The following is a 207,587-nucleotide window of genomic DNA, read 5'->3' as shown; positions in this document are numbered from 1 at the left end:
CAGGGTTGCCTGGTAGATGCCTCACCCCCCTTTCCTCCACCCCACACACAAAACCACGTTCCTCACAGGCTTGCCGATGCCTGCAATTCTACCATTAGAAAGGCAGACTGGAGGGCAGAGAATGAGGTAGAGGCAGGCGATGGGGCTGGAAGTCAGCAGGGCCAGCCCACTCAGGGCTGAAGAGCGAGGCGGTCCTCCTGAGGTCTGAGTCTGGATCTCCTGAGTCTGTGGCAGAGCTGGGCCACACCCCCAACCCCATTGCTCTGTTGGAGAAGCTGCTGGGCTGAGCTCAAATCACCTTGACATCCCACCCTGGAGCCTTGCCGAGACCTCAAGTGCGAGCCTAAGGGGTGTGACCAGAGCAAGTGGAGGCGCCCGAAGCTGGGATGTAGTCCTGGGCCAGGAGCCAGTGCCCAGCCCACCAAGGACTCACTGGGGCCCTTCTTTCTCTGGATATCAGTTTTTCCCCCCAGGCCCAAGGGCACCAGAAGTGTGGATCTCAGTACTCACGTTCACACTCTGTAACAGCACCAGGCCAAGCCCAGCCTTCACTTCCCTCTCTTCTCGGCCTCACCAACTCCCAATCATCCCTCCAGGCCCCAGTCAGTGGTCACCTCCACCAAGAAGGCTTCAACAACACTCTTAGGGCAGCCTAAGTGGCTCAGTGGTTTAGTGCTGCCTTCAGCCCAGGGTGTGATCCTGGAGACCTGGGATCGAGTCCCACGTCGGGCTCCCTGCATGGAGCCTGCTTCTCCCTCTGCCTGTGTCTCTGCCAATCTCGGTGTCTCTCGTGAATAAATAAATAAAAATATTAAAAAAAAAAAAAACCACTCTTGTGGACAAGCTGCCCCCTTGCATGATTCCACACCTTCTTCTGCAGGCCTCCAGCCCGGCCAGTGCTGCCCTCACATTGAGGTGAGGATCCAGTGACTTAAAACACATGAAATCCTGAGAACAGCACCTGGCACGGAGCAAGCAGCCTTGTGTACCATCTGTCCCCCAGCAACCCGCCTGTGTCTCTCTAGCCCCATCCTCTCCCCAAGCTCCCGACACTTACCTGGCACCTCTGCCGGGAGGTCCCACAGGTATTTCACCTTAACCTGCCCAGAGGCTCCTGGTCTCCCCCAAACCTCTTCCTCCCCAGTCTTCACAGTACAGGACCCCCCATTCCTCAGGTGCTCAAACCAAAGCCTGATTCTAATCTGTCCACAGACCCTATAAGTTCTAGAATCCCATGGCCACCTCTGGTGTCTGAGTTGCTTCTGTGTCCTACCTGGGTAGTGACAGCATCGCCCCACCATTTGCTCTGTTTTCACTCCCCAGTCTATCCTTCTCACGGCAGCCTTGCTACCATATGCCACATGCTGTGGCTCCCATCACTCTCAGAAACAAACCCAAACTCAGCACAGCCTTCAACCTGCCCCTTCTCCTCCCCCTCCACGCCCAGCACCAGGCTCCAGCCACTCGGCCCTTGGGCTCCTCCTGCCCAATGCCTCCATCTCAGAGCCAGTGCACTTGCTGTCCTGTCTGCTGGAGTGATGTCCCCCAGATCTTCTCGGCCTGGTCTCATTCTCCGTGCCTGGCCTGCCTAATCCTTGGCACATGGCAGCTGCTCACTAAATGTCCCCCTAATGTACAGGGTCAGCGACAGAACAGGGCCGGGTGTCGGCAGGAGTGCTGTGTCACCACTAGGTGGCGCTGCAGACACATACCTAGGCCTTGACCTCTTCTCCAGCCTCCAGAGTTGTTCAGTCAGCAAAGCCTCCCCGGCTCGGTCTGCCCAGTGCCAGGCGGTGCTGTGGGCCCCCCGCGGACTCGGTCCCCCCCACCCCCGCCCCACGCCTTTCCTCCAGTGGCTACTGGTGGACGTGGTCCAGGGGTATCCACAGAGGCCCAGGAGGGAGGGAGAGAAGCAGGGGGAGGCCTGCCTGCCTCCCAAGGCCTGCAGTTTAGGCACTTCCTGGGGAGCTGACATGTAGGCCGGCGGGGGTGGGGTGTGGGGACCAGGGCTCAGCCAGAGTGAGGTATCTGGGATGAGGAGTTCTGTTTGGATCTCGCCTCCTTTAGTCCTCCAGCTGCTTCTGACAAGACTGGTCCTGTCTCTGAGCCTTGGCTTCCTCATCTGTCATCAGAGGGTAAGACGTGAGCAAGGGCTGAAACCCTGCGTCAAGGAGCCGAGGTGGGCCACTCTAGCAGAATGAGGCTGAGAGGCTTTGAGGGGGGCCTCCCCAGTAACGGTGTGTGGGTGGTGTGTGCATCTGGGGAAAAGGCAGGTGAACAAGAAACTAGCCTCCTGCTGTATCAACCAGGCAAAATCTCTAGGGCTTTTCTTGCCTTGAGCCCTGTGACCTGAAGTGTGTGTGTGTGTGTGTGTGTGTGTGTGTGTGTGTGTCTGTCCGTGTGAGAGAGACAGAGTGTGTATCAGAGTCCCTGGATGTCTGTGTTTCAGTGAGTGTGTCCATGTGTGTCCACACCAGGGCACCAGGACAACTCATTTCTGTTGCAGCCCCCAGGCACCTGGTAGCTGGATCTTGTCTCTCCATCTTTCCCCAAGAGCAGCACCTGTACTACCTGATTTGCATTCCTTTTTTTTTTTCTAAGAGTTCATCCATTTGAGAGAGAGAGAGAGAGAGAGAGAGAGAGAGCATGAGCGGGGGAGGGGCAGAGGGAGAGGGAGAAGCAGGCTCCTCACTGAGCAGGGAGCCCAATGTGAGGCTCCATCCCAGGACCCTGAGATCATGACCTGAGCTGAAGGCAGATACTTAACCAACTGAGCCACCCAGGCGCCCCTCTTTTGAGTTCTTCTGCATTCAGAACCCCCAGGCCCTCCTTCCCTCAGATCACAGTGTCATGCTCACTCCCATCAGCCCAGTCACGGAGGCTCTGGACTTCCTGTGGGTAAGGGGCTGAGGGCTCTGGTCCCTAGCCCCCCCTCCCCACTTCTTCATGCAAAGAGTCAGCCTGGCTCTTTCCCTTCTCAAGAGATAGAATTATTAATCACTCACTGTGTGCCAGATGCTTTACATACCTATTCATTATATCTTCACTTTACAGTATCTTTATGCCCATTTCACAGAGGAGAAAATTGAGGCTCAGATAAATGAGGTGACTTGGCTCAGACCCCACAGTAAGTGGGAATGGAACCCAGCTCTGACGGACTTCCTGCAGACACACTTGGGTGTGGGTATGGGAAGGGGGGTGCACAAGCTCCCCCTTACCCTCCTTACCCTCCTGCTGATAAGCCATCTGCCTTGCCACCTGGCTCTTGCTCTTTTTGCTCAAGTGACCTCCTAGGAAGATGAGGGTGGTGGTGGTAGTAATGACAGAAGACAAAGGGGCTGCTGAGGTTTTGGGGATTCCTGAGCTGGTTCTGGCCTCTCCCCATGCACCCACCCCAGTTCAGCCAGAGGTTTTCTCTACTATTCTTTCTCCCAGACCAGCTGAGCTAGCTCCCCCCCAACTCCTCATAGTCCTGCCCAGATACTGTCCGAAGAAGCCAGCCTTCCAGGTCCAGCTTCAAGGTGAGAATTCAGTGATTGTTTGCTTAGGAATAGTAATAGTGGGGATCCCTGGGTGGCTCAGCGGTTTGGCGCCTGCCTTTGGCCCAGGGCGCGATCCTGGAGTCCCGGGATCGAGTCCCACATCGGGCTCCCGGCATGGAGCCTGCTTCTCCCTCTGCCTGTGTCTCTGCCTCTTTCTCTCTCTCTCTGTGTCTATCATAAATAAAAATAAATAAATAAATCTTTTTTAAAAAAAGGAATAGTAATAGTAATAATAATAATAATAATAATAATAATAATAATAATAATAATATCTGCCATCGGTTGAGCACTAAGTGTCCAGCCTATACTAAGCACTTTTCAGGTGGTCTCTCAAAGCAGTATTTCCCACAACGAGAATTGCATCCTATTATTATCCCCATTTTTCAGGGGAGGAAACTAAGGCACAGAGAGGTGAAGTCACTTTCCCAAGATCACACAGCTAAGACATGCCATAGGCAGGTTTTATTTTTTTTTTAATTTTTCTTAATTTATTTATGATAGTCACACAGAGAGAGAGAGAGAGAGAGGCAGAGACACAGGCAGAGGGAGAAGCAGGCTCCATGCACTGGGATCCCGGGTCTCCAGGATCGCGCCCTGGGCCAAAGGCAGGGGCCAAACCGCTGTGCCACCCAGGGATCCCACAGGCAGGTTTTAAACCAAGTCTATCTGGGTCTAGAGTCTGTGTTGCACTATAGTGAAGAGTCAAGACATGGATATTCTTTTTTTTTTTTTTTTTAAAGATTTTATTTATTCATGAGACAGAGAGAGAGAGGCAGAGACACAGGCAGAGGGAGAAGCAGGCTCCCTGCAGGGATCCTGATGCAGGACTCGATTCCAGGACCCCAGGATCAGAACCTGAGCCAAAGGCAAACACTCAACCACTGAGCCACCCGGGTGCCCCAGGACATGGATATTCTAAGGTCCCATCCCCCCTACTTGCTATGAGCTGCAGAGGTATCTGAGACCACCGACCCCAGGCTGGGCTGGGCTAGGCAAGGTAGGTCCACCTCACCTCACGAGGACTGGAGGACAGAAGAACCTTGGATTCCAGTTACTGTGCAAATCACTCTTCTCCTTTGAGCCTCATTTGCTGAAGGAGGCCTCTGGCCTTGCCCCGCCTCCCAGGGCAGCTGTGAGGATAGAGGAGTCAAGGCTGCCATTGTCAAATGGATTTTTCCAGTAGAACCTCATTTTCAACCACAATCTCACCCAGAAGGCCAACATATGGAACTGATAAAAGGGGTGTTTCATCAGGATAAATTTCTAAGCTAAAGGTGCTGACAGGTCTTTAGTCTAAAGTCACTTTAGAGGGTAAGTGTGTGACACTTGTGATGGACACACACCCTGCTTGGGGGGTTGGTAAGGGCTATGGTGTCAAGGGCTACCCCAGCACCCAGTCTATTCCTGCAGCTTGTGTGAGCTATACAGCATCAAGAAAGCCTTGAGGCCTGCTGGCAAAAAAAAAAAAAGAAAAGAAAAAGAAAAAGAAAAAGAAAGAATTTAAGCTCTGGTGATAGCTGTACAGCCCAGCCAGGGGTTCTGGGTGTCTACAGAGCCCATCTGATAATCCCTGGCCCTGGCTGTGGGGCCCTGGGCAAATCCCTTGCCCTCTTTGGGCTTTAGGAGGCACAGGAGGCTGGGGTCCACCTCCGGGGCCACATCTGTTTCCCTCAGTAGGTCTGGATTTGGTGATCAGAGACACTGGGCCAATGACCTGGCTCCCCACTGCCCCTCAGCAGCCTGGTGGGTGCAGAAACAGACCGTGTGCAGAGAAAACCTTCAAAGACTGGCCTGGGAGCTCAGCTGGCAGGTGGGAGACAGCAGGGATGAGGTGAGGTGGGATGGGGAGGGGCCAGGGAGCTGACCATGCCCTGAGAGTTTAAAAATAAATCCCGTCAGAGTGCTGTTAGCTCCAGCCAGCCCCAGCTTCCAGGGCCCTGTGACATCACCAGGGCACAGGATGTCCTTGGCAGGGCCTGGGGGTGGCAAGGGGGGGGGGCGTAGGGGGTCCTGATTTGCCCTTTCTGCTGTGTTTGGGGAGAGCCCGCCTGGCTTGTCCTGGACAAGAGGGGCTGCTGGGGATCTGCACTTGAGAACATTCCATTTTGCATCTGAGAAAACGGAGGCCCCAACTTTGAGAGATTTGGCAGGTCTGGAACTTGAAGCCAGCAGTGCTTGCTCTCAAGTAGTGGTTCCTGAAGCCTGGTGTGCATGGGACAGGGGACCATTTGGGGAGAGGTCTCTCTTGGATGGAGGTCAGGGGGAGGCACCAAATGAGCAAATGCCTAGCGCTGTGCTGGACATTGTTCAGAACAAACCAGCTCCTCCTGACCATCCCCTGCCTCTGCATCTCACTCTGACCCTTAGGAGGAACAGATTAGAGCTGTCCCCATTTTATAGATGAGGAAACTGAGATCCAGGGAGACAGAATCACCTACTCCAGTCCTCATAGGCAGCCTATCATGCCCATCTGGATGAGGTCCAGTATCCCCAGGCAGTCCCCAGCTTGAGCTAATAGAAAGGTGGAGGGAGGGTGGCTGTAGGGGCTGGGGGAAAGTGAGGTCGCCCCGAGGAGACAGGGAAGGGCTGGAAAGGAGACCCTGCCGGCTCTGCTACTGGGGCACCCCATTCCTTGGGCCTCCCCCTCACCCCTCTCCCTCCTCACCCCTCCTCTTTGGGCTTTCCACCCCCTTGCACTCGGGACAAAGTCAGGCCTTGCCTGGTCAAGGCTTTCCTTGCACATCCAGCCTCATCTCTCATCACGTACTTGACAGGCTCTAAGCCTCAGCCTCAAACCGCTTCTAGATCCCTACAGCGATTGCTATTTCAGGCGTCTGAGCAGTTGAACAAACTGTTCCTGCTGCCTGGAATGCCCCCTCCTGTGTCTTCCTGGGGAACTCCTGTTCATCCTTCACAGTTCAGCTCTGAGCTGTCAATGCTCATCAGACCACAACCTGATCAGGATTGATTGCTGTGTGTGCTGCCCACCTTTCTTCCTGACCCACTCTGCTTGTAGGGCAGGAACTGTATTGTATTCCCTTTTCTGTGCCAGTGTCTAGCTAGTGCTTGGATGAAGGAATCCAATTGGGTCCTGAGCCTGCTTGTTTCTCGCCAGGTACCTTGTCCAGGTCACATCCCGTCTCTGAGCTTTGTAAGATGGACAAGGCCCACTTCACAAGGTTGCTGGAGAATGGTAGCATCTACTGGGCCCCTTAGTAGGCACTAAAGGGCTCTACCTGTGTGAAGGGTGTTGCTCCACCTCCACAATTCAGGCAGTCCCTGGCCACAAACCCCAATCTAACCTCCCCCCCCTCCCACGGCAGGCCCCTCACTCCTCTGCCCTGTCTTTCCACCCTGTCCATCAAATCAAAGCAAGGACAGTCCCAACCTGCCACCCTCCTGCCCCTTGCTTGCTCCCTCCCCCCAAAGCAACCCCAAGACAGCTCCCAAACCTCAGAAAGCCCAAGCTCCCCTAGGGAGCCTGTTTCAAATGCTGAGTCCCAGGCCTCACCCCCAGAAGGCCCACGCAGAGGGGCCTGGCGTGGAAACCCAGAATCAGCACTGTTAAGCAGCCGCCCGGTGGTCCCGATCCACCTTTGGGGGCCTCCTGAGCGCAGCACGGAAGCCCAAGATGATCCCTGACCCGGGCAAAGCGGCAGAGCCAGGGCCACGGAGCAGGGAATGGGGGCGACCTCGGGTGGTGGCTGCCTGCGGCCTTTCCTCCACTTCCCGGGGAGGGGGGTAGGTGAGCAGGCCCTACGCCAGGGGCTTCGGCGAGGGGCTCCCTCAGCCCCCTGGCCCCCGGGGGACCCCGGCGGCCCGCACCTGCCGCACACCGTGTGCGTGCGGGCCCCCAGGCCGGCCCCGCCGCCGCCTCCCGTCAGACCGTCTGCTGGGGAGCCAGACGCGGATATAAATAACAGCGAGGCCAGGCCGGATGAAGTAAGTGCGAGCGGAGGGAGGCAGGAGCCGCCGGGGAGCGGGGGAGGCCGACGCGCGCGGCGGGGAAGGGGCGGCGCGGGCCCGGGTGACCTTGGCGCAGGAGGGGGCGGGGCCCCGGCCCGGAGGGTGCCGTCGCGCAGCCCGCGGGGGCGCAGGGGGTCCGCGGGCCCGGAGCCCGGCTCGGAGCCCGCCCCGTCCGCTCGCGCCCGCGCCCCCCGCCCCGGCCCCGCGGCTTGGCTGGCGCGGGGGGCGGGGGGGCCCGCGCGGCTGCGGTAGGGCGGCGCCGCCGGGCCTGGCTAGGAGGGCCGCCCCCATTGGCTGCCCGCGCCGCCCCGCCCCCGTTACGTAACCCCCGCCCCCCGCTCCCCCGCCCCCGCCGCCGCGGGGGCTCGGGGCCCGGAAAGGAGAGGCCCCGGCCCCTCCCTGGGCGCGGTCCTGCGTGGCTCAGCACGCTCCGCTGCTGCTGAACGCCCAGGGGAAACTGAGGCGGCTCCCTGACGGGGCCCCGCGACCGGGTCCCCGCGGGGATGGGGTGACCGCGCTGGCTAGGAAGGATCCCTCGGCTTACAGGGGAGCCCAGACTGTGATGGGAGCCCCAGAACGGCCGCGGGGCCGTGGGGCCGCGGGTCCCGGCCTGCTCCTCCGCGCGAAGGGCCCCTCGCTGACCAGGACCGGAGGGGCCCCGGGGTCCCCTGCGCCCAGAGCCTTCCAGAGCTCCCGCCCCTCTCCCTGCCCGTGCCTGGGCCACAGTCTGTCTTGAATTCTAAAGTCAGGCAGTGACCCCCGCTAGTGACTGATTCCTCCCCCTGCCCCATGGTGCCCTTGGCCAGACTTTGCCTCTCAGAGCCTCAGTATCCCCACCTGTAAACTTGGACTGCTAGTGGGCTCTTGTGTTGCAGGGAAGAAGTGGGGCGTGTCAGCACCTGCTGAGGACTTAGGGAGGTAACTGTGACCTGTTCTAATTCTCCCCTAATGCCCTCCCAGGATCTGGCACCGTGCAGGACCCGAGCCTAGCCTTGGGTCCCTGTGGACCTTGGCCTTTGCGCAGGGAGCACATGGCCCAGGCCTGCCTTGTGGCCTGGCCGGAGCTGTGGGCAGGGCTGGTCCTCAGGGCCTGGTACCTTCTAAGAGCAGATTTGGGGGTACCCCGGGTGGCCCAGTGGTTTAGTGCCGCCTTCAGCCCAGGGCCTGATTCTGGAGACCCGGGATCCAGTTCCACGTTGGGCTCCCTGCATGGAGCCTGCTTCTCTCTCTGCCTGTATCTCTATGTCTCTGTCTCTCTCTCTAATAAATAAATAAAACCTTTATAAAAAAAAAAAAAAGCAGATTTGGGGATAAGAGAAGTATCTGCCCAAGCCTTCTGTGTGCTGCTCAGACTCGATGGGAGCCTCAGTCCCTTCATCTACAAAACTGGGAAGATCAACCCCCCCTCCTTCCCCTCCTCCCCAGCCTCTACCAGGGTAAGAGGAAAGGCTGTTTTCCCTGCTCCCAGTTATTGGACCTAAACTGAGTCCAGGACTTCCTGTTCATTTCACCCTCCAACAAGTGAGAATTGGTGTCCTGTTACAACTGAGGAAACCAAGAGGTGGAGTAACTCCTCCAGCTAGGGCGACCAACCATCCTGGTTTGCCTTGGACTGAGGGGTTTCCTGGGACACAGTACCTTCATTGGGAAAACTGGGAGTCACGCTACCTCCAGGACACACACCTCACAAGGTACAGTATCTGAGTCCAAAGTCTGGCAGCCCCTCTCCAGGCTGTATTTCCCTCTATTAATATTTGCTAAATGAATGAATACATCGCTCCCCACAACTGTCCCTCACCTTGGCTTACATATCTGGATATAGTTTGGACTCTGCCAGAAATGTCCTGTGGCAAGTGAGCATGGTCTCTGGGTTCAGCTGCTGGGTTTCTAGGACTCCTCCCTCAGGCCCTCCCTGGCTCAACTCCACCTGAAGGAATCCCCTGGGGTCTGCCCATCGGGCTCTTGCGCCTTTTCCTATAGGGGTGGGAAGCCACCTGCCCCTAATATCAGCTGTGCCACTTTGCTGAAGCTCAGTGTTCTCGCTTAGAAAATGAGGAAGATAAAACCTGCCTTCAGGTTGCTGCCGGGATTCAGGGAAATGTAGGCAAAGTTCCTGGCACACAGGAGGCCCTCAATACATAGACGTTACCATTGCCTTATTAACGTGGCCATTAGAGCCCACTACTCCATCAGGTGCCTCCTCCGTGAGGGTTAACTATCTTAAATGCCCCCCGTGCCTTCAAGCCCAGAGAAGTAGGTGCCATATTTCAGGTGAAGATCGGAGTTTCAGAGAGGTTGTGAGGTGCCTAAGGTCATGGTGGTATGGCGCAGGGCCAGCACTTGCAGGGCACTTACTCTTGTAGAGCTTTGCTCAAGGGTGGGCAGCTGGGAGCCATATGGGGAAACTAAGGCAGACATTAGGGAAGGGATTACTGAGGCCCTCACAGGGCACCAGGTCCCCTCATCTCCCTCCCAGACAAGCTGCTTCTCTCTTTGCCCAAGGTGGCAGGTCAGGTTGTGCGAACAAGCCCTTTGCTCAAGCCAGGCTGCTCCCCGCCCCCAGTCGGCCGGCTGCCCATACCCTCTGCCAGCTACTGTTCCCTGTCGGCCAGCCAAGCTGTGAAGCAGTCCAGGACATTGTGTCCAGAGAACGGGCCAAGCAGGCCCCCCTACCGGTGGCCGATGACCTCCAGCCCTGCCCCTCTGGGCATCAGGCCAGCCTGGCCTGTCCCATCCCCTCTGTCCGTCACAAACAGGAGGCCGGAGCTGTCCTCCCAGAGGCCAGGAGTGCGCCTCACCCCCTCCTGCCTCCCTGGCGAGCCCAGCTCATGAGGGTGCCCCTCCTGCAACCCCTGCCCTCTCCCCAGAAGGCAACCCTGATTCCGGACAGGGTGGGCTCCCTAGGGTGCCTGTGAGGAGAAGCCAGCTGGGCTCCTGAGAAACGTGTTTTCCTGCCCCGGGTGTATCTACCCTGCCTGTCCCCAAATGCAGCTGAGCCAAGGCGAGAGGCCCCCTTGGGCAGAGAGCTGGCCGTGGGGGGGCTCTGTGCCCTCGTGAGCCGGGCTCAACCCTGTTCCACACCATATGGCCCAGGGAGCTGTAGAGAGGGCCCCAGATTCTGGCATGGCCACACCACCCAGCTGAGGCTACACATGAGACATGGGGACCCCCCCCTGGCCCGCTTCCCTCACTCCCCCCACCTCGTGTTCCTGCCTGGTCTCCGTATTGTTTCCCTGAAGTTATTTCTGTGCATGGTTTTCATTTATGTATCAGGTTTATTACCGCTCTTGCCTCCGAGGACGGGGGTCCTGGGAGGGCAGGGACCGTGTTGTCCTTGTTCCATCTCCAGTACTGAGAACACAGGACTTTGCACATAGTAGGGCAACGTGTATTTGTGGAATGGACCATCAAGTATGGGCTTGTGCCTTCTAGTCACCACGATCAAAATACTGAATTTTCCCATCACCCCCAAGTTTCCTTGTTCCCATTTTTAATCCCTTTCTCCTGTCTCTTTCCCTCCTCCTCTCCTGTCCCAGGCATCTACTAATCTGCTTTTTGTCACTACGTGATTAGTTAACATTTTCTAGAATCATCTGTAAATGGATTCAAATCATATATATATATACATAGTCAGACTTTCACTCATTTTAATATTTTGAGGTTCATTCGTGTTTGTTGCATGTGTCAGAAGCTCATTTCTTTTTATTGTTGTGGAGTATTCCATAGTATGATATATTGGAACTTGTTCAACTGTTCACCCCTTAAAGGACTTTTGTGTTGTTTCCCATCTGGGGCTAACACATAAAGCTGCTGTGAGCATTGTGTACAAGTCTTGGTATGGACATTCATTTTCTTTCTTTCTTTCTTTCTTTCTTTCTTTCTTTCTTTCTTTCTTTCTTTCTTTTCTTTTCTTTTCTTTTCTTCTTCCTTCCTTCCTTCCTTCCTTCCTTCCTTCCTTCCTTCCTTCCTTCCTTCCTTCCTTCCTTCCTCTTAAAGATTTTGTTTATTTCAGAAAGAGAAAGCACAAGTGGAGGGGAGGAGCAGAGGGAGAAGGAGAAGTAGACTCCCTGCTGAGTAGGGAGTCCAACACAGGGCTCGATCTCAGGATCCCAGGATCATGACCTGAGCTAAAGGCAGACCCTTAACCAACTGAGCCACCCAGGAGCCCTGATTTCCTTTTTTTATGAGCAAATAATTAGGAACAGAATGGCTGGATCCCATTGTAGGTTATGTGATTAACTTCTAAAGACTCTTCCAAATTATTCTACAAAATGGTTGTAACATTTTGCATTCCCACCAGCAGTGTATGAAAGTTACTAATTCCTCCTCATCTTTGTTAACACTTGGTATTGTCAATCTTTTAAATTTTAGCTGCTTTAATAGGTGTGTTTATTGTGGTGTTAGTTTGCATTTTTCTTTTTTTTTCTTTTTTTAAAAGACTTTGTTTATTTATTCATAAGAGACACAGAGACCGAGAAGCAGAGACACAGGCAGAGGGAGAAGCAGACTCCTTGCAGGGAGCCCAATGTGGGACTTGATTCCCTGGCCAAGAACTCTGGGATCATGCCCTGAGCCCAAGACAGATGCTCAACCACTGAGCCACCCAGGTGTTCCAATTTGCATTTTAGAAAAATGACTGATGATGAACAGTTTTTCATGCGCTCATTTACCATTTCCATATCTGTTTTTTAAGATTTTATTTATTTATTTATTTATTTATTTATTTATTTATTTATTTATTTATTTATAGAAAGAAGGAGAGTGGGGGAAGGACAGAGAGAATCTTAAGCAGACGCCAAGCCAAGCATGGAGCCTGACATGGGACTTGATCCCATAACCCTCAGATCACAGCCCTACCTGAAATCGAGTCGGTCACCCCAATTGACTGAACCACCCAGGCACTCCCATTCATGTATCTTCTTTGTGAAGTGTCTGTTCAGATCTTTTGCCCAGTTTTGTATTGTGTTGTTTGTTCTCTTATAATTGAGGGGTGTTTTGTTTTGTTTTCTAGATGTAATTGACCTATAACATATTAGTTTCAGGTGTATGACATAATGATTTGATATTTGTGTATATTGCAAAATGATATAATTGAGTTTTGAAAGTTCTTTATAGGTTCTGTATAAAACACTTTTATCAGAGGCATATAATTTGCAAATATTTTCTCCCAGTTTCTCCCAGTGGCTTGTCTTTTTATCTCTTACCAGTGTCTAAGGGTACTTTAAAAAAATTATTTTATTATTTTTTTTTATTTTAAGGATTTATTTATTCATGAGAGACACAGAGAGAGAGAGGCAGAGACACAGGCAGAGGGAGAAACAGTCTCCATGCAGGGAGCCCAACATGGGACTCAATCCCAGGTCTCCAGGATCACGCCCTGGGCTGAAGGCGGTGCTAAACTGCTGAGCCACCCAGGCTGCCCTTTTTTTTTTTTTTTAAATAAAGTTCAGATTATCAATTTTTTCTTTTATGGATTATTTTTTGGGAGTCAGATCTAAGAACTCTTTGCCTAACTCAAGATCACAATGATTTTCTCTTCTGTTTTCTTTTAGAAGTTGTTAGTTTTAGTTTTATATTTCTGCCTTTGGGATATCTCTGTGGCTCCTTGAAGGGCACCGTCTGCACTGGCTGTGCCCATGGCTGCACCCCTCACCTCTCCACTCCTGAGTCTCATTCCTCTGCTGGCCTCCCTGCTGACTGCCTGGAGCCCCCCAAGGCTCAGTCCGTGTGTCATCTTACCAGCCCATGCTGGAACACTCGGCCTGTGTTCTGTGCCTGAACTCCTGGCTCATGAGCTCAGTCAGCCCTCTGCAGAGCCCTCCTGGGCTGGGTGGGAGCCTCTTCTGGGCACTCATGTCTCCCTGCACTTTTTTCTGTCATGGACCCTATCAAGGTGTTGAAGTCATAGTGACCTGGGTCTAGTTTCCATCACCAGACGTATCCTTCGCTTTCTCTGGCCCACGCTCTGGGCCACTGTGTCCAGCTCAGGGCCGGGCTCAAAGGAGGGGTTCTGGGAAGATTTGTTGATTGTGTGAGGGAACTGTCTCTGCCAGCCAGACATGGGGCAGCTTGGGGGTGAGAGACTTAAGCCTCACAACTAAGATAAAATCCCATGATGTGGCCCTGAGGCTGTCTTTGAGCCGATCTGGGGCTTTTTGCTCTTGTTTCCTGGTGGCCTTCTCTTTTCCTAAGCAGACCATGTTTGTTCCCTTCTTGCCCTTGCAGCAAGCTGCTGGCTCTGCTACTTCTCCTGTAATTCAGGTCATCGATGGAGAGCCGCCTCCTTGGGAAGGCCCCTTCTTCCCCTGACCAATCTAAAGGAGCCACTTGGTCACTAGCTACCATCACTGGTTGTGACTGTCTTCACCGCCCATCTTCATGGCCCATCCTCACTGTCTGACATTTTCTCATTTATTCGTGGTTAATAACACATCGTCTTTAGGGGAGCAGGGATTTTTTTCCTGTTGTTCACACTTATTTCCCACATGTCTGGAACAGTGTCCAGCATTTATGGGGGACTCCATGCTGTATGATGTCTGTTAAGTGTTGAGTAGAGTGGGCGGGGGGTGGGGGTGACTGGGTGACGGGCACTGAGGTGGGCACTTGACAGGATGAGCACTGGGTGTTATTCTATATGTTGGCAAATTGAACACCAATAAAAAATAAATTTATAAAAATAAAAAAATTTAAAAAAAAGTGTTGAGTAAAAAAAATAAAAATAAAAAATAAAATATAAAATAAAAATAAAATAAATAAAAAATAAATAAAATAAAATAAAATAAAATAAAATAAAATAAAATAAAATAAAATAAAATAAAATAAAATAAATAAAATAGTGTTGAGTAGAGCCAGACAGGGCACAGCTAGCCAGAGGACCCAGCTGTCCCAGTGGGTGGGCCAGGCCTCTTCTTCTCCACAGTCCTCCTCACTCAGCCCTGCCACAGCCCAGCAGTCTTCTGATCAGAGGGAGAAGGAGAAGGCCCTCATGCCTTGGGCAGGGGGTGAGGAGGTCTCTGCCAGGACTCATGTGGTCCTGCCCAGGACTTAGCCCATCACTCTTCCCTCCCCTCCCTGGGAAAGGTGCTACAGCTCAGGACTCTCATCAGGTCTTGGGAGTCACCGAGACAGGAAGAGGTATTGGCCCAGGGATTGGTCTAGCTGGCCAGGGGCCCAGCCCTGCAATGCCTTGTGGTACGGGACAGGTGTCAAGAGAGAAGAGAAGTTTTCAAGGTTACACAGAAGTTAGCAGCTGTGAGGACCAAGAGCCCACTTCTCTTGCTGGCAGTGAAATCCCCCAAACTAAAAACCAGGGATCAGTAGGTTCCTATTGCCCAGGGGCTTGGAGACTTCTTGGCTGGTTCCAGCCTGTCCTTAGGCCCTGCCCAGGCATGACTTGGCCCAACTGGCCAGGCCCAAGGGAAGGATGGAGGAGGGTGAGAGTGTGCTCCTCCGCCCCTGACTCACTCAGCGGGAGGGGGCAGCGGGGAGGACCAGACAGAGGCATCCCCTTGGCATATGGGTGGGCCTTGACTCAGGCAGACAGTGACCAAGGGAGCAGGGCCGTCCTGCTGCCATGATCACACCCACCCGCCCATCTGTTCTCCAGAGAGAAACTCCCAGGAGGTTTCAGGACGCAGGTCAAGACTGAAGGCTGGGCCTCTGGAGAGGACAAGTGGCAGTTAGCATAATTTATAGTATGGGGTGGAGGGCATTGCTGGGGCCGAGCGGCCTCCCACCCTGGCAGAGGGCAGGGCAGGGGCCGGCCTCATCTCCACTCCAAGGATGGAGTTTCCTTTTGTGTCCCAGCCTGGTCCTGCTGCTGGAGGGCTTGGGTTTCGGCCTGTTTGCTGATGATGCAAGGGAGCCTCCGGGACGGGCTGGCCTGTGGTGGTTGAGATCGGACGGTAATGGCCCTGGTGAAGAAAGTGAGACACTTGTTTACTCTGGGCTGGCTGCAGTGCGAGGCATTTTTCACTTGTTATTTCACTTCATTTTCACAATGAGCATAATTATTATCCGCATTTTATTTATTTTTAAAGATTTTGTTTATTTATTTGAAAGAGCGAGAGATAGCAAGCACAGGCTGGGGCACAGGGTGAGGGAGCAGCAGACCCTGCCCTGTGCAGGGAGCCCGACGCGGGGCTCAATCCCCCGACCCTGAGATCATGACCTGAGCCGAAACCAAGAGTAGGATGCATAACTGACTGAGCCGCCCAGGCAGCCCTATTATCCCCATTTTAGAAATGAGGGAAATGAGGCTCCAGAGGAGGTGAAGTGGTTTGCCTGCGGTCCCCCAGGGGAGCAGCAGGGGTGGGCCTGGAAGCCAGGGATTCTGAGGGGCTAGAGCAGTCTCTTCCCTCATGGTTCCCCGGGGAGAGGCCTGGCCTTGAATCTCTCCTTCCTGGCGTACATGTGGTTTCTGTGCCTCCTGCTCCCTGGGCTCTCAGGCACACCTGTCTGGTGACGGCTCCCTCACCTGCGCTCCCACAGCAGATGGAGGGTGTTCAGGGGTTTGTCAAGTGAATAAATGAGACTTTTCCCCCTGGGGAGCTCTCTGAGTCTACCAGAATGCTCTTTCTTCCTCTGGGATAAGGCCAGGGACCCAGGCAGCTCTTTACCCCCGAACTCCCACTACACCACTTCAGAGCCAGTGAGTGTTTAGTGAATAAAGGAAAACATTAACGTATGAACAAATCATTTCTGTGCCTGTGCTGTGGAGAATTTGGGGTTTGTTCCAAGCCTTTCGGCCAGAAGGGCTGACTGGGAAGGTGGTCTCAGCACTAAGCTGGGGCTCCCCCAGGCCCTGCCAGCTCTCGGGCACATGTACAGGGAGTGTCAGTGGGTGACTCCGGGCATCTGTTGTGGCAGGACCTGTGCTAGGTATTTGTTAGCACAAGTAGGAGTTGGGTGTGCTAGGGGCCCTGGGTCCCACAGGTAGGCGGACAGCCTGCACACAGGGTCGCAGGGACAGGCTGGGCTCCTCCCTGGCAGGACAGAGGAAAGTGAGAGCCCTGGCAGTGGCCTTATGTTGGTCAGGCAGAGGCCTGGGCCTGGGTGGGAAAGTGGCCCACAGAGGGGCCAGCCGTTGGGAGCTCCTGGGACCCTGTGCAGAGGGTGGAGGTCTGGCCTGAGAGCTTCTAGGCCTAGTTCATGCTCGGATGGGGAGGGATCAGCGTTGGCCTGTTTGGGAAGTGAGGGGCCTGAGTAGACTCCATCCCACTGAGGGCCCTCCCAGAAGAGCCTCCTGCCCCCCACCACCACCCCATCCCAGCCTGGAGGTGGCAAGGTCAGCCCCCCACTCCCCTTGGAGGGTGTCACTCTTCTACAGGTTACCACCACTCTAGATATGGAAACGTCACACACAAAACCTCAGCTTCCCATTATCAGTCCTGTGGACCCAGCAGGGAATCCACCTGGGAGCCCCGTTCACAGCTGTATGGTGGAGACAACACCTATACCACCACGTTGCTGTGAGGGCAATTAGCTTCACTGACTTCCTGGCTGCGGGGGCCTGCGGGGCTGAGGGTCCCCGTTGGGCTGAAGGTATGCCAGGAGGTGACCCTGCGGTGGGCAGCACCACCCGCTCAGCTCTTCCCACCCCTAGGCTCAGGCAGCTCTGGAATGGCCTGGCCTGGGGCCTGGAGAAGGGCGAGTCCAAGCGGCAGGTCTTTGACGGGACCTGCCTTGGATGGGCTCCTCTCATCCTTGCCCACTTGAGCGAAGCGGTGTGAGGTAGGCAAAACTCCGTCATTGAGACCAGGCAGGAGGTCCCTCCCTCGGCCTCCCAGGAATAGGCCATTCCAGAAGAAGCCACTAAGTTATCCTGTTCTCAAGGCCCTGCATGACCCATCAGCAGAGGGAGCTTGGGCAGTTCCCAGCCTTGGGGAGCCTGCTTACGGTGTGGAAAAGAACCCCCAGAAGTGGGAACTCTGTGTCTTGTGTTGATACGGTAGGTGATGAACCTCAGGCACCCCGAGGAGTCAGGTGAGGAGGACCAACAGGGGCTGGGTTCCTCCCTTTCTCTCCATCCTAAAAGGGGACCCCCAAATGAAACAAGCCAGGAGCAAGCAGCAGGCTATTATATATCATGCTTTTAATACAAACTTAAAAAAATCTGGAACAATATAAACTGTACAGATTTGATCAATCTTTTTGTTTTTAAACTAAATCTCTAAACACACCAATGTCCCATTCCAAAATATTGCACAACATTCTGAATACAAAACGCTCGATTGTATTCCTCCTTCACTAAAGAAAACAAGTTCATTACCCTGCTCCCCCAAGCTCCTCTCCACGTTGCCTCAATGCCCTCCTTCCCATCCCGAGGGGTCAACTAGAGAATCTATAGCTCACTGCATTGAGAAAAATACATCATTCTGGACTAAAAGTTTACATTCTTTACAAGATGATCCACCTTTTTTGATTTGTTCCTGGGAAAGAGGGGCAGACAGAGAGGATGGGGAAAGGGGAGAAATAGGTTTAATTCTCCTCTTTTTTTATTTTAAAGTTTGTTTTTCCTGAAAAAATATCTGTTTCTCTCCTCTTTTTAAGAAAAAATCTTGAAAAGAAAAAAATTACGTTTTTTACGTTAGAAATATACATATATTATATATACCTCTTACATTTTACAAATGTAGCAAATTATTCAATACAAACGGACACCAAAAAATGTAAAAAATAAAAAAAAAGGTTCTCCTACGAAACCAGGTAAATTAGTGCAGGTTTTTGTTTTTGTTTCCTTAAAAAAAATAAAATTGAAGCAAAAATGCCTAGATTTGAGACGAGACAGACTGAACTGGGCCAAGAGCCCAGCCCTGGAGTCATGCTCCTGAACATACATTTTTTTCTTCGTATTTCAAAAGACACTAAGGGGTTGGTCTCCCCTCTCCCTAGATGTGGTGAGAACAAGCCGACCGGGGGGCGGGTACCTGTGTATGTGAGTGCAGGGGAAAGGGGCCGGGAGAGGACATAAATAAGGCAGCATCCAACCTTTCCCAGAGAGCAGCCATCTGCCTGGGCCTGTCACTGTGCGGGAGTGGAGGGCTCGGAGAGGGTAGGACCCAGACTGGGCTGGCCCCTGAGAAATCTAGGGGACAGATGATCCTGGGCTGAGGAGCCGGGGCATTGCCCCGTTGGGGGAGGTAGAGCTGGTGCCCATTGCAGGGAGGAGGCTGGCAGTGTCTGTCTGGGCCGGACCCACTGCCACGGCGGTTGCCCCACTTGGGGTCACAGGAGGGTGGGGTGGGGGTGCCAAGGGCTTTGGTACTTTCCGGTGATGGGGGCCCTGATGCCATGTGGCCCACCAGCCAAAGCATCATGGCATGGAAGCTGGCTCACTAGGGTCAGGTGGGAGAGACAACTTCTCTTCCGGCAGAGACAGGGGCCGGGGCTCTCCTGTAGTCCACACGTGCCACCTGCCATGGCCACCTGCCTGTCTAGCCCTGCCACCTGCCTGAGACCACCCCTCACAGCATCAAGGCCCAGTGGGATTGGGTCAGGCAGTGAGAGGGGACAGGAAGGGGTACCAAGAAGTTCTCAAGCAGGCAGGGGCAGAAACAGACTAAAAGAACATCTACAACCAAAGACTGATAAGTCTCAATTCAAGGCTCAGGACTGCGCACTCTAGGCACTGACTCCAAACTCCCACTGCCCCCAGGGTGCTCAGGTAAGCGGCTCCTCACCCTGGGTTAAGGTCACAATGAAACGGGAGGATCTGAGTCCAAGGACTTCTCTTAGGCATCGGGGGCCGGTAGGCTGGTATTCCCTTAGCCCCTCACAGCTACCCCCCCTCCCCCCCTTTTTGGTCAAAAACAAAAGTGCAGATCCCTCCACAGTCTGGAAACCAGTTCCTTCTGCAGTATTTTCCCCTGGGAGTGTCTTAGGCTCAGCCGCAGTCTCACCCCAACAGATGACCCACCCTACAAAAGGACTGAGGACCCTCCCGGGCCCATTCCCCAACCTCCTACATAAAATAAGCACTTGCTGCAACCTGGAATCATGTTGGGGGGTGGGGAGGGTTTACATGGCTTGGAATCCTTTAAAACAGGACAGCAAACCACGCACACGCACGCGCACACACACACGCACCCACACCTGCCCCACCTCCTTACCCATAACCTCAGGCCCAGGGAAGAAGGGGCTGCAGGAGAGGCCACATGTCAATGGCTGGGTCTCTGGGGCCATGATGAGAGTCTGGGCCAGGTGGGGATGGTGGCGTGGGGCTACAGGACAGAGATGAAAGCAATTCCACTAGATCGAGTGCTAACCTCCCTGGAGTCACAGACATCAGCTCTAGCAGGAGGGTGTCAAGTAGCCAGTCAGCAGCTCCCCACGTGGCTCAGGCCGGAGAGGGAGTGGGGGGCTGGGGTCAAACCTATTCAGATGGCAGGGCCCAAGGTGGCCTGCTGAGGTTGGATGGCTTTGAGTGAAAGCTTAGCTGAATGTCAGGGGCAGTGACATGGGAGGCAGCCTCTCCCTGCTCTGGACAGGGTCAGGCCCCAACTGCGGCTCTTCCTTCCCTGTGAGCTTGGACACACCAATCCTATAAAACCAGGCTTGAAGGAGGGAGGGAGGAAGGGAGGGAGCAGGGAGCAGCAATTCACATCTGGACCATTCTTAGCACAGGAAGCCACTAATTAAAGATGTTATATAGAAAACTACATGTAAAAAAAAAAAAAAAAAAGAAAGAAAGAAAAGAAAAAAAAAGAAAAAATACAAAACCCAAACCAACCAAATAAATCAGAGGCAGGCAGGAAAACAGCAGGGGGTTGAGTTAAACACGACTTGGTGCTTCAGGAGCCCCCTCCCACTCCATGCCTGGGCTGGATCTTTTTTCTAGAAGCCAGAGTGAGAAGACTGGAAATCTTTTTGTGTATTTTTCTTTTCCTCTTTTTTTGGCCTTTCTTTTCCTTTCTCTTTTCTGTGGTACTGGGCGCTCCTGGCCCGGTGACAGGTGGGCGGTCAGTTGGCCAGCACAACAGGCTGGAAGGGCTGGCTGGGATACTGCATGGTGTTCAGGTTGTAGCTGAGGCCTTCCACGAAGGGCGTCTTCTCCAGGAAGAGGCTGTTGGCTCCACCTCCAAAGACCTGGGCCACGTCGAAGCTGCTGCTGTTGCACGGGCCCGCCCCACTGCCCCCGCCATCGGCACCGGCACCGTCAAAGAAGAGGCTGGGAGAGCCCCCGCCGTTGTACACGAACTCCTTGGCATTGGGTGAGAGCTGAGACTGAGGGGCTGGGTTGGCCGCGATGAAGTTCAGCGAGTGCAGAGACAGAGAGAGGCTCTTGTGCTTCAGCAGGTTGTTGGTGGGGGAGCGGGCCAGGCGGGGCTGCTGCTGGGGAGGCTGAGGGCCCCCGGCTCCCCCGCCAGCCAGTGCCCCGCTACTTGCCGCCCCACCCCCCTTCTTCATCTTGGTGGAGCCAAACTTGGTGGCGGCAAAGGAGGCGGTGGTGAAGGTGATGGGCTGGGCAGAGCGGGGGATAAAGGTGGGGCTGGGCGACTGGCCAAAGGACGGTGACGGGGAGTTGGACAGGGAGCTGTCCTGGCTGCCGATGGGCACGAAGACCTGGGCGTCGGGGTTGAAACTGCTCTTGAACTCCTTGTCCAGCTCCGGGGCAACACAGCCCTCGCTGTCATCCAGGTACAGCACTTTCACTGCCCCCTTCTCACCGATCTGGTAGGACACTTCGAAAGGATCAATCCAGACGCTCAGCTCTTCGGGCACGTTGGCCCGCACATCCTCCACGGCCAGGCCACTGCGCTTGGCGGCCAGCTCCACCACTGGGTCCACGATCTCCCCGATGTGCACACAGCGGAAGCCGGAGCCCTTCAGTGGCCTGTCCGGGTACCAGTGGCCTTCATATTTCTTTTTCAAGAGCCGCTCAAGCTCCTCCCCAAACAGGTCTGCCCGGCGCCTGGGCAACTTGTTGTACAAGTAGGAGATGATAAAGTTCAGGGCCACTTTGATCTCTAGCTGCATGGTCCTTTCCCGGGCGGACAATCAGCTCAGGGCACGTGTACAGGCCACAGGCAGTGGCAGGTAATGTATGGTAGGCAGCCTTGGGCTCCAGACAGCTCTGAGAAAGGAGAACAAAGAGTATCATGAGCAGATATGCAGAAAGTGGGGGTGGGGGGTGGGGGGCAGGGGATCAATGGTAAAGGATAGAGAAGCACCAACTTTAGATCACATAGACTCGGGCAGCCTGGGTGGCTCAGCGGTTTAGAGCTGCCTTCGGTCCAGGCCGTGATCCTGGAGTGCCGGGATCAAGTCCCACATGTTGGGCTCCCTGCACGGAGCCTGCTTCTCCCTCTGCCTGTGTCTCTGCCCCTCTCTCTGTCTCTCATGAATAAATAAATAAATTCTTAAAACAAAAGATCACAGAGACTCAAGGCCCCTTATTTCTGCACCTTAGTTTCATCAGGAACATAAGGCTAACATGGAGAGTAAGTTAGCTCAAGGATGTAAACTGTCTCACACTGAACCTGCTATTTAGAAGGCACTTGATAAAATGAGCTATTGTTTTTCAAGTAATTCTAAAGAAACAGGAGTGCTGTGGTTTCCACTATTTTGAGAATCCAAGTCACTATATGACTGCTATAAAAAAAAGAAATCAAGCCCCTAATTCAGCTGGAGAAGGGAAGGCTCTTGCTAACTTATCTTCATAACATCTTGGTGAAGTCGTGCTCCCAAACCGTCACAGGCTGAGATATAAGTTTAAAATCCTTAGTTTTTTTCCTTAAATGGAAAGGGATACAGATTACCGAACAGGAAGCAGCACCGCCAACTTTTTACTGGGGGCTTGGACTGCAGTTACATCTAATTTGTCATCCTGGGCTCCCTGGGTGTACATGCTTTCTGCCTCACCCTGGTTTTGCAGAACTGATACAACACCACCACACTGTAACCAAAGGGAGCACCTCCATCCAGCACGCCTCCAAGAATAGAGACAAGAAAATGATCCCCAAGAAGTCAAGACCTGTCACAACCAGAGGCGTGGGCCAACAACGGACCGCTGACCATGGGCTGTCTCAGGGAAGCAGAAGAAATGAACGGAGACAAGGCCCCAGATGCCAAAAAAATCCTTAAGAGCAGCACAAGTATGGCCTGAGGGACTCTAGCTTTTGGCTAGAGTGTAGGTGATGAGGGTGGCAAAGAGACGAAATTTTCCATCACCCTGTAGCCTCCAGCTGGGGACCCATCATCACTCAGTCTCCTGGGGACTGTCTGACCACCTGTCCTTGGCACCAGATCAGATTTATCAAGTGTTTGGAGATCCCTGGAGAGGAGACAGCCCAAGATAAACACTCAGATTGTTATTTTGGGATTCTCTCACAGCCAGCTCCCGCAGAGGTCAAAAAGGTTTACTCCTGAGATCTGAGCCAGACTCATGTCTCAGGAAGATGATCAGTAAAGTCCTGAGAGCCAGTGATCCTATTCTCCTCACTTTTTCCAAAAGGGCAGCTCCAGGGTCATGCTGTGGGAAGACTGAAAAAGGACCCTCTTCGTGGGTTGGCAGGGCCAGAACAGGTACCAGCCAGGCCTCTGGATGGAAATGTGCTGCTGAGTTCAGCAGAGACAAGACTAATCCATGGTCCATCAGGGGCATCTTCTGCCCTGCTATAGATCTGGGGCTGGGTTTTGATTAAAATCCCTTCTGGAAAAATAAATAAATAAATAAATAAATAAATAAATAAATAAATAAATAAAATCCCTTCTGGGTCCAGCATAGAATATGTAGGTGTTAATTCTAGGCTTGGGGATCTTGAGTTGCCCCAACTCATTTGCCTCAACTCATTTCCTTATCATTCTCAAGACTGGGGCCATGGCTCATAGGGGTATTTTTAGGACTAGATCCTCACCTCTCTGAGGTGATTATCAGAGAAGAAGCACTGGATCAATATGGAGCATCATAGGACACTGGCTAGGTCCAGTCCCACCCTCATTTCAGGTCTGAGCAGAGGGTCACATGGGGGGTCAAGAGGTGCTGGGAGCACAGGTCAATTCAAGGTTTAAAGAAGGGGGGAAAAGGTAAAGATAGGGGGCTTTCTGTTTATAAGGATTGGACTCATCATTAGATGCAAGACTAGCTACTAGGGCTGAAGGCCTTCCCCAAGAATGGAAGTCTATAAGGGCCATGACAGTCCACCAGAGCTGTCCAACACGGAGATTAAAAAGTTGTGAAGAAAGTTGGCACTGGTTCCCAAGGATGGGCCTGGAGTTAAAGACAATGTTTTCAAAGTGTTTTTGAAAAGTAAAATAAACTTAAATATGACATGAGGGACGCCTGGGTGGCTCCAGTAGTTGAGTGTTTGCCTTTGGCTCAGGGTGTGATCCCGGGAATCCCAGCATAGAGTCCCACACCGGGCTCCCTGCATGGAGCCTGCTTCTCTTCCCTCTGCTTATGTCTCGTCCTCTCTCCGTGCATCTCTCATGAATAAGTAAAAATAAAATAAAATAAAATAAAAAATTTAAAGTTAATTAATTAAAAAATAAAGACATGACACTTCCCCAAAGCACCACATGGCCTCTTGGTATAAGAATCAGACCAAGGGGGGATCCCTGGGTGGTGCAGCAGTTTGGCACCTGCCTTTGGCCCAGGGCACGATCCTGGGGACCCGGGATCGAGTCCCACGTCGGGCTCCCGGTACATGGAGCCTGCTTCTCCCTCTGCCTGTGTCTCTGCCTCTTTCTCTCTCTGTGTGACTATCATAAATAAATAAAAATTTAAAAAAAAAAAAAAAAAAAAGAATCAGACCAAGGGGCTCCTACACCTTTCTAGGCCTCCTCAAACTTTGCTGCTTATGCGACTTCCAAGTTAACCTCCCTCAACAGTTTAGCTTCAAAATGGGAACATTTTTTTATTTATCAATTTTTTATTTTTTTAAACATTTTTTAACAGATTTTATTTATTTATTCATAGAGACACAAAGAGAGAGGCAGAGACACAGGCAGAGGGAGAAGCAGGCTCCATGCAGGGAGCCCAACGTGGGACTCGATCCTGGGTCTCCTGGATCACACCTCAGGCTGCAGGCGGTGCTAAACCACTGCACCACGGGGGCTGCCCCTCAATTTTTTAATTTAAATTTTACTTAGTTAACATACAATGTAATATTGGTTTCACAGTGGAATTCAGTGATTCATCACTTACATACAGCACCCAGTGCTCATCACAAGTGCCCTCCTTCATCTCCATCACCCATCTAGCCCATGCCCTACCCACCTCCCTCCATCAACCCTCAGTTCATTCTCTATCGTTAAGAGTCTCTCTCTTTCTTTTTTTTTTCCCCCCGTTAAGAGTCTCTTATGGCTTGTTTCCCTCTCTCCTTTTTATCTTTTCAAAATGGGAGCATTTTAAATGCAGGCCAAAGTCATTGGGAAATAAGCCTCCTACCCCAAAATACAATAGAACCACTGTCATCAGCCCTGCCTAGCTAACCATTTTCTGCAGCATAAGCAACTAAAGCTGCACACCAATTTATACCTCAATGATGCTGCCACACAAATAAGGAAGTATATAATGCCATCTTTGCCTCTTTAATTGGAGAACAGGCTGGGCCAGATGGCTGTGGGGTGGAACCTTTCAAAAATGCTGGACAACCAGAATGAGATTTTCTGCTCTATCAGCTCAGGCTCTAATTTTGACTTCAAGAAGCTTATGGAACAGAGGATTAAAGCACTGGTGCTGTCTTGTCTTGAACTAAAGAGAGGAGACTCAGATGAGTCTGTTCATTTATTTTTTTTTTTAAGGCTATGGACAAATTCTAGGCTTATACATAAAATATTCATAGTATTTGGTAAGTTTAGAAAGCTTAGTAGTAACTACTCTTCAATACAAGGAACAAGTAGATTTGAGTTAAAGAGGGAAGAGAGGACTCTGAGTTCTTCTCCAACCCTGACTCAGGTGCAAAAACCCAGAAAGTTGGCAAAAAAGTAAAAACAAAACCAACCCCCTTGAACACCAAACAAACAAAGCTAAGTATTTAACAATAGCAACATCTACCTTTTGTCGACATATTAAAAAGTTGCAAATGTGAGAGTAAATTCTGTCCAATTTCTTTCAGAATTGAATACTTCTTCGCTTGTTTATTTCCAACAGCAAAATTAATGTGGGATTCAGATCCCCTGTGCTGACTTGTGGTGGGTTTTATTTTTTAATATATTTTATTTATTTATTCATGAGAGACACAGAGACATCGGCAGAGGGAGAAGCAGGCTCCTCACAGGGAGCCCGATGCTGGACACGATCGCCGGACCCCGGGATCACGCACTGAGCCAAAGGCAGACGCTCAACCGCTGAGCCACCCAGGCCTCCCCTGACTACTGTTTTTTGTTTGTTTGTTTGTTTTAAAGAGTGTTTAAGAGAAGGACAAAAATGGGGTAAGAAAGGTGGCTGCTGTAGTCAACGATATGGTAATGGGGTTTCCAGAAAGAACTTATGACTAAACTGAGAAGGAAGGCTCTTAAGAAAAGCAACTATGTTTTAAAGGGGAAAAAGGAGGGATGATGGTGAGGGAACTTCTCGGATCTCCAAACTACAAGTATCTGTAACAATATCCAGGCACCCCAAGCCTTAACATCCAAGTGGTCCTACGACCAAGCACTATCAGATGCAGTGAGTCTGGAAGGAGGAGTCGGGGAGGAGGGGTCCTCAATTCTGACAAGGCCAGCAGGTGCCACAATCTGCATCCCAGGGAGTGAGACCCAGGCTCAGTGGGACCACCCGGCTCCACCACGCCAATCCGAGGCAGCCACCCAGGCACGCAGGTATGGTTGAAGGACTTCCCGGACTTGTGCCGATGCACCGCAACACCCCGCCCAGAGTCTCCACCATCTGCCTCAAACATGGACTGTGCAAGCCCAACTCTTCCGAGTAAGAGGGCCCTTTCTGGGGCACTCGATTCCTGTAAAGCCAGGAAGACTTCACTGAACTCCAACGTAGGCAGGCAGCGAAGGCGCGCTCTGCACTCTGGGAATTGTAGTCCTCAGACACGTTACAGTTAGGTTGGAGCAAGTGACCTACTTTCTCTGCACACTACCCTTCCCTGAGTGCTTTGCGAAGGTTTAGCCAGCGAATCGCGCATGCCCCGTAAGGGGAGCTGGCCGAGGTCCGAAGAACCGAGGAAAAGTTTCCGATGCACATGCGCGCTGTGGTGGACGCCCCCCCCCCCGCCCACCTCCTAATACATTTTATATAAATTTACCCATAAGGCCTACACCCCGTATCGTACCACCCCCCACGGGTTTCACGTCTTGGTCTCAAGAAAGGCTGAACTTCGCCCCCCACCCCACTTTCCACTTCACGGCCTCCCTTGACTGTTCAATTAACGATTTCCTTCTAATGAGTTTTTTCTGGGTGAACGCGGTGGGGTGGGACAGATAAAGGTCACACATCCCCCCGCCGTCCCCGTCCCCCCCCTCCCCCCCGCCGCTTAATCTGTATTCCTTGGGCTGAGTGGTCTCCGTCTGGAGTTGCTGTAGGGACGGGTGAATTCAAAGAGGGGAAAAAAGAAAAAAGCCTTTTCACTTAATGCCCAGCGGGCTCCGGTCCAGCACCCCCAACAGCCAGAAAAGGCAGGAACGAAACCCAGTTCTCCCGTCCTCTCAGCCAAAGAAATTCCCAGTTAAGCTGCGGGGAGGGGCCGGGCCGAAAATCAGAAGGCCCAAAGCCAGCAGGGCCCAAGCCTCACCCCTCTTCTAATCCAAGTCGAGTAACTAGACCCAGCTAGGGAAATGAGAAAAGGTTCCCGGCAGGGAAGAAAAACCGTACATCTGACACCCGAACAACATATTCTAATACTTGAAATTGTTTGTGAGTCTCCTCCCATTGCAAGGCCTGCTCTATGACCAGACTTACCAGATCCTCGGCAAAGCTCCCCTACACGGTGTTAAACCTCCCTAATCCTTCCTCCCACACAAGCTTCTTTCCCCCACTGCTTAAGAGGGGGTGGGGGCAGGCGCCCAAGAAAGCAATGAGCGTTTTTCCGCTGGAAAATCAAAGATGAGGGACTCAGTCCCAGGGTAAGGTGTATAGGAAGGAGAAAGAGAAAGGTTAGACACGGAGCAGGCACCCGAGACCCCCTCCGCTGGCCCAGGCTGAAGCCTGCTGTGTAGGGTTCTGGTTCCTCTGCGGGGTGGGAGAAGGCCTGCCAGCTGCCCCTCCTCCCCTCCGTCTCTGGTCAAGGGCACAGTCCATCCTCTGGGCAGGAGGTGAACCAGCTCAGTAGTAGGGCTCTTCCTCCCAGGCATCTCACTGGGACCAACCCGAGTCCACTCACTGGTGTTGCTGTAAAGGTAGTCCCCCACCACCACCACCCCCAGCACGGTTTCCCCTTAAAACACTACAGAGAATAAAGAGCTCAAGCCAAAATGGTAAATTCTGGTTGAGGGGCCAGAGGACAGTCACCACTGACCGGTCCAAAAGGGGATGTCTACCTTCTATCCCTCAGCTCCACGGGGCCAGAAATAAACCCTATTATTACCACCCCCTTCCCCGCACACGGGAAAAGCAGCAGAATAACAAGACCTGGATCCCCTTACTTCTTCCTCTGATTTATTTAATGGCGTGGAAGTTATGGGCTTTTTTGGGGGGGGGGCAAGGAAAAATCTAGCGAGTCTCTACGTTATGAAGAACTGAGGGAGGCGGAGAGGGGAGGAAATGCACCCCACCCAGGAGGAGGCCACACTCACAACACGGAAAGGAGCGGGGCACCGGGGAAAAGGGGGGGGGTCCACAGGGGAGGTGGAAGGGGAAAGGGAAATGGTGGCCAGTCCTGCGAGGGGGTGCACGACAGCAGCGCGCTGCGTCCAGCAAAGCGGAGAGCAGGAGCGGGACGGGGGTGGGGGAAGGCGTCTCAGGGCCCCCCGCCCGCACGCCCCCCACTCACTCACTCGGGTCTCCGCGGTGGCGGGGCGGTCTCCCGGCCGCAGCGCGACTTCTCCCTCCAGGGTGGTCCCGGGCGCGGGGCGGAGGTCGCTGTTCCTTCCTTCCTGGGCGCCGCCGGGCCGGAGGCTGATGGGTTCTTTTCTTCGTTGAGGGTTGGTGGAGGGGGTGGCAAGTGAGGGAGTTTGGGGCTCGGACTCTCAATAATAATTCTTACAGCTTTTTGGAGGTCAGGCTCGGCGGAGGGGGGATGGAAGGCGGGCGGGCCGGCCGGCGGCGACGGCGCGGGGATGTCTGACCGGAGGGCGGCTCGTGTCGCGGGGCGGAGGACGGGCCGGGCTCTGGCCAGCGGGCGGTCCTGCCCTTCGGGCCCCGCGTCGCCCGAGCCACTCGCTTCTCTCCGGCGACGACCCGCACCTTCCCGCGCCCGGGCCCGAAGTGAGCAAAGTCAATGAAAAGTTTCACCCTTAGCAACCCTGCGCACGGATCCGGCTTCCCCACCCCTGCGTGATGCGTCCCTCCGCCCTGCAGGGGCGGGGCCGGGCGCCGGGCGCCGGGCCGGGACTACTTCCCAGCCCGCCCCGCGGCTTAACCCCTCGGGCCGCGCGGCCAGCGACTCCGGGCGCGCCCAGGGGTGCCCCGCCGTCCCGTGGCCGGCCTCTGCTCGCCCCATCCCGGCTCTCACGCCGGCGAGGCCGCCTTTAGCCAGTCTAGTGCTGCCTGCTCCCCCGCATCGCGGCGCCGTGCCACCCTGATTTCCTTCAGGCCCCCCCACTCTGAAAGCGTGCTCATCGGGCACAGGGTCTCCCCAGGTAGACAACGAGCTCCGGGCGCGCAGGGGCCCGGGCTGGAACCGGGTGGTTCATCTTAGACGTGGGGACGCACGGACGTCGCGGGGAGGCAGCCCCCCCCCCCCCCCCGCGCCCGCGGCCTGGCCCTGCACCTGCCCCAGGGCCGACGGTTCGTCCGTCCGGTCGCCCGGCCCGGTCCGCCAGGCCACCCTGGCGAGTCCCTTCGGGTCTGGGCGTCGGGCTGTCCGACCACCCCCACGGCTCGCACCCCCCGGCACCGCCCCTGGCAGGAGGGGGGGAGTTGGGGGGCAGCGCGAGCTTTGGAAACGTTTCGCTCTTTTATTAACTCGGGTTGGCTCGAGTCTCCCGAGCGCGCCGTGCCTCCGCCGGGGAAACCGGGGCCCAGGCACGCTGGGCGGGAGGAAGAGGAGGCGACAAGCGGCTGGCCGACCGGGAGAAGGAGCCCAGCGCCACAAAGTCCTCCCAGGTGCCGCCTCTGGCCCCCCATTACCTGGCGGCCCGAGAGGCCAGCGCCGGCTCTGCGCAGGCGCGCCCCTGGGCCGCCCCGGGCGGGGCTCAGCCCTTCTCCGGTCCAACAGTGTGCTCTCCCCGTGGGCGACCCCCGTACGGGACACTAGAGAGAGTGACATTGCTTCTAGGGAGAGCCCCCCCCGCCGGCGGTCGTGGCGCCTGCCCGTGCCAGGGGCGCAGGGCTCACGCACCCGACGGTCCGTGGGGCTGCAGCCCGAGGCTCGCCGGCGCTGGACGGGGCGCCCCAGGCCCGCGCGCTCGGCCGCTTTGTGACTGCGGGGCGCAGGGAGGCGGCTAGGGAGGCCTGAGCCTAGGTGAGGTCACAGGCGGACCGGGCTGCCGGACCCCCGGCAGCTTGCCGTTAAGTGTTCCGTCCAGTAGTCCATTCTCCAGATCGCTCTCCAACCCCCGACCTTTATTCCCATTCCAGACGGTTCCAGGCCATCGGCAGTCGCCGAACCCACGTGGGGTGGCGAAATCCGAAAGTTTCCAGCTACGAACAGTTTGCATTTGTTTATTCCTTGATCACTTTTTTTTTTTTTCCTGGCAAGGGCAAAGAGCAACGGTAGCGTGGGGGGTTTTGAAGCGCTTTCCTTGACTGCAGCAGAAAAACCCCGGACTGGAGGGCAAACTCCAAGGGGACAGGGAGGCGGGAGGGAGCTGGATCCCGAAGTCCCCCATCCCCCCACACGCTGAACGCTTCAGCCCCTGGGGCACCTCCAGGGACTACTTGCCTCGTGCGTCAGCCGGTGGCAGAGCGTCACATATGCGCCCCCCCCCCCCCGCGCCCCGCTTGCCCCACTCCACTCCTCCCATTTTTCCTCCCCCTCCGCCTCCCCCCCTCCCCTCCCCTCCCCATCTCTTCCCACTCCTCCCTCGTTGTCCCTTAGCGTGATCCACGCGAGCAGTGAGAGCCGGCCGACCCACCGGGTCCCAGAGCACTGGAGAGCTAAAAATATACCCAGAGCGCTAGCAACAGCCTTCCCGTTGGTCGGGGAGCGGGGACAGGCGGCTTCTGATTGGGTTTCCATCCAACCGCTAGGATTGAGAGTGGGGGCCAAAAGCCCAGGCGCCGGGCTCTCGGGAAGAGTGTGCGTTTGCGCAATGGGGCTTTGCAAGGGTTGCTGGTATTTGAAGTCATTTATTCGAGGCAGCAATGGGTTTGAATCCCGATTGTGTCCACCAACTGTGTTATCTTGATTTAATGGCAACAAATCTCTTTACATCATCAAACCTGCTTTCTTGTTCTTAACATGGAGATCGTGTGAGGATTAAATATGATACCGTAATGTAAAGCCTGGCTTAAATAGTTGGTATCTTTTTAAAAAGATTTTATTATTTTTTTAAGATTTTATTGATTTATTCATGAGAGAGAGAGAGGCAGGGACACAGGCAGAGGGAGAAGCAGGTTCCTTGCAGGGAGCCCGTTGTGGGACTCGATCCTGGGAATCCAGGATCATGCCCTGAGCAAAAGCAGGTGCTCAACTACTGAGCCATCCAGGCGTCCCTTTTATTTTTTATTTATCATGAGAGACACACACAGAGAGGCAGAGACATAGAAGGTGAAGCAGGTTCCTCGCAGGGAGCCCGATGCGGGACTTGATTCCTCGACCCCGGGATCACCCCTGAGCTGAAGGCAGATGCTCAACTGCTGAGCCACCCAAGTGTCCCCCAAAGTTGGTATCCTTGATGTATAGATGACTTCAGGCCAAATTGCATCCTACATATCCTGTGCGCAGTTCGGTGTGTGTTCCCCAACAAGAAGCATTACTATGCAGAATGATGAGAAAGGTTGGGGTGAGCTGAAATGAATTCTCCTAGGGCATCTCAGGAAGGAGGGGTGGAGTCCATAGAAGTAGATAAAGGGTAGACATCTCCTACCATTTAGTGCAGCCTGAGAGGGCACACCCCATCCCTGGACAGAAGGCACTGGATTTCTGCGGGTTGGTGCTTTTGTCCTCATCTTCCCTGCAGTGCTAGAAACACACCAGGCCTGAGCAATTTAACTAAAACAAAATTAAGAAATCCAGCCTCCTTGGCAGTTGGCAAAGGGTCGGCATATAAATAAGAAGGGATTAAATAGAGGAGCAAAAGGTAATCACCATTCTTTTTTTTTTTTTTTTTTTTTTTTTTTTGGTAATCACCATTCTTAACTGCTGATGCCTTCATTCGTCTTGTGGGGAGGAGGAGGCGAGGACTTCTTCTCAGTGTGTGATTTCATCTTGCCAGGGCTTAATCGAGAGCTTAATTTCCACTCAAGCATTCCACAGTCCCCTCCCATTTCAAATAATCATATGTTGAAAGGTACACACCATGTTTTCAAGATGGTGAGCTTCAGAAGCAACTCCCCTGTCTGAGAATAAGCAAGTTATACCAGAAGTGTTGTTGCCTTGACAAGTCAGGCTGGTAATAATTAACCGCAATTAACTCTCAGGGGTGAGTCACTCTCATATACACATGCTAGGATGAAACATTTTGTAGTTACTTTTATGTTATCTAAGAAAATAGTTCCTCAATTTGATTTTTCAGATCGACTGCTCCAGCTGGGCAGGAGCAAACATAACCCCAACAACACTGGCTTTGGAGAGGTGGTTGGATGCAGGGCAAATGCTATTTATTCACCACCAATGATGTGACCAAACAAACCTCACTAAAGGTTTGCTAAAAAAAAAAAAAAAAAAAAAAAAGGTTTGCTAAGACACTGAAACTGCAGTGTTCAAAGAAAGTAACATTTTAGCCTTGGTGGTAGGAGGCCACTTGGGGGTGGAGTTGATGAGCAACCAAATAACTGCGAAAGATGGGATTTGGAGTCCCCTCTCCCTTTTTAAAGATTTTATTTATTTATTCATGAGAGACACAGAGAGAAAGGCAGAGACACAGGCAGAGGGAGAAGCAGGCCCCATGTAGGGAGCCCGATGTAGGACTTGATCCTGGGTCCTTAGGATCATGCCTTGGGCTGAAGGCAGCGCTAAACCACTGAGCCACCCGGGCTGCCCTGGAGTCCTTTTTTTAAGGCACAAAAATTTCAGTCGAGGCAAATCATCTTTCACCTTTATGCCTAGCTTCAAACTACTACTAAAGAGCACAGGTCAGAATAGAGTGACATTGTTTTTCTGAAATTTAGTTCCGTGTGATTCCCTGTGTTTTTTTGTTTTCTTTTTATTTCCAGTTAACATACTGGTTAATTAAAGATTTTATTTATTTGAGAGAGAGAGAGAGAGAGGAGGAGTATGGGGGAGGGGTTGAGAGAGAGAATGTCAAACAAACTGTGCTCAGCATCATAACCTCAGCTGAAATCAAGAGTTGGCCACTCAACCCAGCCACCCAGATGCCCCTAATTTTCTTAATTTAGAAGCTGCTAATTGCCAGGTCAAGGTCCACATCTGGTGTATTGTCCTGGTATATACTGACACGTTTAAAATGAGTTGACATTTAAAAGTTGGCAGATTGCACAAATTTTAATTTGCTTCGCTTCCTAAATTCAAAGGATCTGGGCATTCAAGCTGACATTTGTCTGTAGTTGAATGGCAGCTGCCTCCTTTAGGTAGAGTCTATACTCTGGGGTTCCCGAAGTCCTCACCACTCTCTCTCTATTGCACCCGAGGCACTGAAAACAAGGGTCACACTTATCACCCTGTTTAGGCTATTCTTAATACCTCTCTTTTCTTCAACTATATTGCACATTCAGACTCTTGAATTTGTGACCCATTTTTCAGTTTAATGTAATAAATGAGTGCCCCTCAGTGGAGGGAGAGGCAAAAGCAAGGATCTTACCCAGTTTATTGTTAAAACGGGCTTGTGATTTTTTTTTAAGATTTTATTTATTTACTCATGAGACACAGGGAGAGAGAGACGCAGAGACACAGTCAGAGGGAGAAGCAGGCTCCACGCAGGGAGCCTGAAGCGGGACTGGATCCCAGGTCTCCAGGATCAGGCCCTGGGCTGAAGGCGGCGCTAAATCGTTGAGCCACCCGGGCTGCCCCTTGTGATTTTTTCTTTAATATTTTATTTATTCATGAGAGACACAGAGAGGCAGAGACACAGGCAGAGGGAGAAGCAGGCTCCATGCAGGGAGCCCAACGTGGGACTCAATCTTGGAACTCCAGGATCATGTCTTGAGGTGAAGGCTCAGCTGCTGAGCCACCCAGGCGTCCCACAGCTTGTGATTCAATATCCATCAGTGGGTTCATAAAATCATTTGGCTTAGTGGATTTCAGATGAATTTTAGAATAGAATGGAATAAAGTGAAAATATCAGAGTGTTTACATTGTAAGCATTGTTCCACAAAACTTGTTTCTGTTAAATGTGTGTACTAGGCTTGAATAGTCCAAGTAGGAGAGATTCTTGTGGGGTATGATGCATCTATATGCATTTGTGAGATATCAGGAACGTAGAAGGAAGAGGTACCCAGTTGGCTGGCTCATGTGACTGTGGAAGGCTATTTCGAACAAAGGAAATAGAGAGCCAAGAAGACATAGTATGTGCAAGTAATGTCCCTTTAATTGCCTGATGCAGAGACAGAAGTGAATGAAGGAAAATCTTGGAGGTAAGGGAGAGGGAACCATTTTGAGGACCTTCCATGCCAGGACTTAAATATCCATGAAAAAATAGGAACCTACGATGATAGAACTGCCATTTATGTAAAGACTTCCCCTCGGGCAGCCTCAGTGGTGCAGCGGTTTAGTGCGGACTGCAGCATGGGGTGTGATCCTGGAGACCTAGGATAGAGTCCCACGTCAGGCGCCCTGCATGGAGCCTGCTTCTCCCTCTGCCTGTGTCTCTGCCTCTCTCTCTCTCTGTGTGTGTCTCTATGAATAAATAAATATAAATCTTAAAAAAAAAAAAAAGACTTCCCCATAAGGGTGAGGAACTTACAAGGTCAAATTTAATCCTTACAACCTGAAAACGCAAGCCTTGTTATCCTTATTTAACAGATTAGAAAAAAGCAGCTAAATGACTCGAAGGGTCAAAAGCAGAGAATTCAAATATAGGTCTGATAATAAAGACTACATATTTCTAATATTTTTTTTAAGCAAGAGCACATGTAGTAAGCACAATGTTTAAAGGAAATTACCATGTGTGTACAGTGTACTTGAGAAACTGGAAGATACCCATTTTATTTTTTTAATTTTTATTTATGATAGTCACATAGAGAGAGAGAGAGAGAGAGAGAGAAGCAGAGACATAGGCAGAGGGAGAAGCAGGCTCCAAGCACCGGGAGCCCGACGTGGGATTCGATCCCGGGTCTCCAGGATCGCACCCTGGGCCAAAGGCAGGCGCCAAACCGCTGCGCCACCCAGGGATCCCTACCCATCCATTTTAAAACTTAGAAATGAATATCAAGTACTGAATACTTAAAAAATAATAATAATGCTTTAAATCCAGGAAAGGGCACTGCTTTCTCAGGCTGACCATGATGAGTTCAATTATTTTTCTTTTCTTTTTTTAAGAGGTGGGGAGGAACAGAGGGAGAGGGAGAATCTTAAGCAGGCTCCATGCCCAGCGTGGAGCCTGACATGGGGCTCGATCCCACAACCCTAAGTTCATGACCTGAGCTGAAATCGAGTCTGATGCTTATAAGCCAATTGAACCACTCAGGTGTCCCAGGTAGTGCTTACTTAAAAATGGAGAAAAAAAAAAAATGGAGAAAAACACTTAACACATTTTAAGACCATTCTGATTTTTTATAGACCTACACAGTTGGCTGAGATCATTTTCTAATTCTTTCCACAGAACTGTATGTATATTGTTAGAGGTTAAAATTTAGTTTGTAAATTATGTTCTCCCAACAGCAGATAATTTGGTACTATTATTGTCCTAATTTCTTAAAATTTAAGAGGACTGAGCTTGGAAATTCCAAAATAGACAATAATTAAGTATTTAAACTTCGGGACACCTATGTGGCTCAGTGGTTGAGCGTCTGCCTTTGGCTCCATGCGTGATTCTGAAGTCCCAGGATCGAGTTCCCTACCGGGCTCCTTGCATGGAGCCTGCTTCTGTCTGCCTCTCACCGTGTCTCTCATGAATAAATAAAATCTTAAAAAAAATAAAAATAAAAAAGAATTTGACCTTCAAAGCCATTCACTTCATCTCAGGTGTTCTTAACTCATTAATTGTATTCTCTTGGCCTTGGAAAGGAAACAAACTGAGAATGGGATTATGAAAGTAGGTGGTAGAGAAACAGTTCAGCAGAATTCACTGGGTTGAGATTGAACTTGCTCCATTCAGCAATGGAGACTGGAGGGGATATGCCCTTGAAATTGGGCATTAATCTTTTTTGGGGGGTGGGGCATTAATCTTAAACTCACTTGTAATACCTTTCAGAGGTATACTCGCTGAGGCTGATGGAGCACAGTTAAAGTGGTGTTTTGCTGAAACTAAGGAATAGCTTTTTATATATTTATAAATGGAAAATGGTATGTAGACCAGGGTGGTTAATAACCAAATTTTAAAAATTGACTGGTCTTGGGATCCCTGGGTGGCGCAGCGGTTTGGCGCTTGCCTTTGGCCCAGGGCGCGATCCTGGAGACCCGGGATCGAATCCCATGTCGGGCTCCCGGTGCATGGAGCCTGCTTCTCCCTCTGCCTGTGTCTCTGCCTCTCTCTCTCTCTGTGACTATCATAAAAATAACAATAAAAAAAAAAAAAACTAAAATTATGGGCAGCCCGGGTGGCTCAGCGGTTTAGTCTTGTCTTCAGTCCAGGGCGTGATCCCAGAAATCTGGGATCGAGTCCCGCGTCAGGCTCCCTGCACGGAGCCTGCTTCTTCCTCTGCCTGTGTCTCTGCCTCTTTCTCTCTCTGTGTCTCTCATGAATAAATAAAATATTTTAGGGCAGCCTGGGTGGCTCAGCGGTTTAGTGCTGCCTTTGGCCTAGGGTGTGACCCTGGAGACCCGGGATCGAGTCCCACATCGGGCTCCCTGCATGGAGCCTGCTTCTCCCTCTGCCTGTGTCTCTGCCTCTCTTTCTCTCTGTATCTCCCATGAATAAATAAACAAAATCTTTAAAAAAAAAAAAAAATCTTAAAAAAACTCTAAAATTACTATAGAATCAGTGACAAATTCTTTTTTTTTTTCAGTGACAAATTCTAATCTGAAAATTATCTGGCCTCTATAATCTTGATACACCATCCCTGACTCATGCTTTAGAACTGCTCAGAGAGCTCCTCAAACACACTGCCCATTCAGATTGCTTCCCCCATACAAATGTCCTTTTCTTTTTTTTAAAGATTTTATTTATTTATCCATGAGAGACACACAGAGAGAGGCAGAGACATAGGCAGAAGGAGGAGCAGGCTCCATGCAGGGAGCCCGATGTGGGACTCCATGATTACATCTTGCGCCTGGGCTGAAGGCAGTGCTAAACCACTGAGCCACCCAGGCTGCCCCACAAATGTCCTTTTCTGCCCACCCCACCTCCTTTGCTTGTAGGTCCAGTATATCCTTCAAAGTTTATTATCCAGTTTGACTTCAATTATTCATTTAATACCGAGTAGTTGCTGCCTACTGGGCCAAACAGACTTGGTTACGGCCACCATGGAACCTGCCTAATGGAGGACTGTTGATAATTACCCAACACTATAAACAAAATGCTACGGTGCAATGATTACAAGAGTAATTAACTTGAATTGGGGGCCAGGAGAGGCATCTTTTGAGGAAATATTATCTAAAGTCTGAAGGATGTGTAATAAGGTGGACAAAAGGGGACCCATCATTAGAGGAACTGAAACGAGCCCCAGTGGGTAGAGTATGAAGAGTGCTAGATGAGATGGGAAAGCCTTAAGGATTATTGTCACTCTGTGGCTATGAACTTCCCCTGGCCTTCCTGAGGTACCCCCAACGTAGGCCAAGAACCTTCCTAATCCTCCCAGGGTTATTCTTTTTTTTCCCAGGGTTATTCTAAACCGTTTCTGGCAGCGTCCCTTATTAAATTTCTTGAAGGTAGGGGTGCCTGGGTGGCTCAGCGGTTGAGTGTCTGCCTTCAGCTTAGGGCGTGATCCTGTAGTTCTGCGATCTAGTCCCCTATCGGGCTCCGGCTCCCTGCATGGAGTCTTCTTCTCCCTCTACCTCCTGTGTCTCTCATGAATAAAATCTTTAAAAAAAAAAATTCTTGAAGGCAGAGATTATATTTTAATTCTACTTTTGACCCTCAATATACCTCAATTAATCAAGTGTTTGTTGATTCAAACCAAAGCTCTGACAAGTAGTCAAAAGACGATGATTTTTTTCCCCTTGGCTTTGCTCTTAAAAATTTCAGTGTAACCTGGGCCAAGCCCCTGCATTCCTAAGGACTCAAAACCTGTTTCACTTTCATAATGTCAAAGACCACTTGACAGAAGTCTCAAATTATGATTGTGCCTCCTTAGGATAACCCGATCACCTTTAGCAGGCAAAAAGTTGATAGTTGTGTGAGGATAAACGGTATGTCAGCATTTGCCTTTATTCTGTGTATTTACTTAAAAAAAAAAGGGAAACATGTTTAAGTATATGTGTACTTCATGAAACAAATCAGCCAAGTTAAGTTCTCTGAACTCATTAATTTGAATACATTTTGTCTCAGTACTTTAACCATTACTGGAAGTCATTTCTTCAGTCCAAATTAAAGTTGAACAGGAAGAAAAAACCGTTAAGTTTCTAAAAACCTTGATGTATCTATAATGAAAGGCGTCAATGGTTTAGAATCCCTTCCAGGAGTAATAAGAGCACAAAGTGCTTGATGAATCCCAATACATCTATGCTGAATCACAAATTCCTGGGTGACTAAAACAAATTCCTAGAGTTAAACTTAAATTGGGACTGTGACTGAGTACCAGAAAAGAAACACCTGCTTTATTAATAAAACAGCAAAAGAAAGGGTTTCCAAGTTCTTAGAAGAAAAATAACATGAACAGGCACCACCTGCTAAGTGTTACAAGATTCAATGCCCACATTGATTGTTCCGAGAGCTCTCCACCACACTGCAGATGTCTCATCAAGGACAGCTGCCATTAGAGCTGCTGCCAAGAACAGGTTTCTCACTGCGGTAGCTTCACAGTCAATTCCTCAAACAGCAGACTGAGATGATATTATTCCTGTTTCAGAAGCTCTCAATGTAGAGAGAACATGGCAATTTGGAAAACAAAGCTTGTTTTTTGAATTCAAGAAAAATCATGACCCAATCTATCAATTTTTCACTGCTATGGTCTGCCAGAGTGCTCTGTGAAGATTCTTTTTCTGTTCCTACCACGTGTCTGGGTAAGAGGAGAGGAAAGGTGGAGAGGGGCCAGCGTACTAACAGGCACTCAGGTGGTGCTCTGCACTACTCCTTCTGTGTTGGCGGTGGTAGGTATCTTTTCTGGCAGCGGCAGCAGCAGCTTGGTGGGAGGAAGAGGCCACCCACCAATCACCTCTTCTTGAAGCCATATTTTTTGCGTTCGTAGAAGAGATCTGTCTTAGAGCTCCCCAAATTGACAATCTTTGGGCAACCATCTCTCTGGAAAACAGGATAGAGAAATTGTTAGAAGTCTTTGACTCTGAACTGAAAGGAATTTAAGATAAAAATAACTTTTGGGGGGATCCCTGGGTGGCGCAGCGGTTTGGCGCCTGCCTTTGGCCCAGGGCGCGATCCTGGAGACCCGGGATCGAATCCCACGTCGGGCTCCCTGCGTGGAGCCTGCTTCTCCCTCTGCCTGTGTCTCTGCCTCTCTCTCTCTCTGTGACTATCATAAAAAAATAAATAAATAAATAAATAATAAATAAATAAATAACTTTTGGATCAATGGGGCTAGCCATTTATTTGCCTTATCCGTCCAGTTATCCTATTCAATCATCAAGAATCTATTATCTAGGGCAACCCCGGTGGCTCAGCCGTTTAGCGCCGCCTTCAGCATGGGGTATGATCCTGGAGATCCAGGATCGGGTCCCCCGTCGGGCTCCCTGCATGGAGCCTGCTTCTGTGTCTCTGCCTCTCTCTTTCTCTGTCATGAATAAATAAAATCTTAAAAAAAAAAAAAAAAGAATCTATTATCTAGAATGTGCCAGGGCCTGTCCTACTCTCTAGCCAGGGTAGCCTGCACTTAGAATGTTGGGTTTCTCACCCACTTTTGTTGCTAATATGATACAGCTGAGGTAGAATTTAACTCTTAAGATATCCAAAGGGTTTTCCTCAAGGGAGAGATAAACTGTTACGATCATCTGTACATCAAGCACTCTAGCTTCCCTCCACTATCTCGACAAAAGGAAGAATAATACCACCAAGGCAAAATACAAAAAACAAAAAAACAAAAACAACTAAAGGCTTTAGGAAATAGTACTTTACATGTTAAATATCAATATGAGAAAACCGGGCTTCATGTGTCCTTACTAACTCACTTAATTTGACACATGGTCTTGGGGGAAGACCACTCCTGTGCTAGAGATGGCTGCTGAAGGTCTATACTCTGATTTGTCATGAAATGTTCCCCTGGCCATTTTGTGAGCTTGAGTGGTTTTAGTGAAGCCCCTGGGGAAGCTGTGTTCTGCAGAAATGATGACTTTTATCAGTTCATCTGGGATGATGGGAGGAAAATTGGGTAAGATGCTACTAGAGAAAACTTTCACAGGTCTGATTTTATTAAACACTGTTATCAATCAAAGGAGGTTGTTCCCTGGGACACTGGGCTTTAGAACAAATTAATTGATCAAATCCTTATTTCTAATTTAGCTGATTTCTCTTTTGGGGGATCAATATCAACACTGTACTAAAACTTCTAAAAACCCACAAAGCCAACACTAACATCTTATTTTCTGGAAAATATAGAGCATATATCACTTTGAGAAGGGCCAACTGAGGAGCTCAGTCTGCTGAGGAAGTCAAGGAGTGGGCCCAGGCCCACCAACAGCTCCCTATGGGAACTCAAGCCATGTACTCCGTATTGAAAATCCTGGTACAGGGATCCCTGGGTGGCGCAGCGGTTTGGCGCCTGCCTTTGGCCCAGGGCGCGATCCTGGAGACCCGGGATCGAATCCCACATCAGGCTCCCGGTGCATGGAGCCTGCTTCTCCCTCCGCCTGTGTCTCTGCCTCTCTCTCTCTCTCTGTGACTATCATAAATAAATAAAAAATTAAAAAAAAAAAAAAAAAAGAAAATCCTGGTACAAATGAGGGAACACCAGCCTCTCACCTGGAAGATGGCCTGATACTAAACACCACAATGCTCTAAGCTCTTTATCTTTAGAGATGCTATGAAATATTGTGCTATAATGATAGCCTGTTTAGGCTTATTATGCCTGACTTGCATGACTATGGGTATATCACTTCTCTTTGGGCTCATACTCCCTAACTGTAAAATAAGTGGACCAGATGAGGTCCATGTTTACAAACTGTAGAGAGCCTGGGTTCATCTTAGGTGCCAAGTGATACAAGGGCCCATCCTCCAAACTGCACTGTTCTGTTCTGACTTTTGATGTTATTAATCTCCTTGCATCTTTTTTTGTCACACATATAATTACTACAATGGTAGAACCTATCTACAGAACTACAAATCAATAAATATTTAAATAATTTCCCTACTTATGAAAACACAAGAACCAATAAATAATGTATTTAGAACAGGGATCCCTGGGTGGCGCAGCAGTTTAGCGCCTGGCTTTGGCCCAGGGCGCGATCCTGGAGACCCGGGATCGAGTCCCACGTCGGGCTCCCGGTGCATGGAGCCTGCTTCTCCCTCTGCCTGTGTCTCTGCCTCTCTCTCTCTCAATCTGTGACTATCATAAAAAAAAAAATATATATATATATATATATATATATTTAGAATAGTGCCTGACATATAATCAGACTTTTATTTTTATTTACTTATTTTTTTAAAAGATTTTATTTATTCATGAGAGATGAAGAGAGAGAGAGGCAGAGACACAGGCAGAGGGAGAAGCAGGCTCCACACAGGGTGCCGGATATGGGACTTGATCCTGGATCTCCAGGATCACGCCTTGGGCTGAAGGCAGACATTCAACCACTGAGCCACCCGACATCCCTTTATTTGTTTTTTTTGTTTTTTTTTTTTAAGATTTTATTTATTTATTCATGAGAGGCAGAGAGAGAGGCAGAGACACAGGCAGAATGAGAAGTAGGCTCCCCACGAAGAGCCGGATATGGGACTAGATCCTGGGATCACACCCTGAGCCAAAGGCAGGCGCTCAACTGCTGAGTCACCCAGGTGTCTCTATAATCAGCCTTTTTTTTTTAAAAAAAAATTTTTTATTTATTTATTAGTGAGAGACAGAGAGAGAGAGAGAGAGGCAGAGACACAGGCAGAGGGAGAAGCAGGCTCCACACAGGGAGCCTGATGTGGGACTCGATCCCGGGTCTCCAGGATAGCGCCCTGGGCCAAAGGCAGGCACTAAACCGCTGCGCCACCCAGGGATCCCGATTTTTTTTATTTTTAAGTAATCTCTACACTCAACGTGGAACTCCAACTTACAATTGAACCCTGAGATTAAGAGTTGCATGCCCTACAAACTAAGCCGCCAGGTACCCCTGCATAAGATATCCCCCCTTTTTGGTAAGATACTTTTTGAAGATAGGACACCACATGTTACAAAAACAGTTGGAAAACCAATGTATTAGATTATGAAAGGGGACGCCTGGGTGGCTCAGCAGTTAAGTGCCTGCCTTCAGCCCAGGACATGATCTTGGAGTCCTAGGATTGAGTCCCACGTTGGGCTCCCTGCATGGAGCCTACTTCTCTCTCTGCCTGTATCTCTGCCTCTCTGTGTCTCTCATGAATAAAAAAGATTACAAAATCTTTGGTTTTTAAGCTATTTTCTCTCACAGACTCACAATATCCTGTTTTCCTGTCTAAATACTCCTGCTTTTTATTTTCTACACATCTCCCAAGGGTTTACTTCTTCCCAAATTCTATCAATGCTGTAGGAGGTGAGGATGTGCTCTTGGCTTTTGTTGAACATGCCTGTGAATGGACAGCATGGAAACGAAGATGGAAGGACTGTTAAAAAAAAAACCTTGGAGGATGCGGCACCTTGCTGGCTCAGTCAGTAGAGCACTGATTCTAACTCTTGATCTCAACTCTTGATCTCAGGATAGTTGAGTTTGAGCTCCACACTAGGTAAAAAGATTTCTTAAAAACAAAAAATCTGGGACACCTGGGCGGCTCAATGGTTGAGCATCTGCCTTTGGCTCAGGGCGTGATCCTGGAGTTCTGGGATCAAGTCCCACATTGGGCTCCCTTCATGGAGCCTGCTTCTCCCTCTGCCATATAGTATTATATGTCCATTGGAAGACCTTCAAGCTCTCAATAAATGTATCCGTGAAATAACAGGGATTGGGGCACCTGGGTGGCCCTGGGACCGAGTCCTGTGTTGGGCTCCTCAGAGGGAGCCTGCTTCTCCCTCTATGTCTCTGCCTTTCTGTATCTCTCATGAATAAAAAAATATCTTATAAAAATACATTAACTTTGAAAAGTACCAAATATCCTTTTTACAAACAGCTCTGCTGTTCACTTAAACAGGGGGAAGAGCAATAGTGAGGTTGTTTGGAGAAGTACTTTAAGTTTGACCACCCATTTTCAAAGGTGATGAAACCATCTTCAACATTACCATGGTTTGTGTTTATCCTCACCCAACAAAATCTGTATTCCTTAGTATTGAATTTCTCTTATTAGAGAGAAAATATAATTTGAATTTTAACTTTTCTCTTTAGGGGGCCAATAATGAAACAAAAGGACATGAGATACGGGGAATTAGACAACCTGTGCTCTAGTCCCGGATCTGCCACTGATTAGCCATGTGACCTTGGCCCAAGCTGCTTAACATCTAGAAGACTTAGTTTTCTCATTTGTATCACAAAGAACTTTTGGAAAAGAATATTCAGCACAGGAACACTTGGATGGCTTGGTGGTTGAGCTCTGCTTTTGGTTCGGAGTGTGATCCTGGAGTTCAGGGATCGCGTCCCACATTGGGCTCCGTGCATGGAGCCGGCTTCTCCTTCTGCTTGTGTCTTTGCCTCTCTGTGTCTCTCATGAATAAATAAAATCTTAAAAAACGTTCAGCACAGTTTGGTGCACACAGCAAGAGACTATAAATGTTAGTGGCTATTCTCCTTATCTTCTGGTGAAGTAAAGAAACTGAGAGTTAAGGGGACGTCAGATCAGTATGAGGCTGCCCTATAAGAAACTATAAATTAGTCTTATGGCAGCAGCGCCCACAGATAGGACTCCTGAGTATTTTTGAAGCTGAAAAACTAAGTGAGAACACCTGTTTAGTTCACTGGTCTAATCCCCTTATAAATTATGAAAACGGCAGTAAGAGGAGTACAATAACTGGGCTTGCTTTGGTTGCAGAAGATTTCTGCCTAGGAAAAAAGTCTTAGGGACTTAATCTACAAGAAGATCTGGAAGGCTGAGAGGCTGGATCATGTCACTGGACTGCTCTGTGTTCCTTGGAAACTATTGCCGAGTATATGTAAGCTAGATGCCATCTCAAGTATCCTCAGAACATTCCTGTACAGTATGAAGTAGGCGGAGTGACGTCTAGAATAATTCTCAGGAAAAGAACAAAGCACTAAGGTCCAAAGTATCAGTTGATGCACCACACGCAAACAAGTCAGACAGTAATTAACATTCATTACGCACTCTGGTTACAAGCTTACTTCAGACAAAAACTCTAGCTACAACCATGAAAAAGTTCAAGAAAATGTTGTCCTCATGGGCTCTGTAGATAGTTTAAGACCTGTTCATACTTTCTTGTCACTGTTGTCACCTTCCCATGGCTTCACTCCTTATAGATTATAAGTACTTGGGCAGCCCCAGTGGCGCAGCAGTTTAGCGCCGCCTGCAGCCCGGGGTGTGATCCTGGAGACCTGGGATCGAGTCCCACGTAGGGCTTCCTGCATAGAGCCTGCTTCTCCCTGCCTGTGTCTCTGCCTTTCTCTCTGAATGAATAAATAAATAAATAAATAAATAAATAAATAAATAAATCATATCATAAAAAAAAAAAAAGATTATAAGTACTTACCAAACACTTCCTATATACCAGATAGTTTCTATGGGGCACTCCTTTGGATGGCTTACAGGGGAAGCACCAAAAATGTGGATAATGCTCATAATACATACCAGGCACTATACCAAGAACTCAGGGAAAAGAGATAAATAACCAAACCAAGGTCCTTTCTCTAAACGAGTGCAACCTAGCTGGTGAATCAGCTAGATAAGGCTATGCTTTGACAGGCAAAGGTAAATGCAAATCAGAGTTCAGGACAGGATGATGTTTAAATCATAAACTGAAATTATGTTTTTGGTATGTCATCTATGACCTTTCTCATCTTCCTAAAAAATCGGAAGACATAGTAGTATAAGAAAACAGTCTCATCTGGCCAGATATGGTCCACTTACTGGGTAGACAGGATCCAAATGCAAATATTTAGACTGCTGAGGGGGCTAGGTGTTTTTACTCAACATGGGTAAAGTGTAATAATGGAGACACCACTAGCTTTAGTCAGACAACTATGCTTGCCACTTATTAGCTGAGTGATAGACTATAAAATGGGGATAACGATTATCCCTACTTAATAAGGTTACTGTGAAGAATAAAGAATGACATCTATAAACTACTTACTCTTTGCACACGGGAACATTGAGAATCATGTCTTTTTTTTTTTAAGATTTTATTTATTTATTCATGAGGGACAGAGAGAGGCAGAGACACAGGCAGAGGGAAAAGCAGGCTCCATGCAGGGAGCCCGACGTAGGACTCGGTCCTCAGTCCCCAGGATCAGGCCCTGGGCTGAAGGTGGTGCTAAACCGCTGAGCCACCCAGGCTGCCCACATGTATTTCTTTTTAAAGATTTATTTATTTTAGAGGGACAGAGCATGCACCTGTGAGCATGGGGAGGGGCAGAGGGACAGAGAACCCTGAAGCCGACTCCCTGTTGAGTGTAGAGCCTGACTCGGGGCTGGATCCCAGGACCCTGAGATCATGACCTGAGCTGAAACCAAGAGTCAGTTGCTCAACCTACTGAATCACCCAGGCACTCCTCATGGATCTTTTCCCTTACCCTAAATTAAGTAACCAGGTACCTACTACTAGCTTAGTGGTACTATTATGACACTTCTTTTTACTGTCATAAGGAGAAGAAAACAAGTGGATTCAAATTCCCCACCCTTCTAAGAAGGCTTCTGCTTCCAACCTAAACAGTAACAGTAAAACTTGCCTTTAGTATAGATCTACAACCCCTCTATCCTGGCATTTGACTGAAGGAATTTTTTAAAAAATTTTATTTATTTATTCATGAGAGATGCAGAGACACAGGCAGAGGGAGAAGCAGGCTCCCCATGGGGAACCTGATGCGGGACTCGATCCCAGGACCCTAGGATCATGACCTGAGCCAAAGGCAGATGCTCAACCAATGAACCACTCAGGTGCCCCCCTCGACTGAAGAAACTGAGCAACAGCCACTGCCACCACACAATGTCAAGGAGCAAAGATGACACGAGACAGAATCACAATTCTGCACTATCAGACCAAAGGCATCCTTTAGCCAGTTAAAGCGGAAATCAACTTAGTTGTCCCAAATTCAGCTGTCACCACAGCCACTCCAGCAATCTTTAATGACAGTAAAGAAAATGACCGAGTAGCTTACATACTACACACTGTGCCAGGACTCACAAAGTGCAGGATGTTGTTTCTGAATATGAATAATCAGAGACATCAAAGGAATAGAGAGCACTCACCAAACTGCTGACGTTGATAAAGATTTGCTTCTTTTGCATTTTAGCCCTTGATGCAAAATAACTGTCTTTTATTGGACTACACCCAGCTCAGCTTACAGAACTTGAGGAAATTATAACCTGGGTGACTACCTGAACACAGTAATCTCCGCAGCCAATAGGAGTTTGCCGTGGTTGGCAAAGAGTTACTAAATAAGAGCAGCAAAGATACACTCACATCCTTCTCCTGAATGGTGCACTCCTTACAATAATAGGCATCAGAGACTCCAGGGCCTCCGCAGATCACACAGCGCCCCTGGTAAGAGCCATAATTACACTCATCACATATGCGCACCAGAGTGCAGGGACGCACGTACGAGTCACAGATCACACATTTGCCATCACCTGTGAAGAACAGAGAATGGAATTATGCTCATCCGCAAGTACCTCAAGTCGACAGGCGAGCCCTTCTGCTATGGGGAAATACACTGGTCTCCGCCCGACAGTGACTTTAGGACCCTCTTTTTTGGTATTACAAAACTCAGCCTACCCAGTGTCCACCCCAATCCCCTCAAGACTGAAGTTAACCAACTAATCTACTGAAAGCTTAGAACATCGCCTCACAGACAAGAAGTCTTTATCATTACCGGAAAGGACTGGGTATGTGTGTTTTGGAGGATGCGGTCAGGCTCTCTCCTGTCCAAACCTAGAGATTTTCTCGAAACCTAAACATAATGTTTATTGCGTGCAAATGAGGAGCGAGGAGGTGGAGAGGGCCTATGGGTGCGGCCTAGTACTCAGTTCACATACTTCCAGGCACATCTACTCAAAGCCCTCTTTGTGGCATTGCTGGAAATGCCCGTTTGCCGGCTCTACACAAGTCGTGAGGGGGAAGGAGTGGGGTGTTTGGGAGGGCGTGTTCCACTCACATTTTTCACACAGTCTTCCGATGGCTGCAAGATCAAAGATGGTAATGAGTATATTAGCATTGGTTTTGACGAAAAAAGGGAAAGATCCACGACTTTGGGGTGGCGACACAGTAGGGACTGCAGTGAGCCCTAAGGGCTCTTACTCATCTTACCCGCATAAACTTCCATCCGAGGCAAACCCACACCCGTATGAGGCCGCCCCCAGGGCTCGGGCAGTCTGAGTTTCTTCGGACCTGACTTTGGCCGCCCGCCTCTGGCTCCCAGGCCCCCGCCCTCTTTGCACACAGCCCACAAACCCGCGCGCTCCCATGCTTCCAACCGTGAGGCGGGAAACCTGGCGCTTCAGAGACAAAACCCTAAGGATGAGATGGGAACCTCTGACCCCCCAGCTCCTAATACAACCCCCACTCAGACAGCCGGGGCAGGACGCTGCCTCACCAACACCAGCCTGCTTGCGGCAAAAAATCAAATCCGGGTGATGTTTAGCCATAGTGCCAACGCAGACCGGTCACCGGAAGCTTAAGGAACTTCCGCCCGACCTTTAACCTCCATTTTCCAGCCTGCCGGTCACCGTGATTGGTCCCCCAAGCTTCTTAAGCCCCGCTCGCTCTCGCGTGATCAAACCTTAAGTTAAAAAGTAGGAGTTTCCGTCTTAGCTTAGGGAGCTAGGTCCTGGCAGGTGCATGAAAGTCATGGAAAAATAAATGCCTTTCCGAGATTTGGATGGAAGACACAACTGAAACTTGCCTTTGAATAACACATCTTTGTGTCCGTTATTTATTTCCACAAGTGTTTTTACGCAGCTCTTTTCCTTTCAGGCCTTCGTTTCTAGCGCGGGAGCTCTGCCCACTGCGGTCGCCCCGCTCCCGCGCCTCTGCGGAGGCCCCGCCTTCGCCGTTACGTGTTTCCCGTCAGGCCACGCCCCTGCCTCAAAGCTATAAATACGCAGTGTCGTACGTCATTTTCACGCGACTTCATCTTTGTCAGTGCACAAAATGGCGCCTTACAGCCTACTGGTGACCCGGCTGCAGGTGAGTGAGCTCAGGGCCCTCTGGGTTCACGAAGGCGGGGTACCTCCTACCGTGCCTGCGGCTGTGGGCGAGGCGAGGCGAGGCGGGCCCGACCTCCCGCCGGCTTTTCATATACCTGTCACGGCCGCGGGCCCAGCGACGGTGCCCGCTCCTCCCGCGCCCGAGGTCAAGGCGTCCCCGGCTCAGCTCTCCTAGCCCTGTCCCCGCCCCGTGGGAAGCGTAGGTCCAAGCAGCGGCGGTCAGGTGAAGAGTGGAGGGGCACCCCTTTCTGAGGACTGCACTCCCCTCTCTTGTAGAGTGTCTTTCCGTTCCTCAAGGTGAGGACAAGGTGACTGGGGGGCGCGGTCGTAGTCGAGGCCGCTAGGCCCAGAATCTGAAGGCCTCACTTCTCTCTGGGCAGCGGAGACTTGCTAGCCGGGTGCATCTACGATTGCCAGGCCTGGAGACTGTAGAAGAGATTAGTACCGCGTTCCATTTTAAGAGGATCCTGCGGAACATATAGCCAAGAATGCCAGGGGACTTTCCTGGCCCAGACGTAGTAAATAGTAATGGTGACAGTAATCTCTCATCTTTGCAAGATTGCAAAACTGTTTAAATTCCTCGTCATGTCATTTGATTCATATTATCATCTGGTCAGATGATAATTTTCATCCGATAAGTGAGGAAACTGCTAGAAAGTAGGTGAAAGTTTGTGCTCTCCTGAGTGTCACCGAAGTGCCGTGGCCTGAACATCTGGTCCGCTTACCCTTTTTTTTTTTTTTCCTTATGTCAGCCTGTCTTCTGTGAGCCAGAATGTGATCCTTGAGCTGACCTTTGTATTTATGAAAGTACCAGTATGGAGTATTTTGAGCTCAGTTAGTTGCTTTTCAATTACTACGTGGGAGGATAAAGAGACTCAACAGTTTGACCTTGACTCTTCTGTTATGGACCATCTAGAAAGTTGACTGTGCTTGCCAGATGGTTTTCTTCACTCCTAACCTGACAACACTAGGAAGGTGTTACATGCAAGGTTTCAATGTCAAGCATTTATTTTGTTAATAAAAATAAAGCAAGCCAATAAAGTAAACATTCTCTGACAACCTTTTACATTTAACTTTGTGAATCTGCTTTGAATCAAGTGGCACAGCTTTGATAATAAAATTCAAGAAGTTATGTGCTATCCTTTTAGGAACGTGTTACTAAGGGGTTTTTCGTTTTGTTTTTAAGAGCACATTGCCTTAATTTAGACCATATGGTTTAAAATGATATGATCACTTAAATACTTCTGATCTCACAATTCTGGGCAAAGACAGGAGTTTGCCCTAATTATCTCTTCAGATCTTTTGATACTGTAAGTTAATAATATAGAAATACAGGTAATTGTTTTTTCCTGATCCTGCTGTCCCCACGATGTAGTGAAGTCAGGCAGTATTATGTGATGTTTAAATGATTACAGATTCAATAATCTTGGAAGAGAGGACTGATATCATAGTATTTTTTAACTGAAAAAGGATCTTGGAAAACATGAGTGTTAGACCAGCAAAGAAAGAGATCTGGGCCATAGTTCATACACTATTCTGACTTTGTGACCTTGAGCAAATTACTTTTTTTTTTTTTTTTTTAGCAAATTACTTTTGAATTCTAGTTTTATCATCTGTCAGTTTGGGATGATCTTCATTGACAAATGCTTATTGAGTACTTGGTAATAGGCTTCCATTCAGATTGTTATGAAGTGATGAGAAAAGGAATATTTGTTTATGGTCATTGTATATATAGTCCAACCTTCTCTTTTACAGATGGATAATCCAAGACCTTGAGAGCCTGGGTGACTTCAATAACAGTCAGGATTAAAATCCAGGTGTCCTTGTTCATTCAGCTAAGATGAACAACAGCAGTACACCACACTGCCTCCCTGTCTTAAGCCAGGCTGTCTTAAGTAATGGTCAGCTAACACTGTGCTCTGAGAACCTTGTAAATTTACTTACCTCTTTTGTGTTTGGCTACATTTGAGAAGTGATGGTCCTTCTGGTACTACCAGAACCCTAGCCTTGTGTTCAATTTATTCCTACCTCTTTCACTGCATATTTATTGAGTACCCACTACTTGCTTTGAATACAATGATAAGCAAAGCAGACATTTCCCATTCTCATGGAGCTTCTACTATATCCTAATATATTTTACTGCAGAGGGCCTCTGAGGTCTTTCTCAATCAAAATATTTCTTCTACCCTTGGCTGGACCAAAGGTGAAGGTAAATAATACAGTGATGGCGATTACCACTACCACTAAGAGTAGCTAACATTTACCTTATTGTGTGCCAGTAATCTCACATGATCCTGTGAGATCAGACCTGTCGGCTCTGTCTTGGAGACGAAGGATTAGAGAAGAAATACAGTATGATGGTTAAGAACATGGATTCTGGCATCACACTGTCTAGACTTGAAAGCTGACTCTAATACTCACTTTTGGGCAGGGTACTTGACCCCTCTGCCTGTTTCCTCACCTGTAAGATGCAGATAAGGATAGTACATTTGGCTTATCTAATTACCATATTATAGGTGCAAACTATTTAGAACCTGCCTGTACCTAGTTAGTGCTGTATAATTAAGTAAATTGAAATAAACTTGCCTAGGGCCTTATCAATTGTTAACAGGTATAATTTGAATTTGTACCTTTTTGATTCCAGAGTCTGAGGTCCTAGCACCTGCATTATACTGCTTCCCTTTGACATCAAGACTCAGTCTATCAGCCAGGGTACCATTAATGCTTCATAACCTGAGAACAGATTTCCTTGAGTTGGAAGTGTTCCATTATTTAACAGTGCCTGTCACCAGCTGGTAACATTAGAAACAATGAAGAAAATGAGGGGAACATTTTGAAAATCCCCATTTACTCTCTGGTGTTTATTTTTTATTTGTGTGCTCATGACTCTGGGTGGTAGATATAAGGGGTTGGGCATTTACAAATATGTTTCTTATGTCTTTGGTTTTGCCTTGACATACTGGGTTGCTGAGTTCTCATCATGTGGCCTTGGGGAAGTCCTGTAACCTCACATGTAAATCTGAGATGGTATTTAACTACCAAAGGAGTCTGACAAATTTGGCAGAAGTTCTCTATAAAGTGCCATGTTAAAACAAAAAAACTCCCAACAACCTTGAGAATTATGAAACAGGTCATTTTGGTTACATGTCACTGTAGCAGCATCTCAGGTATTCTATAGGGAGCTATTGACTTGAGTAAATGAATGAATGATTGAACGGACGAGTAAATAAACTTCCAATCTAAAATTTGGGCAGAGGGAGTAGAGTCCCCATCTTGAGAACTAGGGGAGCACATTGTTGACTTTTCAACTTGCTGCTAACAAAATGTTCATTGAATGCTTTACATTGAATGTTCTACACCCTGCTAGTGCAATAGTGAACAAGAATAGTGGATGTTTTTTTTTTTTTTAAATATTTATTTATTTATTTATTTATTTATTTATTTATTTATGATAGACATAGAGAGAGAGTGAGAAGCAGAGACACAGGCAGAGGGAGAAGCAGGCTCCATGCCGGGAGCCCGATGTGGGACTCAATCCCGGGACTCCAGGATCGCGCCCTGGGCCAAAGGCAGGCGCTAAACCGCTGAGCCACCCAGGGATCCCCGAATAGTGGATCTTATATTGTAGTTCTGGGCAAACAGAAAATAAGCAAGTACACAAAATCATAGCTACTAAGTACTACAAGGAAGGTAAAATAGGATTGTGTGGTAGAGAGGATAAGTGTGGAGCTGTGACATGGCTTTAACTGAAGTGGTTGGGGAATGCCCTTCAGAAGAGGTGACATTTGAGCGGATACTTAAGTGATAAGAAGGCAGCCCTTAGATATATATATATATTTAAAGATTTTATTTATTAGAGAGCGCGAGTATGAGGGAGAGGAGGGTCAGGTCAGACGGAAAGGGAGAAGCAGACTCCCTGCTGAGGAGGGAGCCCAACACTAGGCTTGATCCCAGAAATGCTAGATTATGACCTAAGTCGAAGGCAGATGCTTAACTGACTGAGCCACCCAGGCGCCCCGGCCCTTCATTCAGTGTTCTGGGAAGAGAGACATTAAGTAGGAGCAGCATGTACACCTGATACAGGTATGAGCTTAGTGTGTTGAAGGTAAGAAATAAGGCCCGTGTTGGGGCACCTGGCTAGCTCAGTTGGTGGAGCATGTGACTCTTGATCTTGGGGTTGTAGGTTCAAGCCCCAGGTTGGGTGTAGAGATCACTTAAAAATAAAATCTAAAAAAAAAAATAAATAAATAATAATGCCAGTGCGGCAGAGTGGTTGAAAGGAGAGGAAGGTCTGAGCAAGAGGTAGGAGCCAAGGTCATGTGGGCTTGAGTTTTACCCCAAGTGGAATGAAGATCCCCTGGAAGGTTTGTCCCCCAACCCCCACTGGAAGGTTTAAGACAGTGAGTGACAGGATTTGATTTATGGTTAGAGAAAATCGTTTGAGGGATGCCTGGGTGGCTCAGCGGTTGAGTGTCTGCCTTAGGCTCAAGGTGTGATCCCGGAGTTCGAGTCCCACATCGGGCTCCCTTCGAGGAGCCTGCTTCTCCCTCTGCCTGTGTCTCTGCCTTCTCTCTGTGTCTCTCATGAATAAATAAATAAAATCTTTAAAAAAATCGTTTGGGTTGCTGGATGGATGATGGACTACAGGGGGACAAAAGAGAGGTAGGGAGACCAATGGGGGCTATTGGAATCATCCAGGGAGTGGTGATGGTGTCTGGGACGAGGGTTCTGGTAGTGGAGATATTTTGGAGGCAGATGGGTTGGCCAGGGAGTGTGAAGGACAGGGAATAATTAAAGATGACTCCTAGGTTTGTGGCCTAAGCATTTGAGGGATGGGTGAACTTGTATTTGGTAGTTATGTGTTTGGATAGTACTTGTAACATAGCCAAAGTTTGTTTATAGATTTTTTTTAATATATATATTTTTTAAAGATTTATTTGTTTATTCATGATAGAAAGAGAGAGGCTCAGAGACACAGGCAGAGGGAGAAGCAGGCTCCATGCCGGGAGCCCGACGTGGGACTCAATCCCAGGACTCCAGGATCGCGCCCTGGGCCAAAGGCAGGCGCTAAACCGATGAGCCACCCAGGGATCCCTTGTTTATAAATTAAAAAAAAAGATTTACGTATTTGGGAGAGAGAGAGCCTAAGGAGGGTGAGGGGCAGAAGGAGAAGCAGACTCCCCACTGAGCAGGGAGTCCAATTTGAGGTTCTATCCCCAGATTCCGGGATCATGACCTGAGCCAAAGGCAGACTTTAACCGACTGAGTCACCCAGGCACTCCTGTTGATAAATTCTTGATCCTAACATCAACTCTCAACAAGTACCTGTATTTCACAGGTGAGGAAGCTGGATGGGGTCAAGTGCCTTTCCCAGGGTCCCTCACCTGAGTATGAACGTCATTTCAGCAACAAACCCTGTTCTTTCTGTCTGTGGCCTTTTTCTGGAACCTGATGCCTCCCAGAGGGCCATCTGGTTAGTACTTCAAGTGAGTGTTGATACTTGAGTGGTCTGTCTTTATTGGCTCCAGCTTTCTTTGACACACTTGTTTTTCCCTGTACTTGGTTTTGAAGGCAGTGGTAGGCTCTGGGCCTCTCAGAATGCAGGACAGGAGGGACTACAGGGAGGTTGCTTGCATTCTTTAAAAAGCATAAAGAATATCAGGACCCTGAGAGAGACCCTCTGCACCGACTTAGCTATCCCTCTCTTTATCAATGGCTTCAAGCAAGATTTCAGCCCTCTGTGGCCCTCGGGTTACACCTCTGCAAAACAGGATGATTAATTGCCACTTTCCCATTAAGAAAGGTCTTGAAGGCCTAATAATATCTGAAAAATTCTATAAGCTCTCAAACACTAAAAATTTGTGAATAGTTTTTGATATTGTAGAGGTGGGCTCTTTTAAAAATTTTGTATTTATTTTGGTTTTTATTTAAGTTTTAGAAGAATGAGCCCCCCAAAAATAAAAATAAAAGAATAAGCCCTTTCTAACATTAAGAATAGGGGCAGATTTTTTCCTCAGATTGTTTCCGAAAGAACTTGTAGGTGCTGTTCTTTATTTAGCATTCTGCAACCTCAGTTTCTTCATCTTTAAATGGGCTTAGTACCATCTGCCTCCCAGGATAGTTGTATTAAGTAGGACTGTGTGTGTAAAGTACCCAGAGCAAATCTGGTGCAGGGTCCAGTCACAGGTGAATGTTAGTCTCCATCCCCAGTCCTGGAGATGGGCTGCAGCACCATTGCCTTTTTATCCTGAGCTCTTAGGTTAAAAAAAAGACTGGCTCTAAGAAACCTTCTCGTTCCTCCCCTAATCTCCATGGACTTCGAGTATGTAGTAGTTAAGGAAAGCTTTTTTTTTTTTTTTTTTTTAAATTTTTTATTTATTTATGATAGTCACAGAGAGAGAGAGAGAGGCAGAGACACAGGCGGAGGGAGAAGCAGGCTCCATGAACCGGGAGCCCGACGTGGGATTCGATCCCGGGTCTCCAGGATCGCGCCCTGGGCCAAAGGCAGGCGCCAAACCGCTGCGCCACCCAGGGATCCCCAAGGAAAGCTTTTTGGATGCTGCTCTCAGAGTTGGGAGAAGAGGTGGAAGTGAATCTGTTGGCTTTCTGATTTTATTTTTGAAGTTGAAGGGCAACATTGGGAGAATAAGGTTTATTTTTTATTTTTTTTATTTTTTTTTTTGAGAATAAGGTTTAGAATTACATTTGTAGTAGTATCCCCCCCCCCCAAGATTTTATTAATTTATTTGAGAGCGAGAGTAAATAGGAGCGGGGCAGAGGGAGAAGCAGACTCCCCATTGAGCAGGGATTCCCAGGACCCCAAGATCATGACGTGACCTGAAGTCAGGTCACGTGACCTGTGGGTCAGCCTCAGCTTTAACTGACTGAGGTACCCAAGGTGCCCCACGTTTGTAGTATTTTCATCATCGAAGTCGGGTACTGGGGGAAGTTGGGCCCACTGGGAGTATTTCTGCTTTCATCCTGAAGAGACAGACAGCTTCTGACTGGAAGCTTGAATTCTAGGGGCAGTTGCAGGAGGAACCCAAGAGGTCTCAGAAGCTCCTCTAACCTCCCATACTTTGGTGCTGTGTAGCTGGGTTCCTTCACCTTCTGGACATTTGTGGTGTTCTTGTTCACTGAGAGAGCTGTAGAGCTGGTTTAAGACAAGGGCCCTGCCTGTGGAAGGAAGGGCTTATATGCTGGTGAGGAGGCAGTCACTCCATAACTATAACATGCTGGCCTGAAGCAGGGAGGAAAGGGGTGTGCTGAGCCATTGAACTTGGCTGTTGTGGGGGTGTGTTTAGTGTGTGCCACACCATCGCTGCTGTTAGAGATACTAGTCACTGAACTAGGTCTTATTTTACAAAGACTACCTCCTTTATGCTTCACAGCACCCCTAAGAAGTAAGGTTCATTAGTTTGAGAACCAGAGAGGCTGAACGGCTTGTCTGAGGTCACAGCTAGCATGCAGCACGGCAGGATCTTGAATGCAGATTTGTTTGATCACAGAACCCAGGTTTTTACCACTCAACCATACTGTTTCCCTAGAGTACTTCCCTGGAGGGTAGAGAGTAGAAAGTAGTCCTCTGTGGAGTAGGCTGGATATAGGGGACACAGTTCACTTGGCTCCCTGCCTTGTTGGGATGCATGTTTATTTGGAGCCTTGATTGCTTCCTGCCCAAAATACCAGCCAAACTTGAGAGGGATAGGCTAGCAGGGTGAGTCCCAAAGAGGCAGCTTTATTTTTGCCTGAGCTGTGGGTCAGCCTCACAGGCTGCCCATTGAAGACGTCCTTCCTAAGCGTGGTAGTGTAGAGCTGTTGCCCTGCGGGCTGGAGCAGGACTCAGGATTTGTATGCAGTTCACAGTGTGCCTGGAGTCCTGCCACTGACACCAGCAGCAAAGGACAAGTAGGCAGATGAGTGAATCTTCAAGCAGTTCCTTAAAGGACGCCCCCCCCCCACCTTGGAGCCCATTTAGATATTGCAACTTGGAGAGACACAGCTGCCTGCCCCCTTCCCAAGCCTCTGAAAAGAACTGCACCACCTTTTGTGCCTGCCAGTTGCATAGCAACCAGACTAGCTGATTGCCTCCTGGTGGGAGAGAATTGTTTAGCTTTGGATTCTTGGGAGAGGTGCCAGGCATCACCTCCCAGGGGTGGGAGAGAATTGTTCCAAGAAGCAGAGGTGTGGGAAGATGCTGCTTCTTAGGAGGGTGCTGACTGACAGGCATTCCTGTCTGACCCATCTAGCCAGACCCTGCCTGAGGCTTCCCTACTGGGAACAGCTAACAGCTCTGAGCCTGAAGGCTGCTGAGGGTCATGGTCAGAGAAATCAGGGGTCTTACTCTGATCTTGAGGTCATCATGCTGGTGAAAGGGGCTGCCTCATAAGGTAGTGTGTCCCTCACCTCTGGGCACAGGTTGGATGGCTCCATATGAGGCATGCCAGGGCAGCACCAGAGGATAGATGGACTTTTTCACTTCAAAGATCTGCCACCTTGGTGCTTGGGACCTGCTCTGGTTTTTGTGAGTTAGGAAAGGGGTAGAGGGCATGATGGAAAACAGCACCCTGTAGTCTTTCTGTAACACACAGGCAGACAGTGTGTTAGTAGCAACTTGTCCCCCAGGAGAGCTGAATAGTAGCAACTTACATTTATTGAATGCCTGTCAGCAATCTAGACTGAGCTCTGTGCTTTTTGTATGTTTTTTTCCTTAAAGAATGCAGTATATTCATTAAAAACTCTTTTTTTCCATTCTAGTCCCTAAGGGCAAGCACAGATAGGAATTTTGTGTTTTATCATTCTAGATTTTTTTCTGCATTTACAAGCAATACAGTCTTGTAATCCTCATAAAAAATCTCTGTTCTTTTACCCCCATTTTATAGAACAGGAAACTGAGGCTCAGAGAGATGAAAAATATTGTCTGAGGTCCCATAGGTGGAGGAGCTGAGATTGAGATTGTAAGCCAGATCCATCCAGCTCTAGAGTGGATGCCCTCTCTTTGACTTGATGGATTGGAGTGTTTCCACAATGGTACTTGATAGGTCCGAATGTGGCTGGTGAATTCTTTGTTGCTGAAGCAGCTGCCTCAAGAGATGAGGCCTCCTCCAGGAGCCCAGCCTGTTTGGACAGCCCAGCCACTTCTGCTGCTTGACTTGTTCCAAGTTCTGGTGCTCACTGACACGTGGCTCTCTCAGGCAGTGCTGGCATGTGCCATGCCTTGCAGGATGGCCAAGAGGTCAGATTGGCCTCCTGCTCAAGAATATGTCAGTCCCTTTGATTTGGACTGTTCTCTCAATACAAGTGGTCCTAAGGAGAGACTTCTGTCTTTTGGGAACAGAACGTAGCTGGTCTGTAGCGTGTCTCACTTAGGGCAGTTGGGAAGGCCAGAGTTCCGAGGGGTGCAGGGGTGCGCATATAACACGCCCCAGGGTGGATCCCTTTTCCATAAGCTTTGCCACAGCTAGCTCAGGTGCAGGTGCTCTCTGCTACAGGTGCATGAATTTGAAAGCACGAAGAAGAGGCTTGTGTTCAAATTATGGCTCTGCCTTTATCTCTTTTCATCACCAAATATTTCTTGAACTTCTGAGTGTCAGATATTGTTCTAGGCTGAGTATGCATGGTAACGTGACTAGACAGGTTTTCTGCCTTAAGGGAGCTTATGCTTTAGTGGTATTTACTTTCTCATTTGCCAGGTTCTCCCATTTTTCTCATCTAAACAAGGGACAAGCTGACCTGTAGTAATCCCTCTTGGCACACTTGTTGGGAAGGTGACATAGGATAATTGTGACCTTGCCTGGCATGGTTTTTTTTTGTTTGTTTTGTTTCATTTCTTGCCAGGCTCCCCAGTGGGGGTCCACTTTGAGTATGTTTCCTCTTTCAGAATTTGTTCTGTGTCAGTAAACACAGGATCAGCGGAACCTCCCTTACCCCTTGGAGATTTTTTTTTTAAGATTTTATTTTATTTATTCATGAAAGACACACACAAAGGCAGAGACACAGGCAGAGGGAGAAACAGGCTCCGTGCAGGGAGCCTGATGTGGGACTCAATCCCAGAACTCCAGATCACACCCTGAGCCAAAGACAGACACTCAACCACTGAGCCACCCAGGCTTCCCAAGCCCTGGAGATTTGGATCTCATTCAGTAAGGGAGGGGGCCCTACTAACACCCAGGAGCCAGACTCTACCAAAGGCACTTTGGTTCAGTGGTTGGAACTAAGAGCCCCCCCATCCCTCCTGTCCTTCCACTGAGAGCTGAGCCTTCCTGGCTGTTGGAGGCTGGGAGATACCTTTTTTTTTTCCCAAAGATTTTATTCATTTATTCATCAGAGACACAGAGAGAGAGGCAGAGACACAGGCAGAGGGCAAAGCAGGCTCTCTGTGGGGAGCCTGATGTGGGACTTGATCTCAGGACCCCAGGATCATGACCTGAGCCAAAGGCAGACGCTCAACCACTGAGCCCCCAGGTGCCCCTCTACCAGACCTTTCTTAAATTTACCTCCAGAAGTAACAGCAGATCAAGGTATGTCCTCTTAGATCCATTTCTGTGAACATGTAGTGCAGACAGTGTTAAAGCAGTAGGTTGTGTGTTTTATCTGTAACTTAATAGCGAATCTCAAGAGAGGTTTTTTTTTTTTTTTTAAAGATTTTATTTATTTATTCATGAGAGAGAGAGGCAGAGACACAGGCAGGAGAAGCAGGCTCCACGCAGGGAACCCGATGTGGGACTCGATCCCAGGTCTCCAGGATCACACCCAGGATTGAAGGTGGCGCTAAACCACTGAGCCACCCAGCCACCCGGGCTGCCCTCAAGAGAGTTTTTCCTGAAGTGTTTATAGTGTTCCACAAAATGGATAAAATGTAACTTAAAAAAACATGTTCCTAATTTTTTAAAGATTTTATTTTGAAGTAATCCTCCACCCAATGTGGGGCTCCAACTCAACTGTCCTGCGATCAGGAGTCACATGCTCCACCAACTGAGCCAGCCAGGCCCGGTAGGTTGTTTTTTAAATATTTTGTTTAATGGTGCAGTTGAGCATTCTCGTAGCTCCTCCTTGTGTGTATGCATGGTATAGGGGTATATGGGGAAAGTTCCAACTTGCTCAGTCACAAGTGTACTGAGTTTTAGCAGCTGTTGGCCACTTCCCACCAAGAAGACTTTACTGGTGTTCTTTAATAGTGAAATTCAAGGTTATTGTTTCCTCCAAATCCTTACCAGTGCTTTATGTTGTAAATCTTGGAGAATTTTGCCAATTACTTTTGTATAATGAAGGTGGAAGAAAGCGGTCATGTTCTTTTTTTTTTTTTTTAAAGATTTATTTATTTATTCATGAGAGAGAGAGAGAGAGAGAGAGAGAGAGGCAGGCAGAGACACAGGAGGAGGGAGAAGCAGGCTCCATGCCGGGAGCCCGATGCGGGACTCGATCCCGGGATTCCAAGATCGTGCCCTGGGCCAAAGGTAGGTGCCAAACCACTAAGCCACCCAGGGATCCCCATCATGTTCTTCAAAAAAAAAAAAAATTGCCTTCATTCTTCTGCTTTTTAACAATCCAAAGTGGACTGCCAGTTGTAGGAAACAGTGTGGTGCTTAGAAAAATGATTTCTATTTCTTTAAAGAGATTTTTCTCATCCTAAAGCTAATGTATATGGACAGTATTATAGGTTCACACTAACGTACATTTAAAAGTTAAAAAATATTTTTTTAAGATTTTATTTATTCATGAGAGACACACACAGAGGCAGAGACATAGGCAAAGAGAGAGAAGCAGGCTCCATGAGGGAGCCCGATGTGGGACTCGATCCTGGGACTCCAGGATCATGCCCTAGGCCGAAGGTAGGCGCTCAACCACTGAGCCACCCAGGCATCCCAAAAAAGTTCAAATATTTCCATAATTTCACCCTACAGGGGAGAGCTGCTATTAAGTTTGGCAGTTATTCCACTTTGATTTTGTTTGGCTTCTTTAATTCATTTGTGTCTAGATCAGTACTTAGAATTGCCAGGAGATACTCGGAAGGGTTGAGTGTTTGAGCTTTAGAGCTCAAGTTGTGCTTGAATGCTGGTGCTGTTCACCCCCTGTGAGACCTCTGGCAAGTTGCCACCCTTCTGCAGCCTCAATTTCCTCATCTGTTAAATGGAGCTCATATTTTACAAGAGGGGGCTCTTCATCCACCTAAAGTACTTAGAGTTTGGCACTCAGTGGGAAGTATTAAATATTACTAATAATGGTCTTTGCTTAGAAACCCTGGCCACAACACCTGTTCATTGTGGGTTATAGGTGTGGGTACTGTGGTGCCAGGGACTGTGAGGAGAGGTAGATTTGGCATGGAATGAGTGTTTCCTGCCTCTCTAGGAGTCACTGTGTATTAAATACACTGGGTACCTGGCGTCGGCCAGGAAGTCTGGTGGGAGGGAAAGTGGTAGTGGTAGATATCCCCAGGATGAGCTTCAAGGAGTCTGTAAAATTGTATTTTATGTGTTTTGTAAATTTTCTCCATGAAATGTGGCCTACTCTTTAAAATGGCTGGAAAGGGATCCCTGGGTGGCGCAGCGGTTTGGCGCCTGCCTTTGGCCCAGGGCGCGATCCTGGAGACCCGGGATCGAATCCCATGTCGGGCTCCTGGTGCATGGAGCCTGCTTCTCCCTCTGCCTGTCTCTCTGCCTCTCTCTCTCTCTGTGTGTGACTATCATAAATAAATAAAAATTAAAAAAATAAAATAAAATGGTTGGAAAAACTCTCGTAAATGATATTTTTAAAAAATCACTTGTAGCATTTTGCATAATAATTTCTATTTGAGGGGAACCCATTCATATCCTTTCTTAGTTTCCATAATACTCCAGCTATTATTCCTTTTTTCCAAATGAGGAAACTGGGTTCAAAGGTGAAGCCTGCTTGAGATCACACAGCTAGTAAATGGTAGAACTGGCCTTTGGAGCTAGAGCTAAGTTCTTTTCACTGTGTGCTTGTAAACCACGGGTTATAATTCAAGTTATAGGATAGTGAACCACCATTCCACCATTTCCCGCTTTGTCTGTTATATCTTCCCATTTTGAGTGCTTAATAGCTTTTACACACTTGACTTGATTCTGTATCTTTTTACATACTGTCTGTCCTTTTTGAGTGCCTTGCAGACTCCTGTTATCCTCCCCACAGCCCTGCTCTGTGAAACCCTGTCCTAGCATCCCAAGTGGAGTTCATTATTGCTCCCTCTACAGCACGCTTGCCTCTGGTATGTGCTTCCTTTTTGGCATAGGTGACAGTTGGTTGCATTTACATGCTGATCTTGGTCAGACTAAGTATATTAACTTAGGGACTTTCTCTTCTTGGTGTCTATTTCTTATTGTTTGGCACATAATTGGTGTTACAGTGTTAAAATGCATAAAGACCTCCTTCCTAGGAAAGAAGTTACATGATAAGCCACCATCAACCTATTCTCTCTTTGCCCCTGTTGAATGCATTATCTACTTAGCAGCCACAGTGATTTTTTTTTTTTTGATTTTTTTGATTTTTTTTTGATTTTTTTTTTTTTAATGCAAATATGGTCCAGTCACAATCCTGCTTAAACCTTCTGTGGCTTCCCACTGCTTTTAGGATCAAGTTAAACATTTAACATGTCCTACCATAAAGGTCACACACACTTAACAAGACATGGTCAAGGACTTGGATCGGTAAAGGTACAATGAGGCACTCATATACAGATAGTTCATGACTAACACAGACAAGAAGAACAAGCTGAAGGTGCCAGCTCCCTGGGTCCTGGTCCCACACACCAAAATGGACAACATTAAAGCAAAAAATGCTGATAACTGCACACAAGTTGTGGGTGTGCTGTTTCAACTCAGCGGGTTTACATTCTACAGCTCAGGTCTGCAGGATCTGGAGCAGAAAGCTTCATACCTCATCAGATTCTGGGAGACAGGAGAAACTGTCTCATAACAGCCTCCCAGAGGAGATAAGGAAGCAAGTGGGAGATGACCTCACAGCAGCTCCTCTAGAGGCCTCCCATCTAGTGTTCCAGGAGGATCGCAAGATGTTCTGGCAAGACTCAGAGGAGCTGTTGTCCCATGTTGCTAGGGTACTTTTCTCCTAGGGTACTTTTTTCTTCCTATATGGTCCCTCATGATACCTGGCTCCTTTTTACCTCTTAGCCTTATTTTCTGCCATTCCTGCTGCACTTGGCTCACTTTGTTCCAGCCAAGCCGGCTTTCTCTGTTTTCAGTTACAGGTGGTTTCCTGACTTGGGGCCTTTGCACATGCTGATCTGTGCCTGCAGGTTTCCTTGGATTCCTTCCGCTAAACGCTATTTGATTTGCCTGGCTAACTCCTATAATGTTTCAGTTTGTTTGTTTGTTTGTTTGTTTGTTTATTTATTTATTATTTTCATTTTATTTTTAAAGATTTTATTTATTCATGAGAGACAGAGAAAGAGAGGCAGAGACACAGGCAGAGGGAGAAGCAGGCTCCATGCAGGGAGTACGATGTGGGACTCGATCCCGGGACCCCAGGATCATGCCCTGGGCCAAAGGCAGCACTAAACCACTGAGCCACCTGGGCTTATTTTTTTTTTTTTAAGATTTTATTTATTTATTCATAGACACAGAGAGAGAGAGAGGCAGAGACTCAGGCAGAGGGAGAAGCAGGCTCCATGCAGGGAGCCCGATGTGGGACTCAATCCCAGGTCTCCAGGATCACACCCCAGGCTGCAAGGCGGCGCCAAACCCCTGCGCCACCGGGGCTGCCCATGTTTCAGTTCTTAGACTAAATATTACTTTCTTGGAGAAGCCCTTCTCCTAGTCTAGTTTAATAAGTTCTCTTGCTTTCTACTATTATAACTGATTAGCTTTCCTTTCATAGTCCTTTCCCTCATGTAGCTGCTTATATGGTCCTTCAAATGATTACTTTGTATCCATTTCTTCCTTAAATTATAAAGTCAGCATGGGCAGGGAAGTGCCTATCTTGCTTATCTCATTAATTTAGGCACCACAGTATAAATTCTTGGACTTGGTAAGTATTTGTTGAAGGAATCAGTAACACTTTAGTTTAAATTAGGGAAGTAGTATGGCAGAAATAGCGCTGACTTGAGAATTGAGCTGATTCAGTTTTCCTAATCACTTTTAAAAAAAATATTTATTAATGAGAGACACACACAGAGAGAGGCAGAGACACAGGCAGAAGGAGAAGCAGGCTCCATGCAGGGAGCCTGATGTGGGACTCGATCTGGGTCTCCAGGATCAGGCCCTGGCCTGAAGGCAGCGCTAAACTGCTGAGCCACCCAGGCTGCCCACTAACCATTGTTAACTAGGTATGTGACCTCGAGCTTTCATTTCTTCATCTGTCAAATGAAGTAAAATACTTGGTGATCTGGGCTTACCTGGGTTTCTATGATAATCAGTGATTCTGGATGAACAATTAATTAGCAGGATTCGGGGCATCTGGGTGTCTCAGTCAGTTGAGACACGGCTCAAGTCATGATTTCAGGGTCCTGGGATCGAGCCCTGCATCAGGTTCTCTGCTCAGTGGGGAGTCTGCTTCTCCCTCTCTCTGCCTGCTGCTTCCCCTGCTTATGTGCTCTTTCTGTCAAATTAATAAAATCTTAAAATACTTAGAGATCTAAAGGAGTGGGGCCTAGGATAAGAATCCCACTGTTTAGTTGACATCTCTACCCAAGTGTCCTCTCCAGAAGCAAACTCCTGCTCTCCTCTTCAAGTCTGTTCTTCTCTTGCCTTCCCCATTTCAGCATGTAGCAACTCCATTCTTCCAGTTACTCAGGCCCAAACTCCAGTGTCCTTCTTTTTTTTTTATCTTTTTATTTAAAGATTTTATTTATTTATTCATGAGAGACACAGAGAGGCAGAGACATAGGCAGAGGGAGAAGCAGGTTCCATGTAGGAAGCCTGATGCGGAACCCGATCCCAGCACTCCGGAATCACGTCCTGAGCCAAAGGCTGACACTCAACCGCCGAGCCACCCAAGCGTCCCCCCAGTGTCATTCTTGACTCTTTTCTCACATCCCTTGGCCAATCTCTCAGCAGATCTTTTTTTTTTTTTTTTTTTTAAGATTTTTATTTATTCATGATAGACATAGAGAGAGGCAGAGACACAGGCAGAGGGAGAAGCAGGCTCCATGCCGGGAGCCTGGCGCAGGACTCAATCCCGGGACTCCAGGACTGCACCCTGGGCCACGGCAGGTGCTAAACCGCTAAGCCACCCAGGGATCCCCTCTCTCAGCAAATCTTAACTGTTACTGCCTTCGGCATAAATCCAGACTCTAGCCCCTTCTCACTGCCTCCACCACTCTAACTCTGGTCCATGTCACCATCATCTTTCATGGGGCTGTTACACTAGTCTGCAACCTGGTCCCCCTGCTGCCTTCTGTTTTACATGGAGCAGCCAGAAGGATCCTTGGGAAGAAGTTGGAGCAATGATTCCTGTTCAGAATTCTTCATTAGCTTTTCGCTCAGAGTAAAGTCAGAATCTTTAGTCAATTCTGCAAGATCCTATACAATTTGAATCCTTGTTCTTTTTTAAAGTTTTTTTTAAAATTTTTATTTATTTATGATAGTCACACACACACAGAGAGAGAGAGAGAGAGAGAGAGGCAGGCTCCATGCACCAGGAGCCCAACGTGGGATTCGATCCCGGGTCTCCAGGATCGCGCCCTGGGCCAAAAGCAGGAGCTAAACCGCTGCGCCACGCAGGGATCCCCCGCTGCGCCACCCAGGGATCCCTGAATCCTTGTTCTTATCTCTTACCACATTCCCCCTTGTTTATTCTGCTCTGGCCACGCTGGCTTCTTTGCTGTTTGTTTTGTTTTTTAATTTTAAAATTACCAAAAAAAATAAATAAATAAAATTACCATTTTAACCATTTTAAGTATATAGTTCAGTGGCATCAAGTACCTCGCATGGTTGGGCAGCCATCACCACTTACCATCTCCAGAGCTTTTTTTTCATTGTCCTGTACTGAAACTCTGTCCCCATTTAGACACTAACTCCCTATTTCCCTCTTCCTCCAGGCCCTGGCAACTACCATCTACTTTCTATCCATTTGTTTATTCCAGGTACCACATGTAACTGGAATTCATAAAGTATTTGTACTTTTGTGACTGGCTTATTCCACTTAGCATAATGCCTTCAAGGTTCACCCATGTTGTAGCATGTGTCAGGATTTTTCAGACTTTTAAAACTCTTTTCAAGGACGCCTGGCTGACTCAGTGGAGCATGCAACTCTTGTTCTCAGGGTTGTGAATTCGAGCCCTATGTTGAGTTGGGTGGAGAGATTACTTAAAATCTTTTATTTATTTAATCCATTGGCTGAGCCAACCAGGCGCTCCAAAATTTCTTTTCAAGGAGTATTCCATTATATGTATGCATCACACTTTATCCATTCATCCATCGATAGATACTTGGGTTGCTGCCACTTTTTGACTGTTGTGAACAATGCTGTTATCAATGTGGGTGTAGAAATATCTCTTTGCTGTTCTTTGAAAACAAAAGTTACCACCTCACTTTAGAGGACCCTTGGGTTTTCTGTAGGAGATGCTTTTCCTTCATTCTGTAGGTTGGCTTGTACCTTTTGTCAGGTCATTGTTCAATGTCACCTTCTCATAGAAACCTTTCCCAACTATCCTATTTTAAATTGCACCTCCCCACACTGCCCTGGCTCTTTTTCCCATCACTCATGCTTCATCCTCTTTCATGATGCTTACCAACATCTGACAGAGGTTTTACGTTTTTCTCTGTCTCTGTCTCTCCATCTGACTTTCTCAAAGGCTGGGGAATGTCAGGCCCAAGAAGATTGTTTTGTTCATTGCTGTATTCTCAGTGCCTAGAAGAGGGCCTGGCACCCACAGTCACTCAGTAACTATTTGACGGACAGATGAATGAATAAATATGAGTGAATAAGTAAGGTTTGGTGGTAGGAGGGAAAAGGGACAGAATGGCAGTGAAGAGAGATGGTTTTCCCCAGTCAGCTGTGCTCATCACTTCTCATATTTCTGGCTGCTACTGCGATCCTGAGGGTAAAATTAAAATCTTAGCTTTTTCTTCCTCATATCTTCTCCAGTGATTGTACCTGCCCCCCGAAACCCCCCAAACAGTTGTGTTCTGGACAAGTTGCATGACAGCCCAGAATGTGCACACAATTGAGGGGATCAACATGAGGTTGCAGGTGTTAAATCTCATCAAGGAAACCAAAACAACACCTCCCCCACTGGTGTGCCAAACAAACCATTTTCCACTATTAGCATCATTACTTAAAGGGCCTTTTTTTTTTTTTTTTAATATTTTATTTATTTATTTATTTTTTTGTTTTTTTAAATTTTTTAAATTTATTTATGATAGTCACAGAGAGAGAGAGAGGCAGAGACACAGGCGGAGGGAGAAGCAGGCTCCATGCATCGGGAGCCTGACGTGGGATTCGATCCTGGGTCTCCAGGATCGCGCCCTGGGCCAAAGGCAGGCGCCAAACCGCTGCGCCACCCAGGGATCCCAAGGGCCTTTTTTTTTAACATGAAGGTATAGGAAGGCGAGATTCAGAACAAAAGACATGTTTTAAATTTAATAAATTTGACTTTTTAAAAAATTTGCTTATGTTGTCTTTATTTTTCCAATTTTCTTGGTGGATAGCTGTGCACAGAGAGGCACCAAGCAGGTGGCTGAGGCCTGGGTGCCTCTGGCACCACAGACTGAACAGAACCATGGTAGAGAGCCTGATGATGCTCAGCAAAGGCCCAGGGTGATCGTGAACCAGTCATTTCTTAGGGTTATTTGGCCCTGACATTTGTAACTCTCTAAATTGTGAGTTCTCTCAGGTGTTGTTCAAATTGCCCTATCCTGACCTGTCATTGGATCATGAAATGAATGGAGTAAGATTTTTGCCTTCAAGAAAAGATAATCTAGAATGCTAAGGGAAAAAAGGAAGACACAAAGAGCCCCTATGGTGTGATTTATATGCACTAGCCACAGTAGATAGACCTCATGTCTTCAGTAGCAACTTTAATACTAACACCCTTTTTGTTTTCATGTCTGCCTTATCCTACCAGATTGTGATCCTGCCCGTAGGGACAGCATGGTGGTGGTGGAATTTAGTGGGTATAGCTAAGCTTTCCTCAGGCACACTGTACCACATGGGACATAGGTGTGCGGAGATCCTGACCTCCCCCCCACCTCCCCACCCCCACCATTGCCTCCCAGCGGCTCGCTGATCTGTTTACCTAGCTGTAATGTCCAAAAAATAAGGTATTTTATTCATGGGCCTTAACTTGGAAGGGGTGGGAACCATGTGGTAACAGTGTTTGGCACCTAGGAAGGTATTCGTTGTTTGTTAAATGAGGTAGTCTAGACAGAGGTTATTCTTCCTTATTAATATTTTAAAATAGAAAGAGTAAGCAGTTTGGTCAGTCGAGGCGGCCAATAATAAGCATGTAGCGTTCTAAATCTGTTTCACTTTCTGTGACACCATGCTGGGTTGCGTTTTATGTGCGTGTACATACATAGTGTTGCATCCTCACCCGTGTGTAAATAAAGGCGAAGGCTATGGCTAATTTGGAAAAGCCTAAACTCTGGGGGTTTTCTTCCCTGGTACAGATAGATCTATTCTGACATTGCTACATTTTCCTCTGGGCCTTTGGGGAATACACGGGTTTATTCCCGTGTATTTATTTATGAGAACCTGCTTGCTGGGGAGGAATATTTATAGAATCTCTGAGCTGGAAAGAACTTTGGAGAATATCTAGTCCAGTGGTTGCCAGACATGGCAATATCAGAGTGACTTGGTAGTCTTTACCGAGGCTTAGGCTCTACCCCAGGTGATTATGATGGAGAGGTCTGGGAGTGGTAGGGCCTAGAAGCTGAAACCTCTCAGGTGGCTTTGATGCAGCTGGAATGATCCACTTCTCCCATTTCATAGATGGGGAAAGGGAGACACAGAAAAGTGAGATTACTGCAAGGGTACCTAGTGGCCTAGCTAGGAGGCCAGATCTCTGGACTCCCATTCCCCGAATGTTCCTTCTTGTCATGTGGGGGGCTCTCTGTTTGATCCACACATGAGGAAGTAGCCCATGGGGCAGGCACACCATGGCTCTTTGGCTGTCTGAGCGTGGTGCCCTCATCGGAATGTTGGATTGCAAAATTAGAGTTCAAGGACAAAAATACAGTGACACTAGGGGATTTCAGCTCCCTCTACGCCAGCTGAAAACAGCTTGCTATCTTTTCAGCTACACATCACCTTAATACAAATTTGCAGAATTATAGGAAAAGAAAAATATAAGAATATATAAAAATATAAGAAAAATTTCCCACTTAACCCAAACATTTTTTATGATAGTGCATTTCCTTTTGGTCTTTTTCCCCCTGTGAACATGAGTTTTAGCATTGTAGACAGTGTTTTCATTTATTATTATATCACAGACACTTTCCTGTGTTGCTACTTAGTATTTAAAACTATCATTCCTACCCATAGAAATTAAACATGTTAAGTTGCTTTTAGTTTTAGGGGCTATAAGTAGTAATGCAGTGAACTACTCAATGCATACAGTATCATTTTCATGTTTAGAATTATTTCTCAAGGGTAGATTTTCAGATATAGAATGCGGGGGACGCCTGGGTGGCTCAGTGGTTGAGCATCTGCCTTTGGCTCAGGGTGTGATCCCGAGATCTGGGATCGAGTCCCATATCAGGCTCCCTGCATGGAGCCTGCTTCTCTCTCTGCCTATGTCTCTGCTTCTCTCTCTGTCTCATGAATAAATAAATAAAAATCTTAAAAAACAAAAGATATGGAATTGCTGGGTCAGAGGGTAAGGATATTCCTGTGGGTTTCATACTGACAAACTGTTTTATGAAAAAGATCAGTTTGCTTTTACTCCACAGCAAGCAGTCTGCAAGAATATTTATTTTTGGTTTTGAGCATTTAATTTTTAATTAAAAATTAACAGTTATATTTTTTTCTAATTATAAGAAATATTAGGGGTGCCTGGCTGGCTTAATAGGTGGAGCATGCAACTCTTGATCTTGGGGTGGTGAGTTTGAGCCCCACATTGGGGGTAGAGATTACTTAAAAAAGAAGGAAATTTAAACCATAATTGGTGTCTTTCTCAAAGTATTTTTTTGTTATAAAATTTTACACATAAAGAAAAGTAAAAAGTAGTAGCAAGAACACCCATATATGTGCTTACCATCTTGTCTGAACAGTTAGTAACATTTTGTTTTACTTGCTTCACTATGTATTTTTTTATTATTTTTTATTATTCTTGACCATTTCAAAAGAAATTGAAGGCATTGTGACACCTCATTCCTAAAAACTTACAACATTTGTTTCTTAATAAGTTAGTTAGCTATGGAACTATAATGCCATTGTCTGTTCTCCCAAAAATGTCTTTGGTAGTGATCTTTTTCCAAATCAGGATGTAATAAAAAAATTTACACATTGTATTGGTTTTACTCTTTTAAAGGTCTTTCTTACTCTAGAACACTCTCAACCCCCACCTCCCATACACCTTGTTTTCCCTGTCATGTTGACTTTTCAAAGATACCAGGCCAGTTTTCTTGTAGAAAGTCCACATCCTGGATTTGATTGATTGTCGTTTCTTTCCATGATTTTCCCTTAGGCTGTGGCTAAGGTCCCAGTGCCTGTTTAGATTCAGGTTAAACATTTTTTGAACAAGAATTCTTTTTTCCTTCGTATTTATTTTTTTAAGTAAATTCTGCCCCTGGGGTGGGGCTTGAATCCATGACCCCAGGATCAAGTGTCTCATGCTCTACTGACTGAGCCAGTCAGGCACCCTGACAAGAATTCTTCTTAGGTGTTGCTGTCCCACCAGGGAGATGAGTGTCACGTACTCTTGCTATTGGTAATGCTAAGCTTGATCTCTGGGTTAAGGTAATGGTTGCCCTTCTAGTATAAAGGTATTTTTTTCCCCTCTTCCTTTTTTTTTTTTTTTTTTTTTAATTTTACTTATTCATGAGAGACACAGAGGCAGAGACATAGGCAGAGGGAGAACCCTACAGGGAGCCTGATGCAGGACTTGATCCCAGGACCTCGGGATCATACCCTGAGCCGAAGGGAGATGCTCAACTGCTGAGCCACCCAGGCGTCCCCTAATTTTTTTTTTTTTTTAAGATTTTATTTGACAGAAAGTGCAGGAGAGGGGGAGGAGGGGCAGAGAGAGGGAGAGGCAGACTCCTCGCTGAGCAGGGAACCCCCCACACAGGGTGCCATCCTAGGACCCTGGGATCATGACCTGAGCCCGAAGGCAATCACTTAACTGACTGAGCCACCCAGGCGTCCCTGTGTCTTCCTTATTAATGATAAATTCCTGTAAATCTCTGAAACAAGTGTTTATTTTTTAAAAAATTGTTGATTGTCAAATTGCCAGTAAATGATTGTATTAACACCACTTCACAGTCCACATGCTTTCTGCACCTGTTTTGCCTTGCTCATTCTTTTTTCTTGGTTACAAAAGGAGCTCCTATATCCTATATATCACATTACATTTAAAAGTTATAGAAGGGATCCCTGGGTGGCTCAGCGGTTTGGTGCCTGCCTTCAGCCCAGGGTGTGATCCTGGAGTCCTGGGATCAAGTCTCATGTCGGGCTCCCTGCGTGGAGCCTGCTTCTCCCTCTGCCTGTGTCTCTGCCTCTCTCTCTCTCTCTCTCTGTGTCTCTCATGAATAAATAAATAAAATCTTAAAAAAAGAGAGAGAGAGAAATACTTGGCCTAGAAAGTAAAAGTGCCCATAATTCTAATTCTTAGAGATAATTGCTATGCACAGTTCAGACATATCATTTTTAAAACATATCTATATGTGTGAATTATTATTTACAATTATATAGAAATGAACTCCTATTATAATGCAATCTTCTTATTTTTTTCCCTGAATGTGTCCTGGAAGTTTTTCTCTCCCAGTAAAGGTAGATCTACCTTATTATTTTTTTAAAAGGTAAAATATGTAACATAAATGTTGACATTTTAACCATATTTAAGTATTCTTTTTTTTTTTATTTAAGTATTCAATTCAGTGGCATTAATTACATTCACAGTGTTATAGGACCACCACCTCTAATTCTTTCCTTTTTTAAAAAAGTTTTTAATTACTTAAGTAAACTCTATACCCAACATGGAGCTCAAACTCATGACACTGAGATCGAGTCACAGAAGCCAGCCAAGCACCCCTCTAGTTAATTCTTTTTTTTTTTTTTTAAGATTTTATTTATTTATTCATGAGAGACAGAGAGAGAGAGAGAGAGAGGCAGAGACACAGGCAGAGGGAGAAGGAGGCTCCATGCAGGGAGCCTGACATGGGACTCGATCTCGGGTCTCCAGGATCATGCCCTGGGCTAAAGGCAACGCTAAACCACTGAGCCACCTGGGCTGCCCTAGTTAATTCTTTTTAAATGGCTGTAAGATGGCATTCCTTGGTGAATGAACCAGAATTTATTCAATCAGTGCCCTATTTTTTGGACAGTTGGGTTGTTCTCTTAAGAATGGTGCTGCAGGAGAAAGAAAAAAAAAAAAAAAGAATGGTGCTGCAGGGATGCCTGGGTGGCTCAGTGGTTGAGTGTCTGCCTTCAGCTCAGGGCGTGATCCTGGGGTCCTGGAATCAGGTCCCTCATAGGGCTCCCTACAGGGAGCCTGCTTCTCCCTCTGCCTATTTCTCTGCTTCTCTCTCTCTCTCTGTGTCTCTCATGAATAAATAAAATCTTCTGAAAAAGTTAATTTAAAAAAAGTGCTGCAGAGAATATCCTTGCCTATCTGTGTTCATTTATGTGAGCTAGCTTTCTGGAATTGGGGAAAGCTAGTTAGAAGATACAAACATTTTACATTTCAATAAATATTACCTAATTGTCTTTCAAAAACACTGAACCTGTGAATTCCTGGATGGCTCAGTTAAGCCTCTGGTAAGTGGTTAAGCACCTGACTCTTGATCTTGGCTCAGGTCTTGATCTCAGGGTCGTGAGTTCAAGCCCAGTGTTGGGTCCACACTGGGTGTAGTGCCTACTTAAGAAAAAAAAAAAAGTGTTGTTACAGTGTTTGTACTGTAACCAAGAGCATCTGAGACTGGTAAATTATTGATTTGTCTTGTTAACTATTTGCTCTCACAAGGTTAACCAGACCTGCTCTGTGTTTAACCCTGTTCAAAATGGAAGAGCTAGTTGGCCAAGCAGAAGCAAGAATAATAGTTTATTTTTTTTAATATTTATTTATTTATTTATTTATTTATTTATGATAGTCACAGAGAGAGATTGAGAGAGAGAGAGAGGCAGAGACATAGGCAGAGGGAGAAGCAGGCTCTATGCACCGGGAGCCTGACGTGGGATTCGATCCTGGGTCTCCAGGATCGTGCCCTGGGCCAAAGGCAGGCGCTAAACCACTACGCCACCCAGGGATCCCAAGAATAATAGTTTAATTGATACTTATGTAGTACGTATATCAGACCTAGTGTTCAGGCATGGGAAATTTATTATGAATAAACTGACACATCCCTCCTCAGTGGAACTTACACACCAATGGAGACAGATACCATCTCACAAATGAATGTCAAGAAGTAGCAAGTAGGCATAGATAATAGGAGGCTTTGGTTGGGCTGGGAGTTCAGGAAGGATTCCCTGTCCCTGTTAATTTGGAATTTGAAGGATCAATGGGAATGATCTAGGCAAAGAGCAGATTAGGAATGAGGGTAGGCAGAGAACATTCTGAGCTGCACAAACAGCATGTGCAAAGGCACTGTGGCAGATCCCTTTAGTTTTGTTTTTTTTTTACTGGCCAATGAAGTTCAACATATTCTGTGCCTTTGAGGAAGGCAAATTCAGAATCACTGAGAGACCAAATAGAAGAGATCCCACCTCCAGGACCTTATAAGTAGAGAGATGAGAGGCTTTCCTAGGCAAATTCTGAGAGATTGCAAGTCATCTGCAGGAGAGAAGGCAGAGATGCACCAAAAGACATCAGCGTAGATTTTTAGAATAAGTTGGGGAAAGCTGGAGGGCTTAGAAATTGTATGGCCACTGGAATACATGAGAAGATGGTCAAGAATGTGAAAGGCCCAGCTGAGCTAAATCTTCTGAAAAATATTCAACCAAAGAGCTTTTTTTCCCATTTTTTTTTTAAGATTTTATTTATTCATGAGAATACACAGAGATGAGAGAGAGAGGCAGAGACACAGGTAGAGGGAGAAGCAGGCTCCATGCAGGGAGCCCAACGTGGGACTTGATCCCAGGTCTCCAGGATCACGCCCTGGGCTGAAGGCAGCACTAAACCACTGAGCCACCTGGGCTGCCCCAAAAGAGCTTTTAAAACTGTGTGGTAAGTGAAAGAAGAGACATCCAGCATCCAGAGGAAGAACACAGCTTCACATCTCACTCTGCACCTGTCTCCTCTATGAAGGAAAATAATACAGTGTAACATGTAGTGAATAGGCTCTGTGCCAAAACCCAGTGTAGGCTATTTTATTGAATAGTAACACTATGAAGTTTATCTCAATTTTCTCTATGGAGAAACTAAGGCTTGGGGAGGCTAAGTAACTTGTCCAGGGCCACAGCAGCTCAGTGGTGGTGCAGGGTTGGGCAGAGTCCAGATATTCAATCCAGACAAACCATCATACTGTGCCACCTTCAGTGAGAAAGGGGGGCTGTGAGAGGTGAGAGAGTAGCAGAAGTCAGGGGAACTGATCCATCTCAGGAGACAGACCTGAACTTGCATCCCGGATTCCCTGCTCACCACTTACCAGTATGTGACTTAACGTCCCTGGTCTGCAGTTCCTGCATCTGTAAGACCAGAATGGCACAGGAATTCAAAACTAGGCACAGAAAGTGCTTTACACTGGAGCAGGGCTTAATAAGTAACGGCTGTTTTATTCTTATTTGGGAGGCAGAGATCACCCATAATGTAATCATCTTACATTGTGGGATTTGTTGGGTTCATGAATGAGTGCTACATAATGTCCTCGCCTTTGAAGTCCGTCTCTGGGGTAAGCCTACCAGTGTGGGGGAGCTCTTCAGAGTTTACACATGACCTTTCGTGCATGTCAGCCCCTCACAGCACTGTTCTGAAGTGGGAATGAGGCTGAGATTTCATCTGTTCTAGGTGCAAAAAACTAAGGCCTTGAGGGATGAAGTGAATTGTGTAGGGTCTCGGCAAAGCTAGTATCTTCTACTTTTTGTTGGGATTAGTAGATAGAGTAGTGAGAGTGAGTATTGATTTCTGCAGAGAGTTTGGTCAATCAGGTAGTCCCTAACAACAAGCAAGGCTCTTAGTGGCAATGCACTGAGGTGGCTATTGGGACACCTGGCTGGCTCAGTCCATAGAATGTGTAACTTTTGATCTCAGGTCAAGAGTTCAAGCCCTATGTTGGGCATGGAGCCTACTTGAAAGAAGATACAGTTAGGGGGCTGCTGAAGTGGATAGAAGACCTAGACCTTGGGAGTGTTGCTAAATAGACCACTGTTGACCTGACCAAGTATCTGCCCTGGAGAGCCTGACCTGGAATGGGTCACATTGGTGGTTAGACTTGGATAAATAGCCTGGGAATTGTGTTTGTGGCTGACACACACTGGGAGGGCCAGTCTGTCAGAACATGGGGTGACTGACCAGGACTCCTGTGGACTACAGGGGCAGGAGGCAGACAGAAACCAATGATGAAATTAAATCAAGATTAAAGTAGAGTTTTGTACAAAAAACCGAGCCTACAAGTATAGCATGGCTTGAGAGTAGTCAGTTGAGAAAGATGGCTATTCAGGTGTTAGAATATCTGGAAGGAATGATGGGGGTCCACAGTGAGGTGGGCTGTCATAGGCTGGTAGCAGCTTTAAAGGAAGTGAAGACCCTTTGTCCTCGGCACAGGGCATGGTCGGGCTATTGTGGAATTGGGAAAACTGCCATGTATGGGGACAGTTGAAAATAACTCTGGGCCACCTTTGGCCAAGAGGAGATTTTAGAGAAGATGACAGGGCACAGCTGACTTCAAGTAAGTGAGGGACCCCACCCTGGAGACTGAGTCATTGATGTGGGTAGCGTGTAGGATGATGTATTTTTAACAGACGCAGGAGTTTGTGATGCATCCAATGTCTGGGAGTCGTTGTCCTGAGGAAGAGAGGCTGGGTCCCTGAGGGTGGACCCCAGCTGGAAAGCAGACTGTGCAAGGAAGCTGAGTTTGGCCAAGCTTGCAGGAGAATATTCTGAAATTATGCAGGAGTGGGTTGTATGGTTGTGTGGGATGATGAACTCTTGGCGTGGGAGGTGTGTGGGTGGTGCTCTGAACTTAAAAGCATAAAGGCACCTTTATAGAAGAAGGGCTCTAATGAACGTACGAGTTGTTCGGGCTTCCTAACTACACTTTCCTTCCCTATTAGTGTATAAACCTGAGCCATCCCATGTGGCAGTTTCATTTCAAGTTTATTAAAATTGAATAACATTGAAAACTCCTCAGCTGCACTCACCACCCGCCAAGTTGCTTTGCAGCCACATGTGGCTAGTGGCCAGTGTATTGGTTGTACGGATCTAGAACACATCCATCATGGCAGGAAGTCCTGGCCAGTCCTGGCTGTTGTGCACAGATGTTTGGAAAGCAGGACACATGGTGATCAAGGGTTGAGCACGCAATGATTTTATTTGTTACTAACAGTGGAGTTCATCTCCATTTTGGAGGGAAGGCTTGGGGAGTTATGTAACATGCCCAGGGCAACAGCAGGTAATTGGGTCAGTCAGGCTGGATTCTAGTCCCACTTGCTAGCTGTGGCCTTAGTCACTTGTTGCAAGCCTCGATTTCCTCACTTGGAAACTGGGCTAATTAAGATTAGAGACACTTCACTGGATGGTGGTGAGGATGTGATGATATAATGCTCGCAAAGTGCTTAGCATAGTGCTGGCATCACTGGGCGTTAATAAATAATTTTCTCATATCCATAAGTTGTAGTCTATATGCGAACATATTATTTTGTCTTTTTCCCCCCAGTGGGCATTGTTTCTTTTTTTTTTGGGGGGGGGGCATTGTTTCTTAAACTATATATCTATTGGTTAAAGCTTTTTACTTATTTTTTATTTTAAGTAGGCTCCATGCCCAGCATAGGGCTTGAACTCACCACTCAGAGCTCAAGAGTTGCTTGTTTTACCAACTGAGCCAGCCAGGCACTCTGAACCTATTTTTTAGATATCAGTGTGTCCATGGATTGCATAAGTGTTCCCTTGCTGTAGGGAATTTGGGACTTTACCTTTTCTCTACACTATATGATTATGATTACAGTTAATTGTTTTGCCTCCTGGGCCAAACACTGGGTAGTGTTAATACTTTTTTATAACTAAATATGTGAGGAGGGGGAGGGACAGCGGGAGAATCTTCTCTTTTTATAAGATTATTTTATTTGCGAGAGAGAGCACGCGAGTGGGAGGGGGAGGTGCAGGGGTGAGAGGAGCAGAGAGAGGGACAAACACTCCTCCCTGAACCTGGAGCTTTGGGGCAGGGCCCAGTCCCATGACCCTGAGATCATGACCTGAGCTGAAATTGAGTCGGGTGCTTAAGCGACTGAGCCACCCAGCCCCTTTATTTTTATTTCTAAGGAAACTTAAGCTTAGGATAGTTAATTTACAAAAAGAAAGGTAGATCTGATCTGTATATGGACATTGGAAAGGCGTCTAAGGTGTGTTGATAAATGAGAAGAGCAAGTTGCAGAACAGCTTGTGTGGTTTCTCTTACGGGGGTAATAATAGAAACTGTGCCAGTACTTTATGTAACCTCTGCTAATCCCCACAACAGCTCTGAGGAAACAAGTGCTTAGGGTAAATTGACCAAGATGACTTGATAGTCAGTGGCCCTGTGCTTTCCCCAGCCGCCTGCTTATACCTGCTGTATACCATGTCCTGCCTGTGTACAGGCTGTTGAAAGTCCTTTGATGCGCTATTGGTGGGTTCTTCACACCTACCCTGAGAGGCAGATAGTGAGGATTCCCCTGGGAAAGGGTAAGGGGTCTACAGTCTGCACTGGGGAGGACCCTCCTGCTGTGGTGGTCAGGTGGATGATGGTTGGGGCCCCGTTTCCTAATGGGGTCGGTTCTCACTAATGAGTGACCCGAAAAGGGAATGGCAGCTGTGTACCTGTACTGGTTCAGATGCCGGGCTTGGCTAAGTTTGGATTTAAATGTTCCGGTGACATAGAGAAGGGGGCCTGGGATAGTGGCTTGAGCTTTGCCTCTTTCCTTACCTGTCAGGATGATTCTCTAGACCAGGACCGTCAGCTAGAAGGGAAGCAGCCATTCCTTCCCCTCTCATTTTGGGAGGTTCCTGAAATCTTCCCTGATCACAGTGTACCCTGTGAAAGTTGTCACAGTTTAAGATCAACTAACACAGACCCCATTCTGACAATCAATTACCTATTACTGCAAAGCAAATTGCCCCCACATTTAAAGGCTTAAAACAATAAACATTTCTCTCTCACAGTTTCTGTGGACCAGGAATTTGGGAGCGGCTTGGCTGGATGGTTCTAGTGTGGGGTCACTCAAGAAATCGTAATCCAAGTGTTGATCAGAACTGTGGTTACCTGAAGGCTTGGCCTTGGGCTAGAGTACCCACATGCAAGGTTGTGCTCGTTATTGGCAAAAAAGCCTCAGAGTCTATCTGAGTGGACCTCTCCCAGCACTGCCTTAATGTCTTAACACAGCGACTGTCTTTAACCTTTATGACTAGTCTTGGAGGTCACAAAGCCTCACTTATGTCCCATTCTAGTCATTAGAAGTTAAGTCCGTCTGCTGCACATTAAAGGGGGTCACCTTTAGAGACGCCTGGGTGGCTCAACAGTTGAGTGTCTGCCTTCAGCTCAGAGCGTGATCCCAGAGCCCTGGGATTGGGCTCCCTGTGGGGAGTCTGCTTCTTCCCTCTGCCTGTGCCTCTGCCTCTCTCTCTCTCATGAATAGATAAATAAAATCTTTTTAGAAAGGCACGGGGGAGATATCAGAGCTCATGCACAGGGTTTTCCTCATTTTTCCATTCATTCAGTAATTATTTATTAAGTCTGCTATGTCCCAGGAGTCCAGATACAGAAATGAGTAAGACAAAGAAGGCTTGATTCTTTTTTTTTTTTTAATTTTTATTTATTTATGATAGTCACAGAGAGAGAGAGAGGCAGAAACATAGGCAGAGGGAGAAGCAGGCTCCATGCACCGGGAGCCCAACGTGGGATTCAATCCCGGGTCTCCAGGATCGTGCTCTGGGCCAAAGGCAGGCGCCAAACCGCTGCGCCACCCAGGGATCCCAGAAGGCTTGATTCTAACCCTCAAGGAACGTATTGCATAGATAGAATGACAGCTAGGATTTGGTTGGTGCTTTACAGCCTCGTGAAGACTATCCCATATGTTGACATTTAACCATCCCGATAACCCGGTGTAATCACTGGGGCCCGGTGGTAGCCCACTGCCCATCTCCTCTGGGGCTGAGATGATGGAGGATTTTTCTAAGTTGATAGAACTTTGATTCCAGCAATTCTGACTGCAAATCCCTTGCACTTCCTCCTGCCACGGGGTCCGTTCCTGTGGCTACTGGATCATCCCCTGCCTTAGAAGAGGACACAGAAGCTGCAGTCACCCGGGAGTTCTTGATACTTCCTCATTTTTTTTTTTTAAGATTTTATTTATTCATGAGAGAGAGAGAGGCAGAGACAGGCAAGACGAGAAGCAGGCTTCACGCAGGGAGCCAGACATGGGACTCGATCCCGGGTCTCCAGGATCACACCTCAGGCTGCAGGCAGCGCTAAGCCGCTGCGCCACCGGGGCCGCCGTACTTCCTCATTTTTTTTCCATCACACTGACCTGTCTTCCAGGGGGGACCACCCTAAATACTCTGTTGACAGTAACTGTTGTCTTTCTTCTTGCAGAAAGCCCTGGGTGTGCGGCAGTACCATGTGGCCTCAGTTTTGTGCCAACGGGCCAAGGTGGCCATGAGCCACTTTGAGCCTCACGAATACATCCGCTATGACCTGCTAGAGAAGAACATTGACATTGTTCGCAAACGGTAAGGCTGAGGGGCGGGGGGCACTGTAGGGACTGCCACAGGGTGCTGCTTCTGCTTCCTGCCCTTTTCAGTCAGCACGGGAGGTGCTTGATAAAGGAAGACTGTTGATGGCAGTAGGATCACGGCCTTTAGGGTACGAAGTTCCCTGCCGAGGAAAGACATTGCAGATTGGTGATGGGCCTTGGCCTTCTCTGCTAAGAAAGAATCTCTTGTCAAGTAGCCTGGTGATTTGGGCAATAGGGAAGGTCTCAGACACTCTTTGGTGCTGTGACTTGGTCCTCCCAACAGCCCTTTCCAGCACTTTCCAGCACAGACTACTGGCCCTAAGCCAGCCCCCTGGGATCCACCAGGCCCAAAGGCTAGAGAACTGTCTGTATTTCCTCTTCAGTGTGTTGGCCTAGAGGAGAGAGCTCAGGCTTCAGACCCGGAAGAGAGCTCAGGTGGGATCTTGAGAATATCTTCTTTTTTCCGGGTCTCCCTTTCCTCGTTTAGTAAAATGGCAGCTGTTTTTGCATTGCTCTCGTGTGTGCCAGGTCCTAGGCTACGATGCTACAGGAGGATGGATACGATGCTACAGGAGGATGACGTGTGGGGGCTGGTAGCACATAGCAAGCAGCACTGCCCCCGGCTCTTGAACAACTATAGAGAGGACTGGGTGCTTGCCCACCAGGTGACTGTGACCCTGGGAGTGAGAGAGAATAAACATGAGTATGCCCATTTGAAGCCGAGGCTCAGGTGGAGAAGCAGCTTGTTCAAGGTTACACAGTGGGCAAGTGGTGGGACCTTAGCTCCCTGCTCTTGTCCAATGCTCTAGTCACCACCCCATACTCCCTCTCCCCTGCCACTTGGTTTACTGGTATCCTCACTTGGGTTTTGAGGGGAGGGACTATCATAATCTGTATCTCCAGCAGCCTCCAGCCTGACATCGCCTATTTATAGTAAGAACTGAGTAATGTTCATCAAGGAGGGCTGTAAGAGTAGTAGCTGCCGGAGTGTCCAGTTTGTTCTAGGTACTTCACATGCATTTCTTTTCTTCTCAATAATCCCTAGAGGTTGTTATTATGTCTGCCTCCCTCTTTTGCAGATAAGGAAATCGGGTGTCAGATTAGGGAAATACCCGGTCTGAGGTCATCTATCGATTGATTTTTTTTTTTTTTTTTAATTTATGATAGTCACACAGAGAGAGAGAGAGGCAGAGACATAGGCAGAGAGATTAGCAGGCTCCATGCACCGGGAGCCCAACGTGGGATTCGATCCTGGGTCTCCAGGATCGCGCCCTGGGCCAAAAGCAGGCGCTAAACCGCTGCGCCACCCAGGGATCCCTCATCTATCTGTTGAGTGGTTGGACCTAAACTCAAGCCAGGTCTGTCTGGCTCCATTCCTCCCCAGTGGTTATTCTAGCATTCTTGTGGGTTTTGTCTAGGCTGCACATTAGAATCACCTTGGAAGCATTTATTCATCTATTTTTAAAATATTTAAGATTTTTTTTAAAATTTATTTTTAGAGAGAGAGAGAGAGCAAGAGAGAGAGTGGGGGGAGGAGCCAAGAGGGAAAAATCTCAAGCAGATTCCACCCTGAGCTGGGAGCCTGACCTGTGATTGGATCTCAAGACCCTGAGATCATGGCCTGAGCCGAAACCGAGGGTCAGATACCTTATGGACTGAGCCACCCAGGTGCCCCTAAAAGATTTTATTTTAAACTAATCTCTCCACCCAGCATGGGGTGCTCACAACCCAGATATCAAGAGTCACATGCTCCACCAATTGAGCCAGCCAGGTGCCCCACCTCGGAAACTTTTAAAACTACCAGCACCTGGGCCCCAATTCTGATTCAGTTGGTGTAGGCCTTACTCCTCAAAATGTGGTCTGTGAGTCAGCAGCACCACCACCCTGGGAGCCTGTTAGAAGTGAGACTGTTCAAAACAAAGATTAGTGGATGAAAATGTAAGAATGTTTCAGAATGCCAGGGGATAGAGGCGCCTGTGTGGCTCGGTGGGGAGACCGCTTCTCTCTCCCTCTGACCCTCCCCATCACTTGTTCTGTCTCTCTCTCAAATAAAATCTTTCTTTTTTAAAAAAGATTTTATTTATTTATTCATGAGAGACACAGAGAGGCAGAGAGAGAGGCAGAGACTGGAGAAGCAGGCTCCATGCAGGGAGCCCAGTGCAGGACTCGATCCTGGACTCTGGGATCATGCCCTGAGCCAAAGGCAAATGCTCAACCACTGAGCCACCGAGGCGTCCCTCAAATAAATAAAATCTTAAAAAAAAAAAAAAAAAGCCAGTGGACTTCCAGAGGGACTCTTCCTTTACCCTGTGTTCGTGACAGAAGGGGCCCCTGTTCTGTTCTTGGGAAACTGAGTCTCTGTCACCCAGTAAAGTACAGGGACAGATGGACATGGGAGACCCATTTTGCTATCCCTAGTTGATCCTTAAGGAAATGTGGCAATGAATCCGGCCTTAGACTTTTGTCATCGTCGGGCTTTTTTGTACAACTTCAGGCATTTGCTGTCAGGGTCTTTGGTTTTAAGGCCCATGTGCTATTTTTTGTCTCCCTTGGGGGCCAGAAAGAGGGGCTGTGCTCTGGGCAGTGAGTCACTGCCCATACGCCGGCATTAGAGATGCTGCCACAAAAGGGGGCAGGCTGTACCTCAGGCCAGTGCTATTTTTATTTAAGGTTCTCATGACAGCAGAACTGTAGAGATTTTCAGAATTGCTGGTTGCTCTGCTGTTGCCCAGAGCCAGCTCCTTAGGCAACTCTTGCTCTCGGGATTAGGTAACTGGGAATGAGGACTGGAACCAGGCTATTGGAAGGAAGCTTCTCTGCTTTTCCAGCAGAGTCCTAGTGGTGATGGCACTAAGAATGAGAGTTGTCGGACACATCCCAGAGCCTGGGCCCTGTTCTGGTTTCCAGGTGTTAGAGGGACGGCAGTGGAAAGACATGGCCAGCCAAGCCACACTGCATGGCTGGCTCCTTGCGTCCTGGCTCTGCCTCTCACTAGCGTATGACCCGGGGCGGGTTCCTTCAGCTCCCTATGCTTCAGTCTCCTCATCTGTGTCATGAGGAGACGGTGACTCGCCTACAGTAGAGCTCTTAGAGCCGAGCTGAGCTAAAAGGACATGTTGTGAGCAGATGAATCTGTAGTGACAGAAGGCAGAGCACTGGTTGCTCCAGGGATGGGGGCAGGAGAGAGGGATGACAGAAGGGCACAGGAAAACTTTTGGGGCTGATGGATGCGTTCATTATCTTGATTGCAGTGGTAAGTTCACAGAAGTATACATACATCAAGCCTGGCGGATTGTATACTTTAAATATGTGGTTTATGGCATGCCAATGGCACCTCAGTAAAGCTGTTTAAAAACAAGTGCCATATAAGGGCCAGCTGTCTCTCATTACACTCCAAGTGCTGGACTTCAGAGATGGGGTGGGGAGCTCCCCGAGAAGAGCGAGCAGTGGCTTGTCTGGTTACACACTGGGTTTAGTAATAGGGTCAGGTCTAAACCCAGCACCTCTGACTCCTTAGTTTGATACTTTTTTTTCTTTCCTGGCTTGTTGGGTGTGAGTGAGCTGCACCCTTTCCCAGGAGGCCTCAGGTTGGGGAGGCAGAGTGTGAGGTCCAGCCAGGGCTGCTGTGGTGACCATAGGGAGCCTCGAGGTGGGTAGTTGAGAGTTGACCTGTATCGCCTGGGAGGTGGCTGGTGGGAGGCCACCTAAGGCCTGGTAGGGGCTGCACCTCCCCAGGAGCCGGGTTTAGACTGCCCCTTTGGCCGTGATGAGGAAGGAAAGGGTGGGACCTGCAGGGAGACGGGGTCAGAAAGAGGGGCTCAAGGAGATGACTGGGTTTCTATTCTTGGAGCTGACAGCCATGCCTATCTGAACAGGGTGAGAGCAAATGGGGCTAATGGGAAAGGCTTTAGCACAACAGTGTAAGCAGCAGAGGGTTGTGGGTGGCAGGTGGGGCACGCTGGGCAAGAGGCATGCTGGAGGGATCCTCTGCGTCTCACTGAGGCTGAGGGCACAGGGCAGGGGGCCGTGGACAGAGAGAATTCGAGAATCCAAAGCAAGACTCGCTGTGAGCTTGAGCTATTAACACCACTCTGCTGAGCCTCCCTTCCCTCTTGCTTATTTGTTTAAATAGCAAGGAGGATTAAATAGTGAGATATACATGTAATAGGTATCCCTCAGATAATAGCGATCAGCATGCTGGAAAAACAGATGGCCTTTATAAAAAAAAAACAACCACCCCGCTCACCTCTTGTGATGTTGTCACTTATTTTTCAGGTAATTTTAGAGCACCTAGTGAGTGCTGTGTGCTGGGAAGATTGTAGTAAGCAAGACTGATTTGTGCCCACCCTCATGGAATGCAGGGTCCCCTGTCCCTGCCCGCTGTCAGGGTTACAGTGGGACAGAGGGAGTGGCTGTGGGCAGGCAGGGGATTGTACAGCCAGCACTTCTCCCTCTTCCCCCAGATTGAATCGGCCTCTGACTCTCTCAGAGAAGATTGTATATGGACACCTGGATGACCCAGCCAAACAGGATATCGAGCGGGGCAAGACGTACCTGCGGCTGCGGCCGGACCGCGTGGCCATGCAGGACGCCACGGCCCAGATGGCCATGCTTCAGTTCATCAGCAGTGGGCTGCCTAAGGTGGCTGTGCCGTCCACCATCCACTGTGACCATCTGATCGAGGCCCAGCTCGGGGGTGAGAAAGACCTGCGCCGGGCCAAGGTGAGCTGAGGGTGGCATCGGGCGGCAGTGGAGGTGACATGGGATGAGAAGCAGGGTTCTTGAGCTAGGGCATCACCTCTTAGTTCTTATAGGCTCTTTGGTTTAGTCTTGTTTTGAACATTGTTGTTCTTTCCTAACTCAGAAAATACCATTTGATTATGGTGAAGATGTTAGAAAATACAGAGAAAGCCTAAAAAAAAACAAAAAACAAACAAACAAACAACCCCTACCCATCATCCTTAATCTTACCACATGAAAGGCAGTTTTTATGGTCATTTTTCTGTTCTGTTAGAAGAAATGGTGCAGATGTCTGGTTCTGATACATATTGGCGGCTGCTCTGGAGGGGGTAGCTTAGATTTCCCCTTCTGCCAGCATCACGTGTGCACACACTCATGCTCTTGGCCAAGCCCCGAGGACCCAGCTGGGGAGGTGGCCGAGGCCCTGAGCAGGAGGTCCCACAGTGGCATAGGGATGTGATTAGGGCCAGCGCCCTGTCTTGAGTGCTCTCTCTTACTGATTGGCCTCCCCTGGGGCCTTTCTTTTGGGGGTTTGCTTAATGAGCTAGAAAGGCCTGATGTCACAATGAGTCGTTCTTTCCCTTGAATTCCTCCCAGCCTGCCTTATGAAATAAAATTCCTACTTCTTCCCCCAGGCTCTGCTTGTGGTACCTTTGTGTGTGCCTGCTCTTGACCATAGCAGATCCCTGCCAGCTCTGGACCTCCACCCTTTCCATTCCCTGCAGTGGAAGTGGGCACCCCTGTCAGGGGGCCATTGGCAGGAGCTGAATGCTGGCAGGGTTGCAATTGAAAGTGCTCCAGCTCCCAGGGTCAGCAGAGCTCACAGAGCCTCTCAGACCCATGGGAAACACAGCTTTCCCACTCGAGCCCTCTCTTCCCACCCTGGCCTAGCGCTCTCTGTCCTGGTTGCCAGTAGCTCTTTTTCTGTTCAGCTGAAAGAGCCCCAGCCTGCTGGCCAGAGGTTTCTATGTTAGCAGCAGTGGGAGTGGTCATGTTACAGGGGCTCCTGTGGTGCTGGGAGCTGGGCATGGCCAGGAGCAGGGTCCTCTCCACCCCTGGGAATGACTGCCTGCTGTGGGGCCACCACTTTCAGGGTCTGGCTCTCCCTTTACTTTATGGATTCAGAATCTACTTCTGGAGATGAGATTCACAGAATCATAAGATTTCAGTGTTGTTGAACACTAGTTACATGCTAGACACTGTGCTAGATGCTGGGGATTCAGTGTGAACAAGGCAGGGGGGCCCTACCTTCATGCATCTTAGAACCTAGTAAGGAGACAGACACTAAACCATCCCACAAACAGACAATTGCCAGTTCGTATATATCTTATGAAGGGAAGACGTAGGACTCTGTGATAAATATAAGAAAGAAGCCTAATTTAGGCTCTGGGGAGAAGGGACAGATTCTTGATGAGACCTGTAAGCTGAAACTGGGACAGATAAGCTGGTATTAACTAGAGGAATAATATTCTAGACAGAACAGTGTATATAAAGACCCCAAGGCAGGAAGCAATTTGGTGCATTTGTGGAGTTGAAAGGGGGCCTGTGGCAGGGAGTGTGGGATGAGGGGGGCAAGGACAGGCACAGGCAGGCCCTGAGGGCCATGGGCATCATCCTAGGAGTCCTGAAGGGTTCAAGCAGAGGAGGGTTATGGTCAGATTTACATATATTTGTAGAGTCCCTGTGGTTGGGAACCATAGAGGCAGAGTGACCTGTCCAGAGTCACACAGCCAGAGAAGGCTCTAGGCTGAGTTCAGGCTAAGACTCTGGCACTCTGTTCTGTCCCCCTCCACCACCACCACCACTTGTACAGACATGAGAACACACACCCAGACACAAAACCACTGCCTCCTGCCCTTGGTGTCAATGTTATAAGTGACTGATTTGAATGAAAAGGCAGTCTTATTAATTATTAATTGGAGAGAGACTGCTCTGGGGGCCCAAGTTTTTTATGTACTATTTTTTTGCCTGGGGGAACCATGTGGGCTTCAGAAGGACCCATGGTTGGTCTGGAATTTAAATGAAGGAGGCAGCGTGGTCTTGAGGGTGTTTTATTGAGGGCCCAGGAAGCTGACAGTGAGTCCCTCTGCCTTGGAGTGTGGATCTCCCGTGCCCAGAGGCCAGCAGGTCTCACTGCCTGCTTCTTCCTTTGGGACCCTGTGCAGTCTGCCCTGGTCCCATTCCTTTTGTCTCTGGAGTCAGGGAAATCTGCATTTTAGAGCATGGTCCATTTGACAGTCTTTCATTTGAGGCCCATCAAACGTTTTACCAAGCGTTGACCACGTCAAGCGTCCAGCCACTGGTGTTCTGAGCTGTCCTCTTCATTATAAGAGAAGTAGCTGTTTTATATTAGAATGTAGCTCTCAAGTTATATGGCTGCAAGGCCTGGTTTCAAACCCTGGGATTTAATTCTGGGATCTCTGGCAAGTTATTTCACCTTTGAGCCTCTGTTTTTGCATCTGCAAAATGGCCTTGATGACAATACCTTTCCTCTTTCGTGGGACGGGTTGTGAGGATGCTTAGTGCAGTGGGCATTCAATAAATGTCAGCCCGGGTGACTGACATTGCCTCACTTGAGGCATCTGAAACTTGGGCGGAAAGATAGCACCCTGCATGAGCTACAGTCGGACTGGAGTGCCCACTTGGTGTCACTGCTTCCCTTTGACCCCTTCCCCCAACACCATGCCCCAGTCAAGACGGTCCTGTGGTGGTGTGCCCTTCGCTGCTGGCCTTGGCTGAGGACTTGAGTGCCAGAGATGATGTAGCCGAGTTCCTTCTACAAATAAGGAAACTGATCAGGGTAGGGAAGGGACTTGTTCCAGACCCATTCCCTGGCCAGGTGTCCCAGAACTGAGGCTCTGTCTCTGCTCCTTTGCCTTTCTCTCTAGGCCAGCCAGCTGAGACTGGGCCAATGTCCAAGCCCTTTTAGAATTATTTGTAGAAGGCCTCCAGGAGAGTACCTGTCTTCACAGCCCCAGCATTTCAGAGTCCTAGGGGTGGGCTGAGCAAGGGTCATCCCAGATGCAAACTGTATTACTAATGCTCTGGTTATTGATTTATCTCAATAGGACATAAACCAGGAAGTGTATAATTTCCTGGCAACCGCAGGTGCCAAGTATGGTGTGGGCTTCTGGAGGCCCGGCTCTGGAATCATTCACCAGGTAAAGCAGGGTTTGGCTTGCCTTTCTGGGGGAAGGGCCCTTAGGGAACCAGAGAGCATGTCCTGGCCTGCAGGAGCAGAAGGCCAGAGGCTCAGGAGGGTGGAGGGGGGTTATATTATTTTTTGTCTTTTTTCCACGAGTGTTCATATTACATGGATAGCTAACAGTTGATGGACACGTTCTGTGTGCCGGACACTCGACAGATAATAACTTACTCTTGTTCGCCACAACTCTGTGAGGTAGGTGGTTTTATCACAAAGAAGTTAATGCACTTGCCTGTGGACAACTGGCTGACCGTGGAGGCAGGATCTGCAGCCAGGAATCTGGCTCCAGAGTCAATGCTCTGCACCGTGCGCTGCTGGCGTGCCTCCCATCATACCAGGGAACTTTCCCTCGGAGCGGAGTGCCCCTCGGGGTCTTCTTGGCCCCTTCTGGCCCTTATTCTGTAGGATGAGGGACCTTAGGTCATACTTTCTCCCGGGGCTTCCAAAGGCTGGATTTTCTTTTGATGGGCAATTTTGTCTCTGTACATACATGTGTTTCTAGGGAGACAGGTGCTTAGTTTTCATCCAAGGTGGCTGATTTGTGGAGTGTGCACTGGTTCATTTGCCATCCACCCTGTGTAAGACCTGCCTCTTTGCACCTTTACAAGGTGACCCTCCTCCCCATCTCCATCCCGGGCCTCCTTCAAGACAGCTGAGTCAGGCTGTAATCTGACCCTGCATGGACTCCAGCACTGCCCCGCTCTGAAACCAGAGCCCACGGATCACTGCTCTGCCCTTTCAAGCTGTTGCCCTTGCCAGGAAGGGACTGCCTGAGAACGGCAGGGCACATCCATCAGCAGGGTGTAGAAAGCCTCTCAGCAGCAGGGCTAGGCAGTCAGGTAGATCCAACTTTGGACTTTGATCGTGAAGGGCACCCCAATCCCAATGTCCCCCTTTCTACCCCATTACAAGGCCTTTTTGGAAACTCCTGGGCCACAGTTTAGGGCTGTGAGTGATGGCAGCTCACAGCTGCCCCTGGCCACCAGCTAAGTGTACAGCCTGATATATTTTGTTCTTTATTTTATTTATTATTTTAAATTTTTTGTTATTTTTTTAATTTTTAATTTTAGTATTAAAAGGTCTTATTTATTTATCTTAGAGACAGAGAGAGAAGCATGGGGTGGGGGTGAGGGGGCGGAAGAAGAGTCTCAAGCAGACTTCACACAGTGTGGAGCCCAATGCGGGGCTCGATCCCAGGATCCTGAGATCATGACCTGAGCCCAAGACAGACACATAGCTGACTGAGCCATCCAGGCACCCCTATTTTTTCCTTTAAGAAGAAAATTCTCATGAAGCATGTGATCTCACAGCTTTTTCTCTCCTCCTTGATCTCAGACCGTCAGCAGCTTTCACCCACCACGTCCAAACCAAACCTTAACCCCTTTCGCTCAGGCCTGGCATATCCTTCCTCCTCCACACTTCTGCCCTTTGATTACCTCCGTAAAGCCCCCCGGCCCTCCCTCTTGCCCATATTAGAGCCCCCGTGTGTGATCCTCTGGGGACCCCTTCACATTATGACCCCAGTATGTGCCAGTGCTTCAGCAGACCATGTGCACTGGGGACAGAGACCACACTTGGTTTGTTCCTCTCTAGCTCTGGGCCTGGGACCAAGAAGGTACAGAATAAGTTGTCCCTGTATATGTGTTGTGTGAACTTCTCCTCCCCTCCCCGTCCATACCCAGCTGACCGCGGAGGTCACTGCCATAGCCAGCGTCATTGTGACACTTGCGGTCCTCGGGTCTGCACTAACCCCTTCCTTTTGGACATGAACCATATTCGTGGTCTACACTGTGTAGACCACACTGAATTTTGTGTGTTTGGTCTTCATGGATCAGACTTTAGAACTGTGAGGAGCCTTACATTAACTAGCTTTACATTTTTGTTTGTGGCTGGGGCAAGGAGGCCAGAGAAATGAGACAGTTGAGCAGTGTCCCGTCTTAACCATTGTCTGTCCAGGATTTCCTCTCTGCTAGCCTTTTCTCCCAGCCTCCTTCCCCAGCTTCCTCCTGTGGAAGGAACCAGCCCTCCTAACTCCCTACACTCCTGAGGGGCAAGACCCCTTGCACCTTGCTGCATCTGCTGGGAGACGTGTAGCCCAGGACTGGGGCCTGGGGTTTCTGTAACATTCCATGGAGCCTGGATCCCTGGGTGGCGCAGCGGTTTGGCGCCTGCCTTTGGCCCAGGGCGCGATCCTGGAGACCCGGGATCGAGTCCCACGTCGGGCTCCCGGTGCATGGAGCCTGCTTCTCCCTCTCCCTGTGTCTCTGCGCCTCTCTCTCTCTCTCTGTGACTATCGTAGATAAATAAAAATTTAAAAAAAAAAAAAAAAAACATTCCATGGAGCCTGCCCACCATTTAGTCAGGCCCCCACCATCATGGAGCCTTTCACGTCTCTGACCTTCTTTGCCCTTCCCAACATCTGAGCGTGTGCTACAAAATAAATAGAAATACTGCCTCTCCCAGACACTTTTATAGCATAATACACATGATCTCATTGAATTATCACTGTGAGCAGCACTGGCTACTTCTGTCAGTGAAGAAGCAGGCCTGGAAGGTGAAGTGGCTTGCTGGAGGTCCCCACCTGCTAGCAGGCAGTGGGGCTGGGGCTCAGACCCAGGGCCTCTTGGCCAGGGCTTTTCTGGTAACATCCTGCAGCCTTGGGCACCTGAAGGAGGGGCAGGGCTGCACTGAGGTAGCTGTACCTCTGGAATCCAGTGTTTTGGGGAAATGCTCACTTCCAGCGCCTTCCCGAGCTGGGAAGGAGGCCCTCAATGAAGGAGCCACCATGAAACAGGAAAGGGGAGGAGGAGGCAAGGTACCATCCACGTGAGTAAGTCCCTTCAGTTCTCAGAGCCACTTCCAGGCCTCTGGGCTTGGGGAAGCATTGCCTGCACTTCCTTTCAGTTCAGCAACAGAAGAGCTCATGGCCTGTGCTCCTGTCAGGTCCCCAGTGCTTCCTTGTGGACCCTGGATCCAGGTCCTGAAGGAACCATGCCCCTTGAGAAGCCCAGTTAGGCATGTCCCATGCCCTAGGCAGTTGGCCACATGGGGTGGGGAGCATCGTCAGGAGCACCTGTTGGCAGCCACACTTGTCACAGGACATGTTCCCATATCCCTGCTTGTCTAGTTCTCACCATGACTCAGTCAAGGTGGTGCAGGTGGTTCTTAGTACCCGCCGCACACACAGACACCGGGACCCTGGAGGCACCTACAAGTCCACCTCAGACAGTCTGGGACTGTTGGGGCCGGTCAGAAGCCTGGGCTTTGTCTCCTCCTGCCACACTTTCGAGGCCCTGGCCTAGAGGGGTGCCTGGGAATGGTCCAGGGAGGAGTTTTGCTGACCCCCTTTGGTCCCTATCTTCATTCTCTGACAAGGGCTTTTAGGCTGAAGATCTTGGGTTCTTTTTCAGATCATTCTGGAAAACTATGCATACCCTGGGGTTCTTTTGATTGGCACTGATTCCCACACCCCCAATGGTGGTGGCCTCGGGGGCATCTGCATTGGAGTCGGAGGTGCTGATGCAGTGGACGTCATGGCCGGGATTCCCTGGGAGCTGAAGTGCCCCAAGGTGAAGAAGTAGGGAAGGGCTCTTTCAGGGGTGGCTGCAGAGAGGTGGTCGGTGGGGAGGCATAGGAGCCTGTGAGACCCCGAGGGATGAGGGAATATTGCAAACTCAGGTCTCTTTGAGAGACAGGCAGGGATGGGAATCCCAGCATCCAGACCCTTTGGCCTCCTGGCTGGGGCATGGCCCGCGGCACCTATAATTGCTGTCTTATTCCACCTGTTCAGGTGATTGGTGTGAAGCTGACGGGCTCGCTCTCCGGCTGGACGTCACCCAAAGACGTGATCCTAAAGGTGGCAGGCATCCTCACAGTGAAAGGTGGCACAGGTGCCATCGTGGAGTACCATGGGCCTGGTGTCGACTCCATCTCCTGCACCGGTGAGGAGGGCGGCCGCGTGACATGGCCCTCGGCCTGTGTTGGCTTGATGGGGCCAGTAGTTGAGCCATGGAAGCAGTGAATGGCCTTCCCCTGAGAATCCATCCAGTGGGGACCTAGAGGGAGGGGGGAGATTATCTAGTCTCAGGTCCCTCATTCAACAGAGGAAGATATGGTGGCCTCCTCTGGGAGGGCAGGTACCTTCTCTGTGGCCATGCAGAGTTAGGCGCTGTGCCAACTTCAGCTGCCCTAGCACTCGGCTCCCTTGGGTGATCCAGAAAGGGAATCCCAGAGAGGACAGAGGTGGCGGTGGGAATGGGGAGTCAAGAGCCAGGGCTTCATTCACAAAGCAGCCCCATTTCCACATCTTCCTGGAACCTCACTCATCTCCCCTTGAATTAGACTTACTACCTAGTAGGCTCCAAGACCAAGTAGGAGCCAGTCCCTTCTACTCATCACTCCGGGTGACCTGGCTTCAGTGCCTCGCCCTCAGGAGTGCAGGGAGACTTGGAACAAGCCTTAGACTTCCACAGGTGGCTGCCTCAGCTCCACAGCAGCCCCATAGGGCTCCTGTTCAGCTGGCCCTTGTACCCCTCCAGAGATGGGGGCTCAGTCTTACGGGCAGCCCTTACTACCATTTGTTTGTTTGTTTGTTTGTTTATTTATTTTTCCTTACTGCCATTTGGAAATTGATAATAATCCTAGTCCCATGTCTCAGCAACCCTATGAGACTAGTATATCCCAGTACAATCAGGACGTCTGTAAGCCTCACCACTTCTGTGTGGGGTTCTGTGGTCCAGACAGTGGACGTCCTTCCAGTTTACTGCTGGAAAACCTGAGACCCAGAAACATTTCCCCATAGCACCGTGGTGTGGCTGAAAGGAGGGCAGGCCTGGACACCAGGTGGGTGGACTTAGACCTGAAAGCCAGCACCTGCATTTGCTTTATGGCATGGACCTTGGACCTTTGAGCCAGTTCACTCACCTGCAGATGGCCACAGTAACAGCTGGGCAGCCTGGCCAGGCCAGCCTTCAGTATGTGGTGACCATCTGGTCTGCCGGGCAGGACAGCCAGGCCAGGACTGAACCTGGCTGGGAGGGGCTGAACCTTGTGTTCTCCTGTCACTGGCCCTGGTTTTAACCCTGAGCCTCGAGGGACAAGTTTGCCGGCTGCCACTAGATGGCCATGTGACAGAGTGAAGGAATGACACCAGCTCCCTGGGGTGAAGATGTATAGGCATCCGGGGTGGGGGTGGGGGGGTTGGACCCATTCCCAGCAGCTCCACCCGTCTCACGGGCTTGGTTTCTCTACAGGCATGGCAACAATCTGCAACATGGGCGCGGAAATCGGGGCCACCACTTCCGTGTTCCCCTACAACCACAGGATGAAGAAGTACCTGAGCAAGACTGGCCGGGAGGGTGAGCCGGCAGGGCCAGGGTTGGAGAGCAGAACAGTCGTGTTGCATGGAGACCCTGGAGCTAAAGCTTTCCCTTCAGGGCAGGGGTCTTTAATCTTTTGTTTCCAGACTGGCTTCCGAGGCCCTGAGAAGCCCCCAAAGGGGTATGAGAGGTTGTGTGTGCATTCTTGTTTCTGAGTAGGGTGTCTGTGGCTGCAACAGCTTCTCGAAGGGCCTGGCTGACATTTAAGCTTGAGATACCCCTGCCTGGGGATTGGAATTTAGTTCCACTCGAAAGGATAGCAAGCCCAGGCTGCCCCCTACAGGAAGCTCCGGAAATGACACGGACATGCTTCTGTTCATGATTCCTGCCCAGTAGGAGGAAAACATTTGGAACCAGAACCACTTTCCCAGCCTACCCCACAATTTCCCTGAGATTCTAGCTTAGCTTCTTTGAAGCTCAGAGGAAGAAATAAGGCCTGTGGGAGGGATCATTGGAGCCTCCGAAGGGAAGTGAACAAAGGTCGTTGGTGGAACCAGAAGCCAGGGGTCAAGGCGGGAGGTTGTCTGGTTGCTTCCGAGCGCTGAGCACATGGAGTCCTACCTGGCAGTCCGGTCCTTCTCTTACGTTATCAAGTACCTTCTTCTTCAAAATTCAGTGCTTCTCATCTCCAGGAAGCCTTCCCTGACTTTGAACCTCTCTTGTTGCTTCTATGACCACGTGTTCCTGTGTCTCTCTTGTATCATATTGTTACTTCCACCTCATCATAGCTCCTTCATTAGATTGTGTGCTCCTTGAGGGCAGGGACTGTCCTGTGCTGTTTTTATTGTTGTTTTGTTTGCTCAGTGCCCATGGCCCAGTTTAACAGGTGCCAGGGAACTGGCTTAAATGAATGGGTAGGTGGGTCATTTGGTCTCGCAACCAGTTTCTGTCCCCCATACTTCAATCTCCCTCCCTCATTGGTTTCAGAAATTGCCAAACTAGCTGATGAATATAAGGATCACCTGGTACCTGACCCTGGCTGCCATTATGACCAACTGATTGAAATTAACCTCAATGAGGTAAGGGAGGCAGTGGGGTCCTGGGAATTTCTGTGGTGCAGCGCTGAGGCCCCATCTGGGATCTCCTATTGGGCCCTGCCTGCAAGGTATGTGGGCCTTTGGTTCCCCGGTGCCCCTGCAAACTGCTGCCCAAATCAGATTGCAGCCGGATGGGGGAGGCAGCAGGAGAGGCGGCTGGTGATTCAGAAACTGGCTCCGTTTGCCTCTACTTCAGCCTTAGCAGAAGCCAAGATTTTGCCCTGGAATTTGCTTTGTTGTCACAGTTCAGAGGTCAAGGCCCAGGGTTCCCAGGCCTGCGCAGGGTTTGGCACCCTGAGACCTACAGAGCAGAGTGAGCATCTGGAAGGCCAGAGGAAAGACAGGCTGGCTGGAGGACTAGAAGCAGCTGAGTAGACAATTGAAGGTTTAGGCCCAGAAGCCAGTCTTCATGAGTTCACATCCTAATTCCCGACCCTGCCACTTGAGCCTATGACCTTGAACAAGTTACTCAACCTCTGTGGCCTCACTTTCTCGTGTATAAAATCTCAGGCGGCCATGGGACTTGAATGCGTAGTAACAATTGGGCACATGTATCGAGAGCTGTGTGCAAGCGCTTTGCTAAATGTTTTGCATTTAGTGGTAAGTGTCATGACAGAGAAAGCACCTGGCTTTAAGTCCATTTTTCTCATGAGATTACAGAGCATCTCAGTGTAGGAGACAGTAGATTTGTGACACTGACATCCTTCATTCATTCTGTGCCTTTGCCATCTCCTACCCCGTGACCTTGAGCAAGGCACGCCATCTCCATCATCTGCACGATGGAGATAATACGAGCTTCGCAGGGACCCAGAGCTGGCGCACATACAGAACCCAGTGCTCAGGTGTTTCCTGGGTTTGAGCTAGAACTCTGCCTCCCGGGTCCTGGACCTGGGTGAGTAGGAGCCAGGCAGCGTCTGAAGTAGTCTCAGGTTTCCACGCTCGATGATTTGTTCTTTCCCCTTTCTATTTCTTCAGCTGAAGCCTCACATTAATGGGCCCTTCACCCCTGACCTGGCTCACCCTGTGGCAGAAGTAGGCACCGTGGCAGAGAAGGAAGGATGGCCTCTGGACATCCGAGTGGGTGAGTACCTTCCACCCTGTCGATTTAACAGGCTGCAGGGCCAGGGGGCCTGCCTGTGCTCAGCTCACTCTGGGGCATTTTCTGAAATTGTTTGTATCTTCTATATGGGTTTTTTAAAAAATTATCTTTTCTTGGTAAAAAAAAAAAAAAAAAAAAAAATACGTGCTTATCGTAGAGAATATTCACAAACAAAACAATTTTAAGAACTCCTAATCTGAACCCTCAACCAGAAGCCAGCTCTAGGAGCTGCCACAGGTGTACTCTTCCTGCGTGTCTGTGCATACAGACGTGTGTATATTTTTGTTTTACAAACATTTCATCATCCCAGTGCCGCTCCCTAATTTCCATTTACATGCTTTACATGTACAGACACACTGGCGTGTCGATATGACCTGATTGGCACCTGCTCTTGTCACAGTACAGTGTGACTAGAACACGGACCATGAAGCCAGGTGGCCTCTGTTTGAATCTGGCTCTGGTACCGCGTAGCTGGGTGACCCTGAGCAAGTTAATTCACCTACCTGTGCCATGGTTCCTTGTCTGGAAGATGAGGGTGAGGTCGTATTTACCTGTAACTGTTGGGAAGGGTGGCGAGTTAACACGTGCAAAGAATTTTCTGCTGAGTGTCTGGCATAAAACAAGTGCCATGTAATGTGTTCACCCTTAGCAGTTAAAGTAAATTTAAAAAAATATTGGTGGTTTAATTTGAAGTAAATGGCTGAACTGATGAGACTGTCTTCTATGAGGTTCTATAAACAATATGATGTCATCCAGTTGACTTTTTCAATAACTGTCATAGGCTTTTTTTTTTTTTTTTTTTTTTTTGTCATAGGCTTTTAAAAAATAATTCTTTGTTCCCCCCAATTATAAAGCAATCAAAACTGAGAATACTCAGAAGTATGAAAGAAGGGACTTACTATGTCCTCACGGCCCTGATCCAGCCGTGGTGACTGTTAGTGTTCTAGAGGGAGCCCTCTGACTCCATGTCCGTGTCGTTTCACTGGCCACACCGTCTTCCCTTGAATGGCTGGGCCACGGAACAGCCTGTCCTGTATTGTTAGACGGTTGGATCACTTCCAGCGGGTCTCCGTTAAGAACAGCCCCAGGCCTGGCACAGCTGGTGAACTCTTGATCAGGTTTGGATAGTTGAGGTCAGGTGGAGACCTCTGCTCCTGACCCCTGGCCCCACCACCCACAATGCACCAGGTCTGATCGGCAGCTGCACCAACTCCAGCTACGAGGACATGGGGCGCTCGGCAGCCGTGGCCAAACAGGCGCTGGCTCATGGACTGAAGTGCAAGTCCCAGTTCACCATCACACCGGGCTCTGAGCAGATCCGGGCCACCATCGAGCGGGATGGCTACGTGAGTTCCCACACGCCCTGCCCCCGGTTCCCCCTCCCACTGCTGAGCAACGTGGCTTCGGGCAGGACAAGCCACAGCCTTGTCAGCCGGGTACCCCACAGCAGCCCCAGGGATCCAGGACAGCTCGTCACCACTCAGGCTCCTGACCGACCCTGTCCTGTCAGACGCCAGCCTGCCGCTGACCTGCCCGTCTTCTCTCCGCAGGCACAGGTCCTAAGGGAAGTGGGTGGTGTCGTCCTGGCCAATGCCTGTGGCCCCTGCATTGGCCAGTGGGACAGGTGAGAGGCACACCTTTGATAGGTACAGAGCCCCAGACATTGAGGGGAAGCGTTCGTGGGGTGGAGGGAAGAGACTTAGCCCCCCCAGGCCTCTAGCCTCAGGGGCTGCTGCCCACTAGACTTCTCTAGGAAGGCCTGGAAGAGGAAGAGCCCCGCAGCCTGAGCGCCCACCTGGCTGAGTCACATGCAGCCAGGGGCTCTAATGAGCCCCCTAAATGGAGGCAGTAGCCCCGAGTCAGGAAACTCGGGCCCTGGTCTCGGCTCTACCTTCTTTACGTGTGGTCCAGGCAAAGCTCTGGGACCTCCCGGGCTCCCTCCTGCGTGAGGCCTGGGAGGTGGCAGCCACTTCAGGCTCTTTCCAATCCCCCGCCGCCCCACCCCGAGCCAGGCAGGAAGGGCCTGGTGACAAGGACAGACATGCTTAACCCTGTCTCCTCTGACCTGGCAGAAAGGACACCAAGAAGGGGGAGAAGAACACAATCGTCACCTCCTACAACAGGAATTTCACAGGCCGCAATGATGCGAACCCTGAGACCCACGCCTTCGTTACGTCCCCAGAGGTGAGACTACCCAGCCCGGCGGTGGCCTGGGGCTGCCTCTGGGGCCCTGCCCCTGGCTGGTCAGGGTGCTGCGAGGGGGAACGGAGGCTGGGGCAGGGCATCTGACCCCACAGGGCTGCTGAGGGAGTGTTGGCATCGCAGAGCAAGGGGTCATCGGGGTGCAGAGAGCCACAGGCCTCAAGCGTCCCCTCCTCGGTGCTCCCTGCCTGGCCCCTCCCGGCCCAGCAGTTATGGTCACGAGCAGGAGCTTGAAATCACTGCCTAGGACAAATGGCAGCCCTGGCTCTACCCAGTCCTGTGGGCTTGGCCAAGTCCCCCTCCTCTGTGCCCCCGGATCCTGGCAGGATTACATGAGGGGAGCTCCGTAGCATCTGCCTTCAACCTGGGTCATGATCTCGGGGTCCTGGGGTCAGGCCTCGCGTCAGGCTCCCTGCTCAGTGAGGAGTCTGTTTCTTCCTCTGCATGCACTCATTTTGTTCTCTCCCTCAAATAAATAAACCTAAAAAAACATTTTTTTAAAAAAGGACTACAGAGCAAGTAGAGGAAGTGCTTTGCATGGTCTAGGTCAGGAAGGCAGCCTCTTAGGAACGATGACTGAGCTACGTGCTCCGGCACTTAGACCATTGTCAGCGCAGGGCAGTCTTTTTATTCTTCCTTTAAAACATTTTAAAGTAATCTCTACACAAATGCAGGGCTCGAACTGACAACCCCAAGGTAGAGTTACACACTCTACTGCTGAGCTAGCCAGACGCCCTGTTCCTGACTTTAAGCGAGTGCTCCAGAAATTCCTTGGTTCGCCAAAGATGAGTGAAGAGGTGGCACCTTCCACGTCTTCAGCTGCCCGTTTTAGGAACATTTTTGTCACAGCAGTGTTTGTGTGCCGGGGCCCCAGCACATGCCCGTGAGGGGAGGAGACTGCCCTCAGGAGGGCACTGAGGTCCAGCCCAGTGGCCTGCACCCCCAGAGACCTTCTTGCAGCTTCGGGCTCTGTGGGGAGACTTGGGCTCCCGCTAGGGTGGGGGGTGGGAGTGGTGTCTGGTGCTGACCAGCAGCGGGCCGCCTCCGTTCCAGATTGTCACAGCCCTGGCCATCGCGGGCACCCTCAAGTTCAACCCAGAGACTGACTTCCTGACAGGCAAGGATGGCAAGAAATTCAAGCTGGAGGCTCCGGATGCAGATGAGCTTCCCCGAGCGGTGAGCAGGCGCTGCCACCCTGTGCTGTTGGCTGCTGTGGGCCTGCCTCGGCCTGGGTGTCTCGGGCCCCGCGGGTTGCCCTGTGGCTAAGACTCTCCTGTCCCTCCTGGGCAGGCAGGATGGCACTGGTGGTGAGAATGGGGCAGCTGGGTGGGGGTGGGGGGGATGTGTGTGGTCCTCCTTCTACAAGAGCCTGTCTGTGTGGGGGCTGCGGGCTTGGCACCCAGCATGTCCCCATCTCCTCCTGCAGGAGTTTGACCCCGGGCAGGATACCTACCAGCACCCTCCCAAGGACAGCAGCGGGCAGCGAGTAGACGTGAGCCCCACCAGCCAACGCCTGCAGCTCCTGGAGCCTTTTGACAAGTGGGATGGCAAAGACCTGGAGGACCTGCAAATCCTCATCAAGGTCAGCGACGGGGGGGCGGGGCAGTGGGGACAGCCCCAGCCTCTGGGCCCTGCCCTCAGCAGGAAGGGCCAGAGGTGCCCAGGCGTCCCCGGCCCAGCGTCCCCTCCTCCTCCGCCCTGTGCCAGTCTGAGCTGGATCTGGCCAGCTGTGTCCGGGGCTCTCAGCCAGCGGCTGCAGCTGCTCAGAACCACCTCCAGCGGCCACGGGCAGAGGACGCAGCACAAGCAGGGCAGGCAGGGCACACGTGACCCAGCACGGCAGGTCTCCACGCCTCTGGCTTGGCCACACAGGCTCCGGAAGCCCCTGGGTCCTCTGTTCCCACGGTAGGGCACCAGTTGGTCTGGCTTGTGTTTGGGAGCCAGGCAGACACAGCCTTTGTGGTGTGGCCAGGGGTCTGAGACCCAGACCCCATAACTTCAGACATGAAGTTATGCTCTTTACAGAGTCTCCTGGTGGTGACAGGCAGCACTAAGCCCATAGGATAAACCCGGTCACCAGCCAGGACCGGGACACATCTTCGGGCTTGTGTCCAGCACGAGGTCTCTAGCAGGCCTTCCAGCCTCGGCATCACTGCCTGGGGGCCTCGGTCTGCAGGGGTGCCGCAGTCCTGCCCGTGCAGCCTCTGCCACCTGGGAGCGACCTGTCCTGGACAACTCCTCAATGAGCGGCCCAGGGCCTCTTGAGGGGCAGGGGGACAATCCTGCCCGAGCCTTGTGGTCAGTGTGGCCGCGCCAGGGCTGCGACTGTGTCCAGAGCCTCTAGAGGGCTTCTTCCGTCATCTCCCCCACGCCATGCCCTGACCCCCGTCCTCTCACCTCACCACCCAAGGTCAAAGGGAAGTGTACCACTGACCACATCTCAGCCGCCGGTCCCTGGCTCAAGTTCCGTGGGCATCTGGACAACATCTCCAATAACCTGCTCATCGGTGCCATCAACATCGAAAATGGCAAGGCCAACTCCGTGCGCAATGCTGTCACCCAGGAGTTTGGTCCTGTCCCTGACACTGCCCGCTACTATAAGGTGGGTCCCATCGGTGGGGCCGGGGTGCAGGTGCAGGGAAGGGGTGCACCAATAAGGAGCCCACACCAATAGCTCTGCAGTTGGAGGATGCCCTGGTGCCACGGGGGCGGGGGGGGGGGCAGTCCTGTGTCCCCCTCACTATCTACCCCTGCCCTGTGCTCTGCTCCCCCACTGGGCCTTCCTCCAGAGCCTGCCTTTGTCCTGAGCACTGGGGCGGGTAGGCCACACCTCCCCACGCCCCTTGCAGACAGGGACTGAATCTGATCACCTCTGATTTCACCAGCCCTGGGGCAGCAGGTGACCTGTGATGCCCCCGAAGCCCCAGGGAAGGCAGGCAGGGGCCCCGTGTCCTCTCCCTCATACCCTCCCCACTTGCCTGACAGAAACACGGCATCCGGTGGGTGGTGATCGGAGATGAGAACTATGGTGAGGGCTCGAGCCGGGAGCATGCTGCGCTAGAGCCGCGCCACCTCGGGGGCCGGGCCATCATCACCAAGAGCTTTGCCAGGATCCACGGTAAGGTGGAACCCAGGTCCCACCACCTCCGCTTCCCCTCACCAGCAGCCCAGGCACGCAGCCTGCTGGTGGCGGACTCCGGCCTGGAGCCCACACGCCTGCTTTCCACCAGTCTCTGCCCCTCCTGAGTAGCATTGGGTCCGAGGCCCACAGCTTCCCAAGATGGGAACTGGCTTCCTAACGCATACCCAAGCAGTTGAAATCCAGGGCACGTGGTCAGAGGATTTTTCTGATCATGAATGTCCAGAAAGCCAACAGAGACCCAAACCGGCAGGCCTGCGGAGGGCTCTAGGCTGAAGGCACCCCGTTGTCGGGAGTGTAGCCAACCCGGTCCTGATGGCTCCGCTCAGTTGTCTCCAGGTGCAGGGCCAGGGAGCCTCTCCTAGAGCCCTACCTGGGCTTAGAAAAGGAAGTGCTCTAGGCTGGTGAGGTTCCTGCGTGGAGAAGGGAGGGACTGGCCCTGCCCTCTGTGGACTCCGTGTGCCCTCTGCCTTCCAGAAACCAACTTGAAGAAGCAGGGCTTGCTGCCCCTCACCTTCGCTGACCCAGCTGACTACAATAAGATTCATCCCGTGGACAAGTTGACCATCCAGGGCCTGAAAGACTTTGCTCCCGGCAAGGTCAGGGTGGTGGGGAAGGAGGGTGGGCCGACGACAGCCACTTTGCTTCTTCCCCTTACACCCACTTCTGGCCCCACATCCTTCTCCTCCCATGAGCCTTTGTTCCAGCTGGAAGGGCCCTTAAATTCTCCAGGGCCCTCATTAGTGCAGGCTTGGCTCTCGAAAGCCAACAGCCCACACCTAGCAGGACCCTCTGGGCCCTGGGAGTTAATGCCCCGAGCCCACACCTGCCCTTGATCTTGGTCAGCCTACTGGCCCCTGAGCCTCACCTTGGAGCACCCCACCTTCCTGACCTTCAGGCAGACGCCAGGGCCACGTTCCTAAGAGCCACTCCACCTCCCCCCACTCCCTACAGCCCCTAAAGTGCATCATCAAGCACCCCAATGGGACCCAAGAGACCATCCTCCTGAACCACACCTTCAACGAGACCCAGATCGAGTGGTTCCGCGCCGGCAGTGCTCTCAACAGGATGAAGGAACTGCAGCAGCAGTGAGATCCAGCCCAGCTCCCCTGCCCGCCTGCCTCTCGGACCCTGCAGTGGGGTCCCCAGTACAGCCCACGCGTCATCAGAACTGGATCTGCCCCGATCCAGCCATGGCTTCCTGCTCGAGACAGTGGGGTCAGACCTCCTGGCCTCCCTTCCCTCAACGGGCCGACTGACCCATGGTTGGGGGGGGGGGGGTATTCTTAAAGGAATGTTCCGGCTCCCCTGCCTTCCCGTTTTTAGCCTGTTTCAGATCTTGAGCAACTCCGTTCAACTGTATTTATTTTTGATGAGAAGACTCATCTAAAATTTTTCTCCCGCCTCATTTCACTGGTGGCTCAAGGATTTTAAAGAAACTTTACTCTTATGAAAAAATAAGAATCCACACTCAGTGTCCCCGTGTGAGAGTGGTGGTGTCCATACTCCGTACCGACTCCAGGGCTCAGGGTGGGTTTTTGTAGCAGTCAGCAGACGCTCCCGCTGGACCTGCCACTGCAGTGAAGGGCAAGTGACACAGTGGCCTGCCCACAGGGCAGCCTCCCCTCCCTGCACCCCAACATCTGCACAGCTTCCCTCACATTCCAGGAGGTAAGATCCAAGATGAATTGGATCCTGCCCTGCCCTGGGCACAGGGTCAGCCCCCTAGACACCCGAGCAGGGCACAGACCCAAGGCCACAGCCGGTCCAGGCTGTGCACGGTCCCCTGGCCCATGGCACCGGGTGGCGGGGGGGGACTTCCAGCTGCTCCTGGAGTGACGTCTGTACCCCGGTGCCCATGCCAGCTGAGGAGGCCAAGGAAGGAGGCGCACTCCATGGAGGGCACACGATTTGCCTGATAGAAATCCGGCGTCTGGTGGGCGCTAGAGAGCGGGTTCTGCAGGAGTGAAGCGGCAGGAGAAATCTGGAAAGCCATTCTGCTGAATAAACAATGCGGTGTTTGCCCTCGCTGGGGACCTGGCGTCACCAGCAGACCCCGAGTGTTCCTGGCGTGGCCAAGGTCTGAAAGTGACAGCTGTATGGCTGGTCACCAGTCCTGACCTTGCGCCAGCTAAGCTGACAGCCTCCACTTGGCTTGATGGCACTGGCTGGGCTGAGTCCAGGCCCCCACCTTCCAAACACCAGTGGGGGAGGAGAGGTGACAGGAGCTATAGCTACCCCAGGCTGGCCTCTCGCTCTTATTTTAGGGAGCCACCAAACTTAGCCCAGAGCCCAGCCTGAGACCGACAATGTCAACCCCCACATCCCCAGAAGTGGCCTGGGGAGAGGAGGACACGCTGTCTCAGCTGTGGCAACTTGGGGACCTTACATCACTGGTTCCTCCCTGACTGACGTGGCCTTGATTTATTAAACGTCTCTGGCAGAGATCCACAGGGACATTGGGGCCTCGGGGGAAGCTTGAGCAGGAGCAGGGCCAGGATGGCAAGGCACACACACTGCAGAGCTGGTGTCTTCACGGCCAGCGGCACCACCTCGCCAGGGGCTGGGCTGGGGTCTGCAGGACCGGGCAAGGTCTGCCATTGAGCCCCCGTGCTAGCTGCTGGTCCACCAGGACAGAAGGCCCAGGCCTGGCTCACTGATGGATCCCTGCCGGGGGTAGAGAAAAAACAGGCACGTTGCGTCTACCTTCGGGCCTCCAGCAGACTCAGGAGGCAGGGGGGCCACCCTCCTAGGTGCCCTACATGGGCCAAGGGAGTAGCAAGGCAAGCTCACTCCAGCCACAAGGACCTGGGGAGATCCAGGAGCCATGCAGCACCCAGCTGGCCACATGGGAACACAGCCCGGACTCCCCTCTCTGGCCCCAGCGAGGTCAGGTATCCTTCCGCAGCCCCAGGCCTGCCCAGACATGGGCACTGGCAGGCCGGTCCTGGGCATGCTCCAAGAAAGGCTCCAGAAAGGCCCAGCAACCCTGAGCCCCAGCCTCCAAACAGAGGAGATGCCCTCGGCCACCCAGATTTTTAACAGACAACCTGCGGCACATTATACCCGCAAACCCTACTAGCAGGCCCTGGAGATGCATCCTACTTTGTCACACGCCACTGTCTGACTTCTGAGGGCAGACACCAGGCTGGTCGCAGCTCTGCGGCCACCCCATGCCCACGGGGGCTCGGGTTCGGGAGCAGCCCCCACGGAGGGTCACCGGCCCCTGAACCCCCTCCCCAGCCTTGCTCTCTCCCTCAGCGCCTTGTCACCTGGCGTGGGCTCTGTCCCGACCGCAGGCAGGTCAGACACTGCTATCCCCCCCCCGGCGCCGTGGCAGCTTACCCCCCGCCACGAGCCTCAGGCCATGGCCAACGGGACAGGCTCCCCCAGGAAAGTGACCGCCTAAGACACACCCATGGGGACAGGGGTTCCAGGCAGGGAACCCCAAGTCAACACCCTAGGAAGTTGCTCCCGCCGCCCGGTTCCCCGCCACGCGGCGTCCGCACAGCTCACCACAAGTGTGTACGGAGCTTCCTTCTTTGGCAGCTCCTCACTGGAAGACGTGGCTTCAGCCGAGCTGGGCCCCGTGGGGGACGTGTCCACAAAGCTCTCATCCACCACCCGGAAGCGGATCTCCTCACCCGTGTCCATGTACAAGTCGTGTGCTCCTTCCTCTGTCTCGTACTCCCACACCCACACCTGCTCCGCCTCATCGCTGGGCGCGGCGCGGGTCAAGGCAACAACGGGGGCAAGGAGCCCACAGGAAACCCCATGAAAACCCAATTCTAGGGGGAGAGCTCCTTGGCTGGGGTGTCAAGGAGAAGCAAGGCCGGGCAAGGTGTGGGCTGCCACCAGAGCAGGAAGGAGGCTCAGGCGCAGAGCGAGTCTCACCTCTTGCCGCCCGGGGCCCTTTTCCCTGCGGGTCGGATTTGGGCCAACTGCCACATTCGGGCCTCTGCTCCACAAGCGGGGACGGGGCCAGGCCCGCCGTCTGTGCCTCAGGGTGCTGCATGCAGAACGGGGCGGTAGCAAGGCCTGGCTGCCTGGCCTGTCCTCGCGGGGCTGTCGCGAGGAGGGGACATGGCCACACACACGAGAAGTGCTTTCCACCGGCCACAGCCGGCCCTGCAGTGCTAGCCAAAGCCACCCCGTGTTCTCTCACAGTGCGACCCCACAGTCCTTTCCAGCCCTGCCCTGTGACAATGACCAGCACAAGGACCTTCCCGGGTTTCAGAAGGACAGATATGGCAAATGGAAGGTCACCGGCCCAAGGGCCCACAGCCAGCGGGAGGTCCAGCCAGGCAGGGCCAGGTTTTCTGACGAGTCCGAGTCCCGCACAGACCCTGCCCCTGGTCCGCCGCACATGCACACGGGCCCAGCCGCGGTGGCCTCGCCAGTGAGGGCAGCGCCCTGAAAACCCCTGCAAAGCCCCAGGCCCCTCGCTCAGCCCACGCAGAGCAGCCAGCGCGCCCTCTAATGGCGGCCCCAAGTGCCAGGTCCCCTGCTGGGCACTGTGGGCACAGTCCTGACAAGACAGGGTCCCTTCTGGTGAGCAGTCTCAGCGAGGACCCCAGAAACAGCCCCAGTGCAACAGGGCAAGGGCCAGCGTGGGGCAAAGGGGGAACCCAGCGGAGGGAAACAGCCCAGCCCAGCATCAGGCGCAGTCAAGCCCTCAAATGGCAGCCAACGGTACTGTTTGCACAGCAGGGAAGTAGGGAGGCGAGCCCCACAGGGCAAACCTCTCCAGGGTGAGGATTCTGGAGTGATCCCTGAGAGGACAACCTAAGCAAAGTGAACAGAGCACCACCTACATGCCCAGGCACGTGGACACCACAGTCAGCTTGGGAAGCACGGGCAGGTCACCACTTCCAAGGCACAAGTGCGGGCTGGGCAGTGGGCACGGAGGTCAGCAGTACTGGCCCACAGGAGCCGGGGTCACCCGAAGGAGCAGAGATTGTCCTTTGGAAAGACCTGAGCTCCCCTGTGCCCCACTTTAACCTTGGGAGGATACAACTTGGCTGGCTGCTGCAGAGACTCGGGGGGGATGAGAATGTCATCAAAGAACCCTAGAGAGACTGGAACAAATGAAGAAAGTGACAGCATGGGACATGGCAGTTGTCGCCATGGAAATGGGAACCCCCACCCCAACACACACACACCTCAGATCCCTGCGCCTCTACCTAGGCCATTTAGCCACCAAAACTTATGCTGGACACCATGCAAAATAGGGACTGGTGAGCACCTGGGCCCGAGGCCCTCTGTCTTGAGGAAGGCCTCACGGGGAAGCCCCCTGGCTGGCCAAGGCCCTGCATTGTTACATGAGCACGAGAGGGCTGCATATCCTCCACACACACAAGCTTCCCTGACAGCACAGCATCTGAATCTGACCCCCGCCCCCGACCATGTGGCCCAGCACAGAAGCTGAAGGGAGGCCTAGGCCGGGCCCCTTGCCCCGAGTGCTCCCAGGCCTCGTTACCGTGCACTCCCTCCGGGCTGCAGCCTTTGATCCTGCCGATCAGAATCTCATCCAGGAACGGATGGAACACCACATAGCGAAAATGGACTGGAAGTGAAGGAAGAGCGTCAGTGATGAGCAGGCACATGAGAGATGGCCCAGGCTTCCCAGGGCCGACCCCACTGGCTGGCCCACTGACCTGGACGCCCTGCAGCTACCCCGGAGTCTGCTGGGCACTCCACACCCCGTACCCCTGTGGGTCCAGACCCGCCAGCTGAGCTAGGGGGACCCACACCTCGTACCCCGCAAGGCCACAGCATAGCCCCCATAACAGGCCAGCAGCAGCGGCCCTGGACCCAAGGGCTGGCCCCCAAACCCAGCAGACAAGTCACTCCTGAACCCAGACTCTGGGCCGCAGATGACTCCATAGTCCACTCCCACTCTTCCTCTAGACTTACTCCCTTAAATTCTAAAATGGGCAGAAGCAACTGGCAAAGGGAGCCAGGTTTGGAAACAAGTTTTCTGTCTCCCTCTGATGGGAGTTTGCCCCAGGCATAGCTCTGACCTGGAACAGGATGCTAAAAGTGCCTGAGATTCAGGGGGGCCATGGGGAGGCAGAGGCAAGCACCCAACAAAAATTCCTCTGTGGGTTCTCAGGCCCTGCCCTAGGTGGTGGCGGTCACCACACCCCCGGGAAAGTATCAGGTGAGGTCTGTGCCCACATCACAGCCTGATCCCCAGGCCCGGCGGGAGCCGTTACCTCATCACTCCTGCCCCTTTGAGCCCCAAAAGGGTGAGCAGCATGGACCCCAACACCGCCAGAGCTAGCGAGCACACGAGGCTACTTCCTGCCAGTCATGCAGTGCCCATCGCAACCCACCCACACCAGTGGTCAAGGCTTCCCCGCTGTGACGATGGGGAAGCGGTTCGGACGGCTGCGCAGGCCGCTCAGCCACATGCCCTTCCACCCTGTTCTGCCGTGGGAAGACCCCGAGACTTTCGGGACCAGCAAACGGCCACAGGGTGGAATGTGCCTTCCTCTGGCAGCTTCCATCCCGAACACGGACTGCGGCCACTAGCCTACCCCGCCAACGCTGCCCAGGGCCAATAGGGCCCGGCGGCCCCGGCTCCCTCCAGGCTGCTTCTGCGCAGCCCCACCACGCAGGATGCCCGAGGAAAGCAGAGGGGGCAGGTGGTACCCCCTCCCTCCCTGTGACGAGCGTGCCATGCTGACCTTGCAGAGAGCAGATGAGGGCAGCCAGCGGTCACAAGTCCACAGGATGGAAAAACCCTGTCCCCCATGTGACCCAACGTTCAGCTCAGCTTAGCAAATCCCCACAGAGCCTCCCACCAAGTGTGTGCCAGGGCCGGTTTGGGCCCTGGGCTTATGGCGGCAGAATGGCAGGTGGTCTCGTGCCCAGGGAGCTCGAGTCTGGAACAGCCACAGCCGAAGGCACATGGTGGTCAATCCAAGCACCCACCAACATGTGAGCGGATGAACGTCACGCAGTCTATCTGTATAATGGAATATTACTCGGTCTTAAAAAGGGAGTACAGACACACGGAATGACACGGATGAACCTCAAGGATGCTATGCTACGTGAAATAAACCAGTTACAGGGATCCCTGGGTAGCGCAGCGGTTCGGTGCCTGCCTTTGGCCCAGGGCGCGATCCTGGAGACCCGGGATCGAATCCCACATCGGGCTCCCGGTGCATGGAGCCTGCTTCTCCCTCTGCCTGTGTCTCTGCCTCTCTCTCTGTGACTATCATAAATAAATAATAATTTAAAAAAATAAATAAATAAATAAACTAGTTACAGAAGACCGCATACTGTGCGATTCCATTTATCCAAAATGTCCAGATTAGGCGAATCCAGACACAGAGGGTAGATCAGTGGTTGCCAGCGGCTGGAGGAGGGGGAATGAGGAGTGACTGATAGGTGCGTGGTTTCTTTTTGAGGTGGGGAAAATGTTCTGGAATTAGATCATGGTGATGGTTGCACAGCTCTATGAATATCTTAAGAGCTACTGAATCGTAAGCTTTACAAGGGTGAATTTTGTGGCATGTAAATTAGATCTCAATTAAAAACAAAAAGGAGGCCACAGCCCAGTGGGAGGGCCAGCCGGGGCAATGCTGTATTTGGAGCCATCTCCCAAGAGCCCCACCTAAAGTTCCAGGGTGTTTCATGGGCAGACGGGAAGCCTGGAAAGCCAGAACGGGTGGGTCTGCAGGGTCAGTAAGAGGAAGACCTTGTCCCAGGAGAAGCAGGTCTGCCTGGGGACGTGGTGAGTTTGTGCTAAGGGCAGACACTGTCCCCCCTTATGTGCAGTAACCCAGAGAAAAATTCACAGACACAGAAAGTACAATGGTGAGGGTGCCTGGTGGCTCAGTGGTTGAGTATCTGCCTTCGGCTCAGGCTGTGATCCCAAGATCCTGGGATCGAGTCCTGCACTGGGCCCCTAACAGGGAGCCTGCTTCCCCCTCTACCTGTGTCTCTGCCTCTCTGTGTGTGACTCTCATGAATAAATAAAATCTGGGACGCCTGGGTGGCTCAGTGGTTGGGCACCTGCCCCTGGCTCAGGGCATGACCCTGCAGTCTCAGGATCGAGTCCCACATCAGGCTCCCTGCCTGGAGACTGCTTCTCCCTCTGCCTACACCTCAGCCTTTCTCTGTGTCTTTCATGAATACGTAAATAAAGTCTTTAAAAAGTAAAAAAATAAAATAAAATAAAATAAAATCTAAAAAAAAAAAGTACAATAGTGGACTCCAGGGCCCTGGAGAGGGGTGGAATGAAGGCAGAATGCTTAAGAGGGACAGAGTGTGAGTCTGGAAGGATTGAAAGGTTGGTGGTGGGATCCCTGGGTGGCGCAGCGGTTTGGCGCCTGCCTTTGGCCCAGGGCGCGATCCTGGAGACCCGGGATCGAATCCCACATCAGGCTCCCGGTGCATGGAGCCTGCTTCTCCCTCTGCCTGTGTCTCTGCCTCTCTCTTTCTCTCTGTATGACTATCATAAAAAAAAAAAAAAAAAAAAAAGGTTGGTGGTGATTCCACAACGATGACTGTACACGATGCCACTGAGCTGTGCACTAAAAATAGTTAAGATGGTAAATTTTACGTTATACGTATTGTAGCACAACTTAGGGGAAAAAACAATGGAACAAAGCAAATGGCGGGCACGACACCAGTCCCAGCTCAGAGCAAGGCAGGGGTGGCAGGGCCAGTCAAGAGGGGCTCCCCTGGGGGAGGCCAGGTCTGGCCAGCCTCGGGAGCATGGGGCACATGGCACTGGCACCTGTTACAGTGACAAGAGAAGAGGCTAAACGGGGCTTGGGGTTACAAGTCACAAAGGCGCACTTTGTGGAGACTCCTGCTGAGACAAGTGATGCAATCTGGCCCCGGCGGTGAGGGGGGGAGGAGGGTTGGAAGTACAAGGCAATAAGCAAAAGAAGAGTCCTCAAGCCAAAAGTAGAGGCAGGTATGGAGAAGGCCTGCTCCGCACACGCTGGCCACAGCCCTGGGTGAGGCAGTGGAGGGGGTGGCGGCCGGAATGGGCTGGGGAGGAAGGTCAGTCTTGACACGTGGTGATCCCCACGTGACACATGCTATGATCCCCACAACATAGCACCACCCCATGCGGTGCTCTGTGGCCCAGGCCGGGCTTCACAGCTGCACGTGGTGACCCCATTTTACAGATAAGGAACCCGAGACCGAGAGAGGCAAGTTACCTGCTCAAGGTCCACACGGGAGCGGGGGGAGGAGGCGGGGGAAGCAGAATTAAATCCAGGACCGTGTGACCTGCCCTAATCCTCACACCTGTTCCCAAGGACACAGGGGGCCCAGGGTGAACTAGGGTTGGGGGACAGTGAAAATCTTACACCAAGTGGCAGAAACAACCAAATGAAAGAACAGAACTTCAATTTTAACTTTTCCCTCCCAGTTTTCCTTGAAGTTCCGGCACCTCTTACCACTCGTCTCCAGAACACCACCTAAAGGCAGAGACTGGGCTTGGCTGGAGTGCGTCCTTCTCTGTAAAGAGGCCCTGTGGTCTTATTTTCACGTCACCATTTTACTTTTCTGCCAAATGTTCCGAGCGCGTGCCAATCCAGCCTGTTTCCTAGGGCTGCCCGCAGAGCTTGGCGATGTCTCTGTGGACTCGAGTGTGGACACAGACACCAGGCAGCCTCATGGCGCGTTCTGGAATGCTCCACATCTCTGTGCCCAGAGGCTGACGGAGACGGGGCTCCTCACACTTCCTCATGCGAGCAGCACCCAGCTCCTCGTTCTAATGCGTGTGGGTTCACCTCCAGAGGCTGAGATTCACAGGCCTGAGCGCCAAGCTGATGGCCAGCTGCAGGCCTACACTCTGGTTAGCCCTGAACCACCTCAGGGGCCCCCTTGCCCTCTGCTTCTGATGTGGCTGGGTCCTGGGAGGAGAGGGAAGGGTCCCCACTCCCTCCCTGAGAACTCTAGCCAAGGTGACGCCCTCCCTACACATCCAGGTCTGGTAACCAACCTTCCCTTTCGGGAGCACACCCCTTTGCTGTGACTGCAGCGCCTCCTATTGAGAGGTGGAATCTATTTTTCCTTCACTCACCGCCAGCCTCAGCCAGGAGTCCTGCTCTGGCCAATGGGATTTAGGCAGAGGCTTGAAAAGCTGCTCCTACAGGGGCTCGGCTGCACCATGGTGCCTTGATCTCCGGGAAGGAAAGATGAGACCATGTGCAGCAGAGATGAGCCACCCTCGTGCCCACCCCTGACCAACCAGTCTGCCAACCACCAGACACAGGAGGCCACCCTACCCCACCCAGCCCTGGACAGGCCAGCCCGGAAGAACTCATTTAGCAGATCCCAAAATCAGGAGAAATAGTTCAAATCGATGAGTCACTGAGCCCCATGTGCCAAGGTCCCGTCCAAAGACCTTTGCACATATTGATTTATTATTCTCACAACGTCCTGTGATATAAAATCTACTGTTAACTACATCTCACAGCAAGGAAACAGGCACGGAGTGGTTAGTCTCACAGCACGTAATCGGCAGAGCTGGCACTGGAATCCAGGGGCTACACGTACTCATTATGTCCCAGGGCCCCTTAAAGTCCCCTCCCTCCAACCTGCCTCCTCCCCAAGACAGATCCACTCCCCTCTGCTCTCCACACTTTTATTTTATTTTTTTTTAAGATTTTATTTTTAAGTAATCCCTATACCCAATGTGGGTCTTGAACTCACAATCCTAAGATCAAGAGTCACACGCTGTACCAAATGAGCAAGCCAGGTGCCCCTGCTCCCCACCCCCACTTTTAACCCAACACTGACCATGCCAGTGTCACCCGACACCTGTCTGGCCACCCCCCAACCAGAACTGAGCAGCCTGAGGACCAGGAAGAGCAGAGCTTGGTAATAAGCGAGACCACAGGGGGCACAGACTCGGAGCCACAATCTCAGAGCCAGAGAGGCCTCAAGAATGGTCTTGTGCAGGGCCTCTGGGAGGCTCAGTCAGTTAAGTGATGGACTCTTAGCCCAGCTCAGGTCTTGATCTCAGGGTCATGAGATCAGTCTCTCGCTCTCTCAAATAAACCAATAAATCCTTAAAAAAGAAAAAGAAAAGGCAGCCCAGCTGGCTCAGCGATTTGACACCTGCCTTCGGCCCAGGGCATGATCCTGGGGTCCCGGGATTGAGTCCCACATCGGGGACTTCTCTCTCTGCCTGTGTCTCTCCCTCTCTCTCTCTCTTTGTCTCTCATGAATAAATAAATAAAATCTTAAAAAAAAAAGAAAAGAAAAAGAATCACCTTGTCCACCATTTCTTATAGACAAGGAAACTGAGCCCCAGACGGGAAGATTCTGTTCACTGTCACACAGTCCATCGCAGGCAGAGTCAGGACTAGGCCTCAGGTCTCCCAATCCCTAGACCAGGATTCCCACAACCAAAAATCCCAAGGAGGAAAAGGCACCTACCTTTGGTGTGCGATGCGCCATCCCCTGGGAACACATAGGCGTCCTCCAGCCTGGTGATGTCAAACAGACAGATGCAGAGCCCCACGCTGTACACGACCTATGGGCATCAACGTACGTACATATATACGTACAAATGCGCACGCACACAGAGGACACAGAGGCCCAGCTCCCCAGCATTCTCTCCTGAGACCCTCACCACTCAGGGCAGCTAGAAACGAGTTGGGGCACCGTCTGAGGTATCCAAGGGTAAGGAGCCTCCAAAGGATGTGGCACTCTGGAAGGAGGAGGGCCTTTGTGACAAGACAGATCCAGGTTACAGCACCAGTTCCACCACCCACTATGTGACCTCCAAGGTCACTTCTCTGAGCTTCAGTTTCCCCCATCTGCAAAAATGGACCAACCAGGCTACAGGTGTATTAAATAACAAGAGGTAATGGATGTGACACCCATGCCAGCATCTGGCTCATATGCTGGAAGTAGTAACAGTCAGTCAACACAGATCACTATTATTACCAGTAAGGATCACTGGCAGGGAAACCCTAAACCTACACTCACCAAAATCTCCAGCTCTTGCTGGAGCTCATGGCTCAGTGAGTGTCAGAGTCCAGGCTAAACCCCACCTGCTCACAAAGTATCAGGCACACAGCCGTGGCCACAGGGACTGAGGGTGGCAGAGGGACACGTGCCCGAGGCTCTGAGACTAGACACAGGGCATCTCATACCCCATGCCCACCATGCCCCAAATCACCAGCCTGCTTACCTGCCACCAGTGTCATCACCTCCCAATACAGACCCTGCAGGACTGTTCAAGGATTAGCAAGAAGCTAAGAAGAGAATTCCAAGTCCGGGCCGGACCTCACCACAATGAGCCACAGGGCCTGGCTGCCTTGCACAAGATCTGTGCCCTTGGGAGGCCTGAATGGCTCAGCGGTTGAGAATCTGCCTTTGGCTCAGAACGTGATCCCAGAGTTCTGGGATCGTGTCCCGCATTGGGTACCTGCATGGAGCCTGCTTCTCCCTCTGCCTGTCTCTCCGCCTCTCTTTGTGTGTCTCTCATAATTAAATAAATAAAATCTTTAAAAAAAAAAAAAAAAAAAAAAGATCTGTGCCCTTGGCCAGACCACAGACCTCTTCTGTGCAGCTTCCTCTCAAATGATTCTAATATAAAAGACTCGTCTGAACAGGTCCCTGAAGGACCCATACCCCAAAGGGCTACATTCCCTTCTTGGACTTTTAACAGCTCTTTTTTTTTTTTTTTTTTTTTTTTAAGATTTATTTATTTATGATAGACAGAGAGAGAGAGAGGCAGAGACACAGGAGGAGGGAGAAGCAGGCTCCATGCCAGGAGCCCGACGTGGGACTTGATCCTGGGACTCCAGGATCGTGCCCTGGGCCAAAGGCAGGCGCTAAACCGCTGAGTCACCCAGGGATCCCTTTTAACAGCTTTTTTTTTTTTTTTTTTTTTACCTTCTTGGACTTTTCACACCTTCTGTCACCACTATGCTCACACTTCATCCCTCCACTGACCGCCCCTACCTTCTACCTCACAACATAACTGGAAGCCAATCACTAAGGACTTCATGAGTTCTCTCCACCAACAGCTGCATACAACTCCCTTCCATGATCTCAGCCTCTATCTACAGAAGGGACTGGTCTCCTGTCTAAAGCCAGCCAACCTTCCTCTTGCTCCTTCTCAGCCTATCACCTCCTGCTATTCTACAGATGAAAATCAATACTTCCATGACATCCTGCAGGCCCCATGTGGCTTGGCTCCTGCCACCTTTCCAGCTTACTCTCCTCTCTTCCTCTCCAGGCCACACAAGTCCTCCTCCAGGTTATGATGGATGAAATATTCCCTCCTGCCGCAGGGCCTTTACACATGCAGTTTCCTTTGCCTGCCCAACTCTTCTCTCTGCACAGCCCTTTCCCACTCTCAAAAATGAATCTCCAGGGTACCTGGGTAGCTCTGTTGGTGAAGCATCTGCTTTGGGCTCAGGTCATGATCCCAGGGTCCTAGGATTGAGTCCCAAGTCAGGCTCCCTGCTCAGCAGAGAGTGCTTCTCCCTCCCCCTCTGCCCCCCACCGTGCTTGTGCTCTCTCTTTTTCTCTTTCAAATAAATAAAATCTTCATTTTTAAAAAAGATTTTATTTATTTATTCATGAGACACAGAGAGAGAAAGAGGCAGAGACACAGGCAGAGGGGGAAGCAAGCTCCCTGCAGGGCGCCCGATGTGGGACTGGATCCCAGGACTCCAGGATCACGCCCTGGGCCGAAGGCAGGCGCTAAACTGCTGAGCAGTTTAGTCAGGCATCCCAAAATCTTCATTTTTTAAAAAAGATATATTTATTGGGACACCTGAGTGGCTCAGTGGTTGAGCATCTGCCTTTGGCTCAGGGCATGATCCCAGACTCCTGGGATTGAGTCCCACATCGGGTTCCTTGCATGGAGCCTGCTTCTCCTCCCTCTGCCTGTGTCTCTGCCTCTCTTTCTGTGTCTATCATGAATAAATAAATAAAATCTTTAAAAAAAAAAAAAAGATATATTTAACAGAGAGAGAGAATGCGTGCGCTCCTTGCATGGAGCCTGCTTCTCCCTCTGCCTGGGTCTCTGCCTGTGTCTCTCATGAATCAATAAATAAAATCTTAAAAAAAAAAAAAAAAAGAATAAAGAATAAATCTCCTGATAGTTAACTCTATTTTTTGCGAGACAGAGACAGCACGAGAGAGCATGAGCAGGGAGGAGAGGGAGAAGCAGACACCTCACTGAGCAGGGAGCTGAATGTGGGGCTCAATCCCAAGACGCTGTGATCAGGAGCTGAAGGCCGGCGGATGCTTCAGGGACGAAGCCACCCAGGGGCCCCTTAATGATGGTTAACTCTAAACCACTGTCCATCTTCACAGACACAGTGTGTGACAGCCATTATTATTTCCATTTTACAAATGGAAACTGAGGCCCAGAGCGGGTAATCCAACAGGGTGCAATCTGGCATTTCCCCAGTTTCTGTTTTGACTCCAACATCCCACGTGCAGGTGAAGTAACTGAGCTCGGAGAGGTTAAGCTACTTGTCCAAGGCCAGGGTTTGGCGTGACCGGGGAGGCCTGCAGCGGGCAGGAGGGCAGCGCTGGGCCTCCCGTGCCAGGGCCTGTCAGCGACCCCGTGGGCCCCGGTACCTTGTTGGCCAACTTTTTGTTCAGCTCCTCGGCAATGGAGTCGTTGAGCTTCCTCTCAAACTGCCACGGGGGAATCCGCACGGTGTCCACCATCTCCACCAGGACGAACATCGCGCCTGCGCCGGGGCCCTGGGGGCGGGAGGCTCAGTCACGCGCCGTGTGGGGCGGTGGGCATTCCCGAACCCCCTCGGGCCGGTCCCCACCGCTGAGCGCCCCCCACGCACACACCCAGGCCCGCGGAGGGGCTGCGCGGTGCGGCGCCGGGTACCCCGTGCGGGGCGTGCGCCGCCTCTGCAAACTGAGGAAACTGAGGCTCAGCAGGAGACGCCCTCGCTCCAGCGAGAGAGCGCGAGCACCCGCCGCACGACCCGGTCCCGCCACGCGCCACGCGCCGCCACGCACCGCGCTCCCACGCGCAGCCGACTTCGGGCGAGATTCCGAATCCCGTCGCTTCCGGAGAACAGACCAATAAGAAGCCTCTGCCCGCCCCCCAACGCGACGCGGCGCGACGTAGGGCGGGGCCTCCCCGTGGGCCCCCGCGGAGCCGGCCGCCCTTCCACCGCGCTTCCTGGTTGCTAGGCAACGTGGGCGCGATCCCGACCTCACCTGCCCCGCGGGGATGTCGCTCTTTCTCCCGGTCCCCGGCGGAGCGGTGCGCTGCGCCCGGCCAGAGGGATCCTCTCAAAAGCCGACACAGTTTGCTTAGACCCCTTCAGGACCCTGGAAGCGGGAGATTTATCTGGAAAGGAGCAGGCGGGACCTTTCTAGGGTGATAGGAATGTTTCCTATCTTCTTCTAGGGGGGTGGGTTACACAGGTGGGGGCCTGGCAGTCAGTAGGGCATCCAGCTCTTGTTAACAGGGTTGTGAGTTCAAGCCCTACATTGGGCATAGAGGTTACTTAAAAATAAAACCTTAAAAAAAAAAACAAAAAAAACCAACGCATCAAACTTGACAGTTAAGATCCTTGCACTTAAGTAGGCAGATTACATCTCAATTGAAAAAATGATCATTGGGGATCCCTGGGTGGCTCAGTGGTGGCTCCGCGGTTTAGCGCCTGCCTTGGGCCAGCTGAGGGCGTGATCCTGGGCTCTGGGGATGGAGTCCCGCATGGGGCTCCCTGCCTGTACCGAGCCTGCTTCTCCTTCTGCCTGTCTCTGCCTCTATTTCTCTCTGTGTTTCTCATGAATATATAAATAAATAATCTTAAATAAAGAAAAGAAAAGTGATCATGAATTGGGACCAAAAAAACAACCCCAGTACCTTCCCACTAAATTAGTAATAAAGTCTGAAACTTTGAAGCACCTGGCTGGCTCAGTCCATGGAGTGTGGGATGATCTCCAGGTTGTGGATTCGAGCCACACCTTGGGCGTAGAAATTACTTAAATAAATTGAGGCTCCTGGGTGGCTCAGTCAGTTAAGCATCTGACTTCAGCTCAGGTTATGATCTCAGGGTCCTGGGAAAGAGCTTCGTGTTGGGCTCCCTGCTCAACACGAGCAGTGTGAAGTCAGCTTCTCCCTCTGCTTCTCCCCCACCCCTTCCCGCTGCTCGTGTGCTCTCTCTAATAACAAATAAATATCTTTTTTTTAAGATTTTATTTATTTATTCATGAGAGATACACAGAGAGAGGCAGGGACACAGACAGAAGGAGAAGCAGGCTCCATGCAGGGGGCCCAATGCAGGACTCCATTCCAGGACCTGGGGATCACGACCAGAGCTGAAGGCAAACGCTCAACCACTGAGTCACTCAGGCACCCCAATAAATAAATATCTTAATAATAAATAAGTCCAGGGATCCTTGGGTGGCTCAGCGGTTTGGCGCCTGCCTTTGGCCCAGGGCCCGGTCCTGGAATCCCGGGACCGAGTCCCGCATCCGGCTCCCTGCATGGAGCCTGCTTCTCCCTCTGCCTGTGTCTCTGCCTCTCTGTCTGTGTGTGTCTATCATGAATAAATAAATAAATAAATAAGTCTTTAAAAAATAATAATAATAAATAAGTCCAAAACCTTTTGGTAGCTCGCAAGGCCCTGAAGGATCTTGCCTCTACCCACACCACCCATACCCCTACTCACAGCCCCGTTTTGTTCTCTCCCCTTGCCATTCCTCACTCATCTTCATATGATAAGTAACATGGGCTTGGGCTAAGACAATTTAGTAGCTTGTCCAAGGTCACAGGGCTGCTAAGTAGTAGCAGCGCGCTCCTCTAAGCCTCTACAGTGCCTCTAAAAGTTGGTGGGCTGTGGAAATGTACTGTAGTGTATTTAAACCAAATAAAATTTGAGAACTTAAAAAAAGCCTTGAGAGGCATTCAGAAATGCATGGTGCTTCACTTTGCAGATTTTACACGTGTAGAGATATCTATGTAAGGCTGGCTGCAGTGATACTTAATTTGGCCTTCTCTGCATCCATATTTTTATTTTTAGGTCTGTCTGCCTCTCCTAAGATTTGAGCTACTTGAAGACAGGGGGAAATGCTACTTCAGCTCTTTATTCCCATGATGCCCTAATATCATTTCTAGGAGGCATTCAGGAAAAGTATTTAGGAGATGATATTAAGTCCTCAATCTCTCAAACCTCCCTCTTCCTTGCATTCTCACTACTGCTGCCCTGATTCAGGCCATCCCATTGCTCCCCTGGAGTTTAGCCACACACCCCAGCTCCTGGCCTCAGTGTCTCCTGTGACTTCCACACTCTCACAAGAACCTTCCCTTCATGAATATCCTCTGCCCAACATAAAGGTCTGGATTGAACTCAGCCCCTCTCCAGTCTTACCTCTCTTCTGTTCTCCAAACACTGGGACAGAGCAAGTTCTTTTAGTCTTGCCTCAAACGCTTCTTTACCAGGAAAACTCCTACTCATCCCTTAGAACCCAAACACATTACCTATCTCTTTCATTCACTCAACATACTGTGTGTCCAGCTTTGGAGATCCAGTGGGGAAGAAGAACTGGGCCCTGGGTCCTTCAGCTCAGAAGGGTTGCAGGGAAGAGGGAGAGAGAGATGGAATTTGATTGTCTCAGGGAATTAAAAAAGTACTTCAGCTGATTTATAGGGAGATAAGAACCGGTGAGTTTGGGGACCTCAACAGGGTCTGGATCACAAGGACCTTCTCAATATAATATTCATTAACTTTCAATCCTCACAACAGCTCTATAGTAGGGACTATCATTATCATTATCTGATTTATCTTATTCTCATTTATTCTCATTTATCTCATCCTCTCCTTTTGCCTCATCTAAAGCAGAGAGAGGTTAAGTAGGTTGTTCAAGGTCACACAGGTAATGAGTCGCAGAGCTGGGATTCAGGCTCCAGAGCCCATGATCCTAACCACTGGGTTGTGCCAAGATGTTAGCCCAAAGACAGCAAAGGGAAGCCTTAGATGGTTAGAACAGGGAAATGACCCAGTGACACATTCGCAGGATGGGCAGTAGGTGGGAAAGGGCTGGGGTGGAAACAAGAGGACCAGGGAGGAAGTTCTTGGGTGGCTCCTCTAAGAGATGGCCTGAGTAAGACTGGTAGCCATGGACAGCGAAGTTGGGCAGAGTCCAGAGGTCCCTGGGGGGTGGTCTCAGCGATAGGGTGGGTGACCTAGGGCCGGAAGTAGGAGGAGCCAGGGCAGGAGGGCTTGCTTCAGGCTGGGTGGTGGCCTGGGTGGCTGGCTGGGTGGTGGTGGGCCTTTCATTCAGATGGGAAATTGGAGGAGGGCCAGACTGAGGGGATGGGGCCAGCCATTGCAGAGCTAGTGCTTTGAGTTCCCAGGCTTCTTGTATGGTATTCAGCTCACACGATTGCAACAGTGATTTGTTGGCACGTTTGGTTTCCTCATTAGGAAAAACAGGGACCGGGCTTCTTTATTAATTCTCTGCGTTGTTCCATGGAAGATTTGAGGTGGCTTACAAAAACACACAAAAGACAGTTTGTAAGCTTCTCAACCGACGGCGAAGGACTCCTCTGTCATGGTCCCTCCACATCTTCTGCGCCTAGCCCTGTGTCTGGCACACGGTCAGGGCTTGTAAATATGTATTATTTGAATGAACAAAAGGATAGGAAAATAATTGCTAAGTGTAGGAGTGAGGGAGAAACAGGGTTGGAAGCTAATCCAGGAGGAGGAGGAGAGTCCAGTGAGTGGTTAAGGGCAGGGAGTTCCCACGCCACAGCCACCGCAGAGAAGCCCATGAACCTCTCAGCGCCTCAGCTATCTCTCTGTAAATAGAGATAATAATAGAACAGATCTCTGATGATTGCCCATTATGGGCGACTGGATAAAAAAATATATATGGTGTATCATAGAACAGAATAATGTGAAGCCATAAAAAAAAGGATGAGAATGTTCTTTGTGTATTGATATGGAATGATATTCAGGATACATTAAGTATAAAAATGCAAGGCACAGCACAGTGTGTATGGGATGTTACCACTTGTGGGAAAAGGGGGAAAATAATATTGTGTGTGTGTGTGTGTGTGTGTGTGTGCATGTGCATGCGTGCATGCTCTAGAAGGGTTGACAAGCATCTGATGACATGGATGGACTGCAGGGTGAGGCACTGAATGGCTGAGGGCGTGGGAGAGGGAAAGGAGGGAGATTTGTACCAAATGCCCTCTGGAATCTTTGATAATTAGGATCATGAGAATATATTACCTATTCAAAATTTAAATTTAAATTATAAAAATCAATTAAGATTTTTTACATCTTAAAAACACCCCCCTCTCTCAGCCCTCCAGCAAGTGCCCCAATTTCTGCTCCCTTTACCGTCAAAACTTGAAGGTGCTATGGGCGCTTGCGGTCTCCAAGTGCCCTCTTCTTGTCCTCTCTTCCACCTGTTGCATTGAGGTTCTGGCTCCGCCATGCAACCCACGCTTTCTGCAGGTCACCGACGACCTCCACGTTGCCAAATGCAGCACACATGCTCAGTGTTCAGCAGCAGCTGGCCCTTCTGCATCCTTTCCTCACCCCTTCTACCTGGCTCCCAGGGGCCCCCGCCCTCCCCACCCCTCCGGGGCCTTCCTCCCATCTCTAGATGTTGGCGGGTCCCAGGCCCACTTTGTGCCATCCCCATGCTCCCTGGTGATCTCATGTGGCCTCGGGCTGTGACCAGCATCCTGCCACCAAGGCTGCCTTGTGGCCATCTCCCCAGATTCCTGTGTCCTCCTGCCTGCTCTGAGGCTCCGTTCAGCAACTCAAGTTTAATCTGGGCCAGAGCGGAACTCCTGGTGGTGAGTCGCCTATCAACCTGCTCCTGCCACCATCTTCCCATCTTAGAGAATGACTTCCTCTGGTCTCGGGCTGCTCAGGCCCAAACCTGGAGATTATGCTTGCTTCTGCACCTGTGAACGCATCCTGATGCAACTCTTGATCTTGGGGTTGTGAGTTCGAGTCTCATGTTGGGTGCAGAGATTACTTAAAAATAAACTCTTAAAAAAGAAAAGTCCTCCCATGGAGGCCACTGGGAATAGTAATTCTGGAAGAGACCTGAAACAGAGCCTCTCGATAACTTGCCTTCTGTTCTGGTTGAGCCAAAAGTAAAGTCCAGAAAGTTAACAGGTATTGGTTGGGGGCCACTGTGCATGAAGCCCCACTCTCGGGGCTTGTGCTCTAGAGAGGAGCCTCAGTGGGAAACAGGAAACAAATGTGGAAGATCATGCCAGGCATTCCTATGGAGAAAGGTCACATGAATAATGTGACAGTGAGTGACTAGCACTGCTACTCTAGCTAGGGCAGTCAAGGCCACCTCACTCAGAAAGTATGGACAGAGATGATCCTAAATGTTGAGAAGGCTCAGGGTTTTCAGGAATGGGTGTGTGAGGGAGGCCTGACTCACAGCCCATCCCAGCCCTGGGTTGAGGGGAGATCAGCATGGCTGCTCCAGCCCAGGGTCTCAGGGGGAGGTGCAGAGGGGCAGCTGGGAGCAGGGACCCCTTACCCCATGACAGAGAGTGGTTCCTAATGACTTGAGGGGATTTAACCAGCTATAGTACAAGGAAACCCTCACCCACAGGCCAGAGGGTAGTCTCCAGCCCTGGGGCCAGGGCCAGGGGACTCCTCCATCTTCTTCAGTCTCCTGCCTGCTTTGATCTTTACCCTGAACGAGGCTGTGAGGCTGCCAGGGATACTGTTTGGAGGCGGGAGCATTCATGCCCTCCTGTTTCATTTCAGATGAGGAGCAGGCCTCTTGCCAGGCCCCCCATACCCTACACAACGTGACTCCTGTCCTCCTCTTACTTCCTCATCCAGCCACATCACTGACCTTTTGAACATGCAGCCTCCTTTCCTGCCTCTGGGAGTTCACCCATGCTGTTTCATCTTTGGGAAATGTTCTTCCCCTGCTTTTTACAAGACTGGCTCCTTCTCACCCACTGGGATCAACTTACAAGGGCGCCTTCTCAAAGTGGCCTCTCAGTCCTCAGCAGGTGGACTCAGCCCTGCCAGTCTCCATTCCACCCTGCTTGCTTGTCATCTCCATAACTTGTGGTTATACATTTATTTGTTTGTATACTTGGTACTATGTCTCTTCCGAGATAAGACATGAGCTTTATAAACTCAAGGTGTGTCTTGTTCATGGCTGTGTTCCAGCCTGGACCATCTGGCACATGGTAAGGAGTCAATAAATATCTGTCAAATGTTTGAAGGAATGAACAAATGATGTGGTCAAAGCTGCAGAAAAGGATCTTCTCTGGCCGAAGGGGAGTAGCCAGACTGGAGAAGATGACTGGGGGACAGAAGAGAGGAAGAAAGGAAGAGAGGCCAGGAAGAGGAAGAGAGGATGGAAGCACCAGTCGGATCCATAGGGCAAAATCACTGGAACAGGCTGGAGGGAAGTCCCATGGACAAGGAGATGGGCATCCAGGGAACTGAAAAGACATTTCTTTCCTTTTTTTAAGAAAAAAGATTTTATTTATTTATTCATGAGACACACACACAGAGAGAGAGAGAGAGAGGCAGAGACATAGGCAGAGGGAGAAGCAGGCTCCCTGAGAGAGGGATCCCAGAACTCTGGGATCACGCTCTGAGCCAAAGGCAGATGCTCAACTACTGAGCCACCCAGGCACCCTGAATAGACATTTCAAAGGGAGTGTGGTGTAGCAGAAAGACTGAGAGTGGAATAAAGCCGGAAGTCCTGAGTTTTAATCCCAGCTCCATTACCCACTGAGTGACGCTCGGCAAATGTCTTAGCCTCTCTGTGCCCGAGCTTCCACATCTGTCCAGAGGCACCGACGTCTTAAGGATGTATGTATCTTAAAGCATGGTATGGATTCAAGGCCAGGTAGGCCCAGGCCCGGCCCCCGTTAGTGGCCTGACAGTCGGCAACAGGGTGGGAATCATGATTCAGGTGGCATCGGCGGAACTCAGGGCTACTCTGCTCCTTCCCACCTCTTCAGCGTCTCTGAGGTGAGGAAGGCTTTCGAGGAGATGAGCTTTTGAATTCTCAGCTTTTCACAAAAATAGCCTCGGCGGCAGAACCCCTGGTATGCAGCAGACAATTTCTTTGTTACTCAGCTGCTGGTGGGTGGGTGGGTGGTGCCACGGGCTGCTCATTTCCTGAATGAACAGCTGTGCCCTCTCCTCGTTGTCGAGAATAATCATAACACTACTTCAAACCTTCATTCAGGCTCTTGGGCTGCCCGGCGGGGGGGGGGGCTGCACTCGGTTCCCAGCGGTGGGTGGGGCCTCTGAGAAAGGCTGGGCGCCAGGTGAAGGGCAGGCCCGAGGCCCTGGCCTTGGCCTTGTCCGGGGCAGACCAGGACTTGGCTTCTCACAGGTGGCCTTCCAGGCCTGCTTCCCAGCCTCCAGCCTCATATCCTACCTCTCCGGTCCATCCCTCAGGTACGCCAAAGCCCACGTCCACCTGCGGACCTTCCGGCCCATCATCCCCTCTTCCCACAGTGCCTCTGGATCCCGGCAGGTCCGGCTCCTTCTTGTCACGTGGGGCTCAGCTCTCAAACATCACCACCTCAGAGAAGCCCTCCCTGGCTACTCCCCTCTGTTGGCCCATTGACTTCTAATTTTTTTTTTTTTTTTTATGATAGTCACACACAGAGAGAGAGAGAGAGAGGCAGAGACACAGGCAGAGGGAGAAGCAGGCTCCATGCACCGGGAGCCTGATGTGGGACTCGATCCTGGGTCTCCAGGATCGCGCCCTGGGCCAAAGGCAGGAGCCAAACCCCTGCGTCACCCAGGGATCCCCGGCCCATTGGCTTCTAACCTGTAGCTCAGCCACCAACGGCCCAAGGCCAAAGCTCTGGCAACTCAGGAGCCATGGGGCGAAGAGCCAGCCTTGGCATTGACGTTCCGACCTGATTCCTAACTCTGGTTCTGATGGGCTACTGGGGCCAGGGGTCCTATGGCTCAGGAGAGAGGAGAGAAGATTTCCCAGAAGAAAGCATGGAAGCCGTCCCTTCCAGAAGGGCCGGTGGGTGGTGGGCAGGGGAGATCACGGGGGATCGCTTTTCCTGGTGCATGAGAACCACGGGGCCGGAGCCCGGGGCTCCAACCCCTGATCTGTCACTGTCACTTCTGAGCTGGGTGATTCAGTGAGGTCCCCCATCTCTCCAGCCCATTGTCATCCAGGTAAACCTCACAGAGTCATTATAAGCAGCAGGCTTATAATGCGTGAGCCTGGGTGGCTCAGCGGTTGAGCTCAAGGTCTGCCTTCAGCTCAGGGCGTAATCCCAGATCCTGGGGATCAAGTCCCACATTGGGCTCACCTCAGGGAGCCTGTTCCTCCCTCTGCCTGTGTCTCTGCCTCTTTCTGTGTATCTCTCATGAGTAAATAATTTAAATCTTAAAAAAAAGAAGCAGCAAGTGAGCTGTGACATGCAAGTACTTTGAAAACTTTGATTATCTTTGGAAGAGAGGAAGACAAAGAAAGAAGAGTTTAAGGGGAGGCGGTGAGGCTCCTCTGGATGGAGTCCTCAGTCTAGCAGGTGGAATAGAATCCGAACTCCAGGCCGCGGATAACAGTGGACGACAAGGATCCGCATCTCTCGTGCAGAATCAGAAACCTAGACGTCTGAGCCTGATTGTTCTGAGAGGTTCTGGATGGGCAGGGATGTGTGATGGCTTTGGGAGGCCCTGCGTTCAAATATCCTTCTAACCAGGTAATGATCACGGGCAATTCCCTCCTCCTACCTGAGCCTCACCAGCAAAATAGGGGTGATGATAACAAATTGCTGGATCCTTGTGGGCCTTGAATGGTGACAAAGCATGCTGCCCGACGGCTAGGAAGCCCTCAGTGCATTTTACTAGCTGTTATTTGAATTTTTCTCCATCATTTCCCTTTTGACTCCTTCCTCCTTTTCTTTTCTTTTCTTTTCTTTTTAAAGATGTTATTTATTTATTCATGAAAGACAGAGAGAGAGAGAGAGAGAGGCAGATAGAGAAGCAGGCTCCATGCCAGGAGCCTGACGCAGGACTTGATCCCGGGTGTCCAGGATCACACCCTGGGCCAAAGGCAGGCACCAAACTGCTGAGCCACCCAGGGATCCCCTCCTTCTTCCTTTTAACTGTAATAAGACTTCTTTTGAAAATGCCCGCCTGCCTCAGGAGTACTAAGGATATATACAGGGAAAGCCTTCCTTCTTTCCAAGCTGAGGCCGAGGAGGAGAGAGGATGGGAAGGGAGAGAAACCCCTTTGTGGAGGCCTCTCTAGCGGGGCCTGGGGCTTATCTACGGACTGCTCTGGAACCACCAAGAGCAGCTCAGAAAGAGCCTTCTTTCCTCCTTTACAGAGAGGCTGCGGAGGATCAGAGTCAATAAAAGATTTTCACAAGTCCACACAGCTGGGAAATGCATGGAGCAGAGATTCACACCCAGGGCCTCTCGGATGTGGAAACCAAGGCACTGGGGTCGGGGAGGAGGGGGGACCTGTCCAGCCTGGAGTGTGTCCGTGTGTTGCAAGCTTATCAATCCCTTAGGAGCTTCTCCAATTCAATTCAATTCAATTCAATTCAATTCAGTAGAAATATCTTCTACTGTGGGCCAGAGAAAGAGATGAGTTCCTGTGACTTGCCCATGTTCATGTACTCACAAGGATTTCCGGGATAGGCCTGAGCACAGCGTTGGTGCTAATGGAGTCCAGGGGACACTTGGAGGATCCAGGGGGTAGAGGAAGGTCTGGGGGTCCCTGGAAACCCAGCAAGCCCACCCTCGTCTGGAGGACCCTCAGAGAGGGCTCCTTTCTACTGAGACCTCTATTCTCCCAGCCTCACCCCTGGCCCTGGGGCCCCGACCCCACGACCCCAGCACAGGCGTGTGTACACACCCTCGCCCGCGCCCGCCCGCCCGCCCGCGCACGCACTCCCACCCACTAGCTCTCTAATTGCCAGGAATGCAGGCTGTCCCAGCTACTCTCCCCCTGCATTCCTCAGAGCTACTCCCACCTGGCAGGGCAAATTATACCCTGGCCTGGCAATAAAAGCCACTTTCCAAAAAAAGAAGCTTTAGGGCCCCAAGAGAGACGCAGCTAACTCTCCCACCCCATCTGTGCCTGACTCAGGAGGCGGTGTCCTCCCCGAGGGAACAGGGCCCCATGTCCCTTTAAGCAGGGAGTACAAATTCGCATCCCAGTCCCTCCCTCCAGCTCTTCCTGACGTCAGGAGGAGGGCGTGTGTGAGTGAGTGAGTGAGGGGCTCGAGGAGGTGCCGCATACTCACACACACACACACACACACACACACACACACACACACAGCCGTACACACAACACATCTTTCAGACCCATCCCCTGCTGGCCAGCTCCTAGCGCCGGAGAGAGGCAGAGTGCTGAAGGCGGCCGCAGGAGGCAGTGTCCGGACCTCAGCTGCTGGGGAGAGGTAAGGGACTGGATGGGGGGCGAGGGCTCCCCAGCTCTAGACACTGGCTTTGGCAGGGGCAAAGCCAGGAGGGGCAGGACGCAGCCCCTCAGATGGGGGGCTGGGAAGGTGGGTACCTCCCCTGGGGCTGGCCCAGCCCCATTCAGTTTACAGAGTGGGGGTGGGTGGGTAGGAGGGTATGTAGATGAGCCCACCCTGTCCGCCCTCCTTCCCTCCGTCCCCCCTCCGTCCCCCCTCCCCCCCCCCCCCCCCCCCGGCCCCCAAGGGAAGCCGAGATCCGTGTGGCTCCCTGTGGGAGCTTATGTGTCTGTGTGTGTGTCTGGGACTTGTGTCTGGCTCAAGAGGCAGAGAACAGCAGACACCTGCCAAGCCGCAGCCTCCTGTCTGGGAACCGGCTGGGGGGGGGGTTGGGGGGGTGGAAGAGAAATGACTGGGGAATCATCGTGCTCCTACCAGATGCCAAAAGGGGAATGCAGCAGGGAGCCCCTGGAATTTGAGGCTGGGGCCGGGGAGGGAACATCTAGGGCAGGCAGACAGTTGGACCTGGAGCAGCTGTCTTGTCCTGACTCTATTTCGTCCCCAATGCGATGGGGATAATTGTGTTAATTGGCTTGGAGAGGTGGCTCCATGTAATTATCTTCGCCTCAGAGCCACCCCCACCCAGAGCTCTTGCCTCTCCGGAGGCCACTCCTCTCTCCTGCTTGCTGCTCGAGCTCTGACCTCCACCCTTGCCAGGGTGCAGCCCCTGAGGGGGCTGGAGCCCCCAGCTGTGGAATGCGGGGACTCGGGGCAGCCCTGGCTAGCCCCAAGTCCTTGAGTGGCCCGCCAGGCACAAGGAGTCCAGGCAAAGATGAGGGGTTATGCTAGCACCCACAAGGGAGACAGCAGGTTCCTGCCAAGCTGCCAGCCTGCAGGCTCTTCCTAGGGAGAGGGGAGGGACGCTGAGCGAGAACAATAATAAATACAGAGTGTGAACTGCTGCATCCGCTGGGGCTGGGGGAGGGGAGGAGGAAGTGGGCCCGGGCGGAGGGTGGGCAACCTCTCTGAGAGCCTGGCACCGTGCCCACCTGGATGTGCTCCCGAAGAGGCCTCTCGATGGGGAGGGGCAGTCTCCGGTCCCCTGGAGGATGGAGAGCCAGTTCCCCCAAACTGACTCCATCCCAGAGGCCTCTGAGCTCTCCAAATTCTGGATGTTTCCTTCATCCAGACTCCCCCCGCCTACTTACCCCCACCATTTCCTTGAAGTCCTTTAACATCTATTTCCCATGTCTATCCCACCCCTCTGGATCTGCCTGTCCCCCCTCCCACTCCGAATGAAAAGGTCTAAGCAGGAACTAGCCACACAGGGGCCTGGGAAAGGCCGAGCCAGAGCCCCCTCCCAGGTCTGGCAATGTTCACGGATGCCCACTGGCCGTGGAGGGGCTGTGGAGGGAGGACTAGGGGGTCCTACACAGCTGGCCCGCAGGGAGGGGACACCCACGGGCTGGTCTGGAGGCAGGTCCCCGAGATCGGCACCGGCAGAGGGCGCTCGGGGCCTGGCTGAGCCGGTCACGTCTGCTGGTCACAACCAGCACAGCGAAGTCCCAGAGCCTGGTGGGAAGGGGGCTTGGGACAGTAGGGACCTTTGTCCATGCGGAGCAGCAAGGTAGGGAGCAGAAAGTAGTGGGGGGAGGGCTTCTCTCCTGCTCCAAAGCCGGTGGAATGATGGTCCTGGGGTGGTGGCATGATCCACTGGAAGGCCCTGGGCTTTGGGGTCACACTGACTTGAGTTCAGCTACTCTGAGTGTGACTTTGACCAATCCTTTCTTCTCTCTAGGGGGACCAGAGTGGAAAGTCGTTTGCTCAGGCTCACACAGCCTGGCAGAGATGGGATGTTAGTGTGGCTCTTGCAGGGCCTGTCCTGGCATCTTCACCCTCCCTGAGGCCAAGGAAACTCCAGGGCCTTCATCACGGCCACCTCCCCCAGGGCAGTCGGGGCATGTGACAAGGAGGGTTAGAGGGTCTCAATGAAGCTCAAACATTGGCTGGGGCAGCCCCTCACCCCCACACAGACACAGGCGCACACACTGTAGCGGGGGGAGGACCAGGTTTAATTAGGTCACCTCCAGCTGCTGGAGCAGCTTTGGCACTGATGTATTTTAAGGAATGTCTGGGTGACTGGGGGCGGGGAGGGGCCGGGGAACTGCCAGCTTCTGCCAGGTGGTCCTGAGGCTGTCTCCTCATGCTCCCCGGTGGCCCCCCTGGACGAGACCCCAATGTCCCCAAGCCCTCCCACCACCTCCGTGTCCTCCCTCTCTTTAAGTTGCTGTCTCCTCTCCTCCTCCTAGCTGCTCCTCCACGCCAGGGCTGGGGGCCGGGGCATTTTTATTGGGGGAGTTGTTTTTAAGCTTGTCAGAGTTGGCAAGTGATTCACCCAAGGTCATAGTCTGAGTCAGCACAAAGCCAGAAATAGAACCCTGAGCCCTGACTCCCCAGATTTTTCTTCTCCAGGGGAGGGCGGGAGATGTCAGGGAGCTCCTTTCCACCCCCCAGAGGCCTCTCTGTAACCGCGTCACCCCCCACCTCTCGGGTGCAGAAGCACTGCTCCTGCCCAGCTGTGTGACCTCAGGAAGCTCTACCCCTCTCTGGGCCTCAGTTTACTCTTCTGAGAAATGGGACTAATGACAGTAATGATCACGTGGGGGTGCCGTGGGGACTACCTGAGGAAATGGGGCCAAGGACTTGGCACGCCACTGACATGTAGCTAACAATCAATACGTGGTAGCCATCCCTCCTGTCACCTTAGGACTTCTGGTATTCTGGTTGGTCTGTGCCTCCCACTGGGCTGGGGGCCCCCTAAGGGCAGGGCTGTCTCCTCTTGTGTCTGTGGTCCCAACACCTGGCATTCAGTTTCTTTTCAGTTACAAATGTCTGTGTGTGTATTTTTAAAATATTTTATTTATTTAAGAGAGAGAGAGAGAGACAGAGAGAGCACAAGCAGGGGGAGGGGCAGAGGGAGAGGGAGAAGCAGGCCGCTGCTGAGTAGGGAGCCCCATGCAGGGCTCGATCTCAGGACCCTGGGATCATGACCTGAGCTGAAGGCAGACCGTAACAGACGGAGTCCCCCAGGCGCCCCTGTGTGTGTGTTTGACAACCTCAGAGGACAGTTGGACTGACCTTCAGTTGTCACCTGGACCAGTGATGATTCAAGCCGAGGAGAAAAGAGGCCCAGAGAAGGTCAAGGACTTGCCTCAGATCACACAGCACTGGGTGGGTTGAGCCAATCTGCTTCCCCTAATCTGCCCAGGCCAAGAGGGATTCGCATGGTCAAGAGAGGACTCTGACAGCCATTTCCTGCCCCTTTCTTTTTTGGCGTAGCTGAGAATCGGAGGAGCCCCTACACCACGACGATGGTCACCTGCCCACAGGGCTGAGTCACTGTCCACAGCCCTGTGGCCCCATGACACGGTATCATGGCCTTGCCTCACGTTACCTCTGAACAGCCGTGATGTTTTGGTGTCCCTGCCCCGGTCCTTCTGTCTGCAGGGTGCCAGGCTTGGCCTTCATGCACGGAAATGGAAATGAGCTTGGCCGGGAAGGTCAGGGGCAGAAGGCAAGGACGCAGGTGCACACTCACAGGTGGACACCTGACGTGGGCCAGCTGCCACTCTTAGCCCTGTGACAGATAAGGAAACTGAGGCTCAGACAGGGAGAGTCCCTGTGGAACCGGATTCTAGCCCTGGCCAGAAACGGTCCTGACCAGTCTCAAACCTCTGATGGCCAGTTCTGAAGGGCATGGTTCGGGGCAACAGGTGCTCCCAGGCTGTCGGCCCGGGGTCCCTCAGGGGCTGGGCTTTAACTCTGAATTGAAACAAACCATCTATAAACTCATCTGTTTCTCTGCCTTCGGAGGAGTTTAGTTCCCCCTTTTGGTTCCCAGGGAAAGTTCTTTCGGTAAAACGGTAAAACTCCAGCGTTGTGATAAAACGGTAAAACTCCAGTGTTGTGGCTGAGCCAGGAACAGTTTATCCTCACGGGAAGAGCGCTGTTTGCCTTTGGGCAGATCTGGGGTTTGTCACCCACCTGCTGTGTGACCTTGGGTGAGTCACTTCTCCCCAGGCATCTTGGTTTCCTTATCTGTCTAATAGAAACAGCGGGAATTCCAACCTTTCAGGGCAATTGGGAGATTTCAAAATGTAAAGTAGCTTCCGTAAAGCCTCTGGCACTGTGTACAGCAGCGTTCACACAATGAAAGCCCGTCTTCACTTGATCCTTTCCGCAGCATCGCTCTGGGGAGAGGGTCTGAACCCCAGGCTGGCTCTGCATTCCCTCCTTCTCCCTGGCGGCCCAGGCTGCCCCGCTTTGTGCAGCATCCTCAGGACCAGGGCTCTGGCAGGGCCCAGAGAGGGAAGGTTGTCCAAGGTTACACACCGAGTCAGTAGCAACGCAGGGCCGGAACCCAGGGCTCCAGAGTCACAGTACCTGGGTTCAAGTCCTGGCTCAGACATTAATTGCTGTGTGGCCTTGGGTGAATGACTTAGTCTCTCTGGGCCTCAGTTTCCTCATCTGCTGCAGGAATTAAAAAGGAAGAAGGCCTCTCCCTGCCCTTATTCCATCCTCTTCCCTTCTGCTGCTGGTCCCTTATGGGGAACTCGTTTTGGGGAGGGGAGTGGGGAAGGGCCGCCCTCAACACTAACCCTGGGTAATCAATCAATGCCTCTTTCCCCCTTCCCCACAAGAGGCCTTGGGTCAGGAGGCCTGGCCAGAGCAATGCCCGCTCAGCTGCGTCTCCCTGGTAACCGCTGTGGGCAGCCTCTGCCCCTCCTCCCCGCGACCTCCCAGCACCGGCTGTCACCACCAAGCACAATACCAGCTCTGGGAATACTGTGCAGTGGGCAGGCCAGGGCCGCCCTGCTGCCTGGAGAGAAGGAAGCGGAGCTTCTGTCCACCTCCACCCCTGCCCAGGTGCTCTGGGGACATGCCAGCATGCACTGCAGGCACCGACATCTCCTGCTTTCCTGCTGGTGTCATCTTAGGTAGCTTTGCCACCTGTTTTCCCTTTGGGTGACAGCTTTGTTGCGATATAATTCACCTACCATATAATTCAACTGTTTAAGGTGGACGAGTCAGTGATTTTTAGCATGTTCGCCGAGTTGTGCAACAATGCCATAGCCAATTCTAGGACATTTTCATCACCCCAGAAAGAAGCTCCACACCCATTAGAATTTACTCCCCACCATCTCTTCCTCTCGGCTCCTGGCAGCCACAAATGTACTTTCTGACTCTGTGGATTTGTCTCTTCTGGACATTTCTCATGACCAGAATCATGCAGTGTGCTCTTTTGGGACTGGCTGCTTCTTCCACCCCGTGTGATTGTCTCAAGGCTCGCCTGTGCTGTAGCAGGCATCGAGACTCCGTTCCTCTTTGTGGCTGAATAATATTCCACTCTGTGGCCAGACCATGGTCTGTTTATCCACTCCTCTGTTGGCAGACTTCTGGGTTCTTTCCACTTTGGGCCTGTTGTGAATAACCCTGCTGTGAACGTTCAGGTCCAAGTTTTTGTGTGATTGCGTTTTCTTTTCTCTCCAAATGGGAATAAAAATGCCACCCCTGGCCCTGCCTCCCAGAGCAGGCTCGGAAAGAAAACCCCCGCCTCAGCTTGAGGGGGCCATGAGAGGCCTTCTCACTCCCCTGCAGCTCTCCTGGCGGGAGAGGGATGGGGAGGTTGCGGGGTCTGGGAAGGCTGCCCCTCCCCACCACCCCAGGGATGGCAGAGTCACCGCATCACTCTGACCCAGAAAAAAGGCCACTTGCTGTGTGACCTTGAAAGGCAGCCAGGAGACCTGCCTCACTCACTGCTGGATGGTGTGACTCCCCAGCTCTTCCAGCCCTGCCACACTATGTTTTGGGGCAACCCTGCCCTGAACACTCTAGGCTGGGGGTGGGGCATGAGATGGGGGCCAGAAATAGGACTGAGCCTCAGGGATTTACCTCTGGCACTGGGACCTTTGTATGAGATGAAGTAGTGAAGAATGGGGGGTGAGGAGGTGGAGAATCCTGTCGTCCTCACTCCTATGCGACTGGATTATGAGAACTTTACACCCCAGGCTTAGCCAGGCCTCACCACAGCCTGTGAGGGAGTGAGGCAGGGTTTATCAGCTCCATTATACAGAAGAGGAGACTGAGGCCAGTAGAAGGGCTCTCCAGGGTTGGCAGCTAGTACACAGCAGAGCTGGGGTACCCCTGGTCCAGGTGTCCTGCCTGGCCCCACTGTGGCAGGCCTCGACGGCCCCGGCTTAGCCAACAGTCTGGCTCAGCGTTCTACAGCAGGGTCTTTTGGGGGCCAGGACTCCCCAAGCCCTGTGGGAAGGGAACTGTGTTCTCTTCCTCAGTAGAGGAAAATATAGGATGAATGTTTTCAAGGTCATCCAGACACTGAGCTGGTGATGAAAAAATTTCTATTGATGAGCATTTGATGATGGCAGTTCTTTGGGTATCTCTGAGATGCCGGGTGCTGTCACCTACTCAATTATCGACCCCTCCTCAACCTTGCATGGTGAGTATTCTCAACCTCCTTTTAGAGCAGAGGAGAGTAGAGCTAAGGAGCACTCACCAAGATCCCCCGGGGCTCACTGAGCCCCAGCGGCCTTGAAGAGTCATTGAATCCTGACAGCAACACCTCTGTGAAGTAAGAACCAGCACTATTCCCATTTTACAGAGGAAAGTGAGTCAAAGTGAGTCAAAGTTTAAGATCAAGGCTGGCATAGCCAGTTGGGTACAGGAGGCAGGATTCCCACCCAGGCCACCTGGGTCCGGAGCCCACGCTCCCACCCACTGTGTTGGACCTGCTGAAGGCACCGAGTTACAGTGACAAAGCTGAGATTCGAACCCAGGTGTGCAGATTTGAAGCTGCTAACTCTTATGCCAAATGTTGTTCCAGACCATCCCTGGCCACTTTACCCATCCCACCTCCAAGGCCCCTGGAGTTAGAGAATTGAGCTTCAAGGTGGAGGGACTTCAGACCTTCCCATATGGCCAAATACCACAGATGGGGGGCTCCATCAGCAGACATTTACTTCTCACGGTTCTGGAGGCTGCAAGTCTGAGATCAGGGCGCCAGCACGGTCTGGTTCTAGTGCCCTCTTCCTATTTTGTAGACAGCTCTTATCTCCCTGTGTCCTCACGGGGCAGAGGGGAAGCAAAGGCTCTGGGTCTCTTCTTACAAGGGTGCTCATCCTGTCGTGGGGTGCCACCCTCCTGACCTCACCCACACCTAATGACCTCCAAAGGTCCTATCTCCAAATACCACCACGTTGGGGGATAGGACTTCAACATATAACTTTTAGGGGAAAGTATTCAGCCCATACAAAGGTTATATGAACTTTTTTTGTCTTTCTGGTGAGGACCCTGAGTCACGGTGGGCCCCTGAGCAGCCTGAAGTCACCCTGTGAGGACTGGCAAGGAGGTCCAAACCTCCAGACTCATCCTGGAGTCCAGGAGCTGCTCGTTGTGGACCACACTCACCTGAACCCCTCTCTCCCCATTCCAGACGGAGCCTGTGGCTGGTGTGGCTGCCGAGCAGGGCCAGGCCGGGCCCTGCCCGCAAGGACGCCCAAGCTCTTCGGCCCCAGCGCCCGGGAGCCCGCCAGGCTCTCTCGCTGAACCTGCCATGACTTCTGAGCCCACGTCACCCCCAACGGTGCCCCCCCTCCACTCCCCCAAATCTCCTGTCTGGCCCACCTTCCCCTTCCACCGGGAGGGCAGCAGGGTCTGGGAGCGCGGCGGTGTCTCATCCCGGGACCTGCCCAGTCCTCTGCCCACCAAGCGGACCAGGACGTATTCAGCGTGAGTACCGCCGTCGCCCAGGCTCCGGTGATCTTTCCCCAGGACAGGGCTCCAGCCCTAGCCTTGTCCAGCCCCTGTTGTCCTCATTCAAGGACAGGGGAGCTGTGTACGGGCCTTGCAGTAACTACTGTATTCATTCATTCATTCATTCATTCATTCATTCATTCATTCATTCTTCGCTCCACTAAGATTGGCTGAACACCTGACCAGGGGATCCAGTGATGAATGGGACAGTCTCCACCCAAAAACTGCCTACAGTCCAGAAGGAATTTGTCTACCATTCACCTCTATGCAGCAGGGTTGGGGGAGAGGACACAGTGTCAGGCGTCAGGGAGGACGAGGCCCTAGTAGTTTTGCAAGACATGTTAGGTGGAGAAGGTGAATTTGTCTACCATTCACCTCTATGCAGCAGGGTTGGGGGAGAAGACACAGTGTCAGGTGTCAGGGAGGATGAGGCCCTAGTAGTTTTGCAAGACATGTTAGGTAGAGAAGGAAGCTGGGTGTTCCAGGTACCTAGGTCAGCACAGACCAGAACGGAAGCATGGTACTGACCTCTGGTGAGGGGTGGGTTGGCTAGGCAGAGACCAGCCTTGGGCCTCTGGGGTAGGTCACTAGCTCGGGTCACACAGGGGAGGTGATTTGGGGAAACCACAAGGGAGCCTGACTTGCCTTGGCCAAAGAAGAGGTTTTTGGTTTTGCCTTAGGTAAACCCTATGTTCAAGGTGGGGGTTGAGCTCACGACCCCGAGATTAAGTCATGTGCTCCGCCCATTGAGCCAGCTGAGTGTTCCTAAAGGAGAGGGTTTAAAAAAAGAAAAAATAAAAATAAAAAAAAAATAAAGGAGAGGGTTTTGATGGCAAGCACTGATTGTCCCCTGTGTTCAACCCAAGGCCAGGCATAGAGCAGATGCTTAATAAATGATGAATGAGTGGATGAGTGACGAATAAGTAAATAGGATACTATGACCTCAATAGATAGTGAGCTCCCCATTTTGAGAGGTATTCAAGTTTAGGCTGGGCATTCTTCACTCTTACCACAGGAGCCCATGTAAGCCCAAATAATCTCAGGAGGGGAGGGTGCTGTGCAGAGAGGGACATTGGTTGGGAGTCGGGAGACCCACTTGCTATTCACCCTGGGAGGGCCAGTTCCCCTCTCTGGGCCTCAGTCTCCTTATTATCCAACAGGACCACAAGAGAGCATAACTGTGTGCAGTTTCTGGCCTGGGGAGGGTTTTCCACAGCCGTGGGACGGGGTCTGCAGGCAGGGCCCACCCAGGAGGCTGTGGGAGTCCAGGGAGGGGAGTCCCCAGGGCACAGCTCTAACCCTCCCACTCTATCCTCAGGACAGCCCGTGCCTCGGCTGGCCCAGTGTTCAAGGGCGTCTGTAAGCAGTTCTCACGCTCCCAGGGCCACGGCTTCATCACCCCCGAAAATGGCTCCGAGGACATCTTTGTACATGTATCTGAGTGAGTATCTGAGTTGTCCCTCCCACCTACTCCTTGAGGCAGTGCCTCAAGAAATGCCTCTCCAGGCCTCTCCCCTGGCTGGCCGAAGAAGTCGGTGTTCTGGCATCTTTCTCCTCCTCTTACAGGAGCTGCAGGTGTGTGGGAGGAGGAAGAGGGCTGGAGCCAGGTGGGGAGGGGTCGCCCAGGCCCCAGGACCCCCAGAACCACTGGCTGATCCGTGGGATCCAGCATCATGGGAACAGAGAGGGCTGGGCCAGCCCCCAGGTCCTTCAGCTCGGAGGGTAGACAGATACGGGAGGGATGATGTAGGCCAGGCCCCCCACCCTGATGCCGGGCAAGACCTGGGGGGCACCGAGTTTCTCTTAGGCCTCTGCACTTCCTTTTTTTTTTTTTTTTTTGCCTCTGCACTTCCTTTGACTTTCATGTCTCAATCCCCAAACAGAATAGACAGGGGGGACCGTTTTGGGTTCCCATTTTACAGATGAGAGAGCCAGAGCTCTGAGAAGGGGGGAGGAGGCCCTCAGGCCAGCCTGCAGCGGGTCGGGGAGCAGGGCCTGCTGCTGGGCTGACAATGCCCCTCTCCCGCCCACCAGCATCGAGGGGGAGTACGTGCCAGTGGAAGGCGACGAGGTGACCTACAAGATGTGCCCCATCCCACCCAAGAACCAGAAGTTCCAGGCCGTGGAGGTGGTGCTCACCCAGTTGGCCCCACACACTCCCCATGAGACGTGGTCCGGCCAGGTCGTGGGCTCCTAGGCTGGGTGGCTCATGTGTCGGGCACCGGGCGGGCGGGGAGCCACACAGAGTAGATGGGCAGCAGTGGGCTCCAGGGCCCCCTGCACTGGCTGACCCTGTCCCCTGGGCGGCCTCAGCAAACGCGTCTGTCTGTGCTCGTGGCCGTGAGCGTGTGCCTCCATCTCTCCTCCCCCCCAGTGCCCCGTGACTGTTGTGTGAGCTGGACCAAGGGGAGGCCAGCAGACCTGCCTCCTCTGTGTCCTTGCTCTCGTTCCCCTCCCTGCCACATTCGCACAGGACCCTCTCACCCTCCTGTCCACTGAGCCTCCGAGGGCCCGTGTCAGGCCTGGGCCTGGGCGGCAGGGGGCACCAGTGGGCCGTCCCTACAAGCTTGTTCCCCTTGCCTCTGCCCCAGGCCTGGCTCAGGGACCAGACTGCTTCTGCTACTCACACCCCCGCCCTGGACTGGGGTCTCCCACCGTGGCCTGTACCCCTTCCCTCAGAAGCCAGGCCTGGGAGGTTCTGGGGGAGCCTCCCAGCCTCTGGCAGGGGAGAGAGGGCAGCCCTTGGAGTCAGACAGACCCCTCCTCACTGCCATGGGCCCAGCCTTCCTTTCTTCCATCAGCTCTCCCTCAGCATCCTGGAGAGGCAGGCGAGGAGCTGAGGGCAGAAGGCGGTTTTGGCGTCTGGGTTTTGCCAGCCACAGTTCTCCTCCTCAGCCTGGCGATGGCTCTGCGGATTCAAGGTCGTGTCCCCTCCCCAGGCCACACTGAGCCACAGATCTGCGGAGGGGTGGGGGCACATCTCCTGCAGCTTGGATGGAGCCGGCTTTGCCCCGACCCACAAACTCCGCTGATGCTCTGCCCAGGCCCAGATAAGACGGCTGCTGAGGACCTGGTGATACAGACACACGTCCCCACAGGCAGGGCCAGGCATGGGCACCCACAGGATGGCCCTCAGCCTGAGACCACCAGCCAAGCAGCCCTTTGCTGGACCCTTTTCCTAAAGCTGCAGTAGGACTGCTGGCCCCCAGCGGCCAGGGGCCGAGGGGGGTGTGTGTGCGTGTGTGTACGTGTATGTGTGTTTGTGTGCATTCACTTTTGGGTGGGGGGTTAGGCTGCCCTGGGAGAGGCTTTGCCTCCATCCCCACCACACCTTCCCAGAGAACACATCATTTGATGGGAAAAGAAATGGCAGTCTGCCAGGGACAGTGACCCTTGTGAGACCCGGTCTGTGAGTAAAACAGGGGCTAAATGCCTAGGATGAGGGGTTATCTGTTTAGAAGGATCCTCAGCCTCACAGATTCCCCGAGGCCCTAGGGTAGAGATCAGATCAGCTGGGGTACGTGCACCCCCACCCGTGCTCCGTACCAGGTTGGTCCCCACAAACTGGGAATGGCCCCAGCTGGACACCCCACTCTGAGCTGGAGCTTCTGACAAGGCCTGAGGACTTGCCCCAGAGGAACAAGGACTCCCTGGCTTCCTCAGTAGGTTTATCGGTACAGGTTAACTCCTGGGAGCCCCCAAGACTCCCTCCTGTGAGCAGACCCCCCCCCCCCCATTTTTAGGCACTAGCCAGGAGATAGGATGTGGCTGCCTAGGAGGCAGAGGGACGGCAGGCTCCTGCATACCCACAGCCCCGCAGTGTCGAGTCCGAAATCCTCCCAAGACCCCCAGCCGCCTGGACGCCCCCCATCCTTCCTAACACTGGCAATAAACCCTCAACTGTGACTCAGCCTGGCCCAGGGATGCCTCTGTCTGTCTGGGTCCCAGGGGAGGGGCTTGGGGAGGGTACCCCACACAACCTTTATTTAGGGCTTTCACGGCCCACTCTCCTCAAGCACATCAAAGACATCCTGTGTGACCTGGCAGAGGGGTGAGGGGAGTCCCTGCCATCTCTGCCTCCGTTCCCTCATCTGTTAAGTACGGTTGTAACATGACCTGAGACGGGCCAATTTTTCAGACAGAACTGACACCATACCTTGTTCCAGGAACTTTAATATTTGTGAGATAAAGTTCTGGCAAATACACACCTTCCCCAGTGCTCTGCACCCTGCCTGGGACAGATAAGCAGGGTGGGCTCTATCTCGTACGAACACAAGCACATGCCTACTCCCGGCATAGACAGAAATCTGTTCTGTTTACAAGTACAAGCAGCAGCTGTAGCCAGGGCTGTCGGGTTGGAGGGCGGAGCTGGTCCCGCTGGGCGCTGACAAGCTGGGGACAGTTATCCACGCGGACCCTGGCCCCATCGAGGTGGTAGGTAGGTAATGAGGCAGGCATCCTGAGCCAGAGGAGGGGCCCTGGCACCCCACCCAACACCAGGGTCAGGGGCTCTCTTTAGGCCTGGGTGGAGCTCTCAAGAAATCCCAGGAGCAGTCCCTAGGAGCAGGCATGGGCCCTGGTCACGCCTCATGGGCTGTCTCTGGGAAAAAAATTTCACGGCATCGCTGTACTGTATCCTGTGGGGACACCACACTGTGGCCGACGGTCCGGGGGTCAGCGTAGATCTCAAAGTCATTCCCACCCTGCACACAATGAAGGACAGAGAAGACACATACATATGTGGTACCTGGAGGAGTTGCCCAGGGCTAAGGCTCATCACACACCCTGGCGTGGGGCCCCTCCCCACATTGGCTCCAGCAGAGCTGCCTCTCCCCCTACCCCTCAGAACCACCCGGAACCCCATCCCATCTTTTCAGTCTTCACCAGACCTGCCCTGATTTTCTGTGTGGCATAGGACAAGTGACCAGCCAGCGCTAGGGCCCAGTCTTCCAATCTGTGTAATGGGGCTGGCGAACACAGGGAGACTCCGCTGAGTCTCCTGGGGATGTGCTCTGTTGCCCTGCGTCCTAGATTTGACCCGGGCACAATTTGGGGTGGAAGGCACCTGGATGCGCCACACTCACAGGGCTGGTCTCGTTCCCAAAGAAGTGAATGGTGTCGAAGCTGTCCTGGTCCAGGCTGTCCAGACAGTAGCGCTTGTCCCAGCCCTCGGGGAAGACGTCAAAGCTGATCATGCCTCCTGTGGGGGGGGGTGGCGGACAAGGCTAACAGAGGCATGGCCGATGGGGTGAACTTGGGCAAGGTGCTTCATTCATCCATTCATTCATTCACTCACTCATTCATTCATTCAACCACCCTTGAGTGCCTGCTCAGAGCCAGCCACAAGGCATGGGAGACTCAGGATCCTCACTGAGTTGTGATCCTGGTGGGGAGAACAGGCAGTCAACAAGCCAGACCAGCACTGCTGGGGAGACCTTTCCGGGACGTGGTACTAAGGGCTGAGCCAGAGTGGCAACAGCGGGGAATCAGGCCTAGTCCCTGCCTGCAATGGTGGAGAAGGGCATGGAGTTTCCTAGCACTAGAGAAGGCTGGGACAGGGAAAGGGTGAGGCCATGCAGGCCCTGGGGTCCAGGAAGGGCTCTGAGCAGGGGTATCCCTCTGGACACTAGGCAGTGGGAGGACAGCTATGTTAGTTAGCCCGAGTCCAAGAACTAACTTGGCAGAGGTGTGAACCGTGGTCAGATTCCAGAAGCATTCTGGATATAGGCCCTGGGACTTGCTAGTGGACTGCACTTGGGAAAGGGTGAGGAGAAACACTGAGGGAGACGCTTTGGTTTTCTGACCTGAGCAATTAGGAGGGTGGCAGGGTGTGGACTGGGTTTCAGTGGGTAAGACCGAGTTGGGGGGTGGCAGGAAGGCTTTCTAAAGGCACTGGGAGTGAGGCTGTGGGCTGGCTTCTGTGTCAGGCTCTCATACCCTCCCCGGGATGAATGGATGGACGTACCTCGAGAGAACCTCAGCCCTTTGCCAGCAAACTCTGTTTTCAGGGCTTCCACGAACTTCTCGCGAATCTTCTCCTTCTGCAGGTAGGGAGGGAACAGACTGAGGCTCAGAGGGTTGCTGTGTGCCAGGCCCTGTGCTGGGCACACAACTGTGGGAGCTCAGGGTCTCCGAGGTGGATACCGTGACCCCCCTTTACAGATGAGGAAACCGAGGCTCAGTGAATGGCTGTGCCTTATTCAAGGTCATCCAGCCTTAGTGGCAGAGCCAGGGCCTGAATCCAGAAGGTCTGTGACTGAACTCGGCCGGATCCTGCCAATGGGGGTGTGGTCAGGGTATCCAAAGGAGCCCTTGGAGTGGAGGCATGAGGAGGAGTTTGAGGGGATGGGGCAGGCCAAAGTCCCAAGGTCCACCTCAGGGCAGGGCTCAGTCCCAACTGCTCTGCCCAGCTCAACAAGCAAATCGGACATGAGAGATGAGCATGAAGAGCCAGGAGCAGGTGAAGTCCTGTTACAGCACAGCAGTGGGTGCTGAGAGGTCAGTAGGATGCCAGGAATAGCCACAGCACCAGCCACACAGCGACGTGGACTGGGCACCTCCTATGTGCAGGGGGTTGGGGGACTCAGCAGTGCTGAGGAGTCCCCTGCTATACCCCACTCCTGGGGTAGGACCTTGTAAGTCCACAGCAGATCTGCAGACCCGGACTAAGGAGGCATTCGCTCATTAGGCCAAGGACCCCTGGCCTGGCCCTGTTGGGGCCACGGACAAACAGCCATGCAGGGCCTAGCAGGGCAGCATCTTGGCTGCCGTGCTAACAGGGGCCAGCACCACACGGGTGGAAGGATCGCACAGTGCAGGGGCAGTCCCCACCTTGCCGAAGGAGCAGTGAGAGCCTGATGGGACAGTCAACTCACAGATGGCCTGGGAGAGAGTCTGGACACATCCTGGGGGAACTGAGAGCCACTGAGATTTTGAAGCACGGGAGTAGAGTGCTAGGTCTGCATTTCAGTCAGTCCAAGTTGGGTAGGACTGGAATGGAGAGAGGCAGGCAGTGGCCAGTGGCTTGGGGCCTGATGTGGGCCAGGAAGGACATGAGTTTAACGCCTGATGTGACCCAATATGAGAGAGAAAGGCAGGCCCTGTGGGTTCCAGGCCTGGTTGTGTGACTTTTCTGAGCCTATTTCCTGGGCTAAAGGATGGAGAGGTAATGAATGAACCCTCCTTTCCTCCCTCTCCTAGAAAAGCAGAAAAGTGGGATGTGAAGCCCCTGCCTACTGTACCCTTGCTGTCCCAGCAGGCAGGTGGGTCCCCAGGGAGGTTAAGAGTCCCCACCAGAGGCCACTCTATGGGCCCAAGGTTAGAGTTAAGGGTGCCCCAGGATGGCTGTATCTCCTGTATCTCCTGAGAACCAGGCTGACCACTGGATGGCCCCATGCGTCAAGTCCAGCCTTAGCAAGGACCAGCACTGTGACCCTGAGCTTAGTTACTTAGCCTCTGGCCTCAGTGTCCTCATCCAAGGAAGGGGACTGACTATCTGCCCTTGGGATCTGAAGGACTGAAGGAGAATAGAACACTTACATGGGATCCTGGCTGGTGTAGGTCACACAAATCAGGAAGTTTGTGCCCTCCCCTCATACTGGGGCAAACAAGAGCCAGAAAGACAAGTGAAGACCCTGGGAGCTGTGGGAAGGGTCAGTGTTGTGTCAGACTTCCACCCTGCCCAGTAATTACAGCCCATGGGATGGGGACTGTGCTTACCCCCACTCTATAGAGGTGACAATGGAGCCACACGGTAGTAAAGCCACTTTTCCAGGCTGCTCGGCAAGCAGGAGGTGGGGCTGAGATTGAAACTGGGTAGCCTGAGTAGAGGCCATCCCTCAATATGTGTATGGGAAGGGTCTTTGGTCAGTGGTCAGTCTTCACCACCCCAAAAAGAAAAGCCTCCATGCCCATGGGCAGTGCCTACCATAATCCTTGGGACATGGAGTGCAGAACAGGGGTGGGCGTCAGTGAGCAACCTTGAGAGTCCTACCCTCAGGGAAACATCAGAGGGTAGCAGATGGAGTTCCAAGTTTAAATCTTTGCTCTGCAACCAATTCCCTATGTGACCTTGGCAAGTCATTTCCCCTCTCTGAGCCTCAGTTTCCTCATTCATAAAATGGGGACAACACCACCTATTTCATTCATTCAGAAGGTATTTCTTGAGCACGTGTCAGGCACAGTGGGTCCAGCAGTGAACAGCCACAGGAATCCTGGCCCTTAAGGGGCCTACAGCTTCAGTGGGGGAGACACACAGTAACCAAGATTTGAAAAGTAGGTGATTGAGTGTATTAGTGGGTGGTGATGGCTGCTTGGGGAGAAATAAGACAGGAGAGAAGCAGGAGGTGCAGAGGGTGCAATGTTAAATGGATGAGAAAGTGACCTGAGCAGATGTGAAGAGGGGGAGGGGATGAGCAGAGGGAAATGTGTTCAAGGTGGAAGGCACAGCCCCCAAGTGGCTATCTCCATCTCCATCTGCTATCTCCAGAATCAGCAAGGAGGATGTGGTTGGAGTGGAGACAGCAAGGGGGAGAGAAGGCCAGAGAGAACACCAGTGGGAAGAGCCTTGGATGGGTGGACTTACTCCATTCCTGAAAAGGCCGGGTGAGTGGTGGGGATGACAAGCAAAATGCAAGTCAAGGTCTAGCAGGGGCAGCATACCCAAAGGCCAGAGAAATACTGGAATGTTCCAAGAACAGATGCACGGAGAAGGCTGAAGGGGGTGGACCCGAGCTGGGCAGACCCCTCAGGGCTCAGGGTACCATAGGAGGGGTTGCGGCATTGCCCACTCCTTACAAGCAGGGAGTGGATGGGGCTGACAGGCTCTAAAAGGCTCTCAGTGGCACCACTGGAGGACAGACTGGCAAGGGTTTATGGGGGGGGAGTAGCCTGGGGGAGAGACACACAGGTGAACAGATTTGAGACCACTCCAGAGGCTGAATTAAGAGGAATTACTGCTGGGCTCGACATGGGTGGGAAGGTAGAGATGATGTCCTTGGCTAAGTGGTGGCTGCTGGTGCTGCTCACCAAGGGAGGGAAACCAGCCATATGGGAAAGATGCAGGAGTGTCCACACCATGGCACACGGTGGGTGTCCCAAAGGGTATTGGCTGAATCAGAACGCCACCCCCTACACCCCGATCCATCTTGCTGATGAGAAAGCAAGGGCCCAGAGAGGCCGAATGACCCAGGTCCTATAGCCTAAGGTTGCACAGTTGGTGGCACCTTGTCTAGTTCGGAGAACTCGATTCGCTCCTCCAGGGTACAGCTCCGGCCGATGGGTGAGATGTTCAGCATGCCATTCCGGAACTCGATGAAGGTTCCACTGGTGGTCACAGGAGCAAGAGGGAGGGCAGGGAACCAGAGAGAAGAATGGCCCTGAATTCAAATCCAGTCCCCTCTGGGACCACTGCCTCCTTGGACCTCACTCGGGACAAGAATCCACACACCAATAAGTTGGGGCCCTGGCACCTGCAGATCCCATCTGAGAGACCTGCCCCTGTCCTCCCTCGGGCCTGGGGGGGGTGGTGGCGGTGGGGCGGAGGAGGCTGGATGCAAGGCTGGGAGGGGTCTCACCGCTTCTTGGGCAGTCTGAGCAGAGCCATGTAACGGAGGCAGAAGTTGATCAAGTCCTGCAGCAGCTCCTCCCCCAAGTGGTTCTGGATGGTCTGGGCAGGAAACATGGGGCTCTGAGTGTGGTGGGCACAGTGCTCTCCCCCATCCCAGGACAAAGGCCCCCATGGGGTGTGCCACTACCAAAAAGGGTCCCAGGTTAAGGCCCTGGGGAGTACTGACCTGCTTGGAGAGCAGTCGTCCATGCTTATACTGCACTGTCCCATTCTCAGCAAACACATAATCAAACTTCTCGATGACTTCAGGGGTACATAGGAGCCAGGAAGAAAGAGAGTATGAGACCACCCAGAGCCAAGTACGGGGATAAAGGCCACACTCCTTAGTTTGCCATTCAAAGCCCATTTGTTCCATTCTAAGCCTGCTTTCCTGGGCTCTTCACCTTCAGCTTCTTTCACAAACAAGCGAACAAGCCAGTCAGTCTCTGGGCCCTGGTTCACAGGGGTCCTTCAGCCTCGAAGGCCCTCCCCTCACTTCCCCTTCCCCCTCCAAGATCCAGCTTCTTCTTCTGGAAGGCTTCCCGGACTCCCCAGCAGAGGGCGCCATTTCCATTGTGCTCCCACAGCTCCAAGGCCCAGGGGGTGCCGCTGGGTTTTCCAGTTTCCATCACTGTTCTGGAAGGCTGGTTGCATGGGGGAAGTTATCAGCTCTAGCTGCCACAGTAAGTGGCTGGATGGGTCGGTGGAGATGCAGACGTGGACACACAGGGAGATATTTCCAGATTGGCTGACAGAATGCACAAGGCGGTGGGGAGAAAGGGAAAAGTCAAGTTTCTGGTTTGAGGACTGGTGGGGTCTGCCTCAACTGAGCTGAGATGGGAACTCAGCTGTGAACAGATGCTCTGGGTCCCGGGGGGCCTTCAGAATCCTTCTCTATTGAATGGGATAACCGTGCCCACCCTAATGTGTGGTTGTGACCATGCAATGAAAAGAAGTCAACACATGGTCATTTTCAATCTGACCATGCGCATTTTAAAGAGGAAACACAAGAGACTCAGCCGAGAGAGCTGAGGATGTAAACTATCCCAGGGCAAGATTCTGCAGGCTTTGTTCCCTGCCCTTTCTCCAAAGCCTGACACAGTGCCTGGCACATGGCCCGTGCTCAGCATGCATCAGTGATGGAGAGATCTGGCTGTTTCCTCTACTTGCTCTGCCCCACAGAAGCGGGGCTGGGTCTTTGAAGGCACACAGGGTCCAAGGACCTCCCGAACTCCCTACCTCCACCCAGACTGTGGCACTGGCTCTGGGTGCCCCTCCTACCTTCATCCCCCTCTCCCAGCTGCTCAGCAATCTTAGAGTAGTCGGAGCCGCCCACCACACCGATCTGCACCCTACTTCGCAGCTTCTGCAGGAAGGCAGCCACCTCAGGGTCAATTTTCTGCAGGGGGTTGGGTGGGAAAGCACAAGATTTCTGGCTGTCAGCATGTCTGGGACCTCCACTCGGCCCTCACTCAGTGCTCAGAATCCAGGGAGCCCATGTTCCATCTGAATCTGAGCTAGTTCAAGGTTTAGAAGCCAGACCTCAAAATTAGAAGCAATGGGTTCAGATGCTGGCCCAAGTCTCAATTGCAGGCTGATCTTGAGCAATTGGCTTTGCTTTCTTTGCCTTAGTGACTGCCTCATTTATAAAAGGGGGATCAAAGTAGCAACCTGCTGCTATGGAGGTGGTCACTACTAAGATTAAATGAGATACTTCATGGAAACGAACAAGCAATTAGCTGGTGACTAATCATATGAGGATTCCCCAAGGAAGTGAAAACTAATGAGTTACACTCCATGTTTTCAGACTTTCAGCTATTTAAAGCTGACAGTGCCTACAGTGAATTGAATGAATGACCATATCAAATGCTGCCAGTGAGAGTGTAAATTGGTGCAACCACTTTGGAGGATAGTTTGGCAAGATCTATGAAAACTTATGCATGCACCCTGTCACCCAGAATTTCCACTTCTCTTGCCTGGGTGTATATGGAAGTTCACTAGGTATGGTTTACCATAGTGAAAGCCTGCAAACAACTCAGGCTTGTCAACCAGAGAATGGTAAATACCTGCTCTGAAATACTATACTGTGGTTACACAGAGTAAGGCAGGCCTGTGCTTCCAATAGGGGAGAGCCCCTAAGACATGCTGTTAACTGCCAAAAACAAGTTGCAGGGAGTGCCTGGGTGGTACAGTTTGTTAAGTGACTCTTGGTTTCGGCTCAGGTCTTGATCTCAGAATCCTGAGATCAAGCCCCAACTCCAGGTCAATGCTCAATGCAGAGTCTGCTTGAGACTCTCTTCCCCTGTCCGCCCCCTCTGTAAAATAAGTAAATAAATCTTAAAAAAAAAAAAAAAAAAGAAGAAGGCAAGTTGCAGAAAGCACACACAATATGATATCACTCATTAAAAAAAAAAAAAAAAAAAAAAGGAAAGGAAAGGCTCACAAAAACTGCTTAATATTGTTCTGAGAAAACAGAAATCTAGATGAAGATCTGGAAGGAAACCACAACAGGCTTTCCTTGGGGTGGGGATGGGCCTGGGCCTGGGATTCTGATGTAGTCAGAGAGGACTTTAGCCTTCTCTGTTTTCATGCTTTACAGGAGAATCCTGAATATATGTCTAATTAAAAATTAACTTCTATTTATTTATTTCTAGCTTATTTATTTACTTATTTATTTTAGTAATCTCTATACCACCTGGAGCTAGAATATGATCCTCAGATCAAGAGTCACATGCTCTTCTGAGTCAGCCAGGCACCCCCAAAATTAACTTTTAAAAAAGCACTAAGGATAGGGCTTGGTATTAACACCGGTGGACAGCAATAACACAGTGTTCTTGTATAGGTTCCTGGGTCAGTGGAGCAAAGGGTCAGAGGGAGGGACTGAGGCTGTGCCTTAGACCTTGCTGCCCTCTCTCTACTGTCCTTTTTCTCCCATCCCTGAGCACCGTGGAGGGAGGGCACCCTGATTCCAAGGCCCTCTCATAGGGCAGGGCAGGGGGGTGCATTCAGGACCTAAGAGGGGAGGTGAAGACCTGGCCTCCCATCAGCCTCTGCCCTGAAGCTCAACCCTATGGCTCCCTGCTCTAGGGGATCCCAGTTGTTCTCCTTATGGCCCGACAGGAGAACAGAATACCCTCAGGACTGGCAAGAGGCCTGTTTATTTATGTACCCAGCTGGTGAGGACCGGTCTAGGGGGTCACCTAGGGTGAGAGGCAAAGCTAGAAAAACTGAGCGTGGAGCAGAATTTGGAGGATCAACATAGTGACAAGTCTTCAGAAGAGCTGTACTCTCCCTGGGCCATAATACCTTCACAGTGACCACACTGGGCCCGGGGACGCTCACCTCCAGGTGGGCGGAGCCCAAAACTCATCTGAAAAGGTACAGAAGCCCTACTTCCCTCCAGAACGGAGGCTGGGAGGTAACGTGGGTGAGGAACTTGAGAACCAGACCTAGGCCCAGGCCTGTAGAGGTCGGGTGGGATGGCTCCAAGCCCCCGCACTCGGTTCTGATGCTTGGGCGCGTGTCGAGCCCCGTCTAAAACCCTGGGCTCGGATGCCAGCTTCGGGCCACAGGTGTGTCTTAGGGGCGGGAGCCGGGGCTGGGGAGGCGGGGGCGTCGGGGACCAGGCCTCGGCGAGAGGAAGCCTGAGCTGGGGAAGGGAAGCTAGGTCCCGCTCGCAGCCTCCTCCCTCCAGCATCCCACCCACCCCGACGCTCCCGGGCAGGAGGTGGGCGCAGGTGCTCGGGGGCTGCGACGTGGTGACCGGGTCCCCATCACTCCCAGCGGACGGCCGTGGGGCGTCAGGGGCCGCGGACCGCTGCATCCCACACTCGGTCCTGGAGGGCCCCGGGGTCACCACTTTGGGCCTCTGAGCGTCCGCGCGACACTCCCGATGGGAAGCGCTGAACGTCGGGGCCTTACCTGGCGAGCCGGCGTGAGGGTCCCGTCCACGTCAAACAGGCAGAGGACGCGCTCCTTCCTGCGGGCGCCCTCAGCGGCGACGGCCATGGCTGCAGCTCCGCTCGCGCGGGAGACGCCGGGGATGCGGCCGCGGGAGCCGCTTCGGAAAGAGGCTGGAACGGGCGGGGCCTGGGGGGGCGGGGCCAGCCGGCAGGGCCGCGGGGCCCGCCCGCGAAGGGGCGTGATCAGGGCGTGATCTCGGCGGGAGGGGCGGGGCTGGGGCGGGGCCAGCCGGCAGGGCCGCGGGGCCCCGCCCAAGAAAGGCCGTGGCCAGGGCGTGATCTCGGCGGGAGGGGGCGGGGCCCGAGCGGACTCAGGAAGGCCGATTCTGATTGCGTCAGGAGGGCAGGGGGCGGGGCAAGGGGCGGGGCAGAACGCGGCGGATTGGTCGGACGGGCCCAGACCAGACGGGCGGGGCCTGGGCCTGGGCCCAGCGGGAAGTGAGGGCTAGAACCCGGAAGAGAGGAGCGGGGCTTCCGCGGGTTGACTCTGAGTGTATCTAGTCGAGAAGGGGCTGGCAGCGGGCGGAGCCTCGAACCCCGCAGTGCAGGGGGCGGGGGCGGGGGCGGGACTCCTTGGACCCGAGCTGTCCCCGATTCTCCCTGCCTGCCATCTATGACTCATTCCCTCGTTGCTAATCCCTTTGCCCTACAAATTTTAAGCTTTAAGTAATCTGATGGCCTTTGCTCAGGCTCTGGACTTTGCCAGATGGCCTTACTCCTCCCGCTGTCATTCTGTCCACCGCATGAGGCCCAGCTCATGGTCTGCCTCCTTAAAGAAACCTTCCTGGATCCCTCTTTTCGCAACCATTTAACCATCGCATTGACTTTATGGTCAGTCCTAGGTTGTCCGCTACTATGTGACTTTGGCCAAGTCACTGCACTGAGGCTTTGTGTCTCCATCTGTAAAATGGGAAGAATACCACCTACTTTGTAAGGTTGCTGTGCACCTGCAAAGAAATAATAAATATAATGGAGCCCACATGGGACCTGGTGCTCCGCAGACCTACGCCAAAGGAGAATTTATACAGATGTGCTTGATATTGTTACTGATTAAACAGCTATTGGCACGTCAAAATGATGTAGTTTTGGAATACAGGTGAGGATTGGTGGGGTGAGGTCTGGAGCCCATGACCACGAAAGAATTCTTGAGACTTCTTTGATCAAAATGGTGGTTTTATTAAAGCACAGAGACAGGACCTGTGGGCAGGAGGAGCTGCACTGGGGTTGTGAGGAGTGGCTGATTATATATTTGGGAGTTGGGAGAGGTAAGGAAAAGGGAAATTTTCAAAAGAACTTTCATATGCTAAAGAGGACCTACAAGATACTGGAGGCCTTGCCTTTGTCAGGTTAAGGTTGTTTTTCCTTCTTGCAATGCATTAACATTAAGATAGTTGGGAGCTTCCTGGAGAAATGTTACACTCTCTCCACTTCAAGTAGCTGCCAATAGGCTGCATCTAATTGTATCTACATTTCCTTCTGGAAGCTAGGATATTGATAAAAATGCTTTGTTCTTGTAAATTACTAAACATTTGTAAGCTGAGGGAGATTTATGTCTTGCAGGATTGTGATCTCTGTAAGTTAACTATTTGTTTTTCCTTAGCTTTAGGGCAGCCAGGCCAGGAGTGTCTAAGGAATGTCACCTGGGGGAGGGGCTGGTTGCTGGGTGTCAGCTTGTGCTTTGTACTCAGCTAGCCTTGTTCTCCCTAATCAAAGTCTTTTTTCTAACAATTTTCTTTAAAAAAAATATATTTTATTTATTTATTCATGAGAGAGAGAGAGAGAGGCAGAGACACAGGCAGAGGGAGAAGCAGGCTCCATGCAGGGAGCCTGATGTGGGACTCGACCCGGGACTCCAGGATCACACCCTGGGCCAAAGGCAGGCGCTAAACTGCTACCCAGGGATCCCCCCTCATCAAAGTCTTAAAAATGAGCCAGCAATTTAACTTGCAGAAAATAAGGAGAAAAATTGGGGATTGGTTAATTTTTTTTTTTTTAAGATTTTATTTATTTATTCATGAGAGACACAGGCAAAGGGAGAAGCAGGCTCCATGCAGGAATCCCGACGCAGGACTCCATCCCAGACTCGATCCCAGTTCTCTTGGATCACGCCCTGGGCTGAAGGCAGGCGCTAAACCGTTGAGCCACCCAGGGATCCCCTTGGGGAATTGGTTAAATGAACTATAATCCATTTATGAGGTGAAGTTCTGTGAAGCCATAAAACCTGTGTTGTAGAATATTTTGTGTGGAAAGAGCTTGCAAGCTTGCAACAAAAAGTAGCTGTCTGCGGGTGCTGATATGATGGTGAGTTTCAAAGTTTTTTCTTCTTTTGGAAATGCATTGACTGCAGGTTCCTCTTCATTGGGACTCTCCTTTTTGGCTTCCTTCCATACTTTCAGAGCCAAGCCCACCCCTACCTCCCTCTGTGCTTCCAGGGGATACCCTGGCCGGACATTTTTGCTGCACCCACCATTCTTGCCCTGATGCCTGTGATCAGCTCTGGCAGTTTTCGTTATCCATATCCTCTTGTTGTGCCCAAAGACTGCAAATCCGAGAAACCACCAAGGAGCCGAACCTATGCAAGCGCATGAGGGTTTATTAGCAAGCTCAAGCTTGGGTCCAAGTATACCCGACACAGCGGAGCAGGGACTTGGACCCCGAGGTGGGTTACAGCTGGGTTTTTTATAGGCTGGTCTATACATTCTGATATGGGGCTTAAGGGCATTGAGCTCTGTTCTCATTCTAATATGGGACTTTCTACCACGGGGGTGGGCTCTGTTGTCTTTCTGATAGGATTCTCTGCCTAGGGCAATTCTGAGCTCTGTTGTCTTTCTGATATGGGATTCATTCTGCAGTTTTTCCTATAAAATTCAGCTCTTATTCACAGGGGCCTAAGATGGCTGTACTTGTGCTAATGCTAAACTTGAGGTGGAGTGGCCTTGATTTTTCTTGGCCTCCACACTCTGAGTGGCACTTCAGTGTACAATGCTCTTGATAGTTGGGTTTTTGTTTGGTTGGTTGGTTTTGTCTTGGTAACTGTGCTGCTCTGGGAAGATCACTGGAGGCAGAGTTAGGAAAATTGCAGATTGGTCCCTGCTAACTATAAGGACTTGGACAGGTCACCTTTCCTGATTTGTTTTTTCATCAATATAATGGGGATTTAATCCCCACCTGAGATAATTGTGTCATAGTCATGCTAGTGATGAGATAGTAGTGATAAGATAGTAGTAGTGATAGTAGTGAGGAGACAGTAGTGATGAAGGAGTAGCAGGCAAGCTAAGGACAAAGCACAGCTGACACCCTGCAACCTCCTCCCTCCTAGGTGGGATCCTGTGACATTCCTCCGGGGAAACTTCCAACTATCTTAATTTTAATGCTTTTCTAGGGAGAAAACCAACCTTAACTTGACAATAACAAGGCCTCCAGTATTCTGAGAGTCCTTTTTAGCAGATGAAAGTCTTTTTAGACACCTCCTTTTTCCTCATCCTCAACTCCCAAGTATATAATCAACCATTCCTCATGCCCCCAGTCCAGCAGCTTTCTGCCCACAAATTCTGTCCATGTGCTGTAATAAAACTACCTTTTTATAAAATCATCCTTTTACACCAAAAATGTCTCAAGAATTCTTTCTTGGGACACCTGGGTGGCTCAGTGGTTGAGTGTCTGCCTGCCTTGGCTCAGGTTGTGATCCCAGGGTCCTGGGATCGAGTCCTGAATCGGGTTCCCCAGAGGGAGCCTGCTTCTCCCTCTGCCTATGTCTCTGCCTCTCTGTGTCTCTCATGAATAAATAAATAAAATCTTAAAAGAAAAAAAAGAATTATTTCTTGACCATCAGCTCTGGACCTCACCAACATTCCAAAACGACATCAGTAGTATCATTATTTACTGATCCCTGACTATGTGCTAGCCACCACTCTGAGCACTTGGCCACATAATTTCATTCATTCCCAAGGTAGCTCTAGAGGGTACTATTATTGCAGGATTTCTTTTACTTTGGTGCCTGCAGTTATTTATTATATATTTTTAAAGATTTTATTTATTTATTCATGAGAGACACAGAGAGAGAGAGAGAGAGGCAGAGACACAGGCAGAGGGAGAAGCTGGCTCCATGCAGGGAGCCCGACGTGGAACTCATCCCAGGACTCCAGGATTATGCCCTGGGCCGAAGGCAGGCGCTCAACCAGGTGCTTAACTGCTGAGCCACCCAGGGATCCCAGTCTAGGGGTTTTTATGGGCTTCTCGCAGGCTGTTTTAACCTGATTAACCCTCCATGCACCTGTCACCCAAACAGGTTTTTGTCATTTATCTATCATGTGAGAAAGGATAGAGGGCTCTTTCCAGAGTGGGTATAAAATCCTTTTAAGGATGGTTTCCTCTTAGGGCAGGGGTGGGATGCGTGGGTGGAGGCCCTTGTCCCTGCTTGCCTTTCTTCCAACTATCCTTCATTACTGTCTCCACTCAGGGAAGAAAAACAAAAGGGATGTGCCCAAGACTATATGAAGCACTGGGCTGAGACCAGTGGGTAGGTAAGGTGAGTTATCTGCCACAGGCAAAAAACAGGAGAGCACCAAAATAAATAGCAAAATAGGGCAGCCCGGGTAGCTCAGCGGTTTAGTGCCACCTTCAGCCCAACGTGTGATCTTGGAGACCTGGGATCGAGTCCCACGTCAGGATTCCTGCATGGAGCCTGCTTTTCCCTCTGCCTCTCTCTCTCTGTGTCTCTCATGAATAAATAAAATCTTTTTTAAAAATGTAAATAAAAATAAATAGCAAAATAAATGGCATTTTAATTTTTTTTTAACTTAATATTTTTGAAAGTCAAAATTAATGCAAAAAAATCCACAATGAGCAAAACATCAGATAAAATTTAGAGCGCCCAGGTGGCAGTCAATTGAGCATCTGACTCTTGGTTTCTGCTCAGGTTATGATCTCAGAGCTGTGAAATAGAGCCCTGTGCTGGATACCACACTCAGCACGGAGCTTGCTTGAGATTCTCTCTCTCTCTCAAATAAATCTTTTTTTTTTTTTTAAGATTTTATTTATTCAGACAGAGACACAGGCAGAGGGAGAAGCAGGCTCCATGCAGGGAGCCCAACGTGGGACTGGATCTCTAGACTCCAGGATCACGCCCTGAGCTGAAGACAGACGCTCAATCACTGAGCCACCCAGGTGTCCCATCAAATAAATAAATCTTAAAAAAAAAAAAAAAAAAAAAGGATCAGTAATTGTGCCCTGCTGAGGAGCCATTGTTAAGCTGGGCAAAAGAAAAAAATCTTTTTTTTCCAGGCCCTGTACCAGAGTTTGGTTCATTGATTAAACAAATGCATTGTGCTACACACTGTTCTGGGTTCCAGGAACAAAACAAGGGCCTTGCCCTCAAGAAGCTTTTGTTTTCTGTTGGATACAGACAGCAAACAGAATCATCTCTGTGGGAAGGAAAACCCAACTTGTTCTCCTGCTCCTCCTCCTTCTGCTCCATCTGGATCTGGTCCCTGGGGCTCTGAGCGCAGGCAGGACCTGAGACCCTCCCAGGACCCAGGAGTGTAGAGCCTGTGGGTGGGAGCTGGAATTGCGTAGATTAATTTCTCATATCTCATGGCCAATACCTGTTTCATTGCCCAAGAATTCCTAGGAACTGATTAAATCCAGATACCCGGGCCCCAGCCCTGCTGCTGGGATCCAGAAGCCATAGGATGGGGTTCACAGAGGCAGGACAGGTTTTTGTCTCCTGTGGACTGGGTCCACAGCAATAGCACACCTGTGCCTTATTTTTTTATTTATTTTTATTTTTATTTATGATAGTCACAGAGAGAGAGAGAGAGAGAGGCAGAGACATAGGCAGAGGGAGAAGCAGGCTCCATGCACCGGGAGCCCGACGTGGGATTCGATTCCGGGTCTCCAGGATCGCGCCCTGGGCCAAAGGCAGGCGCTAAACCGCTGCGCCACCCAGGGATCCCACACCTGTGCCTTAGATCTGTAGTGAACTCATTTCCTTATAAATACCTTTCAAGAGTCTCTTCCTGATTTCTTACCTCAACCATTTCATTCATAAAGCCACTGAAACCCATAGAGGGGGAGTGAGCTGCCCAAGGCACAGACCCAGGAGGACCTGAGGGAGGAGCCCTGGTGGCCACCAGTGTGTCCCTTTAAGGGAGAGGCTCATCCCTGGCAACTGTGCTCTGATGGGGCCCTGGGAGCCCCCAGGGAGAGGGAGGAGTAAAACTGGGGGTACTGGGGCTTGAAAGACTGGCCAGAGGGCATTTCAAGAGCACCAAACAAAGCCAGGCCTGAAGACAGGGGGCCTGAGACCATCTCCTGGAAGGATCCTGCTCAGGAAGGAAGGCTCTGACTCTTTGGAGCTGGGCATTTGATTGAGGCTTGGAGGTCAGTGGCTTTCATATTTGGTTTGGACACTGTGGCTCCTGCCCTGGATGTTTCACTTACTTTTACCAAGAACCCTTTGAGGTGAGTACCCTTATAGGAATTTCTAGACGTCAGTACTGACCCCAGAGAGATGAAGTTGGCTTTCCAGGACCGCGGAGTGGTCAGGTTTCACATTCACTTCTGCTCCTCTAAAGCTCGTGGTTTTCCCTGCCCCCTTGGTGGAAGGCCAACTGTCAACATGTGCTAAGTGAATATTGGTGGGGTGTTGACTCTCTTTTTCCCTACATGGAGTGTGACTTTTTGAGGGTGACAGGCCCAGTCTGAGGGGCAGTCATGCTGTAGTGTGTATATAGTCAAACCAACAGCTCCTGGGGCTGCCTCTTCCCAGTGAGGTGACCTTGGGTAGGTCCCTCCCTTAGCCTGTTCCTCATTTATAAATGGGGTCCCCACTGCCAGCCTCTCCCGGGCTGTCAGGAAGATGTGGGGTGCAGGAGAGGAGATGTGCTAACAGAGGCTTTGCAAAGAACAGTCGGGGCTGGTTTGCTGGTTCTAATTCCCTCTGGGTTCAGGGGCAGTGGGAGGCTGGGGAGACTGGATGTTGGCTTTTTTTTCTCCCCGGCTTCAAAATGTCTGCAGGGCTTACATTGTTTTCACAATAAACAAGTCCATGGAATTCAAACAGGTGGAAGGACGCATGCTCAGAGGTGTTTGTGGAGGGAGTGGGAACTGTTGCTGGGTTGGCACAGGCCCCCTTGGGACAGAAGCCAGTGGGGACAGGGATGACAGGGCCCCACCTGGAGGTGGGGGCAGGACCGGCACCCCCCCCCACCACCACCAGGGGTTAGTGATCTCTGTGGATCAGAGCCCAGCCCCAGGACTGAGAACTTGGGTGATTCACTCCTCACCTCTGGAGCCACAGGTGGGGAGAGGAGTCCAGCCAGGAGGGGTTGTAGAGATTGTCTGATCCTAAGTCTTATTTATTTATGATAGTCACAGAGAGAGAGAGAGGCAGAGACACAGGCAGAGGGAGAAGCAGGCTCCATGCACTGGGAGCCCAACGTGGGATTCGATCCCGGGTCTCCAGGATCGCGCCCTGGGCCAAAGGCAGGCGCCAAACCGCTGCGCCACCCAGGGATCCCTGATCCTTAGTCTTCATTCTGTAGATGCAGAAGCTGAGGCCCAGGGACACCTGGGTGGCTCAGTGGTTGAGCATCTGCCTTTGGCGTAGGTAGTGATCCCGGGGTCGTGGGATGGAGTCCCACATCCGGCTCCCTGCAGGGAGTCTGCTTCTCCCTCTGCCTGTGTCTCTGCCTCTTTCTGTATCTCTCATGAATAAATAAAATCTTAAAAAAAAAAAAAAAAAAAAAAAGGAGCTGAGGCCCAAAGAAGAGGAGGCTTTGATCAGGGTTCTATGAGTCAGAGGCTCAATTCAGGTAGGTCTGCATGCAAGTCCAGGGTTTCTTGTGACCCACCCAACATGCTTTCCATGTTGGCTCCACGGGAGATGCTGGCACTGGGCCAGGTCCTGTGTTGGATGCTGGGCACTCAGGTGATCACAACCAGGCCCTGCCCTGGATGGTGCCCCAGTTGGTGGGAGTGTGCCAGGAAGCACCCACAGGAGGAAGGGTGTACTGTGGTGTGGGAAGAAGTCAGGAAGGGCTTGTAGAGGAAATGCTGGAGCAGGGCCTTCAGCTCTGAGGACTCGTCCAGCAAACAGTAACAGGAGCTAGAGGTAGAAATGGCTTGCAGTGATAGGGGCCCTCACTCGCAGCAGGGTATAGGGTTGGAGACATCCAGGGACAAGCTTAAGAAGGACTTTGATAGGGGTGCCTGGGTGGCTCAGCTGGTTAAACATCGACTCTTCATTTGGCTCAAGTCATGATCTTAGGGTTGTGAGATCCAGCCCCGCGTGCCTGGAGCTCTGTGCTGGGCATGGAGCCTGCTTGAGATTTTCTTCTTCCTCTCCCTCCATCCCACTGTCTCTCTCTCCAAAAAAAAAGGGGGGGAGGATAAGGGAGTGGCACCTGGGTGGCTCAGTCCATTGAGCGTCGGCCTTCTTTTTTTATTTTTATTTTTATTTATGATAGTCACACACACACACAGAGAGGGGCAGAGACATAGGCAGAGGGAGAAGCAGGCTCCATGCACCAGGAGCTGGACGTGGGATTCGATCCCGGGTCTCCAAGATCGCGCCCTGGGCCAAAGGCAGGCGCCAAACCGCTGCGCCACCCAGGGATCCCAGAAAGTCTGCCTTCTGCTTGGGTCATGATCCCGGGGTCCTGGGATGAGTCCCCAGTCAGGCTCCCTACTCAGTGGGGAGCTTGCCTCTCCCTCTCCCACTGCCCCTCTCCCTACTTATGCTCTGTCAAGTACCTAAAATCTTTAAAAAACTTTTTTTATAAGAAAGGGAGGGCTTTGATAAGTGTGAGAGCAACTGGACTGTTGCCCTGTGGCTATGGGGGGCCACGGAAGGGTGGAGGTGTGGGTGGGGGGAGCAAGCCCTGCTCCTGGGACCTTGGGTAGGAGACAAGTGAAGGTTGGTGGTTGTCTGGCCGCGCGTGCGTGCACAGCGCCACCTGGTGTCCGCCTCTCTCCCTGCGGCACCACCCTGCCGGGCTGCCTCCAGCGGAGGGAATTGGAGCAGAGATCTCTGCGGGGGACTCTGAGCTCCCAGGAACCCTTCAGACCAGGACCAGTCCCACAACCCCTGCCCCCTACCAAAGCTGCCAGGCTCCGTGGTCAACGGCTCACATTCAGTGATGTGCCAGGTCCCTCTTGAGTTCTTTACTGCCCTCTCAGGCCAGAGCCCCCATGAGCTTGAGGAGACATGGGCCTCATGGTCCAGCCTGCCAGCCTGGGAGGGCCTCCTCCTCCTCCAACCACCATCCCACTCCAGAGCAGATCCGGCCTCCACGCACACATCTGTGATGAGCGGCCTATTCCTACCTCATGGTTCCTTCAAGCTTTGGGGAACTTTGCTGGAATGTTCTCAGAGCTTCTTCTATCCAATACCACCAGGCACCATCGTTCCCTCTTCAGTGGTTCTCCTTCCATCTTTCTGGGCATTACAGATCTTCACTACAGGCTGAGAGAACAAAGGCAGGTACCACACAGCATGTCTAGCATCTGTGTCTTCAAATCCACAGAAACATTGCAGAGATGTGCACAAAATCCAGTATCTCTTAGGACGATGGAATTTCAGATGACTTTTTCCTCTCATCTTTGGACTTTCATTGATTGCTTACATTTTCTAAATATATATAATATTGTAACCAAAAAAAAATCGGTTTGGAAAAAACAAATTAAGATATTTAAGCAGGAAAAAAAAAAGATATTTAAGCAGGGATGCCTGGGTGGCTCAGTGGTTTGGGCCTGCCTTTGGCCCAGGGTGTGTTCCTGGGGTCCCAGGATCAAGTACGGATCGGGCTCCCTGCAGGGAGCCTGCTTCTCCCTCTGCCTGTGTCTCTGCCTCTCTCGCTTCCTCTGTGTCACGAGAGAGGCAGAGACACAGGCAGAGGGAGAAGCAGGCTCCCTGCAGGGAGCCCGATGTGGGACTCAATCCCGGGTGTCCCGGATCCTGGGCTGAAGGCAGCACTAAACCGCTAAGCCACCTGGGCTGCCCAAACCCAGGCACTCTTAAGGACTCCTGCTTCTGAACATGCCAGCTTTGAGGGGGAAAATGTCAGCCAAAGCCACCTACCCTCTGTGTCCTCTGGAGAGACAGCACTGTATTCTTCAGCTAGCATGCTGGAAAGACACCACCTCAACAGTGAGGTCTCACGGGTGTGGTGGTGAGAACATGGTCTAGATTCAAGGGCTCAGCCATTTGCCACCTGGACAACTTTTTTTCTCTGCATCTGTCTTCCCCATCTGTAACATGAGACCAATATCTACATCTCAAGCCCATTGCATGTGACAGCACCTAGCATGGGCTCACCCCGTGGAAGGTGCTCAAAGTAGGTCAAGTGAATCTACAGACACCTGCAGTCACGCTGCTGTCTGGTTGTACCAGGGGACACTCAGCTGCCTACCCCCCACCCCACACGTGTTTAAGGAGCTCATGGTAACAAGGTGGGGAGAGAGCCTTGGAGCCATGAACCCAGCCTATAGCCAAATTGAAAGCAGAAGTAAACACTTCTTGGTGTGGCCAGAGTCCTCTGGGGGAAGATCTCAGAAGTTGGGGCCAGCAGATGCAGCTCTGAGTCTTACTTTACCACCAGCCACAAGATGACATTGGGCAAGTAATATTCTCTCTGGGCCTTTTCCCTATTTTTGTAACCCAATGGTGAAAGTCATACGTTCATCCCTGTTATTGTCTTCTTAACCATAAGGCTTACAACCAAGCAAAGGCAGCATATCCAGATTCAGCAAAGTTAAGCTCAGAGGGAGACAGAAGCCTGGCTATGTTGGACGCATACCCAGACCTTCAAGCACGACGCAAATGCAGCAGGCAGAATGAGTTTATTGCATTAGAAAAAACACCAAAGAAAACCAGCAAACACCTCCGTACTAGACACAGTTATTAGTTTGACTTCAAGGGTAAAAAGGAAATCTCAAAGGTATAGCTTTATTTTGGGGAGGGGGGTGATGGTCTCATCCCTCCACCTTCTCTGTCCCTTTAAACCAATGGACCTCCCTGAAGGTGTCCAGTGTAGGATATGATTACACACATGGCTCATTTCTCACTCTGCTTGCCTCACACACCTGTGTGGAGCTAGCTGGTCACAATGAGCATGCTTCTGGGGTTCTGGGATTGACCAAGAAGTATGAGGATGGGGTTGGGGGTCGTAGCTTCATCCCAGGCTTCCAAAATGAGTGCTGGGGGCTTGGGTGGGGAGAGTGAGCTTGCCTTCCTGGAGGCACTCTGAGTAGACAGCTGGATGGCCCCTCCAACTCTCCCCACAATCCTTAGGGCACAGGCATTGGCACAAATGGCTGCTGGGCATGGAGTGGGGGGGCTTTCAATGTACCAAGTGACTTAGTTTCTTAGGGTAGCCAGTTTGGCTAACTTCTCCTGGGTCTGGAGTGACTACTATTAGGAATGCAGCCAGTTGAGCCTGGGTATGGGGAAGAAGGGGGAAGCAGCCTGTGATGCCCAGTGCCCTCTGGAGAGAGCTGAGTTCTGAGGAGAGAGGCCTGGAGCAGGAGCCTGGAAAAGAGGCCTGGGCAAGGCAAGCTGGAGAAGGACAGAAATTGGGTGGGAGGCAGGGAGAAGGCTGCCCAACAAGAGAAACCAATGAGCTGCCCTCCAAGAGAAACCTAGCCTGAAACCCATCCTCCTTGAGCCCAATTCTGCACATGGGTCTACATTAAAGAGTCCCTGCTGGTTTCTGGTCTCCAAAATGTCACTTGACATCACAGCTGGTTACCGTGGAGGTGCCCCTGGTCAGGTCACAGGCAAACACTAAGGCAGAAAACCATCTTTTCCTCCAGCCAAGACCCCAATGGTGCCAACTGCTATGACTAATGGCAGAGACAGGAGGAGATGAGGCCAGAGATGAGCAGCAGCTTTTTGAAGAGCAAAGGCACCTGCTACAGGCCAGACCCCAGAAAAGAGAACATAATTCAAGTCTGAGAAGTGGCAGGAGCTGTGGCAAGGAGGGGCGCACAGATGCCAGGGCTGGGATTCAGACACCTGGCAGTTCTAAGCCCCTTCCCCAACACTCACTCCCCTAAAAACTAACTTAAGGGAGGCATGTGAAGAAAAGGAATCTGAAAGCCTCTCCAGATAAGAAATCTCCAGACTGTCCCTCCCTATAAGCTCCTGGCAGCAACTCATGAGGAAAATGGCCAGTAAGGCTCTCAACAGTGAATCCTTGAAGTCAGAATGACAATGGAAATAACACGTGCCTTCAAAACACATTGAGGATAATGTAAAAAAAAAAAAAAAATCTATCGAAAATAACTTGAAATTTTCTTGCCACCTTGATTCTGCATTATTATTCTTTCTATGTCAGGGATATTTTTCTAGAGCAGGGAGTCCTTTCCCCTTGGTCCCTAGCCAAATATTGCATATTGGTTGGGGGGTGGGGTGGGAGGTACAGTGACTGCAAATAACCTACATTATTACTTGTAGACATGAAGCTTGGGTCTCTGCCGTTCCAGCCCAAACCTTCAGTAACTATCAGGTGAGCTATGCTGAGGAAGAGCAGCCTGTAGGCAGCAAGGCAGGTGCTCCAAAATTGATGTCAGAGGATTGGCAATCAGTAGGTGGAAGGAAGAATGGCTTTATCCTGTATTCTCTGGCCTGACACTTGCTGTCATTCTCCCTTGATCCTGAGGCTTCTGGTTGCTCCAGCCCTGGCCCCGTGGCCTTGTTTGGGGTAGGGAGGGAAGGTGAGAGAGGTTGCAGCTACAGAGTTCACTTAGGTTGGTTAGTCATCCTGAAACTGGTCCCAGGTGCACCACCAAATCCTTTGGTTCATTTAAAAACCAGACAGTAACTGCTTCCGGGATGTCGCAACTGCCACTTCACAGAGGTCGTTAAAACTCACCTGGGTCCCACAGGTGGTGACAACCTGGGTAGAGCATGGGCATTCTCTGCAAAGAGGTGCTAGGTTGGGGCTCCCCCAAACTGTGCCTCTTGCCTTCTGCTTAAACAAACCCCCTCCCTTTCTCCAGTGTGGAGGACGCTCAGGAAGCAGCGTCAAAAGTGAACTCACAGACAAGACAGCCTTAATAAATTAGTATAATACTATTAGAAGGGATGGCATTTTGTTCTGTATCTTAGCAGCATTGTCCTACATGCAGCCTGATGATCTCCTTCCCTGGGAAATTTAAAAAGCCGTCCCCTGGTTGTTAGCTCTGATGTAAAATTATAAAATAGAAATCTGGTAGGGTTTGTTTTGTTTAAAAAGGAAAAGCCCCTGATGAGGCAGGGTGGTCCCATGCAGTCCTGTTAACTCTGGCCATTGGGTCGGCCTACAGGGCTCCCTCCATGAGGCTGGATCTGGATGGGGTCCAGGAAGGGCCGCAGAGCCTGTCCGAAGGGCCTGTGGAGAAGAGAGACCCAGGGCTGGGGTGGGCTGGGTGCAGACAGTCACAACTGTGCCCACAGGGGTGGTGGTGCCACACCAGGAAGGACACCATAGCCTCATTCAGTTTTCTCACCTACCCCGCACACGACGGTCATTGAGGGGCTCTCAAGACAGCCTGCTCTGTCCTTTTACCCCTGGGGCCCCCTCCTCGGTAGATGCTGCCAGATTCTGGTTAGCCATGGCTTAAACAGGCTAGCAATGCACAGGGAACTAGAGCTTTCTGGCCTTTCAGTACTTGAATCTTTAATTTTCACAGTATAAGATAAAAATAAGTTTTGAGGAAGGAAGCTGAGGCAAATTAATGAGGATATGAAAATGGTATCTTCTAGCGAGTGCAGGGGATATTTGGGAAATCAACAATTGCAGGTTGCCAGAAGCCGTTAATGCCACTTTCTAAAGCCCCCTCTCCCCCGTTTGTGCTCAGAGTAGCTTAGCTGGAAAGAACACTGTAAATACTGGAGTCTTAGAGACTTTCCAGAATTCCAGAACCTTAAATCAGGGTGCCCACAACACATCTCAGTTACTGGCTTTCTTTTTTTTTTTCAGTGGATATTGCCATTTTTGGAAATCCTGTCTAGGTTCAAAGGCAATGAAGCATTCTCAAGCATAAACAGATGAAACCAGGATACATTCAGACAAGTCCTGGAACTCCACCCATCAAACAATAACAACCAGAACATTCTTCAACTACTTCTATTTGTTTAGGGCACCATAACCTAGATCCTTTAGCGAGGCTGTGGTGTTCAACACGCCCACCAGGAAACAGGCAGGCAAGGCCAGGGCCAGGAGCTAGGGCTCTCCCCACCAGCTGGACATGGCAGTCCCATTTCCTCTGCAAGTTTTTCGCAAGTGGGGTTCCTACCCACATGTGATAAACAGCTCACCTGCCAAGCCTGCTAAACCTGCCAGGATCTTTGTTGGACAGGGCCCCAGTTGAGGAGAAACCGAGTCAGAGTTAGCAGACGGATATGGTCCTGGAGTGGGTAGGGGCTGCCTGAACATAATCAACAGCAAAGGAAGGGAAGGGTATGACGGGCTTGGGTGCGTGTGTCCTTTTAGGCGACACTGCCTGGATGATGCCCCACAAAGCTCAGACTACATCAGGGTAGGAGGGGCTACAGCATGTTCCTGAAGAAAACATCAACTGAGGGCTGACTGTGCACTACAAGATATGAAGGCCAGTAGGAAGTTGTCTTTGAGGACATGAAAGGGCCCATGGTGCAGGGGAAGAAAGACCAACAAAGGACATTTACGGAATAAACCACCCTAAAAAATCTCTGATCTATCCTCTGCTTGTCTATTTGCATTTTAGGGAACCTGGGTGGCTCAGTCAGTTAAGTGTCTGCCTTCGGCTCAGGTTATGATCCTGAAGCCTGGGATGGAGCCCCATATTGGGCTCCCTCCTCAGCAGGGAGCCTGCTTCTCCGTCTCCCTCTGCCCCTGTTCTCTCTCTCTAATAAAGAAAGAAAATCTTTAAAAAAAAAAAAAAAAGTGGCATTTTATGCAACTGTTTCTGGGGAGCAGTGGCTTGCTTCATGAACAAGGTGAAAGGCAGATGCCAGGATTCTGTACCAATGCTGGAGCCAGTGACAAGTGGGTTTCTAAGTTCTGTGGTTGCACTGAGGCTGGGGTAGAGCTGGCCTAAGTCCAAGGATGGTGAAGGCCACACAGGCAAGCACCAATGACTGGAGGGAAGGGTGGGCCCTCTATGTTGGCTGGTGCCATCCTGACAGGGCCCACTTGTAGTGGGAGGACTCTGAAGAGAGCAGGGAAGGGCAGAGGTGGGTCAGCCAAGTGATACTGACCATGATCAGGGATCCGAGGGGCAGGGTCAGAGGCTGAGGCCACTTACGTGGATAGAATTTCAGAGGGAAGGTCAGTGATGTAAGAAGGGATCTTGCGCCCAGTCAGGAACTGTGCCACTTCGTTGGTGAAGGTGTTACAGTTGTTTTCAAAGATGTTGTAGGCCTCTCTCCTATACATTGTGGAAAAGGTATGGGGAACAGGTCAGAGGGGCAGTGAACCATATGTGGGATAAGTCAAACCCAGTAATGGCGTGGTGAGCACAGCTGAGTACGAGGGCTAGCATTTTCCTTCTCTCTTACACTCCAAAAGGACTGCTGGATTTGCCGCTCTGGACCGTAAGACACCGATTTTGTAAGGGAAGGATGGAATCAAAATATATGGCTCCTTTGCAGTCTCAGGGAAATCTTTACATTCACAGAAGCAGAGCTCGAGGGTTAGAGTTGAACACTACTACGACTGTCTAAAGCTTCTCAAAAGAAGAGAAAACCCGCTCAAGTTCACATATCACCCCAACCCCTCCGCAAACCCCGTTTTTGATTTTTCAGGACAAGACATGTGCCCAGTATGGGTTTAGAGCAGCAGCTGCTGATTTTGAGCAGGAGGAATAAAGAGCCCTTCCTTCCCTCAGAGTTTCGGCAGAAGCTATGCTGGGACGGACTATCTGCCTTGGAACGATGCTGAGCTCTTTCCGTGGCAGGGCTGCCTTTTCTCCATATCTATTCAACAAATACTGGGCCAGACCTTGTGCTGAGTGCTCTAGGGGATGTGACCTGGTGGCTGCCCTCTGGGGCCAATCATCTAGTTGGGGGACAGACACGACTAACCACCACCCATGTCTCCACTCACCGGAACAGAGACTCCCCCAGGGAGGACAGGTACTCCTGAAAGAGTTCTTCTGTGACTTCTGTGCTCCCCACATCAACCACAGAGTCTGGGGGCCCAAGCAATGTCCCTCCCTAAAAGAGCCAACCCAAAGAAAGTCATTAAGTCACCATCTTCACTGAATTTTTTCATGTGGCTTCCCATGGAAGACCACAAACGCTCTGCTCCAACGTTTATCTTTCAGAGCACCCAGGGCAGATGAGAGAGCTAGTTGCTATTTGTATCAAGGCTACAATGGCTTAGAGCTTCCTGTTAACTCTCCATTGCCACATGCTGGCAACATGGCTAAAAAAGCTGGGCTACTTGTTTCTGGTGGGGCCCTCGGAAGCTGAGTCTCTGGCTGGTCAGACCCCTGAAGCTGTCTACTCATCCGGTTGATAAAAAACATAGAAATCCAGAACCTGAAGTCTCCCTTTGTCCGCAATGTGGCTGATCCCAAGGGCACAACAAGATAACCAGAAATGGTTAGTGCTCGACAGGCCAGCTTTCTATGCCTGTATTTAAGTGGATGCAGCCAGTTTTTCCTTGTGACACACTTGATGTTCCTTCTAAGACTGGGAAAATGTGAAGGACTCCGAGAAATATGGCAGGCTGGCAAATACTTCCATAATTCAGTTCTATTTTGATCTGTGAGTCTAATCTAACAATGGTGATAGGGTTCCCCAGGCAAGGACTTAATGGCCCATGAAAGGCCTATAGAAACCCTCGAGTTAACAGACTGCCATAGCAGATCAAAGGAGAGACTGAGGCCAAGGGGGAACCAGCCAAGGGTGAAGCAACAGATCACTGGGGAGGACAGAGCTGGGAATGAGCTGGGGGATAAGGGAGAGCACTCCTTGAGCAGAGCTCCCTGAAAAGATCAATCATTCATGCAATAATTATTGAGCACCTACTGTGTGCCTAACATTGTTCTAGGCACTGGGGAAAGCATGGTGAGCAGATATTAATTAGAATTAAGAGGGATCCCTGGGTGGCGCAGCAGTTTGGCGCCTGCCTTTGGCCTAGGGCGCGATCCTGGAGACCCGGGATCGAATCCCACATCAGGCTCCCGGTGCATGGAGCCTGCTTCTCCCTCTGCCTATGTCTCTGCCTCTCTCTCTCTCTGTATGACTATCATAAATAAATAATAAAAAAAAAATTAAAAAAAAAAAGAATTAAGATAGTCCAAGAATAGTGGGCTCAGAATTACAAGAGACTGAAAGGTCACTAGTCGACCCCCTATTATTCACCCACAACAAACATGCATTGAGACTATGTGCTAGGCCTTACGCTAGACACTGGGGTATGATATGGACAAAATAGATGAGATCCTTGCCCTTGTGAAGCTTATAGTCTAGCGGGGATGGCAGACAAAAAAATCCCATAAACCAATGCATAATTATGAGTTGCAATGAGGGTCTTGCTGGAAAAGTTCAGAATGCCATCAGTACGTATGACAGGGGACCTTTCTGGTCTGAGGGGTCTGGGAAGACTTGCCTGAGAAATTGACACTGAGCTCAATCTGAAGGATGGAGAGGCAGAACCAGGTCAAGGATCAGGGAGGTGGACTGAAGTGAGAGGGTAGGTTTCAATGTCCACGGAATGTTCTAGGAAGGAGAAGGGGGTGGGAGTGGGGTAAGGCAAAACCTGAAAAGAGGTCAGTCAGAGAGGGAGACCAAGACCAGATCAGATGGGGCCCGGGGGCCAGGCTGAGCTTGCTGGGTTTTATTCCAAGAGCAGTGGGGAAGAGTTCTGACTGAAGCAGGGGAATGCCATGGGCAGTTTTTCATTTTGAAAAAGATCACTTCGGGGGCAGCCCGGGTGGCTTAGCAGTTTAGCACAGCCTTTGGCCCAGGACGTGATCCTGGAGACCTGGGATCGAGTCCCACGTCAGGCTCCCTGCATGAAGCCTGCTTCTCCCTCTGCCTGTGTCTCTGCCTCTATCTCTCTGTATCTCTCATGAATAAATAAATAAAATCTTAAAAAAATTTAAAAAAAAAAGAAAAAGATCACGTCGCCTCCCTGTGCAGAGTTCTGACTAAGGAGGAATGATGTATTGCTGTGGTCCACTTGAGATGTGAGAGTGGCATGGATGGAAATATGGGAAGAGATAGAGAAAGACTGATTTAAGGTGCATTTACAAGGCAGAATTGACTGGGCTTCATGAAGGATTTACCAAAAAAGGTAGGGAACCAGTGAGAGGAAGAAACCAAGAATGACTTTCCATTTATGAGTATCAAAATGAGTGCATGGCTTGGTCTCTGGTTGAGCACCTCCTGTGAAAACTCTGATAGCTCAGAGACCAATTTTTTGGAAAGGTGCATGGACTTTAAGAGACAGAGTCTTGACTTTTAGCACTGGTCCACTTACTGGCCCTATAACTTGAGGCAACTCACTTTACCTCTCAGAACCCTCCTCCTTTGGCTGAACATTGGCTGAGTTCATTCTATGAGCTAGGCTTGGAGCTGGGGATAGGGCAGAGAGCAAGACAGTCTCAGCTCACAAGGAGCTTCCACATGGCTCCCTACAGAGACTCAGGAGCAGCTGATCTACTGTATCACAGACAGTGTGACCCAGAGGGACCCACAAATGCTGAGGGAACACAGAAGAGGCTCAGGAAGGGTGTTCTTGAGTTGAGTTTAAAATAGTTATGAGGAACTATGCCATAGGTTGACATCCACTGGGCTAGAAGCCAGACATACAGAGTGGTAGCAAAGTTCCTGGTCTATGGGAACCCCAGGAACCTTGGGGAAGGGTGTGGGGGAAAGTCACTCACTGGGGGACAGCTGGAGATACCACCACTGCCGAAGTAGAACTCATCCTTGTGTACCACTATGGAGGTGTGCCTGCAATGCAGAGAAGAGATAGGAGAAGTCAGAACTCTTAAAACTGGTCTGAGAAAAAGCAAATACCACCTTGCAAAGAGAGTAATTTCTACCCAAAGATAGGGTTTACAAGGTCAATAACTTATATAACTAACCAGAGGCATAATATCATAGATTCAGTTTCTCAACTTTGGCACCATTAACATTTGGGGCTGGAGAATTCTTGGCTGGGGGGCTGTCCTGTGTATTCTAGGCAGTTTAGCAGGATCGTGCCCCCCTACATCCCCGTACCCACCTCTTCAGTTGTGACAACCAGACACTACTGAATGTCCCTGGGGGCAGAACTGTCCTCCTTGAGCTTTAGATCATGTCACCAGAGGGGAGGCCCTAGAATCACTCTGATACTGACAAACCTATAGTAGAATAAAGCTCTGTAGACCCCAGTAAACACTAAGAAGGACCTCAGCAGACTGGTTCCTTGTACTTGAAGTACTTGCCTTTTTTATTTCCTTGTTTTATGTTCTTGCATTATAATTTTATCCTAACCTCCAAAGATATTTGCACTGCTTTTGATTATTGCTGTATATCTGTATAACTGTGGTGATAGAAAATTGAGTTTATAGTCTGTACCAAGTCCCTCTTCTATGTTCTTGTCTTTCAGAATAATTTTTTTTATATATATATATATAGTGAAGAGGTTTTTTTTTTTTTAATTTTTGGATGGGATATTAGCAAATATCTGTATTATACACTAAGCTATTACAATGGTACTTAAAATAATGTAAATTTGAAGTCATTGTTATAAAGTAATAAAAGTGGAGATTACTTAAGTATTTAAATTATGAAAGAATAATGCAGACTGTTTATTGTTCCCAGGCTTTTAAAACTAACAGGAGCAGTCAACCTGGACCATGCTGAGGGCAAGACCAGATGATAAGCAAAAGTGCTCATATTACTTGGTTTGAGTCAAACAAAGCAAAGGATCATTCTGGTCATCCCAGATGTCAGCAGGCTCTAGGAGTCCAGAAGGAATACTGACCTATGGTTTCCTCATTAATGGAACTGAGAGCTCAGGCACCATCTTGTCTGACAGGGATGGATCCAGGACAGAGAGACCAAAGTAGATGTGTTTTAAGACAGTCATGTGGGACCCTTGAGACTTCTGTAGTTAGAAAGCTTGGTTAGGGGTGGGCATGACATCATTCTGCCTTTCTTTAGGGCAGGTTTTATCAACCTCAGCACTAGTGCCATTCTTTGTTATGAAGGGCTGTCCTGTGCATGGTTAGGATGTTTATAGCAGCATCTTTGGCCACCACCCACCCATCAAAAATATCTCTAGACACTGCCAAATGTCCCTGGGGTGGGAGGTCAGGGCACAAAACTCCTGGTTGAGAACCACTGCTTTAGAACTTGTAAGTTTTGGGCAGCCCCGGTGGCGCAGGGGTTTAGCACCGCCTGCAGCCCGGGGCGTGGTCCTGGAGACCCGGGATCGAGTCCCACGTCAGGCTCTCTGTGTGGTGCCTGCTTCTCCCTCTGCCTGTGTCTCTGCCTCTCTCTCTCTCATTCTCTCTCTCTCTGTCTCTATGGATAAATAAAATCTTTAAAAAAATTAAAAAAAAAAAGAACTTGTAAGTTTTATGATACAGAGAGCTGGGTTTCAAGCTGGAAGCCACAGTCTGGAACCTGAAGTGCACAGGTACAGGTTTGTTTCATAAACCAGCCAATCAACATAAGGAGTCCCACCCAACTTACCAGATGCCTTCCAGTTGTTTCCCTGTGGAGAAAAGAAGAGATTTAGCCACTTGGAACCAGAATAAATGGCTTCCCTGCATGAGTAAATTCAGAACATGGCTTAAACCCAGAGTAACCTGGAATGGGGGGACCTGGGAGGGGCACAGTTGGTTAAGCATCTGACTCTTGGTTTCAGCTCAGGTCATGATCTCAGGGTCATGGGATTGAGCTCTTCGCTCAGCTTGGAGTCTGCTTAACATTCTCTCTCCCTTTGCCCTTCCCCCTGTTTGGACTTTCCCTGAAATAATCTTAAAAAAAAAAAAAAGAGTAACTCATCATAAACCTCTTGGGGCACTTTCTAGGAATGCAATTCTCCTCCAAGAAGGTCCTTAGATCCTGATACAGGTATGTTGTGCTGTGTTAAGTAGGTTGAAAAGTGATCAGCATCCATCAGAATGCAACATTAAAAAAAACACTGGTATGGATGTACCCCTATTTTATGTCTGCTTTTCTTTTCCCTTCAGGGTCAATTTAACTTTGCCTTTTTAATTTGTCTCATATATACAGATAACAGTAGAACAATGGTATAAAAAAGCTATCATCAACTTCTTCATTGAGCATAGGTGAGATCCTTCAGGAAATGACAAAGCAAAACCTAACAAATGCCATCCACCTGAATAGTCAATGCAAATGTATTCTATATCTCCATATGGGTAGAAATGGTATTAGGTATGGAAATGAAAATAGGAAAATATGAAGAGATCACTGTCTTGCCTTTAAGAAGCCCAAAGTCAAATGGAAAGAGAGACATACATCGCTTCTTGGCCTTTGGGCTAAGATCAAGTGAAAGACACACATAGCTAAGTAAAATACAATGTTGATAGGCTCTAATCATAGAGTGGTAGAAAACTACACAGTGGTAATAATAAGATGCTAACTATGATAAAGATAAGGAACTACCTTTACAAGCTGCAATTCAACCAGGGAACAAGTACAGGCAGGAATGGACGTTTCTGCTAGAAGGAATAGTATGTGCGAACACACAGGTGGGATAAAGAAGGGTTAGAGAAAAGCGTACAGTGATGGTGATACTCTCGGAGGAAAAGCGGCCAGCAGGTGCCCTGGCAAAAACAGGGTCAGCTTGGACAGAAAGCTGCCCTAAACTCTGGGGGCCTTCTTGGTTGCTAGATGGTAGAGTGCCTTGATCAGAGCCACGTTTTTAAAAGACACCTATGTCTTTTAAAAGAGAACTGTAGGGATCCCTGGGTGGCTCAGCGGTTTCGCGCCTGCCTTTGGCCCAGGGTGCGATCCTAGAGTCCCGGGATCGAGTCCCGCGTCGGGCTCCCGGCATGGAGCCTGTTTCTCCCTCTGCCTGTGTCTCTGCCTCTCTCTCTCTCTCTCTATCATAAATAAATAAAAATAAATCTTAAAAAAAATAAAATAAAAGAGAACTGTAGGGGAGCCTGGATGGCTCAGTTAGTTAAGTGTCTGCCTTTGGGTTTAGGTCATGATTCCAGAGTCCCAGGATCGAGCCCTGCATTGGGCTCCCTGTTCAGCGAGGAGTCTGCTTCTCCCTCTGCCCCTCACCCTATTCTCATGCTCTCACTCTCTCACAATAAATAAAATCTTAAAAAAGAGAGAGAGAGAGAGAGGAGAGAGGGAACTGTAGGTGAAGAGGAACGGGAGGGCGGACGATAGAGACAGCAGAATGAGTGAGGTCTGTGCAGTAGTCAATGGGAGATACTATATGCCAGTGTTAAGGATGACGAGGAAGGGCAGTGAAAGATGCGAGAACGTTATCAGACATTACTCACTTGCCTTTGCTTATAACGTCATGTTAACAATTACTGATTGCTAAACGTTGCTTTCAGTATCTGCCTGGTGACTTTCTAAAGGATGAAATTCTAAGTACCACGTGAAAGAGAGGGGATATGCTTCCTTTGCATAAACCACTCTAGTTATTCTGTAATTTACCTAGGAAATAAATGGAATGAGTATCTTGCTCCTTTAAGAAAACTTTTTAAATGAGATAACATTTAACCTAATTCTTTTTTTGGAAGAGACAAAAGAGACCATGGCCCCTCCATGACGACCCACTGATGGCTGCTTACAGTGTCATCAGAGGCAGCTAAGAATATGACAAATTCAGACCCTCATTTCTCCTCTTGCTAGCAGCAGATCCTGGGCAAGTTTACTCAACCTCTCTGAACCTCAGTTTCTTCAATAGAGACTTGTGACCACAAACAATAATGTATATAAAGCATCACAGTGTGGGGGCAACCTGGCTGGCTCAGTCAGTAGAGCTTGAGACTCTTGATGTCAGGGTTGTGAGTTTGAGCCCCCACTGGGTATAAAGCTTACTTAAAAAATAAAAATAGGGCAGCCCCGGTGGCTCAGCAGTTTAGCGCCGCCTTCAGTCCCAAGCGTGATCCTGGAGTCCTGGGATCGAGTCCCATGTCGGGCTGCCTGCATGAAACCTGCTTCTCGCTGCCTGTGTCTCTGCCTCTCTCTTTCTGTGTCTCTCATGAATAAATAAAATCTTAAAAAAATAAATAAAAAATAAAGGGGCACCTGGGGGGCTCAGCCAGTTAAGTGTCCAACTTTTTTTTTTTTTTAAAGATTTTATTTATTTATTCATGAGAGACATAGAGAGGCAGAGACACAGGGAGAGGGAGAAGCAGGCTCCATGCAGGGAGCCTGACGTGGGACTTGATACTGGGTCTCCAGGATCATGCCCTGGGCTGAAGGTGGCACTAAACCCTGACCACCCAGGCTGCCCAAGTGTCCAACTCTTCGGCTCAGGTCATGATCTCAGGGTCTTGAGATCGAGCCCTGCAGTGGGCTCTGTGCTCAGTAGGGAGTCTGCTTAAGATTCTCTCTCCTTGGGGATCTCTGGGTGGCTCAGCAGTTTAGAGCCTGCCTCTGGCCCAGGACATGATCCTGGGGTCCAGGGATCGAGTCCCACATCGGGCTCCCTGCATGGAGCCTGCTTCTTCTCCCTCTGCCTGTGTCTCTGCCTCTCTCTCTCTCTGTGTCTCTCATGAATAAATAAATAAAATATTTTAAAAAAAAGATTCTCTCTCCCTCTACTCCTCTTCCCCTCTTCCAAAAGTAAGATAAAATAAAGCATCACAGTGTGTGGTACCCAGAAGTTTGATAAATGGAGACTATATTAGGTATAATGGCCTTGGGGAAAAGGGTATAAAGACCTCCAAAAGATAAATTTTACCTCAGGATTGGTGGTAAGATCTAAGAAGAGATTTCAGTACCTAGGGAATTAATATGAAATACTGTGTCTATTTTACATATAAATGTTTCAACTCTGTGTTTATGTTGCTAGGCTAAATGAAATAACAAGGAAAATAAAATGTGCTGAGTTCTGTCCTCCAGTTAGGAGACGGCTGTCCTTTTCACTAAAAGACTTGCTACTTTGACTGACAAGGTCACAAATGGACAGAGGGGTTCTGGACTGGGGTTTCTGGGGTAGCCCCCAAAAGACTATGGGGCAGGCTCTGCCCTCATCCAAAATGAGCGGAAATTCCACAGAAGTGGATAAGAAGAAACACACTGGATGCTGAAGGGGAATGGTAACCCATTTAGGACAAGCATCTTCAAATGTGGATAGAGCAGACTTACATCCTTTCTTAATCTGAACTCTCCTTCAGAGTTATCCTATTCTCACAACATCCTCGTGTAGTAGAGTAGGGCAAATGTTTATATTAACATCATTTTACAAACAGGTAAATAAAGATGCATGGTTGGTCCGGCATAGAAGCAAGAAAGAAAAACACAGTATGACAATGTATTTGTTGGAGCAGCTCAAGTAGAAACAGCCTGTTTGGGGGAGGAAAAGAACATGGGCCTCCATAGGGCCGACAGGGATTGGAAAGTAGAACTAAACTGATTTAAAAAATTTTTTTTGCCATACTGAGGTAGCAGTAGGTTGAGTAGGAGGTGGTGATTTGAGATTGAATTAGGTCACAAGGCCATTTGGGAACATGAATTAGGCTTAGCACACTACAGAAGCAGATTATTTTCCCACTAGGATTTCCTCAGCAGGCCAGAGAGTGGGTGGGTCAGATGCCTGCTTGTCTCCAAGCTTGTTGGCACATCTAATGCATTGATTTCAAGGCCTCTGAAGTATGTGCATGAAAACAAATGGAAGACATGGATATCAGTCCTGTTTTCATCATGAGTAACAAAGAATGTGGAGTGAGGTCTGCACTGGTCACCATTCCACTGACTATAAGAGTTAAGTTAGTATATTAAAAAAAAAAACCCAGGAGGGCAGCCTGGGTGGCGCAGTGGTTTGGCGCCGCCTGCAGCCCAGGGTGTGATCCTGGAGACCCTGGATCAAGTCCCACGTCGGGCTCTCTGCATGGAGCCTGCTTCTCCCTCTGCCTGTGTCTCTGCCTCTCTCTCTCTGTCTCTATGAATAAATAAATAAAATCTTTAAAAATAAATAAATAAAAATAAAAAAAATTAAAAAACCAGGAGGGCAGCCCCCGTGGCTCAGCGGTTTGGCACCACCTTCAGCCCAGGATGTGATCCTGGAGATCCGGGATCAAGTCCCGCATCAGGCTACCTGCATGGAGCCTGCTTCTCCCTCTGCCTGTGTCTCTGCCTCTCTTTCTGTCTCTTACGAAAGAAAGAAAGAAAAAAAAAAAGGCCAGGGATCCCTGGGTGGCTCAGCGGTTTAGAGCCTGTCTTCGGCTCAGGGCATGATCCTGGAGACCCAGGATCGAGTTCCATGTCAGGTTCCCTGCGTGGAGCCTGCTTCTCCCTTTGCCTGTGTCTCTGCGTCTCTCTCTCTCTGTGTCTCTCATGAATAAAAAAATAAAATCTTAAAAAAAAAAAAAGCCAAGGAGAAAAATTCACCATCCACCTCCTCATCAATTAACATGGACGGAGCACACAGACATCCACGCTGGCTGTAAGACATGCTCCAGATAAGCACCTGGAATACTGCCTGTGTTCAACAGATGTCTATTTGGTGATGGGCCAGCGGGGTCCTCTGCACAAGCAGCAGTCAAACATAACCCTAGTTCACCTCCCAAATTTCTCCAGTGATAGTGTTTTCATTTATTTTAATTCCAGTATAGTTAATATACAGTGTTATTGATAGTGTATTTATTTTTAAGATTTTATTTATTTATTCATGACACAGAGAGAGAGAGGCAGAGACACAGGCAGAGAGAGAAGCAGGCTCCATGCAGGGAGTCTGATGTGGGACTCGATCCTGGGACTCCAGGACCACCGCCTTGGCCAAAGGCATTAAACCGCTGAGTCATCCAGGGATCCCTTAAGATTTTATTTTTAAGTAATCTCTACACTGAACATGGGGTTTGAACTCACAACCCCGACATCAAGAGTCCCATGCTCCACCTACTGAGCCAGGCAGGCACTCCTTGATAGTGGTTTCAAATGGCAATGTTTGTTTTTATTAAAACATTTTTAAAGTTTATTTATTTTTATAATCTCTATACCCAATGTGGGGGCTCGAACTCAGAATCCTGAGAAAAAAATCCCATGCTCCCCTGACTGAGCCAGCCAGGCACTCCTAATTGGCAGTGTTTTAATCTTCTGATTGGCTCAGCATCTGCCAGATTACAAGCAATGTGAAGGGGTTAATGTTAACTTAAAAAAATCAGCTTGCTCTTCTCTGGGGCCACTGGATAAATATTGAATCTAGGTGGGAAAAAGGTAAAAGGAAACATTTGTATAACATAAGTGAGCCTCTGTGCCAACATTGTAAAGAATAAAAAAAAAAAAAGCCTAATTGGCAGGAGGGTTTTCCCTTCCTTCAGACAGAGAAAGGTTATCACAAAATCAAATGTAGTACATTGTGAAAAACTGAGAGGGTATTTTAATCTTCAAAAAAGGTACACTTCGGGTAGCCCCAGTGGCGCAGCGGTTTAGGGCCGCCTGCAGCCCAGGGTGTGATCCTGGAGACCCAGGATCGAGTCCCAAGTCGGGCTTTCTGCATGGAGCCTGCTTCTCCCTCTGCCTGTGTCTCTGCCTCTCTCTTCGCTCTCTCTGAATGAATAAATAAGTCTTTAAACAAACAAAAAAAAGGTACAAAAAAAAGGGACAAAAAAAAGGTACATTTAAAACTACTTGATATTCTTTTTTTTTTTTTTTTTTTTTTTTTTTTTACTACTTGATATTCTAATGCTGTAATTTCTTTGAGACACTACAGGATTCTTTCCCAGTATAAAAATAACTGACTTGTGAGTTCTTTTCCTCAGTACTGAGAGGGTTCCCTTTTGATCACTGCTTGATGTCATTAGGCCTTGTAGCAATGCTCTGAGGTAGGTCTGCAACTCTCCACCGTTCAGCCAGGCTGTATTTACTGAATACCAATCACTGTGCTAGACTGGATAAAATCTAGAGTTCTTGCTCCCAGTGGAGCTTCCAGTCCAGTTCTGGGGGTATGTACATTGATGAGAAAATAAGCAATTATAGGGGTGTCTGGGTGGCTCAGTTGGTTAAGCATCTAACTCTCGATTTCAGCTTAGGTCATGATCTCGGGAACATGACCTGGAGCTCTTACGTCCAGCTCTGTGCTGAGCATAGAGCCTGCTTAATATTCCTTCTCCCCTTCTCCCTCTGCCACTCCTGCCCTGCTTGCAGGTGTTCTCCCTTAAGAAAAGAAAAGAAATGAAAAGAAGAGAAAAGAAATTATAGACTAGAATGATGAATGCTATTAAATGAAGTACAGGATGTCATGAGCACATACTAGGGACACATGACCAAGATTTGTGGGGTAGGGGGTCAGGGAAGGTTTCCTGGAGGAAGTGACATGTTAGTTGAGACCTCGAGGATGAGCAGAAGTTAGCCAAGTCAAACAAAAGTATTCTGGGCAGAGGGCACAGCCTTTGAAAAGCCAAAAGTTGAAAAAGAGCTGAATGGGTTTTTCCATCCTGTTGAGGGGTACAGCCCTTTTCCACCAGGATTTTGCAAGAGCATTAAGCCCTCATGCCCTAAGGTTATCTATTGGCAGAATTGAGAAAACAGTTACTCAAATCATTTTCCCTAGAGCTTAATTCTCTTATGGAATCCAGTGGAGAAAGGCTCCTGCTGATTTTGTTGAGCATGTGGAGACAGGTGAGGGTGGAGAAAAAAGCAAAAGGATCACAAAGGGCCTTGTAAATGCATCAGTTTTCATTTTGCCAGAATGAAGTTTCAGGATTACTAAATTAATTCATTAGATAGATATAAAGTAGTTTACACAGTGAACAATAAAAATCTAAAACAAAATAGATGGCATTAAAAGTTTAAAAACTCCTTCAGATTCAAATAAATTCTATGTAATCTTCAAGTCTGAGTTCAAGTCTCAATTGTTCCTACAATTGATATTTATTGTGGGGCTTCTGGCTGGCTCAGTTAGTAGAACATGCAACTCAATCTCAGAGTCATGAGTTCAAGCCCCACATTGGGGGTAGAACTTTTTTTTTTTTTAAAGATTTTTATTTATTCATGAGAGGCACACAGAGAGAGGTAGAGACATAGGAAAAGGGAGGAGAAGCAGGCTCTATGGAGAGAGCCCAATGTGGGACTTGATCCTGGAACTCCGGGATCACACACACCCTGAGCCAAAGGCAGATGCTTAACTGCTGAGCCACCCAGGCATCCCTAGAACTTACTTAAAAAAAATATTGAGCCTGCTTCTCCCTCTGCATGTGTCTCTGCCTTTCTCTCTCGCTCTGTATCTCTCATGAGTAAATAAAACAAAATCTTAAAATATATATATATATATATATATATATATATATATATATATATATATATATATATTATTGACTACCTGTACTCTGACTGGCCACTGGGGACATACAGAGAAAGGAGACAGAGTCCCTGCCTTCCAAGCAGCTCAAGGTTCTTGAAGTCTCTGACACATCCAGCCCACCATGGCCTCCCTCTTCTTTCAAAATCTAAAATAACTGTTTTACCACTTGCTCATTCTGCCATCTTAGTTATAATCTCTTTTATGCTGTTCTCTAATGTTGCATGTGTACGGTTGTTATTTTTAGTCAAACTGGAGGACAGAGTTCATGGTTTGTTTGTTTTTAAAGATTTTTAATGTATTCATTTGAGAGACAGAGTGTGTGTGTAAGAGAGGGCATGAGCTGGGAGGAGGGTCAAAAGGAGAGGGAGAAGCAGACTCCGCATTGAGCACGGAACCCAACATGGGGCTCAAACCCAAGATGCCAGGATTATGACTTGAGCCGAAGGCAGATGCTTAACCAACTGAGCCACTCAGGTGCCCCTCAGAATTCATGTTTTTTATTTCATTACTATTTGTATTATAGAATTAAGCAACAAACTGAGTATAGAGTAAAATCTCAAATATTCATTAGATTGCATTCTGCCAAGAAATAAATATCTATGTTCTATATCCTATGTCTTTAAACCTGAGAACAATTTTGGTAGGCTTGTTTAAAAAAAAAAAAAAAGTAATCCTGCAGGGGCGGGGGTGGTGGGGAATGTAATTCTGGGATACATCGATGAACACAAAACTTTAGAAAACAATCAACAAGTATAAAGTAACTCTTACCACAATTTAAAAAAGAAAAAAACACCTCTGCATTTCTATTACTTTAGTACAGAAAAAGGTCACGAAACTTAGAGAACAGCCAAAATTATTAAAAGGAGGAACTTAAAGGACAATCATAATAACTAATTATCTTAGGCAAATGGTATATTATGAAAAAGAGGTGTAATCAGCTGTCTATTAGAACGCTAAGGATAAATCTGGGACCATTTGTATGGTGATTAAAGGACACTGGACCAGAAATACCTTCATGGAAAGCAATTCTAGGAGACTGACACTGGACAGCATAAAACCGTGAATCTACACTGTTTGGGGGAGAAGAGAATTATACTGGGCTTTTTCTAGTCCCGTCATGACTGTAATAGAGCTACATGGGGGCCTATTTTTTTCTTTTGTTAAAAGATTTTATTTATTTATTCATGAGAGAGAGAGAGAGAGAGAGGCAGAGACACAGGCAGAGGGAGAAGCAGGCTCCATGCAGGAAGCCCGACCTGGGACTCGATTCTGGGTCTTCAGGATCAGGACGTGGGCTGAAGGCGGTGCTAAACCGCTGAGCCACCTGGGCTGGGCTGCCCCACATGGGGTCTTAGAATGAGGAACTGTCATAACAAGAATAAGAAGATACAACTGATGAATCACCCTAGTTTGGGAAAATCAAGGCTCTAAGGAATGATCATAAATCTATGATTTATGGCACATACACATTGAACCCAGATCTTCTTCTCATCCAGATTTGAAACATTTGGCCAAAGATGCCTATACAAACTTGAAAAATTATAAAGGGACACCTTCTACAGCAGATGTGGCATAACAAAATGATTGACAACATGAGTTCTGGGAGTCAGGCTGCCTGTGTTTTTAACCCAGCCCTGCCACTTACCAGCTGTGTAAGCTGGGGCAAATTTCTTAACACCTTATGTCTCAGGTTCCTTAAATAACAGGACCTACCTGTTATTCCTAAAAATGGAATAACAGGACCTACCTCAGAAAATTGTGGTGAGGATTATAACACACATGAAGTACTCAGAAAAAAAGGGCCTGGCACATGGTAAATTCTCAATAAATGCTAGTTATTAATATGCTTCTGGAAGTTAGAGCAAAAATCAAGAATCGAATGGAGTTTTTAAAGGTTTGAATATATTTAGGAATGGGAAATCAATATAGGGCTACCCAGAACTGGGATATACCCAAAGACTGGTAATGTCTGGACAAGATGAACCAGTAAGGCGATGTCCATTTTCCACAAGTTTTCAACTCTAGAAAGTAGTGACTATTAGCTTTGACAATCCTTGCATTACTTTTGCAAAAGGCATAAAAAGCAATATGGGAAAAAAGGGATAGAGAAGAGAGAATTAGATTTGCAGGCAAGGTGATGTTCTCAGAAATGCCGTTGTGGTCAGATGTGCCAAATTGGTGAAGTTCCCATTTTTGGCTCAGGTGCTTTTAGGATTTTACATCTTTTTTTTAAAAAGAGGGAGGAGGGGGATCCCTGGGTGGTGCAGTGGTTTGGCGCCTGCCTTTGGCCCAGGGCGCGATCCTGGAGACCCGGGATCGAATCCCACATCGGGCTCCCGGTGCATGGAGCCTGCTTCTCCCTCTGGCTGTGTCTCTGCTTCTCTCTCTCTCTCTATGACTATCATAAATAAATAAAGAAAACAATATTTAAAAAAATAAAAATAAAATAAAATAAAATAAAAAGAGGGAGGAGGCAGGTCCAGCCACTCCACCTTCAGTTATGGCACTGTTCCCTTCACCCATGATATTCCACAAGGGTCTTCTTTCAGTTCCAGGATAAGGCCAGGCTCTATCCTACCTCAGGGCCTTGGTAGATTGATCCCCCTTATGCTTAGAACACTATAACTTCCTTACCACCCTCCTTGTGACACCTTCTTCATCCTTAAATTCCCAACTTAAGTCACACTGCTTCTGATACCCTTATTTAAAGTTAGGTTTCTCTTGTTACTTTTTATCTCAGCACCCTGATTGCTTCTTGCACAGCCTAGCACTTATCATGATTATTATTTGAAATAATTTAAATAATTCTTTTCTTTGCCTATTTTTAATATTTTCCCCAGGAACCAGCTCCATGATGGTAGTGAACATCTTCGCTCAATATATTGTCCTCAGTTAAGCTTAACACATGGACTAGCACATAGTAGGCACTCAAAAAAACAACCTGTTGATTGAATCATGAAGCAGTGAGCCCTAAGGGCAATTGTGGCTATGATCAAACTAACCAAATAATGGCTCCGTTCCAAGAAGTTTAGTTAGAACTTGACTGATGTAATCTGTGTAGTGTTAGTCACCTTCCACCGTGACTTTGTAAGTTTTACTTTCAGCTTTACCTTACTCATTTTAACAACTGGATGATCTAGGCCCAAACTTCTAGCCAACAATAGATTGGCTACATAACAATTATCTGAAGAGCTTATTAAAAATACAGATATTTTGGATCAAAACCCCAGGAGACTCTTATTTACTACTTGTGTGATGAGGCTCTGGAATCTGTATAATTAAAATGTTCTTATTTTGTTCTTTTATTTTTATTTTTTTTTATTTATGATAGTCACACAGAGAGAGAGAGAGAGAGAGGCAGAGACACAGGCAGAGGGAGAAGCAGGCTCCATGCACCGGGAGCCCGACGTGGGACTCGATCCCGGGTCTCCAGGATCGCGCCCTGGGCCAAAGGCAGGCGCCAAACCGCTGTGCCACCCAGGGATCCCAATGTTCTTATTTTGAATAGATAACATATGGGTAGTACACCATTCAAAAGGTACAAACGAGTTTATAGTGAGTCTCCCCTCTATTCCTGCCCTCTGGCATCAAGTTTTCCTTTCTGTGAGTTAGTTACCACTGTTTCAATTTCTTAAGTATTCTTCTAGATAATTATCTGCCTACATGAGCATGTATACATCCTTTGCTTCAAACACACCTTAATATTTAAAGAACTGCTCCAACTTTGTTTTCTCTATTTCCATCGAACAAAACTCGTTGAAAGTTATCTGTATTTTTTTTTTTGTTTTTTTTTTTGTTTTTAGTTATCTGTATTTTTAACAAGCATCCCAGGTGATTCTGATGTGAAGCCAATATGAGCAACCATTCACTTGGCCCAGGGTTAAGAGATTTAAGTTTAATCGACTATGATACATCAGAAACTCAAAAACACTGAAAAGGTGCCTTCCAAAGTAGCCTTGCTTACTCGACTTCTGCCCTCTTGTCTTACCGAGATGAACTAAAACATTCTCTACGGCGCCCATAAAAGCCAGGAAAAACTAGCCATTCAAACGGATGTTGCCAAAGCTGTTCACTTTTTCAATTCCCGGAATCTTTTCCTGCCCAATACCACCTGAAATAAATCACAAACTCGGCAATTTCTATGTTAGGTGAGACATTTTGGTACTTGGGTTATAATGAGGTTTGATGTGCAGTGAACGAGGGCCGGTTTTCTCTCCCGGCAGTTAAGTAGTTTCACGGAGCACCACCGATCTACTTCCTTTACTAATCCTTACTGACACAACAGTATCCGATCCTCCTCTCAAATTGCTTTCTAACCATCTGGGCAAAAGCAATGAACCTAGAGCCCGTGGGGAAGACCGCACTGTCAGGGCAGAAGTTGATGAATCCTGGAGTTCCTGCTCCAGCAGACCTGGCTTCACCTCCACCTGGGAGAGCGCCTGGGCCCCCGTGCGGCTCTGGCTTCCTATTCCCGCCCACCCCGGGGACTGCAAAAGAGTTTCCTTTTCGCACCGAGGGAAGGCTCTCCAAGGGCCACCCGGGGAGTCTCCTCCGCAGTGTCCCTTTCACCACGCGGGGCACCGCGCGGCAGGCAACCTCACCTCCCCTACGCTGCGCGGAGGAAGGCAGGGGAGCCTCGGGAATGCAGCGCCGGTTCACCCTACCGCGCGGAGTGGGCAGCGGAGGGCGTGACTCCTCCATCCCTTCCTCCTGGATTCAGAACGTGAAGTCGGTAAAGTGGGGCTCCAGGCGCCCGAGCCCCCGACCTCTCCCTTCTCCACTCGGGCTCTCCTCCATCCTCCGGGCCCCGCGTCTCTCCCGGAGCCGCGGTCCAGGCCTCCCTACCTCTGCCGGGCGTCCCGGCACCCTCTCGCCCGCCCCCAGCCCCCTCACCCAGCATGATGGGGCTGAGCCGCCGGGCCAGGCCCTTGGACAGGTCGTACACGTAGAGCTTCACCGGATAGAGATTCGGCGGCTCCATCGGGACCCGTGGCGGCGGCGGCCACGAAGTCCCTCAGGCACCCGGCAGCGGCTTGGACCTTCCCGTACCCGACGGGGGTGGGGAGCGGAGGGAGCGGGGGGGGGGGGGGACCGAGCCCAGGCCCGGCCTGAGGGGCGGGGGAGAGGCGGCCCTGCGCTGCACGCGCCCCCGCACCCGCCACCGGCAACGACTACTGTGAGGTGACAGAGCGGGGACGGGCAGGGTCCGCGCGGAAGAGAGGGCGGGGGCGGGGACGCACTCTTGCGCATGTGCCTACCGTCCCGGCGGGCGGCGAGGGGCGGGGTTTCGCGGGAGGGGGCGGGGCTTTCGCGGACGGGGTCGGGTTAGTAAGAGACCGTGGAGGAAAGCGAGCGGCGGGAGTGGGCGTGTCAGCTTGAGGAGGGTCGGGCGCACTGTGCGTGATGACGTAAAGAACGCTGATTGGGAGCGAGCGCTGGAGCCTGTGCGTGCGCGGCGCCCCGCCTCTGTCCAAATTGATCTCTTCCTTGTGCCTCAGGTAGGCAGGTTCGGGCTGTTTGGTGTGCCCCTTGCTTTCCGGTCGGGGCTGGCCTCCGCCTGCTTCGCTCACTGACTCTTGCGCGTCCCTCCAAGGCTCCTCGGGGGGCAGCGTCAGCACAAGGGGTGCGGACCCGCGGGGTAGACATAGTTTCTGGTCCCCGTTCCCTCCTCCGTGGGAGGCGGCCGCTGGCCTTGAGGCCGGCCTCTGTGAGACCCCGCGGGGCGTCGCTGGCAGGGGAGTGGGGGAAAGTTCTGGGGCGGGATGAGCAGTACTGTGGGTCCGCTAGAGGACTGAGTACCCTGGAGCAGGAATCCTGTGGGTTCAGAGGGTGCCGGAGGCCGGACGGGACCTCCAGGTGTGGGCTGCCTCGGAATCCCAGTCCGAGGGCCATCACCGGCCCTGAAGCGGCCCTAACTAGGGGGTAGCCGAGGGGAAGCTGCTGCTACAGTGATGCCCGTGACCGTATACTAATGCGTCGTAATTACGACGAGCTATGGAGGCAGTAAGATCCAGCATCCACATTCCTCACGAGTGACCTCCAGACTTAAGGGAGGATTTCAAAGGAGTCTAGGCGTCGATATTTTTTAGGTTTGAATTTGCTTCTCACTGATCATAACTTTCTTTCATTTAGTGAGCAATAAACAATATGTCAGGCTGGGAGTCTTATTACAAAAACGAGGGCGATGAAGAAGAAGAGCAAGAAGATGGCCTTGAAGCCGGTGGTAAGTTACATTGACGGATGCTGTTCTGTGTTAAGGACTTTCCCTATCTCTGCTGCCCAATGGCTTACTCTTCTCTCTTCAGAGAATCTCAAACGCTATTCTCCCTTTGAACTTTGCAGCACTACCCGAGGCTCTTTTATTTAAGTCCTGGGTAGGAACATTTTAAGTGTTTTTACTAAAAGTGAGAAACATAGGAGATACGTAACATAAAAGGGGAAATTTATTGAAATCTATATAAGCTACCAGCCTAGGGCAGCCCGTTTGGCGCAGCAGTTTAGCGCCGCCTGCAGCCTGGGTGTGATCCTGGAGACCCGGGGTCGAGTCCCACGTCGGGCTGGTCTCGCCGTATATTCTATTCTCTGATGCATGGAGCCTGCTTCTCCCTCTGCCTGTGTCTCTGCCCCTCTCTCTCTCTCTCTCTCTCTCTCTCTGTGTCTCTATGAATAAATAAATAAAATCTTTAAAAAATAATAATAATCTACTAGCCTAATACAGCCATTACCATTATTTTGGCATTTTGCATTTTTCCTTCACAGATCTTTCATTCCGATATTTCTTAACTATGTATGTCTGTTTTTCTTTGGTTCTGATTTTTTTTATAGTTAATCATAGTGAATATATATCTTTTCATTTTAATTTACAACAGTTTTCTTCCAAAAATATATTTTTTTAAGATTTTATTTGAGAGAGACAGAGCATGAGCAGTGGGGAGGAGGCAGAGGGAGCAAGAGAAGTAGACTCCCCACTGAGTAGGGAGCCCAACCCTGGGTTCAATTCCAGGACCCTGAGGTCATGACTTGAGCAGAAGGCAGATGCTTAATTGAGCCACCCAGGTACCCCACAAAAAAGAATTTTAAACATACATGCATAATTTTGTGTTCTACCTTTTTTCCTTAATGTATTATAGATATATTTTCCCTTGTAACTACATTTATGTTGTCTTTATAACTCATTTTAAGGTAGTGTAATTTATTCAGTCTACCTGCCATAGGACATTTTAGTTATTTTCAATTTCTTACTTTAATGAACAACATTGTGGGAAATTTTGCATAAGGCGTTTCCCTTATCTAATGTTCCTTTTAGATTGCTAAGAGGTAGAATTCCCTGGGTCAAGATAGAATTTTTGTTTAGGGCTCTTGACCTATAATCGCTGTATTGTTTTACAGATGGGTAATTACATTTATTGTATTAGAAAGCAGCAGTGTGAAAAAAAAGGGAGATAAACCAGACATTTTAGTGTTTTTATAAAAAACTCAGCATGACCTATGATGCCAGAAAGGAAAAAAGAATACCTGAATCTGATGAAGCCTCTGTACGTCCTCAGTAGGAAAGAACAGGATTATGTCAGTCTACACCAAAAGAATGCAGTCAGTAAAATCCAGATGCTGAAAAACTGTACATAAATAACACAACATTCTGATTCTTCAATGAATAAGATATAAGACAAAGATGGAGGGGGTATCTATAGATTAAGAGGCTTCAAACACTTTTTTTTTTTTTTTTTTTTTTTTTAAGGTAGGCTCCATGACCAATGTGGAGCCCAACTTGGGGCTTGAACTCATGACCTTGAAATCAAGACCTGAGCTGAGATCAAGAGTCAGATGCTTAACTGACTATGCCATCCAGGCACCCCCAAAGATACATATTTTTTTTAAGTCAAAACTAGTGTTTAGGAATGTTCACTTGAATGATAAAACTATAAATAAGGAACTGATTATTAAAAATCAGGATAGTGGTTATTCCTGGGAAGAGGGGTGGGCGTTATAATTGGCGTGGCTTTTATCTATTTGTTTTATATGAATAATAAACATAAATATGAATTCAAGGGCAAACATTTTCTTCTGTTTTTTTCCCCCATAGGAGAATATACATATTCAGGAAGAGATAGTTTGATTTTTTTGGTTGATGGTTCTAGGGCCATGTTTGAATCTCAGGGTGAAGTTGAACTGACTCCTTTTGACATGAGCATCCAGGTAAGACCACCTGGATAGTAGGGTGGGAGGTATCATCATGGTTGCTTTATTTCTCAGCTTTGCAGATTCAGAAACTTGATGTTGTCAGTGGCCCCCAGAATTAAGTAGATCACAGGACTGAGCAGCTCTTCTGAGACACTGATTTACCAGATTCTGACATTACTTTAAATGGGTAGACAGGATTTTCCTGGAATACTGACATCTATAATTGTGTAATTAAGCAAATTTTATTCCAAAACATACAAAAAAAAAAAAAAACAGAAAAAAAAAGGTGCTGTTAGCAGTTATGGACTTATTGTTGGGTTACATCTACTTATTGTTGGCTTTAACCTTTCACTTATGTAATTACATATGTTTCTTGGTATCAGGCTACTTGGGGGAAGATCAAGTGGCCTGTCCGAACTCGGTCAATTAAGTATATGACATGAAGGGGACGCAAATCCAGGTTTTCTGATTATAGTACTGGGCTGTTTTTCCCTCTTATAGCAGAATGTCCTTCCTGAGTAATGTGTTTTTAATTCCCTGATTTCTTGTGACAAGAACTACTTATACTTCCATTATACACTTAACTCACTCTGCCTTTTATTATAGTGTATATGCCCGTCCCTCTCACTGATTCCTGACTTTCCTCAAGGTAGGGGTCATGCCTTAATCTGATGCCATGTACAAATTCAGCAAATATATTAAGGTTCTACTATGTGCCAGGCACTTATGGAATTTAAGTTTAATGATAAGTTGAATATTAATTGAATTTTTATTTTGATTTTTGTTAGTGTATCCAGAGTGTGTATACCAATAAGATCATAAGCAGTAATCAAGATCTCTTGGCAGTGGTGTTCTATGGTACTGAGAAGGATAAAAATTCAGTGAATTTCAAAAATATTTACGTCTTACAGGAGTTGGATAATCCAGGTCAGTAGTAGTTTAAGATCCGCTTTTCCCTTACATTGGAAGGTCATGACCCTGAACAAAGAGGGATGTGGGAAAGGAAGTAGATGACCTCTTGACTAAGTGTATGCTTTCCTGCACAAGGGGGTTCTTCCTGGGATGTGGACCTTATGGGTTAAACACCTCTGGGGTAGAACGGGACCTTAGGCTCTTCTGTTAGCCTTATAAAAGAAGCATTGACGCAGTTATGATTTTTCTGCCCATTTGACTTCCTGTCTCTGACCAGGTGCTAAACGAGTGCTTGAGCTTGACCGGTTTAAGGGGGAGCGGGGGAAAAAACATTTCCAAGACCTAATTGGCCATGGATCTGACTACTCACTGAGTGAGGTGCTGTGGGTGTGTGCCAACCTCTTTAGCGATGTCCAGGTTAAGATGAGCCATAAGAGGATCATGCTGTTCACCAATGAAGATGACCCCCATGGCAATGACAGTGCCAAAGCTAGCAGGGCCAGGACCAAAGCTGGGGATCTCCGTGACACAGGTTGGCATTTTCCCTGTTCTTTTACATGGGCGCTGAATCTTATTGCTTCTTTCTTTTTATTTTATTTTTTAAAGATTTTATTTATTCACGAGATAAATAGAAAGGCAAGTTCCCTGTAGGGAGTCTGATGCAGGACTCAATCCCAGGACCCTGGGATCATGACCTGAGCCAAAGGCAGATGCTCAACCACTGAGCCACCCCGGTGTCCCTTATTGCTTCTTTATAGTCAAACATTTGGTTTTCTCCATTCAGAATGAAATGAAAGAATAAAATGAAGCTGGGGCAGACACCTGTGTTATATTCCTAATGAAAATGATGAGGCCATTCACTTTCTTTCTTTTTTTTATATTTATTTATTTATTTATTTATTTATTTATTTATTTATTTATTTATTTATTTATTTATTTTAGAGGGAGAGCAAGAGCGTGTGTGTATACTAGTAGAGGGAGGGGCAGAGGGAAAGAATCCCAAACTGACTGCGCTGAGCACAGAGCCCAACTTGGGGCTCAATCCCACGACCCTGAGATCATAATCCGAGCTGAAATCAAGAGCCCGATGCCTAACCACCTGAGCCACCCAGATGCCTCAATGCCATTCACTTTCTACAGGGCTCTACTAGAGTGAGCTTTTCTTGACTTTTTATGCTACCATGTATGGTGGTGGTTTGAATAAGTTGTCAGGGCATCTGGCTGGCTCAGGAGGTAGAGCAGCTTTTGATCTCGGGGTTGGGAGCTAGAGCCCTGCATTGAGTATGAAGCCTATTTAAAAAGAAAATAAAAATATTGAATAAGTTGTCATTATAGCATCTGATTCCTTTAGTGATTCTATAAGTCCTGAAACTACATTTTATTTTATTTTTTATTTTTATTTTTATTTTATTTTATTTTTATTTTTATTTTTTTAAAAGATTTTATTTATTTATTCATGAGAGACAGAGAGAGAGAGAGAGAGGCAGAGATACAGGCAGAGGGAGAAGCAGGCTCCATGCAGGAACCCCGATGTGGGACTGGATCCTGGGACTCCAGGATCACGCCCTGGGCCGAAGGTGGTGCTAAACCGCTGAGCCACCCAGGGATCCCCTGAAACTATATTTTAAAAAATATTTATTTATTTGAGAGAGAAGGAGAGAACAAGCGAGAGAGCACAGGCAGGGGAAGTGGCAGAGAGAGAGGGAGAGGAGCGGAACAAGCAGACTCCCCATCAACCGGGAAGCCCAATGGAGGGTTCAATCCCAGGACCCTGGGATCATGACCTGAGCCGAAGGCAGACAGACATTTAACCAACTGAGCTACCCAGACTCCCGTATAAGTCCTGAAAATGTTAATAGCCCATCTAGTTCTTTGCATATTTGGGTTTAACCAAAAAAACTTCTTGCTTGCTGAAAATTGTTTTCCCTCAACTTTTGTCCATCCTTGCCCCAGGTATCTTCTTGGACTTGATGCACTTGAAGAAACGTGGGGGTTTTGACATATCCTTGTTCTACCGAGATATCATCAGCATAGCAGAGGATGAGGACCTAGGGGTTCACTTTGAGGAATCGAGCAAGCTAGAAGACCTGTTGAGGAAGGTTCGTGCCAAGGAGACCCGGAAGCGTGTGCTCTGCAGGTGTGCTCTGAACTTGGGCCAGCCGCCCATGATCCCCTACCTAATCATAAGCACTGCACTGCATGGACCTCCTTGGCTACTTACCTCTGGGCGGTGCCCCACTGTGTGTGGCTAAAAACTTGCTTTATTTCAGGATAGCACAAACTATTTGGTTCTCTTGTATGCTAGTTCTTCAGAGTAACACGGCACTCCACTTCCTTGGGATAAACAGTTGTGGCCTGCTGCTGTCCTCAGATGCAGTCACTAGTATATCATCTGCTTGCTTCTCTGTAAATTGTGGTTAACAGTAATACCTGGTAAAGTGCTAGTGATTGTCACTGTTGTTGAGTATTCTGATTTCTTGTAAACTTGAGACCAACAGGAACCAGATTGTTAAATTGCCTTCTTTTTTTTTTTTTTTTTTAATTTTTTTAATTTATTTATGATAGGCACACAGTGAGAGAGAGAGAGAGGCAGAGACATAGAGGGAGAAGCAGGCTCCATGCACCGGGAGCCTGATGTGGGATTCGATCCCGGGTCTCCAGGATCGCGCCCCGGGCCAAAGGCAGGCGCTAAACCGCTGCGCCACCCAGGGATCCCTAAATTGCCTTCTTTTAGAGAGCTTTGCCTTTAGAATCCTAAGAGCTCCCCCCCAATTCCCCCTTGTTGCTTTCTAAAGATTCACATCAGACTTTCATTTTAGACTAGTTTCAGCATAAGGGAACATGACCATTGGTAGCTTTTGACCAGTTTTTAAGAGATTACTGACAATTCTACTAGAAAATTCATGAAATGGTTTTAGGGAAACCACAAATCAGCCCATTGCTATGGCTGTAGTTTGGCTCTCCTTTCCCCCTTAGGAATGATTTCTCTTTCCTTGCACAAGCACCCTGGCATCTCTTCTCCCTTCCTGAAATAATGGAGTATTGTTACTACAATTTGGAAATCTAGCACACATTTTGGTGGGGATGACGGAAAGAGTAAAATAGTGGTTAAATGTAGGTCCTGGAGTCAGATTGACTTGGACTGTAGTCCTGGTCCTTTTGTGCAACCCTGGGCAAGTTATATAACTTCTCTAGACCTCAGTAAAGTGGGAACAAAAACTGTACCACTTCATAGGATGGCTTATTTAATCAATATTAAATAAGATAACCCAGGCATAGTGCAGGGCACATGTAAATATTTACAAATGTTAGGTGTCAGTTTTATTCTGTGGAAGAGGTTTTTTTTTTTTTTTTTTTTTTTTTTTTTGGGAAGAGTTGTTATAGGATAATTGATATAAATAATAAGTTGGAACTGTTTGAGAATGAATAATGCCTTAGGCCTAGAAAATGATTAATGTTCTCACTATAATCAAATACTGGAATTATTTTATTGCATGGTTATTGTGTGCCAGGCACTGTCCTAAGTTCTTTGTTAACACACAAACTTATTTAATCTTTTTTTATTTTTATTTATTTATTTTTAAAGATTTTATTTATTTATTCATAGAGACACAGAGAAAGAGAGAGAGAGAGAGAGAGAGAGAGAGGCAGAGAGGGAGAAGCAGGCCCCATGCAGAGAGCCCAACGTGGGACTCGATCCAGGGTCTCCAGGATCACACCCTGGGCTGCAGGCGGCGCTAAACCGCTGCGCCACTGGGGCTGCCCTTAATCTTTTTTTAGAGAGAGAAAGAGAGCATGTGTGTGAGTAGTGAGAGAGAGAGAAAGAAGGAGAGAGAATCTTTTTTTTTTTTTTTGAAAGTGAAGTTGGGGAGGGGCAGAGGGAAACAGAAACGGAGAGAAGCAGACTCCTTGCTGAATGCAGAGCCCAGTGAGGAGCTTGATCTCACATCTCACGCCCTGAGATCATGACCTGAGCCGAAATCATGATTCGGACATTTAACTGACTGAGCTACCCAGGTCCCCTTTCACTTAATTTTTTTTTTTTTTTTAAGATTTTATTTGTTTATTCATGAGAGCCAGAGAGAGCCAGAGACACAGGCAGAGGGAGAAGCAGGCTCCGTGTAGGGAGCCCGATGTGGGACTCGATCCTGGGACTCCAGGATCATGCCCTGGGCCAAAGGCAGGCATTCAACTGCTGAGCCACCCAGGCATCCCATAACTTACTTAATCTTTATGATAACCCTTTGAGGTGGGTTGAAACCCACTCATTAATAACATAAACTTAAAACATTTCAGTTGAAAAAAAAATTCAGTTGAAGTTAAATATATATATATATTTTAATTTTTTTTTAAAAATTTTTATTTATTTATGATAGTCACAGAGAGAGAGAGAAAGGCAGAGACACAGGCGGAGGAAGAAGCAGGCTCCATGCACCGGGAGCCTGATGTGGGATTTGATCCCGGGTCTCCAGGATCGCGCCCTGGGCCAAAGGCAGGCGCCAAACCGCTGCGCCACCCAGGGATCCCATGAAGTTAAATATATTAAGTACCTTATTTTGCACCGTTTTTCACATTTTTCTTGCTAAGGTGTGACACAAATCATAGGATGTTCTACTGTAACTTTATTTATTTATTTAAAAAAAGATTTTATATATTTATTCATGAGAGACACAGAGATATATAGAGAGAGGCAGAGACAGGCAGAGGGAGAAGCAGGCTCCATGCAGGGAGCCCAACGCAGAACTCGATCCCAGGTCTCCAGGATCACACCCTGGGCTGAAGGCAGTGCTAAACCGCTGAGCCATCAGGGCTGCCCTGTGACTTTATTTTAACTTAGAGTTATGATATTTTCAGGATCGAAAGATAATGTAGTTCATAAATATGAAATTTAAGATTGGTAGGGAGGCTGATGGATTTGCTATTTTTGGTTAGAAATAGAACCAAGGTCATTTGAAGCCTGAGGCCAGAGTAGACCACATTGACCAGTGCTTTTTTTCCCAGTATACTAAAATTTAGAGGACACAACGATTTTTAAAAATTACTTTTGAAGGTTGTACATTTTTAAATTAAATGTGTTACATTTATCGTCAGTTCTCTTTCAGCAGCCTTTAGACAACTGAGTCTAACAAGCCAGAATAGGCTTAAACTAGGAAATCACTAAATGGTGTGTGTTCGTGGTAATGCCCGTCTGTGAGTACATACTCCATTACCAAATTGTTGTTATTATTTTTTAAGATTTTACTTATTTATTCATGAGACAGAGAGAGAGAGAGAGAGAGAGAGAGGCAGAGAAACAGGCAGAGGGAGAAGCAGGCTCCCCACAAGGAGCCCGATGTGGGACTCCATCCCGGATCCTGGAACCACGCCTTCAGCTGAAGGCAGATGCTCAACTGCTGAGCCACCCAGGCGTCCCTCCATTACCAAATAAATCTGAAGGTATGTTAGAGACATGAGAGACATACAGAGAGAGACAGAGATGTAGGCAGAGGGAGAAGCAGGCTCCATGCAGGAAGCCCAATGTAGGACTCGATCCCAGGACTGCAGGATCATGCCCTGGGCCAAAGGCAGATGCTCAACTACTGAACCACCCAGGCATTCCCTTTTTTAAAAATATGGTAAATATATTTGCACATTTCATTATTAAAGGACACATTTTCAAGAGGTCTTATTGCTGCATATGATGTTGGTATAAATACCCCGGAACCATATGTCCTAATGGAAAAATCCATCAGTTCTGAATCAGACATATCTGAGTTTGAATAATTTTTTTTTCAAATTATTTTATTCATCTATCTGACAGAGGGAGCACACAAGTAGGGGGTAGTGGCAGAGGAAGAGGGAGTAGCAGACTCCCCACTGAGCAGGGAGCCTGATGCGGGGCTTGATCCCAGAACCCTGAGATCATGACCCGAGCCGAAGGCAGCAGCTTATCTGACTGAGCCACACAGCCCCCCCCCTCCCTTTTTAAAAAAAAATATTTTATTTATTCATGAGAGACACAGAGAGAGGCTGAGACATAGGTAGAGGGAGAAGAAGGCTGCATGCAGGAAGCCTGATGTGGGGCTTGATCCTGGGACTCTGGGACCACGCCCTGAGCTGCAGGCAGATGCTCAACTGCTGAGCCACCCAGGCGACCTGAGGCATCCCTTTTTAAAGATTGATTTGGCATGAGTGAGAGGGGTAGAGGGAGAGAGAATCTCAAGCAGACTCCCTGCTGAGTTTAGAGCCCAGTGTGGGACTTGATCTCACAACCCCGAAATCACAGCATGAGCTGAAACAAAGAGTCCTACACTCAACTAATTGTACCACCCAAGTGCCCCTGAACACTGGTTTTTATTAGTTGTCTGTCCTTGGGAAAGTTAGATGACTTCTGAGTGTTTTCATCTGTGAAAAGGAGAGTAATAAGGTTTTGGGGTAGTAAACAACAGAAAATGACTCTTGACTAATTTCACATATTCAAACAAAATTCTGATCGAGGTAGTTTAGGAACCAAGGTGGCACTGGGAATCCAGATAGCAAGAACTAATGACAGTGTCTTTAGAACTGCTATCAGAAAGTATCCCCTGTGACAAGGTCCTTCCTTCATCACTGCTTATGACCTAGAGTCTTCTGAGATTATGTCTAATGGCTTAAGCGTAGGCCAGATATGTCCACCACTGACCAGAGGAGGGTACAGCACCTTGATTGACGTTCCCTCAAAACTGCAGTGGGGGAAGGGCTTTCATTGTTAAAAGAAGGGAGAAGGGATACTAGACAAGCAGAAGCAACAGATTGTATAGTATTACAGGGTTATTATGATTAAATGAGAAAATAGCTTTAAAGTGATACAGTGCTGGGTGGGCTCAATTAAAACCATCGTTATTTATTTATTTACTTACTTATTTTTAGAGAGAACACCCAGTCATGCTCTTCAGAGCTGGGGGCAAGGGGCACAGGGAGGTGGAGAGAGAATCTTAAGCAGGATCCATGCCCAGTGCAGAGCCTGACTTGGGACTTGATCTCATGACTCTGAGATCATGACCTTAGCTGAAATCAAGAGTCAGATGTTTTGGGGTTTTGTTTTGTTTTGTTTTGAAATATTTTTTTTTATTTTTTATTTTTTTAAAAGATTTTATTTATTCATTCATGAGAGACACAGAGAGATAGAGAGAGAGGCAGAGACACAGGCAGAGGGAGAAGCAGGCATCATACAGAGAGCCTGATGTGAGACTCCATCCAGGGTCTCCAGGATCACGCCCTGGGCTGCAGGCGGCGCCAAACCGCTGCGCCGCCGGGGCTGCCCTAAAATATTTTATTTATTAATGAGAGACACAGGGAAAGGCAGAGACAGAGGCAGAGGGAGAAGCAGGCTCCCTGTGGGGAGCCCCATGTGGGCCTCGATCCAAGGACTCGAATCACAACCTGAGCCAAGGGCAGATGCTCAACCACTGAGCCACCCAGGTGCCCCCAAACAATCATTATTTTTATTTCAGTACACTCTTTATCATTATTTTAAGTAGTTAACTATTCTGAAACTAATTTTTGTGGTATAGACTCTGAAGATGATAATATAGCAAACTACTGTATTATTAAAACACGTTTGGGCAGCCCGGGTGGCTCAGTGGTTTAGCGCCACCTTCCGCCCAGGATGTGATCCTGGAGACCCAGGATCGAGTCCTGCGTTGGGCTCCCTGCATGGAGTCTGCTTATCCCTCTGCCTGTGTCTCTGCCTCTCTCTCTGTCTCTCACGAATAAATAAATAAAATCTTAAAAAAAATGTTATATTTATATTCTAAGAATTTGGATTATTGGAGAGAATAAGACAAGGCTTAGATACCACAAAACAATTTTAGCTAGGAAAGCAAAATCTTTCAGTCCATGGTTTTTTATTTTAATCCCCTCCAGGTTGAAGCTTAAGCTCAGCAAGGATACTGCACTCACTGTCGGCATTTATAATATGGTCCAGAAGGCTGTCAGACCTCCTCCGGTGAGGCTTTATCGGGAGACCAATGAGCCAGTGAAATCCAAAACCCGGACATTTAATGTAAATACGGGCAGTTTGCTTTTGCCTAGTGACACCAAGAGATCTCAGGTAGGCCTGCCTTCTTGTTGAATTTTGTCTCATTGAAGAGTTAACAAGGAGGGAGACACTGATCAGCCTAACCAGTTAAATATCTTTCTGTGCTCATCTTTGTAGCTAAGCTGTTAAAACACAAAGCCATTACTCTTTGGAGCTCTGGCATCTAGATCTTTTTTTTTTTTTTTTTTTTTTTTTAAGATTTTAATTTTAAGTAATCTCTACAGGCAACATAGGGCTTGAATTTGCAACCCTGAGATTAAGAGTTGCAAGCTCCTCCACCAGCTGAGCCAGCCAGGCACCCAATCATCTAGATCATTGATACCTTGACAGCTAGAAAGTTAGAACCAATGTTTGAAAGAGATGTCAGTGGAAACTTTAGCTCTTGACCACTCTCTGTTCTGCTCTAACAGTTGAATTCCTTACTTGGGCACAGTAGCAGAAAAAGCTTCATAGTTAAATAGGGAGATGAGCTAGGGAAAGTATGTTAGGTGTGCAGTGCACTTTTTCTGGGGAGAGTTTCCTCCTTCCAATCAAATTTTTCCTGTGCTTTGAAATGATACACATGTGCCTTTCTTAATCTGAAGGACAGACTGAAAATGCAGAACATTGTCTGTCTTCTCTCACCTTTGTTCAATCGATGGAAGGATTAGATGTCTAAAATTAAAATCAAATGAATCATCCTTTTTAATTATGCAAAATGTGGGAGAAAATCTGAGTTTTTTTGCATAAGTTCAGGACCCAGAAGGATCAACTAAGTGACTAAATATTATTATTATTATTATTATTTAAACATTTTTAAAATTTTTATTTATTTATGATAGTCACAGAGAGAGAGAGAGAGGCAGAGATATAGGCAGAGGGAGAAGCAGACTCCATGCACCGGGAGCCCGACGTGGGATTCGATCCCGGGTCTCCAGGATCGCGCCCTGGGCCAAAGGCAGGCGCCAAACCGCTGCGCCACCCAGGGATCGCCTAAATATTATTTTGATTCAACCCATGAGAAATGTTTTGGAGCACAAATCTCGAGCCAGAGTGTTCTGTCCTACTTTCTTTCTTTCTTTTTTTTTTTTTTTTTTTTTTATTCATGATAGTCACACACAGAGAGAGAGAGAGAGGCAGGGACACAGACAGAGGGAGAAGCAGGCTCCATGCACCGGGAGCCCGACGTGGGACTCGATCCCGGGTCCCCAGGATCATGCCCTGGGCCAAAGGCAGGCTCCAAACCGCTGCGCCACCCAGGGATCCCCTGTCCTACTTTCTGAAGGAGAAGACAAGAAATTTCCTCTTCCATTTTGGAAGTAACTAGTTATCCATGTTGGTTTATTCATAGGCAGTAGCTCTTCTGGTCATGGAGTTTCTTGAGCCAGTGTGCCTACAAAAAAACTCGAGGGCTCTGTTTTGTTCATTAACCTCAAATCTGACTCTGTTGCTAAGTTCTGTTACTAGTCGTGTATCTTTTTTTTTTCAAAGGTTTTTTATTTATTCATGAGAGACAGACAGACACACACACACACACACACACACACACATACACACAGGCAGAGATACAGGCAGAGGGAAAAGCAGGCTCCATACAGGGACCCCAATGTGGGACTCAATCCCGGGTCTCCAGGATCATGCCCTGGGCTGAAGGTGGCGCTAAACCGCTGAGCCACCTGGGCTGCCCACTAGTCGTATATCTACAGCCACAGTACAAAATTAAAGTTTGGAGGGAATACTTAATATGTGTGTTTGTGTGTGTGTCTGTCTCCCACACTCAGACCCACCGTGGTGCCTTACATAGATCCTCTTGATAAATAGGCATGGTTTGAGTGTCTTTTGTGGGTCAGAGATGACACTGAGGGTTCAGTATTTGTTAACTGAGAGAAGGAGTCAATGCCTGAAGAGCATAACCTTCAGCACCAGAGAGATGGTCGTTTAAAGCCCAATTTGATCGTATAACCTAGAGCAAGTTTCCAACTATGAAGCCTCAGTTACTCATCTGTAAGATGGTTTTTAACACCTACCACCTAGGACTGACACAGACGATAGATTGGATAATGAATATAAGATTCCTGGCTGGCACTTAGTAAATGTTAATTCCCTATGGTAGGTAGGAGGCAGATGCCCTTGGTGAGACATCCACCTGTTCCTTAGAAGAAAGCTGATTCTAACCTGCTAGTGTCATGTGGCCATCATTTTGCATCTCCATGTTGCCTGTGTATGTGGCCCTTGTGTTCCCTTTCCTTCAGAACTATGGGAATCGTCAGATTGTACTAGAGAAAGAGGAAACAGAAGAGCTGAAACGCTTTGATGAACCAGGTTTGATTCTCATCGGTTTCAAGCCCTTGATAATGTTGAAGAAGCACCATTACCTGAGGCCCTCCCTGTTTGTGTACCCTGAAGAGTCCTTGGTGAATGGTACGTGTTATAGACTGAGGGTAAATAAATGAGTAACAGAAGTTAGTTCTGCTTGGAAACTGGATAGGATGTAACAAGGGAGTTTTTTTTTTTTTTTTTAAGATTTAATTTATTTACCCATGAGAGACACAGGGAGAGAGAGAGAGAGACACGCAGAGACACAGGCAGAGGGAGAAGCAGGCTCCATGCAGGGAGCCCGATGCAGACTCGATCCCGGGACTCCAGGACCACACCCTGGGCTGAAGGCAGGTGCTAAACTGCTGAGCTACCCAGGGATCCCTGCAATGGGGTATTTTGAAAGTGTTTCATGCTCAGATAAGTTTTGGAAATTTGGGACTACACAAAGTTAAAGAGATTTCTTTAGGACCTCTAATACAGTTATATGTTAGTATCCAGGAGGGGCTAAGGAATTCGTTTTTTTTTTTCTTTTTAATATTTATTTATTCATAAACACAGAGAGAGAGGCAGAGACACAGGCAGAGGGAGAGGGAGAAGCAGGCTCCATGCAGGGAGCCCGATGTGGGACTCAATCCCGGGGTCTCCAGGATCACACCCCAGGCTGCAGGCGGCGCCAAACAGCTGCGCCACCGGGGCTGCCCAGGAATTCGTATTTTTAAAACTCCTATGGAGTTCTTTCTTTAAGGCATCAGATAGAGTTAAAAAGGAAAAAAAAAAAAAAAAAAAACACAAAAAACCCAGTTTCTTCCCTAGTGTTGGCAATTAAAGGTGATATGAACTAGGTCATTGTGTTTGTGCTGTCCAGACCTATATTCCTCTGTGCTATAGCTAATGAACCCCTGGATTTGACCTGGTTGGCTTTTCTTAGTAACTGGGGCTTATATCATTAGTCTAAAGATAGTAAAAAGGACCTAATGTTAATAATTCACACTCTGAAATGGAGTATTTGAGGCATCTAATCTCATTGCTGTCCCTACTCTTTCTTTCTGTGTGTCTGCTACCCCCACTTCCCTTCACACCTTACTTATTGAAGTATCATAAGCCCTTTTAAGAAAATGGAAGAGAAATTGTTGGCTTTTAACATGCACTAAGAGGGAAAAAAGGAAGAGATACCTTTAGGATACAGATCCCTGGGACATTTGTTTTCCAGGGAGCTCAACCCTGTTTATTGCTCTGCTCACCAAGTGTCTGGAGAAGGAGGTCATGGCAGTGTGCAGATACACCCCCCGTCGGAACATCCCTCCTTATTTTGTGGCCTTGTTGCCACAAGAAGAGGAGCTAGATGACCAGAAAATTCAGGTGACACCCCCAGGTATGTGAAAGATAATTTCAGTGCTTCTGAACCTTGCTCAGAGTTTGGAATCCCTTATAGGGTCCCAACTCAGAGCTGCTGAACCAGAGTCTCCAAGGACGGGGCCTGGGAAAGGTGTATTTTTAGAGTTTCACAGGTGGATTTAATGCAGAGCCAGGTAAAGCTGCCAAATATGGTTGTGCAGTGCACAGTGTGCGCAACTGTACGAGGCATCTCTGCATCCACACTAAAGATTTTATTTATTTATTTATTTATTTATTTATTTATTTATTTATTTATTTTTAATTTTTTTAAAAATTTATTTATGATAGTCACAGAGAGAGAGAGAGGCAGAGACACAGGCGGAGGGAGAAGCAGGCTCCATGCACCGGGAGCCCGATGTGGGATTCGATCCCGGGTCTCCAGGATCGCGCCCTGGGCCAAAGGCAGGCGCCAAACCGCTGCGCCACCCAGGGATCCCAGATTTTATTTATTTATTCATGAGAGACACACAGGCAGAGATACAGGCAGAGGGAGAAACAGGCTCCATGCAGGGAGTCTGATGCAGGACTTGATTCTGGGACTCCAGGATCACGCCCTGGGCCGAAGGCAGGAGCTAAACTGCTGAGCCACCCAAGAATCCCATGACAAAGTTTTTGGCTCAACTGCTGACACCTTTTTACTAAAAGCCATTGTTTGCCACCTTTGCAATGTTTAATGTTTGGTTTGTCCTCTGCATACACCAAGGCAATGAGGTTTAGTGGAAAGACCATAGCTTTTGAGGTCAGACTTGATTTATTCTTATGTGTGGGAAAGTGTACTTTCTTTAGTCTCAGGCCCATCTCTGCCACTTGTTACCTGGCTGACTTGGGCAAATAATTTAATCTTTCTGTTTCTATTCCTTATCTGCAAAGTTGAGAATTCTGGAACACTTTTCAGGTTGTTTCCCATATGAAATAAGTTAATAAATGTATAAGTGCCTAGTACAAAGTAGCCAAAAGATGGTAGGTAGTCTTCTTCTTGAGCCATGCTAATAAACAACTATAAAGTAACTCTGTGGAAAAAAAGCTTTTTTTTTTTTTTTTTTTTTTTGAGGATTTTATTTATTTATTCATGAGAGACACACACAGAGAGACACAGGCAGAGGGAGAAACAGGCTCCCTACTGGGAGCCCGATGTGGGACTTGGTCCCAAGACCTGAGGATCACAACCTGAGCCGAAGGCAGATGCTCAACCACTGAGCCACCCAGGAATCCCAACTCTTTGAAAATGTTATATTTGTAACCCTGGTCATTAGAATGCTGAGGAATAGCTTTATATGTCGGTTAGTGAGTTCTTGTCTCTCAGCTCCAAGCTCCTCCCGTTCTGCTCTGTTCTGCTGAGGTGGACACTCTCCAAACCCAGTGTCCTCCTTCGCCAGCTGACTCTGTCAGGCTCTGTCAGTGATGGGTGCTAGAGGGAAAGCGTAAGGCAGAGGCCAGCAAAGGGACCTGCTCCTTCCTTTTGCTCAGTGCCGTTGGCATTGCCAGCAACAGCCTTTCACCTGGCAGCAGCAGTTGGTTCCAGTCTAGATTTTTAAGACTCTTTGAGCCTGACAGAAACTGGAACACAGATCAGCCTGATGACCCTTCCACTTTCCTTTTAGCGTGTGTGTGTGTGTGTGTGTGTGTGTGTGTGTGTGTGGTGGGCGGGTGACGAGGGGAGAGACTGAAGCTCAGAGGGCCAGATGGAGCTGGGACTCAGCCCTTCCGGGAGGGGGCACTACCCAACTGGCTCTGGGCATGTAAGAAGGCCAGAGGCTGGAACCGACTGCCACTGGCAGGTGAAGAGCCCTAGTGAATGCCGGCAGGGGCAGGGACAGGAGGGCATGGCAAGGAGTAGCCTGCCTCCCTCTCCACTCTGCAGGCTCCAGAGGGAGTCAGTTAGGCTGACAGTAACAGGAATCAGCTGATAAAGGAGAAGTCGGGTTGTCAGCCCCACAGTCCCAGCCCCAGCCTCACAGGACACAGAAGGGCGAATCTGGAGTTGAGACAAATGACAATTCTATAACTGAAACCTTTTGTGAAGTCAAATCTCAGAAAACTCATCTCCCCTTCTTCAGGCTTTCAGCTTGTCTTCTTACCCTATGCTGATGATAAACGCAAGGTGCCCTTTACTGAAAAAGTCATGGCAAACCCAGAGCAGATAGACAAGATGAAGGCTATTGTTCAGAAGCTCCGATTCAATTACAGGTGAGTAGTGGGTCCATCTCAGGCTTTCTTTTGGAACCGTCTCCTGAAGTGAGAGGATTGTCTTACTCCCAGGCCGCTGCTATGTAGGGGAAGAAAGTGTTCAGGTTCTTTCTCTCCCCATGTCCCACCTCCTCTGTCTTGTTTTTGTACTTCCATGGCCCCTCTTCCTCTGTGTCTCTCTATGCCCACTGTTGCTCGTAACAGACAGGTGGGCAGGTGTTGTTTGCCTTTTACTTTATTTATTTATTTATTTTTTAATGTTTTTTTTAAATTTATTTATGATAGTCACACAGAGAGAGAGAGAGAGAGAGGCAGAGACATAGGCAGAGGGAGAAGCAGGCTCTATGCACCGGGAGCCCAACGTGGGATTCGATCCCGGGTCTCCAGGATCGCGCCCTGGGCCAAAGGCAGGCGCCGAACCGCTGCGCCACCCAGGGATCCCTGTTGTTTGCCTTTTAAACTAGTCCTTGGATTCCCAATAAATTGAAAATTGGAGAGAGGAAAGTTGACTCAAGAGGGAAGATTCCCTGCTGTTTGATTTGGGCTGTTTTCTCAGCTGACCCTGGGCCTGTGCTGCCTCCGTCGGGTTTATTTAATAATTTTATTCATTTGTTATTTTTTTTAATGTTTCAGTGTACTTATGCTATTATTCTTGTTTTACTAGAAGTGGCAGCTTTGAGAACCCAGTGCTGCAGCAACACTTCAGGAACCTGGAGGGGCTGGCTTTGGATTTGATGGAACCCGAGCAGGCGGAGGATCTGACACGTAAGACAGCTATGGTGGGGCTCAGTGGTTCTTTCCACAGAGCTTTTCCTAATGGTTTCCCTCTGGACTGAGAGGTGGATGCATTTTCTAGCACCCTCTAAAGACTCAGCCTTGTCCTTCCAGCCGTATCTGAGAGATTTTCTAGACCAGCATAGGCTGCCTCTGAACAGATTTGGCTGGTTCTTTTTGTTTATGAGATTTTATTATTTGAGGGAGAGAATGAGTGAGCAAGAGAGAGAGCTTGAGCTGGGGAAGAGGGAGAAGGAGAGGGAGAAGCAGGCTCCATGCTGAGCATGGCTTGATCCCGGGACCCCAGAATCATGGCCTGAGCCAAAAGCAGATGCTTAACTGACTAAGCCACCCAGGTTCCCCAAGATTTGGCTGGTTCTGTAATGAGAAGAGAGGAAAGTGCCAGACTTCTGAGACCTGCCTTTGAACGAGGCCACTTTGTGACTAGATATCGGTAAAAGTAAAAAACAAAAACAAAAACGGAAACAAATCTGTAATATTTATTGAGCACTCACTTTGTGCCAGGCACTGTTGTCCTGTGTATTGTTGACTGTTAATTCTGGTAACTATGAGAGAGGTGCTGCTGTTGTCCTTATTTTCTAGAGAAGGGAGGGACTTGCTGAGGCACGAAGTAGTGAGCGACGAATCTAGGTTTAGAATCCACGGAGTCTGGCCTGGAGCCCTTGCTCTGTGCCACTGTGCTTACTGTCTCTCCTTCAGACTTTATGTGCTCTGCCTGAGAAGATCCTCCTTGTTACCCAGCGTCAGGAAGATTGGCCTGGCCTCCTCGGTTGAGCTCTGAGCTCGCTGCCAGTCCCTTTCTTGATTGTAATTCTCTTACATATTTCACGAGAGGACATGCAGAGTTTACTGATGTCAGTAAATGCCCAGTGGGAAACAGATGGGATTTGATGAAGGCTCTTGACAGACATTGAAAGAATCCAAACAATTAATGTAACCTGCTTAGCTTCCCAGGTATTAATGATCTCTTTTATGCTAAACCAAATAGCCCCAGCACGAGAGCTATGAGAGCCAGTGTACCCGTGCTGTGGCATGACCATTAGCCAGATCTGTCAGGAGGACATTGCTGGGGTTAAGTGGCCCATCTCTCTGGATGGCCTTTTTTTTTTTTTTTTTTTTAAGATTTTTATTTATTTATTCATGAGAGACACAGAGAAAGAGAGAGGCAGAGACACAGGCAGAGGGAGGAGCAGGCTCCATGCAGGGAGCCCAATGTGGGACTCAATCCCACATCTCCAGGATCATGCCCTGGGCTGAAGGCGGTGCTAAACTGCTGAGCCATCCAGGGAACCCCGAGCACTCCCATTTTTAGAGGAGAAAAAGGGAAGCAGTCCCAGCAAAGGAGTCCCCTGTAGGGTCAACGGAGGCCCAGGAGAAAAATCAAAATTGCATGGCGTCATGAAGCCAAATGGAGAAAGTGAGAAAACAGTCGCTTCAGTGAGTTATTAAGAGAAAACCATTATCATTGTGTCAGAGGGAAGCAGATACACATCGGATTAGAAGTGAATGAAGATGGGCAGCCCAGTGGTTTATCACCTGCCTTTGACCCAGGGTGTGCCTGGAGTCCCGGGATCGAGTCCCACATGGGGCTCCCTGCATGGAGCCTGCTTCTCCCTCTGCCTGTGTCTCTGCCTCTCTCTCTCTCTCTCTCTCTGTCTGTCTCTCAAGAATAAATAAATAAATAAAATCTTTAAAAAAGAAAAAAAAAGAAGTGAATGAAGAATATAAAAGAGCAAAGAGTCAAAGCTGTGTGATGTCTGAGCGGTAGGAGACCCGGGTCCTAGAGCAGATGTCCACCAGGCACGGCAGCTGCAGTTCCGACCAGAGCCTAGCAGAAAGGACAGAGCTGGGGACACAGGCTCGGGAGTCACGGACATGAGGGGACGCTGGAGGCGGTGGCAGCAGACAGAAAGGAGGGGCTGAGGAGATACAGGAAAAACCAGAGTAGCCAGAAGTGTTTTGAAAATAGGCAGGAAGAGAAAATACAGCTTGCAGTAAAATTACAGGACAGGAGCCAGGATGCAAGAGGCTGAGGCCCTGGTAAGGAACAGAGAGAATGCCATGGAACAAAAGGGAACAACTGTGTCCAGGCAATTCCTGAGCATCAGGACCGAGATGTGGTTAGTATCTCCTAAGAATGTATCACAGTCCCCATCTTACCTATAAAGAAACTGAGTTTCAGGCAGATCCACGAGATCCCAAGGATACTCAAGTTAGTACTCGGCAGAGCTGGGAATCAAATCTGTATCAGCTGTTCCAAAGCCTGTGTCCATCACCGCCCGTGCTGAAGACCAGGCAACTGACTTCCTGATTCGCCTAAAGGCCATGGGGGGTTGTGGGGGGGTGGGGCAGCGGTGGGGGCAGCCCGGGTGGCTCAGCGGTTTAGCGCCACCTTCAGCCCAGGGCGTGATCCTGGAGATCTGGGATCGAGTCCCACATTGGGCTCCCTGCACGGAGCCTGCTTTTCCCTCTGCCTGTGTCTCTGCCTCTGTCTCTCTCTCTCTCTGTCTCATGAATAAATAAATTAATTAAATATTTTTTAAAATGGGAGCACTCTAGGTGGGTGACCTTGGGCCCCAGCTTGCTGTCACTTTACTTTTTACTAGGTGGCCTCCTCAGGCTACACCAGTGGTTCTGAGTGCCTGGACCAGTAGCACTGGCATCACCTGGAAACTTGTCAGAAATGCCAACTTTGAGCCCTTTCCCAAGCAGACTAAACCTGAAACTCAGGTTGGGACCCGGCAATCTGTGCTTTATAAGAGGCCTTCCAGGTGATTTTGAGACATGCTACTACCTCTAGCACACTGGTCCTCAATTTTGGCCGTACGACAGAATCATATGGGGACTTAAAAAAATCTGCCTTTTAGGCCTCATGCACAGACCAATTAAATCAGAATCTCTAGGGTAGGGTTTGGACATCAGTATTTTTTAAAAGTCCTAGCTGGTTCCCAGGTTGAAAACCAGAGTTCTTGCAGACACTCGTGTAGACTAGGACATGGGGCTTCTGACTAAGCAGGTGCCCAGTTTGGCTGTAACTTTGTGCCAGGAGCTCCCATCAGTACTCTGCAAACATGGCAACTTGAGGAGGCGATGAGACCCCTCTCATCATGCCTGCCCTGACACAGCTCACATCACAAGCTCTACAAACCATACATTGGTAAGGTAACAATAAAGAAAACAAAAATACTGTTTTTTCTGCAGAGATTTCTTTTTTCCCATTGTATTGGTCTTGGGGAATGTTCCTGCCATCCCAACCGGACCCCAATGCCCCTGGCCTCCCCTGCACCTCACATTCCATCTATCAGTTCTGCTGCTTCTCAGGTTTGTGGTCTCTTCTCCCCACCCAACTTTGGCCATCTGTCTCCCCTTCCTTCAGTTCATACTCCACACACAGCTCGGAGTGATCTTTCTAAAATGTAAATGGGATCATGTTGCTCCCCTGCTCATAGCCCTTCAGAGTTTCTCTCCTGTTCTCAGGATGTCTAAAGTCCTGGGTGCGCATTCGAGGCTTCCCTGACCTTACCATGACTGCCTTTCCAGCCTCCTTGCTGGTCCTGCCCTCCTGACACTGCTTTGAAGCTGTATGTCACCTGCTGTTTCTTACCTTTACTTTCTCCCGCTTGGACCAGCATTTGCCTGAAGAAGAACACTCAGCTTTCCAGATTTGGCTGTGGAAAGTCTTTCTTGACTCCTACATTCCAGTGTGCCTTGTTCAGTCCTTTATGGCATTGCCTCCTACTGCATTTATGTTTTTACTCCCTCTTTACCCTGACCAGACTATAAGCCCACTGGGGGCATGGACTCTTGTTTGGAACCCCAGGCTCTAGCCTAGTTCTTTTTTTTTTTTTTTTTTAAGATTTATTCATGAGAGACATAGAGAGGCAGAGACACAGGCAGAGCGAGAAGCAGGCTCCATGCAGGGAGCCCAACGTGGGACTCAATCCTGGGTCTCCAGGATCCCGCCCTGGGCTGAAGGTGGTGCTAAACCGCTTATCCACTGGGGCCGCGCTCTAGCCCTGTTCTTGAACTCTATCACTCCTAGCTCTTTGACTTTGGGCAAGTCATGTAACCTCTTGGCTTTCTTCTGTAAAACAGGGAGAAGAATTTACCTACCCTCTAGAGAATTAGATTTTTAAAAATAAGTTTAAAGCCTTTAGAAAGATGCCTGGCTGTAGTAAGTGCTCATCAAATGCAATTGTTCGAAGGTACTTGATCAATATTAGAGAGGCTTCATTGAATGCTTTCATGGCCGGGTCAGCTGCCTCCTCCTGGACCTTCCCCTGGCTTCCCTAACTGTAGCAGTTAGGAGCTTTCTCCTCTTGTCCACATAGACTTGGAACTGGGCAGGAATTCAGGACTTGTGACTCACCTGGCCACTCTTGTGTTTTGTTTTCTAGTGCCTAAGATTGAAGCAATAGATAAAAGACTGGGCTCCTTGGTGAATGAGTTTAAGGAGCTTGTCTACCCACCAGATTACAGTCCTGAAGGAAAAGCTCCCAAGCGGAGACAAGGTAAGGAGCTGGGTTATTTTTTATATTGTTTATCTGACTCAGTCTGTCCTTTGATCACGTGGCATGGTGCCTTAGTACCTTACCCAGTGCTCTGTAAATGCTATTGGGAGGAAGGACGGACGGATGGACTGTCAGACTTAACCAGAGTGAGCACCACTTTTGGGTAAACTGATAGCACTTACACTACTTTGAACTCTCTTCTAGGTGTGGTGCAGTTTTGACTTTATGCTTCAGTGAAGCTGCCTTATTAAAACACCTTCCAGGGGCATCTGAGTGGCATAGTCAGTCAAGTGTCCAACTTTTGGTTTCAGCTCAGGTCTGATCTCAGGGTCATGGGATCAAGCCCCATGTTGGGCTCAGTGCAGAGTCTGCTTTGCTTAGGATTCTCTCTCCCTCTCCCTCTGCCCCACCCCATGTGCGTGCTCACTCACTCAAATAAGTAAATCTTAAAAAAACAACAAAAAAACAGAACAAACAAAAAAGCAAAAACCCCCTCCCATGGTGTTCTAGGTAGGCATCATAGCTTTATGGAACATGGTTACCTGGAGCCCAGATCACAGGAGGGCGCCTGTGTAGTGTAACCAAGATGCCACTGTTAGTATTTCCAATCGCTCCCTCTTGATCCCCCCCCTTCCCCCCCCAGATGATGAAGGTCTTGGAAGCAAAAGGCCCAAGATGGAGTTATCTGAAGAGGAGCTGAGGGCCCATGTCAACAAGGGCACGCTGGGTAAGCTCACTGTGCCCATGCTGAAGGAAGCCTGCAGGGTGTGTGGGCTGAAAGGCGGGTTGAAGAAGCAGGAGCTGCTGGACATACTCACTAAGCACTTCCAGAAGAACTGACCAGCCAGCCAGCCACCCTTCTGCACTACAGCCAGGCTGCCTAGTTTTGTTCTCATCAAGTTAAAATATGTTTCTCCTGAACCAGGAAGAGTCTGCCTGATAAAAGTCAAGAACCTTACACTTATGGACCTTACATTTAGTGGAGACTTTCTGTTGCCATGGAGACCGCATAGTCCTCCCACTTTGCTGTGCTTTACTGTCTGAATAAAGATCCCTAACTTTGTACTATACACTGTTCTTTAGTGTGAAAGAGAAAGATGTGTCTGCCTCACATCCAGAGATCACTTGCCACTGGCTATCAGCTTAATTTTCTCTCCCATTAGGAGCACATCATCATCATAACGGAAACATATATCCGTGGAGGCAGCAGAGTGTAACAATTAAGGACAGGTGAACATACTTCAGAAATGACAAGCTCTAGCAATAGTCTTCCCATCTTCTGGCCTCCTACCTGTTGGCCCTTTCATTGCATCTTTAATGCAGATCTAAAGATCAGATTTCAGAGACCATAAGAAGGTAACATTTCTAAAAAAAAAAAAAAAAAGAATGTAACATTTCTAATCCTGGTACCATTTGCTTCATAAGTAAATAGCCCCCTTCATGCTGCATTTGTCTTAATGTGACATTCAGGTATATGAAGATACGTACATTTTCTGTTGCCCTGAGAATTTGGGTTCCAGCATAAGTGAAATGAGTTGTTCCTCCTATTTTTCAGGGGAGCTATAGTAAGATGAGGAGAGCTCCTAGTATTAGGAAAGGGGGAAGAGGAGCAGGGTGTCTTTCTCTTTGTGTGTGTCCCTCCCCCCACAACGCCATCCATCTTCAATCCTCTCTGTACCTTTCCTGCTCTTTCTGTTGCTACTGCTTTTGAAGAATTATCCTGAGAGAAGGAAGGAAAACATCTGGAAGAGTTTTGCATCCACCAAGGATGGCTAGAGATTCAGAATTTGTAGGGTGTGTGTCTTTTAGGATGAGAATAAGCATATCATGAGACATTGGAAGACTCAAATTATTCTTGTAAGATTTTCAGTTTTGGATTTTTTGTACTCTGAGCATTACAAGGTTTTTTTGTTTTGTTTTTACTTGGAAAGCAGATGCTATGTTCTTGTTTGACTTTCTTTCCTTTTCTGGGGGAGAGGGAAATTAATTCTCCACTTAGATGCTTTTGAGGCTATAGGAAGATAATGCAAAGCCATTTAATACAGTAAGTGCTCATTCTTAGCACTTACTAAGACCATCCCTCTTAAATGCAGCATGCTTGGAAACCCTAGGCTCTAGAGGATATTACTAATACTACAAAGATAGATGCGAATCAGGCTAGTCACAAGTAGGAGAGTAAGAATGAGTACCACTACTAGGCCTTTGTTTTAAACCCTGGATTTCCTGGCGAGTGAGTTCCAGGCTTTTCTATGCACTCCTGAGGGACTTTACCCAAGTCCAGGCTCCTTTTCCTGGGTTATCTTTACAAAGTGAAGAGAATGAAAAAGCTCAAGGTAGTGTGAATGATGTTAGAAAAATAACCATTAAAAAAATAATAATAAGCATCTGAGGTCTGTGATACGTAGCAGTTGTACGATCTCTGTGAATTAATGACACTTGCCTTCTCTGCTTGTTGATCCTCCAGGAGGGAAGAAACATGTCCAAACGTAATTTGGTTGGGCTTTTGTAAACTCTTAAGTCAAATTTAGTAAATGTGCATCTTGAGCAATTTACCTAGCCTTTCAAGCCACAGTTTTCTCATGTTTATAACAAGAGTGATAACGTGGAATGGTGAAAATGAGAAAATATGTAACACGGTGCTGAGGAGGTAGGTAGTAGCTCTGAGCCGGCTAACCCCTCTGGCTGCAAACAGGCTTCAGTCTGCTGGGGGAGTGGCGGGGGGGTGGCTTGGGAGGGGACAGTGAACTGGCATATGCATGTCGCCAGCAGGAAGGAGGGGGTCGAGTCCTTGCGGAGCGGCCCCCTGGGCAGGTGGAGCAGCAGCTGGCTGCAACTGGAGAGCACCAAGCAAACACATTCACATATGGATGTATACCTCCAGGCCAGATGCAGAGGAAACACCTGGTTATGTCTTGTTTTATTTTTTTAATTTTTAAAAAATTTTTATTTATTTATTCATAGAGACAGAGAGAGGGAGAGAGGCAGAGACACAGGCAGAGGGAGAAGTAGGCACCATACAGAGCGCCTGACGTGGGACTCGATCCGGGGTCTCCCTGGGCGATCACGCCCTGGGCTGCAGGCGGTGCCAAACCGCTGCGCCACCGGGGCTGCCCTGGTATGTCTTGTTTTAAAGTCTTATTAAAATATTAGAAGAAGGGGCACCGGGTGGCTCAGTGGTTGAGCCTCTGCCTTTGGCTCAGGTCATGACCCCGGGGTCCTGGGATCGAGGATATATATATATATAAAGAAAAGCAAAGTAGGATGACCACAACCTCTGAGAGAGATTAACCATCCACTTCCTCTCCCTCATCTAGAAATTCCAACCTCAAATCCATATGGGGGAAAACACACACCTGCTATACTTAGCTGGATGACCATCCAGCCTTTCTGGTTTGTGCCCAAACTGTCCCTGAATGTGTAATAATTTTTATTGTAACTGACTGCATCAGTATGAAGGCCAGTCCCACGTGGGATATACTTCTGGCCACTCGGAAGCCGCTGGGAACATTTCCCTTTTGGGCCCTGCCAGCACCTCCAGTGTTGTCATGACCCTAGTTTTGACATGTCCATATTTATTGCTGTGTTGACCTGATAGCCTCATGCCCTCGATGTCACCAATCCCCACAACCTTATTGTCTGTTGCTATGTAACAAATCAGCCCAAAACTGTCGGCTTAAAAACAACGAACGCTTATTGTCTCTCACAGTTTCTGTGTGTAGGGAGCTTGGGAGTGGATAGGCTGGCTTGAAGTCAGTCATGAAGTTGTATCAAGATGTTGGCCAGGCCTGCAGTCATCTGAAAGCTTGACTGAGGCTGGAGGATCCACTTACAAGAAGGCTGATTAATCTTGTTTT

General features: G+C 49.8%; 8 protein-coding genes across 17 annotated transcripts; 3 read left to right on the top strand and 5 right to left on the bottom strand.

Annotated features, from left to right (window-relative positions):
• Positions 1–17,584: 17,584 nt before the first annotated feature.
• TOB2 (transducer of ERBB2, 2) lies at positions 17,585–29,298 on the bottom strand. 2 transcript variants are annotated; one of them, XM_041755617.1, is made up of 2 exons: positions 28,391–29,298; positions 17,585–21,582 (listed from the first exon to the last, which is right to left on the bottom strand). In XM_041755617.1, exon 2 carries the CDS (start codon positions 21,483–21,485, stop codon positions 20,469–20,471), a length of 1,017 nt encoding a protein of 338 aa, XP_041611551.1. In that variant the 5' UTR covers positions 21,486–21,582; positions 28,391–29,298; the 3' UTR covers positions 17,585–20,468. The 2 variants fall into 2 exon arrangements, with proteins under 2 accessions (XP_041611551.1, XP_041611550.1); XM_041755616.1 differs by having other exon boundaries at positions 28,395–29,296.
• A 9,216-nt stretch (positions 29,299–38,514) lies between these two features.
• On the bottom strand, positions 38,515–47,897 carry PHF5A (PHD finger protein 5A). Of its 2 annotated transcripts, none has more exons than XM_041754448.1 (4): positions 47,753–47,897; positions 47,315–47,338; positions 46,624–46,790; positions 38,515–39,179 (listed from the first exon to the last, which is right to left on the bottom strand). In XM_041754448.1, exons 1-4 carry the CDS (start codon positions 47,802–47,804, stop codon positions 39,090–39,092), a joined length of 333 nt encoding a protein of 110 aa, XP_041610382.1. In that variant the 5' UTR covers positions 47,805–47,897; the 3' UTR covers positions 38,515–39,089. The 2 variants fall into 2 exon arrangements, with proteins under 2 accessions (XP_041610382.1, XP_041610383.1); XM_041754449.1 differs by lacking the exon at positions 47,753–47,897 and adding an exon at positions 47,467–47,698.
• Positions 47,898–48,208: 311 nt separating this feature from the next.
• On the top strand, positions 48,209–101,635 carry ACO2 (aconitase 2). Of its 2 annotated transcripts, none has more exons than XM_041754444.1 (18): positions 48,209–48,345; positions 79,217–79,353; positions 83,822–84,080; positions 87,167–87,259; positions 90,714–90,872; positions 91,094–91,244; positions 92,556–92,660; positions 93,609–93,700; positions 94,694–94,799; positions 96,006–96,163; positions 96,368–96,441; positions 96,890–97,001; positions 98,073–98,195; positions 98,446–98,601; positions 99,430–99,621; positions 100,005–100,137; positions 100,636–100,757; positions 101,113–101,635. In XM_041754444.1, the coding sequence occupies exons 1-18, from the start codon at positions 48,310–48,312 to the stop codon at positions 101,248–101,250; spliced, it is 2,346 nt and encodes a 781-aa protein (XP_041610378.1). In that variant the 5' UTR covers positions 48,209–48,309; the 3' UTR covers positions 101,251–101,635. The 2 variants fall into 2 exon arrangements, with proteins under 2 accessions (XP_041610378.1, XP_041610379.1); XM_041754445.1 differs by lacking the exon at positions 48,209–48,345 and adding an exon at positions 59,313–59,357.
• Positions 101,507–115,213, bottom strand: POLR3H (RNA polymerase III subunit H). 3 transcript variants are annotated; one of them, XR_005987732.1, is made up of 8 exons: positions 114,973–115,140; positions 114,745–114,873; positions 111,574–111,670; positions 105,638–105,724; positions 105,173–105,236; positions 103,675–103,876; positions 101,909–102,825; positions 101,507–101,733 (listed from the first exon to the last, which is right to left on the bottom strand). XR_005987732.1 is itself a non-coding variant. In XM_041754447.1 (7 exons), the coding sequence occupies exons 2-7, from the start codon at positions 114,853–114,855 to the stop codon at positions 102,772–102,774; spliced, it is 615 nt and encodes a 204-aa protein (XP_041610381.1). In that variant the 5' UTR covers positions 114,856–114,873; positions 115,147–115,213; the 3' UTR covers positions 101,507–102,771. The 3 variants fall into 3 exon arrangements, 2 of the variants coding, with proteins under 2 accessions (XP_041610381.1, XP_041610380.1); XM_041754447.1 differs by lacking the exon at positions 114,973–115,140 and adding an exon at positions 115,147–115,213 and having other exon boundaries at positions 101,507–102,825; XM_041754446.1 differs by having other exon boundaries at positions 101,507–102,825.
• Positions 115,214–125,348: 10,135 nt separating this feature from the next.
• Positions 125,349–137,306, top strand: CSDC2 (cold shock domain containing C2). Its single transcript, XM_041756691.1, has 4 exons — positions 125,349–125,548; positions 133,077–133,372; positions 134,715–134,837; positions 135,431–137,306. The coding sequence occupies exons 2-4, from the start codon at positions 133,197–133,199 to the stop codon at positions 135,591–135,593; spliced, it is 462 nt and encodes a 153-aa protein (XP_041612625.1). The 5' UTR covers positions 125,349–125,548; positions 133,077–133,196; the 3' UTR covers positions 135,594–137,306.
• Positions 137,307–137,551: 245 nt separating this feature from the next.
• PMM1 (phosphomannomutase 1) lies at positions 137,552–147,082 on the bottom strand. Its single transcript, XM_041756690.1, has 8 exons — positions 146,925–147,082; positions 144,285–144,402; positions 143,191–143,267; positions 142,972–143,063; positions 142,621–142,720; positions 139,362–139,437; positions 138,481–138,596; positions 137,552–138,099 (listed from the first exon to the last, which is right to left on the bottom strand). The coding sequence occupies exons 1-8, from the start codon at positions 147,009–147,011 to the stop codon at positions 137,977–137,979; spliced, it is 789 nt and encodes a 262-aa protein (XP_041612624.1). The 5' UTR covers positions 147,012–147,082; the 3' UTR covers positions 137,552–137,976.
• Positions 147,083–149,154: 2,072 nt separating this feature from the next.
• XRCC6 (X-ray repair cross complementing 6) lies at positions 149,155–204,803 on the top strand. Of its 5 annotated transcripts, none has more exons than XM_041755721.1 (13): positions 149,155–149,266; positions 181,528–181,618; positions 183,479–183,591; positions 184,365–184,503; positions 184,766–185,020; positions 186,442–186,625; positions 192,373–192,559; positions 194,779–194,947; positions 196,056–196,217; positions 198,298–198,427; positions 199,092–199,192; positions 203,620–203,733; positions 204,377–204,803. In XM_041755721.1, exons 2-13 carry the CDS (start codon positions 181,543–181,545, stop codon positions 204,571–204,573), a joined length of 1,827 nt encoding a protein of 608 aa, XP_041611655.1. In that variant the 5' UTR covers positions 149,155–149,266; positions 181,528–181,542; the 3' UTR covers positions 204,574–204,803. The 5 variants fall into 5 exon arrangements, with proteins under 5 accessions (XP_041611655.1, XP_041611660.1, XP_041611659.1 ...); XM_041755726.1 differs by lacking the exon at positions 149,155–149,266 and adding an exon at positions 151,475–151,493; XM_041755725.1 differs by lacking the exon at positions 149,155–149,266 and adding an exon at positions 153,224–153,427.
• DESI1 (desumoylating isopeptidase 1) lies at positions 157,793–180,629 on the bottom strand. Its single transcript, XM_041755727.1, has 6 exons — positions 180,289–180,629; positions 167,628–167,649; positions 165,827–165,896; positions 163,036–163,145; positions 162,236–162,358; positions 157,793–160,338 (listed from the first exon to the last, which is right to left on the bottom strand). Exons 1-6 carry the CDS (start codon positions 180,374–180,376, stop codon positions 160,245–160,247), a joined length of 507 nt encoding a protein of 168 aa, XP_041611661.1. The 5' UTR covers positions 180,377–180,629; the 3' UTR covers positions 157,793–160,244.
• Positions 204,804–207,587: the final 2,784 nt, after the last annotated feature.

This window comes from Vulpes lagopus, chromosome 5, assembly GCF_018345385.1.
Source record: "Vulpes lagopus strain Blue_001 chromosome 5, ASM1834538v1, whole genome shotgun sequence".
Taxonomy (NCBI): Eukaryota; Metazoa; Chordata; class Mammalia; order Carnivora; family Canidae; genus Vulpes; species Vulpes lagopus.
Note: the sequence above shows the minus strand (reverse complement) of the source record. Positions and strands in the feature narration are given on the sequence as shown.

What these genes read in the sequence shown, in the direction of transcription:
- TOB2 (XM_041755617.1), bottom strand. Translation starts at nt 21,485, where the DNA reads ATGCAGCTAGAGATCAAAGTGGCCCTGAACTTTATCATCTCCTACTTG.
- PHF5A (XM_041754448.1), bottom strand. Translation starts at nt 47,804, where the DNA reads ATGGCTAAACATCACCCGGATTTGATTTTTTGCCGCAAGCAGGCTGGT. An exon ending in CGGAAGACTGTGTGAAAAAT is followed by an intron (nt 46,791 to 47,314) that starts GTGAGTGGAACA and finishes TGTTCTTCACAG; the next exon opens with GTGATGGCAAATGTGTGATC. An exon ending in GCACCATTCAGGAGAAGGAT is followed by an intron (nt 39,180 to 46,623) that starts GTGAGTGTATCT and finishes CCTGTTTTCCAG; the next exon opens with AGAGATGGTTGCCCAAAGAT.
- ACO2 (XM_041754444.1), top strand. Translation starts at nt 48,310, where the DNA reads ATGGCGCCTTACAGCCTACTGGTGACCCGGCTGCAG. An exon ending in AAGACCTGCGCCGGGCCAAG is followed by an intron (nt 84,081 to 87,166) that starts GTGAGCTGAGGG and finishes TTATCTCAATAG; the next exon opens with GACATAAACCAGGAAGTGTA. An exon ending in AAGACTTTGCTCCCGGCAAG is followed by an intron (nt 100,758 to 101,112) that starts GTCAGGGTGGTG and finishes CACTCCCTACAG; the next exon opens with CCCCTAAAGTGCATCATCAA.
- POLR3H (XM_041754447.1), bottom strand. Translation starts at nt 114,855, where the DNA reads ATGTTCGTCCTGGTGGAGATGGTGGACACCGTGCGGATTCCCCCGTGG. An exon ending in ACAAAAAGTTGGCCAACAAG is followed by an intron (nt 111,671 to 114,744) that starts GTACCGGGGCCC and finishes TGATGCCCATAG; the next exon opens with GTCGTGTACAGCGTGGGGCT. An exon ending in CTGCAGCAGCCAGCCAAGTT is followed by an intron (nt 103,877 to 105,172) that starts GTATCCTCCCAA and finishes CGCCGCGCCCAG; the next exon opens with CGATGAGGCGGAGCAGGTGT.
- CSDC2 (XM_041756691.1), top strand. Translation starts at nt 133,197, where the DNA reads ATGACTTCTGAGCCCACGTCACCCCCAACGGTGCCCCCCCTCCACTCC. An exon ending in CGGACCAGGACGTATTCAGC is followed by an intron (nt 133,373 to 134,714) that starts GTGAGTACCGCC and finishes CTCTATCCTCAG; the next exon opens with GACAGCCCGTGCCTCGGCTG. An exon ending in ATCTTTGTACATGTATCTGA is followed by an intron (nt 134,838 to 135,430) that starts GTGAGTATCTGA and finishes CCCGCCCACCAG; the next exon opens with CATCGAGGGGGAGTACGTGC.
- PMM1 (XM_041756690.1), bottom strand. Translation starts at nt 147,011, where the DNA reads ATGGCCGTCGCCGCTGAGGGCGCCCGCAGGAAGGAGCGCGTCCTCTGC. An exon ending in CCCTCACGCCGGCTCGCCAG is followed by an intron (nt 144,403 to 146,924) that starts GTAAGGCCCCGA and finishes AACCCCCTGCAG; the next exon opens with AAAATTGACCCTGAGGTGGC. An exon ending in TTGGGAACGAGACCAGCCCT is followed by an intron (nt 138,100 to 138,480) that starts GTGAGTGTGGCG and finishes CATTGTGTGCAG; the next exon opens with GGTGGGAATGACTTTGAGAT.
- DESI1 (XM_041755727.1), bottom strand. Translation starts at nt 180,376, where the DNA reads ATGGAGCCGCCGAATCTCTATCCGGTGAAGCTCTACGTGTACGACCTG. An exon ending in CTGGGGGAGTCTCTGTTCCG is followed by an intron (nt 162,359 to 163,035) that starts GTGAGTGGAGAC and finishes CACAATGTATAG; the next exon opens with GAGAGAGGCCTACAACATCT. An exon ending in CCCTCTGAAATTCTATCCAC is followed by an intron (nt 160,339 to 162,235) that starts GTAAGTGGCCTC and finishes TCTTCTCCACAG; the next exon opens with GCCCTTCGGACAGGCTCTGC.
- XRCC6 (XM_041755721.1), top strand. Translation starts at nt 181,543, where the DNA reads ATGTCAGGCTGGGAGTCTTATTACAAAAACGAGGGCGATGAAGAAGAA. An exon ending in GTGACACCAAGAGATCTCAG is followed by an intron (nt 192,560 to 194,778) that starts GTAGGCCTGCCT and finishes CCTTTCCTTCAG; the next exon opens with AACTATGGGAATCGTCAGAT. An exon ending in AAGCTCCGATTCAATTACAG is followed by an intron (nt 198,428 to 199,091) that starts GTGAGTAGTGGG and finishes TTGTTTTACTAG; the next exon opens with AAGTGGCAGCTTTGAGAACC.